This window comes from Mustela nigripes, chromosome 2 (genome assembly GCF_022355385.1).
Source record: "Mustela nigripes isolate SB6536 chromosome 2, MUSNIG.SB6536, whole genome shotgun sequence".
Taxonomy (NCBI): domain Eukaryota; kingdom Metazoa; phylum Chordata; class Mammalia; order Carnivora; family Mustelidae; genus Mustela; species Mustela nigripes.
This window is the reverse complement of record NC_081558.1, coordinates 115,937,502-116,207,729: the sequence shown is the minus strand read 5'-3', so window position 1 is coordinate 116,207,729 and position 270,228 is coordinate 115,937,502. Positions and strand designations below refer to the sequence as shown.

Genomic DNA, 270,228 nt, shown 5'->3' with positions numbered 1-270,228 from the left:
TATGGTTTCCCTTATTTGTGGAGCATAACAAATAGCATGGAGGACATGGGGAGTTAGAGAGAAGGGAGTTGGGGGAAGTTGGGAGGGGAGGTGAACCATGAGAGACTATGGACTCTAAAAAACAATCTGAGGGGTTTGAATTGATGGGGTACCAGGTGGTAGGTATTATAGAGCGCACGGATTGCATGGAGCACTGGGTGTGGTGAAAAAATAATGAATACTGTTATGCTGAAAATTTTAAAAAATATATATATATTCTCCAGGGCACCTGGTAGCTTAGTTGGTTGAGCTACTGCCTTTGGCTCAGGTCATGATCCTGGAGTCCCAAGACTGAGTCCCATGTCAGGTTCCCTGTTCAGTGGGGAATCTGCCTCTCCCTTTGGCCCTCCCCATCTCATGGTTGGTCTCTCTCTCTCAAATAAACAAATAAAATCTTAAAAAAAATAAAAAGTAAAAATTAAAAAGCACTATCCAGCGAAATGCATATATCTATAGGCTGAATTTGGCCCTAGGACTACTAGTTTGTGATGGCTAGTCATATTTTTAATAAGAATCCAGGACTGGATTTTATTTCATTTTTTTAAATATTTTATTTGTTTATTTGACAGCTAGAGAGAGAGCACAAGTAAGCAGAGTGGCAGGGAGATGGGGAGAGAGAGAAGCAGGCTCTCCGCTGAGAGCCTGATGCGGGGCTTGATCCCAGGACCCTGGAATCATGACCTGAGCCGAAGGCAGCCGCTTAACCAACTGAGCCACCCGGGCGCCCCTGGATTTTATTTCTAATCAAGAATCCAGTATTGTTATTTAGTAATTAAAACTTTCTTCATCAGGGCGCCTGGGTGGTTCAGTGGGTTAAAGACTCTGCCTTCCGCTCAGGTCGTGATCCCAGGTCCTGGGATCAAGCCCCGCATTGGTCTCTCTACTCAGCAGGGAGCCTGCTTCCCTTCCTCTCTCTCTGCCTGCCTCTCTGGCTACTGGTGATCTCTCTCTCTCTGTCAAATAATTAAATAAAATCTTTAAAAAAAAAAAAAAAGAAACCTGTTTAAAAAAAAAACTTTCTTCATTAACTGTTTTGATACAGAACTCACAGTTGAAAGCTATTATTTCCCTTTCCATGTGTTCTGTTACCCTGAGTCTAACTGTTCAAATAGCTGGATCAAGTACTAAAGATGCTAAAAGGGAATAGAGAACTTTTTTCTCTCACTGCCTTCTGTGAGGACTTTCTATAAATTGTATAGGCTAAAATGTGCTCTGTCTGACCTATAAAACCTCAGGATTTGTAGCCTGTGGTAGATTTGATAAAGATTACCTGGAAGCCCCCCCGCCAAAAAAAAAGTCTATGACACTATCATGAAATGCATTACCCAGAGGAAGCTAAATACAAATGCTTCACGTTTTAGGCCTATTGTAAAGAATGTATTTCTTTAAAAATGTGGACTACTACAAGTTTTATTAGGAGGCTCTGCACAGGGATGTCTGGGTGGCTCAGCTGGTTAAGTGGGTGCCTTCGTTTTAGGTCATGAACCCAGGGTCCTAGGATCGAGTCTCATATTTGTATCCTTGTTCAGCAGGGAGCTGCTTCTCTCTCTGCCTGCTCTGCCTGCTGTTCCCCCTGCTTGTGCTCTCTCTCATTCTGATAAATAAATAAATAAAATCTTTTTTAAAATTAAAAAAAAAAAGGAGGCTCTGCACAATAAATGTAGATAAGATTCAGTATTGCAGGAGCTTTGGCAAGCAAAATAGAGGTATGACATGTTTCCACAGACAACAATGTGGCTTCTCTTGAATTTATAATCCTATGAGATATTCACCTTACAATTTTTAGCTCCAGAATTAGTAATGAAATCTAGATGATGTAGCCAAAGTGTTTTATGTTGGTGTTCGTGAGAGGTAAAAGTTTTAATATTATTAATTGTTGTTATGACTATGACTAGGCTATAATTTTAAATTCACATGACATCATTATCAATCAAAGAAAAATGTTCTTGTAACAAAATTCATCATTGGCAAGACATTTTAAAAATTTGGCTGCAGTGTTAAGATACTGGTATGGGTTTTTTGTAAGTTTATTGGTAATTTGTACTTATTTTGTAAAATGTCTATTCAAATCTTTGCAATAATTTCTTGGGTTTTTTTTTTAAGATTTTATTTATTCACTTGAGAGAGAGAGAGAGCACAAGCAGGGGAAGGGGGTGGAGTGAAGAAGTAGGTGGGGGTGACAGAGGGAGAGAGAGAAGCAGACTCCCCACTGAGCAGGGAGACTGACGCAGGGCTCCATCCCAGGACCTGGAGATCATGGGATCTCAGCTGATGGCAGATCATCTGAGCCGTCCAGGCACCCCAAGGGTATCTTGATTTCAATCAGTTTTAAAACAGTAATGATAACACTGCTCATGACTTTCTTTTTTAGGCAAACATAAAGATGTAACATTAAAAGTAACACCTCCTCTGGCACCTGGGTGGTTCAATCATTAGGCCTCTATGTTCTGCTCAGGTCATGACCCCAGGGATCCTGATTGAGCCCTGCATTGGGCCCTGCATTGGGCCTCCCTGGAAGCCTGCTTCTCCCTCTCCTGCTTCCCCCGCTTGTGTTGCCTATCTCGCTGTCTCTCTGTCAGATAAATAAATAAAATCTTTAAAAAAATTTTTAAAAAGCCTCCTCTCCTTTCACTAGCCTCTCCTCACTCCAAAAATCTCTTTCCATAAATTTCCTAGGCAAACGTGAAACATTATATATATGTATAATATAAGCAAATTTAAAATTTAAGTAAATGTAAACAAACATGATTTCTTGTTCTTTATTATTTATCAATATACTTTGAGAGCCTTTTTCCAAACGAATATCCTAGAATTTATAGTAAACTATTAATGAACATTTCACTTGTTTCCATGTTTTTGCTATTACAATCTATGGCACATATGATTTATTTTAGTCCAAGTCTCAAGTAGAGTAGGTAGTAGAAATTTTACAGATCAGATGTTACGTTTACCTCTGTTCTGTTACCTGTGTATTACCAAATTATTCTAATAGCTATGCTATATTCTAAACCCTAATGGTAGTCATGCCCAAGTTATATTATAATGAAGGAATAGAAACATGACCATAAAGATAATATCACAGTAGATCAGTGTACTTGTTAAATTTATTCTCTGAATATATTACTCCATACCATTAGAATAGGGTTTAGCATGCCTTGGTACAAAAAAAAGCGTATAGATTTTACCAGTATGACATGACAGGCATAGTTAAATTCCCACAAAAACTTTTTTTTCTTTAAACAAAGGACTGAAAATCTTTTGTTTACAGGAACAAAAACAAATGTCTCAGCAATTAGAAGTAGTTTGGTATTTGGCAGCTTTTTATTGTACTAGGGAGGGTAGGGACAGGGAGAGAGAGAATCTTAAGCAGGCTCCATGCCTAGCACATAGCAGGATGCAGATCAATGCATGGCCTGATCTCACTCTGAGATCATGACCTAAGCCAAAATCAAGAGTTGGATGGTTGACTAAGCCACCCAGGTGCCCCTGGTACTTGACAGCTTTTTAAAGGACACAAATCTTCATTAGAATCATGATTTGGTATATAACAGATAATATTATTGTCTTTTTGGTTAAGTGATAATTGATTTTTAATAGTATTTCTGTATCAAAAAACACCACTGAGCAAAAATTTCAACAAGATACAATATTTCTAATATTTTTGTTTGTCTATTTAGGCCTGTCAATATTCCAGTGTAATAGCTCTCACTATTTGTGAATAAATTATAATTCAATATTTTCATCATGCAATTAATTTTATATAATAACTATCCAGACACTCCATGAGATTTCTGGACTAAAAATAATTTATTGACATTTTTTAGTTCAATCTAATTATTTCAAGTGAAAACACCATTGTGAAAAATGCACAAAAAGCACGAAGGAAATTTTCAAGAGACTTATTAGTAAGTATCATTACTAGTATAATCACTACTTTGAATGAAGTCACCAAATTGTAAAATATTTGAAACTATCTATAAATTGGGGGGATTTTTAAGATATTAAATAATAAATGTAAGTTTTCCTAAAGTATGTTTTTTACTAATTTTTTGACACTTCCTGCCACTGTATCCACTGTATAAATATGTGTGTGTGTGTGTGTGTGTGTGTGTGTGTGTGTGTGTGTATGCTGAGGGGGCATATGGCAAAATGTTCTCTCCAAATTAAAACTCATAAAAAACAATTTCAGGAGCAAGATGAAACAAAACTCAAAAGAGACAGCACAACTCAGCATCACTCAAATGGCCAAAATAGAACTACAGAAAAATCAATAATTTTGCTAATGTCTAATCATGATGAAATGGTTCTAAGTTTGCCTAATATTTTTAAGTTATTTGTATTGAAAATTGTCTATTTAATTATATTCTCATAATTAATTTTTAAAGTTTATGGAGAAACATTTTTTTATATCAGAAAGGATGTTATATGGTTATAAATAAAGGTAGTACCTATGAATAGCACAATCAACTATTTTGATAACACAAGGAAGAAGAGGTACCTTGCATTCTGCACTGAGGTTTTGTTTTTGTTTTGGGGATTGGGATGATTCAATTTTTCAGTTTTTTTGTCTTATTTTGTTATACTTCTTAGGAAAGGCACTGCACAGAAAGATGTCTTCCTAACTAAAATGTAGTATTACTTCTCATTACGATAAAACTGATTAACCACTTTAAGTAAGGGAAATATTTTATTTCTAATAAATTTAAACCCCATTCTATTGATGATGAATTTCAAATTTCAAAAAACTGTTACTCTAATTTACTCACTGAATATATTTCCCTTCAGATAGATGCAATATCTGGTCATTTTATTTATTAAAATAGCAGTCCTGTATCTTACTTAAATTACTTATATCCTGGATATCCCCCAGAACTTTACCCTTTCTCCTAGGCAAGTTGTAGGTCTAGGTCTTTCTTAATCTAATCTACAGTAAAGAGACCTTGTGTCAGTTCGCCTAGGGCAATTCTGTTTTACACAATTACTGCATAATTGATAGGGTTTCCCTCCTTTTCACTTCAGAACAGTCCCAGTTTGGAAAATAAACTATATGGTCATTCACTGTAATAAAGAACACAAGAACTTCACCCATAGACATTCTAATCTTTGCCATTGTCATGCTTTTTTTCCTAATTAAGAGCCATATTAAGAACTATTTATGGCTTTTTAATGAAGCCATATCAGTTTTTAATTACTTAGCAGAATTGACACTACTTAAATTTCATTCCCATTGTTACAGATCTCAGATTTTCCTTGCAAACAATAGCCTCTTGATAAGAATTTAAAAGGAAAAAAAAACTTGCCTTTTGAATTTATACCTAAATAATGTGATACATTTTTCTTCAGCAGCATGTAGAAACATCAGCTTCATAGATGTGTCTTTCAACTTAATATTGAGGGTTAATGTGGCAGTTACTCTGCTGGGCATCTCTTCTGGGTTGATGGTATGGAAGAAGTAGTAAGAGAGAAGAAATTTGAAATGTGGAACTTCCAGTTAAATGTAATAGAAATTCCCTTAAAATGACATTAGAGGAGACCAAGTGGACAAGTATTAAAAGCAAACTTCTGGAAGGGAAAACCAACAGAGAAATGGTATCTCACAAAATAATTAGCACTGGAGTGGTTGGATAGCAAGAAACAAACCAATTCCTTCCCCAGAATCCAAGTATGGAGGCAACAGGAAGCTATTAGACCATATGTTTCAGTAAAATGAGGAGTCACTTAAAGAAAGAAAAAGAAATGGGAATCTGGAAAACAAGAAACCTGAAACAAGAGAGCAACAAAGGAAAATTTCAGGATGACAGCTTACACCAGGCCAAAGAATAGTCATTCAGATTTCTGCAGAGGACAGACCTTCAGGAGGGAGTTCTACAGTGCTGAAAAGAAAAAGAACTGACAGACTGGAATTGTGTTTGAACATTTGAAAAGCTTATTCATAGACTTAAGAGATCTGAGGAAGCACTGAAAAAATAGTAAATGCCACACTGAAAATAATTGTAATAAAAATGACTATAGATTGTGGCTAAGGAACAACCAAATAAATTAAAACTATCATAAAGCTAAAACAAAACAAAACAAAATAAAAAAACCTTGAAAGAAAAGAATTAAATTTAAAAAAATAATGCAAATTATAATCAGAGTGTAAAAATATAAGTTGAACCCAATCATGTGATGAAGAATATAAAACATGAAAAAGACTGCTTAAGTACCAGGTAAGGAATTGCAAAACTAAACTCAAGAAGACAGCGTAGATTTCCAGGTCTCCATATACAGTGACAATGAGAATGATTCCAGAGTGCCCATTTATAATTTGGATAGAGTCACACTGCAAATTTACAGTCCTTAGGTCCAGCCTAGAATGTCTGACCTCCAAGAAAACACACTGAAATATGAAATTTTATTCTAGTAAAATGCATTCCTTTTAACTTGGTTAAATGAGTTTACAACCTCTAGGAACTTGCAGAATTAACTACAGAAGTCAGAGTTTTTTGCATTTGTTCTAAGATACTATTATATAAAATGTTTATATTATCTGAGAAAATCTGACATATCAAGCTGTGATTTTAAGGTCTCAGGTATAGGAGAATTTTGCAAGTTGGTAAAAATATTAGAACACTTTAGATAATGTTTCTCTCTGTGTAATTAAGTTTATAAGGGTTGCTAAAGTTCTTGGGAAGTTTAGTTCACTTGGGCTATAAATCTGTCCTTTTGGATATTTGAAAGGCTAAAGTATTGAATATGTTTAACTTAATAATGAAATTTTAATGTTTAGGGCAATTTAAAAGTCTATTAATAGAACAAATTGTTTAGAGGAATTTAATCTGTCCCAACTGAATTACTTGAATTTTAATTCAAAAACAATGAAAAGAAATGTTATTTTTATTTTTAAAAATGCTTGACTTTAAAGGCTTAATGAAAACCAGATTTTGTAATATATAACTTTAATCAATCAAACATTGGTTTAAAACCACAAAATTATAAGATATTTTTCCATTTCCTCAATAAATATGTATATATGTGTTTCATATTATGCTTTTTAAGAAAAATTGTCTTATTACCTTATCACTAGACTTCTTTGGCCTCAATTTCCTTGTCTTTGTGACTAATACTATCTCCCTAATAGAATTACATAGAAAAATTAAAGGTACTTATATGAAAGGTTTTTCTAATTAAAACTAAAAAGGCTAAACAAGTATAGATGTTAATCCTATTTTATAACTGTGGTATCTATATAATATGAGGCTCCTACAGAGAGCCAGTAAATTTAGTAAAGGATTTTAAAAATGAGAACTGGAAAAAAAAAAAAAGTTAGGGATGCTATTATTTTTACCTAAAAAACAAAAATAATGAAATAATAGTTTAAGGTGCATATATAGAGGAAGGATTTGTATGCATAATATATTGAAACAGGAGTTTTAGGTGTCAGTTAATGTGCCTCTCCTCTCCTACACTTCCCTGTATGTGACCACGTCCCCTTTCATCCAGAGACATACATTATCACAAGAATGATTTACAATGAGGGATTTCCACAGTTCAGGTTGTTCTTCAAAAAGCCTACAACATAGCTAATAGCCCTGAAAGTCAAGGTTTTGTTTCAACAGGTGGGCTCTTAGGAGAAAGAAAAGTGGTTTTTGAACCCCAAAAACTAAAATCTTGATGGTTTCATCCCATAGCGCACATACTATAAACCATATAATGTGGAATAAAGAATGACAATGTAGAAACCTAGTTTTCCTACACATGTGAAAAAATATTTAAATCAAAACAAAACAAAAAAGCCTTTGGACTAAAAAGAAAGGAAGCTGCAAAGAAAGGGAAAAAAGAGAACCTGAACTCAGGTATGACACCTACTCTACCCTAAGCTGAACTTTAAGTCCCTCCTGGAAGAAGGAAAGAGGAAGGAAAAGGACAAGACCCTTAACTGATGATGTATTTATTTAAAAAAAAAAAAAAAGTGAGACAAAATTCCCAAGTATTTATGTTGACCATTTCTTAATGACTAGTTAAATTCTCTACCAACAGCAGGTTATGGAGGTTTAAGAACTAAGTATAAAGGAATAAATTTCCATTTTTGCATACCCAACTTTGTAGCTATGAAATTTCTACCCACTATAATGGCACAATGATCTTACCCTTCATTTGCACTAAGACAGAACAAGAGGGGAAAAAAATGTAAGCTAAATTTCTAATTATTTCATATTTTGGGTTATCTATACTCCTCTAATACAAAAAGTCATGAGTTGACTATATTAAAAATTCCTTCGCTATTTTATTCTATGGAAAATATTCATATAGAGTCATAATGCATTCCAGATACTTCTAGGCAGTATTTCCCTAGGCAAAACAGTTTTAGACGGTATGTAAGCGTGTGTTTTTTATCTCAACATATGTCAAGAAAACACTTGTACAACAAATTATTTCATGGACATTATTGGTTGAGAGAAGACACAGAAAAAGCATTTAAGTTTAGTAATAGAATCAACCTAAACAATAATAAAGAAAAATAACATACGTAAACACTGCAAAAATAGACAAAGTGGTACACACAAGACTGAAGTCTGTAAAACAGTGTACTAAGGTAATGGATTGATCATATTATTAAGAAAAAAGAAAAAGAAAAGAAAAGAAAAAGAAATGGTATGGTTCAGTGGAAGAGAACTAAACTAGAATTTGGGAAGCCTGGATTGTTGTGCTAGCTTCACAAGTGTGTGGTTGCAAGATCTTGTATAGGTCAGTCTTTCTGGTTCTTACTTTACCTATAAACCAAGGCAACTGAATTAGGCAACACTTATGCTTCTAATTCGAAGATTCTGTTATTTGTATAATAGTCTTTAAAGCATATTTATAGGTATCAATTTTATTTCAATATTACCACATTAATTATTGAATATTTTCTACATGCTGAATAATGTTCGGGATTATGCTTGGGATGCACAGAACAGATGAAAATGTGTACAAAACAGATGAAAATTTTTGCTGTCTCAAGGGGCTTATATTTTAGCTCTCATCTTGTAAGGTAAATATTATTTCCATTTTTTAAAATTTAAATCCAATTAATTAACATATAGTGTCTTATTAGTTTCAGAAGTTTAGTGATTTGTGAGTTGTATATAACACCCAGTACTCATTACATTAAGTTCCCCCCTTAGTGCCCATCACCTAATTACCCCATTCCCCCCAACTCAATATAATTTCCATTTTACTGGGGAAGAAGTTTAAGGTCAGATGAAGGCAACTTCCCTAGACAAGTTAGTAGGAAATCGAGTTAAGATTCAGACTCCAGACTTCCAATTCATAGATTGTGTTCTCTCTGTACATTGTAAAGAACATAATTCAATAGGAAAACAACTTTAAGAAAAATAAAATCTGCTGCTAACTGAGATGGCTATTAGATAATGTTATCATATGTTCTTATTTGGGGGTCTTTGATGAAGTTCAAAAATCTTTTTTTTTTTAAATAAATGAAACCCCTGATGGTACTAAATAAGGAATAGGTCTTATGAAACAGATGGTTTAGCAGATGGCAGATTGCTCCTTTTCTTCTTGGCACCTCTTGCTGAAAAAATGTGATATGCAGGATGGTTAGGTATGTTTGACTTCTTGGGTCTTAACTAGTGTATATTTCTGGAATAGATGCTGCTTCGTTATCCTGAGCTCAACAAATTCACAAGTACAGTCTGTAGCATTTCCTTTTCTGCCATTCTTCTCATATTGTGTCCAGTTTTATCAACTCTAGTTAAAATACTTTACATTAAAATATGATCTAAAATGAGTAAAGAGTTTCAGGATGAGTAACCAAAATTATTAGAAGCCCCCAGTTTTTCCCAATAAGATGTAAAGCAACTGCAACCTTTGGGCAAGTCAGTATTGCATTAAATACATCTTCCAAGCAACAGAATTTATTAGGCAAAAACAATGTGCAAGCCACTGGAAGATACAGGGATGATAAGATGTGATCTTGGTCTTCAGGGATTTTGTGGCATAGGACAAATCACTGTAATGCAAGGCAGACAGTGATAATTGCTATAAGGCTAGGTCAAGGAAAGAGTTAGGGAACTCAGACAAAGGAGAAATCACTTCCTCTTGGCTGGACTGGGATGCACCACAGTAGAGTTAGAGTAAAAGCACTTGCTAAGGTCAGACTTTGTAGGATGATGAGGATTCCTGCAATTAGAAATAATAGGGAGGACTTTTCAAATAGCATGTCCTTAAGTGCAGAGGTGGGAATGCTTACAGAAAAGTTATCAACTTTGACTAGAGCATATAAAATATATGAAGGAACTAGTTTGTGATTGATTTGCCTAGCAAATCAAGGCAAGCTATCTGAACTTAGATCACATTATAATACAAAATTATTGAAGGATTTTGTGCAAGAAGATGACACGATCCATGCTTTGGTTTAGCAACATTAGTCCTCAGGGGGTAGGTTGGGTGACAGAAAAGAAACAGAAGGCAGTGAGACCATTTAGGAGGTTCTTGTTACACGCCAAAAAAAAAAAAGAGATGAGGATCTGAAGTAGATCTGATACTTGTTAGAGAAAGAAGAGGAAGAAGATTACGAGAGATATTCACTATTATTTCCCCCATGAAGAGAGGAAAGACTGTGCCTTTTGCAAGGATTGAAAACCAAGACTTGATCAAGGTTGCTAAGAGACATTAAGTAAGTAAATCACTAAGGTAGGAGCCCTAGGGTTGATCAGACTACTTTCCCCTAATTTTATAAATTGCTAGAGAATGTTTATATTTAATATATACATCCAAATGATTTAAGGATCTCCTGAGCATTGAATTATTATTTAAGTACAACCTAAATGATAAAAACCTAAAGCAGAATTCAAAATTAACTTTTTAAAAAATATTTCATATTATGTAATGTAAGGTGCCCTCTAATTCTTCACTGTGATTATTTATGAGCATGCAGTATCATAAAAAGCAGGTATTATTAAATATTAATACATTTGCCTCTAACCAATCTTCTATCGAACATTAATACAAATATGTTAAAACAAAGTTGAATTTCTTATAGTATGTGTCATCCAAGGTTTTTTGTTGTTTTTTTAATTAAAAAAAAATCTCCATCTTTTAGAACTAAACGTATCTGAGATGTTCTGAGATCTGACACAAACCCATGAAACAAATCCAGGTTAAGTTCTTCTGAGCGAGACAAAAAAAAGAAGAGTGGTCTGTTATTGCTTAGAGCCTATAAAAGAGTTCAACAGCTCAAAGCTACCAAAGGCTCAAAGCTACTAAATCATGCTCCAGTCAGTCCCAAACATTTTAATCTACCACAGAGCAGAGACTATTTTTTCCAACCCTGAACTTCAACCACATGAAATAATGTTAAATAATACTGTAGGTTATAGCCAAAAACAATTATTATTCACTTTTCTTGGGACACCCTCCTGAACTCCCCATAAATCCTTTTCACATCTTCACTGCCATGTACTCTTCCTTAACTCTAAACCTCCATGGCCGTCTGTCTGAGCTACATTTTCAGGTTTGCTATTTTCTTAGTTTTAAATATTATTTTAAGGGTAGGTCATCTCCCCTATAATACTGTCAAGTTCCCTGAGGGCAGTCAAAATCTTGTTTTCACAGCTTTATGGTATCTAGCACTGGACTCTTTCCACACAAATCACTCAAGAGAAGCTGGTGAAGAAATGCCTAGGCCTCCATTCTGTAAAGAGAACTCCATTATTCAAGAAAGGTGGGGAGGGAGGGAACGAGGGAAGAAGAGAGAGAGAGAAAGGAAAGATGGAGGGAGGGTGGGTGAGGAAAAGGAAGGGAAGGGAAGTAGCAAGCAAGGGATGGAGGAGAAGTAAGGGGAGAGGGAAAGGGAAGGAAACAGAAAGGGGAAGAAAGAAAAAAAGAAGATTCTTTAAAACTTACCAACCTTGCTATAGAAAATTGGGTGACATCTCCTGGGTCTCAGTATCAATTACTATCACTCAGATCTATCTCAAGCTAAACCAACATTTCTCCAGTGGGATCAGGACTGTGGTTTTCATGTTATTCTTCCTTCCTTCCTTGTCATTTTTACTCCTTCCCCTAGGTTCCCATTAGAGATTTTAGAAGGACAATACAATATAGTCTAAGTATTTTCTTTTTCACAAATTGAAGTTTTTTTTTTAATCGACTTTTTTTTTCAACATTTCACTAAAAAAATGAGAGAGACACAGTGAGAGAGTCTCACTGTGGGGAGTGAAAGAGGGATAAGCAGGCCTCCCACCAAGCAGGGAGCCTGACTCGGGCTTGATCCCAGGACTCTGGGATCATGACATGAGCAAAAGGCAGATGCTTAACGACTGCATACCCAGGCGCCCCTGAAGTTTTCTTTTTAGATGATCTTGTTTTGCCTTTTCCAGCTTGTCTTTTCCAGCCTTTATCACAATAATCTTTCCTTTATACAAAGATCTTTGCCCTCCTGGGAAGCAGTCATTGTGTTTTGAACTATAAATGGAAAATAATGTTATTATATCACATTGTGGGGCTGCTGTTCAAATTGCTACTTCTTTTTTTTTAATTTATTTTTTATTTTCAGCATAACAGTATTCATTATTTTTGCACCACACCCAGTGCTCCATGCAATCCGTGCCCTCTATAATACCCACCACCTGGTACCCCGACCTCCCACCCCCAATCAAAACCCTCAGATTGTTTTTCAGAGTCCATAGTCTCTCATGGTTCACCTCCCCTTCCAATTTCCCCCAATTCCCTTCTCCTTTCTAACTCCCCATGTCCTCCATGCTATTTGTTATGCTCCACAAATAAGTGAAACCATATGATAATTGACTCTTTGCTTGACTGACTTCACTCAGCATAATCTCTTCCAGTCCCATCCATGTTGCTACAAAAGTTGGGTATTCATCCTTTCTGATGGAGGCATAATATTCCATAGTGTATATGGACCACATCTTCCTTATCCATTCGTCCGTTGAAGGGCATCTTGGTTCTTTCCACAGTTTGGCGACTGTGGCCATTGCTGCTATAAACATTGGGGTACAGATGGCCCTTCTTTTCACTACATCTGTATCTTTGGGGTAAATACCCAGGAGTGCAATGTCAGGGTCATAGGGAAGCTCTATTTTTAATTTCTTGTGGAATCTCCACACTGTCCTCCAAAGAGGCTGCACCAACTTGCATTCCCACCAACAGTGTAAGAGGGTTCCCCTTTCTCCATATCCCCTCCAACACATGTTCTTTCCTGTCTTGCTAATTTTGGCCATTCTAACTGGTGTAAGGTGATATTTCAATGTAGTTTTAATTTGAATCTCCCCGACGGCTAGTGATGATGAACATTTTTTCATGTGTCTGATAGCCATTTGTATGTCTTTATTGGAGAAGTGTCTGTCCATATCTTCTGCCCATTTTTTGATACGACTGACTGTTTTGTGTGTGTTGAGTTTGAGGAGCTCATTATAGATCCTGGATATCAACCTTTTGTCTGTACTGTCATTTGCAAATATCTTCTCCCATTCCGTGCATTGCCTCTGTGTTTTCTTGACTGTTTCCTTGGCTGTGCAGAAGCTTTTGATTTTGATGAAGTCCCAAAAGTTTATTTTCGCTTTTGTTTCCTTTGCCTTTGGAGACATATCTTGAAAGAAGTTGCTGTGGCTGATATCGAAGAGATTACTGCCTACGTTCTCCTCTAGGATTCTGATGGATTCCTGTCTCACGTTGAGGTCTTTTATCCATTTTGAGTTTATCTTTGTGTACGGTGTAAGAGAATGGTCAAGTTTCATTCTTTTACATATAGCTTCCCAGTTTTCCCAGCACCATTTATTGAAGAGACTGTCCTTTTTCCACTGTATATTTTTTCCTGTTTTCTCAAAGATTATTTGGGCTCTCTACTCTGTTCCACTGGTCTATGTGTCTGTTTTTATGCCAGTACCATGCTGTCTTGGTGATCACAGCTTTGTAGTAAAGCTTGAAATCAGGTAACGTGATGCCCCCCGTTTTATTTTTGTTTTTCAACATTTCCTTAGCGATTTGGGGTCTCTTCTGATTCCATACAAATTTTTGGATTATTTGCTCCAGCTCTTTGAAGAATACCGGTGGAATTTTGATCGGAATAGCATTAAAAGTATAGATTGCTCTAGCCAGTATAGACATTTTAACAATGTTTATTCTTCCAATCCAAGAGCATGGAATGGTCTTCCATCTTTTTCTGTCTTCTTCAATTTCTTTCATGAGTGTTCTGTAGTTCCTCGAGTACAGATCCTTTACCTCTTTGGTTAGGTTTATTCCCAAGTATCTTATGGTTCTTGGTGCTATAGTAAATGGAATCGATTCTCTAATTTCCCTTTCTGTATTTTCATTATTAGTGTATAAGAAAGCCACTGATTTCTGTACATTGACTTTGTATCCTGCCACGTTGCTGAATTGTTGTATGAGTTCTAGAAGCTTGGGGGTGGAGTCTTTTGGGTTTTCCATATAAAGAATCATGTCATCTGCAAAGAGAGAGAGTTTGTCTTCTTTGTTACCAATTTGGATACCTTTTATTTCCCTTTGTTGTCTGATTGCTGTTGCTAGAACTTCTAATACTATGTTGAACAAGAGTGGTGAGAGTGGGCATCCTTGTCATGTTCCTGATCTCAATGGGAAGGCTGCAAGCTTTTTCCCATTGAGGATGATATTTGCTGTGGGTCTTTCATAGATAGATTTTATGAAGTTCAGGAATGTTCCCTCTATCCCTATACTTTGAAGCGTTTTAATCAGGAACGGATGCTGGATTTTGTCAAATGCTTTTTCTGCATCAATTGAGAGGACCATGTGGTTCTTCTCTCTTCTCTTATTAATTTGTTCTATCACATTGATTGATTTGCGAATGTTGAACCATCCTTGTAGCCCAGGGATGAATCCCACCTGGTCATGGTGGATAATCTTTTTATGTGCTATTGGATCCTGTTTGCTAGGATCTTGTTGAGAATCTTAGCATCCATATTCATCAGTGATATTGGTCTGAAATTCTCCTTTTTGGTAGGGTCTTTGCCTGGTTTGGGGATCAGGGTAATGCTGGCTTCATAGAAAGAGTCAGGAAGTTTTCCTTCTGCTTCAATTTTTTGAAACAGTTTCAGGAGAATAGGTGTTATTTATTCTTTGAAAGTTTGGTAGAATTCAAATTGCTATTTCTTGGAAATTCAACATACACTGGGATTCTCTGTCTCTTCACAGTGGCTGTTGTGTTAATCCTGGAAAAGCGCTATGGGCTTCTATCTCATCCATTTCAAGTCTGTTTGTATAACACTTTATATTTAGTGTCATGAGCCTAGTGTAATGGCTCTGAAATTGCCAGACGGTGTGGGTGATAGATGGACTGTCACCGTTTAGTTTCCTATACATGCTGATCCAAGGCCTTTAATTTACTTGCCAGTTCCTCTCTGACTCTTGCCTTTGGACACACTAGGGATTAATAACAAAGAGGAACATCCTAAGCCTTCTTTACATGAGAATTTAGTGTGCACAGATAATATGTTAAAACAATAAACTGAAATTAGATATACAAAAAAAAAAAAAAAGATTAATCTGGCCGAAGCTGAGGGATTACCCAATCCAGCTTCTATTTTCCCTCACAACTCATTATATCACTAAGAAAATATTCAGGGTATAGGAAATGTCCTTCAAAGCTTGATTTGTGTTACTTTCCATCTTTCAACCCAAATGAGTTGACAAGGCATTATTCAGTTCCATTGGACTATTAGCTTAAAAATTCAAATTATCTGTAGTGTTCATACATGACAATGAGATTTTTTTTAAAAAGTTTAATTCTGGTATAGTTAATATATAGTGTCATATTTATTTTAGGTGTACAATATAGTGATTCAAAAAAATCTATAAATTACTCAGTGCTTATCATAATAAGTGTACTCTTTTAATCCACTTCATCTATTTCACTCATCCCCCACCAATCTCTCCTATGGTAACCATCAGTTGTTCTCTATAGTTAAGAGTTTTGTTTTTGGTTTGTCTATTTTTTTCCTTTATTTGTTTTGTTTCTTAAATTTTGCATGTGAGTGAAGTCATATAGTATTCATCTTTCTCTGACTGACTTATTTTGCTTTGTGTAATGTTCTCTAGATCCAATCATGTTGTTGCAAATAGCAATATTTCATTCTTTTTCATGGCTGAGTACATATATACCACCCCTACCTTTAGTATCAACGGACATTTCAGCTGCTTCCATAATTTGGCTATTGTAAATAATGCTGCAATAAATGAAGGGGTACATATCTTTTTGAATTAGTGTTTTTATTTTATTTTTTGTTAAAGATTTTATTTATTTGAGAGAGGGAGAAAGAGAACATGAGCAGGAGGGAAGGACAGATGGATTGGGAGATGCAGTCTCCCTGGTGAGCAGAGAGCCCAACTCAGGGCTCGATCCCAGGACTCTGGGATCATGGCCTGAGCTGAAGGCAGATGCTTAACCAACTGAGCCACCCAGGTGTCCCAAGTGTTTTTATTTTGTAGTGAAATTACTGCATCATATTTTAAATTTTTTGAGAAACTTCCATATTGTTTTCCAGAGTGACTGCACCAGTCTGCATTCCCACAAATAGTATATGAGGGTTCCTTCTTCTCCATATCCTCGCCAACAGTTGTTATTTCTTGTGTTTTGGATTTTAGCCATTTGAGAGGTGTGAGGTGGTATCTCACTGTGTTTTGATTTGCATTTCCCTGAGGATAAGTGATGTTGATCATCTTTTCATGTGTCTGTTGGCCATCTGGATGCCTTCTTTGGAGAAATGTCTGTTCATGTCTTCTGCCCATTTTTAATCACATTTTTTTTGGAGGGGTGAGTTGTATATAAATTCTTTATATATTTTGGATGTTAACCCTTTTTTGGATATGTCATTTGCAAATATCTTCTCCCATTCGGTATACTGTCTTTTACCTTTGTTGGCTATTTCCTTCACTGTGCAGAAGCTATTTATTTTGGTGTACTCCCAATAGTTTATTTTTGGATAAATTTGACTTGGGAGACATATCTGGGAAGAAGTTAATATAGCCAATGTCACAGAAATTACTGTGTTCTATGATTTTTATAAAGACATTAGGTCTCTATGGTTCCACATTATGTCTTTAACCCATTTTGAATTTATTTTTGTGTGTAGTATGAGAAAGTAGTCCACGGTGTCATCCTTTTGCATACAGCTGTCCAGTTTTCCAACACCATTTAAAGACAGAAGAGATTGTCTTTTCCCATCGCATATTTTTGCCTCCTTTATCAAAAAATAATTGACTATATAACTGTGGGTTTATTTCTAGGCTCTCTGTTCTGTCCCACTGACCTTCGTGTCTGTCTATGTGATCTATAGCTTCCACTGATTTTGTGTCAGGACCATACTATTTTGATTACTATAGCTTTGTAGATTATCTTGATATCTAGAATAGAGATAACTCCAGATTTCCAAGATTGCCTTGGCTATTTGGGGTCTTTTGTGGTTTCATACAAATTCTAAGATTATTTGTTCTAATTCTGTGAAAAATACCACTGATATTTTGAGAGGGATTGTATTAAATCTGTAGATTGCTTTAGGTAGAACAAACATTTCAACCATTTGTTCTTTCAATCCATAGGCAAGGAAAGTCTTTCCATTTCTTTGTATCCTTTTTAATTTCTTTCATCAGTGTTTTATAGTTTTCATGCTGCAGTTTTTCAACTATTTAGTTAAGGTTATTCCTAGGTACTTTATTACTTTTGGTGCAATGGTAATTAGGATTCCTTTCTTAATTTCTCTTTCTGCTGATTCATTATTAGTATATAGGAATGCACCAGATTTCTGTACATTGATTTTGTATCCTGTGACCTTACTGAATTCATTTATTAGCTTTTGTAGTTTTTTCATGGAGTCTTTAAGGTTTTCAATCTATAGTAACATATCATCTCCAAACACTGAAAGTTTTACTTCTTCCTTACCAATTTGGATGCCTTTTCTTTTTGTTGTCTGAATGCTCTGGCTAGGACTTCCAGTACTATGCTGAATAAAAGCAGTGAGAGTGAACATCCTTGTCTTTTTCCTTGTCTTAATGGAAAAGCTCTCAGTTTTCCACCATTGAGAATAAAGTTCACTGTGAGTTCGTCATATAAGGCCTTTATTTTTCATATAATCATATATGTTTCATCTAAACCTAATTTGTTGAAGTTGTATTTTATCAAATGATTTTCTGCATCTACTGAAATAATCATATGGTTTTTATCATCTCTTGTTGCTGTGATGTATCACATTGATTGATTTGTGAATACTGAACCACCCTGGTATCCTAGGAACAAATTTCACTTGATCATGAAGAATTATTTTTTTAATGTATTGGTGAAACCAATACTTTTCCAATATTTTTTCACCAATATTATGTTAGCGTTTTTTCCATCTATATTCATCAGAGGTACTCGTCTGTAGTTCTCTTTTGTTGTAGTGTCTTTATCTAATTTTGATATCAAAGTAAAGCTGGCCCCAAAGAATGAATTTGGAAGTTTTAATACTTTTTCTATTTGGAGTAGTTTGAGAAGAAAAGGTATTAACTCTTCTTTAAGTTTTAGGTAGAGGGGCACCTGGGTGGCTCATTGAGTGCCTTTAGCTCGGGTCATGTTCCCCAGGTTCTGGGACCGAGCCCCACATCAGGCTCCCTGCTTAGCAGAGAGCCTGCTTCTTTTCCCTCTGCCTGTTGTTCTGCCTGCTTGTGCACTCTATCTCTCTGTCTTATTTATAAATAAATAAAATCATTAAAATAAATAAATAAATATTTGGTAGAATTTGCCTTTGAAGCCATCTGGTCCTGGACTTTTGTTTGTTGGAAGTTTTTTGCTTGTTGATTCAATTTCTTTGCTGATTATCAGTCTGTTCAAATTTTTTATTTCTTCATGTTTTAGTTTTGAGAATTTATGTTTCTTGGAGTTTATTCATTTCATCTAGGTTGTTCAGTTTGTTGGCATATGATTTCTTGTAATATTCTCCTACACTCCTTTGTGTTTCTGTGGTGTTGACTATTACTCTGCTTACATTTCTTACTTTGTTTATTTGAGTCCTTTCTTTCTCTGAGCTTGAGCAGCAGGAGAAGGGGCAGCAGGAGAAGGGGAGAGAGAATCTTGAGCTGGTTCCATGCTTAGTGCGGAGCCCAACACTGGGCTCAATCTCACAACCCTGAAATCATGATCTGAGGCAAAGTCAAGAGTTGATAATTAATCAAATAAGCCACCCAGGCACCCCAGAGTCTTCTCTCTCTTTTTTTGATGAGGTATGGCTAGAAGTTTATCAGTTCTGTTAATGTTTTCAATTAACCAGCTCCTGTTCTGGTTTTTTGTTTGCTTTATTCATTTTGTTTGTTAGTTGTTTTGTTTCTATTTTGTTTATTCTGCTCTAATCTTTATTATTTCCTTCCTTCTGCCGGTTTTGGGTTTTGTTTGTTCTTCTCTTTCTAGCTCCTTTAAGGTGTAAGGTTAGGCTGTTTGAGATCTTTCTTGCTTCTCTTGAGGTAGGCCAGGATTGCAATAGTCATCCCCCTTAGAACAGCTTTTGCTTCATCCCAAAGATTTTGAAGCACTGTGTTTTCATTTTCATTGGTCTCCATGTATTTTTTTAATTTCCTCTTTGATTTCTTGCTTGACCCATTCATTGTTTAGTTGCATGTCATTTAATTTCTGGGTATTTGTGTTTTTTCAGATTTGTTCTTGTAGTTGACTTCTAGTTCACAGCATTGTGGTCAAAAAAGATGCATGGCATGACTTCAAATTTTCTTATAATTTGTTAAGATTTATTTTGTGCCTTTATATGTGATCTAGCCTGGAGAATGTTCCATGTGCACTTGAAAATAATGCATATTCTGCTGTTTTAGAATGGAATGTTCTGAATATATCTGTTAGCTCCATCTAGTCCTATGTGTCATTCAAAGCTACTGTTTCTTTGTTGATTTTGTATCCCTCAATGTGAGTTGTCAAAGTCCCCTACTATTATTGTATTACTATCAATTACTTCCCTTTGTTATTAGCTGCTTTATGTACATAAGTGCTCCCATGTTGAGTGTATAAACATTTACAGTTACTATATCTTCTGGTTGGATTTTTCCCTTTATGATTATGTGATGTCCTTTCATGTCTCATGTTACAGTCTTTGTTTTAAAGTCTATTTTGTCTGATAGAACTATTGCTACTCCAGCTTTCTTTCCACTCCTATTTGCATGATAAATGTTTTTCCATCCCTTCACTTTCAATCTGCATTTGTGTTTGGGTCTGAAAGGGGTCTTTTGTAGGTAGCATATAGATGACTCTGGGTTTTTTTGTTTTTTTCTGTTTGTTTGTTTGTTTTTGATTTTTTAACCTATTCCAGCACTCCACATCTTTTGATTGGAGCATTTAGTCCATTTACATGCAAAGTAATTAATGCAGGTATGTCTTTATTGCCATTTTGTTATTTGTTTTATGACTGTTTTGTAGCTCTGCTCTGTTCCTTTCTTCTCTTGCTCTCTTCCCTCATGATTTGCTGGCTATCTTTAGTGATATATTTGGATTCCTTTCTCTTTATTTTTTGACATCTATTACTGGTTATTGATTTATAGTTAACCATTATGTTTATATATAACATCTTATGTATAGAGCAGCCTATATTAAGTTGATGGTTGCTTAAATTTAAACCATTCTTTACTCTCCCTTCCCCTCCCCCCCAAATTTTAGGTATAGTGTCTTACTTTACATCCTCTTATTTTGTGAATCTCCTGATTTTTATAGATTCACTTAATTTTACTGCTTTTATGCTTCCTACTTCTCTTACTCCTGCTTATATTCTTTCCTTTAACATTTCTTATAGCGCTGGTTTAATGTTCATGAATTCCTTTAACTTTTATTTGTTTGGGAAGTTCTATCTCTCTCTCTATTCCAGATGAAAGCCTTACTGGATAGAGCATTCTTGGTTGCAGGTTTTTTTCTTTCAGTACTAAAAATATGTTATGCCACTTTCTTCTGGCCTGCAAAGTTTCTGCTGAAAAATCAGCTGATAGCCTTATGTAATTTTCTTTGTACATAATTGGTTTATTTTCTCTTGTTGCTTTTAAAATTCTCTCTTTATCACTGCTTTTTGTCATTTTTATTACTATGTGTCTCAGTATGGACTTCCTTGGGCTAATTTTGTTGAGAATTCTCTGTGCCTCCTGGATCTGGATTTCTGTCTCCTTCCCCAAATTTAGGAAGTTTTTTAGCTATTATTTCTTCAAATAATTTTTTTTCTTCCTTTTCTTGTTCTTCTCCTTCTGGAATCCCTACAATGCAAATGCTATTAAAGGTGTCACTGAGTTCCCTAAGACTATTCTCATTTTGTATAGCTTTTTTTTTTCTCTCACCTGTCCAGCCTGATTATTTTCCTTTAATCTATGCTCCAGGATGCTGATTCATTCCTGTGCTTCATAGTCTACTATTTGTTCCATCTAGAATATTTTTTATTTCATTTATTGTGTTCTCATCTCTGATTGGTCTGTTTTCATCTCATTGTTAAGGATCTCACTGATAACTTGGACTATTTTCTCAAGTCCAGTGAATATGATCATTACTTTAAACTATTTACCAGACATATTATTTATCTCTATTTTGCTTAGGTCTCTTCTGTGATTTTGTCCTCCTCTTTGGTTTGGGACATATTGCTCTGTCTCCTCATTTTGTCTAACTTCCTGTGTCTATTTCTGTGTTTGGAAAGTCAGCTATGTCTCCTGCACTTGAAAGTAGTGGTCTTATGAAGAAGAGGTCCTGTAGTGCCTGCAGTGCAATGTCCCCTGTTCACCAGAACCTGATGCTTCAGAGGTGTCAACTATGTGTGTTGCATGTGCCCTACTGTTGTGCCTAAGCCACATTTGTTTTTAGTACAGTTGTCTCAATGGCTCTCTTTGCTTGTTGTGGGCAGGGTTTGGTTCCTGTGTTGTTAGTGGTCCAGTCTGGAGTTACCCTGGACTTGAGCTGAGTTAGACCAGGCATTTGCCAGAGACAGTAGCACCAAACCACAGGGTGCTTTCTGTGTGTTGCCCCCTGAGAAATTTTCATTGGTGGGACCTGAAGTTATACCCAATGTCTTCCCCCAGCCCACTGCTGGGGCCACAGCTGGAACAATGTATGTGGTTTTTTCCCCCCTCTCTCTGGTGCAGGAGTCAATTTGGAGTATACTGGCCCCTCAGGGTTGCTTGCACACTGTCAGGCCTATGGCACCACTTTGAATGGGCACTGGCCAAGGGTGTAATGGATAGGGCAGGTCCAAAGGAGAACATGGGGGCAGGGTATGCGATACCAACAAGGTCTGCACTGATCTGCTGTGGGATGGGGCCTCCAACCACCTGGGAGAACTCCTGCCCAGTCCATAATAGAGGGTGTATTTCTTTTGGAGTGGATCATGCTCTTAGCATTCCAGGTGGAAAGTGCTTATATTGAGCTGGTTCCTGCTGTATCCAGGCTTGGGGGCAGGGGAGGGAAATGGCACCTACCAGCTGCTTTGTTCCTGGAGAAGTCCCTCAAAGATCCCTGCCCCTCCAGCACAAGCTCTAAGATTAGTAATAAATCTTCATGCATACCTCAGGAATTTTTCTTTTTACTTAAAACGTTAAGATGGTTTCCCCTGGGGCACCTGGGTGGCTCAGTGGGTTAAAGCCTCTACCTTCAGCTCAGGTCATGATCCCAGGGTCCTGGGAACGAGCCCCGCATTGGGCTCTCTGTTCAGCAGGGAGCCTACTTCCTCCTCTCTCTGCCTGCCTCTCTGCCTGTCAAATAAATAAATAAAATATTAAAAAAAAAAAAAAAAGATGGTTTCCCCTTCCTTTGTGGCTTAGGCCTTTTTCAGACTATGCTGAAAAGTATGGAAGGGCAGATTATGCACAGTTTTTAAGAACATGGCCGCTGGAACTAGATTACTTTGGTTTAAATTCTACCCCTGTTATTTACTGGCTCTTGAGGGTTAAGCCACTATGTTTCCATGCCTCAGTTTACCTTCTGTCAAGTTAGGATAACAACCTACCTACTTGTAAGTTTGTTGTGAAGAGTGTGTATATATCTATATCTATATCTATATAATGTATGTGAAGTCCTTAAAAGGTGTTTGACATGCCGTATGCTTTTGGTTTCTAATAGAGCTAGTTTTATCACAAGGTGATGTATTTAAATCTCACAGGCTATATGATCTGGTATTTTTCTGGCCACAACTGAATATTTGGCCAGTTGTCAGAAAATTGAATTTCTTATCTCTAAAGAAGTGAAGAGGACTTAGGTTTTTGATAATCTCAGCCATACCTATGTAACCCAGTTACTATCTGAATTCACACTGCCTTTGAGTTTAAATAAAATTAGAAGGACTATCCATTAGCCCAAGTGCTATGTGAAAGTGGTTTGGCAGTTTCTCCTTCCAACATAATCACCTTCATCCACCTCCTCTGCTGCTGTTTTTGCTCACCTATACCCAGAAATCCTTATTTATTTCTTATTCATGCTTTCTCTGAGGGCATCACTTTTCCACCTGACAAAGCAGTTTATGAAGATATTTTTCTAAACAAGGAAGTTCCCTTCCCAACAGGAATTCTGATGTCAGTTAATAAAATATTATTTTCTCTATTTACATATATTACATAGTATATTTTTATCACCACAAAAATATGGATTCAAACATACTTAATCTATTTCACAAATACTTATTGAGGTCTGGTAGGGGTTTCTGAAATATCAACAATGGATCCTGCCCTAGAGAGATGTAGCTCTTTCTAGCCACAACAAATACAAGATCAAAGTGATAAAGGATGTGTGAAAAGTCCTGAGAAAGTGGTATGAGGGTTTAGATTTAGATGAACTACTTAAAAGGGACCAGAGAAATGTTTTCAATTACTAATTCCATGTTCAATTTAAAAATGGTTGGTTATAAGTCAGTGAAACCACAAAGACTATCTAGCAATACATGAGAGAGTAAGGGTTATATATCTCTCAGGGATTATAAAACTTGTTATAATTTTCAGCTTTCCACTCAGAGTAGTATCAGATAGTTTATAAAGAACTGAAATTTTATTGTCTATAAATTCTATTCAATTCCTATCTCATTCTAAGCATGTAACAAAGGCAAAATAATGATGACCATTTAGCCAAAATGTGTGTATTAAGAAAAAAGACAAATATTTATGCAAGGAAGTTGTTAACTTATAAAATGATATAATTGTAAAATATTAAAATGTATAATTAAGTTTTATATTTAATTACATAATTTGATTTTTCATTATTTTGGCAGAAGAATGATCAAAATGAAATGATTCTGCTAAATTAAAAGGACACCAAGAGGGGGAAAACAATGTAATCAACTTTAAATAAAGAACAATGGCCTGTAATTACAGGGAGGAAAGATGGAGACATGTGAAGCACTCCTAAAGCAAATTAGGTCATTAATCTTTTGACTAGTAAAACAAACAATATAGCTAAGTGAGTTATCTATCTAACTTGGTATTACTAATTGTAACAGTTCTATATAACCATCATAAAAGAAGACTGAAATACTGAATTCATTTTTCTCTTGTTATAGGCTATTGGCTTTTAGGATCTATATTCAGATGAAGAAGATTTCAGAGATACAAGGGATTTTAGAGGTAAATTTTTCACTAAGAACAGTTATCTCTGTTACTATAACAACTCTGATAGTAAATTAGCATAAATCCTTTTAACATTAAATGTTTATTTAGTGCTGAATTTTAGGGAACCATATGGTCACCACCCTCCTAGGGCTCATTTTAGTAAAGAGGACCCTACTTTCAGACTATGCAGCCCTGTTTCCTTTTTGAATAACTTTAAATATTGAATTTTTTTTTCTTTTATTGAACTAAAATCTGTGTCCTTAAAACCTTTATTCAAGGGGGCTCCTGGGTGGCTCGGTGAGTTAAAGCCTTAGGCTGAGGTCATGATTCCAGGATCCTGGGATTGAGCCCCGCATTGGGCTCTCTGCTCAGCAGGGAGACTGCTTCCCCCTCTCTCTCGCCTGCCTCTCTGCCTACTTGTGATCTCTGCCTGTCAAATAAATAAAGTCTTAAAAAAAAAAAAACTTTATTCAAGTTATGCTTCTGTAATCATGAAAAATAAATTGAATCTTAAACCTTATCCTACAGGCAGAAAAGGCCTTTGAAAAATTACTCTATCAAAGTCACTTAAAAAATGTTAATAGGACAAGGCCAAATATATGATACTGAAGCCTACCATTAGTAAATTCCTTCTTAGTTGACTTCATTTTCTGCATACTGAACAAATTTTTTACAGAAACATGTTCATTGGTGATTAAAAAAAAATACATAACAAAGAAAATTTAAGAAAAATGGCAGTTTCATGCAATATTATATAAATATTTGATTTTTTTCAGCTAATGTTTACATAAGAATATGTGATCTTCACAGAATATTAAGTGGAAGAAAAAGTTGAAGAGACCAACTAGTCGCATACTGAACACATGAGTTTATCTTTAATTCCCTCACAAAATCCCACTACAATGCCAATAATTTTTAAAGTCATAAAATCAAAAGGATAAAACATGGAAAACATGATAGACAACAAGAGGTGATAAAAATAAAATTCTGAATTTGAAAAGTAACCAACATAGCAGAACAAAAGAATGTGGTTTAGGGAGCCAAAACATTAGCTGATTGACACCATATAATCCCAGAAATACTCATATTACGAAAATAAGGCTAAAAGTAGGGGTACAGGTAAGACTAAAAACACAAGGATTAATTGGGACTCCATATATACATGTATACATACTTACTTTTATTTGCCTTTATTTAAAAAGAGGAAATGATAAACCAAAGAAGAGAAAAGTAGAGAAATGCCTTCAAAATTCTAAAGAAGAAACATTCCCTACCTAGACATCTATGCCTGGAAACTATCAATCAAGCGTAAAGGTAAAATAAGGACATTTTGGACATTTAAATCTCAAAAAGTATACTTTGATGAATTACATCTCAGAAAGTCATGGAAGCTTATGTTCTACCAAAACAAGGGAATAAACTTTCAAAGAGCAAAGCATGAAACCCAGAGAAAAGGGGAACCAAGTCAGGAAAAAGATAAAGGTAATCCTTAGGATGACTGTGAAGGGAAGAAAGGCCCAGGAAGCCAGCTGAACAGCAGACTCAGAGAGTAACTCATCCACACTGGAGCATAAGATCAGATGGCTCCAGAATTACCACCAAGATAGGTCCTCCAAATCTGTCTCCAAGGAAACAATGAAACATGGCTTATGTGTTTGAATGATTAATAAGCAATTTACTTAATGACAGTGTATTAAAAACAAAATAAATTTAAAAGTTCTCCATTAAAACAAAAAATTTTAGAAGAAAATAAAACCATAATATACTGAAAAGCTGGATTAGAAATGTTTATATAATCATCATAATGAGAGACACTATATATTTACTTCTTAAAAAATTATGAGAGCTGCCTGGTTGGTATAGTCAGTTAAGCATGCAGCTCTTGGATTCAGCTCAGGTTGTGATCTCAGGGTCATGAGATCAATCCCTGTATCAGGCTCTGTGCTTAGTAAAGTCTGCTTATAATTCTCTCTCCCTTTCCCTTTGCCCCTCTCCTCCAAACTCACTCTCTCTCTCTAAAATAGATAAATAAATCTTTAAAAAAAAAAAAAAACCTATGGCATAATAACATGGGAGAAAACAAAGTGGATGTGGTCTATGTATAAGTGGAGACTAGATAGTACTGGAGCAATATAGCAAATGCTCATCTTGAGTAAGGGACAGGAGAGGTTAGGTAGGGAAAAACACACAGGGGGCTACACAACCAGGCTCAGAGAAATCCCAGATGTGGAGAAATGTTATAGACAAGATATTAACCAGAGAGAATGGAACATAACAAACCCACCTTGTTTGTTCTAAATATAGATATTTTCACAATATTTACATATCCACCTTATTTATCTTAAATATTATAGACAATATATTTACCAAGTTCCCAGGTCAGTTTTCTATAAAAGACCAACCATAAAAGCTGTCAATGGCAATCCATTCTCACTCAGTTCTGTTTTCACCTTCACCTAATAAACTTTCACTTCACTTAACCATTTTGTGTCTGCGAGATTCATTCTTTGACTGTGAGACAAGAACCCTGCAACAATTTCCCACAATAAAAAGTCAATAATTCTTAAAAGTCACATCATCACAGTAAAAGTCTGCTATTTATAAATACAAAAGTAAGTTTGCCCCCGCAAAAAGAAACAGTTAAATAGTAGTTGCTTCTAAGTTTGAAAAGAATAGATCAAGATACCTCTAACTTCCATTAGAAACCTTGAAGAACTATTTGATAAAGTGTATTAAAACAAATGATATTTGTACAATTTTTTGGACTTAATAAAAATTAAATCTAAAAATTACCTCTAGGGGCACCTGCGTGGCTCAGTCAGTTAAGTGTCCACCTTAGGCTCAGGTCATTATCCTAGGGTCCTGGGACTGAGTTCAGCAACAAAGCTGCCTGCTCAGGAGGGAATCTGCTTCTCCCTATCTCTCTCTCTCAGATAAATAAATAAATAAATAAATAAATAAATAAATAAAAATGACCTCCAAATATTGTGTGCAAAAGCCCTAAAAGTAAGGACAAGAAATATATACAAATGTCAATGAAGTTTATATATAGATTATTTGTTTTGTTACAATTTTCTTGGTGAGTCAAACCTTCTTTAATAAACACACACTACTAATATAATGAAAAATTTTAAATAAAAAGGAGCAAACGAGTATAACTTGTTCTTTGAACACTTGATATTTCATAATATTTAGCAGATTATTTCTATGTACATAAAAATCTACTCCAGTTTCTTTTCCAGAATTCTTTTAGAAATTGCTGTTAAATTCATTATTTTATTCCTAAAAATTCCTAAAAAACTTTGCCTACCCTTATCTAACACATACCCTTTACACAATCGAAACAGCTGCTCTCTATCTATCCTGTCCATCTGCATTCTGCAGGGACTTTCAAAGTCACAAACTGACCTGTGACCATGATCACAAGCTCTTTCATACCCTGGGATTCAGTTTAATTAAGACTAAATATTTGAACTTAAAACAACTTATCACTTTCTTATTTATCTTTTCATAGTAGTCTGGAGTTTACACTATACTTTCCACTCTGAAGAGTCCTTTTAATGGGACACAGTAAAAAATCAGTGCATACTTATGTATTTTTACTGTGATTATTTAAACTTTTGAGAGTTTTGAATTGTTTCTCTTCAAATTCCATATAGATTATTAGCAAAAGTCTGTTTATGAAAAGGGAAAATTTCATTTTTAAAAAGTTTATCTTATATAATAAAGCCTTAAAATATCAAATACCCTGGGGTACCTGGGTAGCTCAGTGGGTTAAACCTCTGCCTTCAGCTCAGGTCATGATCTCAGGGTCTTGGGATTGAGCCCCACATCAGGCTCTCTGCTCAGCAGGGAACCTGCTCCCCACCGCACCCCCCTGCCTGCCTCTCTGCCTACTTGTGATCTCTGCCAAATAAATAAATTAAATCTTTTTAAAAAATATCAAATACCTTTATACTCTCATTCACATGCACTCCTTTACTCCTTTTCCTATCATCACTGTCTGAGCTCAGACTCTCATCAGTGTTCCTCTGGATTATTTCAAGTAACCTTAAAAGTGATTCCCTAGATGCTAAGATTTCCAAGCTATTACCTGTGTTTGGAGCACTGCTCCAAAGGATTTGTGCCTTCCTGCCTTCTGTATCTTCCTTATGCTGCTCAAAGTGTCCCAATGCTTGAAATCTTCTTCCCTATTCCTATAGCTGTAACTCAAATTACTAGATCATTTTCTCATGGTCTAGCTCAAGTTCCAACCCCATGAACCATACCCAACTTTTGTTGCTTGGAATTAGTCTTGCTCTTTATCTATTTCCCCTCTAAAATTTTTTGTACCTTTATTATTATTTCTATCTCAATCTATTTCAAATTATATATCATCTTTGAGTCACCCAAAATATCTAGCATAGGACTTTATTCATGGCAGAGGCACAATCAATGTTGGGTTAAAGCTCAAATGGACAAAGGTAGATCAAGTAAAAAATACCTGATAATACCAAAAATGAGACTAGAAGAAGACTATTTACCTTGCAACCATTGTAACTCTTATCTTTTCATAGAAATTTCTTTATTTTTAAGGGGATGCTTAGGTGGCTTAGTCAGTTAAATATTTGCTTTTGGCTCAGGTCATGATCTTGGGGTCCTAGAACAGAGCCCCACATGGGACTCCCTGCTCAATGTGGAGCCTGCTTCTCCCTCTCCCTGCTTGTGCTCTCTTTCTCTTATGTTCTTTCTCAAATAAATAAGATATTTAAAAATATATTTTTAAATTTACTTATCTCATAGGTACTTGGCAATTGTTTAAATTTCAAGATCTACTTATTAGTTTAGAGAGATGTTAGTTCACATGCACACATTTATTTTTTCTTTGGTTCATTTTTCCTTCATATGGGAAATCTATTTTTCTGTTATCTAGATGAAAGAAAATTAGTCTGTCCACTGAATTGAATAATGCCTTAAATAAAGGACAAGTAAATGTCTGGATAGCTGTACAATTCTACTGTTGCACTCCATTTCCTTAAAGAGCATTTTAGGGAAATGAATGGAAATTATCTCAAAGGGCTCCAATGCTTTATCATACTTTTGGCATTTAATAAAAACAGGTAAAAAGGAGAGCAAGCCACAGTGTGAACTTCAGGTTATTTTTTCACTCTGTCACCAGAACTCTGTTACCAAAAGTATCAATAAATAAAAAACAAGTTTAGAAACCAATAATATCAATAATGATCCCATAATTCAACTTTTTAAAGTTGGGTTTCCTTCAGTAAACTCTTTGACATCAGCCTCAACAACTCCTTTCTAGATGTGTCTTACCAGGCAAGGTAAAGAAAAGCAAAAATAAACTATTGGGACTACATTTAAAAATAAAATTTACATAATAAAGGACATAATCAACAAAACAAAAAGGCAAAGTATTGAATGGGAAAAGATATCTGAAAATGATATAGCCGACAAGGGGGGCAATATCCAAAACACATAAAGAATTTATACAACTCAACACCAAAAAAAAGAAAAGAAGAAGAGGAGGAAGAGGAAGAAGAAGAAGAAGAAGAAGAATCATCCAATTTTTAAAATGAGCAGATGTCCTGGATAGAAATTTTTCCAAAGAAGACATCCAGATGGCCAATAGACACATGAAAAGATGCTCAACATCACTCCTCATCAGGCAAATGCAAATCAAAACTACAATGAGAGATTACCTCACACTAGTCATAATGGCTAATATCAAAAAGACAAGACATAGCAAGTATTGGTGAGGATGTCGAGAAAAATGAATACTTCTGCTCTCTTGGTGAGAATGTACAATAAACACTACTAGGTATTCACCCCCAAAAAATGAGAATAGCAATTCAAAAAGATATATCCACCTCTATGTTTACTGCATCATTTACAATAGCCAAAATACAGAAGCAACCTAAGTGTCAATCAACTGATGAATAGATAGAGAGAATTCGGTATAGTTATATGATGGAATATTATTTAGCGCTAAAAATGAAAAAGGGCTTGCCATTTACAACAACATGGCTGGAGCTAGATAGTATTGTGCTAAATGAAATAAGTCAGAAAAAGAGAGGGGTGCCTGGGTGGCTCATTCAGTTAAGCATCTGCCCATGTCTCAGCTCATGATCCCAGAGTCCTGAGATCAACTGCATTGTTGGGCTCCCTGCTCAGGGGGCGTCTGCTTCTCCCTCTGCTCTTCCTCCTGCTCGTGCTCTCTCTCTCAAATAAATAAATAAAATCTTCCAAAAAAGACAAATACTTTATGATTTCACTTATACATGAAATAAAAAAAAGAAAAAGACAAATGAACCAACAAAAGCAAAAACAGACCCATAAATACAGAGAACAAACTGGTGGTTGCCAGAGGGGTAGGTATGGGAGGATAGGCAAAATAGGTGAAGGGGAGTGGGAGAGGTACAGGATTTCAGCTATGGAATGAATAAGTCACAGGGCTAAAATGTACAGCATAACAAAATATAGTCAATACTAATATAATAGTGTTGTATGGTGACAAATTGTAGCTATACTTGTGGTGAGCTTAGATTAACATATAGAGTTCTCAAATCATTATGTTTTTCAGCTGAAACTAATGTAATACTGTATATCAACTATATTTCAATAAAAAATTAAAATTAAAAAAAATTAAGTTGACCTTCCTAAGCCTCCAGTGAAAAGGCCCTGTTTTGACTTGATGAATTGCCATCCACTAATTTTTAGTCCACTAAAAATTTTACATATATAGTTAATAAAATTTAAGAAGTTTCCTGTAAGAGCCTTATTCAACTTAGATGCAGGTAAATTGCATTCTTTCATTTCCTTATTTATAGTATTTCTCCAAATTCTTGGGATAAAATATGTACAGAACATCCTCAATTCATTAATACATTCTGTATCAGCCAGGGTACTCTAAAGAAACAGATCCAAGGTAATATAGACATAAATACAGATATATAGGATAAACTTTATTTTAACTACCACATGATTGTGGGAACTAGCAAGTCCAAAATCAGTAGGGCAGGCTGGTCAGCTGGAGACTCAGACAGGAGTTAAAAGTTACAGTGTTGAATCTGACATTTGTAGGGCAGGCCAGCAAACTAGAAATTCGAGCAGGATTTCTCTTATAGTATTTGGTAGAATACCTTTTTCTCCAGAAACTTCCAATTTTGCTCTTAAGACCTTTAGTTGATTGGACGAGGCCTGTGGACATTATGGAAGGAGAAAGTCTGATTATACTGATTATAAATATTAGTCACATTACTAAATACCTTCATAACAACATCTAGACTAGTATTTGACCAAGACACTGGGAACTTCAGTATAGCCAAACTGACACATTAAATTAACAATCACATATTCAGTCATTAAATATTTATTGAGTATCTCCTATGGGCCTAAAACTTCTCCAGACTCAGACCTTATCCTCAAGGTCACTGCATTATCATATGCAGGACAAGCAAGTAAATTAACAATTATTTATCAGTGTGAAGCACTATGTTGAGGAGGTTAGATTAAGAGCATCAAATTCAGCCACAATGATTTTGATAACCATTACAAAAAAGTTAATGACTGAACCAAATTTTGAAGGAAGAAGAAGAGTTACTGAGCTAGGCAGGAGAAAGAGGAGAGACAACGCCATATACAAAAGTTATCTGCATGGGAAAAAAGATGCAGGTGCATTTGATTTGTCTAGAGCAAAGGATGCAGATGCCACTAAGGCAGAAAACTGAGCTGAGTAAGTGGTCAGATGCCACAATACAAAGGGCTTCATGTGCCAAGCTGTGCCATCTGAACTATATCCTGAAGTCTATGAGAATTCATCCAAAAAGGGTTATACATCAATTCAGCATATCAGAAAGATAACCTTGACAGAGATGGAGCTGGGGCCAGAGTTGGGAGAGTGAGGTGGAACTGAAAGCAGAAACCAGTTTGGAGAATAATACATAGCTGAGAAACTGTGAAGACCTGTAGCTGTGGAGTGAAAAGGAGGTGGAATAAATAGGATTAGCGACTACCTGATGAGGGCTGAAAGAGATGGAGACATGCGTGATAAAATCAGATTTTGGAGTTAGATAAATATGAGCCTGAGGGCGCCATATCATAAATCTTGGTTAAAGAGGTCAAGCATGATGAGAAAGGTGGAAGAAGGTAAAAGGAAAAAATGAAGTGAAAAATACTCAAGCAACAACTATTACATCTTTCTGCATTAAAAGCAGATTAATTAAAATGATTTCATAGATTTCTTCCTAATCCTCTAAATTTTCTTAAACATGGACAAACTATGCTTTGTGCAGAACAAAACAGGTTTCTTAACGCTCCAGGGTACATTTGGTACTTAAGAATTTACTTGCTCGGGCGCCTGGGTGGCTCAGTGGGTTAAAGCCTCTGCCCTCGGCTGGGGTCATGATCCCGGGGTCTTGGGATCAAGCTCCACACTGGGCTCTCTGCTCGGCAGGGAGCCTGCTTCCTCCTCAATCTCTGACTATTTGTGATCTCTGTCAGATGAATAGATAAAATCTTTAAAAAAAAAAAAAAAGAATTTACTTGCAGGTGCCTGGGTGGCTCAGTTGGGTAAGCATCTACTTTCAGCTCAGGTCATGATCCCAGCATTCTGGGATCAAGCCCCACATCGAGCTCTATGCTCAGCATGGAGTCTGTTTCTCCCTCTCCCTAAGCCCCTCCCCCATCCTGCCTGTCCACACATGCACTCTTTCTCTAATAAATAAAAATTTTTAAAAAAGAATGTACTTGCAAAAGAAATTGCTCTGCTAAAATTATTTTTTGCTTCCTTAGAAAAATGGACAAAACTAAAATGCTGAATGGATTAGGTGATAAAAAGGACAACTGTTAGCTTGCTGCCCAGAAATTTCACTCTGATAATTAAACTACAACAAAAACAACACATAATGAAATATATCAGAAATATGCAGAATCTTAAAGAAACAGTTAGTTGTATTAAGAAACATAAACAATGTGTCCACTTAGAATTGAAGCAGAAATAAGTTAATGCTGTAGAAATAAACATAGGTAGAAGTAAAACAAGCATTTCTCAAGGAGTAGGATGAACATCTGGTCTTCCTGGCATGTATATTCCTACTGCTGAGATGCATGAATAAAGCTATTAAAATCTGATGCAATTAACAATTCAAATTCAAACTCCTTTTCCTATGATTACAGATGCGTTACCAGGTCACATGCTTAAAATTTGGCTTCTGAAGTAAATATCTATTTTCAGTCTGTCCCATACCCATATCTTCTTCTGCATAGAACACTCCACATTCCTGAATCCCTTTCTCTTTTTCAGGGAACCACTCCTTCTCTTCTTCTAGCAATATAATTCAGCACCCACCATGCTCTTAAAAACTCAGCCCTTAGTTATAGTAGAAAACAATAGCAAACTGAGCCAATGAATGCAGAAAAACAGTACTGATGACATCATTTAAGCCTTAGGTTCAAACTGTATTTGAAAGCCAGCCATACTTCCTAGACCTTTTAGTCACATTAGGTATTAAATTTTGTATTTTGCTTATGCCACTTTGAGTTTCATTTTTTGGAACTTGCAACCTAGAGCCCTTATATTATACACCATTATACTATGAATAGGGGATATACCCTATCTGTAACCTATCTGTGAACTTGAAGCTCTATACATGATGAGTTTCTGGCCTTATAAAAAATTAGCTGAAACATCAAAACTACAATACCAACATAAAACTCCAGTTAATAAAGCAATCAAGTCTGACCCTCCAGGCCATAAAAATCTATAAAAAGTGACCTGAAAAGAACACTCTTCTCAAATTATGGTCTTTTTTTTTTTAATTGCAGGTAGAACAAGTAGAGAAAATTTTTATCTTTATCATTTTCCAAGTTAGAGAAAATGGAAGTGATAGTTTTATCTTAATTCATATAGAGATTACTGGAGTTTAGCTTCCATAGAAAGCCAAGAACACTGCAGCTTCCTCCCCTATGGGAGATTCCCCCTCTCTTTTTTAATTTAAGAAAATTACTCCAATGTCTCATTATTGCATTACTAAAGCATTCATAAATTCAAGTCAGAGACAGGGTAGATGATCTTCAAAAGTAGAATAAAATAAACTAAATAAAATTTAGCTTAATTATGTATTAAATGTGCTTATGAAGGCATAGTTCAAAAACAAAATGAATTATATATGAAATTGAGTTATGTTGCTGCTTTGATATCAAAGCCAAAATGTCTTACGGAGTCCACATGTAGGGAGTTATTAGTAAATACAGAAAGACAAGTTTGATTATTTTTGACACTGATTATATTTTAAAATTTATCATAATTTTATGAAAAGTTTTATCCAATGGCAAATACTTGTTTTCCCCTTTCCTACTAGGTTTGACAACTTAAATCAATGTCTACATAATTCTGATTGAGATCATATATCATAATTTCAAATCAATATTCTTTAAATCTTGGGTAACAGAAAGTATTTATACCCCTACACAATCTTTCACATAATAAAAAAAATAATGACATCCTCCTCAAATATTATATCATGTACTATACAACCTCATTATAATAGGTGCAGAAGGAATTTGGAGAGGAGTATCCAGTAAAAATAATGTGTCTATATAATCTTCCATGCTCAAGGTCAGGAGACATAGCATTTGAACTGTGTTATAACATATCATCAAGCAACAATAATGGGTAAATATGTTCCAAACAGAGAGAACAATGGTTCTCAATATGGAGAAGGGGGTATTCCATGAGACAATATTGAATGATGTCTGGAGACATTTTTGTTTCTTGAACTGGAGGGTGCTACTGGCATATAGTGGATAGAAGACAGTGGGCCTGCTGAACATCCTATAATGCATAGGATGCCCTACAAAAAGGAATTTTCTGGGCCAAAATGTCAACAATGTCAAAGTTGACAAACCCTGAGCTAGGGAAATGGGAAAAAGAAATAAATTAATGTGTTTATTATTATCTAGTAATTACCTATTAGTTATCTACAAATGACTACAAATTTAGCAGTTAAAACAACATACATTTATTATCTCTATGGATTTCTGTGGGTCAGAAATTTGGGGACAGATTATCTGAGTCCTCTGCTTCAGGTCTCTCAGGAGGCTACAAATCAAAGTGTTGGCCAGGGTTGAGGTCTCATCTGAAGATTTGACTGGGAAGGATTTGATGCCAAGCTAACATGATAACTATAAGAATTCAGTTTCTCAGATTGAGTTCTTCAGTTTCTGGCTGGCTATAAGCTAAAGGCTGCACTCAGTTCCTTGCCATATGGGTCTCTCCACAGGGAAGCTTCTTTCATCACAGCCAGCAAGGGAAACAGTCTGTTAGCAAGACTATCTCTAACAAAATGATGAAAAAAATAGGCACTCAATAATTTGTTGAATCTAGATGAAATAAACATTAGATATCTGATTGATTAAGCATCTTCTTTGTCTGAGAAACTACTAAGTACTCTGAAGCCTCTATAGATAGATATAGATATAGATTATACAGATATAGGTATAGGTTTAGGTATATGGCATAGGTATATGGCTAAAGGCTCTTGACAAAATAAACTATAGTTAACAAAATATTAAATACATAATCATCAATGAACTTTAGAAAAAGGCACATTAAAACCAAATCAAGGAGTGTCTGGGGGACTCAGTGGGTTAAGACTCTGTCTTTGGCTCGGATCCTGGTCTCAGGGTCCTGAGATAGAGCCCTGCATCAGGCTCTCTGCTTAGCAGGGAGCCTGCTTCCCCCTCCTCCTCTGCCTGCGTCTCTGCCTACCTGTGATCTCTCTCTCTCTGTCAAATAAATAAAATCTTTTTAAAAAATCAAAAGAACTATGAGAAAAGAGATCAAATATCTATTCAAGGACTTCTGTGTACTAAGTAATTTTCAAACATTATTTTTAGCAAATGCTCATAAGACCTAAAAGAACTCTTATAACTCAACAATAAGACAAATTAACCCAATTATTAAAATGAATAAAGGATTTAAATAGACTTTTCTCCACAGTAAATATACAAGTAGAAAATAAACACATGAAAATATATTGAACATCATTAGTCATTAAATAAATACATATTAAGGCACAATGAGATATTTGATAGTCAGTAGCTATACTAATAAAAAAATAAAATGGAAAATAACAAGTTTTGAAAGTACTAGAGAAATTAGAACTCTCATACATTACTGATGTGAAGGTAAAATTAGGACTCTCATATATTGTTGGTGTAGCCCACTATGGAAAACAGTTTGGTACTTGCTCTAAAACTTAAATATTAAAGTAGCATTTGAGCCAAGAACTTTAGTCCTAGACCCAATAGTAATGAAAACATATGTTCACACCAAAACTTACACACATATGTTCATAGCAACGTTATTCACAATACCTATAAAGTAAAACAATCCAAATGCCCATTGAGTGTAAATTTTAAAAATGTGACATATTGTATATGTGTATGCATATATGTGGCAATCTATAATTTCATAAGACTTATTATAAGGACAGTGAAAAGAAGAAATAAATGGAATATTATTCAGCAATTAAATAAAATGAAGCTCTGATATATGCTATAAGAATGAATCTTGAAATATAATACTAAATGCAAGAAGTCATTTATATGAAATGACCAGAATAGGCAAATCTATGGAAAAGACAGATTAATGATCACAGTCTAGTGTTGAGGGGTTGGAAAAAATGGGGAATGACTGCTAATGGGTACAGGGTTTCCTTTTTTTTTTTTTTTAAGATTTATTTATTTATTTTGGAGAGAGAGCAATCACATGCACACTCACAAGCCAGAGCATGGGAGTGAGGTGGCAGAGAGAGGCCAGAAGGGGCCGAGGAAGAGGGAGATAGAAACCTCAGCAGATGCCACATTAAATGCAGAGTCCAACTCAATGCTGGTGTAGATCCTACCATCCCTGAGCCAAAACCCAGAGTCAGAAGCTCAACCCACCATGCCACTCACACACCCCTAGGTACAGGGTTTCTTTTAGCAGGGGTAACAAAATGTTCTAAAAGTAGATTATTGTTATGATGGAGTAACCCTGCAAAGTTGCTTAAAAAAAAAAAATCCACTGAATTGTATACTTTAAATTGATGAATTGTATGTAATTTTAATTGTAACTTAATAAAGGTGATTTTTCAAAATAGATGTAAAGCCTCCAAAGTTTGGCTCCAAATCCCTTGCTACTATGCCAGTTTGTAATCCACAAAGAAGATTAAAGTATAGTTATGTTAAAGAAAAAAATACTTTGTTAAGTAAATTCTATTCCTGAAAAATACAAAAGGTAAATAGCTAAACAGAAAAGGATAAATTCTCAACATAATTTTGTATAAGCATTTTTTTTTTAATTTTTTTAATTTTTTATTTTTTATAAACATATATTTTTATCCCCAGGGGTACAGGTCTGTGAATCACCAGGTTTACACACTTCACAGCACTCACCAAATCACATACCCTCCCCAATGTCCATAATCCCACCCCCTTCTCCCAAACCCCCTCCCCCCGGCAACCCTCAGTTTGTTGTGAGATTAAGAGTCACTTATTAATTTTTTAAACTGTATCCTTAGAGGAAAAAGATCAGGTCTTATCTTTATATACCCTTTACTAATTTTCACTTAATTATAAAAAGCTATAATCTAATAAGCACTAAGATGTTCACTTCTTTATGTTCCCTATTAGAATTAAATTAAATTAAATTCTAGTCCATACTTTGGACTGTTCAGAACCAATATAAATTTTTCTTATTCTACATTCATTAGACCAAAATGTAAGCATGACTTTTATATTAGCATTAACCCAAAGTTAAATCCAATGAAAATAAGTTTTTGTGGAAAAAAATCAATAGCAAATTCGTAATTACATTATCATTGGTCAGCCATAATCCTTAAAATCTACAGATGATAATGAAAAGGAAGGACTTTTCATTATCTAAAATGATAATGGGCTAAAATCATTTCATTCTGGGCTAAAATCACTTAGCCAAAAACCATGAGTCTCAAAGGACTCACAAAGCTTCTAGTCACCTTCAAACTGCTGTGTTGAAGCAACCTTGAGCTCTGAGCCTTTTTCCTCTGGGCTAGCATCTGGTTGTTTCCCTCCAGAGAGACTGTAATTCATTTCCATCATCTCCATCCTCAAAAGAGGCTGAGATATTTAACTTCAACTTCTTCAACTTAAATCCTACCTCTCAAAAATAAGAACCTTAATTACCACCCAAGTTGGTCTGTTTATATACTGGGCTAATATTGTCAACTCTCCTTGAGATCCCACAGACAAACAGACTAAACCCTTGATATCTACAAGGTATAGGTCTTGGTATCTTGGACAATCTCCAATTTGGAATACTATGCCAGAAAATAATTCTCCCTATAACTTGCACTAATGTATAATTTTATAAGACTCATTATAAGGACAATAATAAAAACAAAACATAAAAACCACATAAAGGGCGTGCCTGAGTGGCTCAGTGGGTTAAAGCCTCTGCCTTTGGCTCAGGTCATGATCCCAGGGTCCTGGTATCAAGCCTTGCATTGTGCTCTCTGCTCAGCGGGGAGCCTGCTTCCTCCTCTCTCTCTCTGCCTGCCTCTCTATTTGTGATCTCTGAGTGTCAAATAAATAAATAAAATCTTCAAAAAAAAAACACATAAAGAAATAATAATACCACCTACCATTGATTAAACATTTTCTCTATGCCAGGTACACTTTATCTGTATTAAATTTTTTAATCTTTGCAAATACTGAATAGTATTCTAAGCTCACATACCACAGCAGTGTCCTTCTTCTCCATAGAAACCACTGACTGTGCAATTAAAATTTGTGTCTTGGAAAAACAACTATACATTATGATATTGACCTTTTAGGAGGTTCACAAATAATTGAGACCATGAATGAATACCAAAGTTGATCAGACTGATAACCTCCCTCATCTTACTTATACCCCCACTTCCATCTTATACCCCTCACTTCCATCTCACAGCAGTATTCCAATAGTTCATCATTTCTTTATGACTGGCCTTAGTTCTCTTTCCACACAATGAGGAAAGGAAAGAAAAAAAAAAAAGTGGTAATTCTCTAATTAGAGTGTCCTCTCTCTCTTATACACATACATACATATATGTATATGCATATATTTCATAGGCATATTCAACAATAACCAGGACCAAAATTAGCTGATTTTTATGCTTTGTTATTGGGAAAACTTGACCAATGCCCAGTCAGGATAGCTCCCCTTGAAGCAGGAATTCCTCCTTTATTTCACAATTTCACTTTTCCTCACTGGCCTTATAAATTAAAATGCTTTTGCTTCAAGGACAGTGGGAAGGATATTGTTTTTGTTCATCATTATTTGGAGCCCTTCTTTCCAAATGATCTTCATGTTGAGACCTTACTGACAGGGTATTGGAAGGAGTAGAACCCAACCACCTGACCTCCCCACTAAGGAAACTTCAGAGAGATTTTAGCAATCATGGGTAGAGATGCACTAAATTGGGAGAAAAAAAAGCTTGGATCAGAGATCGTAAAAGTGCAGCCCCTTGGGCCAAATCTGCCTTGTAAATGTGTTTTGTCTGATTCACAGTTTTTGTTTTTCTTTGTTGTCAGCATTTCAAAATTGAGATTTTTTACATAAAGTATGTGGATTACCAGCTTTTATTTAAAAATCAAATGATCAAGGGGCACCTAAGTAGCTTAGTCGGTTAAGCAGACAACTCGATTTTAGCTCACAATATTGAGCTCCACATCTAGTTCCTCACTGAGCATGGAACCTGCTTGGGATTCTCTCTCCCTCTCTCTCTCTGCCCCTCCCTAACCCCACCCCTGGCCAGAAGTAAACTCTCTTAAAAAAAAAAAATCAGATGATCTGGCTATACTGAGCCCCTGTTTTCACACATAAATAATCAGCTAGATCTGTGTTTCAGTGACTCTTTCATGTAAGCTGCATGCAACATTCCCTAACACCCTCTTTTATGTTAAAATACATAACCCTTAACTGTTTTTTACCTGGCCTTGGCAGCAGTTGACTTTGTGATCACTGACCAAGCTTCTAATAAACACTATGCTACCAATAAGCTGACTGACCTTCAGCAAGTCATTAAATCTCTTTTGGATTCAATGTGTGTGCTTGACACTGGGAAGGAGAGCTTAGGGCACATGATATCCTCATCTCTAAGAGTACTTCTAACTCTAATATGTATTCTAAAATTTAGAATACTCTTGACAGAAATGGACTTCCTGCTATAACTTCTACTATCAGTGAAATCCTGTCTTGACTATCATTAAACTAAATTTAAAGTAGTCAGTTTATTGAACTGAACACCTGGGGTCTGCAGACTTCAATTAGATTACAGCTGGTATTGTTCATTGTCTATTTAAAGCCTAACAAAGAAAAGAGAAAGGGATATAGTCAGTCTCTTCAATTAAATCTTCCACACAACTGATTTAGAAAGTGATTTTACCCATGATTTACCCAAGCTTTCTGTGTCATAATTACTTCACATTATCTAATTTGGATTTGTTTTCAATCTATTATTTCAAAAAATTAAGTCACTTAAAAAGCACTAATTTTCTTGCTAGTATCTGCCACTTTAGATACACTCAAAAGTGTATTTGCTGGATCAGACTACACACCAAGTGTATACAAAACCACTATCTTCAAGGATCATCAAAAAACCAATGATGATTTTCTAGGAAATAAAATACTAAATATGTGCTGGGAAGCGTATTAATTGTTCTGTCTTCACTTCTCATTACAAAAGGTCATTTTTATTTCTCCAAGTGAGAAGAATTTAATGCCTTGCCACACAAAGTGTAGTTTGTAAATAAGCAGCATCAGCATGCCCTGGGAGCCTGTTAGAAAAGCAAAATCTCAAGCTCTGCCCCAGACCTGCTACATAAGAACCCACAGTTTAGCACAATCCTCAGATGACTCATGTGCAGATTAGTTTGGAAAGTACTGATCTGAACACAGGAAGAGTAGCCCTGAGTTCTAAGCCTAATACTGTCTCTTATTAGCTGCACTTAATTTTACCTCAGTTTTGTCATCTGCATAGTAAGAGTAAATATTAATTATGTCAGTGGATGCCCCTGATTTTATCTACTTATTACATCTGACAACCATGATACAAAGTCTGTAATAAACACTTCCCAAGTCTAGCTACCATATATATATATATATATATGATCACCCCTATAAAAATTCTGACCCTACCTTGAAGTTAAAACTCAAATGTACTTTTACAAATCAACTTTTTACCATGAGCTGAATCAGTTCATTTTGATTACAATATGGAATTATTTTCTTTGATGTTCATCTTAAAGCCTTAAATGAAGATTAAAAGAGAAATGGTTTCCTTCCTCTTCCCTCTCACTTCTCCGCCAACTCATCCCTCCTACAAACACAAATGAAGGTGAGAGGCCTAAAGAGAAAAAAACTGATTGAGCACTGAAGTGATTTTTCAGGATGTCCAAATGAATGTAATTAAATTAAATTTCAAAGCCCTATATGTAGCCCCAAAGGATCATGCTGTTAAATAGTTAAGTGATAAGATAGCAACAAAAAGCAAACTATCGGGGCACCTGGGTGGCACAGTGGGTTAAAGCCTCTGCCTTTCGGCTCTGGTTGTGATCCCAGGGTCCTGGGATCAAGGCCGCATTAGGCTCTCTGCTCAGCCGGGAGCCTGCTTCCTCCTCTGTCTCTCTCTGCCTGCCTCTCTGCCTACTTATGATCTCTATCTGTCAAATAAACAAAATCTCTAAAAAAAAAAAAAAAAAAAAGCAAACTTATCCACATCACAGATGCAATGTTTGGGTAAAAGCCTTGATCTGTTCAGAGAGAAGGCAGCAAAATAATACCAGAGATTCACTAATCTAAATGAGGAAAATCAAAATACACAACAGTACCAAATGTAACAAAGACTGGGGTGACTGGGTGACTCAAGTCAGCGTCTGCTTTCAGCTCAGGTCATGATCCAGGGTCCTAGGATCGAGCCCTGTGTAGGGCTCCTTGCTCAGTGGGGAGTCTGCTTCTCCTCTCCCACATCCCTCTCTCAGCTCTCTCTTGTCAAATAAATAAACACAATATTTTTATAAATAAATAAATAAATGTGACTAAGACACCATAATGGATACCTCCGAGTTACATGGATAACATATGGGATATAGGGGATGAACAGTCCCAGGCAGCTCCTGAAAAGAACCCTTTGACCAACATGGGACTCCAACTTTTGAACTATGGCCACACCAACAAACTGTAATATTCTATCATATTTGTAATACAAGAGAAATTGTTCTTCCAATTTTGGTTAATAATGGGTTTCTATACAAATAATGATCTTAGATTTCAAAATTTATTTTATAAAATACATTTTAACTTGAACGACTCCCTAGTTAACATTTGCTCATGGAGCTTAAACATGACTAATGTTTTTTCCCCATGCCACTAGAGTAATAGACCCCACTTGCCAAATAGCAGCCTTTCCATCCTCTGGCATCTCCTGGACATTACAAAGTGGTTGGGAATATCTCACATTGGATTTATACAACTTTCTATTTCAACTGCCCTTAAACTCTGGCTCTTAATGTTCCTCCCAAATTGTAACAGAAGATAATATAAGAACATAAAATCAGCCAAAATAAAGAGCTATTTATTGCATACAAAATTGACAAAGTTTTTGAAATGATATGTCTAAGGTTGGTAAGGGTGGGTAAGGTAAAAGAAGCTTCTCACATATTATTCACAGAATGGACTTTTTAGAGACCCATTTGGCCATTTATGGTGAGAATTTTGACACTGCTCATATCATGTGACTTAATATTATCACTCGTAGAAATGTTTAACTCTAAATAAATAATCAAAGATAAGGACAAGTATTTATCTTCAAGGATTTCAGCATTATTTATAAAGCTAGAAAATTGACAATACCCTAATTAACCAAAAGTAGACAAATGGCTCAATCAATTATGGCTCATGCATGTGATATTACACTGCCAATAAAAATCAAAGAATATTTACCACATAAATAAGTGCTATTCACATAACATTTAAAGAATGAGACATTAAAGATTACCACAATTTTATACAGAAAAACAATGTACCTTAAAATGCAAAAGGAAAGATACTAAAAATTTAATAGTGGAACAAGTCCTTGAAGAGTTTACACTTGAGTTGGTAGATATATTGAATTGGTATGTATATTATGTGTATACATAATATATGTATACATATATTATATATATAATATGTATACACATAATATACAATAAACAAGTAATATATCAAAGCACAGAAGCTTGACCAACTAATTATTATCTGTGTACAGGAAATATTCTTTTCACTGAATCTGGAAGAATAAGTAGTTTTCCAGATGGAGAACTAGTAGAAAGGCATTCTTAGAGGAAGAAATAACGTATGCAAAACCACTGAGTTGTCCATTCCTGGTATCTAGGTCAAGGGCCAAATGCTCAATTAATGTTTGTTACATAAACTAATGAATGAATTAAAAAGAAACATAATTTCATGTTCTCTGACTTTTTTGTCTCCTATGTTTCAGTCACTAAAAGCTTACAATAACAACATAAGGATACATTACAAACATCCAAATTAACTAATTGTATATCAATTACATCTTAGATTACTTTTTTCTTGCAATTTCTTAATTTCATCAGTAATTTATCAGTAATTTATTGAATAATTAATGTAAGAGGAGTACCCCTCAGAAATTATTTAAACGTATTTACTCTTTACCTTATACTTATGGAACAGGTAACATTTAGACCAAGTGCCCTTTGTCTACTCACCAACTATAAATCGAAAGAATATAATTGAGTTTGGACACATTTTCTTAAAAAGAAAAAAAAAAAAAAACAAACAAACCTACTACAAGGAGATTGATATAATTTAGGCTTCTTTTAAAAAGATTTGTTTGCTGTTGTTTATTCTTCCTAAAATAATAAAGTGATATGTTGGCAATGTAGATGGCAAAATTGATATTAAAATCCCTGTACAGTTACTAAATTTCTGAGTCATTACTTAACTTTTTCACATCCATAAATACTGAAGTCCATCATCCTTCATCAGCAAGTAGAAGATGGAAGGTTTGGAGGGAAACTTGCTAATGTTTTTCTAATATAATGATAGTTGACAGAAAAAAATGTCTATAGAAAGGAAAAGCAGAGGGATACAATCCCAACCAAGATTTAATGCATAGATGGAACTTATATTCAAGCAGATATTTATTATTAAAATAATAGTAACTAAAAACCCTTTTCTAGCCATTTTACTTACTGAATAACTCTATAATAGAGTATTATAAATCAGTATATACTATATATTATATATATTATAGCATTAGTACTAGTATTAATTAATATTAGTATTAGCAAAATGTTATAGATAAGGCATAGTGCTCCCACAAGGTATGAAATCTAACAGAAGATCCCCACATAGGGGTGCCTGGGTGACTCAATCAGTTAATCATTCAACTCTTGATTTCAGCTCAGGTCATGTTCTCAGGATTGTGAGATCAATCTCTAAGTTAAGTGTTTGCCTTCAGCTCAGGTCATGATCTCAGTATGGAGTATGCTTGGGATTCTCTCTCTGTGTCCCCCTTCACCCCCCCCAAATAAATAAATAAAATCTTTAAAAAAAGAAGAAGGTCACCACATATCACCAAGAGCTACCTTCTGAACCTCAATAAGAGTTTATAGAAACAAAGAGCTCTGGCACCAAAGAGTACCTTTTAACTGTGAAATGTACTTTTAATTGTAAAAATGTCAAACTTCTATCCAAAAGAGCAAAGTTGGCCACATCCACACAAAGGGAAAAACCAAATGGATCACTCTTTGCTGTACAAATGGAGGTTTTGCAGTAGAGATGAATGTTGAATAAACCAAGTGATCACATGCATATGGATAGTTACTCATGCAGACTCATGAGACTCTTCACTCTTGAAATCAGCACCATATCAATATTGCAATTCATGATTTAGAGGGGAAAAAATGTCATAGTAAATCAATGTGGCTCATTTAAATTGGTTTTATACTTTTGTTTGTATTTGATTTGCAGGTTTTTTGTTTCATTGTTACATAAGTCTTGGACATTGTTACATAAGTCTTGGACATATTTTAAGGGTATTTTTTAACAATCTTTTTTTTTCCTTCAAGAGAGACTATGGACTCTGAAAAACAATCTGAGGGGTTTGAAGTGGCGGGTGTTGGGAGGTCGGGGTACCAGGTGGTGGGTATTATAGAGGACACGGATTGCATGGAGCACTGGGTGTGGTGAAAAAATAATGATACTGTTATGCTGAAAATAAATAAATTTTTAAAAAATTTTAAAAAAAGAGAGAGATAGAGGGGCACTTGGTGGCTCAGTCAGTTAAGTATCTACCTTTGGCTTAGGTCATGATCCTAGAGTCCCAGGCTCAAGCCCTATGCTGAGCTCCCGCTCGGTGGGGAGTCTGCTTCTCCCTCTCCCTCTGCCCCTCCTCCCACTTGTGTGCTCTCTCTCACCCATTCCTCTCTCAAATAAATACATAAAATCTTTAAAAAAGAGAAAGAGAGAGAGAGATACACGCTTTGATGGAATATAGGGTGCAGCTTTGCTAGGAACTGGCTTATCATTTCACTTCTTGTGCAGATCCACCTATATAGGGTGGAACTGTCACTCTGGCCGGAATGTGCCAGTAGCTATTTCCAATGGCAGTTATGGTGGCCATTACAAGTTGTGAAAGTAGTACTCTGCCCTATGTATCAATCTGTATGAACCTGGTTGAAATAGTTCTACCCTGAGGCAGGAATACAACTCAGATGAATTAAGTTGAACTATGTGAAACTGTCAGTTTTGTAAGTCAAAAAAAGTCAAATATCAGCATTTGCTTATCATGCAACCTAATATATGCTCAAGTTTCTTTTCCTTCAAGGACAGCCTGACATAAATCAGTATGAATGCATCAAAATAAAGACCTCTTAATGGGCAACTAACCTTCTCTGATGTAATCCTGATATTCACCAGTGCCATTTTTTCAAAGTAGAATTAAAAAGTAAAGGCTTTAAGGTACCTGGGCGGCTTAGTCCATTAAGCATTTGCCTTCACTTCAGCTCAGGTCATGATCTCAGGAGCCTGGGATGGAGCCCCGCATTGAGCCCCACATCAGGCTCCATGCTCAGCAGGGAGTCTGCTTCTCCCTCTGCTTTTGCTCATGTTCTCCATCTCTCTCTCAAATAAATAAATAAAATCTTAAAAATAAATAAATAAAGGCTTCTTTGTCTCTTCCTCAGTGATGCCTGTGGAGGCGACAGCCATTTTCTTCTCAGCATCATGGCTACCCTCAGACCTCTCATGAAGCCTGAGATCACTAAAAAGAGGACCAAGAAGTTCAACAGGAACCAGCCAGCCCGATATGTCAAAATTAGGCACAACTGGTGGAAACCCAGAGACACTGACAAGAAGATTCAAGGGTCAGATCTTGATGCCCAACATTGGTTAGAGGAGCAATAAGAAAACAAAGCACATGCTACCCAGTGGCTTCTTGAAGCTCATAGTCCACAACATCAAGGAGGTTAAAGTGCTCCTGATGTGCAACAAATCTTGCCATGCAGAGATTGCTCACAATGTCTCCTCCAAGAATCACAAAACCACTGTGGAAACAGCAGCCCAGCTGGCCATCAGAGTCACAAATCCCAATGCCAGGTTGCAAAGTGAAGAAAATGAATAGACAGAGAGCTTATGTGTATACTGTACTTCTGTTAATAAAACCATAAAACTATATAAAAAGGCTTTTTTATATATAAAAACAATATAATGAACAAAACAGCTATTGAATACACTTTAATTCAATATCAAAAAGAAAGAAATCCAGAAGAAATATAAAATTATACATTAAAAATGGGACACTGGAGTTTTGAGAAAATGGTAGAATAGGAGGATCCTGAGCTCACCTTGTTTCACAGACACACAAAGATTAAGGCTACATCTATGCAACTAACTCTGAAAACAATCTGATGACTGGCAGAACAGACTTTCCACAGTTACCCATAGAGAAAAGGGCACATGTTAAAGGGCAGGAGGGGGAGAGACCCAGTTGGGAATGAAACCACCCCCCCCCACCATGTGACCAATGACAAATGGAAGGGACATCACAAGCATGGAGAAGTGCTAAGGCACCCCTGACACAGGGCACCCCTACTGGGAAGACAATCTCCATAACACCTGGTTTGAAAACCAGTGGGACTCAACTCCTAGAAAGCATGAGGGCAATAGGAAACTGAGTTCCCATCCTTAAAGAGCCAGTATACTAAATAACTTGGCCCAGACACAGCAAAGAAGCAGTAGTTTTAAAATTACCTGGGGTATATGTGAAGAAGATTTCTGAATAATCATAGAACATGTGCAGAAGGGAAAGGGATCTGCAAGACATTTCTCTGCGAAAAGAAGTGTTCACAGGCACCATTTCTCTTCTCCTTACCACCCTACTCTCCAACCTAAATGGCCGGAAACATCTGGAAATGAGTGCTAACGCTCTCCATCTTCTTTGCTAGCACTTCATGCCCCATCCTGGCACTCCCCTGAAGACCCAACCTGTCAAATTTACCTGCTTTGGTAGGCTTCTGTCTCCAAATTGACTCCTGCTCTGCTACACCAAGCAGGCAGCCCCAGCCAGAATCAGTGCCAGCCAAAGGTTTAAAAAAAAAAAAAAAATCAAAGCTTTTTAATATAAGATCAGGAAAAAGAAAAGGATGTCCACTCTCACCACTTTTATTCAACATAGTACTGGAAGTCCTAGCTGCAGTGACCAGAAAAGAGAAAAAAAGAAAAATCATCTAAACTGGTAAGAAATAAAACCCTCTATTTGCAGATGACATGATACTGCATACAGAAAGCCCAAAAGATTCAGCTTACTTTAGATCTGATAAATGAATTCAGTAAAGTTGCATGATACAAAATATACAGAAATCTGTGGAATTTCTATAGACTAATAATGAAGTAGCAGAAATTAAAGTTAAGAAAGTTAAGATTCCATTTATAACTCCCACCAAAAAAAAATAAAATATCTAGGAATATCTTATACACTAACAATGAAAACACAGAAAGAGAAATTAGAGAATTGATTCCATTTACTATAGCACCAAGAACCGTAAGATACCTGGGAATAAACCTAACCAAAGAGTTAAAGGATCTGTACTCAAGGAACAACAGAACACTCATGAAAGAAATCGAAGAAGACACAAAAAGATGGAAGGCCATTCCATGCTCATGGATCAGAAGAATAAACATAGTTAAAATGTCTACACTGCCTAGAGCAAACTATACTTTTAATGCCATTCTGATCAAAATTCCACCGGTATTTTTCAAGGAGCTGGAGCAAACAATCCTAAAATTTGTATGGAATCAGAGGAGACCCTGAATTAGTAACGAAATGTTGAAAAACAAAAACAAAACTGGGAGCATCACGTTGCCTGATTTCAAGCTTTATTACAAAGCTGTGATCACCAAGACAGCATGGTACTGGCATAAAAACAAACACATAGACCAGTGGAACAGAGTAGAGAGCCCAGATATGGGCCCTCAACTCTATGGTCAAATAATCTTCAACAAAGCAGGAAAAAATATACAGTGGAAAAAAGACAGCCTCTTCAATAAAGGGTGCTGGGAAAATTAGAGAGTTATATGTAGAAGAATAAAACTCGATCATTCTCAAAATGGGTAAAAGACCTCAACATGAGGCAGAAATCCATCAGAAACATAGAGGAGAACAGAGTCAGTAACCTCTTCGATATCAGTCACAGCAACTTCTTTCAAGGTATATCTCCAAAGGCAAAGGAAACAAAAGCAAAAATAAATTGTGGGGACTTCATCAAGATCAAAAGCTTCTGCACAGCAAAGGAAACAGTCAACAAAACAAAGAGGCAACCCACAGAATGGGAGAAAATATTTGCAAATGACAGTACAGACAAAAGGCTGATATCCAGGATCTATAAAGAACTTCTCGGGTGCGCCTGGGTGGCTCAGCGGGTTAAAGCCTCTGCCTTCAGCTCAGGTCATGATCCCAGGGTCTTGGGATCAAGCCCCACATCGGGCTCTCTGCTCGGCAGGGAGCCTGTTTCCTCCTCTCTCTCTGCCTGTCTCTCTGCCTACTTGTGATTTCTGTCTGTCAAATAAATAAAATAAAATCTTTTAAAAAAAAATTAAAAAAAAGAACTTCTCAAACTCAACATGCAAAAAACAGATAATCATGTCAAAAAATGGGCAGAAGACATGAACAGACATTTCTCCAATGAAGACATACAAATGGCTATCAGACACATGAAAAAATGTTCATCATCACTAGCCATCAGGGAGATTCAAATCACCACCATATTGAGATACCACCTTACACCAGTTAGCATGGCCAAAATTAACAAGACAGGAAACAACATGTGTTGGAGAGGATGTGGAAAAAGGGGAATCCTATTACACTCTTGGTGGGAATGCAAGTTGGTGCAGCCACTTTGGAAAACAGTGTGGAGATTTCTTAAGAAATTAAAAATAGAGCTTCCCTATGACCTTGCAATTGCACTACTGGGTATTTACCCCAAAGATACAAATGTAGTGAAAAGAAGGGCCAATGTTCATAGCAACAATGGCCATAGTCGCCAAACTGTGGAAAGAACCAAGATGTCCTTCAATGGACAAATGGATAAGGAAGATGTGGTCCATTGGAGTATTATGCCTCCATCAGAAAGGATGAATACCCAACTTTTGTATCAACATGGACGGGACTAGAAGAGATTATGCTCAGTGAAGTAAGTCAAGCAGAGAGAGTCAATTATCATATGGTTTCACTTATTTGTGGAGTATAAGAAATAACACGGAGGACATGGGGAGATGGAGAGGAGAAGGGAGTTGAGGGAAATTGGAGGAGAAGATAAACCATGAGGGACTATGGACTCTGAAAAACAATCTGAGGGTTTTGAAGGGGCAGTGGGGGCAGGGGGAGTTGGGTGAGCCTGGTGGTGGGTATTATGGAGGCACATTTTGCATGGAGCACTGGGTGTGGTGTGTAAACAATGAATTCTGGTACACTGAAAGAAATTTAAAAAAAAAATTTTAAATCTAGGAATAAATTTTATCAAGGGAGTGAAAGACCTACACTCTAAAAATATAAAATCATACACTCATGAAGAAACTTAACAAAAATGAAAAGATTACCAGCTCATGGACTGGAAGAACAAATACCATTTAAATACCATTAAAATGACAACCTAAAGCAAGATTCAATAAAATTCCTATCAAAATACCAATAGCATTTTTCACAAAACTAGAACAAACAATCCTAAAATTTGTATGGAACAAAAGACTCTGAATAGCCAAAGCAATCCTGAGAAAGAATAACAAAGCTGGGGGTATCACATTGCAGATTTTAAGATTTTAATGGGAGTCTCCTTGGATCTGCCTCTTGTGGCGTACCTGCTCCCAGAGCAGTGGCCGGACTGTGCCTTGGATGACAGTTTAAGGTAATCCTGATCTGAAACTCCCCTACCTCCTCTGGGAGGAGCAATACAACAGGAATCTGCTGGGTTTGGAGACTCCAAACAGGGCTGTGCACCAGAGATAGAAATGCTCAGTCACAGGCCAGGTGAGCACAGAGTGCAGCCAGAGACCAGGGAGATGGGAGGGATTGACTGCTTTTCTCTTAGGGCACCCTGAGGAATGGGACTCTGAGCTCTCAGCTCCTCCAGGCTGGAGGCGATTTTAAACCCAAAGATACCTCCAGATTTAAATTGAGTGGGTGGAAAATAGTTCACCATGCTAACGAACATCAAAAGAAAGCTGGGGTGGCAATCCTTATATCAGATAAATTAGATTTTAAGCCAAAGACTACAATAAGAGATGAAGGAGGACACTATGTCATACTTAAATGGTCTGTCTAACAAGAAGAGCTAACAATTTTAAATATCTATGCCCTTAAAATGGGAGCAGCCAATTATATAAACCAATTGATAACAAATCAAGGGAACAAAATGACAATAATACAATTAGAGTAGGGAAGTTTAACACTCCCCTCACTGAAATGGACAGATCATCAAAGCAAAAGATCAACAAAGAAACAAAGGCCTTAAATGGCATACTGGACCAGATGGACATCACAGATATATTCAGAATATTCCAACCCAAACAACAGAATACATATTCCTCCCTAGTACACATAGAATATTCTCCAGAATAGAGTATATTCTGGGTCACAGTTCAGGTCTCAACCGGTACTAAAAGATTGGGACCATTCCTTGCATATTTTCAGACCACAATGCTCTAAAGCTAGAACTCAATCACAAAAGGAAAGTTGGAAAGAGCTCAAATACGTGGAGGCTAAAGAGCATCGTACTAAAGAATGAATGGGTCAACCAGGAAATTAAAGAATTTTGAAAATTCATGGAAACAAATGATAATGAAAACACAACTGGTCAAAATCTTCAAGATGCAGCAAAGGCAGTCCTATAAGTAAATAGCAATACATAGCAATACAAGCCTTTCTCAAGAAACAAGAAAGGTCTCATGTACACAACCTAACCCTACACTTAAAGGAGCTGGAGAAAGAACAGCAAAGAAAGCCTAAACACAGCAGGAGAAGAGAAATCATAAAGATCACAGCAGAAATCAAAGAAATAGAAACCAAAAGAACAATGGAACAGATCAACAAAACTAGGAGCTGATGCTTTGAAAGAATTAATAAGATTGATAAAACCTTGGCCATATTTATCAAAAAGAACAAAGGACCCAAATAAATCATGAATGAAAGAGGAGAGGTCACGACCAACACCAAAGAAATACAAACAGTTATAAGAACATATTATGAGCGCCTATACACCAGCAAATTTGACAATCTGGAAGAAGTGGATGCATTCCTAGAGACATATAAACTACCACAACTGAACTGGAATGAAATAGAAAACCGGAACCGTCCCATAACCAGTAAGGAGATTGAAACAGTCATCAAAAATCTCCCAACAAACAAGAGCCCAGGGACAGACGGCTTCCCAGGGGAATTTTACCAAGCACTGAAAGAAAAATTAATTCCTATTCTCATGAAACTGTTCCAAAAAAATAGAATTGGAAGGAAAACTTCCAAACTCATTTTATGAGGCCAGCATCAACACCGGACAAAGAACCTATCAAGAATTACAGACCAATATCCTTGATAAACACAGATGCAAAAATCCTCACCAAAATACCAGCCAATAGGATCCAACAGTACATTAGAAGGATTATTCACCACGACCAAGTGAGACTTATTCCTGGGCTGCAAGGTTGGTTCAACATACACAAATCAATCAGTGTGATACAATACTTTAGTAAAAGACAGAACAAGAACCAAATGAGACTCTCAATAGACGCTGGAAAAGCATTTGACAAAGTACAGCATCCTTTCTTGATCAAAACTCTTCACAGTGTAGGGATAGAGGGTACATACCTCAACACCATCAAAGTTATCTATGACAAACCCACAGCAAATATCATTCTCAATGGGGAAAAACTGAGAGCTTTCCACTTAGGTCAGGAACACGGCAGGGATGTCCACTATCACCATTGTTATTCAACATAGTACTAGAAGTCCTAGCCTCAGCAATCAAACAACAAAAAGAAATAAAAGGCATCCAAATCAGCAAAGAAGTCAAACTCTCACTCTTTGCAGATGATATGATGATACTTTATGTGGAAAACCCAAAAGACTCCACTCCAAAACTGCTAGAACTCATACAGGAATTCAGTAAAGTGTCAGGATATAAAATCAATGCACAGAAATCAGTGGCATTTCTATACACCAACAGCAAGAGAGAAGAAAGAGAAATTAAGGAGTCAATCCCATTTGCAAGTGCACCCAAAACAGAAGATACCTTGGAATGAATGTAATCAAAGAGGCCAAGAATCTGTACTCAGAAAACTGTAAAGTACTCATGAAAGAAATTGAGGAAGACACAAAGAAATGGAAAAACATTCCATGCTCATGGATTGGAAGAACAAATGTGAAAATGTCTATGCTAGCTAGAGTTATCTACACATTGAATGTAATCCCTATCAAAATACCATCCATTTTTTTTCAAAGAAATGGGACAAATAATCCTAAAATTTATATGGAACCAGAAAGCACCCCAAATAGCCAAAGGAATGTTGAAAAAGAAAGTCAAAGTTTGTGGCATCACAATTCCAGACTTCAAGTTCTATTACAAAGCTGTAATCATCATGACACTATAGTACTAGCACAAAAACAGACACATAGATCAATGGAACAATAGAGAGAGCCCCAAAATGGACCCCCAACTCTATGGTCAACTAATCTTCAATAAAGCAGGAAAGAATGTGAATGGAAAAGACAGTCTCTTCAACAAATGGTGTTGGGAAAACTGGACAGCCACATGCAGAAGAATGAAACTGGACTACTTCCTTACACTACACACAAAAATAGTCTCAAAATGGATGAAAGACCTCAATGTGAGACAGGAATCCATCAAAATCCTTGAGGAGAACACAGGCAGCAACCTCTTCAACCTCATCCACAGCAACTTCTTCCTAGAAACATTGCCAAAGGCAAGGGAAGCAAGGGCAAAAATGAACTACTGGAACCTCATCGATATCAAAAGCTTTTGCACAGCAAAGGAAACACAATGGAATACTATGCAGCCATCAAAAGAAATGAAATCTTGCCATTTGCGACAACATGGATGGAACTAGAGCGTGTCATGCTTAGCGAAATAAGTCAAGCAGAGAAAGACAACTATCATATGATCTCCCTGATATGAGTAAGTGGTGATGCAACATGGGGGCTTAAGTGGGTAGGAGAAGAATCAATGAAACAAGATGGGATTGGGAGGGAGACAAACCATAAGTGACTCTTAATATCACAAAACAAACTGAGGGTTGTTGGGGGGAGGGGGTTTGGGAGAAGGGGGTGGGATTATGGACATTGGGGAGGGTATGTGCTTTGGTGAGTGCTGTGAAGTGTGTAAACCTGGTGATTCACAAACCTGTACCCCTGGGGATAAAAATATATGTTTATAAAAAATAAAAAATTAAAAAAAAAAGGAAACAGTCAACAAAACCAAAAGACAACTGACAGAATGGGAGAAGATATTTGCAAAGACATATCAGATAAAGGGCTAGTATCCAAAATCTATAAATGATTTATCAAACTCAACACCCAAAGGACAAATAATCCAATCAAAAAGTGGGCAGAAGACATGAACAGATGTTTCTGCAAAGAATACATCCAAATGGTCAAGAGACACCTGAAAAGATGCTCAACATCACTCAGCATCAGGGAAATACAAATCAAAAGCACAATGAGATGCCACCTCACACCAGTCAGAATGGCTAAAATTAACAAGTCAGGATAGGACAGATGTTGGCCAGGATGTGGAGAAAGAGGTACCCTCCTACGCTGTTAGTGGGAATGCAAGCTAGTGCAGCCACTCTGAAAAACAGTATGGAGGTTCTTCAAAAAGTTGAAAATAGAGCTACCCTATGACCCAGCAATTGCACTACTGAATATTTACCCTAAAGATTCAAATGTAGTGATCCAAAGAGGCATGTGCACCCGAATGTTTATACCAGCAATGTCTACAATAGTCTACAACTATGGAAAGAATCTAGATGTCCATCAACAAATGAATGGATAAAGAAGATGTGGTGTGTATACACACACACACACACATACACACACAGGAATACTATGCAGCCATCAGAAGAAATCTTGCCATTTGCAACGATGTGGATGGAACTAGAGGGTATTATGCTGAGCAAAGTAAGTCAATCAGAAAAAGACAATTATCATATGATCTCTCTGATATGAGGAATTTGAGAAGCAGAGCAGGGTGTTGTGGGGGGAGGGAAAGAAAAAGTAAAACAAGATGAGATCAGGAGGGAGACAAACCATAAGAGATTCTTAATCTCATGAAACAAACTGAGGGTTGCTGGGGGGTGTCGGGGTAGGGAGAGGGTGGTTGGGTTATGGACATTGGAGAGAGTGTGTGTTATGATGTTTGCTGTGAAATGTGTAAGGCTGATGACTCACAGACCTGTACCCCTGTGGAAAATAATATATTATATGTTAATAAAAATAATTTTAGTTCCAGTTATAAAATAAATATAAGTCATGGAGATGAAAATTACAGCACAGAGAATATAGTTAATAATATTGTATGTTGGCACTAACTGCCCCTATTATGGCGAGCACTGAGTAATGTACAGAATTGTTTAATCAATATGTTATCCATCTGATAACAAATACACGAATATATGTTAGTTATACTTTAATAATTTTCAAAGTAATAAATAAATAAAAGTGGGACACTGACTTGAACTTCTTGGCCACTGATTAGGGAGCCCTTCTCTTTAGGTCAGAAATTAGTCAATCTTTTTTTGTGTAAAGTAGTGCAGGAAAATTTCAAAACTCCCAAAAAGACATCAGTCAGTATGGTTTTTCAAAAAAGTTCTTTTTATCTTCTAATCAAAACAATATTAAGAAAGAATTAATTATTATACCCTCAGTATTTTCTCAGCCTTTTTTGGTGAGGCACCTTTTCTTTTATTATTTCAAATTTCCTAATAGTGATGAATTCCTACCCACATCTAACTGTAGGAAAAGAGGATGAATAAAGCTTTGTCCCATTATTGCTTCATTTGAGCTGAGGTGATCTGCTTCCCTGTTTCACATCAAACATGATTGTTAGTGACAATATCCAAATGTAACTTTTCTGGTCCCATTTGGGGCACTGAAATGCATATTCTACTTTCTCCCAACAAATATTTCAAAATAGAAAGCATGACAAAATCCTATGTTATATATAGGGCAAGAGATGAAGAAATCTGAGGAACACATCAAGTCCGTGTTACCTTTCCTGTTTAATGTTCAAAACCTATCTCTTGAGAAGGATATACCCCAAATCTTGTGTATAGTAGCTCCATATCCATTTGGTCCCCAAATAAAGGAGCAGCCCCTTGACAAACAGCCAATAAAGCCTGGCCTCAGAAACATGATATTCTATGACTTCTCTGGCATGACACCAAAGAGCTGAGGTTAAGAAAAAGGATATGTATTCACAGAAAAAAAAAAATGTGATATGTTGAATCTATGAAAAAGAACTGAGTAAAATTATAATAAATGATAAAATATTCCTGAAGTTCTGTGATAGTAAAGTTATTCACTTGTTTATTCATTCAATAAATGTTTACAAGAATCTATTATATGTAAGGTATTATATTGATACAAATAATTAACATTGCTATTTCAGGTTATCACACTGATATTTTATGTACCTTATCTCAAAATTGTTATGAATTAGGTAATATTATCATCCCAATTCTCCAGAAGAAAAATTTAAAGTTATAAAGATTAAATAACTTGCTCAAGATCATAAGTGGCAGTGATGGAATTTGAATTTTTTATCTATTTTCTTTTTACCATTAGAACCACGTAAGAACATTTGAAGATTGAAGGACTATAAATATTCAGAGTACCTACCAATACAAAAATCAATACTATGTTTAAGTAAATATGAATCATTTTGAAGTTAGCCACCTAAATTTCATTTGGGGTCAAAAGCATAAATATTGAAATACTTTTTCGGTTGACAGTAATGTTTCCCAATCTCCTTTGTAGCACTTGCCAACAGCCAACATGAAGATGAATTTTATAGGGGTAACTGAAAAATTATTATTTTGTTGGCAGTGTGGAAATTTCCTGCTGGTTCCCTGTGGCAGTGGATTTGCCCTTCAAATCTAAAAAGCCTAGTCTGGAGGTGCCTAGGTGGCTTAATGGGTTAAACCTCTGCCTTCGGCTCAGGTCATGATCTCAGGGTCCTGGGATCTAGCCCCGCACTGGGCTCTCTGCTCAGCATGGAGCCTGCTTCCCTCTCCCTCTCTCTCTACCTGCCTCTCTGCCTACTTGTGATCTCTCTCTGTCAAATAAATAAAATCTTTAAAAAAATTTTTTTAAATAAATAAATAAAAAGCCTAGTCTGCAGAATGCCCAACACTGAGCTCTTCCCTATGTATTTGCCAAACAATAACCAGGAGTGGCAGCTACCCAATTCTTCTATTTTGACTTACATGTTAGTGGACTATACCATGATTATTTCATAGAGAACATGTGATTATTATTTTATGTATATAATAAACTCTTACTGAGTATCTATTAATGCAATCTATATGACAGGGATTTGTGTTCATTTTCTTTTTCTTTTTTTTTAACTAGCAAAATAAGTTTATTCAGGAATACCAGAGAATTGAATTTGGGACATGCAAGATATGGCAAAACCATAGAGAAGTTCAACAAAGGAGAAGAATATTATTTCATGAAGGAGGAAGTTCATTTATTTTAAAATAGTCCCATATAACCAAAGAAAATGTAACAAATAATAATTTGCAAATCTACATCCTAGCACATTTAGGATCATTTCTAATACTCAATTTGCATACATGCTCTATGGAAGACATGTTGAAAAGAATCTGTAACTACTTCCCAGTGCTCTAAATATCTCAGATCTTATCAGAAATAATATGTGCCTTTTTCACTATCTACCCCAAGCCTCATGTATATGCTTTGCATAGCTATTTTATACTAAAATAGTAAGTTTGTTGAATAAATGAGCTCTATATCTTTTCAAATCCTCTGACAGCATCCTTTTAAAAAAATAATAGTAGCCTGTGGGTCAGAGGCTGTGGCTCTAGTCCTGACAATATGTTGAACCACCATCTGACTTTAAACGAGCCATAGTAACAGACTGCTTCCATGAGACTCAGTGGAACAAAATGGGTGGCTTAAGTGTTAAAGAATGGTACCAGATGCTCCTTGGTATAGCACTAATGGCTTTCAGCTCATTTCTGAAAGAATGAGCCATGTAGATGAGGCCCTCCATCAGAGAGCACATGATGAACAAGCAGCCTTTTGGAGGTGACACTGGGAAATACTAGTGAGTGGTCCAAACCCTGAAGACCTAGAAACTATGGGGAAGATGACAAACTTTGGACCCTGCTGTCAGAATGGGCTCAGGAGTTCTAGCAAGAACGGCACAGTCCAAGGACTAGATGGCCCACCTAGTGGGCCCACTAGTGTCCCCTAGAGGGTTAACTCTAGGAGATAAAACTGACACTGGGCAATAAAAAGAAATATAATCATCAAAGTGTAACAGGTATCCTGGAAAGCCAAATAGGTGGATGGTATCTTCCAGAAGAAGTAACCAGTTTGGCCCCCCCTTACAGATAAAGCATGTTTAGAGAGAGTCTGACAGCAACCTACTTTCTGGAAGTCTGCAAGCAAGTGAAGTTTGCAGGTGGGGTTTGGGAGAAGAACTGTAGAGGCAGTAACTACGAATGGCACACAAGGTCAAGGCAGGACTCACCAAGGTTGGACTAATGTCTGACAGTCACAAAATTTCCCAGGGAGAGCTCTTAAAATCACCCTGCTACTCACTCCTTATACCAGTACTCACAGTCTGTGAAACTGACAACTGCTTTATGCAGGGAAAGTCTATTTATTTAATTCTATTTTTAACGTTTCCCTCAACTCCTGAGCTACCTACAGCCAATAGTTTTCAAATGGTTCTATGGATGACTCCTTTGACTAAGACTCAATGAAGACAATTAAAAATGGGTACATGATCACTTAGATCCTACATTATTCGGGATACTGGGATCATCATAGATCCCAAGATCACTGATGCCCCTCTTCTCACTATACATGCAAAGAACTACAGTGCAGGGAGGTTGAGTGACTTTTTTTTACATAGGCCAACTAGTTAGAGGGAGCATTTGGCCTAGAATCCATATCATGAACATGAACATGCCTAGGTCAGCACTTTTGTCACTGCACAGTACTGGTCCTATTATAATGAACACAGGAAACAGTAAAAAGGAAACTGTTTACTGTTTCCTGTCTTACACAAGACTTCATGAAGTAATATTCTTATCAGAGTATATTTCCCAAATAGCTTGCTTACTAAATCTCTCTTACTAAAGTAAATGTTTTATTTGTTGGACTTCTGAGTCTTGCCTTTCACTACTAAAAACAAACCAAAATTGTAGTGTCCAGTGGGTTTATACTTTTCTGACCATATAGGACTCAAAAACTATCAAATGCAATTTATGTATGGTAACCACTGTTAATAATCAATGACAATACAAAAATCATTAAATGGCTTAATTGATGGGATATTAAATCTTAGAGGGCAGGAGAAACTAAGAAATTCACATTAACGTAAGGACAGAGATCTAAAAATGCAGTGAAAATTATCAAAGGAGGCATTCCAGCTTTGCCACTAATTAATTCTGTAACTTCAGTGAACTCATTTAACCCCAGGTTAAAAATCAAATAATTCTTGATTTTTGCCTTTCACTCCACAACCTATCAGCAAGTCCTCTTAGGTCTGTCATTAAAACAAAGCCAGAATCTAACCATTTCTCACTACTCTAATGCTTTTCACATGATGCATCTTCATCCACATCCTCACCTGAAATATTGCAATTATCTCCTAATTGGCATCCTTTACTTTTAAATTTACCCTTTCACAGTCTAAACTCCACGTGTGAATAATCATTTTTAAAACATGAAACAGATCACATGAGCCTTCTACTTAAAACCTTCCTATGGCTTCCCATCATATTTAGAATGAAATTTAAACTCCTTACTAAGGCCTAACTTCACATGATCGGGCCCCAACTACCTCTCCCATCTCATCTTTCCCCGCCCTCCCCAACTTACTTCACTAACTTTCTGCCTGTTCCTCAAATATGCAAACTCATTCCTACCCAGACCCTATTCACTGGTATTTCCCTTTGCCTGGAATGCTCTTCCCAAAGACATTTATATGATTGGCATCTTCACATCATTCAAATCCGTGACTAACTGTATCTTCCACAAAGAGCAACACCTGACCACCCTATCTAAAACAACCCAACCTTTCATACCCTCCTCTGCATTTCTCCTCACAGCATTTGCCATCGCCCCAAATCACATTTGTAATTTAGCTGATGATAACCTTTTTGAGGGCAGAGACCTACGGTGTCTTGTTAACTAATTTATCTTCAGTGCCTAGACAGTACCAGCTATAATAGTAAATGTTCAATAAATATTAAACCAAATGAATTATCCTACAAGCTCCATCATTTTACGACACTATGATACTCACAGGATCAGTAGAGTAGACTGACAGGCAGACTCTGTCAGATTCTGAATAGACTGGTAACTTCACCACCCATCTATCTTCGGGCACATTGCTTGGATTTGCTGCCCATAATGGCACTTTCCTTTCTAAATGCAGGTAGATGCTCCTATATGCCCTCTATGATGCTGCTTTTGTCCTCTATCCTCCTCTCCCCAGGATGGTCAGAGAAGATTTTCACTGTGTTTTTTTTTTCCTTTGAGATGGGTATACTTCCTCAGGTACTTGTTATACATTTTGCTATCTCAGTAAAACTTCCTGAAGTCTTAGAACTTCTGTGATGATGTTCTGTATTTTTTTCCTACCAAAATATAACTGTTATATATTTGCTGGGTGAGAGTTAACTCATTATCATTAAATGCTAAAATATTTACTGCATTAAAATTCCATGCCATGTGAAGACATAGAAATGAAAGCTGCCTCCTGCTTCTGCTCTTGACAATCTCTGTAAATTTTCTAGACTGCCCTGAGAATTCTTTTTTTTTGTCATGTGACTTGCTCAACAATCTTTTGTGCTCCAAATATTGTTTATTTATCATTACAAATGATAAGTTTCTGGCTAAGACTGATGTTTGTCAGCTCAGATGGAAACGTTGGAATAATTAATATCATTTATTTTTAAAAAACTATAGTTAGGTGGCATGCAGAATGTATTAAAAGGAAAAGCTGCAGCTTCCTGGAACCTGATTTCCTCATTATGAGAGATCAAAGAGGTCAAAGATAGCTAATACACAAAGCTGAAAAAGAAGCCCTTGTTTCTAGTGATAGTTCAAGAAAGTGTCTTAGAAGATCCCATTCACATGTTCCAAAAGCGTTAATTCTCACTTAAACATCTATGGAAGCAACAACTACCCAGTGATTTAAAAGACCATAAAACAGATACAGCCCATTTTCTTTCCATTAAATATCCCACTGCAAATTCTACAATTTCACTTTCATATGTTCAAGAAACAATAAAACTAAAAATTTCTAAACTGGCTGATTCCTCAGTTCAACCATAGAAGCTGAAACAAGTTAGTTCTTTCTTGATATCCAAAATAATATTAAGAGCAACAATCTTTTTCTATGTGCTTACAAGAACTGTGAATTTAATTCTCTAAAAAAGATATGAAGTCGTGCCCTCTGCAAACCTTCTACTGAGATTAGATCTACACATTTTAAATTCTATTTGGACAATAGACTACAGTTTCTGTGCCTCTGTCATTAAAATCAACCCAATGTAAACTGTAATCACAATGAACCAAGGAATTAAGGTGAGATACTTAGTAATTCATACAAAAGACAAGTTAGATTCCCTGCTGTCGGCTTCAAAGGTTATAGGTAATAAACTAAAAACTACAAGCAAATTGAGACAAAGGAAGAGAATATAACTCTTAAATTTGACTTAGGTCATTGGATCACTTTATCATATCTCTCCCAGATGACAAAATAGAGACTTGAAATGTTGATATCCTAACCAGACACAATATTAAAAATATTTTACAACAATCTTGATACCAGTACTGACCTAGTAAAACAGACTCGAACTTCACAAAGAGCAATTACAGCCCTTTTGGTCTTTGAGGACCCTTTTGTGGCAGGCATCAACCATTTAGTGGCTGATTTAGGGGAAGTCTCGTGGGTTCTGTGGGAAGGTCTAGGGCCAATGCAGTGAGGATGATGATAGGGCCACTCAAAATGTTTGTAGTAGAAGCTCTTTACCAACCAGTAAAATATTATTTCAGTACTTTAACACCTGGAAGAGCCATACAATGAATGCCAAGTGAACATTACCCTTTGCACTGTCATGAGTTTTGAGTGACTGCGGAAAGGAGAAAGGAAGGGAAGGGAGGAGCAATGAACATATCAGTCCCTCTAAAATATTTTTTTTTACTTTGCTATTTCTCCTCCCTTAGTGAGATCCTACTCATCCAACAGAATTCAAATGTCATTTATAAAGTCAAATTCCTCGCTCCCAACACAAATTCCCCACTTGCCTTGTTTTCATTCTCCCCTCACTGTAATCTTATGTGTATATTTGTTCAATAGTTATTTGTTTAATGTCTCCTTCTCTCTTTAGACTCTAGGTCCCAAGAGATCTTAAGACTTGTTCTTTGGCTCACCATTTTCTAACAAACAGAAAAAAATACTTGATGCACATTAAATATTTTTTGAATAAACAACAGCAATGTTTAAAATGCTACATACCATATAAGGTAAAATGAAACAGCAATTATCAATAGTTGTCTCACAGTGAAGGAGAAAATCATGCATGTAAAAAAAAAGAAGATAATAATTATAATATCTAACATTAATCAAGTTCTTACTAAAAATATTCAGTGTGCTAAAGTGTTTCAAATACTAACTTATTTAATTTTCCCAAAACCCTATGAGGTAAGCACTATTTTCAATGTCCCCATTTTGTAGATGAGGGAATTAAGGCTTAGAGGAATAAACTGTTAAAATTCCAGAGATAGTCAGTGATAGAACAAGGATCTGAAGCCAGGCCTATTGAGCACCAGAAGCTGAGTTCAGTCTCCACATATTCTGCTTCTTCATGTTTAATCCATCTCACATATGCCCCCTTCCTTTGGAGTGGATGAGCTGGCAGACATTTTGTACTTCTATACAGATTGGATTAAGTATGCATAAGAACCAAAGCAATACATTATAAGAGGAAAGATAACAAGGAAAAAAACTGCTGCAGATATATTCTGGTATCTATTCACTGAGCAGATGGTGTACTTCTGAGAAATACCGGGATATATGAAAGAAAACATTAGGCAACTGATGTTTATGTGGGTGTGGATTTCTGGCTACAGCAGATGCCTGTTGCTTCCTGACATCTGCCATATTCCACTCTAAGTACCAAAAAAACATACAGCTGACAAAGTTGCATAGATTGTAGCTTTGCATGTTAGTAAGTTGTACTTACTGGTCTTATAAGGCATCATCCAACCAAGAAGTCAAAAGCTAAAATTGATCTCTCAGATATCATAGCACAATAGAAAAAACACAGACTTTAGAATCCAACAAGCCTGATTTTAACTCAACACCAAAACAAACAAACAAAACAACCAAAAAACAAACAATTAAAAATTGGCAGAGACCTGAATAGATATTTTTCCAAAGAAGACATCCAGATGGCCAACAGACACATGAAAAGATGCTCAACATCGCTAATCATCAGGGAAATATAAAGCAACTCCACAATGAGATGTCACTTTACGCCTGTCAGAATGGCTAGAATGAAAAAGACAAGACAAGAAATAACAAGTGTTGGTGAGGACATGGAGAAAAAAGAACATCTTGCACTGTTGGTGGAAATGTACATTGGTGCGGCCACTATGGAAAACAATATGTTCTTCAAAAAATTAAAAAATAAAAATATCACATGATCTAGCAACCCCTCCTACTGGGTATTTACCCAGAGAAAATGACAACAGCAATTTGAAAGGATATATGCACCTCTCTGTTTATTGCAGCATTAATCACAATAGTCAAGGTAGGGAAGCAACCTAAGTGTTCACTGATCGATGACTAGATAAAGATGTTGAATGAATATTACTCAATCATAAAAAAGAATGAGATCTTGTCATTTGCAGAAACATGGATGGAACTAAAGGGTATTATGCTAAGTGAAATAAGTCAGACAGAGAAAAACAAATACCATATGATTACACTTATATGTGGAACCTACAAAACAAAATAAATGAACAAACAAAAGCAGAAACCGACCCATAAACACAAAGAACAAACTGGTAGTTGGCAGAGGGAAGGGGATGGAGAGATAGGCAAAACTGGTGAAGGGGAGTCAGAGGTACAGGCTTCTAGTTATGAATACATCATGGGAATAAAAGGTACAGCATAAGGATTATGGTCGAGGATATTGTAATAGTGTTGTATGATGACAGACATTAGCTATACTTGTTTTGAGCACAGCATAATTTACAGAGTTGTCCAACTGCTGTACATCTGTACTGTACATCTGAGATGAACATAACATTGTGTTCCAACTATACTTCAATTTAAAAATTTTTAATTAAAAAAAATCCTGAGTTTATAATCTTAGGCCTGCCATTTACATTCTGTGTACTCTTGAACAATGTTTTTTTAACCTCACAGAGCTTAAGTTTCTTTTTAATAATATGATGCAGTATTGCCTAACCTGGTTGCTATAGGATTCAAGTAGAAATAAAGTGCCTTACAAACAGTAGCCACTTAATAAATGCTACCCAAATATCCCAACCAAACCGAAGTTTGGTACAGTTGATATGATGGTTACTTTAATGTGTCAATTTAGGAGGTGTTTTTGGATGAGAATAACATTTAAATGGGTCAATCTTGAGTAAACAGATTACTTATGAGGGTGGGTCTCATGCAATTAGCTTAAGGGCTAAACAGAATAAAAAGAGCAACCATCCTGACCAAGAGGGAATTCTCTAGCAGACTGCCTTCAGACTTCATCAGCACCACTGACTTTCCTGGTTTTCAGCTTGCTAGCCCACAGTGCAAAAGCCAATTCCTTATTACACACACACACACACACACACACACACACTTATGCATGTATACACACATCCTATTACATACACATCCTATCCTCTCAATTTATACATGTATGTGTATACACACACACACATACAGAGGCCTATCCTATTGGTTCTATTTCTCTGGAGAATCCTGACTAAATGTTCTTCAATTCTCTGATGAAACAGAACAATAAATTTTAGATCTAAATAAATATTAGATCTGGAGAGATGGAAGATAGGATTGGGCCCATGGAAAAAGCAGGTCTTGAAACTAAAGGAGTAATACCAAGTCAAGCCTAAAATATCCATCAGCCTAAAGACAATCTCCGTTTGGGGCAATCACTTAAGAAAAGGCTCAGAGAAAGTGAATAAAAGTGTAGGGAGTGGGTCTGCCAACAGAGAAGCTAAGAAGTAAATTCTAGGAACAGGCTATGGGATAAATCTGATGATTGCCCCTCTTGTAGGATAAGAGTTCCAGAAATCAGTTTGTGTTCAATTAAGGCTCAGAAGAAGAAAGGGGATGGCTGAAACAATGGCCCACTAGGTGGTAAAACCAAAGGGTTAATCTAGGACAGGGCTCTCTAATTAGCAAAATTTGGAGGTTTCCTTATAGGTCAACTCTCAGAGAAAGTCTGGGAGCTCAGAGAGATCCTTACCACACAGGAGCACCTAGCCAGAGACAATAGGCCTGAATATGTTTATGAGAAAGCAACAAGTCCCAAGTCTCCTAAATAAACAAAATCTCAGAGTAGGCTTCCTAATGTCTTGAGTAAAGTCACAGGAAAAATCTCTAATAAAATTCAGATCACTGAGATGATGCCTCTGCCAAAATCTTTGCTTCGTTCAAACCACACATTTTTGCTGAAACTGACTAATCAACAATCCATGCAGTCAAATTTGTTCCATTCGTGATTCAGCATATCAAACTTTTTTTAAGTCACTCTTACTTTGGACCAACACCAAAGTACTGGCTTTACTATATACATTAACCCATTATTAGGCAGTTGTAAACAAGAATGTATAGTCAAAATTTCCAGAGAAACAGAACCAATTGTGTCTGTGTGTGTGTGTGCATATGTGTGTGTGTGTGTGTGTATACACGCACGCACAGAGAAAGACAGATGGTGGGAGGAAGGGAGAAAGGACATGCTCATGTGATTATGGAGGCTAGAAGTCCCATCTGCAAGCTGGAGATCTGGGACAGCTGAACAGAGGTTTAATTCAGTTCAAGACTAAAGCTCTAAGAACCAATGGAGCCAATGGTATAAGTCTTAGTCCAAGGGCATGAAAGATCAATGTCCCAGCTCAAGTAATCAACAGAAAGGGCATATTCTCCCTTCCTCTACCTTTTTGTTAATTCAGGCCATTCTCAATAACGTGGGGCACCTGGGTGGCTCAGTTGGCTGGTTAAGCATCTGACTCTTGATTTCAGCTCAGGTCATGACTTCAGGGTTGTGAGATTGAGCCCTGTGTCAGCCTTTGTACTGGGTGTACCACCTGCTTAAGATTCTCTTTCTCCCTTTCCCTCTGCCCACCCCCACCCCAACTCCTGCTCATGCGCATGCACTCTCTCTTTCTCTAAAAAAAAAACAAATAAATAGGTTAGATGATGCCATCCACACTGGAGAGGGCAAACTGACTCACTCACTGAACCATTCAAATTCTAATCTCATCCAGAAACATCCCCAAAAACACACCCAGAAATAATGTTTAGTCAAATGTCCCAGCATCTCATGATCCAATCAGGTTGACAAAATAAACCATCAGGAAGAATTTGGGTCATTATTCTGGGGATCTTATTTCTAAGTCCTATTGAGAAAAGTTGTAAAGTTGAGGACTGGTGATGCTGCTAATGGGGGGGGGGGGGTCACTCAAATTGTTATAGTCTAGGCCAGGGGCTGGCAAACTACTCCTGTAAAGGGCCATATGATAACATTTTAGGCTTCATACATCATAAGGTCTCAGCTACTAAATTCTGCCTTTGTAGTACAAAAGCAGCCGTGGACAACACATAAATGAAAAGTGTAGTTGTGTCCCAATTAACTATTATGGACTCTGAAAACTGAATATTATATAACTCCCACATATCACAAAGATTATTTTGCTGTATATTTATTTTTCAACCATTTAAAAATATAAGAGCCACCCTTAGCTCACAGGCCATACAAAAACAGGTTACAATTTGCTAACTCTCCGTCTAGGCTGATAGTTCTTAAACTGTGGCCTTTGGTACTTTGGGAGATTCCCTTCTCCTAATGGTATCTGACTCAAAATTTTGAGTTCCTTCCTTGGTTGTTATGGACTAGATAAATGACATGAAATGCCCTAAACATATTGCTATGTACATGTAAGACTACTAACTAGTAATCTACTAACTGATTTTTTAAGCATTACTCAATTTTAATCATTAAAAAACTAAAACTGATCCAGTAGTAGAATTTCTCCCACCTCTTAGCCTTTTTAGCTTTCACAAAGATTACATGTTATAGCCCCCAAATAACCTCGCAGACATTATATGCCATCATAACCTTAATTTCTATTCCTTACCACTTACTATTATTGTAATTAGTTTAAAATCTGTCATTCCTAGTAGACTATAAGCTCTGTAAGATAAATAAATAAAATCTTTTTTAAAAAATTATCAGTTCAGTTTGTTGATGGTTGTTTACACTACTGTTTATAATGACTTCATGTATTTTAGGATATAATTTCGCATTGACAGTTCCTTGAGACTGCATGAAATATGGCTCTGAGTCATTCATACTTCTATTATTAAAAGTTATATGAAATTCACTCGTGGGGTGAGGGATGAAGGATAGAGGGGGAGGTTAATGCTTTATTTTTACCTCCAAATTCTTACTTCACTGGAAAGTGGTCAAGAGGTTTAAGAACCATTGTATTTGCAAGAGATGCTTTGTGAACCCTAGAGACGTGTATCTTTTAGTTGACACCCTTTGGTTTAGGGGTGATGCGCATTTAATTCATGCTTCTTCTCTACCCCAAGACTAGACTTTCATCCTGCTAAGCCTCACCTCAGCTTCACTTGGGGTGATGCAACCTGTACTAGCTATTTCTAAGGCAAGACAGGAAAAAGAAAGAATCCTCCCAACTCAAGACAATGCTTCCAAGTCATTAGCTCTCTATGTGTTTTGTTTTTACAAACATGCAGGTACAAAATGGAGCTCCAGGGATGATGGTGCAAACCTCCATGCCTTAAAAGCAGGCTAATGTGAAAATGAGCAAAACTTCCTTTAAAAATGTCAGGACTACTGATCTGTACTCAACAGCCTCAGATATAGTTTTAGTCTGATTAACCTCAGTATTTCTAGCAAGAAAGAGCCAATTCCAACGGTTCTTATTTTAAACTATTTCACTAAAGGCAAGACAAAGGTAATTTAGGTAAAAACAAAAGTTAAACAAAACAAGGGAAAGGAATGTTAATTACTTTAGGGAAATGTATAAACTCCCTCTTTATTGAATGCTCTATGGTTATTTGTTCTAATTGCCCTTTAGTGAGTATTTATCGTGCACATTCACAAGCTGCTCATTAGAATTGCTGATTTGATGATAAGAGGAAAACTGCAAAACTACCAATAAGTTCACCAGATAGAGAGAGCCTTGTAATCCTTTACATCCTTAACTCCTTCAGCAACCTCTGCACAAAGTTTTCAAAGAATCTAAAGACACAGTTCTGCCAAACCCCACCCTGATACTCTGATAAGTACTCAGAATTTAACCTGCAAGTTTTACACAGATTGACCCAATTTGGTAAAATTGAAAGAGGTGGCTAAATTGTTCCTGACACTATAACAAGTCCTTGAAAAGAGATCATCTTGTCAAGCTGTGATGTCTAGTGATCTCAAAAAAACAAAATGTTTTTGTAAGTGTGGAAGTGTTTGTAAAGGAGAGAGCTGCTGCTGCTCTTCCTTTCCTTTTTTCTTTCTTTTGAAAAATATTATAATACTGACAAAAGAAAAACTGTTTTGCCTTCCATCTTTGGCCTAGTTGATACAAGTGAACATCTCCCAGAGGGGTCTTTCTCTTGTCACCATCTATCCAGATCCTACCTGGTGTTTGATTCCAGCTAAAGCCTTCCCCTATCCCACTTCTGCCTGAGTCAGCTTCTAAATGCATCGGCCCTTACTGATTCTAAAGCAGCATGGTCTCTGATGCTCACTCTCTTTCTCTCTCTTACTTCTTGGTTCCTATGCTTTTATTGAACTGTTCCTCTTCTCCATAATCAAGAGGGCTAGAAGAGAGCTTTATTTCCTTTCCAAGCAGGAGGAGAGGAGGTATGAGAAGCTATTCATAGGGTACTGCGAGAACACCAACACAGATGGGGGGAGTTAGGAAAGACTGCCCAGAGAAGATACCCAAAAGCAACATTCTGTCATTCCTAGGCCACTGCTTAACCCAATGATCCAGCAAAGTCTCTGGTTCTCTTCATTTTCTTTCTGCCTACCCTTCCTTACAACTTTCTCTTTGAAAGTACATCTACTTTATACTCAGTCCTTTTGGTTCTTCTTCATCGATAAGATTTCCTTTCTTTTCTTCCTTGTAGGGGCAGAAAGCTGATATAGAAACAAGTCTGCTACAGGTTTAATGGGCACTCTGATGTATTTTTATTTTTCTCATACAATTCTGTATTATGTATGCCCTAGTGCTGTTGCATATGGATAGGTTCCAGGTCACTGGTTGTTAAACCTATACTCCAGTTCTGGAATGATATTTCACTTGCAGACTTCACTGTCTACTGAGCAAGTATGTTATTTGTGTCAGAACAGAAGATAAATAAATGATAATGCAGCAGACGCTCCACCCAGGGATTTTTATGTTCTGTAAGCAAGTGTAATAGTATACCCACTTTTTGAGTAGTCTCTGAGGATGGAGAAATTTTATGTATCTAAAAAGCATAGAAATGAACTTTCAAAAATGAACAAACTTTATCTCACAAGGGAAATCTAGATTTTAAAAAGGTACTGTTCTTATATAGTCACAGTCAGAGGCAGCATTCTTTATTTGGAGGTAAACTAGTAAACATAGACATACAGACAGAAAAGACACAATGAAAGCACACTATAGACATTAAAAGAGTTGAAAAGAAGAGACATGAGCCTTATTACTCAAACCACACTGACTATGAAATATCTTGCTGTCAGAATGTTCTGAAATGTTCTTTATAGGACTAATTTTGGGGCTGTAAAAAAGGCTGTATGTACATTAAGGCTTTTGGATCACTGACAATATTTTTAACTATTTAATATTTTGTTACTTTGGGGGAGCCTGGGTGGCTCAGTTGGTTAAGTGTCTACCTGCAGCTCAGGTCGTGGTCTCAGGATTCTGGGTTCAAACCCTGTTCAGTGGAGAGTCTGCTTCTCCCTCTCCCCATGCCCCTTCCACCTCTGCTTGCGTGCTCTCTCTCTCTCCAAGTAAATAAAAATCTTTTAAAAAATGTTTTTAATATTTTGTTAATTTGGATTTTTATTTATTTTTTAAAAATTTTTTTAAAGATTTTATTTACTTATTTGGGGGGGGCATGAGTGGGTGAGGAGCAAAGGGAGAAGCAGACTCCCCACTAAGCAAGGAGTCTGATGCAGGACTCCATCCCAGGACCCCAGGATCATGACCTGAGACAAAGGCATTTTAAGACCGCCTTCTTCCCCTCATTTTTTTTTTCTTTTGGATAGAAAACTAGTTCTTGGAGAGATAAAAACCACTTTATGTATTAGTTGTTTGAACCTTCTATAAGACACTTTTTGGCCACAAAAAGAGATTCCACAATTCTTAAAGATGTGAGACCTGAAACTTCAGGGAAGTTAAGCATAAAGATCTTTGGGTTGCTCTCGATACAAGTTACTTTGGCAATTCAAAGAAAATTGGAATATATATATGTGTGTGTATATATATATGTATATATATATACACACACATATATATATTCGAGAGAGATAGAAAGAGAGACAGAGAGGGGGAAGAAGAATATAACCCAAAGTCATATCTGAGTTTGGGCAGGTTGGTCAAAGATGAAAATGTCCTGTTCCGTTCCTGCCACTGACATATGACACACTATGCTTTTCCTTCAAGTTCTGCAAAACACCTTAAAGAGACAGACCATTCCCTTTGGTGCATCTCCCCATGAATGTGTTTGCTCTTATTTTATTATTTAAATTGGAAACATAATTCGGATGTTGTCTGCCTTAAAGGATCAGTAACTACAGGGGTAAACTTGGCAAAAACATGTTATAATTTAGATTTCCATGTACCTAGTCTCTTGTTTCTGTCCTCTGAATAGATTCCCATCTGATCAACTTTTTGATGCATTGGAAATGCAGGTTACAATTCATCAGTCCCAAAGATGCTGATTCAGTAGGTCTAAGAATTTTAGTAGGATCTCCAGTTATTGTAATGCCCAATGGTGCTAAGATCATACTGTGAACAAAACTGCCTTAGTGAATTTAAGAAAATGCATTCCCTTTTCTAAATTATGTGTGTATATTAATTCCTATTTTCTAGTGTGGAATACACTTTTTATATTCCTATACATTGAATTTCAGATATTGTAGGTATGAGAAATATTTAGGAGCAGAGTAAATAAAAAACTACCTGGTATATGACAGTTATAGTGATTGAAAGAAAAGTTTTTAAATGGTGTTAAAATATGCATTTCTTCTAGAAAGCATTTTTTCACAGCTTAAATAGAAAAAAAATTAGGGGTCAATCTTATTTGTATAGTGCTACCTCTGACTGTGCCTATATAAGAACAGTGAATTTTTTAAAATCATAGTGTCCTTTGTGAGATAAAATGATACCTGTTAGCAACTAAAAAATAAAAATAAAAATACTGTGAATAAATCACTTTGGAATAATTACCTAAGAAATGGCCATCATCACTCTCCACCCCACCCCTTGGTGTTTCATACCCATGCCATATACGCAAGTACCCTGGGTTCAGAAAGCAACAACTGTGTGAGCAATATCCTCTGTGTGACACCAGAGACCAAAAAATGGATACGAGGGACGTTACAAAGAAGAATTGATTATGATGAAAGAAGAGCCTTTAGTTCTTCCTGACTTCAAGGATAGGAGAGGCTTAGGAGAGATTTAGGAGTCCTGCTTAAATCACAGGTTTCAAGCTGGGTAATAAGAGAATCATGATGCCACCAACAGAAACAGAAAAGAGAAGAGCTGATTTTGAAAGCAAAATGATGTGTTTCAAGAGATGATGAAATTTTCAAATTGATGACAGGATGAGATGCCCAAATAGAAATGTCTAGCAGACAACCACAGATACAATACTGCAGCTCAGGGGCACCTGAGTGGTTCAGTGGGTTAAAGCCTCTGCCTTCAGCTCAGGTCATGGTCCCAGGGACCTGGGATCGAGCCCCACATTGTGCTCTCTGCTCAGCAGGGAGCCTGCTTTCCCCTCTCTGTCTCTCTGTCTCTCTGCCTACTTGTGATCTCTCTCTGTCAAATGAATAAATAAAATCTTTAAAAAAAAAAAAAATACTGCAGCTCAAAAGAAGGGACAGCCCAGGAGATGGTGATTTGATTACTTTCACTTACGCAATGGTTATGGCAGTGTAATGGATGAAACATCGGAAGGGAAAGAGTGAAGAAAGACAATCAGAACATATGGCTCCAGACCTTTAAGGTAAGGAAAAGAACAAGAGAACAGGAGAATGTCAGCTGTGTGAAGCACAAGACAAAAGACCAGTGAAAATGGAGACCAAGAAAAAAAATTAGGTTTATAAATTTGGAAGCTATTAATATTCTTTAGGAGAGCTAGATTTTAGGATAATGAGGAAGTCAGAAAGAGTAGTGATATCTGCACTGGCCAACAGAAATAAAATGTGGACCACATATGCATCTTAAAATTTTCTAGTAGCTACATTAAAAACTAAAACCAGAACTATATTTTATTTAACCCAAAATTTCAATTTGCAATTTAACAGAAAAATTATTGAAAATTTTACATTCTTTTATCTTTTTTCATCTTATGGATTTAATGTATATTTTACATTTATAGCACATCTCAATTTGGCTGCTACATTTCAAGTGTTTATGAGCCACACATAAATAGTGGCTTCCTCATTGAATAACTCTGAAAACAGAAAGTAAACACATCCCATGAAACGTGGTAAAGACAGGAATGGGTCTTGGAAGCCAGTAACCAATGTTAAAAGTGAGGGATAAAGTAGGCTAAATTGATTATCTGAAGCTTGGATGAGAAATGGGAGGGCAGTGGCAGATACAGGTCTTAGAAATGACATTAGGGAGCAACGACTAGACCTCTGTTGGCAGTTCAATACACTAGGAGGAGAATGAGAAATGAGGATAAGGCCACTGTAAATGGGTTAAGGGGAAGGTGGTCCAACAGAGAGAGTCATATTTGAGTTATGTTGAAAGAAACATTTCATTATGAGTAAAAACAGTGTGGAAATAAATGAAGATCAACCAAATTAACTAGCAAAGGCTATTTATTTAAAGCTTGGTATAGCGAAGAAGTTAGCCATTATTACTCGCATTTTGGCAGACACTCAAACACGGGCAGAGGAGTGGAAAAGTTTTATAGTGGAGAAAAGGAAAGGCTTCACATATGCCTTGAAAGGAGGCTGTAGGCATGGGGAAGCCATATGCTATCTAACTACAAATGGGACATCCTATGTGACTGGTTATGGGTACATATTTAGCTCCTCTAGTTGGTCATAAATTGGAAACAGGGAAAATTTAGGAAATTATTTTTTATTAACCAAGTCCTGGCCATTTGGGGCAAATTGTAATAGAGGTTATTTTTGGTTTTCTTGATTGTTACCAGAGACAGCAATCTGACTTCCTGTAAGTCTGATTTATAGCAAGCTTTCTTGGGTGCTTATTGTAGATAATGGGTTAGTTTCCTACTTAGGTTGCTGCAAATTATGGATTAAAATTCTATTCATATATATGGTCTGGCCATTGTCCATTTATATATCCAGTTTTTCAGTAGCTTTGCTTCTATTATTCATTGGAACACTGTCCTTTGGAATTTAGTATAGCTCAGGAAGGTCATATGTTGGAAGTCAAAAGACTTGGGTCATAATCTCTATTCTTTCATTAATTAGTAATATTCCTAAACTCATCATAAAACTTCCCTATTCCTCAAATATTCTCATCCAAAAATTAAAGAAATCAAAGTTTTCAGAAATTATAAAAGGAAGGCAGAAAGAATCTGCACAGAAGAATCTGCTTGAGATTTTCTCTCTCTCCTTGCCCCTCACACTTTTGTTCTCTCTCTCAGATAAATAAATCTGAAGGAAGGAAGGAAGGTAGAAAAGGAGGGAGGGAGGAGGGAGGGGAAGGGAGGAAGGAAGGAATAAAAGACTGACAAAATTACATCAAAAATTAGAAAGAAAGAAAATAATGAACTGACAAAATTACATCAAAAATTAAGACAAAATTATAAGGTGTCCATATACCAACAGGGGCAATAAATGAGATAGGATATCATCTGAGGAGAAAGGATATCATCTGAAACTCATGAGCTAAAGAGAAGCCTAAGAAAAGAACACTAGTACTAAGGGCATTATATTAAAAAAAAATTATTACCATTAGTGTAAAGGTAACCACAAGAACAAAGAATATAAACCTTCTTAAATACCAAATCAATATAAAAAAAGGACAAAGAAAACATGACAAATGTGGATGACAGAGTCCAAAATTTACCAATGACATTAACAAATTCAAATGGACTTCACTAACATATTAAAAGAACAAGTTATTTCAGCTTATAGAGCAAACCCCAACTCTATGCTGTACATTAGAAAAACCCTTCAAACAAAATAATCTGAAAGTTTAAATATAAACAGATGTGCAAAAGTACTCCAAAAGAATGCAAACAACAAACAAAAAAGGAGGAGTTGTGATCTTAATATCTTACAGCCTAGAACTCAGTACCTTAAGCATTAAAGAAGACAATAAATGACAAGTCATTATGCAAAAGACCATGGGTATATAACAGCTTTGAATATCCATGTACCAAATTTCATTTTAATCACTTTATAAAGCAAATACTATAAGAAATGCAAGGAGAAATAACCAGAAACACACAATAATACACAAGGTTAATATACATTCTCAGTCCAAGACAGGTCAAGTGGACATAATAAAATAATGATATAGAAGCCCTGAACAACATAACCAATAAAGTAAATTATATGAATATATATCAGATTTTGCATCCCCAAAATAGAAAATACATATTCTTTTCAAGACCAGATAAGCTTCCATATATTATGGTCCAAAGAAAATCTCAAAGAGCTTCATAAAGTAGAAATGATACAAGATAATTCTCTCATATTAAAAGTATAGATATTAATAACCAAATCAAAACATAATTAGGCCTTTCTATCTCATGTTATCTATTAAATGTGAGTCAAAGAAGAACTGAAATTTCAGAAATATTTATAAAAATAATAGATATGAAGACATTATATATCAGAATCAAAGTTAAATCAGTTAAAGCAGGGGCGCCTGGGTGGCTCAGTGGGTTGAGGCCTCTGCCTTTGGTTTGGGTCATGATCCCAGGGTCGTAAGATCAAGCCCCACATTGGGCTCTTTGCTCAGCAGGAAGCCTGCTTCCCCCTCTCTCTCTGCCTGCCTCTCTGCCTACTTGTGATCTCTGTCTATCAAATAAACAATTAAAATCTTTTTTTAAAAAAAAAGCAGTTAAAGTAAAGACCAGTAAGAAAAATCATAGCCAAATATGGTTATACATACACAAAAAATGAAAGAATTAATATAAATATCTACTTGAATAATAGACATTCCTTGTTCTTGAATAGTATTTATTTAATATCACAACAATGTCATTTCTTCAAGAGTAATATAAGCTTTAGAGCAGTTAAAAAGAAACAGAACACAGAAAGAAGGAAATATATAAAATAATGGAAAAAATGACAAGTTTTAAACAAAAAAAGTATTATAAATATATCAACATGCTGGTTTTCTGGAAAGAATCAGCAAAATCCAGAACCCACTAATTAATCAAGCAAAACAGAAGCAAAAATATGCAAAATAAGAAATAAGTAAATAACTGTTAAAAAAAGAATATTAAAATTAAAATCTTAAGACATTGTATGGCACAACTCTGTGCACATAAACTATGAAACCTAGATGAAATATACGTTCCAACAATTGACCCTCGTAGAAACAGAATGTCAAACAAACTAAATTCCATTGAACAAATACAAATAGTTTATCAAGACACTAGCCCACAAAAAGCACAAGGCAAAACAGTTTGACAAGGAATCCTAGCAAACTTCCAAAAATTATATTATCCCAATACTCCTATGTTCCAAAACATGGGGTGGGTGATGTAGAGATCTGCCTATTCTCCTAAATACCTCTTTAACCTGGCCCTATGATCTATTCTCACTACCACTGTCTGAGCACAGATTCTTAAAATCTTTTGCCTAGACTCTCCATTCCTTCTCCCTCTAATTTTTCCTACAAGCTGATGCTGGGTGTTACTTTTTTGAAAAAGAAAATATGACCACATATTCCTGCTAAGTAAGTTATAGGTGTGAAAACTACAACTGGGAAAACTCTGCTATCATCTTAAACACATTCTGTCTAATAAGTCTAATTATCAATTCAGATGTGGAGTTTTAGGGGACCTTTGGTACATCCAGGAAGTTTGTTTGGGAGAGATTATAGAATTTAAAAGATGGCTAAAGACGGAATTATAGAAAACATATCAGAGAAAACTGAAGGAGAAACAAAGATAATTTAGTGGGGGGAAGTTAAGGGTATGAGACAGATCTTCCCAATGATTTTGTGGGGCAGTCAAATAACTAATCATTCTTATTTTGAGACCCTTCTCTCAAAACTTCTAGCGGAGGTCACTCACCTAGCATGTGATGTAGGCAGGACTAAAGCCCACATTACAGATAACCATGGCTGGCATTCCATATGCACTGCCTCTTTCTTCATCTAACAGTCCTTAGTGATCCTGTCCTCTGAAATGCCATGGCTTCTAATGTTGCCCCCTGTTGATAGCTGACTTTTCTTAGATTACATTATGTTCTTCATAAGAGCAAGAACCATACTTTACTATACTTTTTAATCAGTAAAGTTACCTAGCACACCAGAGCACTAATTTCTATTACTGAACACTTGTGTAACTTATCACTATAATATATATTTTCTTAAATCTAATCAATTTCTCTGAAGACTGGCACATATTTTTTGTGCTATTTTACTGTTGAAAGAGATTGAGAGGAAGTGTGCTACATGCATAGCAATGTTATGGCTTACATATATGTTTCTTAGGTCAACAGCAATTTCAAATATTTTGTTGCATTATCACCATCAATAGATGATATGATTTTAAAAAATCATATTCTTATTATTAGCTCAAACTGCTGTCCAAATGTGAAAGTCATGCTTTAAGTGAAGAGCCAAGAAAACCAGATGAGGTAAGAAAGTACCTTGATTAATGTAGTAAAGTGCTCTCAACATAAAGTACAAATAATATTCTGGTTCATCTACACTACTCAATATAGTCTATACCTTCAGGCTAGTATTGAATAACCACCTATTGTTAATCTTTTATATATGTTCAGCTAGTTCATTTTTTTTAGATACTGTATCACTAAAAATGTTTATCAGTGCTCATAATTCAGATTAATTAAAGAGAAGGCTAACTATGGTAAAAATTTGAATGAGAATGTTAAAATAATCTTATATACAGACTAATTACATGATACTTCATTAAGTTCTTCAGAAATTACTTCAATGAATAAATTTGAAATTAGCATATTGTAGTTGTGCCTTCCAAGGTATATGGGATGTTTTTAACATATATCTGCAATGTTGTTAATATTGCCAACTTTCCTAGGAGAAATTTTTGATCAACTAACCACAGGATATAAATTCACTGAGTGTAAATGAAGTTTTACTTGCATATAAATTGCTGCAATTTAATTTGGTGTGCATTTCTAGGTTATTTCTTTATTCATTTATTCACGGAAATTCAAGTAATCCTCTTTCTAGAACCTGGAGAGGTCAAAATGTACATTTGTGAGAGCACCGTGATACTTACACACAGCTACCACAGATAAGGAAGAAGGATTCCACCATGGTTGCATTAAAAGTTAGTTTCTGGAGTAACAGACTGGAAAGGAACCCAAAATCTAAAAATAAGTGCCAGCTAATAATATAAATACAACATACATAACTTCTCTTCACTAAAGACTTAACTAAAATTCTGTGTATTGAAAAAATTTGAACTCTTGATACTCAATTAAGCATTCACTATGAAGAAATAAATATTCAAATAGAAGAACTGATGATGAATTTTAAAACTAGTACATTAACCACTTATTTTTTAAAAATTTTTTTAATTTATTTATTTGGCAGGGAGAGAGACACAAGCTGGGCACAGAGGGAGAGGGAGAAGCAGGCTTCCAACTGAGCAGAGATCCTGATGAGGGGCTCAATCCCAGGACTCTGGGATCATTTTCCACTTATTTTGAAAACGAAGATAAATATCACTCAGGTCCTACCAGGAAGAGATGGGTCACTCAAACTAGATAATTGAGGAAAACTTAGTAGACTAGAAGAGCATGGGAAGTGTTATGGGAAATCAATTAGGAATAATGCTTTACCACATGGGTAGCAATTGTGAGGAAGTATTACTACCCTGCCTCTGATGGTGTGAAGGGAGAGAACAGCTGCTCAAATCTGGAAAGAGAAGGGCACTAGAGAAGATCTATAGCATTTGTAAGAGGGACCAGATCAGCCAACCTATGATCCATCAGGGAGACTCCTACAGAATAAATGCCCTGGATGTACACTACAGGGAGATTCCCATTGGCTGAACATAACTAGAAGCCAGAGGGCAAAAGAACTCTTTAATATAGTTCAGCTAGGTCAGTACCTTAGGGCACAGAGAGCAAAGAGTACATGGTGAATCTGAAGGACAAATGGAAAATACCCAATGTAGTACTCTTTTGCTGCACGTAACAGAAAATCTAACTTAAGCCTGTCTAAGTAAAGAAGGTAACTTATATATCTGACTTATGTATCTGAAAACTGTAGATGTAGCTCTATCTTTAGGCCCAGCTTCTTCTAACATCTCAAAGGATGCGAGTGAGGCTCAGTATCTTTCCATCTCTCAGCTCTCTCTCAGCTCTGCTCTCTTCCATGTAGACTTTATTCAGTCTCCATGTGGTGGCAAAATATCTGACAGCAGTTTAAGATTGAAGTCCAGAAAAAATAGTAAAAGAATAATAATAAAGTAAAAAACACAAAGTTCTTAATTTAATCAGAATTCCTGGATTTGGCCCTCAGGGGCCAAGTCACTATCCATTCCTAAGCCAATCAAATTTATTAGAAGAACAAAACATGATGACTGACTTAAGTCATATATCTATCTTTAGACTCAACAGTATAAGACACCCAAAGCCCAAGGACAGAGAATGGGGGGAAGAGTGGATACTGGACAGAGAATGGGGGAAGAGTGAATACGGTTACCAGAATTAAGAAAAATGGATACTAGGCAGCTAAAATACAGTAAATAACCACTAAGGCCTATGTGGCAATCCAATTTGCTTCTCAGCTCTCAATTATCATGACATTCAGGAATATATGAATCCATTAGTTCGGGCTGATAAAGTAGCATTAGAAAAATGTGGTAACAATTTCCACCTTTCTTCTCATTTCCACATTTTATGCCAATGATGCCATGACACATTTATATATGCATATACATATATATGCTAATACCTATATAAGTATGCATATAAAACTCCCTATCATGTAATAATTTGATTTGTTTGTTGTGCTACACTACATTTATATTAACTTTCTATATCTATAAGCACTGTGCATATTCTTTTTAGGTTGTTAATTCCTGAAAAAAAGGAGCCATTTCTGTTTCAGTTGTTAGTTCAATTTTCCTCCCAAACTATTGGTACACAAGGATGAATTAATAAGTCAATTTGATGTTAATAGTGATAAAATTACACTTTGGTGTATCTTTCTCTGAAAAAGTATCGGGGTTTTTTTTCCTAACATAAATGGTTTTGAAACCCAAATTATCACACTGTCACATAAATTTAAAGGTGGAAAGGCTCAGATTATTTAGAAACTGAGAATCAAAGCTCAAGTGACCTAAATCCAGATAGCATTTTAAAATCAATCTTGAAGAAATGAAAAGCTATGTCCCACAGAAATTACAGTGGAATAAGATAATGAGTAGAACTATTATATTTTAACCAGAGACACTAAATAAACTTGCAGACCATAGTGAATTTTATCACACAAGTGGCAAGGGACCATTAAGGCTGAGCCTAGAGGTATACCCTACTTACATCTTTCTGTTATGGGGAAAAAAAGCTTTAGCCAGGTAGATACAAGATTCAGTGCTCAGATCACATGGACTAAGTGGAGGGGTTTTTTTTTTTTTTATTATTGCAGCTGTGTATTTGCTGATAAAATAAAGCGAAGAAAGCAAGTACTTAATCACCACATCTCTAAAGTGATACAGAAGACTATTTTTAGCTGTCTACTGTACTTTTTTACCTTTCCTCTCAATAATGTACCTACATATTAGTTTTTAAATCGCTTACCTACACAAGGTTCATTAGCTTCTCATAGGTTGGTAGCCTGGCTTCATGTTTATTCCTCTACAGAATGAGCACATCTCTAAAATTATCTAGTAATGAATCTAAAACTAGATGCTTAGGAAAGCAATTGGGGAGCAGGAAATCATTTTCTTTTAGCCTGTTTAACAAGAACCAAACTGAGACATACCAAAATGAAAACCTCAATACAGTAGTTCCCCTCATCTGCAGGGACACATCCAAGACCCCCAGTGGATGCCTCAAATTGTAGATAGTACTGAACACTATATATACTATGTATATATATATATATATATATATATATATATATATATATGATTAAGTTTAATGTATAAATTAGGCAGAGTAAGAGAGTAACAATAATAACTGATAATAAAATAGAATAATTTAATAATACATTATTATAAATGTTTTATTAATGTGATCTGTCTCTTTTTTTTATGAACATATAATGTACTATTTGCCCCAGGGGTACAAGTCTATGAATCATCAGGCTTACACATTTCACAGCACTCACCATAGTACATACCCTCCCCAAAGTCCATCACCCAGCCACCCTATCCCTTCTTCCCCACCCCCCAGCAACCCTCAGTTTGTTTCTCAAGATTAAGAGTCTCTTATGGTTTGTCTCCCTCGGTCCCATCTTGTTTCATTTTTTCCCTTCCTATCCTCCACAACCCTCTGTCCTGCCTCTCAAATTCCTCATATCAGAGAGATTATATGATAATTGCCTTTCTCCCGTTGACTTATTTTGTTTAGCATAATACCCTCTAGTTCCATCCACATCATTGCAAATGGCAAGATTTCATGTCTTTTGATGGCTACATAGTATTCCATTGTGTGTGTGTGTATATATTTACATATACATATATATATGCATATATCTATCTATCTATCTATCTATCTATATATCTATACACACACACACATCTAGGTTCCTTCCATAGTTTGGCTATTGTGGACATTGCTGGTATAAACATTTGGGTGCACATGCCCCTTCAGATCACTACATTGTATCTTTAGGGTAAATACCCAGTAGTGCAATTGCCATGTCGCAGGGTAGCTCTATTTTCAACTTTTTAAGGAACCTCCATGCTGTTTTCCAGAGTGGCTGCACCAGCCTGCATTCCCACCAACAGTGTAGGAGGGTTCCCCTTTCTCCACCGCATCCTCACCAACATCTGTCATTTCCTGCTTTGTTAATTTTAGCCATTCTGACTGGTGTGAGGGGGTATCTCACTGTGGTTTTGATCTGTATTTCTCCAATGCTGAGTGATGTTGAGCACTGTAATCTGTCTCTTTCAAAATACCTTATTGTACTGTATTTGTCTTTCTTGAGATGTTATGAGACTTTAAATGCCTACATGATGGGATGAATGATACAGATAGTGTGACTTAGCATTAGGCTACTATTGACCTTCTGACCATTCATCATGAGGAAGGATCATCTGATTCCTGACTGCAGTTGACCATGGTAACTGAAACTACAGAAAGTGAAACCATGGATGGGGGACCAGGGGGATAGTGTACTACTTAAGATTGCTTTCCCTTTGTCCTCTTTCTCCTCCCTGGTTGGTGTTGGGCTGGGAGACTTAAATAATGCCACTATAACATCCAGGTAGAAGGACGATTATCCACTTTGGATTTTAACTGGTCTCATTTTTGAAGCTGGTATCCTTGAAGATCATGTTTCCCCACTATATCAATAATCTGAGATGTGGCAGCATCCTCTTGATCTCTCTCCATCTTTCTGAAGGGTCTTCTCACCCTGGCTGAGAGACTGGTAAACCTCCTGAGAGTCTGCTGAGTCCTCATTTCTCACCTTTCTCTTCTGTCAAAACAGAGAACTGCTCACTGCTTTTCATACACCTCTTAGATGAGGGTTGTCAGCAGGCACTTGCTGTGCCATACCATTACTCTCCAGTTGCTATGGTGTGGTGAACCTCAGCAAGTCTACCAGAGTCCCAGAGAGAAAGGGTGATTCACAGAGAATAAACCTATCAGAGAAAGATGGGAAGAAGGGATCTATTACCTCTCTCTTCCTATGCTTGCTCCAAAATTTATTCCAAGGCAGAAATTTACACAAAAAATTCTAAAGCTCTTTCCTTGCCTCTCCCTTCATTTCCACTCTAAATCATTGTGCATATTTATAATAGTTGCTTTAAAAGTCCTTATCTATTAATTCCATCATCTCAGTCATTTCTGTTGCTACTGATAGATTTTCTTAACCTAGCTATGGGTCACATTTTCATGCTTCTTTGCATGTCTAGTGATTTTTTCTGGATGTTGGACATAGTGAAAGTTATTGCTGAGTGAGTACAAAGTTTCATTAAAGGGAGCTGAGTATTATTCTGGCAGGCTATTAATTTACTTGGAAATTAACTCGATCATATTGAAGCTTCTTTTCAACTTTGTTAGAGTGGCTCTAAAACAGACTTTATGACTAGTTTCAGCCCTCAGAACTAAAACTAAAAGTATAGCCTTTTTAGGATCTCTATTTAATTCTGATTGTCAAAAGGCCTATCCACCTTAGTTGGTCAGAATTCAAACATCCCTAAACCTGTGAAACTCTGATTGTTGCCCAGCTTACAGTTTCCCTGTAGTTGCTGTTTATCTGGCCCTGTGAGGTCTTCTCCTATATACATACAGCTTAGCATTCAATCAAATACTCAAAGGGACATCTACGTGAATTTCCAGTTCTTTTCCTGCTTAGCTCACTCCTCTTTGGCCTTCTGCCCAATAAAACCTAACTGTTTAAGACTCCATAAACTGTTTTCTGTCTCCTCTGCTCAGTGAAGCTGCCATGCTCTTTCTGATTCTACCTCTCTGTATTGCTGTCTAGTAAATGCCTCCAGCCAGAACACTGGGCAATTGTAGGACTTAGCCAGCTTGACTTCCTTCTCTCAGACACTCTCAGATATAATCTGAAAACAGTTATTTCATATATTTTGTCCAGGGTTTTTGTTGTTGCTGTTGTTGTTGTTGTTTGTAACAAACGGGTTAGTCTGGTACCAGTCATAGCTACAAGCAAAAGTTAAGGCTTTTGATTTTTTCCATTTGTAATATTATTGGCAGTCCCTAAAATAATGGGTATCCTTCTATGCAGGTGTTCAATTGAGGAGAGAATCACCATTTAATCATTTGGGCCAGAAAAAAAAAACAAATAATAATTCATAAATCATATTGTCACAACTTATTTCCAACTTCCATAGATTTAAAAACTATATTTATAGTTAATAGTTTTGCTACTATAATGACTATAATGCAGATAGCCGATGTAGAAAATAAGACTAGAAGATTCATCCACAAAACAAGACAGAAAAGAACTTACTCGAAGGGAAAAGATTAGAAGTAAACATGACTTCGTGACTTCCTGGAGAACAAAGGAAGGATTAAATTCTCCTCCTTTATAATAAAACTAAGGAGTCTCACACTTCAATAACATAGGAACCTGCGGTCAGTGACAGATTAAGGAGCTGGTGTCCCCTTACTGCATGACTTGGGGAAAATAAAATATTGTGCACTAGAAGATAGCAAATAGAGGCTCAAGTGAGGAACATCTAAGTTCCTGGTTCCTGGTTCCTGCCAAGACTTGCAATATGATGTAGTAAGGCTAGCCCTAGAGAAGAAGTGTCACATGCACTAGGTGAACATGGGTCTAGCAAAAGTCTTAAGAGAAACTGAAATGAAAATTTATGATAGTTTTAGGAAAACTGAGAGTATATTCAGCCTAACTAGAAAAGCATGTCAAAAAGTTTCAGAGTTCTGAGAAGAGGTAAGGTGTCAATGTTTGAAAAAGATGAATAGGTAAATAGATTTATAAATAATGAGATTGCCCAGAGAATTTCAGCAGCAATATGATATCAATCCATTCAGTATTTTTGCAAAAAATATATTTTTATTTAATCATTTATAATACAACCTATCATAAGAACACTTGCTCACAATTCTACTCTCTCTCCATGAAATGTGGGAAAGGGGATTATGTTAATTCAGATATTCTATGAAATAAATTTATAGTAGATGGTAAAAAATATCACTGATTCAGTTCTTATGCTACTAATTCCAAGGGTCTCAGAGATTCTTTTGTTATATAGTTCAGGAAATGAGTTTTCCTTAATTTGGCCAGAAGTAAAAGCCAAAGACAAAGGCTTGGAAATATTTTAATTACACAGAGATGATCAATGCAATGGTATTTGTTACTGTGAAATTATACTATACTATTATGAATTTTATTCTCCTCCAAATCTTCGAATTGTAACAAAGATTTTAGATCTTTTGTACTGTGAAACTGATAAAAGCTATAAAAATAATCCACTTTTTCCATATCTAAGTCCACAGATACAGAATTAGTGATAATCAGCAATAACCATTTATGTTACCTTTTTTCAACTGGGATGTTTCTATGACTTGTTCATCACTGAATTCCCAGCACTTAGAACTGCTTGGAACAAGTAGATATTCAATAAATATTAGGTGAATGAATGAATTATGGCTCTCATATTCATTCTAGGGAACATGATACCAATGAAAATGAATACAATAAATTCTGGATCACCAGCTAATGAAAGGTCTAAGTGTCATAGAAAAATAACAACAAAAACAAAACCAAGAAAACTTTCCTAACATCACAGTGTTTGGTTTTGTTTATTATTATTGGCAAAAGGTTCAAATGTAGCCACAGAAATGGGTTTGAAATGGTTAACAGCAAAACCCTGGGCTGCTACAATTGGAAGTGATGTTTTACAGCCCAAAAAAGGAAGTGAACTGGAGTCAATGACTCATGCAAAATGGTAGAAAATTTTTTACCCAGCTAACATGGAAGTTATCTTGCAGAAGTCACTGCAGTGGATAAGAAATCTCCTTAAGTTCTAGATATTAGAAATAGAAAAATAAAAGCATTACAGGATTAGAAATTCTGTAATTGAAATTAATTGAAAGGCCCTTAATTGAAATTAATTTCAAGCCAAAAGACAATGAAATGTTTATAATCCATATTACAATTCTGATATTAGTAAGAAGTGATAATTCAACTCAGAAAGACATGAAGTATGAACAAGAGTAGAACCCGGTATATTGGTCAATGGAGAATTTCTAAACATTCCCAGTTCTTTCAGCTATTCTTCATATAATATGTTCTCCAGCTGCTTCACCATCAAGAGATTGTATTACTCCAAATAAAACTCAGTGTCTTAAAATGACAGACATTGAAGTACAACATGACAGCAATGGTTGATTTTGCACCAACTTGGGTGGGCTATGGTGCCTGGTTATGTGGCCAAACATTATTCTGGATGTTTCTGTGAGGGTATTTTAGGATAAGATTAACATTGAAATTGATGGATTTTGAGAAAGCAGAAGGCCCTCCATTATGTGGGTGGGCGTCACCCAGTCAGGTGAAAGCCTGAACAGATCAAGAGACCTCTCTTTTTTTTTTTTTTTTTAATTTTTTATTTTTTATAAACATATATTTTTATCCCCAGGGGTATACAGGTCTGTGAATCGCCAGGTTTACACACTTCACAGCACTCACCAAAGAGACTGACCTCTCTTGAGCAAAAAAGAATTCAGCCTGCCAAGTTTAGCCAGCAGATAGCCTGCAGACTTGAACTTCAACAATGGCTCTTCTTTGGTCTCCCACATGCTTAAACTGCAGCATTAGCCCTTCCTGGATTTCCAGCCCATGACCCCACACTGCAGATTTTGGACTTGCCAGCCTTCATAATCACATAAGGCAATTCCTTAAAATAAATCTCTTTCTATACATATACACACATGTTCCTGGTTCTGTTTCTCTGGAGAACCCTGCCTAATACAACAAAGATACAGATATTAGTCCTGTATGCACAGAACACCAGAACATCAGAAAAAACACTTTTAGAGACACAATGAAATTAACAATTAACAAAAGGTAAAAGACAAAAATCAAATGCAAACTAAGAGAAGAAAAAAATAGAAACATATATGACACACTATGACGTATCTTTTACTCTGCATGTGATATCTATATACACGCATTTGTACATTGTCATTGATTCACTCAAACATATTTATTTAATACCTGATATATGCTGGCACTGAGTAAGTTATTGAGTCCGGAGGCATGAACAAGACAGATAAGACCCTGCATTCATGGATCTTAGTGGGGAATACAGATAATAAGGAAATAAATTATGATAACTGTTTTGATGGAAAAAAAAGAGTGCTGTGATAAACAAGCTATCTTTGAGCTGAGATCTGAAAATAAAAAGAAAATTTTAAAAAGTAAGGGAAGAGCATTTCAGAAAATAGCAAGTACAGAAACTTTAAAGTGGGGAGAAAATTGGAGTATTTGGAAAATATCAGAAAATCTATGTGGTTGAAAGAAAAAAGAAAGAAAATCTATGTGGTCAGGGCCTAATGATTTATAGAGATGGTTGAAAATAGGGTAGTATACATAGGCAGAGACCATATCATAAAGGGATTCGTAGTGAATTTATTAGGGCAAAGAACAGAGCCCTCCTGAACTTGGAAACCAGATTAGCTTCTGAGAAAGTGAAACCTAGAAGGACCAAGCATAATGCACAAGAATCACCATTTGTGGAAGCGGCTACAAGCAAAGGATAAAACAGTGTGTGGCTGGAGAGTTTGAGAAATATTCAGTTCCAGAGTGACATAGTATAGACCTACAGAAGAAGGACCAGAATATGATAATAACTTAAGCTGAAACATAATCAATGATATTGAACTCCACCTGAAGAAGTAACATTAACAAGGCTGAGATAGTCCTTAAAGGTATCTCTCCAGACATCATTTAATACATGCACGGTTGGGGTGCAGGTAGAGGGGATTAATAGGTTGAGTTCTCACTATCTCTCTGTCACTGCTTCAACAAAGGTAGTTCTACAGTTATCTGTTTTGTATACTGGGCTTCCATTTTAAGAAAGTAAAATGAAAAATCCTTCAAAAGCAGCAGTTATATGTATATGGAGAATATAACTGCTAATAAAGAAAGAAAGAGAGGGCACCTGAGTGGCTCAGTTGGTTAAGCGATTGCCTTCAGCTCAGGTCATGATCCTAGAGTCCTGGGATCGAGTCCTACATCGGGCTCCTTGCTTGATAGGGAGTCTGCTTCTACCACTGACCTCTCTCCTCTCATGCTCTCTCTTTCTCTCATTCTTTCTCTCTCTCAAAAATAATAAATAAAATCTTTTAAGAAGAGACAGAGAGGGAGAAAGGGAGGGTGAGAGGGATTGGGGTGCCTATGTGCACAGATTATCTGATAGCTTTAATGGAAATACTCATATAGAGGAAATAAATGTACCAGATTATACAGTTTGAAGGAATTAGTCATTAATATCACCCAAAAGACTGCTTTTGCTCTGATTCCATGCTTACAAATAAACAACTGTAGTTGGCTTCTCATGGGAGAATATATTATATTCAATATAAGCTTCTGGTCCACATGACATCTATATTTCACCATTAAATATCATGAATATGGTTTCTAAATCAGCGTCTAGCTAGTTTGGTTAGTGCCTACCTGTTTGCTAAATCTGCTTTGAATTTTTACTCTTGAAAAATAGGATGCCAAATGCATGGACTACATCATGGAACTGTCACACTGAGACTACGTGAGACTAACCAGCCAAATTCTCTCTGTGACATATATCTATCTATCTACAAATCTATCTACAGATTTTTATTTTAATTCCAGTATAGTTAACAGGTATACAATATGGTGATTCAATACTGCTGGTCTCTTTTCTAACCACAACCAACTGGAACAAGAGAAACTCATTCATTTAAAGAGACCATCCACAGTAGGAACTCATACTTAACAGCAATGCAATGCAATAGGAAAAAAAAAAATCATACCGATTTCATAGAAAAAGATGCATAGTGGCTTAAAGAGAGACATGAAGTTTTAGCACTTCGATTGTTTTTATTATAAAATAGAGAACATAAAGGGTTAAATCTTAAAGTTTGCTGTGTCCAACCCCTTAGTTATATAGGTGGCAAGAGCCTTGGGAGATTATATTAGATCTCTTCTCTGCTCTGCAGAGTAGAGAGTCCAGATATGGACCCACAACTCTATGGTCAAAAAATCTTCAACAAAGCAGGAAAAAATATCCCATGGAAAAAAGACAGTCTCTTCAATAAATGGTGTTGGGAAAATTGGACAGCTATGTATAGAAGAATGAAACTTGAACATTCTCTTACACCATACACAAAGATAAACTCAAAATGAATGAAAGATCTGAATGTGAGACAGGAATCCATCAAAATCCTAGAGGAGAATATAGGCAGTAACCTCTTTGACATCAGCCACAGCAACTTTGTTCAAGACATGTCTCCAAAGGCAAAGGAAACAAAAGCGAAAATGAACTTTTGCGACTTCATCAAGATAAAAAGCTTCTACCCAGCAAAGGAAACAGTCAATAAAACAGAGGCAACCCATGGAATGGGAGAAGATACTCACAAATAACACTACAGACAAAGGGCTGATATCCAAGATCTATTAAGAACTCCTCAAACTCAACACACACAAAACAGATAGTCACATCAAAAAATGGGCAGAAGACATAAACAGACACTTCTCCAAAGGACATACAAAGGGCTAACAGACACATGAAAAAATGTTCATCATCATTAGCCATCAGGGAGATTCAACTCAAAACTACATTAAGATACCACCTTAAACCAGTTAGAATGGCCAAAATTAACAAGACAGTAAACAACATGTGTTGGAGAGGATGGGGAGAAGGGGAACACTCTTACACTGTTGGTGGGAATGCAAGTTGGTACAGTCATTTTGGAAAACAGTGTAGAGATTCCTTAAGAAATTAAAAATAGAACTACCCTATGACCTGCAATTGCACCACTGGGTATTTACCCCAAAGATAAAAATGTAGTAAACAGAAGGGCCATCTGTACCTCAATGTTCATAGCAGCAATGGCCACTATCGCCAAACTGTGGAAAGAGCTGAGATGCCCTTCAACAGACAAATGGATAAAGATATGGTCCATATATACACCTCCATCAGAAAGGATGAATACCCAACTTCTGTATCAACAAGGACGGGACTAGAGAAGATTATGCTGAGTGAAATAAGTCAAGCAGACAGAGTCAATTATCATATGGTTGCACTTACTTGTGGGGCATAAGGAATAACATGGAGGACATTAGGAGAAGGAAAGGAGAATGAACTGGGGAAAATCAGAGGAGGAGACGAAGCATGAGAGGCTGTGGAATCTGGGAAACAAACTGAGAATTTTGGAGGGGAAATGGGAGGGGGGACAGGTGAGCCTGGTTGTGGCTATTAAGGAGGGAACATATTGCATGGAGCACATGGAGCACTGGGTGCATAAACAATGAATCTTGGAACACTAAAAAAAAGAAAAAAGTTTGCTCTGTTAAGGGACATCACTCCAGTGGTTAAGATGGGGGCAGGGGGAATCCTCAGAGAAATACTGTGGGTGCCTGAGTGTGGCAGATGTCCCAGGAATCAGAGCAGGGAAGACAGCTACAAAAATAGAGCCAGAGAGTGGGCTCTCAGCTCAGGGTTGCCATAAACTGTGACTCTCAGCACAGTAGGGCCATTAGTCTTCAAGTAGGGACAAAGTAGGGACACAATAAGTGGCAGATCCGGGGAACTCCCCTTCTTCTCCCAGGAGGAGCTGCATAGGAACCCACCATGGGAATCTGCTGGGTTTGGAGACTCCAAATGGAGTTATGCGCCAGAGATAGAAAAGTTCAGTCACAGGCCAGGTGAGCACAGAGTACAGCCAGAGACTAGGGAGACACAAGTGACTGCTTTTCTCTGATGGCGCACTGAGGAGTGGGCCCAGAGTGAAAGACCCCGCCCCGCCCCCCCCCCCCCCCCCCCCCCCGTCGTTAACTAATTAACTGCTCTTTTGTTGTGTAAGAGTACCCCTCCTCCCCTTGCAATGAAAAGACCCTTCCCCCAGGGTTGAATTCAATGTAACTGCTCTTTTGCCTTTCTGTAACCCCTTGGCTTTTAGGGCATGATACTTGTCTCCTGTTTGAACAAGATACCTTCTCCTAATAGCCGAGGCATGGTCACGCAGGCAAGGGGGCTGCATGGTCACGTAGGTCACGTAGACAGGGGGCTGCATAGTCACGTAGACAGGATGTCTTTCTGCTGAGTAATAAGGTCAAACTTCCCCTCTTTGTTTCCCCTTCCCGCCTTTCTCTTCGCGTGAGGGGGTCTTCCAAAGCCAATCCGCTAACACCAAGTATGCCTTTTTTCAAATGTTCAAATTGTCAGCCAATCGGCCCCGTCCCATCCGGGACTTGTTTGTACCTGTCTATAAAAATCCTGCACCACCCCAGCCTGGTGTGCTCAGCTAGCAGGAGCTGCTGACCACCCGCAGGCGCCCGCGCTACAATAAAGAACCTCTTGCTGTTTGCATCCTGTGGCAGTGTTGAATTCTTGGGTAAGGGGATCCGCGGGTCTTTCAAGAGCTCCAGAGATTAGGAGGCCACCATTTTTATTCTCTTCCTCTAAAGCTGCAAAGAAAGCTTTCAGGGAATAAAAGCTATCAAGAGCAAACCCAAGCAGGTTACTTAGCCTGTTTCTAGCAAGGATGGTGCAATTCCACCTGGGGCAAAGACATCTGAGAATCAGTGCAACATGTCCCTCCCTCAGAATATTAGCAAGAACATCCAGCCACAGCTAAGTTTACTAATCAATGTGAACTGCAAAACTCCAGCTTTAGGGAATATAGCACACAGAATTTATGGCTTTTTTCCCATGATTATTTCATCTTTCGAAGTTAATTTCTTAAATTTTCTTTATTTTTCTTTTTCTATTTCTTTTTTCCCTCTTTCCTTTTTCAACCAACATCTTATCAATTCCTTTTTAAAAATCTTTTTTAATTTCTACTTTTACAGTCATATTCTATCCTTCATTGTATTTAACCTTATTTTTTGTACATATGTAAGTTTTTCTTTCTTTAAAATTTTGGGATACAGTTTTTTCTAACAGACCAAGGTATACCCTAAATCTAGTGTATGGCTTTGTTTTAGACTCCCACCTGATCACATTCCCTTTTTTTTTTTTAATTTTTTTTTCTTTTTTCAACCAATTTCTTATCTTGTCAATTCCCTTTTTTAAATCTTTTTTAATTTTCATTTTTACAGTCATACTCCATACCTTCATTGTATTTACCCTAATTTTTGTGTATATATTTAAGTTTTACCTTCTTTAAAACTTTGGGAGGCAGTTTCTTTAAAAGAACAAAATACACCCAAAATCTAGTGTGTGGCTCTGTTCTATTCACCAGCCTGATCATGTTCTTTTTTCCTTTTTTTTTTTTTTCTTTTCCCCCTGGTTTCGGATCTCTTCTGATTTGGTTAGCATATATTTTTCCGGGGTCATTGTTACCCTTTTAGCATTTTGTTCTCTCATTCATCTATTCTTCTCTGGACAAAATGATAAAACAGAAAAACTCACCTCCAAAAAAAAAAAAAACATGAGGCAACATGGACTGACATGGAACCTAATCAATATGGACATTAGTAAGATGTCAGAACTAGTATTTAGAATGATGATTATAAAGGTACTAGCTGGGCTTGAAAAAAGCATAGAAGATACTAGAGGATCCCCTTCTGGAGAAATAAAATCTAACCAGTTAAAATAAAAAATGACAGAAAATAAAGAAGCTGAGAAAAAGAGAGATAAACAACTACAGGATCACCAGGGGAGATTTGAAGAGATAAGTGATATCATAAAGTGAAACAATACTAGAATAATTGGGATCCCAGAAGAAAAAGAAAGAGAGAGGGGGACAGAAGGCATATTGACACAAATTATAGCAGAGAATTTCCCTAATCTCGTGAAGGGAATAAGCATCAAAATCCAGGAGGCACAGAGAACCCCCTTCAAAATCAGTGAAAATGGGTCAACACCCAAACATCTAACAGTAAAACTCTCAAATCTCAGAGACAAAGAGAAAATCCTGAAAGCAGCTTGAGACAAATGGTCTGTAACCAACAACAGTAGAAATATTACTCTCAGTAGACCTATCCAGAAAAGACTGGCTTGATATATTCAGGGCACTAAATGAGAAAAATACGCAGCCAAGAATACTATATCCAGCTAGGCTGTCATTGAAAATAGAAGAGATAAAAAGCTTATAGGACAAAGAAACACTAAAAGAATTTGTGATCACCAAATCAGCCTTACAAGAAATATTGAAAGGGGTCCTCTAAGCAAAGAGAGCCTAAAAGTAATATAAACCAGAAAAGAACAGAGATACAGTAACAGTCACCTTATAGGAAATACATTGGCACTCAATTCATAACTTTCTATAGTTAGCCTGAGTGTAAATGGGCTAAATGCCCCAATCAAAGATATAGAGAATCAGATTGGATTAAAAAAGCAAGACCCATCAATATATTGTCTCCAAGAGACTCATTTTAGACCCAAAGACACCTCCAGATTTAAAGTGAGGATGTAGAAAACCATTTTCCATGCTAATGGACACCAAAAGAAAGTGGGGGTGGCAATTCTTAGATGAGACAAATTAGATTTTAAACCAAACACTATAATAAGAGATGAGAAAAGGCACTGTATCATATTTAAAGAGTCTATCCCAACAAAAACATCTAACAATTGTAAATATTTATGCCCTTAACATGGGAACAGCCATATATAAGCCTATTATAACAAAATCAAAGAAACACATTGACAATAATACAATAATACTAGTGGACTTTAACACCCCCCCACCAAAATGGGCAGATCATCTAAGCAAAAGATCAACAAGAAAATAAGGGCTTTAAATGACACACTGGACCAGTTGGACTTCCAGATATATTCAGAACATTCAAGCCCAAAGCAACAGAATACACATTCTTCTCTAATACACATGGAACATTCTCCAGAATAGATCAGTTCTGGTCTCAACCAGTATCAAAAATTGGGATCATTTCCTGCATATTTTCAGACCATAATTCTTTGAAACTATAACTCAGTCACAATAGAAAAGAACTCAAATACATGGAGGCTAAAGAGCATCCTTCTAAAGAATAAATGGGTCAACCAGGAAATTAAAAAAGAATTTTAAAAATTCAGGGAAACAACAAAAATGAAAACACAACTGTTCAAAATCTTTGAGCTACAACAAAGGCAGTCCTAAGAGCGAAGTATAATATAGCAATACAAGACTTTCTCAGGAAACAGGAAAGGTCTCAAATCACAACCTAACCATACACATACAAAGAAGTTAGAGAAAGAATAGCAAATAAAGCTTAAATACAGCAGGAGAAGAGAAATAATAAAGATCAAAGCAGAAATCAATGAAATAGAAACCAAAAGAACATTAGAACAGATCAAAGAAAGTAGGAGCTAGTTCTTAGAACTAATAAGATTGATAAATCCCTAGCCAGGCTTATCAAAAAGAAAAGAGAAATCCCCAAATAAATAAAATCATGAATAAAAGAGGAGAGATCACAAGCAATGCTAAAGAAATATACAATTATAAGAACATATTATGAGAAGCTATATGTCAGCAAATTAGATAATCTGGAAAAAATGGGTGCATTCCTAGAGAAGTATAAACCACCAAAATTGAACCAGTATGAAATAGAAAACTGAACAGATGTTGGGGCGCCTGGGTGGCTCAGTGGTTAAATCCTCTGCCTTCGGCTCAGGTCATGATCTCAGGGTCCTGGGATCAAGCCCCACATCAGGCTCTCTGCTCAGCGGGGAACCTGCTTCCTCCTCTCTCTCTGCCTGTATCTCTGCCTACTTGTGATCTCTGCCTGTCAAATAAATAAATAAAATCTTTAAAAAAAAAAAAACTGAACAGATGCAAAACCAGTAAGGAGATTGAAGTAGTCATCAAAAATCTCCCAATAAACAAGAGCCCAGGGCCAGACGGCCTCCCAGGGGAATTCTACCAAACATTTAGAGAAAAGTTAATACCTATTTTCCTGAAACTGTTCCAAAAAATAGAAATGGAAGGAAAACTTTGAAACTCTTTTTATGAGGACAACACCTCCTTGATCCCAAAACAGGATAAAGACCCTACCAAACAGAATAACAGACCAATATCCATGATGAACAAAAATTCTCACCAAAATACTAGCTAATAGGATCTAACAGTACATTAAAAGGATTATTCACCATGACCAAGTGGGATTTATTCCAAGGCTGCAAGGTTGATTTAACATCTGCAAATCAGTCAATGTGATACAACACATTAATAAAAGAAAGAACAAGAACCATATGATACTCTCAATAGATGCTGAAAAAGCATTTGACAAAGTACAGCATCCTTTCTTGATCAAAACTCTGCCAAGTGTAGGGATAGAAAGTACATACCTCAATATCATCAAATCCATCTCTGAAAAACCCAAAGCAATTATCATTCTCAATGGGGAAATACTGAGAGCTTTCCCCTAAGGTCAGGAACACGGCAGGGATGTTCACTGTCACCACTGCTATTCAACATAGTACTAGAAGTCCTAGCCTCAGCAATCAAACAACAAAAAGAAATAAAAGGCATCCAAATCAGCAAAGAAGTCAAATCCTCACTCTTTGCAGATGATATGATACTTTATGTGGAAAACCCAAAAGACTCCACTCCAAAACTGCTAGAACTCATATAGAAATTCAGTAAAGTGTCAGGATATAAAATCATTGCACAGAAATCAGTGGCATTTCTATACAACATCTGAATTGGCAGAAGAAAGAGAAATTAAGGAGTCGATCCCATTTACAATTGCACCCAAAACCACAAGATACATAGGAATAAACCTAACCAAAAAGGCAAGGAATCTGTACTCAGAAAATGATAAAATACTTGTGAAAGAAATGGAGGAAGACACAAAGAAATGGAAACACATTCCATGCTCATGAATTGGAAGAACAAATATTGTGAAAATGTCTATGCTAGCTAGAGTTATCTACACATTGATTGCAATCCCTATCAAAATACCATGAACTTTTTTCAAAGAAATGGGATATAACCAATCCTAAAATTTATATGGAACCAGAAAACACCCTGAATAGCCAGAGGAATGTTGAAAAAGAAAGCCAAAGTTGGTGGCATCATAATTCCAGACTTCAAGCTCGATTACAAAGCTCTAATCATCAAGACACTATGGTACTGGCACAAAAACAGACACATAGATCAATGGAACAATAGAGAGAGCCCTGAAATGGACCCTCAACTCTATGGTCAACTAATCTTCAATAAAGCAGGAAAGAATGTGAATGGAAAAAAGACAGTCTCTTCGACAAATAGTGTTGGGAAAATTGAACAGCTATATGCAGAAGAATGAAAATGGACCATTTCCTTACACTACACATAAAAATAGACTTGAAATGGATAAAAGACCTCAGTGTGAGACAGAAATTCATCAAAATCCTTGAGGGGAACACAGGCAGCAACCTCTTTGACCTCAGCCACAGCAACTTCTTCCTAGACACATTGCCAAAGACAATGGAAGCAAAGGCAAAAATGAACTATTAGGACTTCATCAAGATTAAAAGTTTTTGCACCAAAAGAAACAGTCAACAAAACCAAAAGACAACTGACAGAATGGGAGAAGATATTTGCAAATGACATATCAGATAAAGGCTAGTATCCAAAATCTATAAAGAAATTATCAAACTCAACACCCAAAGAGCATAATCCAATCAAGATATAGGGAGAAGACATGAACAGACGTTTCTGCAAAGAAAACATCCAAATGGCCAACACATGAAAAAATGCTCAACATCACTTGGCATCAGGGAAATACAAATTGAAACCTCAATGAGATACTGCTTTCCACCAGTCAGAATGCCTAAAATTAATAAGTCAGGAAAGGACAGATGCTAGTGAGGATGCAGAGATAGGGGAATCCTCCTACACTGCTGGTGAGAATGCAAGCTGGTGCAGCTACTCTGGTAAACAGTATGGAGGTTCCTCAAAAAGTTGAAAATAGAGGTATCCCAGGACCCAGCAATTGCACTACTGGGTATTTACCCCAAATATACAAAGGTAATGATCTGAAGGGGCATGTGCACTCTGATGTTTATAGCAGCAATGACCACAATAGCCAAACTTTGGAAAGAACCTAGATATCTATCAACAGATAAATGGATAAAGAAGATGTGGTAAATATATACAATGGAATATTATGTAGCCATCAAAAATGAAATCTTGCCATTTGCAACAACGTGGATAGAACTAGAGGGTATTATGTTAAGCAAAATAAGCTGATATAAGAAAGACAATATCATATGATCTCGCTGATAATGTGGAATTTGAGAAACAAGGCAGAGGATCATAAATAAAGAGAAGAAAAAATGAAACAAGACAAAACCAGAGAGGGAGACAAAGTATAAGAGACTCTTAATCTCAGGAAACAAACTGAGGGTTGCTTGAGTGGAGGGTGGTGGGAGGGATGGGGTGGCTGCGTGATAGAGTTTGGGGAAGGTATGCGCTATGGTAAGCACTATGAATTGCATAAGACTGATGAATCACCCTGGCACCCCTGAAACAAAATACGTTAATAAAAATAAAATTATGTTAATAAAAATAAATAGATAATTAAATATTTAATAAATATATTATATTATATTATATTATAATTAAATAAATAAATAAGTAAATAAACAAGGTGCATAGGATCATAGTTTAATCTTTACCCAGACATGCTCAGTCTTCCAATGGATTCCATTAAGGATAGGGCAATATACTAAAACAGTAATAGATTTCTAGTCTTAAAATTCTCCTTTGGTGCTGCCATCAACAAAATTAAAAAGCAGTTACTAATTAAAAGTTAAAAGGCAATCAATTACTCTTTTTCAGAGAAATGTCCAAATTGCATTAAAAATGAGTATCAAGTCAACCCAAAATGTATTGACAAAAAATATATTTATTTAGCATCAAATTGCCAATTTTTCTTGATTATAATCGTGACATGTACCCTGCTGGTGTAGTATTCTGAGAAACTGCCACAAAAAGAATCTAAGAAATGTGTGTGTTTGTATCTTTTAAGCTTTCTGGACAAAATACCTGGAGATAAGCACACTGACCTACTCCATGTATCATACACGTCTTTTTAACTGTTTTTCCTCCCCAACAATCAAGATGGATTTGTTCTGAAATATCCTCATCCTATTCTGTCTTTTTTGTAAACATAGGCAAACATGGGGAAAAAAATGGCTGGCTGAGAATAGCACTGCAGATGGCCACTGTGTATGGTCTAGTATTGCACATCTCTGGGAGTGCCACATATGTCATACATGGATTATGATGTAAACACAACAACCCCAACACCCTCATCCCATGCGGGGGGTTGTGCAATATTCACCCCTGGGTCTGTTCAGAGCTAACTGGCCTAAATAAAATTAGTGATTATCTTTCCTCTTAAAAAAATTCAAAATTACTGAGCTAATCAATCCTAGACCATGAAATCTGAGCTAACTTATATTAAAATAATAACCTCACCAAAACATTTACCAGCAACTAAAATATGGAGAAGGTGTTAGAGATATAACTATCTTAAAATGACTCTACACAGTAGGTCCCAATAACTTACTCCTGAATCTTTGTTTAATTGGCAGTAGGTTTTCTGGTAAAGGATAGAAAACTTGATACCCACAACGATCTTACAGCACCCTCATGTGGATAAATATTTGACAATGTTTTTCTTAAAGGGATGTGTTAATCTGTGATATGAAAAATAAGAAGAAAAGGTGGTATAATCCTTTCAAAGACTTCTGCATGAATGAACCTTTATCAGAACAAGTCTGAATTATTTCTCTAATAATGAGGATGAATTTTTGGCTGATTTAGCCATATTTTCCATTTAGTATTCCTCCTTCTTCCCTGAATTAACCCAGGGTGACTCTAAATATAACTCTGAGTAGAACAAAGCTCTATCTTCTATGGAAGCAAAGATGCCTTTTGCACTGTGTGCCTATGGATGAAACCAAGTGGCCCCATAATAGGGGGGAAAAAAGGTTCAAGGCTATCTTTAGAAGTTAACATAATAGGTATTTTTAAAATAAAATATGCTCTATACATGTATATTTACAAACTACATTCTTAGAGAGCATGGTTTCAGCTGACCCTCTAGATGGTATGGCATGGTAGAAAGAGTACTAGATATCCAGTAAGACACTGTGGATTCTAAAGTTAGTTTTTGAACTATTCTTAACCCTTCCATATCTGTTTTTTAATTTTTTAAATGGCAGTAGAAATAGCAGAAGCTACTAGTTGGTGGCTTCCTAGTATACTCAAGATTCCTTTCATTCCAAACCATAAATTTACTCAATTTGGCTTAAGAAACAATTAAAAAAGGGATTTTTTAAAGAAATAAATTGGGGGGAAAATTGCTGAAAAGTTAAAGGGAGGATTATTAACATACCTTTATGGTCTTATCTGGGTCCACCCACACTTCCCTGATACAAACACCTCATCCTTAACTCCAGGGGAGGATGAGGCTTTTTGATATTGTTTACATCAGAATTAAGAACTAGAAAAAAACCTGTCTACAGATTTTGTATGAAGTCATAGGTTATTTGTGTAAGTCCTTCCTATGTGGCAATAAACAAGTTTCTGAGATCCAGATACACCTCATCTTTTACATATTGTCTCACTAGAAGCTCTGCATGTTATTTTGGGAAACTTGGGGGAGCCAAGAAAAGCTACTTTAAGATATGCTGCTTTTGCCTTTACTTTTTGTGACTACCTTGCTCTAGCTAAGTTTTTAGCACAGGCATTTAGTCTGTGTGTGTGTATTCTCACACAGAAGAAACAGGGTCTCTTCCCACCAATATACAGTCTACCTGAAATGATACACATAATTAAAATGCCTGTAACTAAAATATCTCTACCTACCCGAATTTCACACTCGCTGTTTCCAGAACACATCTTTCTTTCTCACATCTCTACCTCTCTAATTATATTGCTCCCAACTCCTGCAAAGCACATACTTGCCTCCCTCTCTCCTCTCTTACCCCCATCAACTCCCAGTACTTCATCTCCCAGAAAAATAAGGGATCTAAGCAGACAACTAGTAGGTGTCCACAACAATAGTACTTACCACATGACCCACTTCTTCTTATGTCTAATCCTTTATTGGACTGTGCACCACTTAAAAATCAGGAGTTGTTTTCATTTTTCTATCTCCAAGGCCTAGAGAGTATGTTAAAAGACATACATATATGTTTATTTAAAAATTCAATTTGATACCACATTAAAATGGGCCCAGGATCAGACACCAAAGATCTGACTGTCTTGAATGCCTTACCTCACTTCCGTCCCATATAGTCATTTGATTATTCATACCCTTAATCTGGAAAACTAATCAAAAAATATTTTTAAAAGAATCTTTTAAAGGTCAGTAAACAAAAAATTAAAGAAAGAAGTGAAAGAAAAGTGTTTTCTGTCTATGTCTGCCTTGAGAAATCCTGCACATGGGACAAGTTTCTCCAAAATGAATTTCTCCAAAATGCTACTGTTTACTTTTGTTCAAGAGGACTGTACTAAACTATCCATATTTAAGTGGCACAGATTTTTAATATAGTGAAATAAAACAAAGTCATATTATCTCAAAATCAGAGAAAGTTGGGCCTTGTATATGATAAATATCCTCTTACTCTTTCCCCTCACATCCTCTCCTCACTCCCTCCAGTCCTATGTCAACCACATAGTGCTCAGTCCCCTCCAAAGTCAAAGTATATCTATCCCAGCAGAAAATTAGCTCAAGTCCATCCATAACTGAAAAAGGCCTAACCCCATGCTGTGGGAGTAGTATTTGGAATGTGAAGACTAAGGTTGTCTCTGGCACTTAACTACTGCTGGCCCATTCAAGGCCAACACCAGCCAAAGATAGGACCCAGCTTGAGTCTTGATTATCACTGCTATGTACACAGCAAGCATTTGATAAATTTCACTCTTGAGGAACACTGCTTACCCTCTAAAAGCAGTTACTTTCTCCTGTTTCCATGCCCATACCTCAGCAATTTTAGATATTCAAGACATGGAGTCATTGTTTACTAGGCTGTTAAAATTAGGAAAAACAATAGACAAATCCTATAGTGATGAAGGAATGTTCTACTCAAGAATGGCTTCACAAGTTGGCTCTCTCAGGATAAGGGCCACTGTCTTCGCATCTGATTCTCAGATGCTGGGCTTCTCAGTCCCTCCAGAGATAATTAGATCCTTAATAACAGATCAACTCTAATGAAAATAATGTAACTTACCGGAATATCTACATAGTTCATTTTTGTGGTTGGCTTTCAGTGACAGTACCATCTTTCCTAATATCAGCCATTCTCTAGAACTGTAGCTTAACACCAATCAGTCTGTACCATTAAGTAAACTTTCCTCATAGTGGCTTAAAATGTATTGTTTTTTAAACTTGCATCTTTCTTCGTTGCATCTTCTCAAGTCTCCGTAAATGATTTGTCTGGATTTTTCACAAAATAGTGTGAAAGAATACACTGTATTCTGGACTGGGTCTTCTATGCAGGTGATGAGACAGTGAAAACACATAGCTGGAGATGAGGCAGAGTAACTGCTACTGTTTACTTTTGTTCAAGAGGACTGTACTAAACAATCCATATTTAAGTGGCACAAATTTTAATATAGTGAAATAAAACAAAGTCATATTATCTCAAAATCAGAGAAAGTTAGGCCTTGTATATGATAAATATCCTCTTACTCTTTCCAGCAACGGCGTTTGTGAAGATCTATTAAGACCAAGGTTGGAGGGGCGCCTGGGTGGCTCAGTGGGTTAAAGCCTCTGCCTTGTCTCAGGTCATGATCAAGCCCCGCATCAGGCTCTCTGCTCAGCGGGGAGCCTGCTTCCTCCTCACTCTCTGCCTACTTGTGATCTGTCCGTCAAATAAATAAATAAATCTTTAAAGACCGAGGTTGGAACCCTAACTGTAACGTTTACCAAGTGAGTGACAATGAGCAATTTATTGAGACTCTCAGGCCTGTTTCCTTAACCTCTAAAGGGGGAGTAAAATGAATTAAGGTAATTAGGTTCTCAAGTCAATAACGGGGGATGGGAAGAAGGGGAGGAGAAAGGGGGAGGAGGGGAAGCCTAAATCACAATTACCTTTGTAAATCACTTTAATTATCTATAGTTTATTGACTTTAATGTATACAACACTACACTGTATATCTTATGGGCACTACGTTTTTAGAAGCCACAAACTAAAATAAAAAAGAATGCATATATGCATATGTCTAGACATTAAAGCCATTCTGATTTTAAGCTAACTTTAAAAATGACTACAATGAATGGAGTATGGATAGAGAACACAATTCCGGTGCTTAATAAATGTTAGTGTCCTTCCTTTCTTCTGGGCTTAGATTACCAAAAACTCTCCCACAGCAGTCATTTTTACGTGGTTATGTCTGAGATGCGGGCAGTGACTTAACCAGCGAGTACTCTGAAGGAAGAAACTTTGAAACTCGTTTGGGGTTCTCACCCTGGCACTGGAACTTAAAAGCGCCCCAGTAAACAGGTGGATGAATTATTACTTAGCCTAGATTAAAGCCCAGGCCGTCTCAACGTAAAAATAATAACACCACAGAAATTTTAAAAAACAAACTTCACATCACTACCTCGAAGCGGTACGCAGCCCTTAACTCAGGAAATGCTTAGCCCAGTGCTTCCGGCTTCCGTAGTCTCGCTCCATTTCGCGAGACCGAGGCGGAGCTTCTCCGCGCAGCTCCTGGGTGCCGCCGCTTGGGGCGGTCCCGGAACACTTCCGGGACGGCTGTGTAAGTGTCCGTGATGTGCGCTTCCGGCCTCTTGCAGGCTCATTCCTTAGCCTCCGGGACCACCAGGCTGAAGTAGTGGGTACGGAGCGGGGTACTAGCGGTCCACCTGTCGTTGGGTCCAGCAGCCTCTAACCATGGACCGGGACCTTCTGCGGCAGTCACTGAACTACCACGGGCCGTCCCTGCTATCCCTGCTCCGCAGCGAACAGCAGGACAATCCGCACTTCCGGAGCCTCCTGGGGTCGGCGGCCGAGCCTGCCCGGGGACCGGCGCTCCAGCAGCAGTTACAGGGCAGGTAATGGGACCGAGGGCTGCGCCGCTGCGAGACCGGGGAGGGGACGCAGGTCGGGGCCCCAGTGCTGCAGCCGGGTGACTGAGTCGAGAACGAGCAGAGCCGCGGCCGCGAGCACGTGAGGATTTGCGGAGCTGCTGCAGAGGGCGGGTTGGAGAAGGCTCCGCTCTCTGGGAGTGAGGGAAAGGGGGGATGTGGGCTGAACTTTTTTCTTCGGTACTGCGTAACAGAGGTACGGAATCTTTAGCCAGAATCCCTTGGGCTTCGTTATCGGGAGCTTCGGGAGTTACTTTGTAACTTTCCTCGCCCTCCACCTACAGGCTGGCGAATGAGGGAATCCCTGATTAAAACTTTTTCTTGGAGGATGTACGGTCCGGAGCTTAGGATGGACCCGATTGGGCGATGAAAACCATGAACTTATAAGCTTGGATGTACTGAAAGGTTTTGCCCATAAACCAGTTTTCATAAATTTTGTTTCCTTTTAAGAAGAGAGAAGAGAGTGGACAACATTGAAATACAAAAATTCATTTCCAAGAAAGCGGATTTGCTTTTTGCACTTTCCTGGAAATCGAATGCACCTGCAACATCTGAAGTCAATGAAGACAACGAAGGTGAGTTTTGTTAAAACATTTTGATTGCGGTTTGGGGTATTTTACTGCACCTGGGATGAAGCAAAGTACAATGCTCTTGTTAGTAATTTTCCTTTTTTTTTTTTTTTTTTCAGATGGTTATGCAGTCATGCCACCTTTAGAGCAGTTCATGGAGATACCTAGTATGGACCGGAGAGAGCTGTTTTTCCGAGATATCGAGCGGGGTGATATAGTGATTGGAAGAATAAGTTCCATTCGGGAATTTGGGTTTTTCATGGTGTTGATTTGTTTAGGCAGTGGCGTCATAAGAGATATATCTCACTTAGAAATCACAGTAAGTTACTCTTCAGTTATTTGATTGCTTCTGTTTTTGGTAAGAGTCCTGTCAATGCAAGAATTATGTCTTGCATCCACTTGTGCTTGGGTGTACGATGCTGACACAGTTTTGAAAAATAAATATTAACTGGAGAAAAAGTATGTTTTCCTTTTTAAAAAATGGTAACGATTATCTAGTTAGTTTCCTCCTCTATTTCTGGTTTCTGGAGGTTTATTTGGTTCCTTTGGTTGGCAGGGATAGGGTCCTTCTTTAAATGCTCAGAGATATCAGTGGATATGGTGAGAGTGGTTGGTATACCAGGCATATTTCTTCTAGCGGAACATGTTCTTACTTATTTAGTATTTGGAATTAGACACCTACATGTGGATAATTTGGAAACAAATTTCTTATTTTTATATTTACAGTAGTTAAATGTAAATTATTTGTACACATACATTATAAGATACTTTGCCAAAGATGAATTGTCTTGAATTTGAAATAGTGTGTTAATTTAAAAGATTTGATAATTTGCTGTCTGTCAAGGCAGATGATCCAGGAAGAAAAAGCAGAATAGACTGGATAACGGACATAAACTTTGGAGAATTCACATTTAATTTTCATTAGAATTCTACTTTCTGGACAGTTTCACATTTTTCTTTAACAAGTATAAAATATAAAATATAAAAATATTGTTTCATAATCCGTATTTATATTTGGTTCCTGAAACTAATTGCAAATTTCATGAGATTTTAATTTTTGAACTGAACCAGAAAACTTGTTTTACTATGTTTGGGTACAGGCATTGCTTATAATTAAAATCCTTATTTTAGAGTGCTAGTTTTTTTTTTAACATTCTTGTCAACTATTAGCTGATTGTACTGAACAACTAGGGTAAAAAATTATACTTCTGGCATTTTAAAATACTTCTCCTTGCAGGCTCTCTGTCCATTAAGAGATGTACCTTCTCATAGTAACCATGGGGATCCTTTATCATATTACCAAACTGGTGACATTATTCGAGGTGATCATTTTCATCATATTAATAAAAAAGTAACATTTCTCAGATTTTTGTTTATGTTAATTTGGAAAATCTGTCTAATGAGAGTAGTGTTTGGAAAGATTTATGTATTTTTATGTTAGTTTGCATTTTCTTGTTAATCAGCTTAGTTTCCTTATTTTTTTAAGCTGGAATCAAAGATATTGACAGATACCATGAAAAGCTTGCAGTGTCTCTGTATAGCTCATCTCTTCCACCACATCTGTCTGGTATTAAATTAGGTGTAATTAGTTCTGAAGAGCTTCCTTTATACTACAGGTAACCTATCTACATGATTTAAAGAAATTAATTACAAAACAGTTCTTGATTAAAAAATAGCACATTATGTCCAATTTCTAAAATTAATTTCTCTTATTTCAAAATATGCTCATTTTATTTTTATAATCCTTAAGAAGCCAAAATAATATTTCCATACCTTCATGTATAAAAATGATATGAGTATTTCTTTTATAGAAATGGGACATACTAATTATGTTTGTCATTTTTATATTTTGTTCCATGTGTTTTGTTGTTTTAGGAAAAGTGTTGAACTAAATAGCAATTCTTTGGAATCCTATGAAAATATCATGCAGAGTTCCTTGGGATTTGCTAATCCAGGAGTAGTTGAATTCCTTCTAGGAAAACTAGGAATAGATGAATCTAATCCACCATCTTTAATGAGAGGTTTGCAAAGGTATAGTATATTAGTTATTATTAAGTGGTAAGGTAAATGGTGCTGAGCTCAAAATCTATATAACTCAGAGACATATTTGACTATTTTAAGCCTGATGGCAGCAATATGCCAAAGAGTGAATGAACCAGGTGATCCCAGTTTCCTTCTGGAATGGACTCTGTTGTGATTACATGTATAGAGAAAGACGAACAAAGTTTATAAGAATGTTTATATATTTATGTTAAAAATACTGTTGAATAATAATAGTCATTCCTGAGAATTTAAGAATATTGTTTTATATGAGAGGGAAGTAAACCATAAGGGACTCTTAATAAAAACTGAGGGTTGATGGAGGGGAAGTTAGGAGGAGATGGCCTAAATGAGTGATGGGTATTAAGGAGGGCACCTGTGTTGAGTGCTGTGTATTATATGGAAGTGATGAATCACAAAATTCTACTTCTGAAACCAGTATTCCACGCTACGTTAACTAATTAGAATTTAAATAAAAATTTGAAAAAAAAATACTGTTTTGTGGATGGAATATAAATTTTTTGCCTGGGATTTACTTTTGCGGTGTTGAATTTTTATCTATAAAGTATTACCCAAAAAAAGAAATGTATCGTTTGACTTTGATTTTCTTTGAATAGCAAAAACTTTTCTGAAGAAGATTTTGCTTCTGCATTAAGGAAGAAACAGTCTGCATCTTGGGCTTTAAAATGGTATGAAAACTTTGTTTTTCAACAATTGCATTATCTAGTCTAAAAGGCAGTAATTTTTAAGTCATTATTAAGACCAAATTCATTTATAAATGAATTGAAATGATGCCTTTTGACATTAACTTTTTTGTAGGTGTAAATGGTGTTATAAATTTAAGAGACTTAACCATTTTCCATGTTTTTCAAAAGGAATTAGTATATTGTTGTATTGATTTCATAAATATTTGTTAATGAAATTATCCAAAAGCAGGGTACTTCCTAGGTATATTGAGAGTACTGAAGACTAAATATTAACCACATTAGATTTGTTATAAAAATTTATTCATGCTAACATTGTTTGGATATTCTGAGAAATGTGTGTGATGCTTTACAAATATCTTTTTAGTGTGAAGATTGGAGTTGATTATTTTAAGGTTGGACGCCATGTAGATGCTATGAATGAATACAATAAGGCTCTGGAAATAGACAAACAAAATGTGGAAGCTTTGGTAGCTCGTGGAGCATTGTAAGTGAATCACAGCTTTTAAGGAATATTGATAAGATAAATGTGTATAAGATTTATGAGTAGCTCACAAGATAAATTCTCCTAATTTATTTCCTATCTCTAGATATGCAACAAAAGGAAGTCTGAACAAAGCAATTGAAGATTTTGAGCTTGCATTGGAAAACTGTCCAACTCATAGGAATGCAAGAAAATACCTCTGCCAGACACTTGTAGAAAGAGGAGGGCAGTAAGTAAGATTTTGTTTAAAATTAAGTAGAGATCTAATGTTCATCCAACTACTATAAATAAAATCTTGTACTTAACATAAGGAAATAGCATCTTTAACTCAATTCAGAACACCCTTAGTTTCAATTTTGGTTTAAAATGTTTTTCAAATGTAGTCCTCTTTAAGCTTTTTAGTCTTTTTTTCCGTATTACTGAGGTTCTTTATGATTGGAGTTTGGAGATATTTTAGTGTCTTAAGTTTATTGTTCTGAACATCTGTTTTCATTATGTAAAAATAAAAATGTAAAGGACAAGAAATTAAGTACTCTTTTCCTGGACATACAGAAGAAGTTTTTGTTTTAAACTGAGGGTTGCTAGAGTGGAGGGCGGGGTAGGAGGGATGGAGTGGCTGGGTGATGGACATTGGAGAGGGTATGTGCTGTGGTGAGCATTGTGAATTGTGTAGGACTGATGAATCACAGACCTGTACCCCTGAAACAAATAATATATTATATGTTAAATAAATAAAATTAAAATAAAAAGTTTTTGTTTTAGTAGGAATTTGATTTCTAATTCTTTTCTCATTCTGGTAATATAATGCCAGAAGTATGAATTGAGAGTTCTGCAGTTAATTGTGACTATTTTGCTCTTATGTTTGCTGTTTGCTCTGCTCTATGCAGTAAAATCCACAAACTCAGATTAAATGGAAGAGCAAATCATTAAGAACAAACCCTGCAATTTTTGTTACTATTCTGATATGCTGGCAAAATACCTAGCATAGTACTTGTGTTATAAATATTTAATGACTAATGGGCTAGTCTAATTCCTAAAATATTGTGAAGAAATAATATTCCATTATAAATAATTTTAGTAAGTCTGCTTTAATAATTAAGAATTTATAACAATAGTATCTTTTTGCAGCTAATTTTTTTAAATAGGATTATCTTCTTTCTGTTTCTTGAATTTGCCTAATTAATCCAGTTTGTATGATCATTCCAGAATTCCACATAAAGGAGTTTTGCAATATTTGTTTTTAATTCAACTTTAACTTTAGACTCAAGTGACTGTAGCAGCTTTTTACTTTCTCACTAGGTAGATAGTTACTAAAATATGGCTGTCTTATTACCCACATATTGGTTTCTTCTGGCTCAGTGGATAGCAACGTGATCTGTATGTTATCCAAGCCAGAAATGTTAATAGCTGATCCCTTTCTGCCCATATCCAGTCTGCTACAAAAGTGATCCTGTTGAAGCCCTTGGATTTTTGTGGGGTTGGGTTTTTTGTTTTGGGTTTTTTTTTCTTTTTCCTACTGTTAAAAAACTGAAAATATTTTCCAAATTCTTTTCTGCTCTGTATATACTTCCTGATTCCAATTTTTCATAGCAGAGACATGAGTTTCATCTAATAATTCTTTCTGCCAGCTAGTTGTGATATAACATGTATGTGTTGGTATTTCCAACTTCATCAGTGAATTTTCCTGGAAAATTTTCTGCAGAAAGGAAAATTCTTAATAAACTACTAGGAAAAACCAACCTGTGTAATTCTATGCTAAAGTTCAAGATTATACTAAATTTAGAAAAGACATTAGCTAATTGTGTTTTCATGTATCATACTGAAATCCCAAAGCTGGACATACAATATGGCTTTAGTTACCAGTAATGAATTGCTACTTTTTTTTTAATTGAGATATAATTGGCATATAACATTAGATTCAGATGTACAACGATGATTTGCTGCATATATATATATTTCAAAATAATTACCAAAACATTTGGTTAACATCTCTCATCACATATAGTTAACAATTTTTTTTTTAAAGATATACTCTTAGCTATATTCAAGTATGTAATATAGTATTACTAACCAAAGTCACCATGCTATACATTACATCCCCAGGACTTACTTATCTTTTAACTGAAAATTGTACATATTGACCACCTTCAGACATTTCGCCAGCACCCTCCCAACCCCACACAACCACCTGTCTGTTCTCTGTATCTGTGAGTTTAGATTTTTTGTTTTATGGGATCTTTTTACCAAAGAAATAGCAGTAAGAAGTACATGATTTAGGAAATGCTAAATTTGGAAAATGTTACTAAACATGGCTATTCTCTAATAAGTTCTCTCATATAAGCTTCTGATCTATATGCATATTTGAGGGTTTTTTTTTTTATTTTTATGAAAAGCAAAATCTTTGTTTCAAATTTAGGTTAGAAGAAGAAGAAAAGTTTTTAAATGCTGAAAGTTACTATAAGAAAGCTTTGGCTTTGGATGAGACTTTTAAAGATGCAGAGGATGCTTTGCAGAAGCTTCATAAATATATGCAGGTGATTCTTTATTTCCTCTTAGAAATTTAGTGATACTTGAAATTGATACCCAAACTTAACTTTCTTACAAGGAATACTATTCTAGATTACTTAGTCAAGACATTATGAAAACTGTCTTTTTAGATACAGCTTCTACTTGGGTTTGACAGTACTTCATAGTTCCTTTGTAGTTGGTACCCAAAAGTAAAAATAGCCCTATGAGAAATTCCTACTGCCTGCATGTGGTATGTGGTTTTCCGAACTATCCTTGTAGTGAGCTTTCCTAGTAGTTACAAATTCAGTGCTGTTGCTATAATTGAGCTAATTATAAATATCTCTTTGAGAAATATTTTAAATTGCCTTTTCCTGTAATACTGATGATGATGTTTTCTCATGCATTTTCTTCTGAATTGGACCATTGCTGCTGTGTCTGTGACATCTGGTGCTGCTCATCCCCATCCTCAAACTGGAAAATGATTTCTTATGTAATCATGCGTCCAACTGGGCTGTGCTATTTTTTAAATGGTTTGTATTTGAACATGGTGGTTCCTCCCTCAATTCACCTTAATGGAATTTATTTGAATTTTATTTTATAAATTTGCATCCTGTCTAAATTTTTCAATTTTTTTAAAAAATAATTTTTCATGTATTATTTATTTTATTTTTTTCCCTTTCTTGCACTCTGGGTCATGGGTACCAATGCAATGGCTTCCCCTTTTTTCATGGAATACCAACTGCAATATGGTCCTCGATGCTGTTCTGGCTATTCCAATGATTAATGCCAAACACTTGTATGATTAATTTTTACATGTTAAAAATACTTAATGCTGGATATATGGTGATTTGGGTGTACCCCATTTGGTTTCTGGTGGGGGGGGTCTTTTGGAAACTGGGTTTTATATATTCTGCTATTTTTAACGTGTGGTTTTTTCCGATATCTGGGTTCTAAAAGAAATCTTTGGAATTAAGAGAAAAACAAGCTGAGAAGGAAGAAAAGCAGAAAACAAAGAAAATAGAAACAAGTGCAGAAAAGTTGCGTAAGCTCTTAAAAGAGGAGAAAAGGTAAACTATAATATTTAGTATTTTTTTAACTTAAAGCAGCTACTGAGTTGAACCACAGTGCCATATGGAGGTTAAAGTAAGTAAAAAAAAAAGTATTAACATAACCAGTGATACATCGTAAGTATGTGTACCACAAATTTTTCTGTAAAAGAAAGAAAGCAAAGTGGAATCTAAAGGTAAAATTCTGCCCCCAAAAAAGAAAAATCTTAAAATATATAATAGATTGTTTTAATTATCTGTATTTGGGGAGAAGTGTTTTAGAACTAGAGCAGTGGTTCTCAACTGGGGGTGCCTTTTTTCCCCCAGGGACATTTTTGGTCATCATAACTGGTGAAGTAGTACTAACATCTAGTAGATAGAGGTCAGGGATGCTGCTAAACATCCTATAGTGATACCCCTGCCTCTACCATCACCCTGCCTTCCTAACAAAGAATTATTCAGGTGAAAACGTCAATAGTGCTGAGGTGGAGAAACTATTAGAGGTAGCAGATATAAAACTTTGTTTCTCTCCTTCATACATTCAGATGGACTTAAATTTTTTTGAAAATGTTGGAAATGTGACTGTCTCTTCAGAAATAATGATCTGCTTTCAATGACAGTTATCTACACAGTATTTTTTTTTCCCAGAAGTCATGAGTGATAGTAAAATTGGATATTGTAGTAACTGAGATTTACAGTAATCACTTATCTAAAGCCACAGCTTTTATGAAACCTTTAAAGAGAACAAAGTAGAACTAGAATCTTTATGGATAATCAAGAAACATTTTTGTACTTAACATATTTGATGGGCTAACTATATTTTTTAGGCTAAAGAAGAAAAGAAGAAAATCAACTTCTTCCTCTTCAAGTGTTTCTTCTGCTGATGAATCTGATTCTTCATCATCATCCTCTTCCTCTTCTGGTCACAAAAGGCATAAGAAGCATAAGAAGAACCGTTCAGAGTCTTCTCGAAGTTCCAAAAGGCATTTAGCTAAGGCCTCCTCAAGTCAAATAGATCAGAGTAGGAAAGATGAGTGCTTCCCAGTTCCAGCCAATACTTTAGCATCTTTTCTTAACCAAAAACAAGAAGTGGAAAAACTACTGGAAAAGCAGGACAGGTTACCATATCAAAAGAAACAGGTAAAAGAGAAAGATAGATGCCCTCTCTCTTCATCTTCAGTTGAAATACCGGATGATTTTGGAGGTAGGTCTGAAGATCCAAGAGATTTTTATACTCAGGCAAGTAGTAGCAAAACTGAAAAACCATATAAATCAGAAAAACATTTTTCCAGTAAAAGAGATTACTCAGATTCCTTTTACAGGAATTCAGAGGACAAAGTGAAAACTTACGGTTATAGAAGACTTGAAAAAGATACAGAGGGAAGAAAAGAGCACTATAGAAGGTGGGAGCCAGGTTCCGTGAGGCATTCCACTTCACCAGCAAGCTCAGACTACTCTTGTAAGTCAGTTGAAAAATATAAAAAATACAGTTATTCTGGATCACGTGATTTCAGTAGACATGAGCAAAGATATCCATTACATAAAAATCAAGGAGAATATGAAGTAGAGAGTAGTTATGAGGAGGACATTAAAACAGAGGTTCCAGAAGCAGATGGACTAAATAGAAAAGAGCAGTCAGAAAGTGGAATTAAAAAAAATTTACCTCAAAATTTACTCAATATATTTAATCAGATAGCTGCATTTGAGAAAGAAAAAGGAAATAAGCCAAAAAATTAATATGCCGGGGGATTCAGCACCATTACACAAAGGCTGTTAATGAAAGTTTTAGGTCTTCTAGTCTAGAAGAATCTCTGCTCCTAAAGCTATTTGTAGAGACTACAGAAAGCAGATACTTTTTTAGCTGTTCTCAAAGTATATTTGATTCAGTTGTGGGTCTCCTCACAGCTTGATTTTTTAGGCTTTTCATGTGTATGTTTCCATATACTATTTCTTACTGTAATGATTTAAACTTCACCTAAAAATAATTCTCAAAGTATTGCTTCCTCTCTGTATTATAGTGTATGAGAATTCCTTGGGTTCACCTTATCCTGCTGCTTGAGAAAAAATTAAATTTGTTCATTGAACACTTGGATTGTTTTCTTCAAAAATTATTTCATTGTCTTTTCTGTTAAATTTTCTTTTCCCTCAGCTTTTGAAAGAGATACACAGTATTTGATTGTTCCTTAAGTACCATTTTATTATTGATCATTTATTTAAATATCAAAACTTTTTGTATAACTTCTAAGATTATATACCGATTACCTGTCTTGCCTAATTGACTTCTAAAGCTTGATTTAATTAAAAATGATTTTTGTGCCAGCTTAACAAGTACTTTAGGAATAAAGCCATGAAAAGTTGAATAGGGACTCATTTTGCTTTTCTCTCTCTCTTTTTAAACCTTATTGTTAGCAGTATAGCCTAAGAAATTTCTTAACTTTAAATATTGGCAAGACTTAGGGACTGTATACCAGGCAAGATTAGGTCAGAATAAAAAAAGAATCCTTTTATCAAAAACAGCAGTGACAAGAGAAACACTATAAATCTGGTTTTCTCCTAAGGGAAAGAAAATTGGGAAACTGTCCTAGTATTGCGTATGTCCAGTTGGGAAGGCACTGGGCATGTTTATAATTAGCCTACAGCTGGCTTACATTTCCTTTTTTTTTTTTTTTAAGATTTTATTTATTTATTTATTTGACAGAGCACACAAGTAGGCAGAGAGGCAGGCAGAGAGAGAGGAAGCAGGCTCCCTGATGAGCAGAGAGCCCGATGCGGGACTCGATCCCAGGACCCTGAGATCATGACCTGAGCCAAAGGCAGCGGCTTAACCCACTGAGCCACCCAGGCGCCCTTTCCTCTTTTCTTAATACATCTTTCCTGACAGTTCCCTTGATACCTCCTTTTTTAGGGTCTGGTTAAATGACAAGGCCAAAAAAGCCTGGTTTTACTCAAATTCCAGCAACTATAGCTGAAAAAGATTATGAAAAATCCTCCCAAATTTGAAAACAGAGATTTGGAGATAGACATAGGAGTCATGGTTGTTGATTTATAATGATCTTTAGAATCTTTCCAATTTCAGATTCCAGTGTAAGTGACAAGAGGCCTTTAATGCTACCTCTTTAAGTCATTCTGACCGGTTGTGTCCTGTTTGTGGACTTCAGACTTAAGCGTTGGCAGCCAAATGGAAAAGCTAAAGTTTGTTTTACAGTGGAACAGAGAAACTGGTCAAAAACTATGGGTAATAGCGGTAGAAAAGTCACTCACTCATCTTTGTACAAGAAACTCTTCTTAAAAGAGTCCCTGGTTCTTTCTGTGTATTAATAGTTCCTGTATCATTCCTACATAGACCTACATAGATAGTGGTTTTTGTAAAGAGTGAACAGTATCTCAACATGGTCTTTGACCTTTAGGAATTGCTAGTACATCTTCAGTATTTTATGTACACATTTACTAAAATCTCTGAGCATCACTATCAATCAGCACTATAATTTTCTAAGGTGTCTTTGTGACTTAATGTTACATTCATATACCAGACAACTAGGATAGTACCTAATACAAGCCTGCCTGAACTTAGGAATTCCATCTTCCCCAGAGTTTCTTTCCTGGAACATAACTAAACTTCAGAGTATACAAGCCAGTTTCTAAGGATGTGTTCAGGAAACCCACCACAGCAAAAGAATATGGAGGACTGACTTACCAAGAATTATTAGTAATTATCTTTAGCAGTTTCTTTCCTTATCATTATGTCTATAGTTTGTACACACCCAGACTGTGTCTGGACTCCCACAAATAATTTTCTAACATAATAGGTAGATGTTAAGATAACTCCACATTTGGAGATAATGGGTTTGATCCCTGTGCCACCAAATTTAGCATTATTACACATACAAGGTTGGAACTGTTTGTTTAAGAGAGTTAAATAGACTTGTATGCTGGCCCAGAACCAAAAGAACCATTTCACAAATACTGTGCTAGCCTTTGGGTGGTAACTCAGTAATAGAAGTTACTGTGCAGTTCTTATGCCAGGACCTGTACATTTTGTATGTATTTGATCATTTCAGTAAACTTGTGTAGGTAATTCTTACTGTCTCAGTATGACAAGGAAGAAAGCATAGAGAAGCAACTTTGCCAAGGTCATAGAGCTAGTAAGACAATCCCTGCCTCGGTAAAACAGTGTTTAATATTGAATTGCAAGTTCCAAGTAATTTCCAAAGTAATACAGGGCAGAGAGAATAATAACTTGAGCAAACACACAAAATGACCATAAAATTAATCAGTTTTTCGATCTTAAAAATCTTACGCATTTAGAACCATATTTTACAAAAATATTTTACTCATTGGATTTGGTTATAGCATTCGCTGGCTATTTCTAAAAACAATAAGATACTTAAATAACAATCAGCACAAACAGGTTTACTGCAACTTCTGCCTTTCAGAAGGAACTGTAAATGACACTTCTAAATAATTAACAACGGTTGTGACAAATTCTTTTGAGGGTTGAAGGAGAAATAGTTAAGTATATAGTTTCTAAGTATATATAGCTAAGGATTTACTTAAAAGCCAGTTTTATAATCATACTCCACACTCTCCAAGAGTTGAAAATATTGGGCTCGTGTTTTATAGTATATTAAATGGAGTAACATTCTAAATCTGGTGGTCTACCTCCACTGTAAATTTATGGGATTCCTGTTGCAAATCAAATCACACCTAGTTCTTTGTCTACTACAAGAATGTCCTGGGGAAGAAAGGTTGAAAGTACATTCTTAACTCTTTATGCTTGGCTGTATCTTAACAAAATAATGTGTTTGACTTCTTTCAAGATCAGAATTAAGTAATTCCTAGAAATTTAAGCTGCATTTTTATTAATGTGCAGTGCTCTTTCCTATTGTTTTTTTTGGGGGAGGAAATAAATGCTATTTGGGGGTTAAAATCTTTAGAATCCTACCGAAAGAAGAAACAAAAAGACTTCTCCCCCCAAAGCCCAAAAAACATGTTTCTCTGACTAAAGCAAACCTAATTTTAGGATTTTCTAGGGTAAATGAGAATTTTAGTATTATAAACTATCACAGGACAGCAAATCTTAACAAATTTCCAGAAACACTATGTCACATTAGAACTGAAGTTGTTTCATGGCTAGCATGAAATAACTGAAGCAAAGTGTTTTCTAATCTAACAAACATCAAAATAACAGTGAAAAACATCATTTTCTCTGCTTATAAAACATGTAGCCTTGTTAAAGAATCTGCTGTTACTGCTTTCCTTTTCTGTGAAGAAAATAGTATGGCAAAGGCTAAGGAAATTAAGCATTTCTTTGTCATATGTGAAACCTAAATTGCTTGACTTTTTTAACTGTTTCACATTTTCTACTAAGTAAACTTTCATCTAGTTATTGCATATTTCTAACATGATCTCAGTGGGCCTCTCATCACTCCACAGCACCCAAAAGCGTAGGGTGGAATTCACTATCTTAAAAGTAAGATTTTTGCTTTTGTGTTTACAACTTATACAAAGAGGTTGAAATGTTTATTTGCTGTCCTTTTTGTTTTTATCATTATTGGAGCTACTGGTTGCACTTGGCGGCCTAGAAATGTCAGTCACTGAAGAGGAGGCAGGGAAGTTCAGCTCTAATACTTTAATTGAAGTCTGAGAGGTAGTACTTGTGGTACTTCTCGATGACCTACAGGAAAAGAAAAACAAGCACTATTTTAAATTTAATTCAAAATCTATATTACTGAAGACCCCCTCACTAATGGCATTAGATACCATAACCCCATAAGGAATTAGATAAAAAAATATATACTAGTAATACTACTAAATTTTGGAAGCATAACCATTAATGTCAAAAAATTAGTTCAAAAGAAAAAGTAATGAACATAGAGTTTCAAACTAGTTCAACAAATATTTATGAAAAAAATATTTTCAGCTATAATCAATTTAGAGGTGGAATCATTAAACATTAAAAAGGTTTTGTAAAAATCATTAAGCATAAAAAGGCCATGGGAATTTGGGTGCTGGCAAGAGTGACTATAATAATAGGTTATGTAATCTAAGCTAAAGATAAGAAAATGAGACCTATTGACAGGATAAAGTGGTGGGGTCATTTGAAAAACATAACTAGCTATACAATGCTGAAATGCTGAGATTTAAAAATACGGAAATACAGTGATGATCAGGTGATTGCTTACCATGTTTATATAGAGAGAGTTTTGTTCTATTTTAATACTATCTTTTAGGGATACCCCTTTTATATTCTGAAAGTTCTCTGTGGACAAGTGAAAAGTAAATGGCTACTAAACATAGGAGGTTGGGAATTTTAAACATAGGAGGTTGGGAATTTTAAAATTAGCATCATCATTAATAATTTTTATTTTGTCAGCAAATCACAAGAGTTGATTAAATATCAATCTACCCGATAGAATTCTGGGTAAATATAAACTGTAGAAGTAAAGAATAATTTCCTTTCTAGCAAAGCAGCAAAAATGAAATAAAATTCTGACTACTTAAAAACTTCATAATGTCGTTTTAATCATAAAAATCATACTCCATATGTCTGTACATCTAAGTTGCCTTTTTATAGTTTAAAAAATTTACTCCAGAGGTGCCTGGGTGGCTCGGTCAGTTAAGCAGCTGCCTTCAGCTCGGGTCATGATCCTGGAGTCCCTAGATTGAAGCCCACATCCTACATAGAGCTCCCCACTCAGCAGGGAGTCTGCTTGTCCCTCTCTGCCCCTCACCCTGCTCATGCTCCCCCCCCCCTTTCAAATAAATAAATAAAATCTTAAAAAAAAAAATTCTCCCCATACTTAGGGTTAACCATGCAAGATGTAACCTCCAAAATTTTACCCTGCTGTATCCTACTGAAATAGCTAAAAGTCACAAAACACTCCATGTTCTCATAGAAACTGTGACTTCAGACAGAAACCAGAAGGAAAGAGTCTTGCTCTGCTGGCTGTTATCTGCATACATGATACTAACAGAAAGGTGGGTAAGGGTAAGAAGAGCACTGGTAGATATGGTGGCTGTGGTGGTATTTGCATAGGATAGAGTTAACGAGATGATTTTTAAACTTAGACTTACCTTGTTGATAACAGTGAAGTCTGTGAAGGAGATCTAGAACTCTGGCGACTGCCTTTTGGACCAGCTGTAGGTAGTTCTAAACCATTCTGGAGGAATATTCAATAGCGATCACTATTAGTACCACTCCATTTTCAAAAGAATATTTTTAATTAGACTTCACTTTATGATAAGTGCCATATTTATTTCATTAAATGTTTAGAAAATATTTTAGCTAGAAGGTACTATTGTTACCTGTTGAAAGTATGTTTGAAGGATAATACGGATCTCAGCATTTTCTTCCATGACATCAACTAGCATTTCATCAATGATCTTGTGGAAATGTTTTACTTCACGAAGTCTGATGTCTTGTTCTTCTAGTGTTTCATCTTTTGTGTCTTTCAGAAGTCGGATTTCCTTGATGAGTTTTGCACACTGTTGTTAGTCAATAGTAGTCAATTATTATTTAAAACTATTTCCCAGAACTTAATATTTTTTAATGGATGAAGGAGGATTTGGAACTCCAAAATAGATAAATATGACAGGTTTTTAAAAAGACAGCAATACCTGTTTAGTTACTCTCTCTAATTTTGGCTTCTGCTCCTCAGTTTCTCTATTTAGTTGAGATGAATAAGCCTGCTTCTCTGATAATTTTTCTTTGACACTATTTGTTAAATGTTCTATAACTTCTAAAGTATTTTCCATGCTCTGGAGAAAATAAAGTGTTAACATACTTATTGGTTAGAATCAATAACATAAAACTTTCCATTTTTCAAGTATTCATTTAATTTTAATTCATTTATTTTTGTATATAAATACATTATATTGGTAGTTAATAAGTATAATGGTCTTTGGATTAAGTTTTATATAGAATCCCACTAGAAAGTACTTTTTTGGTACTTGGGGGAAAATAAGTCAAACAGTGGCTATTAAAAGTATGCAATTTTCAAAGATTCAAAATTCATACCATTGGTTCCTTCAAATATTAGGAAAAACATTTTTAGTTTTTATATAGAGTTTGCCAAGCACATTGTTTTCTCTTTCAGTGATGTAGCTTAGTAACTACTTTCTACTAGACTATTTTTATCTTTCAAATTTTATTTAAGGGGGAATCTTTAAGGTAATCTTTAAGGAATTAAATGAAATAAAAGTTCATTAAATAAGTTAGTAGATATATCATGATTAGCTGGCTATGATTCAGCATCTAATTAACCAATCATTATCTGCTGTCCATCCTATGCTTAGTACTGTGGTTTTAACTAATTTATTTAATACTTTGGCCACTTATTTTTTTTTTCTCACTTTAATTAAAATGAAACTTTTACTACCTACTTTTAAAAATTATCTTCTTTGTACATGATAATAAGACAGTAGACATAATGATAGTTAACTTTCACTAAGGGCTTATTTCTAAAGCCCGTAGAATTTACCTGGATATCTTCCTGCAGTTCCCTGATTTGTCTTTGTTTGTATCTGTATTTTTCATCAATAGCTCTTTTTTGTTCTTCTAGTTGGATTTTTTGTTCATACTCATCACCTAAAATTAGAGAATTCTTTAAATTTTTAACATGTTATGTAGAAAGCAAGCTTCAAGTCTTACATATATTAAACTTACAACATCTTTGTATAGGTTAAAATCCTTATATCTCCTTGTTGAAAAACAGTATGAGCATGTAATGTAATAGCCATTCTTTTGTCAACACACAGCAGCCAATAGGCCGCCATTTTCTTCACATTTGAAATTAATTCGCAGAGAAGGGATATGCAATACTGCTAAACTAATAATGGAAGTAACAACTTAGCCCTTAAAGGGAGGGGGGAGGTGATTTTCTGACTCAATTAAACATGGTACATTTTTGTTTTCCATGTCTCACAATGTTCCTCTTTAAAAATAATTAACTACCCTTTAATTGCCACATTCATAAAAAAATTTTAAAAACTCCTACATACTGGATGGAGTGACTTTTTTAAAAGATTGTTTGTAATTGTTGTTGCAATTTCTCAGCACTTGCAAGGTGTTTTCTAAAGCATAGATTTCTTTTTCAGCTTTGTTGATCTTAGCATCCAAACTGTCACCTTCCCTTTGAAGTTCTTCTTTTTCTTGAGCGGCCTGTGAAATACGGAATAGAAGTGACTGCACAAAAGTATTGTGGGAGAGAATGTCTGCTTCCAGGGCAGGAAATAGTTTACTCCCAACAATACCAATTTACCTTGGGGCCTACATGCAGCATTAAGCATTCATTCTTGCACTTGATTTAGAGTAGAAGACTAAATCCCCAAGGTCTTCAAAACAGAGTACACAGGATATAAACTGATAGAAGTGTAGCAGGTAACCAAAGCTTACATTGAAACTTTCCAACAAAAATTACCAGAAAGCTAAGCAGATACAAAATTTACTGGAAAGAGATAGGGTTAACTGGGACGTGGCTTCAAACTAGATCTATTTAATAAGGAGAATGCATGTTTCTGGCCTGAAAGAGGCTTAGAACACTTTCTCATTTTAAGTCTTAGGAATATAAGAAGTGAGTAAGGTACATGTAGAAAAGTAAATGCATATTATTTCCAACACAGTTATATTGTTATTAGAACTAGGATCTCAACATTTAACATTCAAATTTATGAAGCACTCTATATTTTCAAAGGAGAACACTGCATGATTCCACTCACATGAAGTGCCTATAATAGTCAAATTCACAGAAAGTAGCATGATTGTTGCCTGGGTTTGAGGAGAGGGAAAAATGGGGTCTCTGTTTAATGGGTAGAGTGTTTCAGTTTTGGAAGATGAAAAAGTTCTGGAGATGGAGGTTGGTATTAGTTGCACAACAGTGGGGATGTACTTCATACCACAGAACTGTACACCTAACAATTGATAAATGGCCAATTTTATGTGTATTTTGCCACATTTAAAAAATGTTTAAAAATTAGAGAAAAATAATTGATAAATATGGCTGGGAAAAAATGCAGTCTATAAATTGTTGAAAACCAAAAATTCTCAGTAGTGGACATACTCAGTGACTTTTTTCAGCTTAAATGTTACTGGGCTAAACTCTCTAGAGTTGTATCAAAAAAGTTCCAAAGGACTTCCGCAATTAAATGTTGGCAGGGATAACATGAATAGATATTTAAAAGTGCCAAAACCCATTTTTAATCAAAATTAAATAATTTCATTTGTTAATTTATCCAGTCCCAAGAATGTGTATTTAATACACATCAGAATGTGGCCATCTGGACAGTGTTTTGGTAATTCTTTATCTCTTAACATTTTCACGGATATTTATTATACTTCAAAATATATTAACACATTTTTACAGTAAATAATACATAATAAAAAAAGAGTTAATAAAATTTCTTAGATAAATTATAATCTATAGTCTAAAATTGGCAACCTTTTCATTTAAAAACATACTGTAGTGGAAGAGACCTAGTATGAATCAAAACAGCTAGATTTTAGTTGTGGATTTCTTATGAACGAGATGAGTAACATTAAATTAATACATCCTCCTTCTCCAAGTTCAGTTTCTTTATTTGCCAAACAAAGGGGCTGACATTGTACATTTATATATATTTCTTGATCTAATTCCATATATACCTTAAACTTCTAAAAACTCTTATGATTCTATCTGCTTCTAAATCAGATTATAAAATATATACCTTTTATCCTAGATTTGAAAGCTTATATTAGAAACAAATTTTTATACCTTTCTGTCAGCATTTTAAAACATTTTCTAGTAATTTCATTTTCTAATAATTTCACTAAATTGTGGTCAGAATTGGACTCTATCCTTATGAAGACCACATAAGACACACTAAGTCTAGCTACAAATAAAGTTTCATTTTTACAAATCTGGCACATGTGAAGTCTTAAGAGTAAAACATTTAAATATGCTATGTATTGGGGCACCTAGGTGGTTCAGTTGTTGGGTGTCTGCCATTGGCTCAGGTCATGATCCCAGAGTCCTGGGATGGAGCACCGCATCAGGCTCTCTGCTCAACAGGGAGTCTGCTTTTCCCTCTCCCATTCCCTACTTGTGTTCCCTCTCTCACTGTGTCTCTGTCAGATAAATAAAATCTTAATAAATAAATAAATATATAAAGCTGTATAAAAATAAATTAACAAATAAATATGCTGTATAATGTGAAATGGAATAATGTGGCAAGCTGCAGACCCTAGAAAGGATGAAAAGTGAAGAGTGGCATTAGAAAATTGGGAAGGTAACTGATTGACTTGATTCATCTTACATATGCCTTATGCTGATATTTATCCAGCAACTTTGCTGTGAACAGAAGAAACACACACTTCGTCATAAAATCTGCCTGTTTTCCTGAGAAGTGGATGCATCAACATCAATCATCATCATCACAGCAATAACAATAATGACAGCTAACATTTACTGAGGGCTCATATTATTCCAGACACTGCTTAAGGGTTTATGTGTATTTCTTCACATATTTACTTCTCACAACAAAAGTAATAATATCCTCATTTTGCAAGTACGGGAACTAAGCCCACAAAATGATTAAATAACTTAATCAAAGTCACCTACTTTGTCAGTGATAGAACCAAGATATGGACAAATGCACTCTAACACGAGAGCTTTTCGGTAACATCACAGAACTTGTTGAAAGAGAAACTTAAGTGGAATTGTAATATATATATATTCTTCCCAACACTGAACAACCTAGAACCCACCCTTCACCCCTCAACCTTTAAAATCTGAGAGGAGGAAAGTCTTGTTAGTATCAGATCGAAGCCTGACGTACTACAGACTGATGAGTTACTAGAACGGTTTGAGAACTGGGATTCATTTCTCATGTAAGTTAGGTGGAATTTCCTGAGGCAAAGTGGCAGGCATATCACACTCAGTGTGTGTGTTGGGGCACACTCAAAGAAGGGCTAAGAAGGAAAGTGGAAGATTCAGTACAAGTCAAAGGAAAGGGAACATCTGTCTAAAAGGGCCATCCCCTAAGGGTGTGAATTGGGAGATCTTTCTACTCCCATCGGTGTATGATAGAGGAAAAATGAATTAACATTAAAATTTCCATTCCTTTCTGGTGTTTTAAGTTCCCAGAACTCTGTGTAAAGGAAATTACACCTGTTCAGTTTCTACATGGGAAAAAGGAGTATGGCAGGAAGGGAAATGCATCCAATTCTTGATCACTTCTCTATTTTCCCTTATGGGTTACTAGGTAAAGATAACCATGAAATGGCAGACAAAGCTCAAACACCAGAAGACAGCACGTTCACCACCTGACCTTTCTCTCTCCCATCTATCACGAAGACAAAAAACAGGTCTCTTCCTCTCTGGACATTTGCCATACCAGAGCTGCACTGGTACATTAGAGAATAAGATTTCAAAGGTGGTACAGCTCCAGGTGATGATATAGTCTAGGATGTAGCCATATGAATGGATGGCTATAGTGACATAAGCCCTTGAGCCTGAGGTGTTAAACAAGTTAACACATGAATAAACACATGAATAGTAAAGATAAGAAAGTGACAGCAGGTTGCAAGGCAAAACAGATTATGAATCTTGAATAAATGGGGGGAAATGACATGACACAAATGATAGCCCTCCCTCCAAAAAAAGATCAAAGAGCAGTCAAGTCCAGACCTCTTTTTGACCTCGTGGACTTGAGGTATATAAAAATAATAACTTCAAGGTGCCTGGGTGGCACAGGCAGTAAAGCATCCAACTCTTGGTTTTGGCTCAGTTCATGATCTCAGGGTTATGAGATTGAGCCCCATGTCAGGCTCTGCACCAAGCATGGAGTCTGCTTGAGATTCTCTATCCCTCCCCCTCTGCCCACCCCTCTAAAGCAAATAAATAAATCATATATTTATATTTATATATTTATAAATTTATATTTATTTATATTATATATATATTTATATTTATATATAAATATATATATATTTATATATAAATATAAATATATATATAAATATATAAATATATATATATAAATATATTTATATAAATATAAATATATATATATAATATATATGGCTTCAGGGGGCGCCTGAGTGGTTCAGTCAGATAAGCCTCTGACTCTTGGTTTTGGGTCAGGTCATGACCTCAAGGCTGTGAGATCAAGCCAGTGTCAGCTCTGCACTCAGTAGAGTCTGCCTGAGATTCTCTCCCTCTCCCTCTGCCCCTCATGCACTATTGAGCACCCCTGCACTCTCATTTAAATAAATAAATCTTTAAAAAATTATAGCTTCAGTACCTCCATTTAACAACTAATGTTTTATGGCCCTAATTAAGGGCAATAGCTACAAAACTGCTATGAAATTTAAAGTTGCAAGGCAAAAAAAAAACAAAACAAAAAAACAAACAAACCAGCAAGCCATTTGGTTTACAGACTACAGACAAAGATACTTCACAACTATGAAATCAATTAAGATTACCTTTATCACATAATAGGCCTGTGTTTTCTCCTCTTCTCCTTCAGGAGGCAGCATAACAACAGTAAGAATTTCATATCTGTTCTTCAGCTTATCAATTTTACTTAGCCTCTCATGAAACTCAGCACTAACATGGAAAGAAAAAGAAAAACACTGAAAAACAAATAACATACTCTCTTTTAAAGGGCTGTTTTCTTATATAAGATATTTTCGTTAATACTGAAGTTAGACGCGCCTGGGTGACTCAGTGGGTTAAAGCCTCTGACTTTGGCTCAGGTCACGATCCCAGAATCCTGGGATCAAGCCCTGTATCGAGCCCCGCATCGGGCTCTCTGCTGGGCTGGGAGCCTGCTTCCCTTCTTCTCTCTCCGCCTGTCTCTCTGCCTACTTGTGATCTCTGTCAAATAAATAAATAAAATCTCTAAAATAAAATAACGAAGTCAAACAGGTTAAATATGTTCTCACTTTTCAATTTTCTAATTAGTGGGAAGCATCTCGGGTTTCAACCTATTTGAAAGCTAAGAAGTTAGGCTGTCATAGTTTCATGGATGTTGGCAGAAGACACAAGATTCCTAGGTCAGAGAAAAAGGACTTTGCCATTCATGGTACACCAAGTAGCATGCGCCTCCTGCTTGCAGAGTTCCAAAGTCCCATGCAAGTGAGGAGGAGCTCAAGTGGATGTTACATACACTGAAGGTTTATACCACAGCTGAGGAACCTCAAGCTTACATAGTCCAAATACCTTATAATAGGAACTAAGCAAATACATCCAATCTTTACTCCAGCAAGAGGATACCACCTCTAACTTCTGAGGCTATTTACTATCTAAACATCTTTTAAAAGATAGTTTAATGCAAATTAAAACCACAATACGTTATTACCTCACAGTCTTTGGGTAGCTAAGGAAAAAAAAAGAAAACAGAAGAGAAAAAAAGGAAAGTATTGCAGGGTGCCTCGGTGGCTCAGTTGGTTAAGCTGGCCATTCTTGATTTCAAGTCAGATCATGATCTCAGATTCCTGAGGGCTCTCAATGGGGAGTCTGCTTGAGATTCTCTCCCTTCTCCTCTCCCCTTCCCACTACTAGTGTACTTTCTTGATCTCTAAAATAAAAATATAAGTAAATCTTAAAAAGAAAAGTACTGACAATAATGTGGAGAAATTGGAACCCTTGTGCACTACTGGTGGAACTATAAAATGATGCAACCACTACGGAAAACAGTATTGCAGTTCCTCAAAAAATTCCAAATAAAACTATCATATGAGGGGTGCCTGGGTGGCTCAGTGGGTTAAAGCTTCTGCCTTCGGCTCAGGTCATGGTCCCAGGGTCCTGGGATCGAGCCCTGCATCGGGCTCTCTGCTCAGCAGGGAGCCTGCTTCCTCCTCTCTCTCTGCCTGCCTCTCTGCCTACTTGTGATCTCTGTCAAATAAATAGATAAAATCTTAAAAAAAAAAACTACCATATGATATAGTAATCACACTTCCAGTTACAAAGCCAAAAAAATCAGAAGTAGGTACTTGAAGAAATCTCTGCACCACAGTGTTCATAGCAGCATTATTTATAATAGCCAAGAGATGAAGCAACCCAAATATTCATGGACAGATGAATGATACATTAAATGTGGTATATACATGCAATGAAATACTATTCAGCCTTAAAAGGAAATTGTATCACCTGCTACATGGACGAACCTGAGGACATTATGCTAAGTGGAATAAATCAGTCACAAAAGACAAATACTGCATGATTCCATTTACATGAAGTATCTAAAGCAGTCAAATTCATACAGACAGAAAAAAAATGGTAGTAACCAAGGGTTAGGGGAAGGAGGAAATGATTAATGTTTAGAAGGTATGGAGTTTCAGTTTCAGAAAATGAAAGAGTTCTGGAGATCTATTGCACTACAATGTGAATATACTTAATAACATCACTGAACTGTACACTTAATAATGTTTATAATGGTATATTTTATGTTTTCTGTTTTTTTACAAAAATTTTTAACAAGATAGTCCAGAACAGGAACGTTAGTACATTTCCTTGCAAGACACAGAAATATGAGAAACTAGAAAGAAGTGCCTCCCAAGATTTAGACTTTTTTTAATTTGCTGATTATTTTTTTCCTTTTATTCTGGCAGATTCATATTTTATGAACTTTTAAAAAACTTATTTGCCTACTACAACCTTATGAAAGTGTACTACCCAAGTATGGTGAGAAGAAATCTTCAACCTACCAGTTTTCCTACTCCTAAAGAAAATTTGGTGGTAAAATACATTAAGAAACAGAAGTTATGGCTTTGCTTATTTTTAAGTATTACTGTTGTATCATCACAAAATATTTAGTCAACTTTTATATGATTGTAAAAGACAAGACCTGTTGGTTTCTAGCCTAAGATGGTGAACTGAGCACTAGTACATCTCTTCTCCTTCCAAAAATGGAAAAGAATAAAAGGAGGGAAAAAACCTGCCACAGTTCTGGGAAAGAGAAAGACACAATTTTGTCATGAATTCATGAAAAAAATGGGAAACAAATGGGATTTGATTGATGGAGGGAGAGGGAGGATAGAGATAAAAACCGAAAATTATTAATGCAGAAATAAGAGCCACGTTTCATCAAAGAAGTCTGGAGAAAATTCAAATCCAAAAATAAAAAATAAAAAGACGAAGAGTGATCTCTTAGGCTAATATTAAGGTAAGTAATGAAAGGATTGTCTACAGAACATCTGGGCCACTCTCCTCAACCCCTCAAAGTTTATAGAAATGTTGGCAGGAATTATTTATGCTCCAATGATAAACCCCCAAATTAGCAGAGTTCCTAGCATTGTTTGTCGGCACTGAAGATAAAAGTAAAAAAGAGCATGATATAATTCCAGGTCCCCACAACAGTGGAGATTAATAAAAACCAAAGTTTCACCCATGAAGTAAATAGTCTTTATCATCCAAAATAAACTCCTTAAGGGACAAACTACTATGGTCATTAAGGGGCAAATTAGCCCAGTGCCCATAAACAGCCCTCCCATTTAGAGAAGAAACCAACTGGAGAAAAAGATCTATCTAATTGCAGAAGAAACCCATACCAGCTGCTATATCAATCACCATGATTATTAATTAAACATTTGTTATTAAATGTAACAGAAAGGCAAGGACTATCAGACCTTTTGGAAAGTTAACAGCATGAATGAAAAGAACAAAATCAGCAAACACAGGACATACCCTAAGAGAAGCAAAAATAATGCATGGGATAGAATAGAACTTCCAAAGTATCCCAATATCTCTAAAAGATGAGAGGATATTGATTCAAAACTATCCATTAATAAGAATGGACTGCTTTAAAAATAAATGACCAGTGAAGGAACAAGAATCCTTGCAAATAGTTTCCCCGTCTCAACTTAACACTAGTAAGTAATAAAGATTAATCAATGATCTAGAGAAAGGGGGATGAAGAATGGAGAGTAGGCCAAAAGAAAGAGACTAGGGAGGGAAAAATAAGAATATCTTAAAAAGGGGAATAAAGAGAACAGAAATTTTAAAATGAGAGTAAAGTTAAGAAATCCAGAAGACAGACCAACAACCAGTAAAAATAAGCAACAAATGCAGAACACAGAGAGTGGTGTAAGGAAAAAAAATTAAAGAACTAATAGAAAAATATTTCCCTGATCTAAAGAAAAACTTGATGAAATAATTGAGAGCTCACCAAGGTTCAAACAATAAAAATGAAAGCCAAAAACAAAACGCCAAAACAAACAAACAAACAAAAAACAAAACAAACAAAAAAAACACGCACCCAGACACATAGAGAAATTCTGAAACCCGAAGGATAAAAAAAGTGTTCCAAAGCTTTTCAGACAGAAAAAAAAAAAAACAACCAAGTTCCTTACAAGACAAAATGAATTAGTCTGAGTCAGACCTCTCATAAAAACACTGTCATCTAAAAGAATATGAAACAATGCTTTCAAAGTCCAACTGTAATTCAAATATGAACAGAATAAGTATGCTTTAAACATGCAAGAACTCAAAAATTTCAGAAACCATCAATTCTGGAAAAAAAACATACTCCAGAGAAATGAAATGGGAATCCAAGAAAATAAGATGACAAAGGATAAACAAAACAGTATTAAACTAAAAACAAGTAAAACATATAGGTAGGTGGAATTATTGCTGGCAATTGACTGTATAGTTTATGCAAGCTACAAGAAAGGAGTTCTTTAAAAATAGAAACATAATATTAAAAACAATAAATAACAACCTGAAACTATAATTGGTGGTTTCAACAACACAGGTAAGGAGGAGAGAGGAAATGCAGCAGTAAGATGCTAGAAGTCTTATCTCTTTTATGAAGGAAAAAAAATTGTAAGCTAATTAATCCTCAGTTTTCACAGAGAAATAGGAAGGTTGAAGTTTCTCTTGAATTTAAGAATAACCAACAAGGGGTGCCTGGGTGGCTCAGTGGGTTAAGCCACTGCCTTCGGCTCAGGTCATGATCTCAGGGTCCTGGGATTGAGTCCCACATCTGGCTCTCTGCTCAGCAGGGAGCCTGCTTCCCCCTCTCTCTTTGCCTACCTCTCTGCCTACTTGTGATATCTATGAAATAAATAAAATCTTTAAAAAAAAAAAGAATAACCAACAAAATAATAAAAATTAGAATGCAATTTTTAACAATAAAACAATAAAAGAAGAAAGAAGAGAAAAACAATTAGTAAAACCAATGAAAGACAGAAAAGACAAAAAAGAATACCTATCATATAATCCACTTCTAGGTATTTATCCAAGAGAAAAGAAAGCATATGCTCATACCAAGCACATATATGTTCAGAACAGCTTTATCTGTAATAGTTAAAACTCAGAAACAATAAATGTATACACAAATTGGGGTAGATATGGGTGCCTGGGTGGCTCAGTGGGTTAAGCCGCTGCCTTCGGCTCAGGTCATGATCTCAGGGCCCTGGGATCGAGTCCCGTATCGGGCTCTCTGCTCAGCAGGGAGCCTGCTTCCTCCTCTCTCTCTCTGCCTGCCTCTCTGCCTGCCTCTCTGCCTGCCTCTCTGCCTACTTGTGATCTCTCTCTGTCAAATAAATAAATAAAATCTTTTTTAAAAAATTGGGGTAGATATATGCAATGCAATATTACTATTAGTGATACAAATCTGGGGTCAATAAATCATCCTACCTATTACATGTTTTTGTACAGCCCATGAGGAAAAAAATGCCATTTACATTTTTAAAATGTATAATTAAAGAAAAATCAAGAGGAACATTATATTTAATGAAAAATAAAAATTCTATGAAATTCAAATTTCAGTGTCTATAAAGTTTTATTGGAATATAGGCATGCTCATTTATTTCCATACTATCTATGGCTGCTTCTGTTCTTCAATGGCAGAGTTGGGTTGTTGCAACAGAGACCACATGGCCCACAAAACCTGTAATACTTACTATTTATCCCTTATAAAAAATTGTGTAAGACACTGCTAAACTAATGTTTAATTTTCAAAGTTGAAATTTAACTCTCACTCTCTGCAGATAATATAATACTTTATGTGAAAAACCCAAAAGACTCCACTCTAAAACTGCTAGAACTTGTACAGGAATTCAGTAAAGTGTCAGGATATAAAATCAATCTACAGAAATCAGTGGCATTTCTCTACACCAACAGCAAGACAGAAGAAAGAGATATTAAGGAGTCAATCCCATTTACAATCGCACCCAAAACCATAAGATACCTAGGAATAAACCTAACCAAAGAGGCAAAGAATCTATACTCAGAAAACTATAAAGTACTCATGAAAGAAATTGAGGAAGACACAAAGAAATGGAAAAGCATTCCATGCTCATGGACTGGAAGAATAAATATTGTGAAAATATCTATGTACCTAAAGCAATCTACATATTGATTGCAATCCCTATCAAAATACCATCAACTTTTTTCAAAGAAATGGAACAAATAATCCTAAAATTTATATGGAACCGGAAAAGACCCTAAATAGCCAAAGGAATGTTGAAAAAGAAAGCCAAAGTTGGTGGCATTACAATTCCAGACTTCAAGCTCTATTGCAAAGCTATGATCATCAAGACGGTATGGGACTGGCACAAAAACAGACACAAAGATCAGTGGAACAGAATAGAGAGCCCAGAAATAGAACCTCAACCCTATGGTCAACTAATCTGCAACAAAGCAGAAAGGAAATATTCAATGGATAAAAGAGTCTCTTCAACAAATGGTGTTGGGAAAATTGGACAGCCACATGCAGAAGAATGAAACTGGACCATTTCCTTACACCACACACAAAAATAGACTTAAATGGATGAAAGACCTCAATGTGAGATAGGAATCCATCAAAATCCTTGAGGAGCATACAGGTAACAGCCTCTTCAGCCTCAGCTGCAGGATCCTAGAAACTTCGCCAAAAGCAAGAGAAGCAAGGGCAAAAATGAATTACTGGGATTCATCAAGATCAAAAGCTTTTGCACAGCAAAGGAAAGTTAACAAAACCAAAAGACAACTGACAGAATGGGAGAAGATATATGCAAACAGCATATCAGATAAAGTGCTAATATCCAAAATCTATAAAGAACTTATCAAACTCAACACCCAAAGGACATATAATCCAATCAAGAAATGGGCAGAGGACACGAACAGACAGTTCTGCAAAGAAGACATCCAGATGGTCAACAAACACATGAAAAAGTGCTCCACATCACTCGGCATCAGGGAAATACAAATTAAAACCACAATGAGATACTACCTTGCACCAGTCAGAATGGCTAAAGTTAACAAGTCAGGAAACAAAAGATGTTGGCAAGGATGTGGAAAAAGGAGAAGCCTCCTACATTGTTGGTGGGAATGCAAGCTGGTGGAGCCCCTCTGGAAAACAGTATGGAGATTCCTCAAAAAAATTGAAAATAGAGCTACCCTACAATGCAGCAATTGAACTACTGGGTATTTACCCTAAAGATACAAATGTAGTGATCCAAAAGGGCACGTGCACCCAAATGTTTCGAGCAGGAATGTCCACAATAGCCAAACTATGGAAAGAATCTATATGGAAAGATGTCCATCAACAGATGAATGGATAAAGAAGTGGCATATTTATACAATGGAATACTATGCAGCCATCAAAAGAAATGAAATCTTGCCATTTGCAACGATGTGGATGAAACTAAGGGTATTATGCTGAACAAAATAAGTCCATCAGAAAAAGACAATTATTATATGATCTCCCTGATATGAGGAATTTGAAAGGCAGAGTGGGGGTTTGGGGGGTAAGAAAGGAAAAAATGAAACAAGAAAGGGTCAGGAAGGAGACAAACCATAAGAAACTCTTAATCTCACAAAACAAACTGAGGGTTGCTGGGGGAAGGGGAGGAGAGGGGAGGGAGGCTATGGAGAGGGTAGCTGGGTTATGGATATTGGGGAGGGTATGTGTTATGGTGAATGCTGTGAAGTGTGTAAACCAGACAATTCACAGACCTGTACCCCTGGGGCAAATAATACATATATGTTAATAAAAAATTAACAAAGTTGAAATTTATAATTAGCTAAGTGTCTATCTCAAAAAGTTAAGCACATCAGAATAAACCCATAAAAATAGAAGGAAAAAATAGTAAATGTGAGAGCAGCAAGTAATAAAATAGAAAAGTGGTGACCTGGGTGGCTCAGTCAGTTAAGCATCCAACTCTTGGTTTCAGTTTAGGTCAGGATCTCAGGGCTGTGAGATCAAGCCCTGCATGAGGCTCTGGGCTTGACTTGAGGCCTACTTGAGATTCTTTCTTCATCCCTCTCCCTCCCTTTCTGCTCCTCCCTAACTCGTGCTTTCTCTCTCTCTAAAATAAATAAACAGAATCTTTAAAAAATAATAATAAATAATAATAAAATAGAAAATGGATTCACAATAGAAAAAAATGAACAAGGATTGTTTCTTTTCAAGGAATAATAAAATTGATTAACCACTGGCAAGACTTGTCCCACCTAAAAAAGAGAAGTCACAAATAATATCAGGAATGAAAGGCTACAAACACTATAGCTATTAAATAATAAAATGATACTATAAACAATTTTATGACAATAACTCAAAATTTAGATGAAATGGAAATTTTTTCATAGGGAAAAATATAATTTACTAAAACTTACTGAAGAAGAAATACAAAATCTGTGTTGTTTTATAACCAATCAATAAATTGAATCAATAGTTGAAAATCTTCAAAAAAGTCCAGACATCCAATGGCTTTACTAGTAAGATCTTTGAAAATTCAAGAAAGATATAATTCTACTCTTTTACAAACTTACCCAGACTACAGAAAAATAAAAAACACACAGAATTGTTCTATGAAAGCTGACATAACCTTAATTACCTGATCAATTGAGAAGGACAACACAGAAAGGAGAATAATAACCACAGATGTGACAACTATATACAAATACCATCAAACAAAATCTAGAATTATAGAAAATGTAAGAGAAGTTTTGTTTATTCCTGGATTGTAATGTTGTTTTAACCTTGAAAAATCAATCACTATATTTAACTATATTAACAGACTGAAGGACCTGCATCATATCAATGAATACAGAAAAAGCATATAACAAAAGTTAACATCCATTCCTGATGAAATGAACTAAAACAACCTCTTAGCAAAGAATGAAAACAGATGGGAACTCCCTTGATATTTAAAAATTATCTCAAAAAAGTCTACAATTCATATTAATGATAAAATGATTCCCTTCCAGATCAGGTCCAAGACCAGGGGACCTACAATCACCATTGCCAGTTGGCACTGATCTGGAGGTCAGTCAACAAGGACAGTGAGACAAAAAAAAGAAAAGTTATAAAGACTGAAAAGAGAGACACAAAACTGTTATTTGCAATCGATGTGAATGAAATACCTAGAAATTAGAATCTACAGATCAACTGTCAGAATTAATAACAGTTTAAGCAATGTTGCTGGATTCTTAATACATAGAAATCAACTGTATTTCTATAATGCTAGCAACAAATCAAAATGAAACGATTTAAAAGAAAATAACATTTACAGAAACATTTTAAAAAGTAACATGTAGGGGTGCCTGCATGGCTCAGACCACTGAGCATCTGATTCTTGATTTCAGCTCAGGCCATTATCTCAGGGTCCTGAGATAGATCCCCACGTCATGCTCCATGTTGAGCATGGAGTCTGTTTAAGATTCTCTCTCTCTCTCTGCCCCCTGTCCTCCCCCTACTCATGCTTTCTCTCTATCAAATAAATAATAAATTAATTACTTAATTTAATCATATAAAAAGTAGCATGTAGTCAGGAATAAATCTTTTTTATAAAAGATATACAAAACCACTAGGGCAAAATTGTTTTAATAAATGCAGCCATAAGGAAAAGCATGTTATTGAACTCTCAACCAAAAAACATACTTGAAAATCAAACAAGGGAATTAGTGATCTCATTGCAAAAGGGATAATCTAGAGAATTAGAAGTTACCAAAGGAAAGAGTGAGGAAAAACCGTAGGTTTTTCATTAAAATGTGTCCAATATATTAAAAGCCTTTTCAGGGCGCCTGGGTGGCTCAGTGGTTAGGCCTCTGCCTTCGGCTCAGGTCATGATCTCAGGGTCCTGGGATTGAGCCCTGAGTCAGGCTCTGTGCTCAGCAGGGAGCCTTCTTCCCCCTCTCTCTCTCTTCCTGCCTCTCTGCCTACTGGTGATCTCTGTCAAATAAATAAATAAAATCTTTAAAAATAGCAATAATAAAAAAAAAATAAAAGCCTTTTCAAATAAGAAAAAGATGATCATCGAGTTAGTTCTTCTGACATCACTTACATTTTCAAAAAATTTTAGCAGTATTTTAAAGCCCAAATTACCTTATGTTCTGCCGTTCTTGATCAACATATCTTATTTGTGATGCAAGCATTGTTTTGTGAACCTTAATTTCTTCGATTCGTTCTTCCATAGCTGTGTGTAACTGCTGTTTTCTTTTTTCCAGAGAAAGTACTTCTTCTGCCTTACTGTGAAGCATTTCTCGAGTACGTTTAACTTCAAGTTTTAAAAGATTATCTTCTATCATCAAATCCTATCAACATAACAAAATTGTCAGATACTTAAATTATTACTGTTATACACAAACAAAAATGCTTTCTTCTATTGCCACAAAAGTCAAACTTGAAAATACAACTTTTTCTAATTTGACCACTGACCAAGATAACTAGGATTAAATTTAGATTGCTCTCAGTGATAACTCTTGGTTTTTCTTCATATTTAAGAAACGGATTTATTCCAAGTCTTATAATTCAATTTGAAATTTAAGTTTTACTTAAAAAAAAAAAGGAAGATTCCCAAAATCTTAAAATACAATAAATATATATATATATATATATATATATATATATATGTATATGTGTATATATATATATATATTCCTATGGATGAAAATTTTTATATTCTAAACTAAATCTCACAAAATAACATGTAAATAAATTTCTATTCTAAACAATTCAGTCATGGATAGAGTACTGACAGAAGAGTACAAAAATAAATCACTTTTCAGAATAGAAAGTCCAGGAACAAACACTCCAGAACATAAGACTTTATTATTTCAAAACACAGCTTTGCAGTTGGAGAAAAGATTAGATCCCTACATCTCAAATGTACTAAAAAGATATTCCAGATTAATGAAAAATTTACTGTAAGAGATAATACCAATGCAGTTACTGAAATATTAAACATTTGTTTGATTTTTAGTATGACAAAGAAGTTTCTAAGTATAAAAATTATTTAGAGAAAAAGTAATTGATGTTAAAAAAAGTTTTTAATGTCAAAAATCTAAATAAAAATTTAAAGATAAATGGAAAAAATATTGATAATATGATAATATTTTTACATATGAAGGTCTTTTGCAAAGCAAAATATATATTAAAAAATATAAAACTTCTAATGGAAATATGGGCCAAGATAATAAACTAGAAATCCAAAAAAGAAAGATCATGGAATATAACATACATTTTTTTGAGAGGAAGAGAGCACACAGAAGTGGGGGTGGGGGTGGGGAGGGGGGCACAGAGGGAGAGGGAGAGAAAGAATCCTAAGTAGGCTCCATGCTCAGTGCAGAGTCCACATCCCACAACTCTGAGATCACAACCTGAACCAAAACCAAAAGTCAGACACACTTAACCCACTAAGCCACCCAGTCACACCTAAACATTTTTATTTAAACATAAATATTTTAAATTTTATGTTCAAACATCACGTTGTCACCAACTTAAAAAATATAGACTAATACAATGAAATACCATGTTTGCTCATCAAATTGACAACAATTTTATGAATTACAATATCCACACCTACTGATGATGAGTAAAATAGAACGCTCACACACTGCTGTGGGACTATTAGATGAACCCTCTAGAAGACAGTTTGGCTTGAAAATTAGTCTGGGGGCACCTGGGTGGCTCAATCAGTTGAGGGCCCAACTCTTGGGTTTCGGCTTGGGTCATGATTTCAGGGTCATGAGATCAAGCCCTGTGTGGAGCTTCCTACTCAGTGCAGAGTCTGCTTGGGAATCTCTCTTTCTCCCTCTGCCCCTCCCCTTGTTCATGCGTGCACTCTCTCGCTCTAAAATAAAATGAAATATTTTTTTAAAAAAATAGTTTTAAGACACTGAAAATATTCCTTCTTTTTGAACTGCAATTACATAGTTAGAAATTTCTCCTAACTCACTGAACAATTATACAACGACATATATGCACAGTATATGATAGTACTATATTTTCTTTAAGTGGGCTCCATACCCAAAGTGGAGCTCAAACTCATGACCCTAAGAACAAGTTGCATTCCACTGACTGAACCAGCCAGGTCCACCTGATAGTACCACTTAGAATAACCACACATTGGAAATAAATACATATCCAGAAAACAGGATATGGTTTAATGTTATGGAAACTCACATGCAATAAACTGTAGGAAGACTTTAAAAATAATTGTTAAAGAATACTTAATGTTTAATATTTAATGTTTGCCAACATACATGGAAATAGATAATATATTTAAAATTTCTTTAAATAATATATATAAAGTCAATTTTCTTCAAAAGACTAGAAGGAAATACTATAACTTTAACACTTTATCTTGTATACAGTGATTATAGTGAGTTATTTTCATCTTTATAGTTTGGTATATTTTTTAAATTTTCTATAATTAGCATTAAAATGTGTTTTTTAATATTACATACACATACGATTTACTGCACCTGTTTCAAAGCTCTGGTTTTATTAAGTTCTTTCTCTGATCTGTCATTGAAAAGGTTTAGTTCATTTATTTTGGTCATGAGGAACTGTTTTTCATCACAATTTTTACTATTTGACTTCTTGATAAAGTAAAGATCATTCTATAAAAAGGGAAAAGAGGTACATAAATATATATTTTAAAATAACATTAAATAAACATATCTTACATTAAATTATGTTCCATCAAATATTTATAATAATTGGATCTTATATCTCATACTTCATGCTCTAATGTTTCTAATATAATACACGTGAATATTCACATAGAAACATATTCCTTTTTATCACCTATTGATTTTTTGTATTTGGTTTTGTTTCAATAATTCTGCAAAATATTATGTATTGTTCAACCCAAATTATTGGGTGATTGCCATTTATGGGGAGAAATATGAAGAGGAAGCCAAGCATCATTTCAGTATACAGCTTACCTTTTGAAGTTCCTTACTTGATTCAACCCAAGTCACAGAAGGCAAAAACCTTCAGTCTAAAAAAGCATAGGGTTTTGGTTCCCAGTACAAGTTCTAGAATCAGATGGCCTTAATTACACATTAGTTATCTGACCCTGGTGGGCAACCTACTCTTCCTTAGTTTCCTCATTTCTAAAATGGAAATGGCAGTACCTACCTGCCTGGGCTGCTGTGAGGATTAGAGATGTTACTGTCAAAGAGTATCTACAACAGTGTTTGACACACAGAAGTGCCATGAATTTTTATTATTACTTAATTACATGTATAGTTATGTATTGCTAGTGAGAAAATGGTAGAAAAGTTCTAATTCCATCAGATGTGTAAGTGTGTCACACAGATCCATCAGATATCAGGTTCCTAGCTTTATAACAGCCTCCATCTCCCTACTCACCCAGACCTTGGAACAAGGTTTGTGCTCATAATCCCCTCTGGGAACCTAAAGCAAAAACTTTCTAGTTTCAAGACGTAGTTCTGTTCCTCTCTCTCCCTCTTTTACTCTCTCTTTCTCTCTGCCTCCCGCCTATGCCTCTCTCATCGCCTGTATTTCTCTTAGGTATGAAGCGAATTGCATTGCAGCAAGACTGCAAGAGGAATTTTTTTTGCGTGTATGATTTCCTAAAATCACACATAAAAGATGTGATTTCATAAAATTGACTTTTAGAATGAAAAAAAATTTAACTTAAGGTGATTTTCAACCAGAAGGAATTAGTTTCTATTATTCAAAGTATGAGATGGAATAGCACGGAAGAGGTAATGCAGAATGGCTTCACAATCTCATGGTACTACTGAGAAGAGCAGACCTTCATTAGAAGGTTAACTAGCTTTAATATCTTAAAAACGTCACTTGCATTTCTTGTAATTTATTTATCTCTCTAATAGGCATTAATAAAGAGATAAATAAATTACATTTAATGCTAGCATTAAAGAGAGAGGCATTAAGTACTATATAGCTGTATAATGGACAGAGCCCAAGTAGTTAAAAGGCAAAACACTAGAACTATTCCTACACAGCAAAACAGATACCATTCACAGCAGAGTCAAGAAATGTGCTTGCATGCAAATGTCACCCTCCTATCATTCAGCAGCATTCATATTCTTATCTTATTCTATGTAATTAAAACAATACCATTTATCGAACACCCCCTAAAAGCACTGTGTTAAGATACACATTGCTTCTAATTCTCCCAAATACCCTAAAATAATATCAAATATTTTCCTTCATTTAATAGATGAGTTAACTAGGGCTCAGTTAACTGGGGCTCAGAAAAGTTGAAATAGAAGTACTGAAATAAACTTTATACTCACAACCACTTGTTTTGGATTCCAAAATACATGTTCTTTTCCACAAAGTTAAGGAAACGGTTTTTAAACATTTCATCAGGAAACAAACTACTCCAAACCATAATTTTGTCATCTTAAATTTTTTTTAAAAAATTATTTTAAAAAAGTAAGAGCTCCCTTTCACCCTTGCAGTCCTGAAGGAATTCAGGGCAATCCTTCTTATAACCACTAGAGGACACCGATCACAAGCCTTTCAAACTGTAAATGACACTCCTATCTTTTGGGGTTATTCCATTCAGGTCCCTGAGCTCCTTTACTTACTCTCAGTTGAACTTTAAAATACGATTTATATTACACAGGCTCCCCTAACATAGGATTTATATGACTATAAACAGTAAAATACCGAAAGATGAAGAACATTTTTATCTTATTAACAAAATAGAATCATTCAAAAAATTGTAAGTAAAAAAATGAATAACAATAGATGACCCATAACGGTCATTTCAAAGATAAAGGGCAATCAAGATATTCTGGCAAAAACATAATAGAAAAAAAATTTATCAATGCTTTAAACCATGTACTGTTTAAGAGTATTTTGAAGTCCAGTGGGCTAGGCATCAAATCCTAGCACTCCATGTACTAGCTGTGTACAGCTTGGTTACATGTGTAACCATGGACAAGTTACTTGATTTGTGACACGAGTATTAATATCTCCCTCACAAGACAATGATAAAGATTAAATGAGATAAAATACTCAAAGCATATAATATACTTAACATATAGTAAATGCATAATCAATGGTAATGCTATATTCTCGTAGTCAGTATAGAAACATGAACATTAATTCATACATTTGTTATATATGCAAGTAGCTTGGCAATCATCCTATCCAAGCATGGTCTTAGAACCATGTTGACTTAAAACAGAATAACTAATGACTGGGATATTTGAAGCATTAAAAGTATTTTGGTTAAGTTACATGAAGTTTCTTGATCTGTGTTTCCAAAAGGCCAAATGTAGATTTTTTCTCTTCCAAAATCTTTTTAAGTTCAACAATTTTTGTTTCAAGGGCTTGTTTTTCTTCTGAATTAATTTCTCCTTTTAACCGTGACATTCGGCGTTCCACTTGTTGAATGTAAAAATCCTGTTGCATTATTTTAAAAACAGATAATGAGAAATAGACAGTTAAAACCATTTCTATAAATGTAAAAACACAATAAACACTTTCTTAAAGTTTAGTCTTAAGTGTCATCATTTATTAAAGTCACTTTAATTCATCAGTAATTTATAGTGTAAAATCCTTCTTAGCTCTAAGCAGAGAAATAGCAAACCATTCCTCAACAATCTAGTGCATGATAATGACATAAAAGTAGGTAATCTTCTGAAAATATAAGAAGTCAGCTAGGAGGATATTCACCATACTACTAGGATGAAACCTCAGTAAAACCACTGGATTTATACAGACATGGATTTTTGAGGACCCATTTTCTAAGGGATACAAAAAAAGTCATAAATTGTTAGCCATGGATAGCTCAAATATGGTGAACTTCCAATGAATTATTTTTAAAAGAATACTTCAGCATCTGTAATTTTGAGAAACTAATACATTAGATAAGGAAATTGAGATGTAGAGAGGGATGATATTAAAGAATTAACATGAGACAAAATATATAAATGAAACATATAAGTGAAAACTTCCAAAGTGCTTTTAAACTATTAGTTTACGGGCAGGGGTAGGGAAGCCCATGTTTGCATGACTAAGACTCAACATACAGTTTTTCCAGGTTTCAGATATCTCACTCCTTGTTTTGTTTTACTCCAGGCCCAATTGGCCCAGGTTCTTCTAAAGCATGGTTGTTTCTCACTAGAATTGTCTATCCTCTCACCTGTTCATTTCAGATCAAGAAAAAAATAGCTTTTAAGGCTCCCTTACCTTACTGCTGACCAAACGTGATATCCCATTTCAACATTTGTCTATCGCTCCAAGAATGCCTTAAAAATCTTTGCTTTTTCAGGACACTATGGTATCTTAACCATCACAACTATAACAAATCAATATGGAAGACATTCATAAGATTAATATCTACCTGACTGTACATAATTTCTTGCTGCTTCAAGGTTTCAAAATCCAGTTTATGTAACTGATGGTTGAGGTGCTTTAGAGAAGACCGAGTTCCTTCGATTTCTGATACAACAGCTTTTTCTTTCATTGTCTCAGTCTGTAATTCCTGAACTTTCTTAAATAGCACCTCTTTCACTATGTTCAACTGAACTTCCACTTCCTGGTGATAAGAATAATAGTGATCAATGAAATTATAGTAGCTTAAAATCTTTTATTTTATGAACATTATAATTTCAGGGGTCATAAGTTAATCCCCGCCAACATTTTTTAGCCTTTAAAAATATAAGAATGCCCTTCCCACAATTTCAACAAATCTCCAACATTTCTTATAGTCTACTCTCTTCCAGTACCTTGATCTGTCATCTTAATTCTATACCATGTCACCCTGACCTTAGAACTTGGCCATTCCACTGGTTTCCTTAGAAAATAAAATATACCAGAGACATACAACTTTCAAGTTCACAGAATTTGCTGAAGTCTTGAGGCTGTTACAGGAAAGAAATCATATCATGCAATCTCCCACCTTATTCTGGGCACTATCCAGTGGTGAGCAGGTGAATGTTTATCCACCAGTTTTCCAAAGGATGGGAGGTTAGGGGGAAGAAGCTGATTTTTCATTGTATAAATATTCCCACTATGGCCAATTTCAAACCACTAACATGATTCCGTTAAATGCAGAGTTGGGAAGAGAGGCAGTAGCAAACCATTACATAGCATTTCCACTATACAGATATAATAAATGTAAGTAATCTTAAGAGCATAAATAGATAATAGTAAAATCTAGTAAAATAATTTTGAAGTGATGAGTGTGGAGTACTTATTTTACTTCATTTTGAATGTTATATATTTAATTATAAGTCTAAATAACTTAATTTTTAATAGTAGCTATGTTAGCAGCTGACTTGCAAAATTCCAGGAAATTCAACTATCATTCGTTTTGAGCTGGTAAGTGCTGGTCCCAACATGCTACTGGCACTACCCTTTATTCACACCTTGTCTCCAGTTGGCCTCCCTACATGTGCAGCCTTCTAGGAAACAAAAACCAGTCCTCCATTCCCACTCCTCATTTCTTAAGAGGCAGATCTGTCTTGACCTCAGGGTTTCATGACCATGTGTTCTAGGCTTCAAATAGATCTCCCATGCCAAGCAAGATCTGTTGAAAGTTATCATTTTAAATGTTGAAATAATTTCCCTCTGTGTTCTTACACCCAGATAAGCCTATTTCCTTTTGGCAACAAATGACCCTCAATATGAAAAAAAAAAATCTGTGACTGGCACATTTAAATTTTGACAAATTAAAAAACAATATAATCTTAAGAATGCTTTTTTATATATAATGGACAATTTTCATTTGTTTTAAGACCTTCTCAAAGACTGTCTGGCAGTTTTAAAGTCAGTGCTTGGTAGTATAACAGAGTACACTTCCAAAACTATAGGTTAGGATTTTTCCAAACAAAAACCAACACCTACAAAAACCAAGATTATGAATAAAATGCTGCTATACATGCTGCCATAATGAACGGCAGCACACATGCTGCCAATCCCATTTTTTCTAATTAAGCTAATTTCTTCAAAAATGTCACCAGTTTTTAATGTCATCATCAAAGGTCTACTTTATATGGATTTCAGTCTTTATAGACTTCTAATAAGTTCTAATACTGTCCTATTACATGTGCTATAAAAACTCATGCCTTAGGGGGAAAAAACCAACTTTTTAAAAAATAATGTGATTTATACTCATATACCACTCAAGTCGTGACTTCATTATTAAGGGATTTTAAACATTGAACAGCACACCGAAGAAGCTTGATTCCATCCAACAATAAGTGAAACCATATTTGATATTTATCAAATGGAGGATATTGCCATGATATTACTCAGAAAAAGAGTAAAAGCAAGAAGTAGTATAAACAGTGTCAGAACACAGAAGTCACTTCAAAGTTTTCAAAGAGGAAATGATGAACCAGCCTTGTCCAGTTCCTCAAAAATTGGCCTAAATGTTACCAAGATGCCAAAGACATTCCAACAGAGTTAAGAGAGTAGAACACTTAAGAGTCCATTTACCTATAAATGGTGCCAGACCATCAGAGATAACATATGATAAAGAAATACAGGGAAGGAATGTAGACCATTGGGGGAAATTCGATCACAAAGAAAGGAAAGAAGAAAGAAAGAAAGAAAGGAAGGAAGGAAGGAAGGAAGGAAGGAAGAAAGGAAGAAAGAAAGAAAGAAAGAAAGAAAGAAAGAAAGCGAACAGTAAGGGTAGAAATCAATTTTAAAATATGGGCATTTTTCAAGGTACCTCCGCAATATAAGAGCACATATAAGAATGGCAAGCAGAGACACACCAGGCATTGGGAAGGCACAAGATTACAGGTAGAGGGCTACTTGTGAAAGAAGACATCCAAGTCAAATGTCGAAAGTGAAGCAAAAGGAGAAAGAGAAGCTTTAAGATAGAAGGCCAGAAAAATCCTTAGAAGCCACACACAAAGAGGGGTCCAACAACTCAAAATCTTGATAACAAATGTGATCACACCAGAAAGCAGAGCCTCTTAAAAGACCTCCTACTCCCTGACTGCAAGAGTCTAATTCACTATTGCAAGATTCACTGTGACTCTTAAGAACTAAAACTAAACTTTACCTTTACATTTTTTTCCTCCTCCCTTAGCATATCTTCCAAATTGGTAGCTTTCTCTTCTACAGACATTGTTTTCTCAGTTATCTGCTTTAATTTTTTTCTCACAATCTGATTATGATTTTTAATTTTCTGTAACCTAGAGAGAGTTTAAGAGGAAAGACAGAAAACATATCTAAAAAGTAATACAAACAAGAAACAGTTTATCCTAAGATTTCTTCATATAACGTGAAGGTGTCTTTTGCCATAAACCTATTCATTACCTTTCTGTGACCTTTCTGTAAACCTTATATATTTATTAAACATATATTTAATAGATCATAAAAATATTGTTCCTAAGCCTTTACAAAGAAAAACCCAGAAAAAACTTTTTTTCAAGTTTAATCATTTAGCAGCTATCAGTTTACAATTATTAACAAGAGCTTAAATATTTGATAATTTTTCTAGAAGTAGTCAAGAACTAGGGTGCCTGAGTGGTTCAGACATTTAATGTCCAACTCTTGATTTCGGATCCAGGTGTGATGTGAGGGTCGTGAGATTGAGCCCTGCATCTTGTCCCTCTCCTTCGGCTCCTCCCTCTACTTGTTCTCTCTCTTTCTCTCCAATAAAAAAATAAAATCTTAAAAAAATAGAAGTAGTCAAGAACCGTAAACATATTTAAATATCTTTTTTCTTACCTTGCTGTTTCTTCATGAATGTCCTTCTTTATTTTGGAAATATTTCTCCTTATACCTTCTAAATCACTGGAACTTCTATTCACAGTGGCTTTTAAAGAATCCAGCTATTCATTAGTTAACACACAGAAATTAAATTTTTATTCTACATCTTATAAATTAATTTCATTTTTGAGAAGTTCTATTCTGAACATGTTAGTTTTTAACCTACATCACAACCATAAATACAGTGGCCATGTTGCTGTAAAACGTATTAACAGCTTCTCTTTTTGATTTGTATTATATTCTGGATGGCTTATAGCATGATAACGGCAAATTACAGACTCTACATAGATGTATTAAAGGTACATAGAGCAAAAGCATCACAGTATTGGATTTTGGCAATGATTTCTTGGATATGATAGGCAACAAAAGAAAAAAAGACAAACTGGACTTCATCAAAATTTAAAACTTCTGTGCATCAAAAGACAGTATCAACATAGTTAAAAAGCAGTCCAAAAATGTAGAAAATAATTGCAAATCATATACCTGATAAGGGATTAATATCTAGAATATGTAGATAATTTCTAAAACTCACCACCACCACCACCACCAAAAAAAAACAAAAACAAAACAAACAAACAAAAAAACCAAACTGATCCAAAAAATGAGTGAAGGACTCAAATAGACATTTCTCCAAAGAAGATATACTAATAGCCAATAAACTCATTAAAAAAAAAAAAAAAAAAAAGCTCAACAGCATCAATCCTTAGGGAAATGCAAATCAAAACCATAATGAAATACCACCTCATACCCTTCCATGAGAATGGCTGCTACCAAAAAAAGAAAAGAACAAGTATAGGCGATAATGTGAAGAAACAAATATTTGTGCACTCTTGGTGAAAATATAAAATGGTACAGCCACTACAAAAAGTATGCTGGTCCCTCAAAAAATTAAAAACATAATTACCATAATTATCATCCAGGAATTCTGAGATAATTGTACACCATGTTCATAGCAGCATTATTCACAATAGCTAAAACATGGCAGCAACCCAGATAAACAGAGAAGCAAAATGTTTTATATATATATAATATATATATATATTATATATACATATAATGGAATAGTATTTAGCCTTAAAAAGTAACGAAAATTTGACATCTACAACACCATAGATAAACCTTGAGAACATTATGCTAAGTGAAAAAAGTGAAATAAGCCAGTCAAAAAGAGAAATACTGTCTGATTTCATGTGTATGAAGTACTTAGAGTAGTCTCATAGAGAGAGAAAGTAGAATGGTAGTTACTAGGAGCTGGGCGGAGGTGTAGAATGGGGAGTTAGAGTTTTTTTTTTGTTTTTTTTTTTTTTTTTTTTTTAAAGATTTCATTTATTTATTTGACAGAGAGAAATTACAAGTACACTGAGAGGCAGGCAGAGAGAGAGAGAAGGAAGCAGGCTCCCTGCTGAGCAGAGAGCCCAATGCGGGACTCGATCCCAGGACCCTGAGATCATGACCTGAGCCGAAGGCAGCGGCTTAACCCACTGAGCCACCCAGGCGCCCGGGAGTTAGAGTTTAATTAGTATGTGGTTTCAGTTTTACAAGAAGAAAAGAGTTACAGAGATTAATGGTGGTGATGGTTGCATAACATTGGGAATTTAATACCACTGAACTGTATGCTTGAAAATGATTCGGATGGTAAACTCTATTCTATGTGTACTTTATCTCAAATTTTTAAAAATATGTTATTGATTTATTTGGGAGACAGAGCGAGAAAGAGAACATGGGCAGGCAAAAGGACAGAGGGAGAAGCAGATTCCCCACTGAGCAGGGAGCTCAATGCAGGGCTTGATCCCAATACTCTGGGATCATGTTCTGAGCTGAAGGCAGAAATTTAACTGACTGAGCCACCCAGCTGCCCCTAGTTCATCTCAATTTTAAAATTTAGAGAAAAGAAATGAAGTACTGATGCATGCTACGACATGGATAAACCTTGAAAATATCATGTAAATAAAATAAAAATGTCCAAAATAGGCAAATCCATAGAGACAGAAAGTAGATTAACAGTTCCCAGAAAAAAAAAAAAAAAAAAACAGTTGCCAGGGCTGGGCTGGAGGAGGGAAGTAGAATGATTTTTAATGGGTAAGGGATTTTTTTTTTTTGAAAGACAAAGATAGCCTAAAATTAGATAGTGGAGATGGTGGCATATTCTATGTAATATTCAAAAACCAGTAAATTATATATTTTAATTTTTAATATTTTTATTTTTTATTTTTTTTTAAATATTTTATTTATTTATTTGCCAGAGAGAGATCACAAGTAGGCAGAGAGAAGCAGGCAGAGAGAGAAAGGAGGAAGCAGGCTCCCCGCTGAGCAGAGAGCCCGATGTGGGACTCGATCCCAGGACCCTGAGATCACGACCTGAGCCGAAGGCAGCGGCTTAACCCACTGAGCCACCCAGGCGCCCAATATTTTTTATTTTTTTATAAACATACAATGTATTACTACCCCAGGTGTACAGGTCCATGACTCGCCAGATTTATACACTTCACAGCACTCACCATAGCACATGCCCTCCCCAACGTCCATAATCCCATCACCCTCTCCCTACCCCCCGGCCAGCCTCAGTTTGTTTTGTGACATTAAGAATCTCTGATGATCGGGAGGGAGACAAACCATCAGAGATTGTCTCCCTCCCGATCGTATCTTGTTTCATTTATTCTTTTCCTACCCCCAAACCCCCCACGTTGCATCTCCACTTCCTCATATCAGGGAGATCATATGATAGTTGTCTTTCTCTGACTGACTTATTTTGCTAAGCAAAATACCCTCTAGTTCCATCCATGTCATCGAAAATGGCAAGATTTCATTTCTTTTGATGGCTGCATAGTATTTCATTGTATATATATATACCACTTCTTTATCCATTCATCTGTTGATGGACATCTAGGTTCTTTCCATAGTTAGGCTATTGTGGACATTGCTACTATAAACATTCAGGTTTGCATGTGCCCCTTCAGATCACTACATTTGTATCTTTAGAGTAAATATCCAGTAGTGCAATTACTGGGTCATAGGGTAGCCCTATTTTCAACTTTTTGAGGAACCTCCATGCTGTTTTCCAGAGCGGCTGCAACAGCTTGCTTTCCCACCAAAAGTGTAGGAGGGTTCCCCTTTCTCTGCATCCTCGCCAGCATCTGTCATTTCCTGGCTTGTTAATCTTAGCCATTCTGACTGGTGTGAGGTGATATCTCATTGTGGTTTTGATTTGTATTTCCCTGATGCCGAGTGATGTGGAGCACCTTTTCATGTGTCTGTTGGCCATCTGGATGTCTTCTTTGAAGAAATATCTGTTCATGTCCTCTGCCCACTTCTTGATTGGATTATTTGTCCTTTGGGTGTTGAGTTTGCTAAGCTCTTTATAGATTTTGGATACTAGCCCTTTATCTGATACATTGTTTGCAAATATCTTCTCCCATTCTGTCAGTTGTCTTTTGGTTTTGTTAACTGTTTCCTTCCTGTGCAAGACTTCATCTTGATGAAGTCCCAATAGTTCATTTTTGCCCTTGCTTGCCTTGTGTTTGGCAATATTCCTAGAAGAAATTGCTGCAGCTGAGGTTGAAGAGGTTGCTGCCTGTGTTCTCCTCAAGGATTTTGATGGATTCCTGTCTCACATTGACGTCCTTCATCCATTTTGAGTCTATTTTCATGTGTGATGTAAGGAAATGGTCCAGTTTCATTTTTCTGCATGTGGCTGTCCAATTTTCCCAATACCATTTGTTGAAGAGACTGTCTTTTTTCCATTGGACATTCTTTCCTACTTTGTCAAAGATTAGTTGACCATAGAGTTGAGGATCTATTTCCAGGCTCTCTATTCTGTTCCACTGATCCATGTGTCTGTTTTTGTGCCAGTACCATACTGTCTTGATAATCACAGCTTTGTAATAGAGCTTAAAGTCTGGAATTGTGATGCCACCAACTTTGGATTTCTTTTTCAATATTCCTCTGGCCATTTGAGGTCTTTTCTGGTTCTATATAAATTGTAGGATTATTTGTTCCATTTCTTTGAAAAAAATGGATGGGATTTTGATAGGGATTGCATCAAATGTGTAGACTGCTTTAGGTAGCATAGACATTTTCACAATATATGTTCTTCCAATCCATGAGCATGGAACATTTTTCCATTTCTTTGTTTCTTCCTCAATTTCTTTCATGAGTACTTTATAGTTTTCTGAGTACAGATTCTTTGCCTCTTTGATTAGGTTTGTTCCTAGGTATCTTATGGTTTTGGGTGCAATTATAAATGGGATCAACTCGTAAATTTGTCTTTCTTCTGTCTTGCTGCTGGTGTATAGAAATGCCACTGATTTCTGTAGATTGATTTTAGATCCTGACTCTTTACTGAATTCCTGTACAAGTTCTAGCAGTTTGGAGTGGAGTCTTTTGGATTTTCCACATATAGTATCATATCATCTGCAAAGAGTGAGAGTTTGACTCCTTCTTTGCTGATTTGGAAGTCTTTAGCTTCTTTTTGTTGTCTGATTGCTGAGGCTAGGACTTCTATACAATGTTGAATAGCAGTGGTGATAGTGGACATCCCTGCTGTATTCCTGAACTTAGCGGAAAAGCTCTCATAGGGTAGCTCATCTCTTATTATAGTCTTTGGCTTATTATAATAAGCTCATCTCTTATTATAGTCTTTGGCTTAAAATCTCCATTGAGATTGATATTTACGGTGCGTTTTCATAGATGGCTTTGACAATATTGAGGTATGTGCCCTCTATCCCTACACTTTGAAGAGTTTTGATCAGGAAGGAATGCTGTACTTTGTCAAATGCTTTTTCAGCATCTATTGAGAGTATCAAATGGTTCTTATTCTTTCTTTTATTAATGTCTTGTATCACACTGATTGATTTGCGGATGTTGAACCAACCTTGCAGCCTTGGAATAAATCCCACTTGGTCATGGTGAATAATCCTTTTAATGTACTGTTAGATCCTATTGGCCAGTATTCTGGTGAGAATTTTTGCATCTGTGTTCAAGAATATTGGTCTGTAATTCTCTTTTTTGATGGGATCCTTGTCTGGTTTTGGGATCAAGGTGATGCTGGCCTCATAAAATGAGTTTGGAAGTTTTCCTTCCATTTCTACTTTTTTGGAACAGTTTCAGGAGAATAGGAATTAATTCTTCTTTAAATGTTTGGTGGAATTCTCCTGGAAAGCCATCTGGCCCTGGGCTTTTGTTTGTTTGGAGACTTTTGATGACTGTTTCAATCTCCTTACTGGTTATGGTTATGGTTCTGTTCAGGTTTTCTATTTCTTCCTGGTTCAGTTGTGGTAGTTTACATGTCTCTAGGAATGCATCCATTTCTTCCAGATGGTCAAATTTGTTCGTGTAGAGTTGCTCATAATATGTTCTTGTAATTGTTTCTATTTCTTTGGTGTTGGTTGTGATCTCTCCTCTTTCATTCATGATTCTATTTATTTGGGTCTTTCTCTTTTCTTTTTGATAAGTCTGGCCAGGGGTTTATCAATCTTTTATTAATTCTTTCAAAGAACCAGCTCCTAGTTTTGTTGATTTGTTCTATTGTTTTTTTGTTTCTATTTCATTGATTTCTGCTCTGATCTTTATGATTTCTCTTCTTCTGCTGGATTTAGGCTTTCTTTGTTGTTCGTTCTCCAACTCCTTTAGGTGTAGGGTTAGGTTGTGTATTTGAGACCGTTCTTGTTTTTTTTTTTTAATATTTTATTTATTTATTTGACACAGAGAGATCACAAGTAGGCAGAGAGGCAGGCAGAGAGAGAGAGAGAGAGAGGAGGAAGCAGGCTCACCGCCGAGCAGAGAGCCCAATGCGGGACTCGATCCCAGGACCCTGAGATCATGACCCGAGCCGAAGGCAGCGGCGTAACCCACTGAGCCACCCAGGCACCCCCTTTCTTGTGTTTTGAGAAAGGAATCTATCGCTATATATTTTCCTCTCAGGACTGCCTTTGCAGTGTCCCACAGATTTTGAACTGTTGCGTTTTCATTATCATTTGTTTCCATGAATTTTTTCAATTCTTCTTTAATTTCCTGGTTGACCCATTCATTCTTCAGAAGGATGCTCTTTAGCCTCCATGTATTTGGGTCCTTTCCAAATTTCCTCTTGTGATTGAGGTCTAGCTTCAGAGCATTGTGATCTGAAAATATGCAGGGAATGATCCCAATCTTTTGATACCAGTTGAGACCTGATTTGTGACCCACGATGTGCTCTATTCTGGAGAATGTTCCATATGCACTAGAGAAAAATGTGTATTGTTGCTTTGGGATGGAATGTTCTGAATATATCTGTGATATCCATCTGGTCCAGTGTGTCATTTAAGGCCTTTATTTCCTTATTGATCTTTTGCTTGGATGATCTGTCCATTTCAGTGAGGGGAGTGTTAAAGTCCCCTACTATTTTTTATTATTGTCGATGTGTTTCTTTGATTTTGTTATTAATTGGTTTATATGGTTGTTTGCTCCCATGTTAGGGACATAGATATTTAAAATTTTTAGTTCTTCTTGTTGGACAGACACTTTGAGTATGATATCGTGTCCTTCCTCATCTCTTATTATAGTCTTTGGCTTAAAATCTAATTGATCTGATATAAGGATTGCCACCCCAGCTTTCTTCTGATGTCCATTAGAATGGTAAATTGTTTTCCATCCCCTCACTTTAAATCTGGAGGTGTCTTTGGGTCTAAAATGAGTTTCTTGTAGGCAGCATACTGATGGGTTTTGTTTTGTATTTTTAATCCATTTTGATACTCTGTGTCTTTTGATTGGGGCATTTAGCCCATTTACATTCAGGGTAACTATTGAGAGATATGAATTTAGTGCCATTGTATTGCCTATAAGGTGACTATTACTGTATATTATGTCTGCTCCTTTCTGATCTACTATTTTTAGGCTCTCTCTTTGCTTAGAGGACCCCTTTCAATATTTTCTGGAGAGCTGTTTGGTGTTTGCAAGTTCTTTCAGTTTTCGTTTGTCCAGGAAGCTTTTTATCTCTCTTATTTTCAATGACAGCCTAGCTGGATATAGTATTCTTGGCTGCATGTTTTTCTCATTTAGTGCTCTGAATATATCATGCTAGTTCTTTTTGGCCTGACAGGTCTCTGTGGATAACTCCGCTGCCAATCCAATATATTTACCATTGTATGTTACAGACTTCTTGTCCCAGGCTGCTTTCAGGATTTTCTCTTTGTCACTAAGACTTGTAAATTTTACTATTAGATGATGGTGTGTGGACCTATTCTTATTGATTTTGCAGGGAGGGGTGGTTCTCTGCACCTCCTGGATTTTGATGCTTGTTCCCTTTGCCATATTAGGGAAATTCTCTGCAAGAATTCTTTCCAATATTCCTTCTGCCCCACTCTCTCTTTCTTCTTCTTCTGGGATCCCAATTATTCTAATGTTGTTTTTTCTTATGGTGTCACTTGTCTCCGAATTCTCCCCTCGTGGTCCAGTAGTTGTTTGTCTCTCTTTTGCTCAGCTTCTTTTTTCTCTGTCATTTGGTCTTCTATATCACTAATTCTCTGTTCTGCCTCATTTATCCTAGCAGTAAGAGCCTCCATTTTTTATTGCACCTCATTAATAGCTTTTTTGATTTCAACTTGGTTAGATTTTAGTTTTTTTATTTCTCCAGACAGGGTTTCTCTTATATCTTACATGCCTTTTCCAAACCCAGCCAAGAGCCTTGAGAATCATCATTCTGAACTCTAGATCTGACATATTACCAATGTCTGTATTGATTAGGTCTCTAGCCTTTAGTACTGCCTCTTACTCTTTTTTTTTTGTGGTGAGTTTTTTTTCGCCTTGTCATTTTCTCCAGATAAGAAAATATGAAGGAGCAAATAAAATACTAAAGGGCGGCAAAGACCCCAGGAAAATGTGCTTTAACCAAATCAGAAGAGACCCCAAATCATGGGGGGAAGAAAAGAGGTAAAAAGTTCAGAAAAAAAAAATTCAAAAAGAAAAAAAATAAAGAAAAAATATAAAAAAAAAATATATATATATATATATATATATTATATATTACTGGTGACTAGAACAGGGTCACCCACTTAACTTTGGGAGTATTTTGGTCTCTTAGAAGAAATTACCTCCCCAAATTTTAGAACAGGGTCTAGAACAGGGTCACCCACTTAATTTTGGGAATATTTTGGTCTCTTAGAAGAAACTACCTCAATTTTAAAAAATGAAAAACATATATAAGGGTAAACACAATAAAAGGATGGAATATGAGTATAAAGATGAAAAAAAATTTTTAATTTCTAAAAGGAGTTGATCAGATAAGTTGTTTGGGAGGATAAAGAAAAATAAAGTGTAGAGAAATTGCCCGGGCTAGAGACTAGAATAAGCCCAGTGTTAGATTTAGGATGTATTTTGATCTCTTAGAAAAAGAGATTTTTTTAGAATTTTTTAGAAGAAAATTTTTTAGAAGAAATTTTTTAGAAGAAAAAACTCTATGTGTACATAAAAAATAAAGTTAGATACAATGAAGGATAAAATATGACTATAATAATAAAGATTCAAAAAAGATAATTTTTTATGAAAGGTATTGTTAACATAAACTAGTTTTAAAACGTTTAAAGAGGAAAGGATAAAAGTTAAAAATAATTTAGCAGAAGAAAAAATATTAAATAAAAAAAATTAATTAACTTTGCAAGACTAAAGAATCATAGGGAGAAAGCCATGAATTCCATGCTTTGCTTTCTCCTCCTCTGGAATTCTGCTGTTCTCTTTGGTAAGTGAACTTGGTCTTGGTTGGATTTCTTGTTGCTATTCTGGGGGAGGGGCCTGTTGTAGTGATTCTCAAGTGTCTTTGCCAGAGGCAGAATTGCATCACCCTTACCAAGGGACAGGCTAAGTAATCCGCTAGGGTTCGCTTTCAGGAACCTGTGTTCCCTGAATGCTTTCCGGAGGACGGGAATGAAAATGGCAGCCTCCCAATCTCCAACCCAGAGGAGCCAAGAGCTCAAGGCCCCACTCCTCAGTGCACCCTTAGAGAAAAGCGCTCAATCACTCCCAATTCCCTGGCCTCCAGCCATGCTCCAAGCTCATCCAGCCTGTGACCAAGCATCTCGTTCTCTGGCACACAGCTCTGCCTGGAGTCTCTGAACCCTGCAGATCCCTGGGCTCTTCCGGGGGATCTCCCCGGATCTTGTGGGGATCCCACTCAGAGCACTGGCCTGTACCACAGATTACAGTTCAAAGTAACCTCAGATTGAGAGCTCACTCCTCGGCTCGGTTTCTGTAGCCAGGTTCTCTGCTCTAATACCTGTGAGCTCTGCAACACTCAGACACCCCTGATCCTTCCATGACCCTGCAGGACCTGTTGCAGAGAGCCACCCCCCCCCCCCCCCCGCCGCGGATTCCCTTCTCCGCCGGTCCTACCTTTCAGAAAATGGTTGATTTTCTGTTTCTAGAATTGCTGCTCTTCTTCTCTTTGATCTCCTGTTGGGTTTGTAGGTGTTCGGAATGGTTTGATAAGCTATCTAGCTGATCTCCTGCTACCTGATGTTGTCTCAGCCTGCTACTTCTCCACCATTTTGACTCCTCCCCCAAATTATATACTTTAAAAGGGTGAATTATTATATGTGAATTATATCTTGATAAACAAATAATGAGTGAATGAATTCTGACATTTTTTAATACAATTGATTTAAACTTAAAAAATTTTAAGAATAAACTATTATCAGTGACATTTAATTTAGGCAAGAAATATGCTTATTTCACTTCTTCAGGATCAAATTTAATTACTCTTCTTGGACAGAAAAAAAATCTTTCCTTCTTTATCAGAAATAAAAAATGTAGGGGCGCCTGGCTGGCTCAGTGGGTTAAAGCCTCTGCCTTCAGCTCAGGTCATGATCCCAGGGTTCTGGGATCAGGCCCCACATCAGGCTCTCGGCTCATCAGGGAGCCTGCTTCCCTTCCTCTCTCTCCATCTGCCTCTCTGCCTGCTTGTGATCTCTGTCGGTCAAATAAATAAATAAAATCTTTTAAAAAAAGAAAAAGAAATAAAAAATGTAACAACTTATACAATGAAATGCTCTACACTATTCCAATTTCCAATCCCTTCACACCATCTGTGATATGTCTGGAACCCCTCTTGCTTTCACCCAGCAGGGCTAAAATGCAGTACCCTAAAATTCCACAACATGAAGGGACATAAGAAAAAGGGACTAGAAGACAGTTCCTTAATCAAAAGAGAGATTTTATGCTTATTTTTATAGTAATTTTTCATAAATACACAAGCCAGTCTTTTTAGTTGACATACCTCATCTTTCAGCTGACTTCTGTTTGTTTCATGACGCTGATACTCCATTCTACATTTTAAAAGTTTACGATCAACAACAGAAATTCTTTTCTCATATTCTGTATTATTCCCAATCTCATTTTCCAAAAACTTGATCTTTTCTTTAACCAAATTTTCTTTTTCTCGTATTTCCTGCTTTATCCTTGTTAATGCCTAAGGTTTAAAAATATGTTAAATATATGTTTAATACAATGAACAAAAGAAAAAGGAATTTAGTTTTTATTTTTCTATATTCAGTATTCTATCAAAACTTCTTAAGACAGTATTGTCTTTAAAGAGAGCCTACTTTGGGGGCACCAGGGTGGCCCAGTTAATTAAGCATGCAACTCTTGATCTCAGCTCAGGTCTTGATCCCAGGATCTTGAGTTTGAGTCCTGCATTATGCTCCACACTGGGAATGGAGCCTACTTTAAAAAAAAAAAAAGTCTATTTTTATCTGAATAAAAACAAAGTATTAATATGTTACACTGTTACACATCAGTATCTATAAGGTCTTTTTTTTTTTTAAAGATCTTGTTTTCTTAACTGGTACTTTGCTGAAGAGAAAAATGTAAAGCTTTCATGAACAAAAGGTAATATTCTAAAAAATATAACACTTGAATATTTTTACATAGAAAGTTGAATTTCAATTATTTTATTATAGTAATATATCACAGGACCAGTTTTTTTTTTCATCTTTTGAGAATAATATTTTAGTTATTTGTTTCAATAAGAATGTCTTCACTGAGGGGTTTTGCTGGTCCTGGAGATACAAAATAAATAGAATATACAAGGTAGTAACTGAGACATGGACAAAGCACCATGGGAAAAAGAGATGATGAAGTCTACCAATGAGGAATTATTAAAAGGCATTACTTAAGAAGCTTCTTTTAAGTTAGGCCTAAAAAGATTAATAGAGATGCATAAATAATGTGGTGAAAGTATAGGGAGGGCAGGGACGGAATGGGGATGTATCAGGAAGGGGTGGGTACATATGAAAGGAATGAGGCTGGAAAGGTAGAATTAGGGTCCAATTGTGAAAAAATTCAATTTTTTAAACTGCCATGTATAAGAGGTTCAATTTTTAAGTAGTATGGAACAAAGAAGATTCTAGAGCTGAGGAATAAAAAGCTCACGTGGTTTTTACAAGTGATGTTGATGGCAACATGTTAAAGGAATTGGAGGAAGAAGTAAAATTTACTCTAAAATGTAATTCCAAAATGAGGTCCCACCAAACATTTAATCCCAGAAAATTAGGTTGAGGGAGGGTATATGTTCTAAAATTAGTAACTTTTAGGAATGCTGCCTCTAGGGCCCCACGGTGGCTCAGTCAGTTAAGCATCTGCCTTCAGCTGGGGTCATGATCCTGGGGTCCAGGGATTGGGTTCCCTATAGGGCTTCCTGCTCAGTGGGGAGTCTACTTCTCCCTCTCCCTCTGCTGCTGCTGCTGCTGCTCTCTCTCTCTGTCAAATAAATAAATAAAATCTTAAAAAAAGAAATGCTGCATGTAATACTGTACATATTGGCATATTAAATGGATATATATGTCTGTAATGTACTACATTTTTTTAAAGATTTTATTTATTTGCGAGAAAGAGAGCATGAGCAGGGGAGTGGGGTAGGGCAGAGGGAGAAGAAATGGGGAATGGGGTATGGCATTGGGGGAGTAGAATAGGGCAAAGGTCAGAGGGAAAGGGAAAAGCAGGCTCCCCCCTGAGCAGGGAGCGCAACTTGGCGCTTGATCCCTGGCTCCCCAAACTGAAGGCAGAAGCTTAACTGATTGAGCCACCCAGGTGCCCCTGCAAAGCATTACATTTAAAAATCCAAATCCAAAGCAACTTGGACAACCATGTGTATGTCAGAGCATTGATTTACTGCACTAAAATTATCCACTGACTTTCTCTTGTTTCACATTTCAAAGGGGCAGGATCTAGTCTTCATAATTATAATGCCATAAGTAAATAATCTTCATAAAATCACATATCTAAGTGCAAAGAGTCAGCCTTGAAAAACATTTACCAAAACTATCGAACCCTACTAAAAAAGTGATTTTTAAATAATGTGAGTTACATTTGAAATGAATACGTTAAATACAAAAGAGAATACCACAGTTGAACATTGCAAGGACCAAACAAGTATTTTACCAAGGCACCGTTATCAATGTCTCGATCTCTCTTCTGCATCTGCTCTATTGTGTTCTCCCACTGTTTAATGAGTTCTTGTCTTTCATTATGAATCTTACGAAAATCTTGTGCCGCTTTATCCAATTCTAACTGTCAGAGAGCAAATAAGATTTTTGTGAATTTAAGCGCTTTAGTATATATCCCTTCAATAATTAAGAAATAAGGTATTTCTTAATTGTCTTATTTCTTAATACTTAATTAGAAATAAACTAACCTGTGCACTCAGAGTCTCTGTAAGTTCATTGTCAAGTACCTTTCTTCTCTGATGACATTCCAAAGTCAGTCTTTCTAATTGCAGGGTCAATGCCTATAATGTAGTTGCATGTAAAAATATTCATAATTATCATTTAACTTAAAAGCTATTAGTATATCTCACATTAAGTACTATTATATTATAGATACACACTTATTTGCTATCTAAAACAACTATACATTGTCTTTTCACCCCAAAGGGCGCAATAAAAACTCAATTATTTCTAAAAAGACTTTTAATACATTTTAAAGTTAGAAAAAATTAAACAATAATTCGCCATTTAAAATTATTTGAAATAATGTATTTGGTATTAAATCTATAGAAAATAGCATGTTTCATAATATTAACATATAACACATTGAATTACAAGTAGATTTTAAGTAATGTTATAATAATATATTAAATAATACTATAGCCTCAAATCAGCAAACACTGTATATTACATTCAAACTATTATTTAGACAAAAAAGTTAAATTATTTATACAAAATTCTAATATAAAACTTTCTTCTCTGAAATGTTTTCATTTCAAAATACTTTTGAAAACTCTTCTCAGTCAGGATTCTTAAGCTAGAGTCTGTGGATCCCTAAATGGTTAGAGGATTTCAGAGGATCTATAAAACTTTCAGCAAAATTTTATGAGTATTTAAGTATACTCACTTTTCTAAAGAGAGGATCCTTGGTTTTATGAGACTGTCAAAGGGGTCTCTGACCAAAAAAAGTTCAAGAACTATGGCATTCAAATTACAAATCTAATTTAGGTAAAAAGGTTCACATACTACAGATTTAGAGAAAACCTAAGATTACAATTTATAATTTCTCACCCTAATTTTATTATCATCTTGTTGTGCATACTTCTGAAGAGTGAGGGCATCATTATCTTTATGAGCTGATTCTTCTAACCAGGCTTCCAATGCTTGCTGGTCCCAGTTCATCTGACATTTCAAACCATCCAATTTTTGAGTAGTTTTAAATATGTTGTTCTAATTTCCAAAGAAAGGGGGCAGGAAGAGATTACAAAATATTATTTACTACACAAACTAAACTAAAACATAATATTACATATTACAGAACATATAAAAAGGAAGAAGTAATCCTGTCCCTTTCCCAACTTCCATGCACATCTTATTATATAACTATCATACTTGTATTTAATTCTTCAGTTGTAAAATAGAGAGGAAATGATTATACAAAATTGAGAATAGTAGTTGAGTCAAAGACGGCTTAAGAAGGCTTTAGGGAAAGTCTCCCAGAGCAATCTCTAATATTAGTCACTCCGCCAAATCCACCCCATGTGGATATATGATCTTAGTAAAAATAATGTACTTGATATGCTAACTCAAGCCCAAGTCAAGTCCCCTTCAGCTCCACTTCCAATCAGATTCTTCCCTCTAAGAGATGTCTCCTATGGAAATTTTGTATACTTCTAATTGAAATAAATATAGTTGTTAAGAAGATAAAAATATTTCTGTAAATGAATCAGTCAGTCAGAGAAAGACAAATACCACTCATACGTGGAATTTAAGAAACAAAACAGATGAACATAGGGGATGGGAAGGAAAAATAAAATTAGATGAAAACTGAGAGGGAGGCAAACCATAAGAGACATTGAATTCTAGGAAACAAACTAAGTTTGCTGGAGGGGAGGTGGGTAGAGGGAAAGGATAATTGGGTGATGGACATTAAGGAGGGCACTTGATGTAATGAGTCCTGGGTGTTATATGCAACTGATGAATCACTAAATTCTACCTCTAAAACTAATAAAAAAAATTTCTGGAAATGCATTCATTTAACAAATCTACAGTCAGAAAACAGATCAATATGCAAATAAATACAAATTAATATAATAAAATATGTATGTATATGTATACATATGCATACACATGTACATTTCTACATGTATATGCACATGTAAAGAGAATTGAATTTGTTTGTTTTGTTTTGTTTTGTTTTTTGAGAACTGAATTTGGATAGATCTCCCAAATCAGGCAACTAAAACAAAGGAAAAGATAAAAAGAGGTTACAGTAGTTTATTGTTAGAATTACAGGCTAATAAATTAATATAAAAGGTAAAAATTTTGAATGAAAAATGAAACTCAATATTAAAAATAATTTTTTATTGTGGCCTTTTAAAAATATATGAATGAATTATACCTAGTAACATATGATACTTATGAATAAATTATGCCTAGTATCACACAATAGACAGCCAGTATGGTACTCTGCACATGGTGGCTCAATGACTGTTTGGTAAATGTATAGTGGGAAAATAAATATAATATCCCATCATTTCATTCAAATGACAATGCTGTATGCTTTTCATTGTCCAAAAAACAATGTAAGTAAATGTCGGGAAACTAAAGAATGCCTTTACTATACAGAAAAAAAAATCAGTGTTTGATTGGTAAGGGAAGAAAGAACAATAGCACAAAATTTTAAGTAACATTTCAATACACACTTCCTTATCACTTTTCTTTTCCCGTATTGAAGCCATTTCATTTTCCAGTCGTTGGATTTCATCCTTCACTCGTCCCAGTTCTCTTTCAGCAATGATCTTAAAATGTTCTTCACTTTCAATCTCATGCTCCCTCGCTTTACAAAGAGACTACAAAATAATTTGCAAGATAGAAAGACTTTTTAATTTTTAGTATTATAGAATATTTATAATAATCCATTAGCCCCCCAAAAAAGTTCACACAAAATACTTAGATTAAGTATTATTAATTCCACTTCTCTGAAACCTAAATAATGTTAGACTTTATGATTCAATGTATTTGTGTTGCGTACTAGTTATAAGAAAGTCAGTTCATGGAATGACCTAGGAGAAAATATTGTTGTCAGCAATTTTCAGATATTATGTTGGTCTAGGGAAATTGAAGAAAACCAAAGTTTATAATGGTAAGACATAAAAATGCTTGGGAAATGGGATGTTTCCATAGACTGATTACATATTCTAATTAAGAGATAATTTATAAATGACTATATAAACACTGATGGTTATAAATAGTTCCCAAAACATATTAATAAACCATCAATGCCTTTGTGTAGTTTTACTTAACAAAATAGTATTTGTTGACTGTTGAGTTTGGAGTGCTTCGAAGTTATCACCATCAGTATTATTTTTAATTATTAGAGCTCTTAGTGCTATAGGAAGTTTATTGTCTTTTGTGTCTATTATCTGATTTAATTAAGGTTTGACTATAATGAAATATACCTACAGAGAATCTCTAACTTTCAAATCCCCAACTCAGTGATTTAATAACTTTAAGAAAAGATGTTCCAGTTTAATTACTCAATCATATTAAGATTCAAAAATTTGAAGTGTTGCTTTTAAAGTTCATTAAATTTTTAGTTTCCTAATAAGACTTATACACAATTAAGTGGTTACTTATCTGTATGAATTATAAATAGGTATTAAAAGCATACTTTGTTCAATTTAAAGAATTACATATCTTTCAAAAAAAGGTAGAATGCATTTTTTTAAAAATAGTTTGAAATGGAAGTTAGTAAACTCGTCAGTGCTGATTTGCTGGGCATCATCAGGGAATGATGTTCTACACATGAACAGACTATCTATAAAACAGAAGCTTACTTAACTAATCATCTTAAGTTTTAAGTTTATTATTTGTAATAATATTTCTAAAATGGATTATACTTTCTCTGGTTATCTTAAATAATACCCTAAATACAATTTAACTCTTCCATTATCGCAAAATCCTAAAATACTGTGGTGCCCTAAGGGCTACTGAAGTGTGTGAACTATTTGCCTCTACTCAAAATGGCCCAGCAGGTTCCACTGAAAAAGTGAAAAGAAGGTGGAAATGTTATCACATGTTATATTAGGTCTATTTTGGCTTAAAATCACTGATCACTAAACCCTTCTCATATAATCTGGTAACTAAATATTATAATATACTGTTTGAATGATTTCTTCTTTCAAATATATTAGTTATTCCTGAACTTGGTAGCAGCAGTGAGTTCCTCAATGCCTTTTTTTCCTACCTATTTTCAGGTTCAAGGTTATGTTGACAATAGTTTAGCTATGCTAAAGTTTCCTGTTGGATCCCTAAAATAAAATCACAGGTGTAAATGCAACGTGAAATGTTCCATGACTACATATGGCACAATCAACATTATATTGGGATAACTGTACCTGTGTAAATGAAAATTCTTGCTTAACATTTTTGAAGTGAGAAGTCATAGCATTAATTCGATCTTCATAGTCACGTAGCTGGTCTTGCAAGCTCGACCTTTCCTCTTGCAGCTTTGACAACTGTAAATAATATGTGTAGTAATTTAGAGATTACTATGGGAAAATTAGCATTATATTAAGACAATAGAAATCTCTCAGATTTCTCAGAAATCTCTCAGGGACCATTGCTAAGATGCAATTTTCACACAGCAGTACTTAAAGGGAAAAAATGAGATTTTATTCTGTAATTAAACCGCAAGATCTCTAGAACAAACAAGAGCATAATAACAGACATAACAATAACACAAAACATGAACCATAAATTTGAGTAGTGGGACACCAAGTATAATAGCTCCTCCTGAACTCCTACACAAAACCAACAGATTTAGGGTAAGCCATATAGAACAGAAAAACTAACTCTCATGTCCTTAAACCCTATTTTTTTTTTAAAGATTTAATTTATTTGACAGAGAGAGATCACAAGTAGGCAGGCAGAGAGAGAAGGGGAACCAGGCTCCCCAGTGAGCAGAGAGCCTGATGTGGGGCTCAATCCCAGGACCCTGAGACCATGACCTGAGCCTAAGGCAGAGGTTTAACCCACTGAGCCCTCCAGGCACCCAGACTCTATTTCTTAATGTATTTTATGTGTCATTGAATTAGAACACTGAGTAGAAACAAAACAATGCAAATGTATAACAAACCAACAAAAAAACCCTTTAATTACAAGATAAATTCTCAGGACAATTAGAATATATCAACCCTCAAAGCAATATAAAAGCTCAACAAAACAAAAATATCCTTTCCTATACTCTTGATCTGCGGTTCCCAAAGTTGGGGCTACAACCCAGGAGGTATACAACAAAATCCACTAAAGTACAAATGACAATATTTGAATTTTTAAATAAGGAAGAAAGAAGATAAATACTAATGTACTCTATGCTATATCCTGTATTTTATTGAACATACTAAGTAATATTAAATGTATTTTTTTATTTTTTATTTCATTAATTTGTTTTACTTTTAATTCTACTTTGTTGTTGTTTTTAAGATTTTATTTATTTGACAGAGATAGAGAGATCACAAGTAGCACAGAGAGGCAGGCAGAGAGAGGGGGAAGCAGGCTACCTGCTGAGCAGAGAGCCCGATGAGAGGTTCGATCCCAGGACTCTGAGATCATGACCTGAGCTAAAGGCAGAGGCTTAAGCCACTGAGCCACCCAGGCTACCCTGTTGTTCTTTTTTAAATTTTTAAGAGCAATTGATGTGACTTTTTGTCACATCAATTACTATGGACTAAATGTTTATGTCACCCACAACTTCATATATTGAGGTCTTTACCCACATGTGGTGGTATCTGGAGGTGGGCCTTTGACAGGTAAACAGGTTTAAACTAGGACCTGAAGGTAGGACCCTCATGATGGAATTAATGTCCTTATAAGAAGACGAAAGACCAGAGAGCTTCCTTTCTCTCTGCCATGTGAACAAAGGGAGAAGGCAGTCAGGTGCAAACCAAGAAGAGGGCTCTCACTAGACCCCAACCATACTGCGATCCTGATCTCAACTTCTAGTCTTTCAGAACCTTGAAAAATAAATGTCTGTTTTTTAAGTGACTCAGTCTATGGTATTTTGTTATAGCAATCCAAGCCAACTAAGGCACTGATTTAAAAATGATGGCATTTATCGGCTCAGTCCTGGGATTGAGCCCCACATCGGGCTCCCTGCTCCGTGGAGAGTCTGCTTCTCCATCTGCCTCACCTTGCTGTTCTACTTGTGCCCTCCCTCCCTCCCTCTCTCTCTCTCTCTCTCTGTCAAATAAATAAATAAAATCTTTAAAAAAAATAAAATAAAAACAAAGTCATGTAAGCCTGTAAATTTTCTCTCAGTAAGATTTTTGTTATTTCTAATGAACATAGGTGTTAATCACTCTTTTTATTGTTTTCTAAAAGCTGACTTTTTCCCTATCAATTTCTCTATAATAGAAGTGCTATCCAGGAATATATATCTGAGAAATTGGCCTAATGATTTAAGATGGATGTCTTAGCTCAGGCTGCCATAATAAAATATCATAGACTGAGTGGCTTAAAGATCAGAAATTTATTTCTCACAGTTCTGGGGGCTGGGAAGTCCAGGACTGAGGTGATAGCTAGCCAATTTGGTTCTGTTGAAATCTCTCTTCCTGACACAGTGCCTTCTAGCTGCATACTCAAATGGTGGAGACAGAGTGTGTTCTGGTCTCTCTTCTGCTTCATATAAAGATACTAATCGCATCATGGGAGCCACGTTCTTATGACCTCATCTAAGCCTAATTACCTCCCAAAGACCCCACTCCAAATAACATTACATTGGAGATTAGGGCTTCAATATATGAAGTGGGGGAGAATCAGTCCATAACAATGGAGGATAATTTTAAAAATTATTTATTACAAATGCTGTTGGCTTATGATTAGAGGATGTGGCCTATAAAATTCCTACCACTCAGGCATCTGGATGGCTCAGTTGGTTTTGTGACTGCCTTCAGCTCAGGTCTGATCCTGGAGGCCCAAGATCAAGTCCCACATTGCACTGGGCTCCCTGCTCAGCAGGGAGTCTGTTTCTCCCTCTCACCCTCCCCCACTCATGCTCTCTCTCTCATTCTCTCTCTCTCAAATAAATAAAATCCTTAAAAAAAAAAATTCCTGTCACTCATTTCTTTAATTGTGGCAAAATACCCATAACCTACTTTTTATCATTTTAACTGTTTTTCAGTGTGCCTTAAGAGTGGCATTAAGTACATTCATGTGTTGTGCAAACACTGCCACCACCCACCTGAAAATTTTCATCTTCCCAAACTGAAACTCTTTGCCCATTAAACCCTAACTCTTTATTCCCCCTCCCCCCAACCCCTGGAAATCGTCATTCTACTTGTTATCTTTTTGAATTTGATTACTCTAGGTATGTCACGTAAGTAGAACCACACAGTATTTTACATGCACCTTATTTCACTTCATATAGTGTCTTTAAGGTTTATCATTCACTTTTAATGTATTAAGGATTTTGTCCTTGTACAGTAAATGATCCACCTTTGTAAATGTTTTACTGACATGTTCTTTAAAGTATTTATTTGGGGTGCCTGGGTGGCTCAGTCAATAAGTGTCTGCCTTTAGCTCAGGTCATGATCCCAGGGTCCTGGGATGGAGCCCCGCATCAGGTTCCCTGCTCAACAGGAAGCCTGCTTCTCCCTCACCCACTCCCCCCCTTGTGTGCCCTCTCTTGCTGTGTTTCCCTCTGTCAAATAAATAAAATCTTTTTTAAAAAATAAAGTGCTTATTTAAGGGATATAATGCTCTCTGTTTTCATTTTTATTGTATTATTCATAACTTTATATCCTTATTTTTACCTATTAGAATTGTCCAATTCTGAGGAGGTCAATATTGAAGTATCCTACTATTTTTTTGTCAAAGTCTACTTGTATTTATAACATCTTTCACTTTTATGTACTTAGTTATTATGTTGTTTGGTGCATACAGCTTTATGACTTTTTTCATCAGTTTTAACTTTTATGATTGCATAATGAACCCAGAGCAAAAGCATCTGCTTTTTAAATGAAAGCATAACAATTCACTCTCCACGAGCTGATAATTCCTTCCCTACAGAATTCCCAGACAATATTTTTTGTTTCTAAATACAAAAGGTCATGCAAGGACCACCAGATATTTACTGAAAACTTATATCATGTGAGGGATATCAAGATAAACAAAAAGATCCCAGAGGAAACATAATTCAAGGCACAAAGAAGAATTAATCACACACACATGCACACACACACACACACACACACACACTCAGCCAGACTGTAAATGATATTGTACTTTGAAAACAAGACCACATACTACAAAAAAAACAACCAGCAAATAACCTGAAAATTAAAAATATGGTTGACAGGGTTGCCAAAATAAAAACTATAATGTAAAAATGAAACAAAACCCTAAAAGCTTCCAGAGATTAAAATTATAAACTATGAAGGAATGGAAATCATTCTAATATCAGATTAACCAACCAACATCGCTACTGGAAGATAACACTTTCCAAATTCTGTGCAAAAAAATATTTTTAACCTAGAATATCCTATCTAGCCAAAACCATCAAATGTGAGATTAAATAAAAAACATCTTCAGATTCAGAGTGTTCCTCCTATACACCCTTCTCAGGGACACAAAAGAAAGTATTTCATTATTTTAAAAAAAAAATAATAATAAAGGAAATAACCCAAGAAAGAAGATATGTGATCTAGAAAATAGAGCATCAACCCAGTAAAGGAATAAAGGAAATTCTCAAGTTAACAGTTGGAAAATAGGCCCAGGAAAGAATAGTCCATATTACAAAACATAGTACTCTAGAAGGAAGAAGTAGAGGGAGAAAAAAGATCTGATACTATGATTTAAATATAAAGTTAATGCAGTCAATGCAAGAAATCAACTGGCAACCAAGGATGCAAGGAATCAAAAGCACAGTACTACAGACCCTTCTTGAAACAACTATTTGAAGATAGAACCTAACCAGTCAAAAGATGAATTAAAGTGAAAAGTCCATGAAGAGGTAAACTGAATAAAACTGGCTGCATTAAGGATCATCAAATCAGTTTACATATTACACTAAGACTAAACACTTGTAGCAAATTAAGGACATTGAGCAGAATGAAAAAATAAACCTTGATAATATAAAAATAATAAAACAGCTATTTTTTAATGGGGTAAAAGATCATGGAAAGAAGTATGAGAGCTAATTTCTTTGTTTTAAAAATGATAAATGAAATGAAATGGTAAATTTCTCATAAAATTCTCATATTAAAAATGAGAAATGAAAATCAGGGAGTCAACCCTTATTGTCAACAAATGAAGCAAAGCGTTTTTTCAAACAGTAATTTAACCATTTCATTTATTTTCTTATATAGCTTTTCCTAATGTTAAGAAAATTTTTTACCAATTACTATTTGTTGTAATCAAGTAATATATACCTAAAATTCAACAATCCCCTTATTTTTGTCTCTTAAAACAAGTAAAATTAAATTAATATTTTTATTAAATAAAAATTGTTATGTTAAAAACAGTACACATAGTAGGATTCCATTCTTACAATACTTCTGTTTGTCTTTTCAATCCATGTATCTATAGACCACGATATCTAGAATATTTGTTTAATGTCTTAATAGTCACACTTCTATAGTCAACAATAGGTATTTTAAAGAGGGAATACTCCATTTTTTATTTTATGCACTTCTGTTATACGTGAATGGCTTAAACTTACCAGAGTTGCTTTTTTAATGCCATTGTTTATCCAGGTGAAGCAATTAAGACCCTCACTCTTCTTTTATTTCTCTGTGATATTTTTAAAATACCTAATATAATTAACTGTATATAAAATCATGAGACAAATATTATGGTAATAATACCAAAAACTAATATCTGAAAGTTTAATGTACATTAATGTCCTTAGAACTGTATTACAATCCCGTGAAACATTTATTTCCAGTTTACAGAAGAAGAAACAGGCTAGTAATTAAGATCTGAACAGGCTAGTAATTAAGATCTGAACCCATGGCTGGATTCTTCTTATATTATTACTCTTCAGTACTCAGTGCTAAATCTGTTATATTCCCTAATGTTGTTCTTCACTAAAACAAAAAACTGCAGCCAACTAAGTTAGACATAAGTAAAAAAGTCAGAATATTTTGAAAAAAAAAATCTTCAAAAACAGTGAAGGATTTTCATTTTCATTTTTCAGAGGAAAGAAAACTCTTCCATTCTATAACATAAACATCATCTGTTCTTGGACCCTCTTCTACACAACACATTGCCATGTGATGGAACTTTAGGCTGACTGTTAAAGGTTTTTAAAAGTTTTCTGAGCTGGCTGCAATTTTTTTTTTTAAGACTTTATTTATTTATTTGCCAGAGAGAGGGGGGAAAGAGAACACACAAGCAGGGGGAGTGGCAGGTAGAGGGAGAAGCAAGCTCCCCGAAGACAAAATCCCAGGGACGGGGCGGGGGGGGGGGGGGGGGGGGGGGCGGGGGGTCATGACCTGGGCTGAAGGCAGATGCTTAATTGACTGAGCCACCCTGGTGTCCCCGGATGCAATTTTATTTTTAACAACTATTATGCATTGGTTGCAAGCTGGCATAAAATATTCTTTACAACGTAAAATATTTTATATCACTCTGTGACAACATTCTCAGTTGGAAAAGCTGCAAATTGTACATTTTACATTTTTACTAGACGTTCCTCTTGAAAACATTTCTCCGAGTCACTTTCAACTTCCAACGTCATAGGCAGAAACTCAAAAAGAAACGTCAACCAGAACGTGTTTTGTTTATAAACATCCGTCAACAACTGTTGCTGCAAAAACCTCAGAAGTCCCTTTGCAAGGCGTGCTTAATTCTGAGGAAGGAAAAAGTGGACGTGGGGACCAGCCTTTCCTCTCCTGCCCAGGAGGCGGGAAGTGCGTACACGGAGCTGGAGAGGAGGAGAGAGTAACGACTTAGGCTTTATAGTCCTGAATATCAATTATTGTATCAATTTACGTTTTGTAAGCTTAGCAAGTTCCGAAAAGGGCGGGCAGGTGAGAGAGAAAGATGATGAGGCTGAGAGTCCGGCAGTGAAGAGATGAAACTGGGGAAGAAGATGGGAGGAACAAAAGAGTTGGGGTATTCCTGCCAACCAGAAAACTTCCCCCTTTTACCCCGCCTTCTTCACCTGATCCTTACCTGATCTTCCAGTATCTTGTTCTCCTCATTTGCCACCGGGATAGCAAACCCATCGTCCCAGTGCAGCTCCGCCAAGAATTCGCTACTCATGGTGGCAAGCCGATAGGGGACCTCCGACAGGCTGCGGAAGAAAGATCCGTCCTCCCGTACAGCCGAGGAGCCCGGCGCCAGCGGTCCCCGACCCCAGCAAAGCTCCCAGGCAATCACCGCCGCAGCCCTAGCAACCGTCCCGCGCCCTTAGTTACCAAACAGGAAGTGCTCAAACCGCAAGGCAAAACTTCCGGCGGAGAGCTGGGTCCCTAGACCTTGAGCCGCTTTTTCTTTTCGAGCTCCTCTGGAACCTTACTCCAGAGGTTCGCTGGGGTTGCCAGGCACCAGCATAAGTCTGCCTCCAACTGCGGCCTGGTGTCCTCTCCCCAGGCACTCCCGGAGGGTGTAAAGTCGGTGGCGCCTGCAGTCTCTAGGCTACACAGGGTATGGGAATGGCGTTGCGCTACGCAACCGCCGGATCGCAAGCAGAGGAGAGCTAAGGAAAACAATAAACCAGACTTCTTCTTCTTCTTCTCCTTTATTATTTGAGAGAGAGAACGAGAGAGTGAGAGCATGTAAGGAGAGAGTTCAGCAGGAGAAGCAGACTCCCTGACAAGCAGGGAGCGCATGTGGGACTAGATCCCAGTACTCCCGGATCATGACCTGAGCTGAAGGCAGACGCTTAACGATGGAGCCACCCAGGTGCCCCTTCAGTTCTTCCTAATCTCGAAAAAGGAAACAGCCCACATAATCATGAAGGCATTATTCCGCTGAGGGGGCGCCCCCATTAGACTGGCAAGCACTTCGCCAATTCGGTAATTTGAATTACCAGCTTGGCACTGGTAGACATTTGAGTTTACAGCCTCTGTTCTACAGCATCTCAGAAATGGAAAGAATAAAACGATCAACTAATCTAATCCTTTCATTTTCCAGATTTAAAAAACTGAGGCTAAGGTGAAGCGATTAAAATCAGCAGGACCTAAACGAGGATGGAGATATACTACAAACTATGCTGTCTGCAATGAGAGATGTTCTTGGCTGAAATACCTCTACTATGGCATCAGGAGCTTAAATTAATTTTGCTTATCCAATAAGTAACTGTCGCCTCTTTTGCCCTTTTGAATTATTTTACCATTATGTTGTTACACTTTTTATTATAAAAAGTTTAAATATAAAAAAGTAAGGAGGGCGACAGGTGGGAAAAAAGAATAGAGCAGGGTATAATGAATGCCCACATACTCATTATCTTGATTTAACATATTTTGCCACATTCACTTTATCTGTATTTTTTGCTGAAGCATTTTAAAATCTCAAACATCATGACATTTCATCCCTAACTACTTGACCATGCATCATGGTTTAACATTCAATGTTTAACATTCAATGTTTTCTAACAAATACAGTATAATTATCACATCTATCAAAATTAACAATATCAAAATTCTTGAATATCATTTAATAACCATTTCATGTTTATATTTCATCAGTTGTCCTGAAAGTGTCTTTTTAACATTGGTTTATTACTATATTTTTGAAATCTTATAGTTTTGTTTCCTCGTGTTTACATGGTTTTCCATATATTTAAATCTTACGGACTATTTCTCCAGTCTAAAGACTAGAATTAGCTTTTTGTATTTTTAAAAGGATTTACCTTTTATCTTCTATCTTTAGAAACATTTTATACATATGGCATACTTTACAGATGTATTAAATGCAACATATGTGGCATATGTTACTTCACTGAATGACATTACTCAGATGCAATAAAATTTCATTATTCTTAGAAACAACTTTCATGAGTTTGACCATACATAGTATATTCCATGCATCAAAGTGTAATGAACACATTCCTTCACTGAAATACTGTGCTTATCTATATATACAACTATCATTTTTAGAAAGAATTTTTATATGTGTGCCTTATGGAATATATTAAATGCAGTACAGTATGGTAAACATCATTCACTGTAAACAACACTGTACTTACATATACAACAATCTTAGAAATATCTTCTATAGGTAGTAGAATTAGCACAGCATTTTATTTCTCACTTCTGCAATGCCTAAATTCCCAAGGTGGTGGAAGAGAAAGGCAGCTAGTAGGGGGTATTTCAACCTGTGTGGAATAATGGAAATTGAGAGTTTAAATAATCTTATAAAAGATTATCTTTAATTTTATAATAGTTTAGTCATCCCTACTAATGAAAATGTTAGTATTCAGCACATATTAAGATGGCATATAGTTATTTATACTGGAGATTTGTCACAGCAATAGTGCTTCCTAAAATTATTAGTTTGTTCTGTACATATGTTTTAAACATTCTTTTTCTAATTCCTCATCCCCATTACTAATGTGAATACTGAGGCAGCTGTCTCAGCCTGTGCCAGTCTGTTGATCCACCCCTCTCAGTGTTAGCAGGAGCTGCCAAACACATGACTGCAGCTGTCTTTGCTGTTTACTTCTGTAGGCCCCAAGGACATAAGAAGTCTGGCAGACAAATCCATGCAAAAAGTCCCATTTCCCCCCTCAAGGATTCTATTTCTTGAGTTTCAGGAATTTCCTTTCCAGACTCTAAGTGATTTAATATTCAGCCTGCCTTCAAGGAGGGAGATTACACTTTATCTCCTAAAAGGAGAGTACCTACATATATTATTTGAAAATTTTTCATAGTAAGATTATCTCTTCTCCATTTATTTATTCAATTATTAATTTATAGCACTATGGCCTGATATATACTTCATACTTCGGATTCCAAACTACGCTGTTTTGTTGCTCCATTTGCTCCAGCTTTAGCCATTGGCCCCTGTCTCTTTGACATGCCTTCATCTTTTTGAGCAATGCCTTACTTTCTGGCACTGCAAAACACCCCAGGACCATCTTGGTATTTTTCCTTAACCAGCCTAAGAATTAGCCATTTCTCCAAGGAGGCCTAGTTCCTTTTGGAGGAGAACGGTTTTTAGAAACCAAGACCTGGGCTCTAGGTATGTTTGCTGCTATGGGGTTGTCATTATTTCTGGGCCCTCTCAGCAGACAGAATTAGATAACATCTGTATGTACATTAGCCCAAGAATTCATACATATCTGTAATTGTCTTTGTATCCATCTACCTATATAAACTAAACATTAGTACCTACTGATGTCTCTGCCTCCAATCTAGTGCCACAGAGTTCATTCTAGCCTGCCTTTCTTATTTGAAACTTCCCTTCAGACAGTAAGAAACTCTGCTCCCACTATTCATCACCCATTTACTTATTTCTTCAACCTCAATATATATTTAAACTAGTTTCATAATTATTAACATATACTCTCAGTACAAGTCTTTTCAAGGACATGTATTTTTATTTCTCCTCGATAAATGCCAAGGGATATAATTGCTGACCATAGGGTAAGGTGTATATGTTTAGTTTTATAAAAACATGCCCAACCTTTCTGATTTACTTAGAATTAAATCCAAACTTCTTAACCTATCTACAAAGTCCTATGTGATCTTGTCCTTGCCTATTTTTCCAACCTCATTTCTTGCCATCTTTCCTCTCATTCACTATGTTTCAGCTACTCTGGCTTTTTAAAATTGTTTTGTTAGAGCTTCGTAAAACGAAGGTGTCTTCCAGCCTTGGGGGCTCCATATATGTTGGTCCTTCTGCCTGGAACATTTTCCCTCCCATGACTAGATTCTATAGTATTCTTCAGGGTTCCATAGTCTTCAGTTTTTATATAACCTCCATAAAGAGATTTTCCTTGCCCATTTAATCCAACATAGCTCTTTCCTGTTATTCTTTCTTAAAGCAACCTTTTCACATTTAGTAATTTCATTCAGACAACTCACCACAAATGGCAGTTAATGTTTTTATTTGCTTGTTTCCTTTTTTATTTTTAATATTTGCCATTAGATTACAATATGCATGGCAGTAGGAACCAGATACATTTTGTTCACCCTATATTCAGAAACTGGAAAAATAACTATACATGGTAGTGCTGAAAGAAATCAATATATTGATTATATAGATTTATATTATATTGAATATATTGATTCAGCAAAAATCTGCTGGAAGAATCAATATATTAATAAAAAGAGGAGTTTTAAATGTTTGTAATTAATCAATATTATAAATAAAATAATATAAAATATAAATAAAACATAAATATCAATAGCTTTTTTTAAAACCACACTAAGGAGAGCCTTTTCCAGAAGACCCTAAAAATGATGAACACAAGTTTTTCCAATATTCTTAGAATTATATATGAAGGGGTGCCTGGGTGGCCTAGTCAGCTGGGCATCCAACTCTTGATTTCAGCTCAGGTCGTGATCTTGCCTTTCTGGAATTGAGCCCTGCATCAGGCTCTGTGGTCAGGGTAGAGTTTGCCTAGGATTCTCTTTCCCTCTGTCCCTCCCCCTTACTCACACTCTCTAAATGAATGAATGAATGAAAGAAATCTTTCTTAAGAAGAATTATATATTAAAATTTAATGCACACAAAATTTATGTTTGTCTATAAGAATAAGTAGATTCATAGTTCTTTTTCAAAACAAATAGCAATTTCCTCAGCACCACTTACCAAATAAATATCTTGCTTTCTGACTTGAAATGTATCCTTCTTAAAAAAAAAATTCTCATATATACAAAGATATGTTCCTGGATATATGGTATTTCACTGACATATTTATCTACCTCTATAAAAGTACCACAGTTTCTTAATATGGTAGGGCCAAACACACCAGCTAGCACCACCATCACAATTATTATTGTCTATCCTCAACAACTTCCTTCAAATCAAGTTGTTAAGTTCCCCATCTCCCTTCCCAAAAAAAGACGAAGACTCAGAATCCTAGGAATTTCACTGAAATCTCTCTGAATATCCATAATAATTTCAGAAAAACTGAAAGTTTTGTTGTCTTCCTATCTAGAAAAATGGTAAATGTCCCCATTTTCTCAGATTTTCTTTTATGCAATTCATTCTTAAATCATTGCATATGATTCAGATTCAGAGCATTTACATATAAACTCAGAATAAACTTCCAAGACTGCCTGTGGCCACAACATGCACTGAAGCAACAACGCTTCTATACTGCTACCACTTAGCTACTCACTCCCACCCGAGGAAATCCATTTATTATAAAATAGATAATGACCTGGATATTGACATAACAGTCTTATCAGAAAAATGTCAGAGGAGTCTCATAACTGTCCTGTTCCTCAGTTTCCTTAAAGGACTGTATCAGACACTTGGATGCTCTGCTGGACCCTATTAATGAAAAAGATGGAGATAAGTCTTTACAAAGGAACATTTACATCACTCCCAATTTTATGCACTATTTTTGAAATCATTGTTCCTTTTTTTAATGTTTTTTTCATTGTTTCTGTAATGTCACATACTTGCAATGTCAATACTTGCAAAATTAATGAATAGATTATTCCTAAGGATTTACTTCCCCTGGTTACAGGAACCCATAACTATAGTTAAATAAAACATTTTCTACTACAGATAAACAATAGAAAAAAGACCTAATTATAGACTTTCTAATATCCTTTTCTAGGAAATATATATTCACAAAACTTATTTTGCCCACAGCAACCACTAACTTGTAAAATAATATTATTAAGTTGGGTACTCAGAGGATACTTGTGTGTGTGTGTGTGTGTGTGTGTGTGTGTGTGTGTGTGTGCGCGCGTGCGTGCAGGTGTAAAATCAATTGCTGTAGATGGGTAACTTTAAATCATTGCTAACAATTGTCTGTGACTATTTCTTACTTGCAAGGACAAAGGGTAAAAGAAGTCCTTTATATCAAAGTATTCTCATCTACCAAAAAAAGCTCCAAACCAAAGAATTGATTAAATCAATACTATAAGAAGCTCTGATATTCATGGGTTCATACTTTTGCTAGTGGAAATCCATATTTTACAGATTTTATTCATTTACTCTAATCCAGTAGATGGTGCTACATGTCTGTATATGTAAAGTACCACAAATGCACTTTTTTTCCTTTTTTTTTTTTAATCTTTTCCCTCTTTCTTTTTTAGCCAGAACTCTCATCAAGGTTTACTATTATAATGAAGCTCATTATTCCTGATCTGAGCCAAATCTCTGGATGTAGCATTAAAAATGTACTTAAGGAGAAACCACCACTCCTCCCACCTTGCCAAATAGCAGTGGACCAAATACCACTTTTCTTTTTCCTCAGCTCATTCTCACTCTAACATGACAAAATTTTCAGTGTTACACAGAATTCTGTATCTGTAGCTCATTAAAAACAAATTAGAATCCCTCTTATTCTTCTCAGTATGGCTAGTTGCTATTATTATGAAGCAGCCATAACAATGATGATAATTAATAATGAAAGCTTAAATTAAGAATGTAATGGGTAGATCTAACGTTTAAGAAGATAACATGGCAAAAAACTTCGGTATATAAATTTTGTAAAGATAAAGTTTATTTATTTTTTTATTAACATATAATGTATTATTAGCCCCAGGGCTACAGGTCTGTGAATCACCAGGTTTACACACTTCACAGCACTCACCATAGCACATACCCTCCCCAATGTCCATAACCCCACCACCTTCTCTCTACCTACCTCCCCTCGACAACCCTCAGTTTGTTTTGTGAGATTAAGAGTCTCTTATGGTTTGCCTCCCTCCTGATCCCATCTTGTTTCATTTATTTGTAAAGATAAAGTTTATTGTTAAATCAGCTATACAAACTGTTTCTTTGTGCATCATCAAAAACTGAAACCTCTATAAAAGTAGAGATTCTGTTTAGGTATCAACACAAGTAATCCATATCAGCCAGCAACCTACAAACAGTTAATTTATGTTACTTATGTATTATAAACATGAGAACTAAACTGGGCATATAATCTGAATCAGAAGGTATGTATTTTTTGTCTCCTTTTCCATGCAGATTGTAATTAGCTCAAAGATTCAAAATGCTTTGAAATCATTATATTATAAACCAAGAATAAGGGGACATCAACTACTAATTTAAAAATTAGAACATTTTCAGTACCATACTAGTTTATTGTATTAAATTTTGATTTAGTTAACTGTGATGTGATTTTATAATGTCCTTTTACATTCTTTAATTTTTTTTTTACTCTTTTCATTGTATCCAAAGAAAAATGAGAGCTGTAGTCACTAACTTTAGAGGAGTTCTATACATAATATAGGTATTAATAATCTGCTGACCAAAGGCTTAATAAAATGGTTTTATTCAGTGAATTAGATCACTTTAAGGACCAGATTCTAATACAAATACAGAAAAGTCAAAAGTAACCTTTCAGATGACTATTTTGTCATTTATGCTTTCCTTCATTCATGTTTTCATTAACTCTTTGACCAGTCCTTGAAAAAACTCACAAAGGCAAAATTGAATTGGCTACACCGAGGTTGGCTATACAATGTGAAAAAGCCATGATCTTAATCCAAGAATGACATCTTAATGAAAAAGACAGAAAAAAATAGTCAGTTATAATATTGATAAGGTAAGGTAATATAAATCAACTTACATACCTACTGAGAACAAGGTCAGGGTGGGGTGCCACAAAATCTCTTTTGTACCTAGATTACCTGGAAGCAGTAACATTGATTCAATGATTACATGAGCCACAAGGGACACAACTTCTTTAAGGAAGTGGCTTGTTTTTTGCCTTTCTGAGGTATGATAATGGACATAAGGAGAGTTCTTCATTCATAAAAGACACATCACATTTATTAAAAGACTGACCTAGTCTTCAAGTCACAAATTTGAAAAAGTGTTATCTTTCCCTCAAAGAGTTTACCATTAAGTAGAGAAACCAACCCTTAGATAGAGAAGCTGCCTCCGAACTGGTAACTGCCTTCATAATATCTATAAAACTGTCTCCACACCACAGAAAAAATGATTCTTCTAAATTTCAAATCTCAGTACATCATCCCTCCCAAAAAGGACTCCTCCTTGGCTCTCAGTGGCTTCCTTAGCATGGTTTATAAGGCGCTCATGAACTTGTCCTGCTTCCTCCCCAGTCTGATCTCTAACTTTCCCTCAACCTCACACTGGGAATTCTAGCTCAAATGAATCTGTTTACTTTTCTTCAAGATCTCTCTCACTTCGGGGCACCTGGGTGGCTCAGTGGGTTAAAGCCTCTGCCTTAGGCTCAGGTCATGATCTCGGGGTCCTGGGATCAAGCCCCACATCAGGTTCTCTGCTCAGCAGGGAGCCTGCTTCCTCCTCTCTCTCTCTCTCTCTGTCAAATAAATAAATAAATCTTAAAAAAAAAAAAAAAAAAAAGATCTCCCTCACTTCAAGACTTGGCATGTGTTTCTTCTGCCTGGGCATTCTTTCCAAATTTGTCCAGCTAGTGTCAACCTTCCTTGACCTATTCATGCTTCCCCACTATCATGGGGCATTATGTGGTACTTAAACTTTTTACTTCTAAAAAGTGAAGACTAAGTCTATCAATTCACTATTGTGGCATTTAAACTTTTTACTTCTCCACATCCCCCTACTATACAGTAAACAATATAAGTCAGAGAGTATCTAGCTTATTTAACCCTGGCTTCCAAGCATTAGATACACAGTAAACATTCATTCATTCATTCATTCATTGTATAGTCTTTGAGCACCTAATGTGTGACGTGTTCCCTGTAGTAAGTGATAGGGACATGTATCAGTGAATAGAAGAGAGGAGGATGTTGCCTTTCAGAACTTTCATTAAATTAACTAAAGCAGACCAAGTGCACACAGTTTGGCAAAGTTATCAGGACTCTTCAGGGAAAGAATGTTTTCAGGTGGGAGGGATTTGGGGACAGATGAGTCACCCCCACTGGAGTAGGGTCTTACCTGTAACTTCAAAGATGTGGCTACAGAGGTTCCTGGTGAAAAGATGAGGAAAAAAGTTGTGGAAAATCTTAAAACTAGGAGGTGAAGGGAAGTGAGGAATTACAAGTAGTTCAACACTGAACTACGGGGATTGGAGTGACTTTTGTAGTGTGCCATTTGCCTAAGAGAGGAACATGAGTTGAGGCAGGGAAAGTTGAAAGGTACACGGCCACAAAAATATTTTCTTGTGGATAACAGGGATACATCAAATAATTTTGTTTGGGAGAGATAAATAGAAAAGAGATCAGTAATGAGGATCTGAAATAGCAAAAGAGAAAAGAGGCAGATAGTCAGGCTTTGTGACTATTTGGAGGTAGGACTAACCATGAAAATGTTCTTCTCATCCTGTCAGAAATAACAGGGACCAGTGGGCTTGGGATGAGAAAAGCTAGCTCCAACATCTGCCAGCAATACTGTGCCACAAATAGCAAACTTTTCAAAACCTCCTTAAAATTATTCCATCAAAGTGTAAATGTGTTTTTGCCTAATTTCCAAGCCTTACATATTCTCCCACATGTTTGACAATCTCACTGTCATCAGAGTACATAGTAACAACTACAGGTACCTGCATGTTTGTGTGCATCATCAGCGTGTCCTTATTCTCCAGGGTCCATGATGGACACAGAAAGACACAGACAGGAGGTAGAGATCCTGTGTCGTACACCGTCCTGGTAGTTAGTAAAGGAAATACTAGTGATGGATTGGTAATGGGCTTCTTTGCATCCAGGACTGCTCTTCAAAATAATACAAAGATTCTTTCATTTCCTTCTTTGTTCTTTTCTAAACTTTCTAATATCTTTACACTGAGCAGAAAAAATACTTTGAAACAACAATACTCCCCCCAAAATCCTTGGGGGGTAAAGGGGAGTAGTGGCAACAATAAACAAAAAATATATATATATACCTACCATATAACCCCTACATAGAAAAAGGTAGGGTAAGATACAGAGAAATGTGTGTTTGTCTTGATGCTGTACACACCATACATGAGAGCACAGCATTAAAAACAAAGCCGGTATGGGGCTGCAGCTTGCACCTGCTGCAGTATGGAAAAAGCACCCCTCCACTAGGCTAAGAAACTTGGCTTTTTTATAGTTAAGTCTTTAAGAAACACTGCAGAGAGGTGGCTTTCTTTTATTCAATGAGTTATAGCTCTCCATATAAAGTATAAGTTCACTTAAAATACTTTTTATCAGCTGTCAATTTGTTTCTTAGCCTGCACTTGGCTATATTTCAGGTAGCAAAGGTTTTTGCCCTGGGAGAACTAATTGTTGCCCATTACTCTAGTGAACTGGATATGGAAGTAATTGCTATTCTTCTGCTATGTTCCATATTAGTATTCACATACAATCTACTCAGTTTAGTCCGTGTACCTAGATAGTTGGAAGTGCTTGTCTGAAACTGTCTGACAGATGTTATCAGCGTTGAGACAGCTGTGAAGATGCACTCAGTCTTTCCTCTTGGAATCTGTTCAGTGTATCTGCCTGTACTCTACTGTGGACCAAGAGTTTTATGCTACCCATTGTTTTTCTTCTCTGCACACTGAATGCTGATTTGTCATTCCCATGTCATTATCTTACTCCAAACTCTTTTGTGAATGAGTTTCTTAAGTTTCAGTGAGAATTTCTGAAAATACAAACTATTCTACCAACTCTTTCTTTTAACTCTACCTCTCACTGAGGTTCATGTAAGGGTGGCTAGTAATGGTAGGAGAAAAAGGCAGAGAGAGAGATGCACACATTAACCAACAGTTTTCTTTTATGAACAAGAAAATTGGCCGTTTTCCTATTAGCATATGAGGAACCTAAGAATGTTCCTTGTTGTCAAGGCAACAGCTGTTCCTTGGGTAGCAGCAATAGAAAAGAAGCCAGAGCAATCTTTATAGGATCAAGTCTTTTTTATCATCAAATCATAGAAAGAAACCTAAGAGTCTACCCAGCCTATTCTCTTGCCTTCAGTTAATACCTGCTAAAATAATTTAAAACCAATACCAAAAAAAATGTCCTATTTTAAATAATTCTGAAGAGATTACATAGCTTTGTTGGTAATCACTTGCAATGTTTTATAATTCACACTACTAATAAATTTTTCTCAATCATTCACACTTAAATCTTTCATGCTGCAGTTTGAAATCCTCTTCCTATAGTTCTATGCTCAGTGGAAATAAACAACTAATTATACACTTTCCTCTCTGAGAAGAGTCTTGCCTGTACTTGAAAGAATTAACAAAATTGTCTGACTTAAATTCCTCAGAGTGAATAATGCTAGGTTCTTCTACCTTTCCAGCCATTTGTACTGTAGGTTTCCTCTGATGACATCCTATACTCTGCAAGACGATCTCTAATTAGGGAACCCAGTCCACCTTGTGACTTAGAGAAAGCTGACCAGCAGTGCCCAAAAAGAGCAGGCTACCACCCCATCCTCAGTTTAACTACTCAAGTATCTTAGGTTAATTTAAACTGTAGAATTATATTCATCATAAGTATTTTTGCACAGACTGGCTAATACAACTTTTGCGGCCTGGTTCGAGCATAATCACTCATTCCTATTTGGTAGTCGGGCAACTGATTTTGCTTTTAAAGTAGCCATCTATCACTTTTCCTTGTAGAATCTTGTCTTTTTGGTTCTTCCTCTCAAGATAAAGTTCACTCCCTCCTGCCCTCACACTAGCAGGTTTAATGAGCATACTTTCTGGCCTCACTGTCCATGTCACTAACTAATAAATGCTGAGCACTAGTCACAGGAAGACATCCTGAAAATATGACTTAAAAGATATGACTTTATACTGGTCCACCATGCACAAAAAATGTATCACCTAGAACCAGATACATCCCTTTACACTAGATTTTCTGTGCCATTTTGACTTATTTATGACCTTAGTGCCTCAGCTGTGGATGAAATAGTTTCTGGTCCTAATTTTTCTCATCCTTATAAATGGAGAGACTGCATAGATACATTTCTGGATCTCTTTTTTATGCTAGGCACTATACTAAGTGCTTTATTTAAATTATTTCATCATAGGGGCGCCTGGGTGGCTCAGTGGGTTAAAGCCTCTGCCTTCGGCTCAGGTCATGGTCTCAGGGTCCTGGGATCGAGCCCCACATCTGGCTCTCTGCTCAGCAGGGAGCCTGCTTCCTCCTCTCTCCCTGCCTGCCTCTCTGCCTACATGTAATCTCTGTCTATCAAATAAATAAAATCTTTAAAAAAATAAATAAAAATAAATTATCTCATCATAGCCTCACAATATGCCTGTGAGGTAGATATTAATTATCATTCCCATTTTATAGAAAATGAAAATGAAGCTTAGTATGGCCAAAGATATCCCAAGATATCATGGCTACTGGGTGATAAACTAGAATTTGAGATAAGGTAGCCTGGTCTCCCATACTTTTAAACACTCTGCCATGGAGGCAGGAAAATGGGTCCTCCACTTATATCCTGCTATTAGGACCATACATTAGTAGAATCCTTCTGGAAGGTAGTTTGGTACTACATATCAGAATCCTTAAAGAAAAACGCATATCCTTTGCTCCAGTATTTATTTCTTCATTTAGCAATCACTTATATGGTACTTGTTATGTGCCAGGTACTGCTCTAAGCATTTTCCATATATTAAAAATGAACCTTTATGCCAACACTGTAATGGACTAATATCTCTATTTTACAGAAAAGCAAATTGAGGCACTTAGAAATTAAGCAAGTTTTCCAAAGCTTCACAATTTATAAGATGTAAAGAGGGCTGTGGCTGCAGAATCATCTATTAATATGTTGGAAGAGAAGACAGTAGATAAAATAACATTATGGTAGATCTATTTATATATTTTTTAAATTTATATATGGGCACAAAAAACAGATTAAAAGAATATAATAAGAATAACAAATATAAACAGTGGCCTGTATGTTATGAATGGGTAATTTTTTTTTCTTGAATATATTTGTATTTTTTTTACTTTGTTTCTTTTTTTTTTTTTTTTAACAATGAAAGTATGCTTCTTTTCTAATTAGCAATTCTTAACTTGAGAGCAATTTGGGGGCACCTGGGTGGCTCAGTGGGTTAAGCATCTGACTCTTAATTTCAGCTCAAGTCATGATCTCAGGGTCATGAAATCGAGCCCTGCGTTGGGCTCCACTGGATGTGGAACCTGCTTAAGACTCTCTCCTCCTTACCCTCAATCCCTCCCGCACCCCCTCCCCTGCTTGCATGTGCATACTCACTCGTTCTCTCTCACTCTCTCACACTATAAATAAATAAATAAATAAATAAATAAATAAATCCTAAAGAGAATCTAATAGAATATCTCCGGGATCTTTTTAACAGCAGAACGGTGCTTATATTATGCAGTTTACATGAACAACCATGCTTAGAAAAAAATTTAATTGGAAATCTAGTCTTTCTAGTCCATCCTTTACTGGCTAGCAAGCAAGAAGGATGATTTGGTTTGCTTTAATGAAGCTTTTATGTGAGCTAGTGAACAACTCCTAATTTATTAATTTAGAAAAATTCACTCAACATGAGAACCATTTAACTCCTCTTGCTATATTCCCCGGTTATGCTGAAGGTATTTGTGATTCTAGAATAGAGTAATGGTTAAGAACCAGGTTCCAGGGATCAGGCCTCTATAGGTTCCATCCCTAAATCCACCCCATTTTAGCTATGTGACCTTAAACTCTCCAGGCTTTATTTTCCTCATCAGTAAAATGGGTATACTATAGCATGAAGAATACAGGGCTCTTGGGAGAATTAATTAAGATAATGTATGTTAAATACCACTCTATCAGGCACATAATAGTCAGGCAAAAAATGGTAGCTGTTTTTATTATTACTGTTTAGTACTGTTTAATGTCGTTAAAAAGTATATTTGAGGTTCTCTACTAAAAGATACCATGTACCTTCTAAGTGGTATTCCCACCTAAAGAATTTAAATTTTTCTTTAGTGGGGAGATGGAAAAAAAGCAGGGAATCATGTATGATCAGAAATATTTAAACTTATTAAAACTGTCAATATTTTAAATGACCCCTGTAGGTTTCTAAGGCCAGTTTTAAAAATCAATGTGATTACTAGGCCTATATTAGTTAATAATGAACCATTTTTTTGAACTATTCAGAATCCATTGTCAGCCTGATTATTTTTATTATGCCACAGACTGTTTGCTTTTGCATACATATACATACAGTCTTGAATCAAAATGTGGACCCTCATAGGTCATAATCCTCATCTGACACCAATGCTGGTTTCTATGGGAAAGGAATATTAGGTTAAATTCTGTGTCTTACAGACAAGAAAAATATTAGCAAAATAGCTTTATCTCATAGCACACTAGGGCCTTTTCCAAAAGAGACTTCTTCCATGTATCCATGTGGGGAATAATGAATGCGTGCACACACAGGTACACACACAGACACACACTTAAACTTCTTTTGAATAAAACAAATTAAGGGAGTGGCATTCCCATCCTTCTAACACCATTTTATCTGAATTCAAAAGAAACAGCTTTGGGAAAATTCTTGCTGTCTTTTGCCAATAGAGTTGTTACACCAAAATCTGAACCAGCTTCTCAACTGGATTTGGTCGTGTGAGTCAAAGCAGAGCTTGTGTTGTTGTACATCTCCCTGCCTCTCCCCCCTCCCCACATTAGTTGAGCCTCACTGCTCTTCACCATAATCCTCCCAGCCCCACTCTCCACGTTGGTTGAGCCTCACTGCTCCAACAAGTAATGCACTTCTGACACAATGGGGGATGGCAGGGGCAGTGTGGGGAAAATCAGATAATGCAGACACAAGCTTCACAGACTCGCTTCTTTTCGAGTGCCACATTATGAACTGGCCAAGTGAAACATGAAGGTATTATCCTGCCTTATCTGGTGGTTGAAAGGGGTGCAGCCTCCTTAATGGTACGATTTTTGGCTTGTTGCCAAAGGATTCTCACTTTAGCTGCTTCACATGTTCACCCAGCATGCTGTCTCCTCACCTCCGTTAGCTGTTTTGACTCAACCTTCTCTGAGATGAGAGAAGAGAACCTGTCAGGACCAGGTAATGTCTCTGCCAAATGGGTTCTATGAAGAGCAGGTCAGTTCTGAAGCCTAGATAGAAATGTCTGCAACTATAGAGTGAATTTAGGGACTCTGCGTTACCCTAAAAAGACACTAGATTTCATAGTGTTTCCCACTCTCGTGCATCTCCACAGGATTGGCTTTAGTCTTCTCACAGGAAAGCTGTCATTCCTGGATCACTGTCTTCCTATTTCAGAGAGGAGAGTATAAACACACACACATACACATGCACACATGCATACAAACACACTCTCTTCAGACGACTCCACATGGAAAAGATCCAGGGTTGTTTTTTTCTACATGCTCCACAAGTCAATCTAATGCCTAATCTAGTATTTGAGAATAATTGCCCACAGCATTCCTACAGTCCTATCCAGAGACAAACTCAAGGGCTAACTTTTTAAATTTATGAATCACTCTGATAGAACAAAAACACTCTGAAGTTCAAAGTTCCTGTTATTGCTGACAATAATTAGAATAAAATGTATAGCACTACTTTCAAAAAGATACCCAAAATGGATACTTACTTTTTATTGTTATAGTTAAATAGTTCAGTTTGCCAGACCAACAGCATAGCCCTTTTACATCATAATTCTACAAAAACCAACACACAGACCATCATCCTGTTGTTGTTTTTGTGACCCTAAAGAAAATTACTTAAGGTATCTGAGGTTCAGTTTCAATATGGGTAAAATGTATTCTCTGCTTACCTCCTAAAAATTTTCTAAGGATTAAAGATAAGTAAAGAGCCCTCCCCACTATCCAGGTAGTGTATAGCAAGCACCCAATCTAGGCCGACATCTTTCCCTTCTCTTTTCTGTGCTTCCTTCACAAACAACTAGACTTTGCTTTCCACTGGACCAGAGACCTTAATTTACCTATTCATTTATGATGCCAAATAGCCATTCTATTCGAGTAATGCATACCATCCTAGGAATTCAAAGGCGTTTTTAGGTAATATTTCATTAAATGACATAAAAGTCTGATGTTGAAGGAGGCAAAGATTCTCATCTTCATTTTACATACACTTGAATTCTTTGAGGTTTTGTGCTTCCAAGAAAACAACCAATCTGTGACCAAGATGTAATTAAAACCCACGATTTCTAATTCCCAGGCTTTGACTCCAACCTCTGAAAATGCTTCAATTCAATGAAACTAATGGCACTTTGGTCTCTGGAATTAGATCCTGTTATCAATGACTTCCACATGGAAAGATCATTCCAAAATGTGTAATTAACCAAGAAAATGCAAATAAACCAATTTGTACCTGCTATTTAGAGGTAAGACATTGAAATGGCTTGAGTTCGTTATTTGAAAACTTAACCTTTTTCTGCTTATAGTGTAGCTCATGTTCTCCAGTTCACATATTTTTTTCAAAAATTACATTTTTAGTGAAACATTTTAGATTATTTGTGATTCTATTACAGAGCTTGGAATGGAGAGAGGACTACATGTTATCAGGCACAACAGGAAGAACACCCTTCTTTCAATAACCTTTGGCAATTCAATTTAATAAACATTTGTTTTAACTCTGCTGTGTACCAGGCCCTGTGTTGAGTGGGGTAGGAGTTAAGCGCTCAATCTAGCCCAGTCAGAAACATGGTAACACTTGGTCAATGTTACTGAATGAAAGACCATAGTGGGATAGGTAAATATTGAACTATATCTTCTTAGAAGCAGACAGTAATTGTATAAGACAGGTCTGTAATGTATAGTCTAGACTAGACTGCCCAAAGGAAGAAATTTTTAAGCTAACCCTAGAAAACTACTTCTTTCAAGTAACAGACACTCAAGTCAAAGTAGTTTAAGGGAAAGAAAGGGGGAAAAAAAGCAACTATGAGCTGGCACTATTAAAACAAGGACTTGAACACCAGAACTTTTAGTCTCTCCACCTCTCTTACTTGAGACATTGGGGACATAGTCACTGGCAGCTTTGGGCTAAATATCATTCCAAATTAATGACTCACAAGGAAAGAATATCTGTCTTCCTACCTTCATTCTAAGAAGGACTCCAACTGGCCCAGCTTCAGTTACTTGCTCATCCTTGGATCAATCACTGTGGCCACAAGCATGATTTGCCTAGCCTGGGTCATGTAGGCAAAATTGAGGCACTACTGTGTTTGGCCTGTCTTCCAGAAGCACATCATTGCAATGGGAGAGAAGCAAATTCTTTTAGGAAAAGAGTTTCAGGTAAACCAAAAGAATGGATTCCATTGCAGTCTATTAAGATAGATTGGCCAAACAAGATGGGATTGGGAGGGAGACAAACCATAAGTGACTCTTAATCTCACAAAACAAACTGAGGGTTGCTGGGGGGAGGGGGGTTGGGAGAAGGGGGGTGGGGTTATGGACATTGGGGAGGGGATGTGCTTTGGTGAGTGCTGTGAAGTGTGTAAACCTGGCGATTCACAGACCTGTACCCCTGGGGATAAAAATATATGTTTATAAAAAATAAAAAATTAAAAAAAAAAGATAGATTGGCCAACCTCCAAGCTAACATGGAGAAAAGGGTCATTTTAAGCATAACAGTTTCAGCAAAGGCCCAAGGGGGAAGAAGGAAGAGAAAAGGGAAAATTCAGGGTATGCTGAGGAAATGGATGTTATTGTTGGTACACAGCGGGAAAGAATGGAAGATTGGTTGGAGTCAGATAGTGTGCATATTTGAAGATCTATAAAGAAGCTGGTGCTATGTTCTCTAAGTAAGGTACAGGGTTTTTAAGGTTTTCAGAGTCACATAATACACTCTACATTTTAGAAAAATAGTTCACTTATATCATAGAGGATATACTAGATAGAAATGCTAGAGACAAGGAGATTGGGTAGGAGAGGCATGGTGGACATGTTTTTGCCTGAAGGCATTCATTTCTTGGGGAGAACTTCCTCTCCACTTGTCTTTGTGGGACTGTCAATCACCATGTTCCACAGAACCATAAGGCTGGGTCAGTGTTAATGCTGTATTTCCTGGGACGCGACTGGTTTGTGGGTAAGCATGTAACTCAGGCAGGGCCAAATTTGGGTCCTTTATTGAGGTTTAACACATGGATACTTCCAGTCAATACAGTCTAAGGATATAGACTGAGCATTCTCAGCAACCATCTGGCCATTACAAGGAGTCTGTGTAAAATAGATGTTAATACATTAGAAGTATGCAGGTAAAAGGAAAAAGACACATCTGTCAATGTTGTGCCATCCCTGGATTGACAGTGTCTTGAGATTCCCATTTACATGTGTCAGTATTCTTCATGTGTGTGTCTTTTAATTGCATTTATTTCACTCGACAACCAAATACAGAAGATACCAGCCATTTACTAAATAGCTATTACGTACCAGACATGGTGCTGGGTGCTTTATAGGCATTATCATATTAAACCTTTACAATAACCCTGAAAAGCAGATATTATGATTCCCCACTTTTATAGAGGGGGAAAATCATGACTCAAATAAGTTCTATAATTTTATTTAGTTATTAAGAGTTGGAAATTGTATTCTAAAGATTTGTTCAGGGGCACCTGGGTGGCTCAGTCATTAAGTGTCTGCCTTCAGCTCAGGTCATGATCCCAGAGTCCTGGGATGGAGCCTCACATCAGGCTCCCTGCTCAGAGGGACTCAGCCTGCTTCTCCCTCTCCCATTCCCCCTGCTTATGTTCTCGCTCACTGTGTCTCTGTCAAATAAATATATAAAATCTTTTTTAAAAAATAAAGATTTGTTCAACTCCAAAGCCTTTATTTTTTCCACTTTACTATATATATGCCACATTGCTTCTGTTCCATTAGAAGGCTATATTCTCAATGAAATAATAAAAGCCTGAAATAAGGCTTATAGCAGCCAGGATAGGAGGAAAAGATAGAATCAAGAGATATTTAAGGAAGAGAAATAATAGTTCTTAGTGATCTTTTTTCAAAGAATTTTAAATGTTGAGGAAACATAAGAAATCTAAGATTATGAAATCAGGTTAATCTAAATATAGGTATAGGAGGAAAATCTGGCTGGAAGGGAACAAATCATGTTTCATTTAAAGTAATCGTTGAGGGGCGCCTGGGTGGCTCAGTGGATTAGGCCGCTGCCTTCGGCTCAGGTCATGATCAGTGTCCTGGGATCGAGCCCCGCATCGGGCTCTCTGCTCAGCTGGGAGCCTGCTTCCCCTTCTCTCTCTCTGCCTAGCTCTCTGCCTACTTGTGATCTCTCTCTGTCAAATAAATAAATAAAATCTTTAAAAAAAATAAAATAAAGTAATCGTTGAATAGCCAAATAGAGCCACCCAGTGAGTAACAATATAATTCTGGTGATCCATAAGAAGATCGCAATAAATATATAGGCTTGAGACAAATAAAGCTATAGCAGTGTTTACAGCCTCTGAAGTGGATGAAATTGTTCACAGACGGCCCCTAAAGTGAGAAATAAAAGATGGCAAAAGATGAACCCGCTAGATGTGAAAACATCAGCATTTAAAGAGTGGGCCTTTGCTCATGCTCCCTCCCTCTGGAGTGCTCTTTTCCCTCTGTCTACCTTATGAATGTATATTCATCTATAATGACATGACACAATCATAATATTACTTCAAGGTTTTGTTGGATCTTCCATTCTTCATCCTCTAATAGAACTGAATGCTTCAACCTTTGTGCCAAGCCCCTGGGACTTTGTACAATAATATTCTTATTGTAATTCTTATAATACTTTTATTCTGTAGCATGGAGGACCAGAGCCCAGACTACAGATTTAGAAAGACCTGAGTTGAATTTCCACTCTATGATCCACTAGTTGTGTAGCCTTTGGCAAATTATCTAACCTCCTTCAAGTTACAATTTTTTTCCTATGTTAAAAAAAAAAAAGGAAAATACCTTCCTTGCAAGGTTATTTTGAGAATAAAGGAGATATGTGTAAAGCTTTTGGTACAAGGACTAGCACATAGAAAACACTAGACTAACAGTAGGTATTTGTTTATAAATTTATTTCTACGTACCAGACTTCTCCAGGGTCTTACTCATCTTTGTATCTCTATTTTCTGACAAAGTAGCTGGCTCGTGACAGCCACGCAGGAAATGTGCGGAATTCATGCACGAGTACGTAAGAAGTCAAAGAAGTAAGAGGATAGTCAGGACAGAACAGGGACATGGAAAGAAAGGAGAAGAGCATTTCAAAAAATATGTTGTGGTGAACAGTGCCAAATGCTCTAGAAAACCATGGCAGGAGATTGAGCAGATAGGAGTTGGAGGATCTTTGTAATAGCAATTCTAGTGAAATGTAGAGTTTCAAAGGAGATTACAGTGACTGTTATGTAAATGAGATGAGGGTTTTGAAGGTAGAAAGTCCAGACAACTTTCCAAGAGTTGACTGATAAAGAGAAATAAAGAAATGTGGAGGAAATTTTAAAGTGAAACAAGTAGAAGGACAGGTTTATTTTTAACAATAGGAAAAAAATTTTAAATGTATATAACCAGAAGGGAAGGCCTTAATTGTGTTAGGAAAAAATATCCAAGACATTGAAAGGGGCATAAGCAATTATTAAATGTCTTCCTAGGACCTTCCAGGATTTATCTGATTTTGTAGCAACGCATAGTACCTCTAATGGACTTTCTATAAACTAAACTGTTTCACAACTCTATAGAGGTGGAAGTTTGCTTGTTTAAAAAAAAAAGAAAATGAAGAGTAATGCAAATTGATTTTGTTAATAGCAATGCAAATAAATTTAGTCCAGTAGATATAACTGACTTTTGCCCTGTAGAAAAGATAATCTCAAACATACCATTTTCTTGCCCTAAAGAATACTAACCAGTTTTCCATCTACTGGTACATTCATTTTGGCATTCCTAACTACTTGTACATATCTCTGCTTTTTAAATTTTCCCTCAATATCATCATAATTATGTCAATGACAGTCCTATTAATGAACTGAATAAAATTTTTTTAAGATTGATTTATTTGAAAGCAAAAGAGAGAGTGAGCGGGGACGGGAGGGGCAAAGTGAAAGGGAGAAGCAGACTCTCCTGAGCCAGGAGCCCAATGCAGTATCTATCCCTGGACCCTGGGATCACGACCTGAGCCAAAGGCAGATGCTTAACCAACTGAGCCACTCAGGAGCCCCAGAGCTGAACAAAATTTTTGCTATGTGTTCACTTATTTGTATGAGAGTCATTTGTATGAAAGTATGAGCCTCGTAATTTTAACACTTTGAAAATTGTAATTTAACAGTGGAATGGTGTCACTGAAGGAAGAGCAGAGAAGAGAGAGCTCTCTGCACAAGATTTTGGAAAAGGGATCAGTTAAGGAGTGGGTCTTGATGAAACATCTCTGCAAAAGGGGGAGGAAAACAAAGAGCCTTCATTTCTTGATGGTAGTATGTAAGTCCAACATTTGATCACGCATTTTCCAATTTATTCTCCACTGACTATGTAACAAAATGAGCTCATTTCATACCAGATTGCTTTCACTGTCCCCTCCTTTGTGGGCTACGATATACAATGTATGTTCAGTTGGTGTGAGAGACACTAAGCACTCGTTTATTATGGCAGGTATATCCACTGTCCCTTTCCAAATAAGTAACAAAACAAATGGTCACATTTTCCTTTAACTCAAATATCTGTTATGTATTTCTGATTTGAAGACATTTTCTAAAAATTTTCTGCCTTCTGGAAACATTCAAGCACAGTTTTCCAGGAACACAGGGAAAACTCAATATACTGATATCAAGTATCACGTCAATTTGGCATTATCTATTAAAGGGATCTCAAGATGTGAATTAACTTCGGATTTAGTAATTCCACTTCTAGAAACTGATTCTGCAGAAACAAAAGCTAATACTGTATTTAAAAGTGTTCACTGCTAGGGGTGTCTGGGTGGTTCAGTGGGTTAAGCCGCTGCCTTCGGCTCAGGTCATGATCTCAGGGTCCTGGGATCGAGCCCCGCATCGGGTTCTCTGCTCAGCCAGGAACCTGCTTCCTCCTCTCTCTCTACCTGCCTCTCTGCCTGCTTGTGATCTCTGTCAAATAAATAGATAAAATCTTAAAAAAATAAAATAAAATAAAAATAAAAAACAAAAATGTTCACTGCTACAGTTGTATGATAAAAGAACAAAAATAAAGTTTTTCAAAAGGGAAATGGTTCCATAAATTATAGTATAGTGGATTACTGTCCAGTCAAGAGAAGCCCATTTTTAAAGATTATATGATAAATAGGACAAATGTATGCAATGTAATGTTTTAAAAAATCAGGACACAATTACAGATACATTATTGAAACCAGTTCTGTAAAATGTATATGTAAAAATGATTAGAAGGAGATACAAAAATATTCCATGCTATCAAAATTCAGTCCTGAATTCAGATAATAAGCATTCATAGTTAGAAACAGCTGGATGTTAAAACAGTAACTACTGGGTGCCTGGGTGGTTCAGTCCATTGAGTATCTATCTGCCTTCAGCTCAAGTCTCACATCTGGCTCCCTGCTCGGTGGGGAATCGGTTTCTCCCTCTACCATTCTCTCCTTCCCATGCTTTCTCACTCTCTCCCTCAGATAAATAAATAAAATCTTTTAAAAAAATAAATATCTTTAAAAAATAAAAATAAATAGTAACTATTTCTGAGATTACAGAATATTTTCTTCTACTTTTATAGATTATGCACTTTCCTGAATTAAAGTGCCTCTGTTATAAAGTTAGTAGGATACAAATATTTCTATTTTTATAAAGAGAAAAATTCTGTCCTTTTTTTTTTTAAGAGTTTATTTATTTGTCAGAGAGAGCATGAGCAGGGGAAGAGAAAGGGGGGGGAGGGACAGAGGGAGAAGTAGGCTCTCTGCTGAGCAAGGAGGTATACACAGGACTCCATTCCAGGATCCTGGGATCAGGACCTGAGCCAAAGACAGATGTTTAACTGAGGCACCCAGGTATCCCAAAACTCTTTCTTTTTAACTTCAGCTTTTAGGGAGGGGAAAAAAACACATTTTTCTACATCCTTGTGACTCTGTATCATTTCAGATCTCAGGAAAGGCACTTTTTCTCCTTTGCTGTCAGATGGTTAGAGAGAAAACCTAAACCAAATATGACTAAGTAAAGCAGCTTATGAATGTGAATGTGCCACCCATGTGAGTCATCTACAGTCTTCTTTCTTCTCAGTCCGCACTGATCATCCATCACTAAGAAGAGCATATGTTGCCTCCTGACATTCTTCAAACTGCCTACCTCTTGTCATCACCACCACTACTGTGTTCAGTTCACCATCTTTGTCCAGAATGATTTCACAGCCCTTAACCTGTCTTTGCACTTTCACCCTGGCCCCCAGCCCCTCAGTCTGTACAATAAGCAGAGTTAACCTAAAGAACAAATCTGACAAAGTAAAATCCTCAGAAGCTTCTTATACTCACTGTTAAGTGGATAAAGATTCAAATTCTTAACACAGTTCACGTTTTTGTATCTACTTCATCTTTTTGTATCTACTCACTTCTCCAGCCCTTTATCTTCTAATCTCTTTGTCATATTCTATGCCCCAGCACATGGACACAAAGCACCAGAACATGCCATGTTCTCAGGACTAGAATGCCTTTTCTTTCTCCTTTTCCCACTGTGCCTAGCAATAGCTGACATGTGGTTTTTCTGCAGGTCTTCGTGGAGAACTTTCTGCAGAAGGCTTTCCTTGATCTCTTGGTTTGTTTTCATTTGCTTTCATGGCATCCTATTATAAGCACTTATTGTATATCATGAGATCAGAAAGTATGCTATAAGATTTGATACAGAATATTGCATATTTTACATAACTATTTCCTTTTTTCTTGATATATTTGTTTACTTGTTTAGATTTGTTTGCTGGGATTTTTTAGTTCTCCTTAACTAGACTATGAGCTCCTTGAGGAGAAGTGCTCTATCTTATTTACTTCTATAGTCTGAATGCCCAGCATAGTTTCCGATATAGAACAGGGGCTTCATATCATAGAATGACTAAATGGACAAATGAATGAGAGCATCTCAAAGCCAAATCAAAATGGCCCTCAGCTTACCCACTAGACTCTGGGTTAACATAGATGGAGAGCAGTCACTATTCCACTACGGGCATGGACAGATGAGCACCCTATTATATATAAAACATGTGAATAACATGGAAAGCAGAGGTTTAAGAAATGAAATAAAGGAATGTTAACTGACTTTTAAAAACCAGTATCTAGCTATCTTTAATATCACTCACTGGGATGCCTGGGTGGCTCAGCTGATTAAGCATCTGACTCTTGGTTTCAGCTCAGGTCATGATTATGGGATTGAGCCCCGTGTCAGGCTCTGCAATCAGCAAGGAACATGTTCCCTATTCACTCTCCTCTCCTGCTCTCTCTCTCTCTCAAATAAATAAATAAAAGTTAAAAAAAAAAATCACTCATTGTTTTTGGGGCACCTGGCTGGCTCAGTCAGTAGAGTATGTGACTTTTGATCTCGGGTTTGTGAGATCAAGCCCCACTTTAGACATAGAGACTACTTAAAAAAAATATGTATGTCCCTGTTTTTAATTAAACAGAATTTCTTTATCTTTACCAGAAACTGAAGTCACCCACTGTTTTTCTTGTTTTTTAAATTGGTTCACTGTCCTTTCACTGTAGAGATGTAGCGCTCCATTGCTGCATTGCCCAAAAGGACATTCTACATAAGTGACCCTGGGTATGTACTTTGGAAAAAGGGGTTCCCAAATAATTTTGGGAGAGGCTGCTTTTATTATTTCCTGCTGTTAGAAAGGTCTGACATAAATGGCACACACTAACAGCTAAGAAACATTTGCTAGTTTAACTTACTTTTCAAGCCTACATTATCAAAACTTTTTGAGCTTGGAGCCCAAGTTTTTTTAATGCTGACACAGATAAAGAGGATTGGATTCAAGGGCAGGAGACCAGGTGCCAATTCTATTGGTACCACTCCCTGTAAGCCACTTCAATTCCAGAGCCTCAGTTTCCTGATTTGTAAAATGAGGGCATTGCACAAAATAATGTAAAAGACCCCTTTCAGACCTATAATTCTATTTTAATTCTATCACATCAAATAATTGTTGATCTGCATTCCATGAGACACTTAAGAAAAATATGTAAAAGATTATTTAATATAATCAAAGAGAGCTGAACTTTATTGAACTTACATTCTGCTTTTTAATTTGACATCATCATCTAGACCTGTACATGGACATTCAGATAACTAAAACCTATTTGATCTTCATTCACAAAAATAAAAAATAGTTAATCTGGCCATCTCTGCAATGGTTCTCTTAAATACATAGTGACATTTCCTTCTTTTCCCTCCTGATAAGTAACTGAAATAAAACTAATGGATATACAAGTACAAAGATATCATAAGGTTGGGACCTCTGAATCTGACAAACAAAAAGCCGATTCTGTGTCTGCAGCATGCTGTAGACACATCTGGCTTACTTTAGCTCACAATGGAGAAATATGAATTGTGCTAAAAAGCACTATTTGTGCAAATGCAAATAATATTCCATCTGCTCAAGATTTTTTTTTTCTTTTATAGCTTTTGTTCCAGTGTGGTAAAAGCCTGTTTCTTTACCCTGAAGTGCTCCTGCTGATGAAGAGTGAAGTACATGACAATGAACTAAAATCCATTATCAAACAAATACAGTGAGCTTTTCAGCAAGTCATCACAGGGAATGTTGCCTTTTTCTCTGGCATTAACTTGAAAGCGATTTGTGTTCATGCAAATAAGACAAAGTGGTAGGGTTTTTAAAAATTTATGTGTGTGTGTGGTGGGGAGGGGAGTATTCCATACACTGTAGTTTGCTCTGTAAATCTTTCATTTTTATCTCTCTCTTGGTGGGGGAAAGCATCAGAGAAGCATTTTGGCAGCCTTTACATTTCCTTATGGTTTGAGTAGTGATAAGTTCTCAACAGAAGAATTTGAGCTCTGCCTTATGTTGTCTTGAATAAACTTACTTGGGAATTGGCAGAACTGCTTTCCCAGCTCTTGAGAAGAGCCTAGGGCAAGTTGGAAGAAAACTTAACCCCTGTGCTACTGAAACCAAACACAGTAAGTTTCAAAAGCTCCAACTCCGGGATTTGCTGGTGGCAACAAAAGTAACTTATCCAAGTTCAATCTTCAATTAAATGTCTCTGAGCACTCCTCCATTCCTTTCGGTCACTGGGCCTTACTCTGAGGGCTTTGGGACAATTATACTCTTCCTAAAATTAACAGTCTAGTTTTCTATTTGCAGGATGATTATAGATCTGAGTGACAGTTATACTACGACTACAACACAAGACGTTGATAAGCCAACTCCAGAGAGCAGTCACGTTCAAGAAAATGAATTCAGCTTTTTTTTCAGTCCCCTTGGCCCTTAGCTTTGACCTCTGCTGCACTTCCTTGTCCCCTTCTCCTAAGATCTATGATTTCTATTTCGACAAAACTGAAAAAAAGCAAAAGAATTTGATCCTCTCTTCCTGAGATTTGAGAAGTAGGGCAGAGGAAGATTATAAGCTTGTATGAGCATGAAAACACACTTTTATTTTACACAAAATTGAAGGCTTATTTTTTAGCATTTCTGGCTGCTTTACTTATGCCCGATAATTTTATTGAATATTAGTTGAGTTTTAAATAATTTAACTAATATTTTGGTCTCTGTAAAATTTGAAGAATATTCTTTTATGGAGCAGAACATTTTTGGAGGTTTGTCTTTTTTATAATTTTATTGTTTATAAATTTCAGATTATGTGCTGCTTTTTCAGGTTTAAGTTTTATAATACTATTTTCAATTAACACTGATTTGTGAGTTTGAATACGGATGTTAAGATTCAATGAAATAATAGATGTAAAAAGCATTTGAATTATTCCAGAAAAAGTTGCTACAGACAACTAAGGTGTTAATGCTGTTAATGCATATAATTTATAATTCTGGGGGGAAAATGATCGCCAGAAAATAAACACTATTTCTTTTGTAGAGTACACTATAAACATCAACAGATGATTATTTTCTTACAGCTTACTTTCTAGAACATATATTACACTACCTTTTATAGCACAAGTAAAACCTGAAATTTAGCACTTGAATGCACTGTTATATCAACAGTTTTACAGTTAAGCTACCTGCAAATACTAACATTATTCCACAAAGAGTTTAACTGAACAGCTAAAAATGTGATCTAAAATGAATTAGTATTTTAGAACCAAAAGCTACTAAACTACAATGGTTATCTTGCTGCAGTGTCTATAATTATATTTACAATCTTGTAGTGTATTTTAGAGCTACTGAGAATTGTAAAGAAATATAATAATATTTGCCCTAATAAGGTCTCTTATATCAAAGGTGGTTTCTTTCTTATGTTAAGGCAAGATAACTTTTCACTCTTCTCAACTTCAAAGGAAAACGCATTATTCTAAATATGTTTTAAACTTTTAACATAAAATCCTTACCCATTAAACCATTAATATACGGTTGGTCAGGAAAATGTCTCATTCCACTCACAATAATGTCTCAGTTTAATTAGACCCTGAAAAGTAAAGGATTTAAATTCAAATCCTGGCCAACATTAATTATAGAATTCTTAATATTGTAGCATGCCCTTTACTAAGTTTCTAGGATATGTCCTATGCTAAATAAAAAGGAAAATTAACTTTTGGGGACAAAGGACTGATTCTTGTAAAATTATTGTATGTATTGATATGTGCTATGTCATCCTAAAGTCCTTTCCCAAGACTCAAAGACACAACAGAACTCTGAAGTCCAGGAATTTTGAACTTTGAAGGACTGGAACTTGCCATCATTTTCCACACAGGGAGAGGAGGGTGCCAAAGACCCACTGTTTCTAATAGCTGCGAGTCTGAATATTGTATCAGTCCACTTAGTAAGGAGATGACTCCCTTTGTCTCTCTTATATGGCACCTCCTTAATCTTAGTTAAATCCAGAGTTGGTTCACATATAGCAGCTACAGCCACGGCCAGGGAAGAAGGACTCCCAGGCCATTTCATCAACAGTAAGAACAAGATCTAGCAGTGACTGACAATGAAAATGCATAGGCACATGCCAGCTCCTCTCCAGGTCTGTTCTGAGATCTTTGCTAGCCTCTTCTCATTTCAGTTAGAGATGTTTTGCTTCTTTATCAGTTAATCATTAGGGGTTTTTGTGGGGGAAGATATTAAAGTAATCTCTACACCCAACATGGGGCTCAAACCCACAACCCCAAGATCAAGATTTGTAGGCTCCACCAACTGAGCCAGCTGGGTGCCCCAAATCAGTAGGTTTTTATTAAGCATTCATTTTCATATCAGGAATTCTGTGAACTGTCCCCTCACACAGCATGCCAAAGGGCAAAAAGCATGGACTCAGCACTCTCATCCCAGTTTTACCAGTTATAAGCCTTCTCTGTGACCTTGATCAGTCCCTTAGGTGCAATTTTAATGGGGCTCAGTTTTAAACAGTTAATAATACCTGCCCCATTTTCCTCTTGGCATTGTTCTAAGAACTAAAAAAAAAAAAAAACAAGTTATGGAGAGAATGCCTTAAAAATTGTAAAATACAGGGGCACCTGGGTGGTTCAGGGGCTTAAGGCCTCTGTCCTTGGTTCAGGTCATGATCCCAGGGTCCTGGGATGGAGCCCGCATCGGGCTCTCTGCTTGGTGGGGAGCCTGCTTCCCCCTCTCTCTCTGTCTGCCTCTCTGCCTACTTGTGATCTCTGTCTGTCAAATAAATAAATAAAATCTTTAAAAAAAAATTGTAAAATACAAAGCAGACAGAAAGCAGGAGTATTATTAGACTATATGTGATTAGTAAATTTATGTAATTTCTCAAGGAATAGGTATTAAATAACTTAAAAATTGCAAAAAAAATCTATTATGAAATTCACTTCAAATATCAAATGAACACTGTCAACTCTAGCTAGTTTTGGTAAGTAGTCAAATGATTTGAAAATTATTATAGGGCAAGCAATAAATAGATACTATTTTATTTTATTTACTATTTTATTCATTTACTTCTTTTTTTCAGCCAAAAAAATGGGCAATGACTCTGAATTTCCCAAAGTCAAAAAGAAACAATTCTTGCTCAATGAATATTTTGTAATTTGGTCTTAGATTAAGGGAGTAAGAAAAATTAAGTGGGATCACTAGTGTTCAGTGCAGGACTCCTTCTTGGCATCCTTAGGATGTTTGTATGTTTTTCCAAATTCCAAATTCTGAGAGAAAATTTTTTTAAGAAGCTGGATAATGAGAAATAGGTCATAATTACCTTTTGTGAGTTAAGGCTTAATGGTGAACAGACACAAGTTTGAACGAATCCACTACCACCAAGTCAAAAGCAGAAAATACTATGTGCTGGGGCGCCTGAGTGCCTCAGTGGGTTAAGCCTCTGCCTTCGGCTCAGGTCATGATCCCAGGGTCCTGGGATTGAGCCCCACATCCGGCCTTTCTGCTAGCAGGGACTCTGCTCCCCACCCCTCTCTTTGCCTATTTGTGATTCTATCAAATAAATAAATAAAATCTTAAAGAAAAGAAAAAGAAAACGATATGTGCTAAGTTACAGTTTACCCATTCTGAAGCATGGGTCTGTAGCTTCCTCACCAATCCCAAAACCAAAAACAAAAACAAAACCAAAAAGTAACCAAATTGTATATTCTAACAATCAGGAAGTAAAATTTATAGTTTGTTCGTAGATGCGAAATTCTGCCAGTAATCCAAACCAGTTTAGTCTTTAATAGACACTTTTAACTTGTTTCAAGGCCAAAAGCAATTTAAAGCAGCAAATCAGGAAGGGGGAGAAGGGCTGCAAAAACAGACCTTAGTTTATTAACAAGAAAGGACAATAAAAAAGGAAAAGGGAAAAAAGAGACACCATAAAAAGCAAAGCCTTGCTTTTCCTCAATTTCCATGGTAGCACAAACTATTCTTATTTTGTGCTTGTATCTGTGATTACAAGGTTTGTAATCAATACCATGGCCAGAATAAGGAGAGCCATTGCATCCATAACAGTGTGTCAACTAGAGTAATCTGTTGCTTAGGATCTGTTTTTCAACTGTTTCAACATGTTATCTCATGATTGCTGCTTTTGAACAAAAAAAAACAGATTTGTATAAAGGCTGTGTCAATTTTTAATAGCAGCTCACACTTGATATCTAACCAATGATCCCAAAGCAGAATGCTCACAGACCAAGAAGACTTAAGATAATCCACTGCCCTATGGGGAGAAATAATGAGTCTTTATTTCTCTTTATCCTAAAAAGGAATAAAATAAGCCCTAATGGTGTTTAATATACACTTGAGACTGACACCCTAAATTGGTCAACCTAACACAAAAGGTTTGTCATGGTGGAGGGAAATAAGCGACTTTAGAAACAGAGAGGGTCAAAAGGAAAGCCCTAATTCTTCCACAAACTTGCAGCATATTTTGGCCTATTGCAGTTTATGTGTGAGGCTAAATATATATCCAGATGTCACTTTAAAGAACAGAATCTTTACAATATCTGAGGTAGGTTGGGAATGAGCATGATGTATGCTGGTAGTATATTATAGATGTATGCTGGTAGTTTCTTCAAAAAGAGTTGAATGTAAAGGAGAGTTGTGACACTTTAGAAACAACTGCTCATGATTTGTTGACCTTTTCTAAGATGGTAAGTATTTGGCAATGGGTTGTTATCAGCAGATACTTTTATAAAATAAATTTAATAATGATGGTGCCGTTAGTGAGGAAAATGAGTTTTCTGTAACATAAATAAAATAAATGATTTTAAATTACATATCTCCTATTTATCTCTTCTAGCTCTTATTTTGTAAATTGTTATAATGTACATAATAATATACATGATTATATGTATCTAATATAGACTATTTATCACATGTATATACAGTAATGCATCTAATAAATAAATATATCGAAGCTGCATGCTCAAAATTTTTTGTGGTAGAGTAGAGATATGTGATCCACTAACTCATGCATAATGACAGCAACATTTTCATATCTAATGACTTGGTGATGACAACCACATGTTATTCCTGGAAATAGTCTAAAGCTATGGAATTTGCTTATCATACTAATTTTGGAAGAGGAAATATGTATCAAACAGGATGCTTACAGCTGCAATTTTTTCCCAAGTCTTATTGGGCCAAATTAGCTTATACAGGACCTTATCTAAACCAACCTCTGTTAACCATGATAAGACCACCATAATTAGCCACTAAAGTATTGGACTTAAAATACCTAGGGAGGATTTGACCATAATTTTAACCACGTGCTATTCTCCCCATTTTGCAGATCCTTCACCTTTTATTTACCCCAAATGGGATATGTAGCTTAACTAAGGTTACCTAACAAATTGACTTGATTTGACTGAACTGATAATTCTTGTCCCCGTCATAATCACTTATTGTAATAATTATTGCCAGAATAATAAAATAATTAAGATTTGTATTGCATAAAAGAACACAGTATTACTGGGGAAATACTTGCAGACAAGTAGATCTAATAGATAACTGAGAAGTAAGTCAAAAAGTATCATAAGCCCATGAGATTTATCCAATACAATAAATAGGAAAAAGTAAAAAAAAAAATGAAATAGGAAAAGTGGCCTACTCTATGGAAAAAACAAAAATAACACCATATGTCTTCATAAAAACAAAAATTAATTTCAGAGGATTTGTATAAAATGTAAAAAATAAAATTATAAAAAGAATTAATTTTAAGCAATAATGTTTCTCTGAAGTAAAACATTTGGAAGTAATATTTATAAAGTATTAAAATATATATTATAAATAGAAAAAGGACTTTTTTTCAACATAAAAATGTAAAACCAGGGGTGCCTGGGTGTCTCAGTGGGTTGAAGCCCCTGCCTTCAGCTCAGTCATGATCCCAGAGTCCTGGGATCGAGCCCCCCATCAGGCTCTCTGCTCCGCAGGGAGCCTGCTTCCTCCTCTCTGCCTGCCTCTCTGCCTGCCTCTCTGCCTACTTGTGATCTCTATCTGTCAAATAAATAAATAAAATCTTAAAAAAAAATGTAAAACCATATAAGGTTTAAAACATTATAATACTAAAAGGCCAAAACTAAATGCAAAATGATAAAGGATTTACATTTTAATATATAAGTACTTCTTATAAGTCAGTAAGGAAAAGATAGTATACCAAGAAATAAATGATAAAAGGATAAGAAAAGATGATTGACCAAAGAAGACAATTCAAATTCCAATAAACATTTAAAAAGGTCAAACCTACTAGCAACAAGAAATTCTTATTTATGTTACATAAATTTACATAACAGCATTAAATTAGAAACAATCTAAGCATTCAAAAATACCAAATGGTTTGATAAATTATTGTAATATCGTTCAATTGAATATGTTGCAATTATTAAAAATTATGCTCATAAAAATATTTAAGTCAAAAGGAACCACAAATGTTCCTAAATTAAATGTGTATCAAATCTTAGCAAATACAATATGATCTAAATTTTGTAAAAAGATATATAGATTTATGTATAGAAGCAAGCTGAAAAGACAACATATTCAAAGATCTTTGGAATATGGAAATATTTTCATTTAACTTATATTGTTCTATAATTCCCAAATATTCTACAATGAATATCTAAGGATTTTCTTGTTGAAAAATGTATTGAAATTCTTCATATATTCAGAGTCCTTTTCCTCTTTTAAGAAACAAGATCTCTGCTTCATTCATGGATGTACATATAAAGGAGCTATATATGGAGGTCATACCAATACACTATAAAAACATATAGGACTTAAGAGTACAACAACAACAAAAATATTTTTACATACCTACAAATGACTAAAGGAAAGTTATACATAGAACTCTTACCTCTAATACAACAAAGAAATGTGTAAAATCTGAAGCACATTCTAAAAAGCCTTCCATACCTACAGCTGATTAAATGAACTAAAGTAAGCCTAATGTTTATTGAGCACCTACATACTCAAAAGTAAATAATTTTCATATATAATCTTATTCAATCCTCCCAACAAACTATGAGTAAGGTATTATCCCACTTTTATAGATGAAGAAACCGAGGCTTAAGTAACATTATATACCTAGCCAGAAAAACATCACTAGGTAATACGCTAACCAAGTTTCAAATCTAGCTGTCAAATTTAAAAATTCCTAGCTTTGTACAACCCCACGCATGCTGCCTTTCAATCAATTTACAGAGAAACAACTGATCAATTAAATGATGAATTAATTTAAAGCAAACAGTCTGACAGGAAAACAAGCTACAGTTTTTGAGGAGTAGCATGTGATCGGCTTATTTGCAATACTTTATTTTGGCTTTTTGTCTCAATTATCCTGATAATTTAATTTACTTTCTACTTTCAATTTAAATTTGTTTCTTCCCAGTGTACAAGCCTTAGAACAGATAGGAAGCTGTGTTTACACAATGTCAACCATGCTGACAACTTAAACTTGTCTGAAGGAATAGATGTTTCTCTTTTCATGCAGGTGCTAGACTTTATGCAGACACCTGGGGAGAGTAATGACTCTCTTGATTGTCTTCCGTGGGATTTCTTGGTTCAAACCACCAGTATCGAGGTAAAAACAAGACAGCTAAGAAGCTTCAGCTAGTTAAGTATTTTATAAACAGAGAATTAACATATTATGGTTCAAGGAGTTGACCAATCTTAAAGGCTATATTTTGTCTTTTGGAGACAATTGACAAAACTAATAAATTTCACTTTGCAAATTTCAGAATAGTTGTATTTTAAAGGCATCATAAAACCATTTAATTACACACTGAACTTTAGGATTAATGATGCTGGATATATAAACTGTATTTTTCATCAATTTTTAGGGATGAACAAACATCCATACATTTTATCACTAAACTTTATCAGGAAGAGAGAGGATTCTATTTGAACACCACTGTGGACAGACCCGAAAATGAAATTATCCTCTGGTATCTTACAACAACAGATTTTCAAAAGCATTTGTATGTCTTTTAGTTGTATTGCTAGGTTTGTTTGCTTGGTATTCTTTTTGAACATTCATTTTGAATATTAGTGAAAGTTCATTGGTTACCTTTGAACGATTTCTCCCAAAGGCAAAAAAAACGGTTAGGTAGGATTCGGGCACAGATGACAAAAAAAGATATTTGTCTCCATTCCCATTCCACCATACTTTCCAAAAACAGTTCCATTCTTACCTCACACATATAATGCAAATACATACTCTTTTTTTCTTTTTAATATTTTATTTATTTGACAGAGAGAGAGAGACCACAAGTAGGCAGAGAGGCAGGCGGGGGGGGGGGGGGGGGGGGAGAGGGAGGGAGGACGTGCGGGGGGGGGGGGGGGGGGGGGGGGGGGGAGGGCGCGGGGGGGGGGGGAGGGGGGGGGCGGGGGGGGGGGGGGGGGGGGGGGGGGGTGGAGTTAAGCAGGTTCCCTGAGGAGCAGAGAGCCCGATGTGGGGCTCGATCCCAGGACCCTGACCTAAGCTGAAGGCAGAGGCTTTAACCCACTGAGCCACCCAGGTGCCCCCCAAGCTACTCTTAAAAACTATACTTAGGCACAAAACTTATATCAAAACACTATGAAAAAGATCTTAACAGCAGAAACTAATAAGCATGTTTTATTTTCCAGAATTAGGTTAAAACACTGCTTTTGTAATGTAACCATCCTTCCTGACACAGGATGCAATTGTCTTAAAAAAAGATCTCTTTATATTGAGATTTTAGGAAATGGCTTGAAGGGTTCTTTATTTTGTCTTTTTCATTATGAACCGCAGTTGAAGTTGCTTTTCAAACAGCATTTTGATAGCTCTTTTAACATCATAGTATTGCAAGGGTAGAGTCTCATCAATGTTTACTCAGCCTTCAAAGACATGGTCACCTGATACATTCTAGGAAATCTGTGATCGTAACTGCACAAAGCAATATAATTAACAGAAATTAGTCTTAAGTGATTGGGAACTTTGGACGTAAAAATCCTCTAGAAATAAAAAACTTTTCACCTGTCCTTAAAATCAAAAGGTCAAGTATTCATTGACCAATAAAGACCACCTTCCATCAGCTAGAAAACATCCTTTGAAATCCAATTAACTCTTTCACGCTGTCTTCATTTTCTGTTTTACCAGAAAGTTAAATTTGCCATCCTATACTCCAATAAAAGTTAAGTTATTTTGATCTGATAATTGTAAGATGTACTGTATGTATCTTAATTTGTAAATTTTTAATGCTAAAGCTCAAAGCTGTTCAGATATAACAGGAGTGCTGGAAATGAGGCACAAAATGCTGGAATTCAAATTAACCAATAAATATATTTTAATATATATCAGCAGGACTCTAGAGGATTCCATTAATGTTGAAAAATAGAAAGGATTTAGGTTAATTTGGTAAGAAGGCAGGTCAGAACGTTTACAACAGTGGTATAGAATTGTATAGAGATGCAAAATTTTTCAAGAGAGCAGAATTTTTTCAAAAACGCTGACTCTAGCTGTCACAGCCCTGCCTTGGCTAAATCCAGTAGAGAGATAGGAGGACTTTCTAATTTGCTTTCCCTCTATTTTAATAATAGCTGTGCATAAGTAATTTATGAAAGGCCAACCAGGCAGTGGGCAACAGAAAATTAAACTCATTTTATCTGAAAGCAGGTGGATTTCTATATATCATTAGCATGCATAGAATTCTCACAATGTTATTTCTCATACTGATGGAATGTAACCAAATAATATATGAGTTTTTTGCTTATGCACGAGTGAAATTTTTAGATAAAAGTGCCAGCCCCAATGGCAATTTTCTGCAAAACGAAAACTAATTCTGCGAAGCTTCTTATTACTGGAAAGACTCATTTGGCTTGCATTAGAGACTGACATAAGTGACTTTAGGATTTTACTAACAGATTAGATGAGATGTGCCACATACTGTAATATCATTAGAGAATGTAACAGCACTGGAACGCTCTGGGGCACTTATTAAGGGTACCGGCACAAGTAAATTGTTTTCCTTTATGACACAAGCTTTTGAATGTTTTCTCTGATTAGAATGCTTTATTTTTACGGATTTTTTTGGCATTTAAAACAACTTTTATTTTACACTCCCCAAAATTGCACACAAATTATGTTTTGCATGATTCAGCTCAGTGTTACTAAATGCATTATCTATGCCTTATTTCGTGAATATCACCTAGGCAGAGGGTAGATATGTATTAAGAAAACAGCTTACATAATACTAAAGTCAGAACTCTTCGAACATAATATTATCCTAACTTACAGCAAAGACTAATCTTCATGGCTCTGAGGAATTTTTGCTATTAGTACCTTTCACTAACTCAATGTTTGTGTGGGTTCTACTCTCAGCTTCTAACAAAATCTTAAAATTAGATCATGAAAAATGGTGATTATAATATGAATACTCCTATTGTTCTGTTTAACTTCCATCCTAAAATTCATTCAAATATATGAAATATTATAGCTTTTTAAATTTTGATTAATCTTCCCTTATCAAAAGTTATGTATCAAGCAAAATATTTCTTGCTAAGGTAGGCAAAAATATAAGGTGAAAATGGAAATGCTTGTCACTTGGTAAAAGAACCCATGGGAAAAGCTAAGGCTACTTGGGGAATGATTTTATACTCAGTATTTTTTCCTTTCTGAGTTATTTTTTCCAGGTAGAAGTTTTTACCTCTTCCTGGCTATAGAGAGGGCTGTTTTTATTTGTTTTTCCCTTTTTAAAAATCCTTTTACACTTCATCGTCAGAGAAGGAAATCAATGAGAAAATGTACTGAAAAAGTTACCTAAAGAACAGAGGCCACGCGAATGCATTTGGGAATGAGCTACTGGGTCTCCCGATCTAGAGTGGTGTGGTTAAGAGCTGTGGAATCACACACACAGTAGATTTGAATCTCAACTCTGCCATTTTCCTACCCACCTGATTTCAGGCAAGCGGCTTTCCTTCTCTGAGGTTTTATTTCCTCACCTATATAATGGGATCGTGATAGCAATGACCTTGAAGGTTCACTGTTAAGGGATATCACCTACAATTGGATCACCCTGTGGTTCATATTACATCTCTACAGTGGAAGGGGAGGCATCTGGAAACAGAGAGTGGCCTGATGGGTTGAAAATTGTCAGACCAATTCTGGTAGGTGTCCCAGATTTCTACAAGAACTCAAGATTGTATCAGTTATAAAACAGAATGTGAAAATAATTAATGAGACAATCCTCCATGAAGTACCCAGAGCCAGGGACTGTATCTAATCTAGGAATAAATGAAGCCAGTCATTGCTATGCTCAAAAGTCTCCTTTCTGAGACTTGGACTGGGCAGAATTATTCAGAGTCATCTGTGTGTTTCTAATGCTATTTTTATTAGCACACTTAACCACACTGTGTGGGTATTATCTACTTAAATATCTTCCTCACACCTTGAACTCTTTGAGGGCAGGGACTTTGCCTTTTCAACTTTTTAACACCAGTTGCCAGCACACTGCCTGATATATATAAAAGAGACTAAAATGAGTGCCTATGAGAATTTTGTGAACTTGTAAAAAATATCTGAAACCTGAAAAGAAAAATTTAGTATGAAATACAAAAAGCCTTAAAAGTAAATTAACAAGTAAACTGGCACCATAGTGCATTCTTCATTGCCTACAAAATTATATATTTATAAAACTTTATTACTTTAAAAAAGGTATTTCTCATCACAAAGATTTTTGAAAATATACAATAATTACCAAGAAATTACAGTCAATCTTAAATAAGTTATCCAAAACTAAAAAATTTTACATGTATAAGTATCACGATCCTTTTAAACTGTTTTTACAGGAAAAAATTCAGTTAATGTGGGATGTCTGTGCATTTTGATGTGCTATGATGAGGGGTAGGGCCTGTAAAAGTGGGAGGTCTTTAACAGTCTGATAACAGTGGAAGAGTAGGCCAGAATTTAAACAGGCTGGCTGAAGCACAGTGAGACTAATCAAGAAAAGCTTCTTAGCAGAGGTTTCCCTGATCTTCAGTATAAAGGTGGGAGAGAGAGATGGTTTGGGAGAAGGGGAGTTATGCCTCACCAGAACTAATCTTGTAAGTAAGCAAAGTAAGAGACTGGGAGTATTTTCCAAGGTGGTGGACAAGATCCCTTGACTCACCTGCACCCCTACCCCACCCCCAGGAAACTTTTCCAATATGTCTTTTGAGACTTAAAATTCTACCAGTAAAGACTAACTTTATTATCTAAAACTTATGTGGGATCATAAATGTAGATGTGCCTAAGAAACATAACACTTTAAACAATATAATTGATTTAGACAATGTTGAGTTTAAAAATCTTCTTTCTCAGGGTTAGATTTGAAAGAAAAAAGGGCATGAAGGCACTAAGTGACCAAGCAGGGGTATGACTGCAGAGGAACAGTAAACCTTTACCCAAGATAAACACAAACTGTACTGAACCATCTGCTAGAGAAGTAGGAGTTGTATTTAATACAAAACCACTGAGGGTTCCTGAGTTGTGAAGCAACCTGATCAAACAACAAGAACAATTACCTGGATCTGAGAAAGGAACAGGGAACACAGAAAACAAACAACAGCAGCCATATTCTTATGGAGCCTCTGCAAGACAGAAAACACAGATTCAACCTATCAAGTTATTAAAGATAGAACAATCAATCTTAACATATCTATAGGTAGTTGTTTTACAGATTTAATTCTTAAAGTTTATCCGTATGTCCCAATGAATAGGTGAACTAAAATGGTCTCCAGAAGCAACCTATCAATGTCACATGGCCACTTGAAATGAATGCATGTGTAATGTTTAAGGTTAGCAACAGCTGGGAAAACACCCTACTAAGGCAATACTTTTTTACAGTTATTTATTTAAGTAATCTCAACACCCAACGTGGGGCTCAAAGTCATAACCCCAAGATCAAGAGTTGCATACTCTTCTGACTGAGCCAGCCAGGTGCACCTAAAGCAATATATTTTTAAAGGAAACTTAATTTGGGGTTCCTGGGTGGCTCAGTCACGTGTCTCTTGATTTTGGCTCAAGTCATGATCTCGGGGTCATGAGATGGAGCCCTATGTCAGGCTCTCTCTCTCTTTCTCTCTCTTTCTTAAATAAATAAATAATGTAAATATTTTAAAAAGAAGAAGAAGAAGAAACTTAATTCGATTTAACAAGGAAAACCCACAGTATAATCCCAGGAGAATGGCAGACAAAAAGCAATAGTAAGAGTTATCTGTGACTCTGTAGGTCTCTCAGAAAAGTCAAGGAAGCATGGAAATACCCAGACCTCACTGTTGGGGTTGAGTAGACTCAAGAGTTCATAGGAATTCTCTGAGCTCATTAGTGTATTTCTTATTAATACCTACATTTATTTTTTTTTACTCTTATAATGTAAATATATGTAATAGTTACGAGAAGAGTTGTTTTTATCCTGTGTTTTCCATGGGTAAAATGATTGGTATCCAAGGTATTATCAATGAGTTTCCCCTTTCTCCCCACAACATTCTATTTCCTAATCTCTTTTCTCTGTTCTCACCATAAAATGCTAAATCTCATACCCTGTAATATTCAGACAATTTCAGCTCAATCAAACTGAGGGAAGCATAAAATCATTCTGCTACAGTTTATCTCTAATCTGAGGAAGAGTCTAATTATTGATCTTCAAAGGACCTTTAGGAATGTTATGAAAATGGGTTAACATTTATTTTAGGAAGACTCATCAAGATCTTATTTAAAATAAACAATTTCATCCTTTCAAAATCAGGGAATTTAAAAAAAGGGTATTTTTCTCCAAGTGTGAATGCCACAAGGGTTTCTCACATTGATTCATTGCTTATAGATAAAAACAACTTAAGCTGATTTTTGTTGTTTATAGAGTAAGTGTAAAATGTTCCACCAAAATAGGTAATGACATTTTTGTGTCCATAAATGTGCATGTAAGTCCAATTATGTGTTTGTTGTCATTTAAACATCACCACCATTATTGAAACAGAAGTGCCAGTACTAATTCTTGCTGTCACATTTTCCAAAAATGAAAATAAGGCTTTTAAGTAAAATGCTAAGGTTTTCAATGTGAATTATTCATTCTTTGCATGGCCTTAGCAGAACACCCTTAGCAAAATAGCTAAACAAAAGCCTACCAGGGTTCTGGTTTCTAATCTGGTTAAGAAATACATTATAGGATTTTTTTTTTTCTAAACTTCACAGTTAATGGAAAAGTTTTCCTTTCCTGAAACTCAGCAAAGAGTTCAAGAAAGCTTCTCTAACTGCCACAGCCTCCATCTAATTGAAGTACCATGAGCAGACCTTGAAAACAGTGGCATTAGTCACACAGCTAAACAAACTACCTTTGATGGCACCAGTCAACCAATCAGAACCATTCCCCATATGATCTTTGTGGGAACAGCAATCCATTAATAATAACTGAAGCAATGATCTTTCATGCCACCTTTCTTTCATATAGGACCACTCCACGGGTAATATCTTAGGGGAACTATTAGCTACTTCAGTGTCCTTCATAGAGGGCACTATGCCTGTTCCAACATTTATTTCCACTGTAACATTTTTTTCTCTCTCTCTCTCACACAGAAGTGCCTTTTAGAAATTAAAATAATTCTCACTGTGGCTCTAACAGGTAGATAGGAAGTGAAGAAAAGAAGAAATGGGTAAAAAAATAAATGAGTTGAGAAGAAAAACACCTTTTCTCCTACACCTCGCTCTGAATTTCAAAGTTATCAAAGAAAAGTAATGCACTCAATTATAACATCCAATAGTTGCTCATCTTCACCATTCCTTGTCATTAAGGAGAATAAATTTGTATGTTTCTAAATGGTTCAAACTAATTATGAATAACATTTTGCAGAATTTTCTTACCCCTGATCTTAATGTATATAAACTAGGAAAGCCAGAGGATGAGAGGGTAACCAGGAGAAGCCCAGATGTTCTGGCAACTACTCACCTACCATGAGCTCTCCAGGGGTGTGTGTGTATTATTACTATTGTTTTCTCAGGTCTGGTGCCTTGCACAGCATAGGTGCCAACAAAAGTTTTATGAATAAATTCTATGCCATAGGGGATAAATCAGGGACAAAATTAGCCACTATATTGCTAGATATTTGATAGCCTGCACAGTAGCTGTCTTTGTCATTTTTTTATATTAGCATGAATATTACCACCACTTTAATACCATGTTTTACACTTACCGGCTCCTTTCTCTTACAGGAGCTTGTTAACATTTTCAAGAGTATGGTTACATCTGTTTACACAAACTCTCAGCCATGGAGGATAATTCCCATTAGCTAAACTGTGCAGGGTAACTCATATGGTATAATCTGTATCCCAGTCCTACTCCCAAATCTGCTTGCTAATTGCTTGATTAAAAAAACTTTTTCAAGCCTACAAAATATATTAGCAGTTACAAACTTTCTGCATTACTGTGCACATCTAACATGGTGAATAAATAACCAAAGGATCTTAGGGAAGTATTAGTTATTCGTATTTCTAATCATTAAATGTATCTATATCCGAAGTCTGAATTAACTGGTTGGTTTGTGTAAAAGGATGAACTTTGATATAATAACGAGATCTCTCCCTTCCAAGAATATGTATTAGTGTGACTTTTCTCACTTGGTCAGAACTAAGCATTATTCCGAGAGGGAGGGATGACCTAAAAGAATGCAGAGTAGAGAGGCATTCAGTTCTTATTTTCTGATTGTTATAACAGGCTCTTAGAACTCATGGCTTTAAAAAAAAATTTTTTTTTCATTATGGAAATTCTCAAATGAATACAAAAGCAGAAGGACTAAAATAATGAACTCCTACATATACACCGCCTAGTTTCAACCATTATCTACTCAAGGCCAGTACTGATTTATCTACACCCTTACCCCACTCCACTCCACTCCTTTTTTTTTTTTAAGATTTTATTTATTTAAAAAAAAACAATTTTATTTATTTATTTGAGATAGAGGGGACAGGGAAAGAGGAAGAAGCAGACTCCCTGCAGAGTAGGGAGCCCAACACAGGACTCATCCCAGGACCCCCGGACCATGACCTGAGCAGAAGGCAGAGGCCCAAACAACTGAGAGCCCCTGCCCACTCCACTTCTATCCTGAAGTTTTGGGAGCAAATTCCAGGCATCATATCATTTCACCCACAAATATTCCAATACATACCTCTAAAAGATGGAGGCTTTTTTGTGGCTCTCTCTTTCTATACCAGTCCATTTGTTGCACAAGATGTATTAGCTAGAAGAAACTCTTCAAGAAAATATAACCAAAATAGCATACTCACACTTAAAAATTAAACAATAATTCTTTAATATCATCCAATATCTAGTCACATTTCTCTGAAGGCCTCTCAAAACACACAACTTTTTACTTGCAAAATCTGAGCTTAAAGCATTTCAAAACTCTAACCTGAAGGATTCAAAATGCAAAGCTTATCTGTTAAAAAAACAAAACAAAACAAAACTAGGAGGAGACAAGGTCTTATCCCAAAGGCTAAACAGAAGTTGTCTAGACTAGAGGAAGGTAAAGGAGAAGAGAAGGATGGAAAAGAAAATAGTGCTAGATATTTTAAAATGAATTGGAGACTAAATCCTGCACCCAGCTCCTTGAACCACACCCTTGAAACCTTTAATGAATGTGCTCCATGTAAACCCTCCAAGATTAGAGGCCAACTTGAATTAAGCAGAAACTAAATTCCTGCTTCTCAGTAGAATGAGAGCAAGACTCAGATATAAATTTTACCTGTGGAAAAATAAAGTGCTTCTTGCTTGTGACCTGAGTATGTGGCCTATAAATCTATTCTCAGTCCACCAGATGATGTTTTGTTCCACAGTGCGAACTGGGAGCATGGGTTTGATGGGCTCTACATAACTAGCCAGCCTCTTGGAGGACACAAAAATAATATTCAATCACACAGCTCTCCCAGAAAAGTTGTGTTCTTACCTGAGCCCCCTAAAAGAAGATACTATAGCCCCTGAAAAGGGTTCCTTTGGGCCCTACAAAAAAAGAGTTTATAAATTCTTATTCCTAGAATAATTTGGCTTCCTTGTTGCAAATTTCATACAATGCCAAAATAATAGACAGATATAGACAGTAATCTACGAATAATAGCTATCTTGATAACAATAATAATAATTATCTCTAAGACACTACCAAGCACTTTATATAGGTTGTTGCCTCATTTAATATTTGTAAAAGCCCTTTGAAGTATTTGCTGTTATTCCCAATTTATAGATGAATGCACCAAAGTCACACTGCTAATGAGTGGAAGAGCCAAGGGATTAAGTCAGTCAGGTGTGTCACTCATTGGAGCCTACAGGTCTAAACACTATTCTACCCTGAATCCCTCTCTTGGTAATTAGAAAAAAATAATAAAACAAAAATTAAAAAAACAAAAAAAGAAACTTCTCAAGGACATGGTCTACAGAAATGACATTTCCTTGAACTCTTAAGTATTCATATTTTTATCTTGAATTCTCAGTTTAAACCTCAAAGTACAGAATGAGAATAAAAGATACTTAAAAAATAAATTCTTCAAAATCCTAACCCATATTGATGCTTTACTATTGTTTTTTTAAAACTACAATAAGCTTTGTATTTATTATCAAACTGCTTTTTTCAAGCTACAAGTATAGAATTTGACCTGGTATTCATGACCAGGGTTTCTGTAATTCCAAAGTCAGAGTTATAAAAGAAAATTATGAGACAATGGTTGATAATATTGAAAAAAATTCATATTTACAGGAGATTTTTCAAGTGACTTACTATGATGTCTATTCATGAGAAGAAAGCATTTGAAAAGACAAGTATATAAAGAAGTTATCCTACAGTGAACAGAACAAAGCCCATTAATGACAATGATGTGAACATTCAAGGAATTATTAAAAGAGCCTTTCACTTTGAGGGAAAATTAATTTACCCAGAATTTAGTGCAATTGTTGAAACAAGAAAATCAGGGAAGCAAGGCAGCAGACCTCATGGTCAAACTTTTGCCTGGAGCAATAGCAGTTATGAAGGAGACAGTGTTCTATTTTTCTCTTTTATGTTTTGTCAAAAAGTACTACAGGCATATACATTAGTGGCTCATAACATTCTCATTTCTTTAATAGCACAGTTTTTCCCCCATCAGAACTTAATTAACAGTCCATAGATATTTATCTCTGTTTTACCTATGCATATTTTAAAACTCCCATTTCCTGAAAATTAAGATAAAACAGCTTTATTTCACAAAATTCCAATTTTTAAATATTTAAATACATAGAGCATTGCAAAAAAGATGTAGGGGGTTATCAAAGACACTTGCCTTGAGGCAGAAAGATGGCTTCTCTGTCTGCCTTCACAATAAGTACCATTTTTGTTCCAGAAAGTACACTTCATAGTTCTAATTCTATGTAGGCACTTCTCTCCCCAAACTAACCAACAAACCAACAAGGAATAATACTGGAAATCAGGGAGGATAAAAAAAGTTATCAGACATGTCCCTAAATTTCACATTGCATATAGTATCCCCACTAAAGGAGAAATTCCTATTTTCTCTATTTATCAATCTATAGTTAAATTGCAACCTCAGATCCCACTGTTTCAAGGAAGAAAGGACACTGCCAAAAAATTAGTGAAGAGAAACAAAACTGGCCAATTCTTGTTTTTTGAAGAGTGCTCAGACAAAACTGGCCAATTCTTGTTTTTTGAAGAGTGCCATTTTAAATGGCAATTTAAAATATTCTCAGGGATCATCTCTATCTAAGAGTCAACTCTAGTAAATGAGTTGAGCTGTATTTCTAATGTTTTTTTAGACCACATATTCAGAAAAATATGGTACTATGGACCACAGGTCACCAAGAGTCAGGGAAAAAAGTTTCACACTGGTTATGTACGAGGTTTGAATTTCCCCTTACAGCACAAATTAATTTCAGATAAAAACAGATTAGTAATCTGATCCAAGAACTAGTCTAAGCAAAGGCCGCAGATGATAAATTCAAGACTCAGCAATGACCATTTAGGTTCCCAAGAAAGCCCGCCTGAAAGGGAATCCATCAGGGTGGCCACACAGCACATGAGGTTCCTCTATCTGTAGCATATTAAATGCTGACTTTTTTCATAAATGTCACTGTGTCATGGATGGAAAATAGATAGTATTATAGGACAGATTTAGCATCATTGTTTTCAGAATTTACCTCCAGTCCTGGCGCACCTGGGTGGCTCATCTGGTTAAGCGACTGCCTTTGGCTCATGTCATGATCCCAGGGTTCTGGGACCCAGCCCCACATCAGGCTTCCTGCTGAGCCGGGAGCCTGCTTCTCCCTCCCCTCTGCTACTCCCCCTGCCTGTGCTCTCCTACTCTCTGTCAAATAAATAAATAAAATCTTTTAAAAAAGGAATTACCTCCAATCCTTTTCCCATAAAAGGTCCATGTGCTCCTATCAAATATGTGTGCTCCCTGCTACTTCCAGATGAAAATATGTCCTCTAGAAATTGATTATCCTTAGTTTTTCTAAGCCTTTCAGGCAACTCTTACCCCTCAAGAATTAGCTCAACCATAATTAGATACCTGAAATCTTCCCGGTAACTTCAATTCCTGAAAATGCCCCTCATTCACTTTAAGTGGGCTATGTAACTTAATTAACATTACCACACAATTATAATCATTGATTTTCCTACATTTTCTCTTACAAGATGGTTGTTCAAGAACATAAACAATAACTTGTTCATCTTCTGACTCTTAAAGCTCCAATTCCGATGCTGACATACGTTAAATATACAGTTAGAGTTTTGCTTTTTTTGGTGGAAGAGAGGAGGAATGAACTTTAACTGGGAGTACCTAGGTGACCTCAATTAAGCAGATCAGAAACTATAAAAGTAAACATTAGAACAGAGAAAGCAAGTAGGGAACTTGTTCCCTCAGGCAAGCAGTACTAGACTAAACTGTGACTAAGGCATTTTGACTCTCAAGCCTTCTTGCTTAGGATCTCCAGGACCCCTGGAACTCCCAGGATGTCCTGTGAGCTCTTCACTTGGACCTGTCCTCCCAGGCTAGACCCCACATCTCATGCCCTTTTCTATTTCCTTTCCCCTAAGCCACCATTCTAGTATCTCTCTTAGCTTACTGCTCTCTTCTAGCAAATCTTAAAACTTCAGTGTATGGAAATACATCATAGCATCCCAGGTGTGTTCTGTAGACCCAAATCCCCTCAGCAGTCTTATTAAAAGGGATCTTCCCATTAAATCTGTAAGGTGTTTATAGAAATAAAATTCCCCTCATAGACTCAAATTTTGCATTAATATTTTAAAGGCTCAGAGAAATCTTACACTAAAGAGACTTTGATTCCATTTAATCCCATATCTTCCAAAATTCTTTGACCATGAAACCTGTTTTTATACCCCCTCTTAATGTCCGATGGGACTCCTGTTCCATACAGAACACACCCCAGGAAGCACCAGATAAGGATTAGCAGTTCCAAGTGACCTCTTTGCCATCACAACAGGTGTTTTCTAAAGACACTGTTTTAGCCCAACGCCTAATTCTTGGGTAAGAATTTGGAGTGCTTACTTGTGATGGAGCTTTTGAGTACATAATCTCTGTGGAGCACAACAGGTTATGACATGATGTTTATTACGTACCAAGGAATGTAAAATATGTTGTCACCTGTCTTCTTCTAATTAATCTGAAAAACAACTCTATGAGATAGTTGTATGTTTACCCACTTTAAAAATGAAAAACTGGGGCGCCTAGGTATCTCAGTGGGTTAAGTGGCTGACTCTTGATTTCTGCTCGGGTCATGATCTCAGGGTTGTGAGATTGAGTCCCACATCAGGCTCCATGCTCAGTGGGGAGTCTGCTTGAGGATTCCCTTTCACCCTCTCTCTCTGCCCCTCCCCCCGCTCACACATGCTCGAGCTATCTCTTTATCTCTCTCTAATAATAATAAATAGATCTTTAAAAAATAAAAATAAAAATGAGGAAACTGAATTTAGAGGTTAAGTAGCTTGCCCAAGATCACACAATGAATAAACAGCAAGGATGAGTCAAATCCAGTTTTTTTTTTTTTATTTGATAGAGAGAGATCACAAGTAGGCAGAGAGGCAGGCAGAGAGAGCGGGGGAGGCAGGCTCCCCCCTGAGCAGAGAGCCCAATGTGGGGCTCGATCCAAGGACCCCGAGATCGTGACCTGAGCCAAAGGCAGAGGCTTAACCCACTGAGCCACCCAGGTGCCCCTCAAATCCAGTTCTTATGGTATTAAATCTCATGCTACCTGAATTTGTAGATCAGTTTTCTCAAAGCTTTGTCCTAAAATACTTGTCAAAAAATTTATATTCGGAGGTTCTGTCTCAGATACACTAAACCTGAGTCTGGGGGCCGGACATGGAACAGGTGCTAAAAACTTAACAAGCTCCTCAGTTATTATACACACTCAAGTTTAAGAACGACCGTTCTAGGTATATATTACTTTTACCATGTTGCACTACTATCATCCAGCTAATTAATCAACCAACATATTCTATGAATGGTCTTAACACACATCATCCTATTCTCAAGGCCAGCACAGTCACATCTTCATCCTACATTGTCTTTGAATGTCACCAGATAACTTCCCCTGATTAAGGTAACTCAACCCTGAGTATGAAATAAGTAACCAATCAAATTCTCACATTGAAAGCATTGTTTTTGTTGATGTTACAGGCAAAACCCACCACTTTTACTGCTTATCTTGGCTGGCAAAAACTTGAGAGCAAAAGATGTACAACAAAAGGCAGTACTTGAAATAAACGAAGAAACTCAAGGCTTTTGACTTTCTTCAGCAAACAGTGATTTAAAACAAAAACAAAAAACACAATAGATTTTGTGTCTCTTACAACTGATGCCTCTTACAAATCAGTATTTTCCTCTTTTTTTAAGATTTTATTTATTTATTCAACAACGAGAGACACAGCAAGAGAGGGAACACAGCAGGGGGAGTGAGAGAGTAAGAAGCAGGCTTCCCACCAAGCAGGGGGCCGAATGCAAGGCTTGATGCAGGGATTGATCCTGGGCTTGATCCTAGGACCTGGGATCATGCCTGAGCTGAGGGCAGATGCTTAACAACGGAGCCACTGAGGCACCCCTAGTATTTTCCTTGTTACTAATTCCCTAGACAAACCAGCTGACCTTCCTGCAAAATGATCTGCCATTAAGTGCAAAAAAGCCAAGTAACGGTCATCTTTCTCTTCCCCAGATCATGTGAAACATTTTCAACTATTCAGTGAGGTGCTCTGGCCAAAAAATAAGAAAAAAAAATAATAACTAGAGTACAAGTTTGTGCGGAGGGGGACAGGAAAAAAAGCTGAATAGGTCCTTTTCCTCCTTGTTTTTTGTTTCTCTGAAACCATTTCTACCTCTCGTCTACCCAATTAACTGTTGTTATTACTATTATAGGCATTGCTTAATATAACTGAGGTTTCAGTGCTCTGTACATGCATCGAGGGGAAACCTGGTTAAAATAAATAAGTAACAGAATGAAGACTGGATATTAGAATAAGCATCTGGTTGGCATGCAGACACAGACTACTGGCGTCTAGTCTGATATTCATTCTCACCTTCTTCCTTAGTAATAATACAACACCAGCACATTACTGCCCAGAATAAAGAACGTAGTCCTGGCTTTCCTTGCTGCTAGGTGTAGTCATTTGATTAAGCAATGGCTTTAGAAATACAACTAGAAGAGCTTCTGGGAATCTCCTCTGCCTTCTGTCTTCTCGACCCTCACTCCCTCCCTCCTTTCCTTCGTTGGCTAGAATGCAAACAGGACAACTGGAGCTAGAATTGCTGTTTCTGGACATAACATAAACTCAGAATGGCAAAGCAGCAAGAACAAAAGAGCTCAGGTCGTTGGCGACCGTGGAGTTACCACATCAGCCCTGGACTCATTGCCTCTACATTAATTCCACTTGAAAGAAAAATAACCTTTTAATCCTGTTTAAGTCTCTATAACCCTGGACTTGCCATCATATGCAGTCAAAACTTACGCTAACTGACACAGCCTCTATTGGCCCAGGGACTGCATACAGCATGACGCTAGACCTAAATTTGTTTTGATGTGAGTAAATCAAAGAGATTCTGTAATGATACCTTTGTTTAAAAACAACAACAAAAAAGTCCTAGTTATCTTAAGAGAATATTCAATGCATTGTTACAAAGCTATGTGATTCCATTATTCTTCAATGGAATTACCTTCAATGCCATAAGATGGTATAGGAGATTGCAGAAAAGGCTGTGCCCATTTACATGTGATGGAGACAACTTTTCCTTGCACAAAAATGCAATGTCTAAATTGACTCAATTTTAAGTAACTAGATCACTGGTATTCCCACAGTTCCTACATCTGACCTTTTGTCTTCCATTCTAAGTATTATTTTCCTAATTGTGAAACTTGATTAACACCGAACGTTTAGAAAACACAAAATGTTTTTCTTTTCCTTTGTTTCTCCTTGCCCTTTGTTTCTTTCTGCACACAGCAAGATGGGGGAACTGACAAAATCTAGAGGAAAGTTCTAAGGAACCCAAAGGAAAGGAAGGGGTGTGACCTCCACAATCCCTTCTGCACCTCAGTTGTCATAAACTGGGTAGCAGTTTGAAGAGGAGCAGTTTACATGTCTGCTTTTTCAGAGCAAGTCTCACATTGGCACCTTCCTCTGCTGTTGTTTTTCCTAAACTTTCCCAGCTCTTTCTTCTTATGTAAATATATAAGTCCTGCACCCCATTTCATGCTTTATTATTCCCAAATAGCAAATGCATTAGGCCCTTTGATTCATCTGTGGAGAATGCATTTTGAAGCAAAGCTTAATACCCTGAAATGGTTAGTTCATGGGGTTTTAATTTTAGGAATATCAGAAAAGCATTAATTCATAGTCTTCAGTTGGCACAAAAACTCAACGGATCTCCTCATGGAAAATCCCCCCCTCCTGTCGTCCTTTGCTCAGAAGTGTGCAGGAGACTTAATGCAAATCAAAGCCCTCATAAAACTTGTATGCAACCCACTGGCTTCCTGGAGAATCTGTCTGGACCACAGTCTTGAAGAAATCTGCCTCCACAGGGAAAGCAAGTCCTTGAAGTCTTATGGTGGTCAACCAAAAGAAAACTCATACCATCTCTAGTCTTTCAAAAGGTTTCTATTAAAGACCTAGTTTTAGTCCCATGGCCAAAAGCAAGGCTTAAAGACACCAGTCTTATTTTAATTATCTGCACTCATCAAAGTACCCTGATTATTTGGTCTTTTTGTGAAAATAGTATTGTCAGGTCTACATCATAGGAATTTTCAATCAAAATAGATGACGACTCATAAAAGCTGCATATGCTAATGATAATTTTGTGACTATTATTAACAGGTCTTTTTTTTTTTTTCTCTAGCTGCAACACATAATTTGTTTGTTTAGGCTGTGCTTACTTTTTTTTTTTTTTTTAACTGAGTAGGAGCAGTATATAACATAATTTTGAGGTATACAACATTACAAATCTACATTTGTTTTCATTACAAGGTGATCACGTCCAAAAGTCTAGCTATTATCCATCACCATATATCTGACCTCCGTTGCCCATTTTTTTTCCACCTTCCATCCCCTTTCCTTCTGGTAACCACCAAAATGTTCTTTGTGTCTATGAGTTTGCTTTGGGGGTATTTTATTTTTATATACCACATTTGAGTGAAATCATACTGTTTTTGTCTTTCTCCTTCTGATTTATTTCACTTAATACCCCTAAGGTTGGTCCATTCGTGTTGCAAATGGCAAAATTTCATTCCTTTTTTTTTTTAACTTATTTATTTGACAGAGAGAGCGCACAAGCAGGCAGAGTAGCCCATAGAGGCAGAGGGAGAAGCAGGCTCCCTGCTGAGCAAGGAGCCAGATGTGGGGCTTGATCCCAGGACCCTAAGATCCTGACCTGAGCTGAAGGCAGATGCTTAACCAACTGAGCCACCCAGGTGCCCCTCAATCCTTTTTTAATGGTTGAGTAGTATTCCACTGGGGATTAAAGCACATTGTCTACATAAGCATAACTTTGAGCAAATAATCCTACCATAAAAGAAATGGTTTTATAGTTTAAAAAAAAATTGAAAAACAATCACTGCAAAATAAATAAATAAATAACATAACATAACATAACATAACTGGGGCACCTAGGTGGCTCAGTCAGTTAAGTGTCTGCCTTTTAGTTCAGGTCATGATCCCAGAGTCCTGGGAGAAAGCCTAGTGTCAGGCTCCCTGCTCTGACCTTGAGCTCCATTTCTAGTAACTAGACTTCTGTCTCGACCAGGCATCTACCTTATACCCTTGAACTCAGTTCTGACTTATGCTCTGCACTGTGTTCATACCTCGACACCTACTTGGTTCTCCCCAGTCACCTGTGATTCTGGAGGCTTGTCCCTGAATTCCAGTCTGAAGCTGGAGGTCTAAGGTCTAGCTACCTACTTCCACTTTTGCCTCAGACTTCTTCCTGAATCTTCATATAGTTCCTAGTCTAGGGTTCTCTGTTGATCTTTGAGAATTCCTCTCTCTTACCATATCACCTAATGTTGCTATCTAACCAGACACCACCTACTGATATCTCTATGCTCTCGAGATACCATCTTGTGCCCAGCTAGATTTCCTTCAAGTGCCTGCACACTCCAAAAGACATGTAAATTTCCCAGGTCCTTCATGACTTGCCTGGCCAGACTCTAAGCTACCTACCACCCTCTAGTCCTAACACTGATTCCCTAAGATTATGTTTTTTCCCATGTCTGTCAACTTGCTAATTTGGGGGTTTTAGTTCTATGAGAAAAAAATAAAAAGATAATTATCTTTACCTAACTTCAGGATTCAAGCATCTGGTACAGAGACAAAAACAAAACAAAACAAAACAAAAACAAAAGCAGATACTCAGCATTTATTTTAAAATCCCAGAGTTGCAGGATCACCTCAGTGGCTCATCTGATTAAACATCAGACTCTTGGTTTCAGCTCAGATCATGATCTCAGCGGGGATGAGATGGAGCCCTGCATCAGAATCTGCTTGAGATTCTGATTCTCTCTCTCCCTCTCCCACTGCCTCTCCATGACTTGCACTCTCTGTCTCTCAAATAAATAAATGAAATCTTTAAAAGATAAATAATGATAATAATAATAAAATCCCACAGTCCCAGAATCAAGGAGAGATTATATATATGAACTTGTAGCTCCCTACTCACTGTAGACATCCTTGACAGATGATCCTCAAACCTTTCCAGACAACCTGTTCCATTGTTAGATATTTCTTCCCTATATTGAACTAAATCTGTAGCATAAAACACTCTGTCCACTAACAAATAAGGGACAAGTCAAATTCCATGATCATTCATCATTCAATGAACATAGAAGCAGGCACTGCACTACAGTTGCAAAAGAGGAATCCAGGTGACAGAGAAGCGAGCTGGAGACCAGAGGAATTCTGTCAACTAAAAGGGAAAGCTCAGATTCAAGAATGGGTAAGCTACTTGGGGTGAGATGGGAAACTGGGAGGAGAGAGTAGTTGAATCAGATGAAACAGGGAGCAGCATCTGCCTCTTTCATTGCCCTAGGGTCCTGGTAATGACAGATATTTCTCTATCAGAGGCCAGGCAATTCCTTAAAAAATTATGTAGAACTACTGGTTCCTTTAATGCTAATTTCCACTGCAAATTATGTGGGTTATTTTTTGTTTTTGTTTTTGTTTTCATTTCACAGATGGAAGTAGTAGTTTCTAAAATGTAGATAAAAATTGACAATTGGAGTACCTGGGTGACTCAGTTAAAAGTGGCCACCTTCAGCTCAGGTCATGATCCCCATGTCTTGGGATTGAGCCCTGTGTGGGGCTCCCTGCTTGGTGGGGAGCCTGCTTCTCCCTCTCCGTCTGCAGCTCTCCCTGCTTGTGCTCTCTATCAAATAAATAAATAAATTTTAAAAAGATTTGGGAATCTTTGGAGTAAAAATTATTCAGACTTCAATTTCTTCAGCTTCCAAGAAAAAGAATCAGAAGTCAAAATAATTATAATTAGATCCAGACTTAAATCTCAGATTCTGTCTGATCTTGAAAAAGCCATTTCACCTCTCTGAGCCTTAATTTCTCCATGTGTAAAAAATTAGTGTTTGAATATGTCTTTCCACATCACAGAGTTGTGAAGATACAAAAATAAAGACACCATTCATCAAACTCTGACTCTGGACTAGATTGCAAGCTCTGCGGTTGAGGTACATTACCTCACAAATCTCACAACAATCTTGCAAGATAAGAACCATTATCCCCATTTTCCAGATATAAAAACTAAGCCCTCCAAAGGAATTCGGAGGAATTTCGGGAATTTTCCACCGGAACTTTAAAGATTTTTTTTTTTAAGTCATTTGAGAGAGAGAGAGAGTGAGCATGAACAAGAGCATAAGCAGTGAGGAGGGTCAGAGGAGAGAAACCCAAGGAGCCCGACCCAGGGCTCAATCCTAGGATCATGACCAGACCCTTAACCAACTAGGCCACCTAGGCACCTCACCACTGGAACTTTAATCCACACATTATCTGATTCAAAAACCTCTGTGCATTAACTAAGTGCTAAACTGTGGGAAAGAGTCAGCAACTGGAGAAGATGCAAGGGTATGTTAGTAAGAACTTTTGTCTTCTACAATATGCTTTGTTTATATGGTTGGGTCTCTTATTATGATTACTTTCACTGCAAATTTTTTTAAAAGTGAGACTATTGTAAAAAAAAAAATTTTCAAACAATACAGAAGTATGAGTAAAACCTTCATACACACTCCCCAACCTGCCAATTTCAGTCTCGTTTCATCTCACATATTAACAATTTCCAGAAATTTTCCATGTACTACACATATACGTAATGATGAAATAGATAGGGATTACACCATATATTATTCTGAGATTCACCTTTTTTCATTAATCAATGGATCTCTTGATTTATAGCTATATCTCATTCTTATTAATGGCTGTATAACATTCTACATGTGGCTATACTACATTTATCTTCCTAATGTGGATAAACTCTTAGTGTGTCTCCAATTTTCTCTCATTATGAAAAATACCATCATGAATACCTTTATACATATATCTTTGAGCAAATTTGAAAAATATTTCTATTGGATTATTTTTAGAAGTAGACTGTTGGGTAGAAATATTTTTTACTTTTAATTTTTTTTTTAATTTTGATGGGTATTCACATTCTACCACAGTATGAGTGTGCTCTTTATATGCTCACCAACACTTAATATGAGTCAGCTTTTAAATTTCTGCTAGTTTAATGGATAAAAACATAACTTGTTCTCTTTCGTATTTCCCTAAATGCTAATGAGACTCCACATCTGTGTTTGTCACTTAGTTGTATCTCATCTTCCAAGAATTAATTGCCTCTCCATATCCTTTGTTCAATTTTCCATTGGATTTTGTTGGATTAGTAAGAGAACTTGACATATAGTAGATATTACTCCTTTGAATATTGTATGCATCATGGATATTTTCTTCTAGTCTATTGCTTGTCTTTTAGTAACTTTTTTTTTTAAATATTTTATTTATTTATTTGACAGTGAGAGATCACAAGTAGGCAGAGAGGCAGGCAGAGAGAGAGGAAGGGAAGCAGGCTACCGGCTGAGCAGAAAGCCCGATGCGGGGCTTGATCCCAGGACCCTGAGATCATGACCTGAACCGAAGGCAGCGGCTTAACCCACTGAGCCACCCAGGCGCCCCTTTTAGTAACTTTTTAATGGCCCTTTCTTTATAGAAAAGATTTTCATTTTTATGTAGTTAAACTTGTCACATCTTTTTCATTTATGACTTGACAGTTTTGCATTTTGCTTAGAAACTTTTTCCCTTAATGTTAAAATAAAATTCTCTTATATTTTCTTCTAGGATCTTTATGGTGTTATTTTGTTGGCATTGTTATGTGTTATCTGTTTGTGACATCAAGTTATTGCTTCCTGTGGACTTTTCTTGTGAATAGTAAGGAAATAATTGCTTTTTTTTTTCAGATGGGCAAACAATTACCTCAACACATGGACTGAAAAGTTCATCTATTCCGCTGATTTGAAATATGCTTTTATTATAACTACATCCCTATGCATATACTCCTCTTATATTTATGTTCTGTCCCACTGAGTCCTTGGTCTATCCTTGAATCAAAACCCTTCTGCATATTAGCAGAACTTGGCTAACATATCTTCTGTTGCCACTGGTAAGGCAGGTCTCTAAACATCGTTCTCTTCCTAAATCTTCTTTACTATTATAAGAAATGATGCCACAGTATCCATTTATACCTTACATGCCCATTTATTCTTGTGAATTCACTAAATTCATAGAGAAAATAATGCTACTTTTGATGAAAACATTATTAATACATATTATACCAAGAAAAAGAAAAGAAAGTCTCAGTTTGAAGCTACTTAAAGTAACAAATTCAACCACTACATCTTTGGATCAAGGCCCCTAATGTCCCTGATTGAGTGCTCTGAAAACCCCAAAATCCTGAGAACCCCAATCTTTTCTTCTTTTCCCAAAAATATGGTCAACAGATAAATGTCTTTCAGATCTTGTCCCCTTGGAAAAGCAAGAAATTGATCAAAAATCCTAATTTTCATAACTGATAACACACTGACCATGTAATTTAGAGCATCCATTTTAACACACATTTTAAAATAATGATAATATATTATAGATATATTTAAATAATTAGAGCCAGAATAGTAAAGAGATTTAAATTATGAGATTTAGAATCAGTTCCCTGGATTCAAACTGCTAGGGTTTTTTCTTTAAGATTTTTTTGTTTATTTTTGACAGAGCAAGAGCAAGAGAGTGAGAGAGCATAGACAGAGAGAGAGAAGTAGACTCCTTGCTGAGCAGACAGCCAGCAAAGTGGGGCTCAATCCCAGAGTTCTGGGATCATGACCTGAGCCAAAGGCAGATGCTTAACCAACTGAGCTACCCAGGCACCTCTCAAATTGTCGATGATGGTACTTTACTTCTCTGGACATTTAATTTCCTCATCTATAAAATAAAGATTAAAATGCCTACCTTGCAGGTAATTTGTAAGGATTAGAAATAATGTATGTAAAAGCATTTAAAAATTGCAACACTTAGTAGGTTTCTAATAAATTGTGACTGTTATCACTGTTATTCTGTTGTATCTCTTACATGCACACAGCGGTTTCTTTTTTCAAAGTGCTTTTGTGATCTTTTCTCTTCATGTTCTTTTTATGGATGAAAAATGGGCACAGGAACATTGAGAGGGAGGGCTGCTGGCAACTGCTGACTGTTGTGAAAGGGAGCAAGGCGAGCCTGAAAAAGCACCGTACACTTTAGTATCTCAAGGACTAAGATTCTTCCCACACCCCCAATCAAGACCTGAGAGGCAGAGCTTCTTTGAGAGCATTTGAGCATTAGAAATTTATAAGGTTTTTATAAGATGATCCATTTAATATAGATCAAATTTAATCCTATTTAGGATCTGGTTTAGATGAGCTTTTCTATATAACCATTGTAAATGGAAAATACTGTCAAAATTCTAACTTCCATACCTTCTCACAAAATTGGTGGGAAAATAAAGTTGAGTTTACATTTTTACATCATTTATTTGATCCTCATTTTAGGTCAATAAATTACATATTTAAAAGCCTCAGTGTGTCTAACTTGCTTACCTGTTAAATTAGCCAATCAATTGTGCTATAACCTTTACTGGAGGTGTTATTGAGAAATAAGCTTAACCAGGTAGGTGATGGTTTCAGGTCAAGCAATGAAAAACCGCATTTCTTCAACACTGTAAAAAATTCACCTTCTATCCATTTACTAAGAATGACTTCCCTAGCTATTTTCTTCTCACCTCTAGACCATTGAGCAACATGCTTTGGTATATGTGCAATGTAACACAGAACAGCAAAGCAATAAAGAAACCTCAATTTGCTCACAAAAGGGGTCATTCTGGGACCAAGTCAGAGAATATGTCTTTGTGATGGGGGCTGTGTGTGCAAAAAAACATATTATAGACATTAATTGTTTATTTCAAAATAAAGTGTCAGTTTCTGTGACTCAGTGCCCAATATGGATCCTTTCAAAGCATGAGATTACATGAAAACTGACATCTGATGCAAAAGGCAGAATGAATAACATATTTTGGAAGTTTACAATATAGTATCTGAAATGTATACTTGTGAATAGCAATATAAAGATACAATTTTAAGCCAATTCATAAATGGACAAAGCAATAATCACATTTAAATGAAAAACAAGTTAACATTTTAAAAAAATAAAAGGGTCACTTGGTACATATATGACCATATATTTTTACATTTTGTATTTGCAAATAATGAAGCCTCAGATGGATTGTAATAATTGTTCCTGGTTTTTAATATTGGGCAAAGCACAAATACAAAATGTACTTGAAGCTCAGCTTTAAGTAGATTATGAACATTTAATATAGAATGTTATCATAATATTCAGAGCACCAAATTGCAGACTTCTGTCACCCACTTTCAAGCATGCTTCTGAAGATCATAGTTAATTCTGCTGATTTATGGTAATGCTGCAGCATTATCGTCCACAGCATCAGAAACCACTAACAAGCTTAGTATAAGCTTGGGCTGAAATGGTTTGAGGTTTAAATTTCTGTAACGATTATAAAGTAGAAGGAATAAAATCCCACTTCAGCAAAAAAAAAAAAAAAAAAAAAAAAAAAAGTACCGCATTTCCACTCACTATCACAACCATCCCCCACTGCTCAGTAGCCTTCCCCAACTGCGTCAAGAAAAGTAACTTTTAGTAACTGGCATTTCAAATTTTCCACGTAGTCTTTTCTGAATGGTAATATTCCTAATTCAAATATACAATGTTTACAGGTTTTCCTTGCTGAGGAACATTACTCCAAAAGTGGTTATCCTACCCTACCTTCTAAAATGGCTGTTAATGAATAAACAAACAAATAAATTGTTCTTTTTAAAACAAATTCCATTCTGGAGGCCCCTTTTCTGAATGTTGACTTACATTACATTTCATCTTCTAGAAAATAGTTAGAAATCAAAACATTTAATGGCCATTATCTCTTCTGGCCAAATGATTGTATCCTGTTAATTTATGGCCCTGAAGCAGATGAGACCATTTGTTGTCTTTTTACTGGCTGCTGAAGTCAAAGGAAGCCCTGGCTTGAATCAGCACAGTAAAATAGGGGCCTATCTACCCAGATTGTTACCCCAAAAACTGAGTGCATCTTTGTTACTGAACACAATTAACTGATGCTGAAAGCAGTAAGAGATTAATAACATCTTCAAGATGAAAAATACAGTAACAACTACACCATCCCTGCCGCAAGACAATGGAGCATCTCCCATGGTCACAAACCAATTTCTAAGACAGCAAGCTACAGGAGGAAGCCCATGGCATACATTTGTGGCTCTATCCTCCTGCCTAGATAAGACAATAACAGATTCAACCAGAACCCGCTTCCTGTTTTCTATAAGAAAGTAAATTCAAACCACTATTCAGATCTTTATCAAGTATCTTTCTATGAAAAAGCCAGTCCTTGTTTTTTGTGTCTTGAGAAACAGCCACTGTTGAAAAATAGGATGGGGGAGAAGGGATGAATCATATGTTCCACAAAGGTAGGTGCCAATGGTCTGGGGTTGGGCAGGTTTTGGCACAGGTCTACCATGAAACCTTCCTGAAAGAATAAGAGATGGTCCAACAGCATGTACCTTCCAAAACTCTAATATCAAAATCAACCAAACAATATCTGGCCCTTAGAACACAGGGAAACAAACACATGGGTAATGAAAACAGAAAAATAATATGTGTTAGTCTACACTGCTCATCTCTGCTCCAAAAACCAAATATGAAGGAATAATCTCATGATACCTGTTTTCCTTTGAGGGAGAAATCTGAGTATTCCTGAAGGCAAAAATGTTGTTCAGGAAGAAACTCTGAGATTGTTCGAATTTTTCCTTCCTCTAAGAGGGTGAATGTTTTTTATTTGGGTGGAGAAGGTGTGTCTTCAGAGTCTATGCCTAAAGCACTGAACTCGGACCCTGCAGAGTAGCAGCTGATGGGAGTGAAAGTACAGGGGTTAAGTACAGTGAGGTTGGAGGGGAACTACGGAAGTAAGAAAGGAGATGGAAGGGTCTGTAAGGATTTGTACCATGGTGGCAAGCGGACCAAGGGAAGGGAGGCTTTGGGATTCCTCACCAAGGCAGAGCAGCAGCAAGGTCAGTAGCAAATTTCCAGCATCAAGTGGGTGACAGGTCAAAACAAACAAACAAAATCCAAACCAAGGAAGGAAAGTAACTCCTAATTTCACACCTTTCAGAGCCCAGAATGAAACGGGGAACCCACAGGTCTCCCTAAGATTTCGGATGGCTCATCTTCTGAAGTTCAAAGCCTGACTCCTCGCTATGGCTTTCTTTTCAAGATGTCATTCTCCCGCCTCCATCCTCACTACCAAACAAACATAGAAATCTACTACTGTTCTCCCCATGCACTCCATTTTCTTCCAATCTGAGAGCCATTTGTGTGTATAATTGAAAATTAGCAGTGCAGCTGTTTGAAGAGAGTAATTTATCACAGCGCATTGTTCGTGCCTGACACTTTAGACCTGGCTCTAACAAGCCAGTGGTTGCTGGGGGTTGAGCTACAGAAAGTGATTCGGCTGTAATGCTGCGTTTCCCCTGCTTTGTTGCTAATTGTAGCCTCTTTTTCTCCATTGAATTGGGAGTTGAGTAAAAGAGCTTGTTTGCTCTGTGCGGTGAGGCTGCCAGGGCCGCTTGGGCTATTATCACAAGATACTCTTGATCTTTTGAAAAGCAGGAAATAGAATTTTTCTCCAACAGGGAAAGTAATTTGCGATGCGTCCATTAGTTCTTCATTAAAGCAAGATTAAATTGCACGGCAAATCACATCTGTGTTTGGATGATTAAAGGGTGGCATTTTAGAGGCCAAAACTAATTACTAGCCAAAATGAATGGGAGTGAAAAAACAGTCATGTTTTTACATTAGATAGTGTGGCTTGTAATTAGATTCAAGCTAATTCCACTATTTCTTCTCTTTTAATGAGATGAGCCTGTCCTCATCTTTTTCTAGGCCATGCTAACAGCCCCAAATGTATAATTTTGATAATACTAAGAGTTTACTTTATTGAAATTTCTTTGCTACCTGCCACAAGTGACTGTTCTCTCCAGTGGTACTTCATTATATAGAAACACAAGGTACTCAGCAATACAGTTTACAACGGAGTCATCCCTACAGGAAAAAAGAGTAATTTTAAATAAATAAGTACAAATGTATACATGTAAAAATGTGCATTTTTAATGTTAGTGAAATTAGCCATCTCCACAAATGTGTGCAAAACAAATCCTGCTCAGTTGGGTATCTAAAACAAGTTTCTTAAACAATGAAGAGTAGGGAGTAAGGTTTGCATGCCGTAAAGTATTGAAGGGCTCCATATTCAATGTGCATTTGGGGGGAAGTTTTTTCTGCCTTGCAATATAGTTTTTCTCCCATCTTCTATGTTTTTACCTTTTCCATGATTGAGCCATGTTAAAATGGACTCCCTTTGAGTTCAGTTTCTGTTTTTATTAAAAATAAACATTATAAATGAAAAGCACTGCATCAAGAAAAAGAAATGTAGTCTAAGACTCTTTAAGCAATTATGGTATTTCTCAAACATAGGTAAAATTTGCTCTCAGAAATCTGTTGTTATTTTTGAAGATAAGGAAAGGGTAATTTTATTTTTGGAATAACCAAGAATCATGTTTAGATGAGTCAAACAGCAATTGAAGGAAAACAGCAAGTAAACTGGCATTCCCTCTAACCTAAGTGCTCTTGGGTATTGCTTTATCCGAACCACCTTGAGAGGACCAGAAACCATTCAACTCTCTGGACTCAGTTTTTTAATTTAAGGGCCCCTATCAAGTAGAAGCCTACTGAACAGGACAACCAAAAGTTTTCCCTTCCTGGCAATTAATTCAGACTTTGACATCAGAATTTCCAAATATCTCACAATTAAGGCATTATTTTAATAAAATTCTTTATAGCAAAGTCCCCAGAAGAGAAAAGGGAATGAATGAATGAATGAATGAATGGAAAACAATCTTTGCAAATCTCTTCCGCAGTACTTTTCCAGTGACATTATGAAATATGACCTATTCTTTTTATGGTGACATAGACAAACCACACATAGCACTTTAAAACATGTGAACATGTAGCTTACATCTGCTGCCACTATAGAGACAAGGACAGAACTCCTGAGATCTAGTAATTATACCAGCACATGGATTTTTATATTAACCATTTTTTATCCATTTACTCTTTATGATGAATGCATCATATGGGATGAATGCATGCCATTTTTTCAGCTGAACTTTATTAAATTAACTGCATTCTTTAACTGTTCATACCATAAGTTTCATATAACCAACATTTTATACACGATGCTTCCTAAGACAATAATTCTTATACCAGCTCCTATTTTACCCTAATCTTTTATATCTTGTCACAAAAATGTCAGTGGCACAGACAAGCATCTGAAAGGTTTTTCAGGTACAAAACAGGAGAGACACAATGGAAAAGACTTTTCTGGTATAAATCAGGAGATAAACAGGAAATGTACAATGCAACAAATAGAGGCAGTCACAATGGGGTGATTTATATACTGGTTGTTCATGTGTGTGTGACGCTTTGACTGCAATGCAAGTGAATAGGTAAGAATGATTTCATTTGGCCCCAACTGAAGAAAATGGATAAAACCAAAGTTCATGATCCATGGTTCCACATGAACAAGTGGGTACTCACCAGTTCCCCTACTGACTACCTCAGGAGAAGGTTCAGTGTTTGAACGCTCCCTCAACCAAATGTCACTGGAAAGAAGTCTGTACTCAGCAAACTTCACTGAGGGCCTTTGGAGAGCTCTTTTCCTGTTGCTTTGCTAACACATTTCTTACCAAGGAATCTGAACTAAGGATATTTGCTGGTGATTAAAAAAAAAAAAAAAAAAAAAAAAGGCAGCTACAACACAGAACATATAATCTCCTTCTTAGGCTGACAACTTGAAAGCTATCAGTTGTCATATTTACAGAGGTCCTACTGTGTGCCAGGAACTGTTCTAGGTACTGGGATATAGCAATGCGTAAAAAATTTTCTGCTCTCATGGAGCTTATAACACAAAGAAACAAATGATAATAACTTAATTGTCTTAAGAATGAATAGGCCTTTAAAACACAGTATACGAAAGGAACATAATGGTGTTTATTAAGCAAGACATATCCAGTTCATTGTGACTTCTTTTTGAAATCCAATTCAGGCAAAAAATAATCACAAAGTTGTGGCTTTGTTTCATCACTGCTGCTCACCTCAACTCACTTGGGCTAGAGGGACAATTCAGTCATTGTCTGAATGAACAATGAGGAGAAAAAAAGAGCAACTGTCCTCTCTATGGGTAGCAAGTGGCTGAGGGGAGGAACCACTGGTGGTCCAAAACACCCTACTCCTGTCTGCCAGTAACTCCTTTCTTGCAAATTAAAGGCTAGGTGGGAACGATAGAACTTTATTAAGGGTCAACCTGGAAATAGGCAGTAAACCAGAATTTAACTATATATATATATATATATATATATATATATATATATATACACATATATACATATATATGTTAAATATATATCTATATATATTAAATATATATCTATATATTTACATATATATACATATATATGTTACATATATATACATATATATGTTACATATATATACATATATATGTTAAATATATATCTATATATTTAATATATATAGATATATATTTAAATATATATGTATATATATATATATTTTTTAAGACCCAGCCAAATTACACTGAGCCCAAACAATTTGGCAGAGTGCCAGAATGCCTATTTGCTCTACTCTATAGAGCTACAGTGCTCCTTGCCAATCCTCCTCTGCAACCAACTTTGGAAGATACAGAATGGCTGCTAAGCAAACTGATCTTAAAGCATCTTGTCCTGTGTTTTTCAACACCACCTGCTTCCTAAAGGAGAAATATTTTATTAGCACCTAAGTACCATTTGAGATCCTAAAGCCCATTTGGATGTGATTATTTTTCAATCATTGGCTTAATCAGAACCATCATCACCGCTCCGTGTATTCTCAGAAAATAAGAGGGCATAAGCCTTAAATTATGGCATAACTAACCCATCTTAGAAATACTTTTTAATGTAGTTATTATAATGCCTGGTTGTGGGGGGCATAATTCAATAAATGCTTTGACAAAAAATATGAATGTCTCTCAGCTTGAACTCTGGGTTGTTTGGCTAGACACAAAACCAACAGAATACAATAAAGATTTTCAAAATAAATACTTAAATTATTTCTTTTCTTAAAAAAAGTCCCTTCCATCTATTAATCTCCAAAGTAGAAGAAGTAAAAAAATGAATGACAAAGAGAATACCTAACCAAGAAAGCCCATTTTCCTGCACAAACTCTAAGAGAAACTTAGTCACAGAAGAATCTACTGGCAAATCTGAGAAGAAAGATCTTAGTGAGGCTTTCCAAGGCCTCTCTGCTGGGAGACTGGCAGGATCAGGAAATGTAAAGAAGTTTAAATATGTGAAATTACTTTTTTTAAATTAATGGAAGCCAAAATGCTTCTGTAATTAATTTTATGTCCAGCTTCCCTAGCATCAGTTATCTTACACATGTATAATATGACATCACTTTACCAGAAAAAAAACTTACACACACAACAAGGGTAGAAGAGATCTATATAGAGTGTATGTATGTGGGTGTGAGTGTAGACCTAAATATATGATTAAGGATGTATTTTATATTTTTATATTTATCAAGGTATGTATACTGGTTTTTATAACAGTGGGTAGGAGTGCAAATATGGAAGACTTCCTAGTTGTTTTTTTTTTATACTTTTGGCTTTGAATTAATAGCTTACAATATCTATGCTTTCTTTTTTTTTCCTTTAAGAACAGAAAGAGAGGAGCTAGCTTATCTCTAACTAAAGAGTGCCAGTGCTCCCAGGCTTTGGTGAACAGTCTGCAGCCAGGTCATTTTTCTGATGCTCTGGGGAAGGTGCTCAGAAAGCGAATTCCTCAACCGCACCTCCTCCCACTGTAAGAATCTGGGAGAAGAGGCTGCAAACAGACCTGGCCAGAGTGTGTGACAGGAACCCAACTGCTTATACTGAGAACTGCCAAGGGCACTGCAGAGCTGCAGAGATGCTTTCCAACAGGATGCCAGAAGAAGTAACCTGACCCACCAAAATGTGTCCTGACCTTTTCTTGAAAAACAGCCTGGATGGAGTTAGCAATATTCCTCCCCTCAAAATAACTTTTAAAATGCTTGCATAACAGAAAAGCCAAGTGTAGGTAGGGTACATGGGTGGCTCAGTGGGCTAAGTCTCTGCCTTCAGCTCAGGTCCTGATCTCAGAGTCCTAGGATCAAGCCTGCTTCCCCCTCTCTCTCTGCCTGTCTACTTGTGATCTTTCTCTGTCAAATAAATAAATAAAATCTTAAAAAAATATATAAAGGCAAGTGTGCACAGAATAAAAACCATTTTAAGGGAGAAATCACGTAAGTCTGGCTTAACTACTGGCAAAACTTGTTACAGAAAGAGAACTCCAATTTTATTTCTTATGTATCTCAAACCCTCAAAAGAGGGCCAAAAGGACATTACACAGACTATAGGCTCCACCCCCACTGACACATACAGAGAAAGAAATGGTGGATCAGCATTGTTGCACAGGCATGCCACAAGTGGGCTCTTCACTCCCTTGACCTTTTGATTTTCACAATTCTGTGTTTAGCAGATGAGGAAATTGAGTCAAGAGAAGTAAAGTTTACCTCTTCAAGTCAGAGTTCAACTATGTTTGAAACCCAATTCTATCAAATACAAAATTTCATATACATTCTGGTTGACCGCAATCTCTTCAAAAAGAAGCTACTGCTTTATGTAATAAAAGCAATAATGGTGATGATGATGCAATTAAATGTAATTTTGGTAACTGTTTACAGCTAAAAAAAATAGCTTACACAATAGGTGAAGTATTTATCCTCTTTGCAGCTGAAATTATAAATACTCTGATGCAAGACTATACATGGAAAGTGGAAAAAAAGTTCAGTAATTTACCAAGTGTGAAGCAGAAGATAGAGCAAATTGTTCTTTAAAGTAATAAAACTATCCGTATTTTTTAAAGTAATAAAACTATCTGTATTATAGAAATAAGCACTCTTTACATTTTGATTTATTTCATGCTATACTTTTAAAAATGTTTTATTTATTCAAAATCAGGTCAATACAGGACTAACAGATTTTTGTCCTGGGTTTAAAAGTTAAATAGTTAAAAGTAATGAGAATTCCCTATATATCCTTCAACAATGATAGTACCAACAGGAATCTAAGTAGCTATAAAGTAATAAAATAGGAGCACCTGGGTGGCTCAATTGTCTGCCTTTGGCTCAGGTCATGATCTCAGGGTCCTGGGATGGAGCCCAGCATGGTCTCTCTGCTCAGCAGGGAACCCACCTTCTCCCTCTCCTTCTGCCTGTTTGTGCTCTCTCTCTTTCTGTCTCTCCATCAAAAAATAAATAAATAAAATCTTTTTAAAAAATAATAAAAGAGATCCATATGAACTAAGTTGGAAAGCTGCCTAGAATGTATTGTGAAACGAAAAAAGCAAAATGCAGGAAATGGAATGTATAATTCCATTAAAACCAAAAGATATTACACATATATGGCTACAGGTATGTATGTATAACATATATAACATATATATGTTTATTGTATAAACAATATAATATCCACTTACATTGTCTATTTTATATACTCATTATATTATTTAAATCGTTAGAGTAAGTATGTGTTTTATGGATTTAATGTATGGGACACCTCACCTCAGATCCCCAAATATATGTGTTGAAGTTCTTATCTCCACTGTGTCTGCATTCAAAGTAAGGAAGTAATTAAGATTAAATTAGGTCATGAGTGGGGCCCTGACCCAATGAAATTAGTGTCCTTATAATGAGAGACACAAAAGAGCTTGCTTTCTCTCTCTTTCCCTCCTATTTTCCCATCCCTCAGGAGCAGTATATGCTAACTTATGTTAAGGATGGACCAAAGTTCAGGATCCTGGAGGATAGAGAATTAACCAAAGTTTGGTTAGTGAGTGTTTTGATCTAAATGATCAGTGGGAACAAGTAGTTTAGATGATCATTTATGAGGCAAAGAACAGGAATTCTGACGGTCTATATCTGGCTTTATCATACTTAATCTTTTTTTAAGATTTATGTATTTGAGAGAGAGAGAATGCATGTGCGCACACAAAAGGGGGTTGGGACAGAGAGAGAGAGGAGAAAATCTCAATCAGACTCCCCACTGACCACAGAGCCTGTCTATTCAATCCCTCAACCCTGAGAACATGAACTGAGCTGAAATCAAGACTCAGACACTTAACCAACTGAGTCACCCAGGTGACCTTGAGTTTATTATATTTAAACAAGGGAGGCATCTGTGAGTCATAGTAAGTCATTTTCCAGGATAGTAGAGAGATTTAACTTACTGTTTTCTAGAATGAGAAGGCTCAGGTAAAATTCAACATTGTCAAATTCTGTGAGTGAAGTTAAAAACGACTACCATTCCACTTCTGGAGAAGTTACTGGGTACCCTTAGTATTATGCTGGGCATATTCCATAAATATTTTCATAATTTTCTCAACACTTGTTTAATTTCCTAACAAACTGCTGAAGTAACAGCTATCATCCCCATTTTCACAAATAGGGACCAGGCTCCCAGAGGGTAACATTCTCAAGGTCACAAGACTACTAAGTAGATGTAGCAGGTTCTCAAACCCAGGGCTTTATGACTCACTCAGTCCCCCATACTCCACTGCCTTAATGAAGTCACACAAAAAGGGTTTAGAACTGGAAAGCTGGCAGGTTCCTTGGTGATCTTTAAGGGGGGCATGGATTTAAACAACCCAATTATCTTGGAGTTTATACTGAGTGCAGGTGACTTAGAGAAATGAAACATGGTGTGGTTTTCACATCAAACTGCCTGGTTCTAGGTCCTAGCTGCTGCTGCTTCATCTCCTCAATAAGACATTAGATGAGTCCCTCACTGTATTTGAGTCTCAGTTTCTCTACCTTTGTAAACCAGAGATTTAAAACAGTATCTCCCTGGGGTACCTAAGTGGCTCAGTGGGTTAGGCCTCTGCCTTTGGCTCAAGTCATGATCTCAGGGTTCTGGGATCGAGCCCCACATTGGGCTCTCTGCTCAGCGGGGAACCTGCTTCCCCTTCTCTCTCTGCCTCTCTGCCTACTTGTGATCTCTCTCTCTCTGTCAAATAAATTAAATTAAATTTAATTTAATTTAAAAACAGTATCTCCCTTACAGGATCATTTCAGGATTTCTCTGAGTTCATCATGATATTAAATGCTTTGTAAATTATAAAAAATCAGTACAAAGTTAGTTAATTAATCTTCATTGTCCTTCCTTATCAGCCAAGCAAATTTAAGAGGGTGCTATTAAGAAGTTAGGACTCATCCAATTTGGCTAGAACGTTCTATAGAGTAGCTGACATGTGAAGCTGAAGTTGTTATTTACTTCCACAGACAAATACGTAGAACTTTTTTAACAAGAGAATGATCTAGGACTAATAATTTAAAACCAACAGGGTCATCTGGGATTATGGTGCTTCATAAACAGAAGATGTGTTAAACAATCAGATGAAAAGAAACAGGGAAACTTACAAAGCACTTGACCAATAACACTGTGTATAAAAGCTAGGAGTGCTTTATTGAGATAGTGAAAAGATACACTTGCAGTCATAATATAGCAATGCACTCAATCCTCATTATACAGTGCTGCCTACAAACACTGTTAGAATTTATTCTGTTTCCATTATAATAAAACCCCACTTTTGAGGATTTATAATTCATCCAAAATAATTTGTTACAGGAGTGTTTCAAAAGACCTTTTTTATAACCCTTTGAATAAAACCCCAACATCAGAAATTCTAAACAATAAAGACCCTGCTGCTTCTAAAGCAGTTGTTGTATAAGTGTTAAATTTTTGGTCACATGGGCTTGATTTCTATTACATGAAGTTCTTCTAGATCACATCTTACTTTAGTTAATAGGTACTAATAGGAATTGGAGAGCTTCAGAACAGGTTGCTTTGGTATACTTTTTATTAAGAGCATAAACAGAAAAGGCATTTGAATATAAAGAAAAAAAGTTAACATGTAATTGCTAGAAAGTCACTTAGTCCAGCCCTGATAATTCAGATTTACAAAATACAAAGATTTTATTTTGTCTAAACTATAATAAAAGCAATGTGCCTGGGGGAATTTATTAAATTTTTCAAGGTACTAAAGGGACAATGGGCAATACTGTTAACAGAAAAATTGCTTAATTCTAGATTTCCAAACTTTGTTCCTAGGAATACCATGTGTTAATAACTGGCCTAAACAATAAATTCAGTGAGTTATATAAGTTTGGAATATTCTACAAAAAAATAAGCCCTCCTTAGGAAGTCCCAGAGCATCTTTAGCATATTAAAAATGCTGAAAAATATATTTAAACCTGTTTAATATTTTAACTTAGCATTACCCACATTTATTTCTACCCTACTGCTCCCTTTTCACAATTAACCACTGTTAATCACAAAACAAACATTAGGAATCAGTGATTTAATCCACAAAGTTTCTCTTCACAGGGTGAGAGACCATCCCATCAGAATCCCTTATTAAAAATACAGATTCCAGGGTCCCAGCACTGACCAGCTGACTCAGACTCTGTAGAGTTGAGGCCCACATTCTGTATAGTCCTGCCTCCTAGCCCCACCCCTGGAATTAGTATATATCCTAAAGCTTGACAGCCACAGAGAAGGTGTGGATAACCCAAGGATATAAAATTGGCAGGTATTGTTCTCCTGGGATAGAATAGACATATTTTTTAAGAGACTTTTAAAGAGATTTTATTTAGAATCAGTCTCCTTATGGAGGACATGATTGGACAGGCAACGAAGTCACATTAGTGTAACTAAAAAGATACCCGTGTAAAGTGCCTTTCAATAACATAGAAAGCCTCTTATTGAAAATTTCCTATTATCAGTTATGGTAGTCGAAATTCCAGTATTAGAAAGGTTATTGTTCTTAATAGCCTTTTCTTAAATTGACAATTTTTTTTCAAAAGCAGTTTTACATTAGATATCAAGACCTAAAAAATGTGAATGCCCTTGACCTCAGTGATTCCACTTCTGCAAAGAAAACTTAAATTAAGAAACATACATTTTGGGGGCACCTGGGTGGCTCAGTGGGTTAAAGCCTCTGCCTCCGGCTCAGGTCATGATCCCAGGGTCCTGATCAAGCCCCACATCGGGCTTTCTGCTCCGTGGGGAGCCTGCTTCCTCCTCTCTCTCTTTGCCTATTTGTGATCTCTGTTTGTCAAATAAATAAATAAAATCTTAAAAAAAAAAAAAAGAAACATACATTTTGCAAAAAAATCTTCATTACAAAACTTATAATAGGGAAATACTGGTAACAACCAAACTCTGACAGTGTTCAAATAGTGTCCAAAAATTAGAATAAGAAAAAGGAAGAAAAGAAGTAAAGTGCCTTTTACCTTTAACTTATAAACTGTCAGAATTTTTTTATAGACCATATGGATCATTTTGACAATTTTTTTAAATTAAGGTTAAAAATATCCTTCATCACGGGGTTCCTGGGGGGCTCAGTCAGTTTGGCTCAGGTCATGATCCTAGGATCCTAGGATTGAGTCGAGCCTAGGAATCCTTGCTCAGCGGTGAGCCTTCTCCCTCTGCCTGCCATTCCCCCTGCTAGTGCTCTCTCTCTCTCTAACAAATAAATAAATAAAATCTTCAAAACAATTTCCCTTATAAATGTGGGTTTTTTTTCTTTTGGAGAGAGAGAGCACAAGCAGAGAAGGGCAGAAGGAGAGAGAATCTTTTCCTTTTCTTAAAATTTATTTATTTATTTTAGGGAGAGACAGAGAGAAAGCATAAGTAAGAGGGGCAGAGGGAGACAGAATCCCAAGGAGACTCCATGCCGAGCACGGAAGAGGGCTCCATTTCACAACACTGAGACCACGACCTGAGCTGAAACCAAGAATAGGACACTTAACTGACTACACCACCCATGTACCCCAAAGAGAGGGAATCTTAAGCAGACTCCACTTCCAAGTGAGCCACCCAGGCACCCCTGTACATTCCTTTATAGCCAAAGTATAAATTGTATTTTTTAAAAATTCAAGAAGCACTGAGCAGAGAAGTAGCCTTGTCCAGTATATTAAACAATAATTTCCCCCATAAAAAAGCTAACATTTTTTTTGGAATTTCTTCCAGAGAAATGCAAACGGAAAACTGAACCCAGTTACTAAAACTGAGGGGCTTAAAGGAGGAGCCAACAGATCTAGGACTTGAACCTGTGAGGAGGGAGCACTGGGCAGCAGATGCTGGAATCTCTGAGAAGCTATGACAAAAACAAGGCTGATTCTAGAAAAACTGTAAACTAGAACCAACTATTCCTTCAGAAACCAACTGCTGCTGGAACCAACTAACAGGAATAGAAGTGAAAGCTGAACAGGAAGCAAACCAGAAAGGATCCATTCCTCCTCTAACCTTCCTGTCCCCCTCTAGTACCCCCATCAACAGAGCATAACAGGAAAGCAGCTAACAAAACAGAAACGCCATTGCAGGCTCCCAGGCCTAGCATAACAAAGAAAAGGGTGGTTTTGAAGCTGAATGGCAACAACTTAATAATCAGTACACACAACATACTGTATAAAACAAGCAACTTGCAAATGATTCAAAGACTAAACTGTGTCCACCTCTTTGAAGATTCCAGGAATCAGTGATTGCCTCCCTTTCCCTCAACCCCTATATTCTTTTCTTGGTTGTGTGTGTGTGTGTGTGTGAGTGTGTGTGTGTTTTAAACACATAATGAAATAATTAGATACTTGTTTTTAAATAATATTTAATGTCTTGTCTTAGAAATTTTTAAAAAGTAAAAAAAGTGAAATTAATTTTAATAATATATGTCATTTAACCCAAGTGCCAAAATACTAAAATTTTTTATATACTGTATAAAACTATTGAGATACACTGCCTTCGATACAGTGTGTATTTTACAATTATACCACATCTCAATTCAGTCTAGTGATATTTCAAGTGCTCAGTATCCACATGTAGCTACTGACTTCATACCCGACAGCATAGTTATAGCAGATGAACTTATGCCAATGAAGAGATAACTGAGAAAACATCAGACAAAATAGGTATGGTATATATATATGTAACATGATTGTAGATAATTACAAACAAACAAAAAAAAATGAAGACTAAAGAGAATGCTTTCTCTTTTGCTAATGTTCATGTTTACAGCAGCATTATCAATAACAGCCAAACTATGGAAAGAGCCCAAATGTCCATCAACTGATGAAGGGATAAAGAAGATGTGGTATGTATAGATACAATGGAATAATGTATAGCTATTAGATATGGTGACAAAGTAGAAGTAATGCAGCTAAGAAATGAGAGAAAAAGAGTGAGAAAGACAAAAGCTGTCGTCTGGGCAGCAAGGTCTCTTAACCTCAGCACTGTTGACAATTTGGGTCAGAAAATTCTTTGTTCTGAGGGCTTTGTAGGATGTTTAACAGCATTCCTAGTCTCTACCCATTGGACGCTAGTAGTATCCCTCAAGTTGTGACCACCAAAAATATAGCCATTGTCAAACATCCCCCAGGGGCAAAATCATTTCAGTTGTAAACCAATGCTATGTAGGTAACAGTTAAAGGGTACTAATTAAAAACTAATAAATCAATAGAACTACCCTGTGATCCAGCAATTACAGACTTAGGCATTTACCCAAAGGACACAAAAATACTGATTTGAAGTGGAGCATGAATCCTGTTGTTTACAGCAGCATTAACAATAATAGCCAAACTATGGAAAGAGCCTAAATGTCCATCAACTGGTGAACAGATAAAGAAGATGTGGTATATATAGATACAATGGAATATTACTCAGTAATCAAAAAGAAAGAAATCTAGTCCTTTGCAACAACATGGATGGAGCTAGAGTGTATTATGCTAACTGAAATAAATCAATCAAAGACAAATATCATATGATTCACTCATATGGAATTTAATAAACAAAACAAATGAATAAGCAAAAAGCAGAATCAGTCCTATAGATACAGAGAACAAACTGATGGCTGCCAGAGGAAAGTGGGGTAGAGAGTATGGAGTAAAATGGGCAAAGTGGAGAGGGAGATACAGGCTTCCAATTAGGGAATGAATAAGTCATGTGAACAAAAGATACAGTATAGAGAATATAGTCAATGATACTACAATAGCACTGAATGATGACAGGTCATAAATAAACTTGCGGTGAGCATAGCATAACATATAGAAATGGTAAATCACTACATTGTACACCTGAAACTAATGTAACATTGTTTGTCAACTATACTCAAATTAAAAAATAAAAATAAAAACCAAATAAATCAGGTAGCATAAGATTATGAGAAAATAGGGAAGTATGCTAGAAAAGATATAAGTACAACCACTAGAATAAAAATATATATCTTCCTAAATACTGAAAATAAAAATAAAAAAGACACAGAATACACACCTCATAGAGAGCAAATATATAACACAAATATATAACACAAATACTATAAATGTTATCTCAGAATTGAGACCAAATACCAGTCATACCAATAAATGTAAATGGACTAAACTCACCTATTGGAAAAAAAAATACTTTCTATTTGGCTTATAAGCAATACCCAGTTATATGCTGTATACAAAAGACACACTTAAGAAAAAATGATTCAGAATGACTAAAATTAAAAGGATGGATGAAGGTTCCAGGAAAATGGAAACAATAAGAAAGCTGTGATATCAGAACTCAAACCAAAGGACATTAAACATGACAAAGAAGATACCATTTACACTCTATAAGCCAAAATTCACAAGAAGGTATGTTATGAATTTCTATGCACCAAATAATATAGCAATCCTCTTTATTTAAAAAAAAAAAGCTACAGAGATGAAAGGAGACAGAGACTGAAATACAGTAATAGGGGACTAATGCACTATTGTAAGGCAGATCAAGTACTCTCCTGTAAGCAGGGATACAGTAGACCTGACTATGTTGGAAAAATAGTCAATAAGTGTGATCTTTTATCTACACACCAAATTTTGCACCCTGTTAGAGACAATACAACTTCTCAAATACTCATGGAACATTATAAAAATTAATCATATCATAAAGGAAATATAAATAAATTTCACAAAGTAGAAATATTACAAGCAACATTCTCTGATCAAAACCCAATAAAATTAAAAATTACTAAAAAATTAAAAAGCAGAAAGAACCACCCACGTGGACTTTTAAAAAGAAACTTTTATTAAGTAAACCCTCATTGAAAGAGGAAATACCATCAGAAATTACCAAATATTTTTAAAATAATGGAAATGTAAATACTACACTGCAACATCTATGGCATACATTTACAAGAATTATCAAAGGAAAATTTATAGCACTAAGCATTTCTATCAATAAACATAAAAGAAAGAAAAGAAGTGAATTACATTCCCAACTCATAAAATGAGGGGGAAATAAACAACAAAGTAAGCCAAAAGAAATCACAAGCAATAAATAAGGAAGGTAAAAACAAAAATCAAGATGTAGAGGAAAGCACTAGAGCTAATTAATCTATCAAAACCCTGTCTTTTGGAGAAAAACTAACACAAGACAAATTGATGGTTATCTTGATCAAGAAAAACAAAGGAGGGGTCCCTGGGTGGTGCAGTCGGTTAAGTATTCGAGTCTTGGTTTGGGCTCGGGTTGTGATCTCAGGGTTCTGAGATCCAGCTTCATATTGGGATCTCACTCCTCTTCCTCTGTCCCTCCCACTTGTGTTCTCTCTCTCTCAAATCTTTCAATTATATTTCTTTTGAAAAGGAAAGTACCAATATACAAAATAAGAAATTATAAGGAGGAAATAAGCATTGTAACAGAGCAATTTATTTATTTATTTGTTTGTTTGTTTGTTTGTTTGTTTTTACTCCTAGGATGTTAATTTGCAAACCTATATGGAAATTAATTTGAAAGCCTAGAAAAAATGGTTGATTTCTAGGAAAATACGGATAACCAAAACTGACCCTCTTAGAGATAGAAAGTTTAAAAATAACAGTTTCTACAGAAGAAGTAAAGAAAGTTATTGAAGAATTATCCCAGCAAATGCACAGGGCCAAGGTAATTTCACAGGGAACTTATACCTAAACTTCAAAGACCAAAAATTGATGTTCTCTATATTGTTCCTCCCTAATTCCATTAAGTAGAATGTTAGTAAATACATCTAAAAGCAGTATAAAAAAATGAAAGCTTCAGAGCAGTGCCATTTATGAACATCAATATGAAAATTCTAAGTGAAATGATAGCTACAGAATCCAAAATCACAGGAAGAAATGACCTGCTATGATCAAGTAGAATATATTCCAGAAACTCAAGGTGTAATCCACTCATTAGGATAATAGATGATATTAATAGATCTGAGAGAAATATGTACTTAGTTAACTATATAACTGCTGAAAAAAATCTCTGACAAAATTCAACACTTATTCCTGATGAGAAAAGATTCCAGAGGATAAAAATAATGTATTATTTTCTTACCTACCTAAAAAACTTATCTTAGCCCTAAAGCATCTTACTTAATGGGAAGACACTTGAGGCACTTCCATTAAGATCAGGGACAGGTAAGAATGCCAAATATCTCCATTACTAATCAGCTTTGTACTAGAGGTATTAGCCAATGCAAATAGACAAGAGGAATCAATGCAAATAGACAAGAGGCATTAAAGTGGTTAAAGAACAATTAAAACTATCTCTATGACATGATAGTACACATAAAACCCCCTAGAAATTAAAAGTTAAAACTGATTCAAACAATAACAAGTTAAGTTAGAAAATTAACATACAGGAATCAATAGTCTTCATATACACAAATAATAACCAGTTAAAGCACATAAGGATAGAAAAAACTCCAGTAATAACATCAACAAAGAAAATTACTTGGGAATAAACATAACAAGAAGTGTGCAAAACCCATATAAGAAAAACTTTAAAACAATTCTGAAAGACACAAAAGTAAACAAAAACAAATGAAAAAGCATCTCCTGTTGTTGGATACTACAACTAAACACCATAAAGTTGTCAGTTCTCCCAAAGTGAGTTTATTAATTTGATGAAATATACCAATAAGCTTATTTATGGGGCTAGACAAGTTGACACAAAACTTCACATGGTTATTTTCAGTTTCATATCCAATACATAGAGCTTTAAAGTCATCACACCTGCATTTAAAACAAGGCTAAGTATGGGGACAGTAGTCTGGGTTGGGGGGTGGTCCTACAACTTTGAGGAATTTAATTTTAGACCTTCACCGGGTTCACACACACACACAGCCAAGAGAGTTGCTCTCATGGCTCTGTCAGGCAGAGAAAAATATAAAAATACACGAGCTTTCTCTATAACAAGGGCTTACTTTCCAGGGGAAATGACTTTGCCAGAGCCAAGTGGGATCTTTCTTGGTTGTCTTCTCTGCCAGAACCTGGTAGGGTTCCTTGAAGTAAAAGCATTCCTCCCACTCTCATATCCTCTGGCCTTCCTGTCTTAATTTTAAAAAACTAATAAATAAATAGGTGTCAGGGCTTATATTGGGAATGTTGTATCTGGGGAAAAAAAAGTGGCGGGGGAGCTGAGGAAGAGAGGAGGAAAACACATGGGAAGGCCACAGCCCCAAGAGAAAGGCCCATTAAAACACTGAGATTTAACTGGAATTTAAAATGGAATATTTAAATGGAATAATTAACTGGAATATTATAGTGTTCTGGTAAGATGTTCTGCTACACCTTATCGCCAAAGTGTTCTAGTATCATGAATGCATTAAAGTTAAAACGGCAGCAAAACATAGACTCTGAGAAGTATTTAGAAAAGCCCAATTCAAGCAGGGAGACAAAAACAAGGGATATAGAACAATTTGAAGCCTCTGCCAAGTGTAGCTACAGAAAACATTAAACAGAGCTCACCTCCTAGCCAGGTTAACATAAATTCGCACACCTAAAGGGTTACTTATTTCTTCCTTCTATCTGATACAACAAGTTGTGCTTTCAAGTTATGACAAAAGCAAGAAAAAAAATCACTTTGGAGAGACAAAGCAAGCATAAGAACCAGACTCAGATATGACACAGATGTTCGAATTATTGGACAGGGAATTAAAAACACCTATGGTTAGGGGTACCTAGATGGCTCGGGCCATGATCTCAGCATCATGATCTCAGGGTCCTTCAGCTCAGGTCATGATCTCGGAGTCCTGGAATCCAACCTCACACGGGGATCCCTGCTTAGTGGGGAGTCTGCTTCTTCTCCCTCTGCCCTCCCCCCCACACTCGTGTGTGTGCACGTGTGGTGTGCACTCTTGCTCTGTCTCTCCCATGAAAAAAATCTCTAAAAAAATAATTAAAACACCCATGATTGATATGTTAAGGGCTCTAGGTAGATAATATGCAAGAACAGATGGGTAATTTAAGCAGAGAGAAGGAAACTTTAAGAATCCAAAGAAAAAAAAGAAATCAAAACCACTGTAAACAGAAATGAACGTTTTAGGGATGCCTGGGTGGCTCAGTGGGTTAAAGCCTCTTCCTTTGGTTCAGGTCATGATCCCAGGCTCCTGGGCTCCTGGGCTCCTGGGATGGAGCCACGCATCAGGCTCTCTGCTCAGCAGGGAGCCTGCTACCTCTTCTCTCTCTCTCTCTCTCTGCCTGCCTGTCTGCCTACTTGTGATCTCTGTCTGTCAAATAAATAAACAAAATCTTTAAAAAAAAAAAAAAAGAAAGAAAGAAATGAACGTTTTAGATGCTCTCATCAGTAGACTGACACAAATGAAGAAACGATTGGTGAACTTGATGATGAGTCAATAGAAACTTCCTAAATTGAAATGCAAAGGAATTTAAATTAAAAAAAATAACATCAAAAAACTGTGTAATGATTTGAAAAGGTATAAAATACATATAATACAGGATACAAGGAATGCTCAAACATAAAACACAGTAATAGGAGTGTGCCTACTGACATAGGAGCAAAATGAAAGAGCTCCCAATGATCAAAGTTGGAAAAATATGGGTAAGAAAATAAAGAAGTATCAGATTACAATCCAAAATATAAAATAAATCTCCAGAAGAATTCTAAATAATTTATGTAGATACATCATCCTCTAAGAGGGTCACCTTAACTCCCCATGCTAAGTGTGGTCTGTGCATAGTGACCTTCTTATAAAGAGTATGGGAAGAGTAACTTTACAGTGGAAAAACATGACAAAAGCTACTTCAGCCAAGTGTCTGCAGTTAATGCCAAGTAATAAGTCATGCTGATATAGTATGATGTGATAAGTCACTTTATCTCTGTGGTTTTCTTCCCAAAACCCATAACTTCCATCTAATCATCATGTTTGAAAAACATCAGACAATCTCCAATTATAGATCTTCTACACTATACATAACTAAAGCTCCTCAAAATTGTCACGGTCATCAAATAAAGGAAAATCTAAAGTGCCAAAGCCAGTGGAAGCTAAGGAGACTTAACAACTAAATGTAATGTGGTATTATAGATTACATCCTAGAACAGGAAAAAGACATTACATAAAAACCAAGACTTATGAATAAACTATGGGCTTTAGTTCATAATAATGTATTAATGTTGATTCATTATGATAAATGTCATACTATTATAAGATGTTAATAACAGAGAAAATTGGGGGGTGCCTGGGTGGCTTACTCAGTTAAGCATATATCTTGGGGTTATCATGGTCCCAGGGTCATGGAATAATGCCCCCTGTAGGACTTCCTGCTCAGCAGGGAGTGGGCTTCTTCTCCTGCCACTCCCCCTGGCTTATGCTTTCTCTCTTGCTCACTCTTTCTAAATAAATTGTTCTAAAAAAAAAAAAAAGGAAAGGAAAGGAAACTGCATGAAATATTTTGAGAATTCTTTGTACTATCTTCACAATTATTTTTTCTTTAATTTTTTAAAATTTTTTATTTAAATTCAATTTAATTAACATATACTGTGTTATTAGTTTCAGAGGTAGAATCTAGAGATTCATCAGTTGCATACAACACCCAAGGCTATTTACTCCAAGTGCCCTCCTTAATGTCCATTACCCAATTACCCCACCCCCCGCAACCCACCACCTCTCCAGCAACCCTGAGCAACCCTTTCAGTTCAGCATCTGTTATGATTTGCCTCCCTCTCATTTTTCATCTTATTTTATTTTTTCCTTCCCTATCCCTATGTTCATGTGCTATGCTTCTTAAATTCCACATATGAGTGAAAACATATGGTATTTATCTTTTTCTGACAGGCTTATTTTTTCTATATATCTAAAACTATTCTAAAATTAAAAGACTGGGTTTTCTTAAAGTTCATATAGAAAGTGAAAGGTAAAAAAAAAAAAGGAAGGAAAACACTAAAAAAAAAAAAAAATCCTGGGGCGCCTGGGTGGCTCAGTGGGTTAAGCCGCTGTCTTCGGCTCAGGTCATGATCTCAGGGTCCTGAGATCGAGCCCCGCATCGGGCTCTCTGCTCTGCGGGGAGCCTGCTTCCTCCTCTCTCTCTCTGCCTGCCTCTCACTGAATTGTGATCTCTGTCTGTCAAATAAATAAATTAAATAAATGTTAAAAAAAAAAAAAATCCTGGGCGCCTCGGTGGCTCAGTGGGTTAAGCCGCTGCCTTCGGCTCAGGTCATGACCTCAGGATCCTGGGATGGAGTCCCGCATCGGGCTCTCTGCTCAGCAGAGAGACTGCTTCCCCCCCCTCTCTCTCTGCCTGCCTGTCTACTGTGAACTATCTCTGCCAAATAAATAAATAAAATCTTAAAAAAAAAAATCCTATGAAGGGTATTAGTCCTACCTGACATTAAAATATACTATAAAGCCTCTATAATTAAAACAATGTGCAAAAGTAGACTAACAGATCAATGAAATTGAAAAGAAAACCCAGAAATAGGCCCAAATACAAGTAGAAATTTAGTATATGATAATAAGTGTCATTTCAATTCACTGAGGCAAAGATTTAATAAATAGTGCTGGGGTGGGGTGCCTGGCTGGCTCAGTCAGTGGAGTGCGTGACTCTTGATCCAGGGTTGTGAGTTCAAACCCTGTACTGGTTGTAGAGATTATTTAAAAATAAAATCTTTAAAAATAAATAAATAGAGCTGGATCAACTGGGTAACCATTTGGGGAAAAAAACCTTAAAAGCAGGTTTCATACTATATATAAGGTAATATGAATTAGAAATATTTTTAATAGAATTATAAGGGAATAGAAGAAAGCATGAGTGAATTCCTCTTCAAATCCCATTGTTGAAAAAGGTTTATTAGGATGCCACTCAAAATCCAGTAGCAATTTTAAAAATTGATAAATAGGAGTATACTTTTTAAAATAAGCTTTTTTATGGCTAGAAACACTATTAACAACAACAAAAGACATTGACATCTGGAAAAAAAAATTGCAACTTTTTTGCAACAGAGATACCCCTAATATAAGAAGATAAACTTAAAAATTGAGGGAAGTACCCAGAATATATAAGAACTCTTATAGCTCAATAATAAGAACTGAAACCACCTAATTTTGAAAATCATTTGAACATTTTACCAAAGAGGATATACTGAGGGCAAATAAGCACCTGGCATGATGGCTGACTTCTCTAGTCATTAGGGAAATGCAAATGAAAACCACAATGAGATCCCACTACACATTGACTAGAATGGCTGAAATTCAGAAGACTACCAATTTCAGGAGTGCCTGGATGGCTCAGTCAGTGAAGCAACTGACTCCTGATTTCAGCTCAGGTCATCATATCAGGGTTGTGAAATCCAGCCCCACGTTGGGTTCCACACTCAGTGGGGAATCTGCTTGAGATTCTCTCCTCTGCCCCTCCCCCTACTCGTGTGTGTGTGTGTGTGTGTGTGTGTGTGTGTGTGTGCGCACGCGTCTGTGTGTGGGTGTGTGCACACATGCATGCAGCCTACTACTAACAATTCCAACTCATGGCAAGAATATATATATGGAACAAATGGAAATCTCAAACACTACTGGTGGGAATGCAAAATGATACAGATCATCTGGAAAATAGCTCACCAGTACCTATAAGGTTAAACATATTTACTACATGGTCCAGCAATCTCATCCCTAAGTATTTATTCAAGATAAATGAAAAAATATGGTCAAAGACTCATGTAAAAATGTTTATAACAAGTTACTCATAACAGTAAAAAATTAGAAACCAAAATGTCTATCAACTGTGGTACATCCATGCACTGGAATACTACTCACCAATGAAAGAATCAAACCACTAATCATGTAACATGTATGAATTTAAGAAGCAGTGGTTTTTTTTTAAAGATTTTATTTATTTATTTGAAACAGAGAGAGAGAGAGAACACAAGTAGGCAGAGAGGCAGACAGAGAGAGGGAGAAGCAGGCTCCTTTCTGAGCAGAGAGCCTGATGTGGGCCTCGATTCTAGGACCCTGAGATCATGACCTGAGCCGAAGGCAGAGGCTTAACCCACTGAGCCACCCAGGCGCCCAAGAAGTAGTGTGTTAACTGAAGGAAGCCAGACACAAAAGGCTACATATTCTGTGATTCCAATTATATGACATTTTGAAAAAGACAACAGTATAGGGAGAGAAATCAGATCCATGGTAGTACCATGGAATAGAGTGGGAACTGTACAAAAAGGCATGAAGAAGCTGGAATAAAATGTGTGTTTAAAAAAATAAATATGGTAAGAGGAAAAGCTAAAATAACCATTGTAGGACTGGAATGGGATTGGGGTGATATATTTATATGTATCACCCCAGTGTGTACATATAATTCCTACGTTTATCTGCTGATAAGGTCCAGAGGCAATGACATCCCAGCACCAATGGGCATTTTCCACAATGAGGAAGTACTCAGAAAATTATGACATTTTTGAAAACGTCAAAAAGACAGAACAGCCAATTTGAAGGGATTCCCAGTAGCCAAATCTACAACATTTTGAGTAAAAAAACAGTGACAATATTGGATTTAGACCAAAAATTTCAAAATTAATAGTAATAGTAATGGATTTGAACCCCCCCAAATAAAATAATTATGCATGAGTCCATGCTGATATAAATAATTTAATTAATACACAAAACAAGGAGAAGGTAAAGCTGTTCCTTACAGTAGTACTCCACCTAATAAATGCTAAAGGAAAAAGGAAATAGACAATTACCATTTGGCAAGCACCACAATAATTGTTTCAGGCAAGAATCATCAATGGATGCTAAAATTCATGGGCAAAATTATGATGAAAACAGCTGATTTATATAGTCTCAAAATATCTGCACAAAAGACTGCCTAATTACAATGGGGGAGATTTTACATTTACAGCAGAGAAATCCTGACAGGCACCATGTTGACCAAAAAATCAGTGTTAGCACTACTAGACAATGGGACAAAATTGTATTAGTGCCTCCTGATACAATTCACCAAAAAAATTCACCACTTTTGTGGTGTTCTTGTCAAAAATGCATAATCTGAAATCAATAGTGAAGAAATATAAGACAAAACAAAATTTAAGAAGTTTTACAAAATAGCCTATTATCTCCAAAAGCATCTAGACAATGAAAGGCTAAGAATAATGAACTGTTTCAGATTAAAGGAGATGAAGGAGACATAGCAACTGAATATAACATGTGATCCTGTAGCAGAAAGAGGACATTAGTAGAACAATTGATAAAATTTGCTAAGGTTTTCAGATTAAGTAATAATATTATGTCGATGTTAATATCCTGACTTTGAAAACCATACAGCAGTTGTTGCTGAGAGATAATTACCCCTGTTTTTTCAACAAAGGCACTGACTGCCTTCATTTTGAACTATCTTTTCAGGAATTTTGTTTGTTTGTTTTTCTCCTCACTATCATAGTTTTATTATAAAAGGTACAAATCAGGACCAGCCAAATGAAGAAACACACGAGTGTCCTGAACATAGAGCTTCCTTGCCTTCCCCCATGGGCATATAATTCTCCTGGCACATTGAAGTGTTCACCAACCAGGAAGGTGCACCAAGCTTCACTGTCCAGAAATTTTATTAGGGTTTTATTATGTGGGCATGATTGAACCACTGGCCACATGACAACACTCAATACCCTCCTTCCCCCCTAGAAGGGAGGGAATACCAATCCCAGGAGGTTGGGAGGTCAGGCTAATAGCAAGTAATTCAAGGCCCCAAGTCTCTAATTACATGGTTGATCTTTCTGGCCTGGCCTTGTCCTTAACATAAGCTATCTAGAAGCCCACCATGTTCATTGGCATAAACTATCAGGGCCCCCATGAATAGCACAGACACTGTCATCTCTTGGGAAATTCCAAGGGTTTAGAAGTTCCCTCCCAGGAAGATGCAACATGGGGGTTTGGGGGGTAGGGAAAGAATAAATGAAACAAGATGGGATCAGGAGGGAAACAAACCATAAGAGACTCTTAATGTCACAAAACAAACTGAGGGGGGCCAGGGAGAGGTGGGTAGGGAGAAGGTGGTGGAGTTATGGACATTGGGGAGGGTATGTGCTATGGTAAGTGCTGTGAAGTGTGCAAACCTGGCGATTCACAGACCTGTACCCCTGGGGCTAATAATACATTATATGTTTATTTTAAAAAATTTTTTTAAAAAGGAAGTTCCCTCCCAGGAACCATGGATAAAGACCAGGCAAATTCTTTATTATATAACTGAGGGTCACACCTCTAATAAGTGTCAGAGCCAGGATTCAGTCCAGTTCTGCCAGATTCCAAAGTCCCTGCTCTATTCACTACCACATAACTGTTAAGGTCCTAAGGTTTACTTGAGGTCACACAGCTAGTTATCAACAAGAAAGCCTGGTCCCCATCCTGACTACCAATGCGTGCTCCTTTCCACAATTCAATTTTATTTTTTCATGTTGGGGCAGATTTGACTTCAGGAATGTTTATGTAATATTCTTGGAAGACAGAGATAGTATTTCCCTCTAGAGCAAAGGGCAGGTATAATTACTGTCCATTATAAAAGATCTGGTTTCCTTAAATTCAGCATTCCCTTCCTATAATGCAACCCATTGCGTATGTGGGCATCAGTCTGCATAGCACTCTTCACATGGCCCTGTGGGAAATGGAACACAGGAAACCTTTGCAAATGTTGATGCTCCAGCTATTAATATTACTGTAAGCAATACACTCTCCCTAATTTCTGACCCAGGAATCTCATGCCTTTTACCAGTACAAAACTGTAGGAGGTTAAAAGAACTTCAGGTAGCCTCTAGGAGCTGAGAGAGCCCCAGGCTTATAACCAGCAAGAAAATGATGACCTCAGGTCTAAAAACCAAGAAACTGAATTCTGTCAGCAAGTTCCAAGTTAGCTGAGAAGAGAACACTGAGTTCCAGAAAGGAACGGCTCAGCTGACACACTGATTTCAGCCTTATAAGACTAAGCATGGGACCTACCTAAGCCATGTCTGGATTCCTGACCCACAGAAACTGTGAGATGATAAATGTGACTTTTCATATACCACTAAATTTGTGGTAATTTGTTATGCAACTATAGAAAATTAATACGCCATAAAACTAAGCTCTACTCTGGTATCAATATCCTGAAGAACCCATTAGTGTGCACATTTTAGAAGGAAAGCTCTCCTTCTGCCCTTCAGCAGTTAAAGAGCGTCAGTCCCCTACAATGTGGTAGAAGCAAAATTAAGTCTTTCAAAATAGTCCATGAGCAATTGAGTTATATGCTCTCTGTAAGTAATTCTCGGTAATTTTACCTTCTCATGCACTACTCCACAGGGAAAGAACAAGGACTTTCTTCTTTTTGTTTGTTTGTATGAGCATGTATCATGTATAAACAATACTTCTTAGCAGCTGGAATGAAAATTACATTAGAAAAAGAAAAAAATAGGGGCCAATTCTACTGTGATGCTGTTTTGATAGCCCACTCTGGCTAAATGAAGCCTCAGATGGCTCCCACTTTCATGGGAGGGTGGCATTTTTTCATGGGAATAAAGAAGCTACTCTGAAAAATAAGATGGGGGAAGAAGCAGCAGAATTATGAGTTTCTTGAGCACAGATGAGGACAAGAAATGGAACAGAAAAGAAGAGACACCTGGTGACTAGAAGCTGGGAGATTTACACAAGAGATGGCTTAGAGTAATTTTCCTGGAAAAATTCTGTTTTTGATCTGAGACCCCTTTTTGTGCCTTCACAAATTATGAATAAAACAGCAAACATTTTGCTAGGTTTGGCTTGACTGGATTTCTTGTGAAGGCACCAAGGTTAGCTGCTGGCAAAAAAAAGAGCCAGTATATGCAGATGGAACGGGGTCAGTCAACATCTGCTTTTGCTTCAAGATTTCAGGCGGAAAAGATGTGATGCAAGGCTGCCGAAGTTAGTTTGGGATTTTTACCAGGCATAATTCCGAAGACGATGATAATCTTTTAAAACCATAGTCTTTTATCCTCTTTTCTATTAGTTTTATTTTAAGAGAGAAACAAAAATAGATAAGTTTTTCTTCACTCTAAAGGAACCCTATATAGCTTGCTAATGTTTGTTATGATGATAAAAATGAAGAATTAGAAGTAGGAGAAATTGCAAAGCCCAGTACTATAGCATATGAGCCTGTTGAGACAGTTTACATTCAAAAAATTTTATTTTAAATTTTAGTTGAGTTATTGTCTTTTCTTCCCCATACAGTTCCTTTTGGGAAAATAAGTCCTTTCCATATCTTCTTGACTCCAAGTCCTGAACACATAATTACTTTCTTCTGTTTTACCAAAATAATGATAGTCTCTTTAATTCTCGAGTTTTTCCTAGTTTCATTTGTAAAAATAAATATATACCTGAAGTGTGTAACCTTAATTAGTAAACCTGTAATTACTGTTAAAAACAAACTATACTTGTAATATTCCAAAATGAACACTTTTTCAAAATAAACATTATTCGTTAAATTGAGGGTTTTTTGTGTTGTTTTTTTTTTACCAAACAGCATTGTTGCAAAGTCTATGTGTATTTTCTTTTGAAACCTGTGTTGCATAATTTCTATTTATTTATTTTTTTATTTAGTAATCTCTATACCCAACGTGGGGCTCGAAATCACAACCCCAAGATCAAGAGTCACATGCTCTTCTGACTGAGCCAGTCAGGCACCCCATGTGTTGTATAATTTCAATCTATCTATCCCTTCTCTATGGTGCAAAGGAAATCTTTATCCAAAAACTCCTGTAGACCCTTATTCCTATCCCTTCCAACTTCATTCCACCCTACGCTTTTCTCTCCAAATAGACACACAATGTTCCTGAAGTATGCCCAGGAAGTCAGGACACAGCATCAGACAGATAGCTAAGGAAAACAATGCAAAGCCCCAACTACATGGCACCCTAGGATACTATCAGTATCACTACTGCCTCTCAAAGTCCAGATTTCTTTCTTTTTATCAAGATTTCTATAACAGTTAAACTGTCATAACTGATCATATCAAAAAGCCATCTGAATTTGCAACAGCTTTAGATTTAAAAATTGAAACTTTCATTTAGAAATAGTTATAAATGTTTCAGCTTATGAGACTTTCATTTAGAAGTAGTTATGAATATCTCAGTTTGTAGATTAATTAAAAAAAAAACAGGATAGCTAATGGACTTCACCAGGATTCACATTTACAGTTTTGTACTCTATATTTTAGAGTTTTAACTTTTTATACACATTTACTAGTGCCCTCTGGTGTCAACATGGATGAGAATGAATAGTATGATACAGGTTCCTCTTACAATGCTGCTTCTTTCAAAAATAGAAACAAACTACTTAGATAAGCATGGAACAGCCTTCACTTTTTCTGCTCTGATCCCACTAAATGAGTCAATGTGATTTTTTTTTTTTACTCTTTCCCACTCGTTTCTCTCTCCTAATTATGACTATTGAATAATCAGCTTCGAAATGGTGCAGAAATACCATAAATATCACCCTCTACATCTTCTATCTTCAACTTTTCTTTCTTCTCAGCCTACTTTCACCTTCTCATTTCATTCATGAGGACAGAAAAGGACAGAAAGGCATAAATGTTGCACATTTATATCCTTGCTGTTTTTTATACCACCAAAACAGCCAACTAATCCCAGGCTACATTCTCCTCAATTAATAGTCTCTGCATGATAGGGCTTGAGACAGGACACTGACAGCCCTCAACAACAAAGAATTATCTGGCCCATGTGCCAATAGTGCCAAGATTGCAAGATTGTGAAATTCAGATGAGACTGTGGTTACCTCTGAGGAGCAGAACTGGAGATGGTGAGGAGGACAGAGTATCATTTTTGATTTTGTACAAGCATACTTCAATTACTTTTGTAGTTGAAAATACAATTAAAGCAAAATAATGTATGTATATTATTTATTTATTTGTTTGTAAGATTTTATTTATTTGACAGAGAGAAGTCACAAGTACACTGCCATCTGAGTCTTGTCTAACAACTACTAAAACAAGAAAGAAAAGACCTTTTATTGACCACACATAAGCAGTGATGATCAATGTGAGAGAAACACGATAAAAGATCTTCATTTATTTGTATTCCTCTAATAAGAATTTTGTTCTAAAATCTGAAGACCTGACAAATGGTTAGAAAGTCAATGAGAGTTTAAAAAAAAAGACAGAGAAACATTGTGCCATTGTAATTCTGTTGAAAACAATAACTTGATCTACCTACTCCAATGAGGAACAAAAAGATCAGATAGTGGCCTAGAATCTTGAGTAGAGGGAAAACTGAAGAACTGTGATGGCTACTCTTGAGATAAGCCTCCTCTGAAATGGAATTGTTATCCATTTTTATCCCCTTCTTTGGCAACAACTAGTGGTATCCCATAAATAACTAGCCCGCTAGTGAAAGAGTCACATACCTTTCCACAAGCCAAGTAGGCCTGCCAATCTGCTTCTGCCTGATTCTTCTATTGAACTTTACCTCAGGTTTAATTTTCCTCAGAGCAGATTAGATACAGTAGGGAGATGGGAGACTACTGGGAACATAAAACAGTTCTTTTATTTATTTGTTTCAGCTTTATATTTGTTTAAAACCTGCCATAAATAGTTCCGGTGCTCTGCTTGTGTTTATAATTGTTTCAGCTTTGTCTTTGTTTAAAATCTGCCATGGACTTTCTTATACTCAGAGGATCAATGTGTAATTTCCCACTGGGTTTCCATAGAACATTAGTCCCATGAAATGCTCCATGAAATAAAGATTATGCAGCCATATAAACTTGGGAGTATTATTATTATAGCTGCCTCCTGGAGATTCACAATGCACAGCAGTAACTTAAAGGTTCCGAGTAGTCAGGTAGGAAAGAAAACAGTTTAATTTTGTTAACTCAGTGTTACTAAAATTTATTTAACCACAGAACACTGTTTCGGGGCTTTGTTTTGTTTTGTTTTTTCATAATACTCTTAGCATGAGGCTAAGAGTATACTTTAGCATATTGAGCAAGGATTTAGCTTGTACTATTTCAGTATAACAAGTTATTTTCCCTTAAATGTCTATGTCTGTCTGTATGTATAAATCTAGACCAATAGTTCTCAACCACAAATGACCCTCCCCTCACCACCCTTAGGGGACATTTGGTAATGTCTGAAGACATTTTTGGTTATCACAGCTTGGGGTTGCTATTAGCATCCCTGGTAGAGATCAGAGATAATGCTAAACATTCCACAATGGGTAGGACAGCCCTCAACAACAAAGAATTATCTGGCCCATGTGCCAATAGTGCCAAGATTGAGAAATTCAGATGAGACTGTGGTTACCTCTGAGGAGCAGAACTGGAGATGGTGAAGAGGACAGAGTATCACTTTTGATTTTGTACAAGCATACTTCAATTACTTTTGTAGTTGAAAATACAATTAAGCAAAGTAATGCATGTATATTATTTATTTATTTGTTTGTTTGTTTGTAAGATTTTATTTATTTAACAGAGAGAGAAATCACAAGTAGAGAAGCAGAAAGAGAGGGTCGGGGAAGCAGGCCCCCTGCCAAGCAGAGAGCCCAATGACATTATGTGGCTCTGAATGTGATATCCTGAGAGGGACACAGTATCACATAGGAAGTATTCTGGCCAGTGATACATAACCTGAACCAAATCATAAGGGACAAACCAAGCTTTTTCATGCAGGTTCCACAACAGAATTAGCCTTACAGAAAATTACTTGAGTAGTTACTTTCTCAATTCTCCACCCAGATACATAGAAGAGAAATTAATTCTATACAATGGATGCCCCAGTGCTTACCTCTCTCACAAAATCCCAGTTGAGAAGGGATGCCCCAGACAAAACCAAACTGTAGCATTCTCTTGTAAATAACTAGCCCATCCATACTCTTTAAAATATTAATGCCAGGGCACCTGGGTGGCTCAGTGGGTTAAAGCCTCTGCCTTCAGCTCAGGTCATGATCTCAGGGTCCTGGATGGAGCCCCACATTGGGCTCTCTGCTCAGCAGGGAGCCTGATTCCTCCCCTCTCTCTCTCTCTCTGCCTGTTTCTCTGCCTACTTGTGATGTCTGTCAAATAAATAAATAAACCTTTAAAAAATAATAATAATAAAATAAAATATTAATGCCAAAAAAGACAAAAGCTGAGAAACTCTTCAAGATGTAAGCTGTGATGACTAAATCAATATATGACCCTGGACTAAATTCTGTCCTGGAGAGAAAAATATTATAAAAGGCAGTATTTGGACAATTGACCAAAAATAAAATTTTTAAGATTTTTTAATTTATTCATTTGAGAGAGAGAGGGAGAGAGAAAGACAGCACAAGTGGGAGGGAGGGACAAACGGAGAGGGACAAAAGCACAGAGCCAGAAGCAGGGCTCCATCCTCCATCCCTGGGTTCATGGCCTGAGCTGAAGGCAGATGCTTAACCAACTGAGCCAAACAAGTGCCTCCACAATTGACAAAATTACAATATAAATTGTAGATTAAAGTACTTTATCAACATTAAATTTCCTGAATTTGATAACTGTACTTTGTCATATAAATAGGGCACTGTGGTTCACAGCAAATGCATCCTAAAGCATTAGAGAAGTAAAGGGATACATGCATGTAAACTACTCTCAAATAACATATATATAATTATATCAACACATGAAATCAGCCATATTTTTATTTAATATTTTATTTATTTGAGAAAGAGAGCACAAAGGGAGAGTGAGAGGGAGAAACAGACTCTCCACTGAGCAGGGAGCCCAATGTGGGACTCTCTCCCAGAACCCTGAGGTCATGACCTGAGCCAAAGGCAGATGCTTAACCAACTCAGCCACCCAGGTGCCACCAAATCAGCTATATATATATTTTTAAAGTACAATATCAATCTTCAACCTCCCTGGTTATCTTCAAAATGCAATTAAAACCAGACACACAAAAATGACAAATGACGAATATTGTAATCAGATAATAATAAATGTTAGTAAGATGTGAGGTAATGGCAACCCACATGCACAACTGACAAATGTTTAGACTATCAGAGAAATTATGGAAAGCAAACTGACAATGCTTAGCAACTCACATTCAGATCCATTAAAAAAATTCAAATATGTGAATAATCATAATCTAAAAGGACTAAACTCTCCACTTAAATGACAGAAATTGTCAGACTGAATACAATGACACAAAATGTATCCAAAGGTTGTTTAGAGAAGTCAGGCATGAACTAAAAAACCATGCTAGTAGGTCAGTTTTTGTTCTTTGTTTTTGTAATGGATAAAAAAAAGAATAAATCAGAAACAACTCAAACGTCCATCAACAATTGAAAAAAATAAATTTTCAAAAATCATGGAAAATTAGTATCTGTCATACTTTCTAGCAATGAAGACAAATTAATAGAGCTACACAAACTGACATTTAAAAACTTCAAAAACCTTTCATGGAAAAAGCAAATCAAAAGAGTGCAAAAAAGTAATATTCTCTTTACATAAAGTTCAAAACCAGGCAAAATTAAACAATATATTGTAGAAAAGCAAGGTAATGTTAAAGACAAAATCCAAGATAACCATTAGCTCTGAAAAGGAGAGGGCACACTTAGGGTCACATAAAGACCCATAATAAAATCTCAATACATTTGAAAAGCAGACACACGGGGTGCCTGGGTGGCTCAATAGTTAAGCGGCTGCCTTCCGCTGAGGTTATGATTCCAGGGTCCTGGAATGAGCCCCACAACAGGCTCCCTGCTCAACAGGAAGCCTGCTTCTTTCTCTCCCACTACCCCTGCTTATGTTCCCTCTCCCGCTGTGTGTCTCTCTGTTAAATAAATAAATAAAAATCTTAAAAAAAAAAAAAAGCAGACAGACTGCATACAGACTAAACTTATTTATCACAACACAATAAAATTAGAACTTATAATAGCCAAATATACGCATACGTTTTAAAATTATAAAATCCCATTTTAATCACTTTTAGATTAAAGAAGAAATCAAAGATCAATAGAAACTACTCTGGTATGAATAGTAATAGTGCCATATGTTGAAATGTGCAAGCCAGAAGCTGTCCCTGACTTGACATAACTACATCAAACATTTTGAATGATTTACCCATTAAATAAAGAGCCATCAAAACTAATAATCTTAATAAGTAGAAAATTGATTTCATCATTCATTGCTTTTAAACACTATACTGCTGCCCTCTGTATTATTGCTTTTCTATAATTTTATTTTTTAAAAATTGATGAAGGGTAGAAGGGTATGTATTACACTGTTCATTAAAATATCCTGTAAATTTGAAATTTTTAAAATAGAAAGCTAAAAAAATGAAATAAATTTATTAAGTTAAATGTAGAAGTTTATGGCCCTGTGGGCATGAATTAAAATTCCCCTTAATTACAGATTTAAATATAATTTTATCAGCATTTTAAGAAAAATTATGTTTATAGACTTGGAGTAAGAAAGGTCTTAATTAATTAATACATGAATTCCAAAACCATAAAGGAAAATGTTGGTAAATTCTCAAAATATGATTACATTAGCATGGAAATCTTTTGTAGGATGAAAAACAATCTAATGTAAGATAACAGACGGATCACAATATCAACCAATAAAGGATATAATACTGGAAAATGAGACGCCTTGGTGGCTCAGTTAGTTAAGTGTCTGCCTCTGGCTCAGCTCATGATCCCAGAGCTCTGGAATCTAGTCCTGCAACAGGCTCCTTGCTTAGGGAGGAGCCTGCTTCTCCCTCTGCCTGCTGCTCCCCTTGCTTGTGCTCACTCTCTCTCTGAGAAATAAATAAAATCTTCACAAAAAAATATACTAGAAAACTAGGCAAGAAATATGGAAGATCTACATAAGGAAACTTGGAAATATCATTGTGGAACATTGCAGGAAGAATGAACAAATATATTGGTGTAACACGTTCTTGTGTAAGAGCACTAAACTTCAAAAAGCTTAATGCTCCCCAAACTAATCTTTATATAAAATGCAATCCCAGTAAAAAAAAATCAACAAATTTTTTGAGCTAAATAAGCTGCGATTAAAAAAAAGGAATTTTGCCATTTGCAAAGACATGGATCGAACTAAAGGGTATTATGCTAAGGGAAATAATCAGAGAAAGACAATTATCATATGATCTCACCAATAGGAGGAATTTGAGAAAAAAGACAGAGGATCATAAGGGAAGGGAAGGATAAAGGAAACAAAATGAAACCAGAAAGGGAGAGAAACCGTAAGAGACTCAATCTCAAGAAACAAACTGAGGGGGGCGCCTGGGTGGCTCAGTGGGTTAAGCCTCTGCCTTTGGCTCAGGTCATGATCCCAGGGTCCTGGTATTGAGGCCCGCATCGGGCTCTCTGCTCAGCGGGGAGCCTGCTTCCTCCTTTCACTCTGCCTGCCTCTCTGCCTACTTGTGATTTCTGTCAAATAAATAAATTAATTAATCTTTAAAAAAAAAAAAAGAAACAAACAAACAAACTGAGGGTTGCCGCAGGGGAGGGGTGTGGGAGGAATGGGGTGGCTGGGTGATGGACATTGGGGAGGGTACGTGCTATGGGGAGTGCTGCGAATTATGTAAGACTGATGAATCACAGACCTGTACCCCTGAAACAATACATTATATATTAATTTTTTAAAAATCTGTTTTCCAGGCGCCTGGGTGTCTCAGTGTGTTAAGTGTCTGCATTAGGCTCAGGCCATGATCTCAGGGTCTGGGATCCAGCCCCGCATTGGGCTCTCTGCTCAGCATCTAGTTCCACTGACCACCGGGCTCTGGAGGGCTGCGCCGCTTCTTCTAGGAGTCGGCCAAAGAGAAGCAGGAGAGCCCCAAGCGACTGAAGTTGCAAAACCAGAGCAGCAGTGACGCCTTAACTGAAGAAGCAGAACCAGGACCTTTTATACCTGCACGCCCCAGGCTCTGCCTGCGCAGACTCAGTGATTTCCTGGACAACCACTTCCTGGATGAAGAGGTGAAACTCAACAAGAAGATGCACGACCACGTGACTAACTGCAGCAGGCTTGCAGGTGGGGAGGCTAGGCTGGGCTGGGCGGGTGCCTCCTGGGAAGGCTCACCCTCACTGGGAGCCCCCGAAGAGCAGCTGCTTTTGAGGGGCCCTATGTCATCCTCCCGGCATCAGGGCTTCGGCCTCCACCTCTCCCTGCAGCCACTTAGCAACCTTCTAAACCTCACCCAAGGCTTTGACCAAATGAAACCGAGAAAGTTTGTAGAATTAATTAATTAATTAATTAATATGAAGAAGTGTGTCACTGGATTACCTATGAAGTGGGGAGATGAAGGGGAACAGGGCCAGTAAATTTTAATTCATTTTTTCACATCTTACTTCAAAATAGACTCCAGATGAATCAAAGATGTAAAGAAATAAGCCATAAAGATCTGTGAGAAACCATAGGAAATATTTTTCATAATTGCAGAGTAAGGAATGCCTTTTACATTTTACAAAAACCAGAAGCCATCGAAAAACATCAAAGATTTTCACTATGAAAATTTTAAAAATTTGTGGGGGAAAAATAATTAAGTGACAAACAGGAAAAAATTATTTGTAATTCATATCAATGGAAAAGGATAAATTCCAAAACGTGTATTTAGGTTCTGTAAATGAGTAAGAAAAGGAACAAAAACACAGTAAAAAAAAGGGGGGGGGAGTGGGCAAAAAAAAAGAAATAAAAATGATTATCAAGAGTTTACAAAACATTATCAACAGTTTACAGGAAAATAAATAAAAATGACAAATATATGAAAAATGTTCATTCATTATACAAGAAATGCAAATTAAAACTATGTTGAAATACTATATTTCACCTATTTGTTTGGCAGTGGTTAAAAAATTAGCACATTGGGGCGCCTGGGTGGCTCAGAGGGTTAAAGCTTCTGCCTTCCGCTCAGGTCATGATCCCAGGGTCCTGGGATCAAGCTCCACATTGGGCTCTCTGTTTGGTGGAGAGCCTGCTTCCTCCTCTCTCTCTGCCTGCCTCTCCGCCTACTTGTTATCTCTATCAAATAAATAAATAAAATCTTTTAAAAAAAAGAAAGAAAAAATTAGCACATTACTGAAGATGCTATGGGAAAAATTCACTCTGAGACATGGCTTGGGGACTACAACATGGTACAGTCACTATGGAGGGCAATTTAATATTACTTTCAAAATTACTACTGCACATCTTCTTGATTCTAGGAAGATACCCTAGAGGTACACTCCTTAATATGTAAAATGATGTCTATACAAGATTGCTTATTGCACCATTTTTTGTAATATCAAATCATTAGAAAGAGCCCAAACATGAGGAATTCTGGCCAGAAAGGACTATCCACTGAAGGAATGGGCAAAACCAAGTGTGTGTGTTAGAGCAGGACACTAGAGAAGAAACTTTTTTTCAAAAAGATAAGAATACTCAACAGTTTCAAATACTGAGGAGAGGTCAAATATGATGAGAGTAGAAAATAAACAATTGCTATTGGGAAGATACATATAACTGGTCATCTTAAAAATAATGTGGTGAGGGACAAAGAAGAATGATGAAATCAAAAATCTTTATTAGAATAGGTTAAGAAGAGAATGGGAGATGGGGAAGAAGCAAGGTTGTAGATTGTAGATGGAAAGTTTTGGTGTTTTTAAAAAAATGGGTGGTAATACGGGACTAGAATAATGTTGTAAAGAAATAATAATTTATACTACCCTCATAGCTACTTGAAGGAAAGAAAAAGAAGGGGAAAAGGAGGGAAGAAAAAGAAGAAGGGAGAAAGAGTGGGAGGGAGTAAAAGAAATGAGATTATGGGGCGCCTGGGTGGCTCAGTGGGTTAAGCCGCTGCCTTCAGCTCAGGTCATGATCTCAGAGTCCTGGGATCGAGCCCCACATCGGGCTCTCTGCTCGGCAGTGAGCCTGCTTCCTCCTCCCTCTCTCTCTCTCTGCCTGCCTGCCTCTCTGCCTACTTGTGATCTCTCTGTGTCAAATAAATAAATAAAATCTTTAAAAAAAAAAAAAGAAATGAGATTATGACAGGACTCCATTTAAATTGGAACCATTCTCTCTCTCTCTCTCTCTCTGAAATAAAAATATCTTTTTAAAAAGTGGCGGACAACTGGATGGCACAGTCCCTGAAGTGTCCAACTCTTAGTTTTGGCTCTGGTCTGATCTCTCAGGATTGTGAGATTGAGCCCCATGTGGGGCTCCTCTCAGCGCAGAGTCTTCTTGAGTTTCTCTCTCCCTCTTCTCTCGCCCCTCCCCCGCAATCTGTGTCCATTCTCCCTCTCTCTCAAATAAATAAGTAAATTGGAACCATTAGTAGTCCCTGGTTAATGTTAAGATCTTTCTAGTATTATTGAATTTAGATTACTTGAATATTATTTCTGAAGTTCTCTCATAATCAAAGATTATGTTAGTAATGAATATTGTTAGAACCTTGTATCTTTCTGATTAATAGGTATTGTAGGAATTCTTGACACATAAACTTTATTGTCATTCAGCTGATCTGTGGCCATTCCTCAGGACTCCCTTGGTCTGTAGCTCCCGTTCCTCTGATTCACGGGCCCTTCACTAGGCCAACAGAGCCTTTCTGACATTGTTATCAGCAATAAGTGTGAATCATGCTTTTTTTAGGGTTTATATTTGGCCTGATTTGGCCTGATTTGTAACTTCCTTTAGTGGCTGAAAATAAGGATATCACAACTTCAATGCTGGCGGCACATCTTCACTTCAGAAATTTGTCATGGTTTATTCAAACATGTCATCTAATAATTGGCATGGTTTAAGTGATTCTGATAACAGTACTAGCAAATTCAAATCTTATAGACTCTTAATCTCAGGAAACAAGCTGAGGATTGCTGAGGGGGTGGCAGGGGAGGGATAGGGTGGCTGAGTTATTGACATTGGGGACGGTATGCACTATGTGTAAGAATTGTGTAAGACTGATGATTCACAGACCTGTACCCCTGAAGCAAATAATACATTATATGTTAATAAAAAAATTCAAACTTTGTGACTCCATAATAGTTTAAACATTGCCCTTTTCTGTAGACTGTCCTATTTGCCTGAATTCTTACACCATTACAATAATATTTAATGCTCAATTATTTTAAGAACAAGGAAGTCAAACAAATTTTAAAAGACAATATTGTTTCTTCACTCTTATGGAGTTGTTCAGAGCTCATTAATGGAGTGTTAATTCAGCATTAAGGGCTATATCATTTTCTGCACTAGGAAGGTTTATAACATGAGGGGGTGGACAGATACTGAAACAATTCCTATAAAGTGAGACAGATGCTCTCTTAGTGAAGTTCTGGACACAATGGGAGCACATCACAGAGTCATCAGAGAAAGCCCCTGCCGCAGGTCTTTTGTATACTAATGTCAAGGTCTCATAGGATGTCATCATCATGGAGTAATGGGCAAAGTCTTCCTAAAAGCCAGATGCAGAGAACTAAACTAGATTAAGTCATCAAGACTTTATAATTTTATTGCCACTTGGATCGGAATATATTCAACCCAAATTGTCCCTACATGGATGCAGAGAGGTGACATATCACCTCTAGTTTATTTATCCTTTATACTTTAGTACAAAGGTGTTTATCAGAAAACACATTTCGATTAGAAGTAAAAGCATCGTCAAGCCCAGGAACCTTGGGAAAATAATGGCAAATAAGAGAAAAGGGAACAAAAAGAGGAAGGCAGAAGGTACTCTAGGCAGATATTACGTATTCACCACTGTGCTAAAAGGAGCTGTAGGAAATGTCCCTCATTATTCCCTCTTTTCAGTCAAATCTGGATTCTCTCCACTGCTTGGTTAAGATTCACTTCCCTTGCTTCACTTTTACTCTAGATGGCAGCAGCAGAACAAAATAGAAAATAAAATTCTAGTTTCAGTGAAATTTATTCACCTGCAACTACTAAGTAAAAAACGTCTCCGAGTGTTATTTGAATTAAAATATGCCCTTTAAAATTTCCCTTCCAGTATAGAAATACATCAACAATATTTCAGTAATTAAAAATCAAGGTGCAGATGTCTTCACAATTGTTCAACTTGTGAGGCCACTCATAATATAGTATTTGTAAATAATTATTATTATAATATATTATTATAATAAAAATAACTCTGTGAAGACACTTTATTTTCACAAGTTTATATTTAGAAGTTGAGATGTCAAGGTAGAATATCTAATACACTTTTAAAATTGATGGAACTTCATCCAATAAAGACCTAGATAATCAAACTCACCATATAAATTCTCTGGCTGAATATACCAGAGAAATAAAACGTTAATATTTCTTTAATAAACTTATGTTTTTAAAGTTGTTTCAAATACACATGCAAGCATGAAACTGGCTTTTTACCAGTATATTGAAATTACAAATAGTTTATAAATACTTAAAAATAAATGATTTTATTATAAAACGAAATAACCCCCATCACTCTGTAAACTGAAAGGATCTATGATCCCAGAACATGGTTTATAGATGAGATTTCAGAAACATTGTAAAAACAAAGAGACACAAAGAGGCGTCAGGAGATAAAAAAAAGGATCAAAGTTGTAATAATTTTCAAAAAGAGGCTTCCAGAAAGCATAGACTACTTGGGTTGACCTTGTATTCTCACATAGTTCTAGGCTGGATTGAACGGAGAGTTTCTAAAACTTAGAAAATATAATTGTTCAGGTTTTATGCCTCTTAACTGTAGAGGACGCAAATCACATCTCTATATTCACAGGCTTATGTATTGATCAAGTTAATTTTCCTGCACAGGGTCTTAAATATCTTGGAGAAGTGTCACTTTTTCTAGTTCACACAGAAGTGCCATTTGGACACACAGTGGCCCTGTTAACATGAGTCAGAAGGGTGTCATTAAATTAAAGCCCTACCAAACTAACACTTTCTTTTCATCCTAGAATTACTGGTTTGATAAATCAGAATTAATTATTCAGAATCTTTAGATTACCATTGTTCAATCATTTTGTAACTAGGTCGATAGAGAAACAGCATAGAATCGTGTCAAGGACCCAGGCTTCAGAGTGGAGGTTTTAGTTGGATTTGTAGTTCCGCCATTTATTTATAAGTCCTGCTGGTGTTTGGATGAATTAAAAAGTAGTCTGGCACCATATAATTGGAAGCTTTATATTTTTTTATTCCTTTTGATCTAATAATTGCATTAAAAAAATCTAACATGAGTGCTCACTTCAGCAGCACATATACTAAAAAAAAAAAAAAAACTAACATGAAGGGGGAAAACTCAGGAAGGTGGATAAAACTTCATGTACAAAGAGGTTGACTACCATGTGATTTACAATAGTGAACAACAGGAAATTATGTACGAGAGAAATGATTAAGAAAATTACAATACGTACTAAGATCCAGTAATCAAATATTTATCAAGGGTTTCCTAAAGTGCCACGCATTCAGCTAGGCAGTAGAAATTCAGCAGTGAACATGATAGGTACAGAACCCAACTTTCCTATAATAATCTAAGGTCAAGTCTTCAAAAAGCAAGAAGAAAACCCTTATAATATTATAATACTTAATAATGCAATAAAACCTTTATTATACTATCCAATATATAATTTATATATAAACATATATATACATATATATGTAGGAAAAATATTGGAAGAAAATACATCAGAATGTTAATTATTATTTTAAAGTAACGGTAATACAATTATTTTGCAACAATTTTCCACATTTTCTGCAACGAGCATGTTTACAAGTATTTTTATATCAAGCAAAATGATATTGTATCCAACGTTGGCTATGATAAAAAGAGAATTATATCTAATAATGTACTCAAAAGCCAGATCCATTTATGGTAAGAAAAATCTCTCGGTATAATAAGACAAATTACATGATCTTTTTTTGTGTATTTTTATTTCCATCACAGTGTTTTTTGTAGAACCTGCTTCCTCTGCAGCATTGGAAAGTCTCCTCTTATTCAGAAGAATGCTGGCAGCATATTCCACCCAGATGACACAAGGGGGTGCCTGGGCCCTGCTTCCAAATGCTTCCCTTTGTCTTCCAGGAATGAAAAAAAAAATTAAAACCTGACATTTGATTTGGTGACCAGTGAAAATGTTTTAATAGACTTATGTATATGGTCCACATGCATTTCTAACCTGAGAGATCTTTGAAGGCATGATCCTTTACAAAGCACCTCCACTTCCTTGCATTTACTTCATAAGAAAAAATATTATAGCCCCTGGGGATAAAAATATATGTTTATAAAAAATAAAAAACTAAAAGAAAAAATATTATAGGAAAATAAGAGGCCTTTTAAAGCACAATTCATAAAAATGGAGGTAGCCTAAATAGCAAAGAATAAGGAGTTGTTAAGCAAATTATGGTACATCTTAAACAAATCAGGAAATAACCATTAAGAATGATATTGAAATGTAAAGACATTAAAAAAACAATAAAAAACAATTTATACAATAATATGTACAATATGCTCTATTTTTTTATTTCAATATATCATATGCATAATTAGACAAATCTAGAAAGATATATGCCAAAATATTAATAGTCATTATCCTTAAGAGACAACAAGATTTTTTTACTGACTTCTCTTTGCATGTCTGCATTTGATAATTTTTGACTATAATAAAAAAGATTTTTTTAAAGAATAAGAATAAATGAGTTACTCCCAAATGAAAATAAATACTGGTTCTTACAACCTCTTCTAACTAAATATATATGTAAATCATTGCAAATTTCCCAGAGAAATTTGGTGAATTGCAAATTGCAAATTTCCCAGAGAAGTATGGTGACCATACTGCTGTATTTGCTAAAGACAGTTCTACTTTATGACTGTTACTTTGGTTTAACTATTAATAGTGCTTCTTTCTGTCTCAAAAGTTTGACTAAGTCGCACTACAAGTGTACTTTTAAATTTTTTCCAGGAGGTTAGCAAGGCTTGCAGCTTTTCCTCTTATGTAAGCAGGCTGCTTCTAATCCAAAGGACCTTAAGTCTTGTTTCTATCAATGTGCTCTATGCAAGGTGGGCCCAGAAGTTCTGAGATTGTCCAGGCTACACTAGCTTCAGTCTGGGGCCAGGTAAACTCCAAGACCCATTTGGATAACAAAACAAAAAGTCTTTTTGAGACCCCACCTTGATGCCTTGGCTGAATGCCCTTAAGGCTAACTTATGCACCAGGAACCCTCCATGGAACAGTGACAGGACACCTACCATCACACCTCCTGGCATGCTTTTTTGGGACAGAACCCTGGCAGACTAGGACAAATAGTGTTTTCCTAACTACTATAAAGCATTACTATACATGTAAAACCAATAACTTACTGTCTTGCTTAAAACTCCTTCGATTAAAAGTAACAAACACCACTCAAATGACAGATATATATATACAGAAAATGTTCTAAGTTAATCTAAGGTTATCTCCTGGGATTTACAGTATAGAACCCAGTCAAGCTCCACACAGAACCAGAGCCAGAACTGGAAATGCAGGCAGCCAACTCTTTTTCTCTTTCTCTTTCTCTTTCTCTTTCTTTCTCTTTCTCTTTCTTCTCTTTCTCTTCCTCATCTTCTACTCCATGAAATTGCGGGTTTCTGTTTCACTGAACACATCTATGTCATTCTTCTCACTCTGCAGAAATTCTTATTCAGCTACTTTCTACACAAAGCTGAAGTCTGCCCCCTGAGCACCCCGATGTGTTCTCTCAGATCCACAGGAATTTATTAGTGCCAGCACCTCTGAGCCCAAATTCCAAATTCCCGAGGGACAGACTCAGTGTTATAAATGAACAGATTGGTTTCTTCTAAGTCAGGTGTCCATCTGACTCAATCAATTATGTCTGAAGGGGTGGAATCACAGTAGTAAAATGACCCATTCAGAAGGGTTAGAGAAGAACAATGTAGCCTCAGTAGACACCACTGTGAGAATCTGCTCACTTTCCCTCTTTCAGAGAAACTGGTAAGTTTCTCCTCTTCAGTGATGTACTCTTACTAAGACAGAAGAGAAGCAGCTCTTAGTAACCCAAATCCACACACCACTGGTGCTGTGATGACACTTCCAACTACACCCTCAGCCGTAGTTTTCCCCAGAGTTACTTCATGTTTTCCCCAGAGTTGCTTCATATTTTCTTAATTCTAGAAGAATCACCAACTTCCAAGGGAACTAGGAACATAGTCCTTACCCTCTCTCTTCCAAACTTAAATTCCTCAATGAAGAGTCATAAGCAAGTTACAGGTCACCCATTTTTGAAGAACAAACTCTTTATTCTTTCGCTTTTCATCCATTTACTCGAGTAACAAACATTTACTGCATTGCTACCATATGTCAGAGCCTGTGCTCAGTGCTGTGGGAAGAGATAAGACACGGTCCTTATTCACAGGCATTCACAATGTACTGAGAGAGTCAAAGAGATAAAAGAATAATTATGTTACAATGTGATATGACCTACATCAGAAGTATATACAAAGTGTGCTGAGTGCAGAGAGAAAGGGTCTAAATCATCCTTGGAGAAATCAAGAAAGGCGTCAAAACGATTGCATTTCATTTGGGTGCAGAAAGAGTAAGACTTTTCCTGATGGAGATAAAAGGAAAGATTCCAAGTTAAAATAACAACAATATTAAGTAGCTGCCATATACTTAATGTTTACTGCATATAGATAGATACTCTACCACATGCCATACATGGATTATCTCGTTAAACCTTGAAACACAACTGGTCTATTACTCCCTATGCACATGTATCTCAGACTCAGTCACTTAAACACGAGAGCCTCAGGAGGAGAGAACTATGGGCAGTAGGAACTTTAACAAACGCCAGTTGCTGAGCTGAAAATATTCCATGTATGTGTAAGGAAGTAAGCAGTCTTATACACAGCTGGTAGAAGTAGGATTTCCTGAAGGACAATTTGTCAACAAGCATCAAAACTCAAGCCTAGAGATTTGCCTTAAGGAAATAATTGAGAATGTAGGCAAAATTAAAACTATAAGGATGTTCATCACAGTAGTATTCATAATAGCAATCTAAAATGTCCAACAATTTGCCATAAAAAATGTAGAAGTAAATTTGTTGAATGAAAAGGTGTGCATAACAAGTTTTCAAAAATCAATATATAAATAGAATATACAGAATATTCTTAATTATTTTATTTTACATGTGTATATTGAAAATATATTTATATGAGTATAAATATTTAAAATATGTATTTTAAATGTGCATATATATGTGTGTGTTTGCAGATATGTATGTTTTACTTTATTTACATATATTTTAGTGACACTAAAATATGACACACACTCCTATGAAACACTAGAAAGATACATACTGGGGATGTCTGGCTGGCTTAGTCGGTAGAGCACACGACTCTTGCTCTCGGGAATTTTAAGTTCAAACCCCACATTGTAGAGATAAGTTAAAAATGAAATCTTTGAAAAAAAAAGATACACATTAAAATTCATCAGTGATTTCTCTGGCCAAGAATTTGAGAGTTGGACAATATTTCTTTTGGTTTATTTCTCTTTTTAAATTGTTCTACTGTTCGTTTATATTATTTGTGTAAGCAAAACAAAAGGAAAGCTTAAGATGCCATTTATTGATGGCAATTAACAATTTAATCATTTGTTTAAATTTACCAAGCTAAGAACAAGATCTCAAGGTGGGATCTACATCCAACATAAAATTACTAGGTATCTATGTAAGAGTGGTATCCCTGAAAGTTGTAAATGGTTGCCTCTTTGAACATTATTTCCACAGAGATTATTTATATAAGTATATTAGTCCGCCACTTACTAATAATTTGGGCTTTGCTAAGTCACTTAAACTCTCTGAGCTACAGGCAACATGGGGTACTGGGATGGCTCAGTCAGTTGAGCATCTGACTCTTGATCTCAGTTTAGATCTTTGTTGTGAGTTAAAGCCCTGTGCCCTGTGTTTGGCTCCATGCTGGGCATGGAGTCTACCTAAAAATAAATAAATAAATAAATTGATTAATTAAATTTAATTCAAATTTTTAAAAAATGTTTTAAAAAACCACAACAACCTCTCTTACTAAGTTCTTTTTCTTTTAAAGATTTTATTTATTTATTTGAGAGAGACAGAGTAAGAAAGAGAGAGAACACGAGCATGAGTATGGAGGAGGGGGGAAGGGCAGAGGGAGAAGAAGACTCCCCCACTGAGCAGGGAACCAGACAGGGTACTCTATCCCAGGACCCTAGGATAGATCTGAGCTGAGCTGAAGGCATATGCCAAACGACTTAGCCACACAGATGCCCTCTCTTACTAGTTTTTGTCAGGACTGAATGAATGTATCTATGCATACTTTATAAAGCTTTATACTAATATTCAGTGGAATTTTAACTAAGATCAGATATTAGATCCTTAAGTTTTCCTTTGGGAATCTTTTAATTTTTTAAGATTACCCAACTTTTTAAAAAAGATTTTTATTTTTATTAGACAGAGAGATATCACATGTAGGCAGAGAGGCAGGCAGAGAGAGAGAGAGAGGAGGAAGCAGGCTCCCTGCCAAGCAGAGAGCCAGATGCGGGCTCGATCTCAGGACCCTCAGACCATGACCTGAGCCGAAGGCAAAGGCTTAACCCACTGAGCCACCCAGGCATCCCAATTATCCAACATTTTTTAAGACCACAAAGTTATGTGCAGTATGTTCTTTGTTATTCAATCATATGCAATACTCAAGGTATTGCCAACCCAGGAAATCTGTGTGTTCTCATTAATAGGTTTGGCTGCTGCTCTTACAATTTTGGAGATCTATCACAAAAAAAGGAATTTACTTTGCTCGTTGAAACTTTCTGTGAAACTGATTCAAGCTTCTTAATGCATTGAATGTTCCTATACATCAAGATGCTAAGCTTAGCAAAATAGCCAATAATAATGTTCAGGCTAATTTTAACTCCCTGCTCTTTTTATAACCACGGGCAAAAGGA

The 270,228-nt window shown here is 36.1% G+C and overlaps 2 protein-coding genes, 1 long non-coding RNA gene and 1 pseudogene across 4 annotated transcripts; 2 read left to right on the top strand and 2 right to left on the bottom strand.

The window, feature by feature from the left end:
- Nucleotides 1-31,600: 31,600 nt before the first annotated feature.
- LOC132010074 (uncharacterized) lies at nucleotides 31,601-102,577 on the bottom strand. The gene is made up of 3 exons (XR_009402142.1): nucleotides 102,509-102,577; nucleotides 99,972-100,063; nucleotides 31,601-31,797 (listed from the first exon to the last, which is right to left on the bottom strand). It is a non-coding gene; the product is annotated as an uncharacterized LOC132010074 (long non-coding RNA).
- On the top strand, nucleotides 46,910-47,306 carry LOC132010073 (large ribosomal subunit protein eL32-like; annotated as a pseudogene).
- A 39-nt stretch (nucleotides 102,578-102,616) lies between the features above and the next one.
- Nucleotides 102,617-112,430, top strand: TTC14 (tetratricopeptide repeat domain 14). 2 transcript variants are annotated; one of them, XM_059391479.1, is made up of 12 exons: nucleotides 102,617-102,962; nucleotides 103,449-103,570; nucleotides 103,684-103,883; nucleotides 104,802-104,886; nucleotides 105,051-105,180; nucleotides 105,440-105,595; nucleotides 106,222-106,293; nucleotides 106,676-106,795; nucleotides 106,899-107,021; nucleotides 109,209-109,326; nucleotides 110,258-110,367; nucleotides 111,174-112,430. In XM_059391479.1, exons 1-12 carry the CDS (start codon nucleotides 102,802-102,804, stop codon nucleotides 112,081-112,083), a joined length of 2,307 nt encoding a protein of 768 aa, XP_059247462.1. In that variant the 5' UTR covers nucleotides 102,617-102,801; the 3' UTR covers nucleotides 112,084-112,430. The 2 variants fall into 2 exon arrangements, with proteins under 2 accessions (XP_059247462.1, XP_059247461.1); XM_059391478.1 differs by having other exon boundaries at nucleotides 102,618-102,962; nucleotides 103,446-103,570.
- Nucleotides 112,431-114,504: 2,074 nt separating this feature from the next.
- On the bottom strand, nucleotides 114,505-167,115 carry CCDC39 (coiled-coil domain containing 39). The gene is made up of 20 exons (XM_059388048.1): nucleotides 166,902-167,115; nucleotides 160,124-160,243; nucleotides 158,429-158,575; nucleotides 156,795-156,953; nucleotides 155,933-156,025; nucleotides 155,680-155,808; nucleotides 153,518-153,709; nucleotides 143,236-143,339; nucleotides 142,565-142,697; nucleotides 139,889-140,083; nucleotides 138,781-138,945; nucleotides 136,017-136,154; nucleotides 133,636-133,844; nucleotides 123,806-123,929; nucleotides 119,347-119,506; nucleotides 118,827-118,933; nucleotides 117,964-118,104; nucleotides 117,652-117,831; nucleotides 117,421-117,506; nucleotides 114,505-116,020 (listed from the first exon to the last, which is right to left on the bottom strand). The coding sequence occupies exons 1-20, from the start codon at nucleotides 166,989-166,991 to the stop codon at nucleotides 115,867-115,869; spliced, it is 2,826 nt and encodes a 941-aa protein (XP_059244031.1). The 5' UTR covers nucleotides 166,992-167,115; the 3' UTR covers nucleotides 114,505-115,866.
- Between the last annotated feature and the right edge of the window lie 103,113 nt (nucleotides 167,116-270,228).

Coding starts and splice junctions, on each gene's coding strand:
- TTC14 (XM_059391478.1), top strand. CDS start 102,802: ATGGACCGGGACCTTCTGCGGCAGTCACTGAACTACCACGGGCCGTCC. Junction 105,596..106,221: donor TTAATGAGAGGTTTGCAAAG/GTATAGTATATT, acceptor TTCTTTGAATAG/CAAAAACTTTTCTGAAGAAG. Junction 107,022..109,208: donor CTTGTAGAAAGAGGAGGGCA/GTAAGTAAGATT, acceptor TTTCAAATTTAG/GTTAGAAGAAGAAGAAAAGT.
- CCDC39 (XM_059388048.1), bottom strand. CDS start 166,991: ATGAGTAGCGAATTCTTGGCGGAGCTGCACTGGGACGATGGGTTTGCT. Junction 160,244..166,901: donor ACAAGATACTGGAAGATCAG/GTAAGGATCAGG, acceptor TATTATTTACAG/TTGTCAAAGCTGCAAGAGGA. Junction 136,155..138,780: donor CACAGATCAAGAAACTTCAT/GTAACTTAACCA, acceptor CCCTTTTTATAG/AATGATCTTTACTTTATCAA.